The sequence below is a fragment of the Pristiophorus japonicus genome, chromosome 10, assembly GCF_044704955.1.
Source record: "Pristiophorus japonicus isolate sPriJap1 chromosome 10, sPriJap1.hap1, whole genome shotgun sequence".
Classification (NCBI taxonomy): Eukaryota; Metazoa; Chordata; class Chondrichthyes; family Pristiophoridae; genus Pristiophorus; species Pristiophorus japonicus.
Window position 1 is genome coordinate 127,189,203 of NC_091986.1, and position 288,358 is coordinate 127,477,560.

The following is a 288,358-nucleotide window of genomic DNA, read 5'->3' on the forward strand; positions in this document are numbered from 1 at the left end:
ACCCAACTTAGTGTCATCCTCAAATTTTGAGATACTACATTTAATCCCCTCGTCTAAATCATTAATGTACAGTGTAAACAGCTGAGGCCCCAGCACAGAACCCTGCGGTACCCCACTAGTCACTGCCTGCCATTCTGAAAAGTACTCATTTACTCCTACTCTTTGCTTCCTGTCTGACAACCAGTTCTCAATCCATGTCAGCACACTACCCCCAATCCCATGTGCTTTAACTTTGCACATTAATCTCTTGTGTGGGACCTTGTCGAAAGCCTTCTGAAAGTCCAAATATACCACATCAACTGGTTCTCCCTTGTCCACTCTACTGGAAGCATCCTCAAAAAATTCCAGAAGATTTGTCAAGCATGATTTCCCTTTCACAAATCCATGCTGACTTGGACCTATCATGTCACCTGTTTCCAAATGCACTGCTATGACATCCTTAATAATTGATTCCATCATTTTACCCACTACTGAGGTCAGGCTGACCGGTCTATAATTCCCTGTTTTCTCTCTCCCTCCTTTTTTAAAAAGTGGGGTTACATTGGCTACCCTCCACTCGATAGGAACTGATCCAGAGTCAATGGAATGTTGGAAAATGACTGTCAATGCATCCACTATTTCCAAGGCCACCTCCTTAAGTACTCTGGGATGCAGTCCATCAGGCCCTGGAGATTTATCGGCCTTCAATCCCATCAATCTCCCCAACACAATTTCCCGACTAATAAGGATTTCCCTCAGTTCCTCCTCCTTAGTAGACCCTCTGACCCCTTTTATATCCGGAAGGTTGTTTGTGTCCTCCTTAGTGAATACCGAACCAAAGTACTTGTTCAATTGGTCTGCCATTTCTTTGTTCCCCGTTATGACTTCCCCTGATTCTGACTGCAGGGGACCTACGTTTGTCTTTACTAACCTTTTTCTCTTTACATATCTATGGAAACTTTTTCAATCCGTCTTAATGTTCCCTGCAAGCTTCTTCTTGTACTCCATTTTCCCTGCCCTAATCAAACCCTTTGTCCTCCTCTGCTGAGTTCTAAATTTCTCCCAGTCCCCGTGTTCGCTGCTATTTCTGGCCAATTTGTATGCCACTTCCTTGGCTTTAATACTATCCCTGATTTTCCTTGATAGCCACGGTTGAGCCACCTTCCCTTTTTTATTTTTACGCCAGACAGGAATGTATAATTGTTGTAGTTCATCCATGCGGTCTCTAAATGTCTGCCATTGCCCATCCACAGTCAACCCCTTAAGTATCATTCGCCAATCTATCCTAGCCAATTCACACCTCATACCTTCAAAGTTACCCTTCTTTAAGTTCTGGACCATGGTCTCTGAATTAACTGTTTCATTCTCCATCCTAATACAGAATTCCACCATATTATGGTCACTCTTCCCCAAGGGGCCTCGCACAACAAGATTGCTAATTAATCCTCTCTCATTACACAACACCCAGTCTAAGATGGCCTCCCCCCTTGTTGGTTCCTCGAAATATTGGTCTAGAAAACCATCCCTTATGCACTCCAGGAAATCCTCCTCTACCGCATTGCTTCCAATTTGGCTAGCCCAATCTATGTGCATATTAAAGTCACCCATTAGAACTGCTGCACCTTTATTGTATGCACCCCTAATTTCCTGTCCTGTCCAAGCTAATGTTCTTCCTAACTATTGCATTAATCTCCTCTTTAACCAGCAATGCTACCCCACCTCCTTTTCCTTTTATTCTATCCTTCCTGAATGTTGAATACCCCTGGATGTTGAGTTCCCAGCCCTGATCATCCTGGAGCCACGTCTCCGTAATCCCGATCACATCATATTTGTTAACATCTATTTGCACAGTTAATTCATCCACCTTATTACGGATACTCCTTGCATTAAGACACAAAGCCTACAGGCTTGTTTTTTTTTAACACCCTTCGTCCTTTTAGAATTTTGCTGTACAGTGGCCCTTTTTGTTCTTTGCCTTGGGTTTCTCTGCCCTCCACTTTTCCTCATCTCCTTTCTGTCTTTTGCTTTTGTCTCCTTTTTGTTTCCCTCTGTCTCCCTGCATTGGTTCCCATCCCCCTGCCATATTAGTTTAACTCCTCCCCAACAGCACTAGCAAAGACTCACCCTAGCACATTGGTTCCGGTCCTGCCCAGGTGCAGACCGTCCGGTTTTTTCCCCAGAACCGGTTCCAATGCCCCAGGAATTTGAATCCCTCCCTGCTGCACCACTGCTCAAGCCATGTATTCATCTGCGCTATCCTGCGATTCCTACTCTGACTAGTACGTGGCACTGGTAGCAATCCCGAGATTACTACTTTTGAGGTCCTACTTTTTAATTTAGCTCCTAGCTCCTTAAATTCGTTTTGTAGGACCTCATCCCTTTTTTTATGTCGTTGGTACCTATGTAGTGTATATGGATTTTAGCAAAGCTTTTGATAAGGTCCTACATGGCAGACTGGTCATGAAAGTAAAAGCCCATGGGATCCAAGGCAAAGTGGCAAGTTGGATCCAAAATTAGTTCAGAGGCAGGAAGCAAAGGGTAATGGTCGATGGGTGTTTTTGTGACTGGAAGGCTGTTTCCAGTGGGGTTCTGCAGGCCTCACTACTAGGTCCCTTGCTTTTTGTGGTATGTATCAATGATTTGGGCTTGAATGTAGGGAGAATGATTAAGAAGAGTTGCGGATGATACAAAAATTGGCTGTGTGGTTGCTAATGAAGAAGAAAGCTGTAGACTGCAGGAAGATATCAATGGACTGGTCAGCTGAGCAGAACAGTGGCAAATGGAATTCAATCCGGAGAAGTGTGAGGTAATGCATTTGGGGAGGGCTAACAAGGCAAGGGAATACACATTAAATAGTAGCACACTGAGAAGTGTAGAGGAACAAAGGGACCTTGGAGTGCAGATCCACAGTTTCCTGAAGGTAGCAGGCCAGGTAGATAAGGTAGTTAAGAAGGCATATGAAATATTTGCTTTTATTAGCCGAGGTAAGAGCAGGGAGGTTATGCTTGAACTGTATAAAACACTAGTTAGGCCACAGCTAGAGTACTGCACACAGTTCTAGTCACCACATTACAGGAAAGATGTGATTGCACTAGAGACGGTACAGAGAAGATTTATGAGGATTTTGGCTGGACTGGAGAATTTTAGCTATGAGGAAAGATTGGATAGGCTGGGTTTGTTTTCTTTGGAACAGACGATGCTGAGGAGAGACCTCATTGAGGTGTCCAAAATGATGAGGGAACTAGATAGAGTGGATAGGAAGGACCTATTTCCCTTAGCAGAGGGGTCAGCAACCAGGACGCATAGATTGAAAGTAAAAGGTGGTGGGGGTCTGGACCTCATTGCCTGAAAGGGTGGTAGAGGCAGAAACCCTCACCACATTTAAAAATACTTGGATGTGCACTTGAAATGCCATAGCTACATGGCTACAGACCAAGAGCTGGAAAGTGGGATTAGCTGGATGGCTCTTGGTCGGCCGGCATGGACACGGTGGGCTGAAATGGCCTCCAATTTGAGGGGAAATGCTTTCACCCAGAGGGTCTAGAACTCACTGCCTGAAAGGGTGGTAGAGTCAGAAACCCTCACCACATTTAAAAAATACTTGAATGTGCACTTGAAGTGCCGTAACCGACAAGGCTATGGATCAAGAGCTGGAATATGGGATTAGGCTGGATAGCTCTTTGTCGGTCGGCGTGGACACAGTGGGCTGAAATGGCCTCCTTCAGTGTCGGTCGGCGTGGACACAGTGGGCTGAAATGGCCTCCTTCAGTGCTGTAAATGTCTATAATTCTATGACTGTAATGGCATGTGTTCACCCGGTGGATGCAGTGCATTTGGCGATTGTGATGATCAGGGAGAGGCATGAAATTGCATAAGGATGAGGGTGAATGGTAGTGGTGGATGGATAAATGGAGATGTAAGGAAGTGCATAGAATGAGAAGGATGGGTGCATTTTCCAGGTAAGTGTGTGTGAGGAGCGATGTGATGGAGTAGGCTTGACAAGGCAGAGTGAGGAGGTGGGGTGATGAACACAGCAGGATGTTGGTGAATGTGGGCTCACATTTCCTGGCCTGGTTCAAGCACTTCCTGCACTGAATCCAAGAGTGTGACACAATGTTCTTCCTGCTGACCTCCTGGGCCACCTTTAGCCACACCTTCTTTGTGACAGCAGCTGGGGAAGATTATCTCTCGCCAGATCCTCACAGCTCCCAGCTGTACATCAAGGGAGGCATCATTAAAGTGGGGAGAAGCCTTTGAGTGTTTTGTCTCCATTGTCAAAGTTTTTCCTCTCTTGCTTCCAATTCCAAACTCCTCCAAATTCCATTTTGTATTGGCCCTTTAAATACTGGAGTTGAGATCGTGTCATGTGGCTCTTCACGCCAATCCGGAAGTAAAATGATAATGAGGTGGCTGAGTTAAAATGCCACAGACAAATGCGCTGAAATTCCTTCTGGGTTACCCACGCAATATCTGACCCCCAACCAGCCCCGCTCCCAATGAGCCTCTGAGTTAATATCGGCTATGTGGGATCCATCTATAAAGACCCAGGGGGAAAAATTAAATGGGGTGTTATTTTTTTAAATGTTGAAAAATTAGTGCCAGGCGGTAATGATTCTGAGCTTCCATTAAATTGGCTGTTAGCACTCCAGGGAAGAACTGGAGCACTAAATCAAGTGCTAATAACCTCAGTAGGGCACTACAGGGGCTCTACCAGCCAAGTGATAATGAATTTCAGCTGCAATGCAATCGGGAATGATCCTTCACACTGGCTCCTTCCAGCTGTTAAAGGGGAGGTTGCATCATTGTGCAGATCCTCATTATCATTATTGCTGACTGTGAAGGCGACCTGCAACCAACTGAATCCCCCGATCGTAATGGCTGATCTCAGTCCCAGAGAGAGAGGTTGTCGTTTCACGGATGAGGCATTGGTCACTGGAGTGAAGTGAAGGAGGGCAGTGCTGTTCACAGACACTAGAAGGAGGCTGTAAGGGGGTAAAAAATACAGACAGATGGTCACCAAAGTGGGTACTGAAGGTAGTGAATTGATCTGACATGTAAAATGGTCCAGATTAAAAGGGCTTATCAGTATTAGGAGGTTGTGAGGAGTCAGAAGTTCCACCATCTCAAGGTAGGGATTGTAAGATATCACCTATTGATAGATTGTATGTAAAACTTGCTTATAAATGATAGAAAATGGCCTTACAACATAAAATGAAAACTTTAGATATTTAAGACTTTATCTTATAAAGAATGCAGAACTAACTATGATAAACCAGGGCAAGGTTAACACTGCAGAACAACACATTCCAAAAGGCTGAGATCGGCCCATCTGCAATAGAGAAATAAAGATGTTACAAGACCACTCAGCAGCCAGTCTGATAAGGATTAATGAATCAATGTAAGTCCGTAGATCAGTTGTAAGCCAATCGGTAGTCGGGAACTAGTGTTCACTAGTTCCCGAAAACTGTATAACTGTGCATGTAGAACCCTTGTTCATTTGCAACGCTTCCCCTGCATATGCTTGAATAATGATCGGAATATTGAACCAAGGTTTCGTCTGAGTGATTCTGTGGTCATTATATGGGCTGGTGTCGAATCCTTATTTCAAGGAATCCACCTTGAAGAAAAGTCTTCTTTTCACCCCAACAGAGGCCATTGTCCAGGTCTTCAGGGCAATGTGGAGGAAGTGGCCCAGGAGGTCTTGGCCAGTAGTGTGGTCATCCACAACCTGACACAATACCGGAAGAAATTCAATGACTTCACTTGGGTGGTCAAGGTAAGTACATGCTTCAACAGGTCCTACATACCAGCATCTGAATCTCAGTCTGCACACAATGTATAAACCACCACATCCCCACCAGTCACCCACCAAGCATCTGCACCTACTCAAACTCATAGCCACATTTCATGCCTTGCCTACAATTACAGCTATTCAACAATAGCACACATATCTCCCAAAAACATAGCGGGACTCTGACTCACACACATTCGTTTCTCTTGCAGGTCAAGATGGCCCACAATAGGAGGGAGTAGCTCCAGCAGCTTTCAGACCTTGAGGAGCGAGTCCTGTGACTCATTGAGCAGCAGGTGGTGGGCACTGTAGCCACTGGCGATGTCGACCCTGTTGGAGGCAACAACGATATCTTCATCCCATGACACTATTTTGAAGAAGAGCAGGGGAGTTATCCTTGGTGTCCTGGCCAATATTTATCCCTCCATCAACATAAGTAAAGCAGATTATCTGGTCATTATCACATTGCTGTTTGTGGCAGCTTGCTCTGTGCAAATTGGCTGCCGCGTTTCGTACATTACAACAGTGACTAAACTCCAAAAGTACTCCATTGGCTGTAAAGCACTTTGAGATGTCCGGTGGTCGTGAAAGGCGCGATATAAATCCGTCTTTCTTTCTTCTTTTTTTCTCCTCTCATCCCACTTCCCCCTCACACTATTTTCTTACTTTCCAGCTCCTTACCCTCACCTTAATGCAAGTCTTGTACCTTTATGTTTTCAGATAATAAGTAACCAGATGACTAGTTTGTCCTGGAGCACATCACTGCATCTCTCACCCGCAGGCACCACCTCAGATACTGGCACTACACGATCTTTAGAGGCAAGTTTAGTTGAGGGGTCTGCACTGCGTGATGCACCGGGGACGAGCAGACTGCAGCAAGGCCGGGGAAAAGGGTAGCTTGGGAGCCAGCTCCCCGGAGGGAGAGTACACGTGTGTGTTCTGCTGTACAGGACTCAAATGAGGACCTTGAAGGGGAGGTGTTCACAAGAAGGGTGATAGCCAAGCATTCCGAGATGATAGGTGCAATGGCAAGGGTGCCTGAGAGACTCTCGGCAATGATAAGGAGTGTGGAGGAGTTCGCCTCCAACATTACACATAGATCTGCGCACACCATGGAGCCCAGCACTTCCACTCTGCAGAGGATGGTGGACTCCCAGAGAAACCTTGTGGATCCAGAGGTCTTGACACGTGTCATGGGTGATGTGGCAACTTCCACGGCAATGCAGGCAGAAGGCATGCATCGTCTTAGTGCTATAATGCAGAGAATGGTTGCTGGCATCGAGTCTCAGACCGCTCGCATGCAGTCTCAGCTGGATGCCATGCAACATCTTAGTGCTGTCGTGCAGACAATGGTTTGTGGCATAGAGTCTCAGACTACTCTCATGCATCATCGCTGGGTCCACCACAGTCCACCAGGGATCGCATGGTGTTGCAGCAGGCCACCGGTCTGTGCCCCAGGGGCGTGGCAGTGCGTCAGTGGAGTGGGAACCTGCTGTCCTCTCTCAGGTTGACAGCATTCTTAATCCCACCACTGCCACTCCGCCATTGCACTTGTCGCTGCCTGTCATCCAGCCAGCCCAGACTACTGCCACCCATCCTGAGTTGGTGCAGTATACAGGTGGGCCTTCTAGGCCCAGAGCTGTTTGAGGGCATCCTGCAAGCCCATCTGTAGTCTCTGGCACTGTAACGTATGTACATAATGTCTGCCCACCGCCAGGGGGCACTACTGTCGGAGGTCCTAGATACACTTGTGCTGGGCCCGGTATGTAACCTGAACTTCACTTTTGTATCTTCATTTCTGGAAGCCATTAAAGACTGACCAGGTTACAACTAGTCACTGGCTCATAGTACGGAGTTCATTGTATCATTTTATACACTACAGGCACCAACACTCAGCAGCCTTCCAGCAGCCCTGTTACAACCACTGGGGAGACACTAAATAGGAGCAGTAGATTAGGAAAAGGCACTGTAAAGAGAGGAATTAATAATAGGGGAATTAGTTAATGTTGTTGTTGTGTATATGTAGTTATTGAATTTGGATACATTTATTATTGGAATATTGCAGATTTGGTGCTGTGTCTTATTTCAGCTTTGGGGTGTGGTATGGAATGAGAAATTGATGAAATGATGGGGATGTGCTGAGCAACCCGGAAGTGGCCCCGAATTCATTGGAACCGAAATCTGATGATACGGTCAGGTCCTTCTACAAGGCCGACTGAGTGGCTGCCTCCTCTGTCGCTGCTGTTCATGCTCCTGTTCCTCCTCCTCCTCATCCTCCTCTTCCTCCACCTGAGGTGGTGCGGCTATGCCTAATGGCAATGGCTGCGCCCTCATGATGGCTAAATTGTGCAGCATGCAGCAGACGACCATTAAAAGGGACACACGCTCAGCCGAGTACTGATGGGCTCCTCCCGAGCCGTCGAGGCAATGAAACTGTTGCTTGAGCACTCTGATGCTCTGCTCAATTATATTCCTGGTGGCAGCATGGCTCTCATTACATGAGTGCTGGGTGTGGTGTCCCTGCACCGTACTACAAACTCACATGAGGCATGTACTGTAGACACAGTCACTACGTGACCTTAACCTTTATTCCCAGGACCAAGGAGTCCTGACCCTAGGTGGGACCTCCCCTTTTATACCTGGAAGCCCAGGTGAGGAGTGTTTCCCACAAGTTCACCCCCTGTGGTCAGGTTGTGCATTTCTAGGGTATAAGTACAATGTACAGGAGTTACATGAAGGTTACAGTTACATGAAGATTACCATTGCATGATGGTTACATATATGACATCACCTCCCCCCTTACGTCTTTTTGTGTCAAAGGTTAAGTCTTTCAGGTGGTTGACGCTCTCTCGTGGAGCGCCGCAGTTGTAGCTCTGGTGGCTGAGCCTCGGCACGCGTCTCTGTCACCTGAGGTGATTCCGGCCTGTCCGGGCTGGCCGCAGGGACTGTGCATGATGTTGATTGTCCTCGTTGCTCGTCCACTGGCAGTGGCGTGGGTGACATCTCATGCTCTTCTTCAGATTCCTCCGTGTCTATGCTGAACCTTTTCTTTACTTGGTCCAAGTGTTTGCGGCATATCTGCCCATTGTTTAGTCTGACCACCATGACCCTATTCACTTCTTTTCCAATTACTGTGCCCTCAAGCTACTTGGGTCCCAAAGCATGGTTAAGAACAAATACCGGGTCATCCATTTCTATACACCTCCTCCTTGAGTTTCGATTGTGAAACTCGGTTTGGGACTGGCGCTTGCCCTCAACAATGTTTGCCAGGGCTGGGTGAATGAGGGACAGCCTCGTTTTAAGCGTGCGTTTCATGAGGAGTTCCACTGGCAGGACTCCCGTGAGCGAGTGCGGGCGGGACCTATAGGCTAGCAGGAGGCGTGATAGGCGGCACTGAAGGGAGGGTCCTTGGATGCGTAGCATGCCCTGTTTTATGACTTGGACCGCACGTTCCGCCTGGCCATTGGAAGTCGGCTTGAACGGCGCTGTCCAGACGTGTTTGATACCATTGTCCGACATAAACTCCTGGAATTCATGGCTGGTGAAACACGGGCCATTGTCGCTGACCAGGATGTCCGGCAAGCCGTGGGTCACGAAAATCGTACGCAGACTCTCCACGGTGATGGATGTCGTGCACGAGTTTAATATGATGCACTCGATCCATTTCGAGTATGCATCGACAACGATCAGGAACATTTTTCCCATGAACGGCCCCGCATAGTCTACATGAATGCGTGACCATGGCCTGATGGACCAGGGCCACAGGCTGAGTGGGGCCTCCCTGGGGGCATTGCCCAGCTGGGCACACGTCATGCACCTGCGAACCCAGTGTTCCAGGTCTGAGTCAATCCCCGGCCCCATATATGTGGGCAATGGCCCTCATTATCACGATGCCAAGATGATCGCTGTGCAGTTCCCTGATGAACGCTTCCCTGCCTTTCTGGGGCATGACTACCTGGCTGCCCCATAGCAGGCAGTCGGCTTGGATGGAGAGCTCATCCATCCGTCTCTGAAACGGTCTGACCTCCTTGGGGCATGCCTTGTGTGTGGGCACCCAATCCCCAGTCAGGACACATTTCTTTATCATGGATAGGAGGGGTCTCTGTTGGTCCAGAGTTTGATCTGGCGGGCTGTGATGGGGGAGCTTGTGGTGTCAAAAGCCTCAACGGTCATGACCATCTCAGCGCTTTGCTCCGCTGCCCCTCGGTGGTGGCCAGTGGGAGCCTGCTGAGTGCGTCAATGCAATTTTCGGTGCCTGGCCGGTGCCGTATGGTATAGTCATACGCAGCCAGCATGAGAGCCCATTGCTGTATGCAAGCTGACGCATTGGCATTGACAGCCTTCTGTCAGACAACAGGGATGTTAACGGCTTGTGGTCCGTCTCTAGCTCGAATCATCTACCGAAAAGGTACTGGTGCATCTTTTTCACATCGTAAACACAAGCGAGTGCTTCCTTTTTGACCATGCCGTATCCATGCTCTGCCTGGGAGAGTGACCTGGAGGCATAAGCCACCGGTTGGAGCCGGCCGTCGTCATTACCCTGCTGCAACACACACCCAACCCCGTAAGACGATGCATCGCATGTTAAAACCAGTTTTTTACAGGGGTCATACAAAGTCAACAGCTTGTTGGAACACAGCAGGTTCCTCGCCTTATTAAAAGCCCATTCTTGACAGTCCCCCCAAAGCCATTCACAACCTTTACACAGGAGCATGTGTAACGGCTCCAACAATGTGCTTAAGTTCGGCAGAAAGTTCCCGAAATAGTTCAAAAGTCCCAGGAATGATCGCAACTCCGACGTGTTGCTGGGCCTGGGCACCCGGCGGATCACCTCTATTTTTGATTCAGTGGGCCGGATCCCGTCTGTGGCAACCCTCCTGCCCAAAAACTCGACCTCTGGGGCCAAAAACACACACTTGACCTTTTTCAGCCGCAAGCCTACCTGGTCCAGTTGGCGTAGCACCTCCTCCAGGTTGTGGAGGTGTTCCTCGGTGTATCGACCCGTTATTAGGATGTCGTCTTGGAATACGATTGCTCCAGGAATGGATTTGAGCAAGCTTTCCATATTCCGCTGAAAGATAGCTGCCGCCGAACGAATGCCAAATGGACACCTGTTGTAGATAAATAATCCCTTGTGCGTTGTGATGGTGGTCAGAAGCTTGGATTCTTCAGCCAGTTTCTGAGTCATGTAGGCCGAAGTGAGGTCCAGCTTCGTGAACAGCTTGCCACCTGCCAGTGTGGCAAAAAGGTCCTCCGCTCTCGGGAGCGGGTATTGGTCTTGCAGCGATGGTGGCTTTGTAGTCTCCACAAATCCTGACCAAGCCATCTGCTTTAAGGACAGGAATGATGGGACTTGTCCAGTCGCTGAATTCAACGGGCGAAATTATGCCCTCTCTGAGCAGCCTGTCCAATTCACTTTCAATTTTCTCATGCATCACATAAGGCACCGCTCTGGCTTTGTGGTGTACTGGTCTGGCGTCCGGAGTGATGCGTATCACTACTTTAGTGCCCTTGAACGTTCCGACACCGGTTTGAAATAGTGACCCGAATTTTTGTAGGACCTGTGAGCATGAACTTCGCTCCACAGATGAAGTGACGTGCACATCCCCCCATTTCCAATTCATCTCAGCTAGCCAACTCCTCCCCAAAAGCGCGGGGCCATTCCCCAGGACGATCCAGAGTGGCAGCCGGTTCTGTGATCCATTATGTGTTACCACCAAGTTTGCACTGCCTAGCACTGGGATGATCTCTTTGGTGCACATCCTTAGCTGCGTGTCAATGCGTTCCAGTTTGGGCTTGCTAGCTCTGTGTGGCCATAGTCTCTCAAATTGTTGGGCGCTCATAAGTGACTGGCTAGCTCCCGTATCCAGCTCCATGTGCACCGGGATGCCATTCAATAAAACTTTCATCATCATGGGTGGCGTTTTAGTCTATGAGCTGTGGACGTCAGCCATGTGAACCCGCTGAACTTCAGCATCCATGGCTTTTCCCCAGGCATCATCCTGCATTGCAGACCCCGCGTCTGGTTCCTCTGTCTCGCACATTAGCCTCGCCACAGCCTTTTTGCACATGCTGGTCAAGTGTCCACTGACGTTACAAATCCTTTATTGCTGGAACCTGCAGCTTTTCGCAGTCTACCCCCGCATCTCCAGCATGAGCTGAGATTGCTGTTAACAACGGGACTGTTACTAGACATTCTTCTCTGATTGCCCATTTGCTTGTTTCTAAGCACTCTGATGGTGGGTGTTAATGGTCCCATCGTGGGACGCATTGTTCCTCGTGATGGCGTGAATTGCCGATCCCCTTTCCATTGTCCCTGTTGCGGGCCCACCCTAGTGTCTGTTGCTGCCTGGGCGATTTTGAAATGCCCTTGCCTGCCTGCGGGGTCCCTGGCCGCGTTCACAATGTTAACTCCCTGGTCCATCGCCATGTTGGGACCAGGGCTGCGCGCGTAAATTAGCTTGGTCTCCTCTTCCCCTGCCATGAAGGTCTGAGCTATCAATGCCGCCCTTTCTAAAGTCAAGTCCTTGGCCTCTACGAGCTTCCTGAAAATCCCGGCAGGATTAATGCCCTCAATGAAAAAGTCCCTTAACACCTCCCCCCTGCAGGCGTCTGTGAACTTAGAAAGACTGGCCAAGCGCCGTAGGTCTGCAACGAAGTCTGAGATGCATTGTCCCTCCCGACGCCGGTCTGTGTAGAACTGGTGCCGGGCCATGTATATGCTACTCGCCGGCTTGAGATGCTCACTGATCAGCTGGCTGAGCTCTTCAAAGGACTTGTCCGCTGGCTTTTGGGGTGTGAGCAGGTCTTTCATCAATGCATACGTCTGTGGTCCGCAGCTGGTCAATAGATGCGCCCTCCGCTTGTCAGCCGCTGTCGCTCCCAGCCGGTCCTTCGTGAAAAAGCTCTGCTGGAGTCTTTCCACAAAGTCGTCCCAGTCCTCACCCACACAGTAACGTTCCTCTGTGCTACCGGTGGCCATCTTTGTGGTTCAGTGATTCCCGTTTCTCATCGCCAAATCTGGTGTCCCTGCACTGTACTACAAACTCACACGAGGTATATACTGTAGACACAGTCACTACATGACCTTAACCTTTATTCCCAGGACCAAGGAATCCTGATCCTGGGTGGGACTTCCCCTTTTATACCTGGAAGTCCAGGTGAGGAGTGTTTCCCACAAGTTCACCCCCTGTGGTCAGGGTGTGCATTTCTAGGGTATAAGTACAGTGTACAGGAGTTGCATGAAGGTTACAGTTACATGAAGATTACCATTGCATGATGGTTACATACATGACACTGAGCATGAGTGTTGGGGTTGCGGGGAGGGAGTCATGAGCCTGGCGGAGAGCAGATAGCCCTTGTCTCCCAGCAGCCAGCCGCAAGCTTGATGTGCTGGCTGGAACAAACAAAGCTGGCACAGCTGCCTTGCGCAGGATGAACGTATCGTGGCTGCTGCCAGGATAGCGGGCACTGATGGTAAGGATTTGATATGTGTAGTTGCACACCAACTGCACATTAAGTGAGTGGTAGCCTTTGCGATTACGGAATAACTCAGGATTGTTATGCGGTGCCCGCAAAGCGACGTGGGTGCAGTCAATGGCGCATTGCACCATGGGGAAGGCCGCTATCCTGACAAAAGCACATGCACGCTCATGTCACTTCTCTCTGGTGATGGGGAAGGAAATGTAATCCCTTCTCCTTCTTTGGAGAGCATGTGTGACCTTGCAATGCATGGCGAACGGCAATTTGTTAGATATGTCTCCTGTTGCACACTGGAAGGATCCGCTGGTGTAGAAATTTCGGGCGACGATGACCTTGACTGCCACTGAGAGAGCCGTGCTCACCCTGGTCTGAAGCTGGAGGTCTGGTTGCAGGAGGCGGCAGGGCTCAGTGAAATTGATGTCGGAGAATTGCTGCCGTAATACCCTGGGAAGATAAGGCCTCCTGTTGAGAGCCCTAATGGCCCTCCTCCCGCTGGCCACATTTTGTACTTTTTACTCGCTGCCTCCGCTGACGCTGGAGGGTGAGGTCCAGTGCCAGTACAGCCTTCATTAACGTATAGAAATGTTACACTTTTAAATCTCATCTAAATTAAAGTGAATAACTTTTCCGAGGCAGAAGACTCCTGAAAGTGAAAACGCTGAAATCGGTCAAACTGACAAGGCAGCATTCTTTGCCGACTACAAATAAACTGGATGTTGACGCCTTTAAATACCACTCCTTCAGTGGCCATCCAACTGCATACCACCTCCTCTACCTGCTGTTGTTAACGACAGGTGGTCAGGCAGGCTGCGAGAGGGAATTTCTGATCCAGGGCGGTAACTAGGCACTGCGCACCGGTGATGTCACGATCACTGGGTTGCTAGGGACCGAGGCGCTAGTGCAAAACCAGCAGGGAAAGCTCGTGGGTATTGTTCAACACACCGCGGCCAGTTGCAAACCCATTTGTATTTACTTCATTGTAAAGCACTTTGAGACATCCGGTGGTCATGAAAGGAGCTATATAAATCAAAGTCTTTCTTTCTTGAATTAATTAAATAAATAAAACAAGATTTATATAGGCATGGCAATGCAGGTGATGCGCCGCAACTGCAGCATGTATGAGTTTGTGAAGAGCATCGAAATTCCCGGACACCCATGTTCGCACTAGGTATCTGCATCTCGAGGAACTTCAGCTCAGAGTTGTTGAGCTGGAATCTGAGGTGCAAACATTGCGGGACATCAGGGAGGGGGAGAGTTACCTGGACAGTTTGATCCAGGAGGCAGTCACATCCCTTAGGTTAGCTAATGGTACAGGTCTGGTGAATGGTCCACAGAATTTCGCGGGAGGCGATAACAGCCCTGCGCCCCAGGCGAGAAGTTGTTTGCGGCCCCGGTGCGCTAACAGGAGGTGCAAATGAAGCAAATTTCTCTCCCAGAGAGTTTAATGGTAACAGTGCATCAGCAAATAAGGTGAAAGTAGGGAATAATGGCAAAAAGTTAAAATTAAAGGCTCTTTATCTGAATGCATGAAGCATCCATAACAAGATAGATGAATTAATGGCAAAAATATAAATGGATTTTGTTATATATGTAAACTTGTATTTACTCTGTACTGCCACCAGAGGGCTCATCCCCTGGAGTCCCAAGGGATCGCGGGAGGCACTCTGGAGACCTGCAATAAAAGACCAAAGTCAAACTTTACTTTGAGCTCACAGTGTTCAGTCTGACTCTTTCTCCATACATAACAGATTTGATTTAATAGCCAGTACAGAGACATGGTTGCAAGATGACCAAGGTTGGGAACTAAATATTCCAGGGTACTTGACTTTTCGAAAAGACAGGCAGAATGGAAAAGGAAGGGAGGGGGGCTGATAATAAAGGATGATATAAGGACAATAGTGAGGAAGGATATTAGCTTGGAGGAGCAGGAAGTTGAATCATTAAGGGTGGAGATAAGAAGTAACAAGGGGAAGAAAACATTGGTGGGAGTAGTTTATAGGCTCCTAAATGGGAGCTATACCTTTGGGCAGAGTATTAATCAAGAAATAATAAGAGCTTGTAACAAAGGTAATGCAATAATTGTGGGGGACTTTAATCTTCATATAAACTGGGCAAATCAAATTGCCAAAGGTAGTTTGGAGGACGAGTTCATGGAATGCATTCGAGACAGTTTCTTGGAACAATACATTGTGGAACCAACCAGGGAACAGGCTATGTGTAATGAGACAGGGTAAATTAGTAATCTCATAGTTAAGGAAACTCTGGGGAAGAGTGATTATAATGTAATTGAATTTCATATTGGGATTGAGACTGAAATACTTAAATCCAAAACTAGATTCAAAAGCCTAGCAATTTGTGTCATTTGCACCTCCTATTAACACCCTTGGGGGGTGCTAACTGGGTGCAAATTACTTTATATCCGGGCATGGCACGACTCACAACTCCTGTTAACTTCTGCGGGAGTTTAGCGGTGGCGGTAACCCATAGCACCCCGCTTCGTTGGCGCTGACAACATCATCACCGTGTGCAGTGCGCCGTTAGTGCCCCAGACCCTAAATTGGGTATTGCCCCCTGAAGCTGCGCTGGGTGATGCCAGCGACAGCTTCAGGGGATGTGAACCGGGCTGCCAGCCGCAAGTTAAAGGGGGGTGGGGGGGTGTGGGCCTTTGAAAAAAAAATAATGCAATTTTGTCCTGCGCTTTGAACACTGATCGCAGCGCAGACCCTATCAACCCGGCATTCTGCCTGAGTGCCGGGCTGTTGGCATGCCACTAGTAGTCCACAGAGGCCCCTTTCATTACTGCAGTTTGCAGCTTCGGCCCTTCCCTTTAATTAAGCGAAAAGCCCCTTCCTACGCGGCAACGCTATGCGGCCCAGTGCGTCGTGCTGTGTTCCCCTCCCGACGCACTCACCTCACTACCGCCCCAGAAAGGAAGTGAATTTTGCGTTATTTTGTGCTCCACTTTCTTTCGGGGGCAGTAACCCCAATTTCTTGCAAGAGGCGAGACTGCTGCGCCTGGTGCAATGTCTCGTGCCTCGCGAGCGTTACCACCCCCAAGCGGCGCGCAACGGAATTGTTCCCCTTAAACTTAAAGAAAGGCAATTACATGGGTATGAGGGGCATATAATGGCTTAAATGAAGGGACCAAGTGTAACGTATCGAAGTTTGTTGACAATACAAAGCTAGGTGGGAAAGTAAGCTGTAAGAAGGACACAAAGAGCTGGCGATGTGCCAAAAGTTGGGATGGGCGATGTGTGGGCGATCAGCTCGCCGATCAGTTCGGCGAAGTGAGCCGAAACTTGGGGGCTTATTTTTCCGGCAATCTTTCTGGCCTAGTTTCCACTTTTTGCTCAAAATGGGTGGTAGAGGTTCATTTTGGGCGATATATAAGCCTAACATGGGCGATGTGAAGTGGAAAGTCTAGCCCTGAGAGTTAGCATGCAGGGCATGCAGGTACAGCAAGCAAATAGGAAGGAAAATGGCCTTTATTGCAAGGGGGTTGGAGTAAAAGAGTAAGGAAGTCTTGCTACAATTGTACAGGACTTTGGTGAGATTGCGCCTGGAATCCTGTCCACAGTTTTGTTCTCCTTATCTGAGGAAGGATATACTTCCGTTAGAGGCGACACAATGAAGGCTCACTAGATTGATTCCTGGGACGAGAGGGTGGTCCAATGAGGAGAGATTGAGGAGATTGGGTCAATATTCTCTGGAGTTTAGAAGAATGAGAGGTGACCTCATTGAAACATTAAGATTCTGAAGGGGATTGACAGGGTAGATGCTGAGAGGTTGTATCCCCTGGCTGGAGAGCCTAGAACTAGGGGGCACAGTCTCAGGATATGGAGTCAGCTATTTAAGACAGAGATGAGGATGAATCTCTTCATTCAGAGGCTTGTGAATCTTTGGAATTCTCTACCCCAAAGGGCTGTGGATGCTGAATTGTTGAGTATATTCAAGGCTGAGAGAGAGAGATTTTTGGACTCTAGAGGAATCAAGGGATATGGAGCTCTGGCGGGAAAGTGGAGTTGAGGTCGAAGAAGATATTTACTAGAATAGTACCAGACATGAGGGAGTTATGTGGAGAGACTGGAGAAGCTGGGGTTGTTCTTCTTAGCGCATCCTTCCTAAAGTATGAATGGCAGAGCAGGCTCAAGGGGAAGTATGGCTTACTCCTGCTCCTAATTCTTATGTTCTTAGGTAAGCACAGGTCCTTGTGAGAGTCAACTTACCCTTTGAGATTTTTTTAGAAACTCATGATTTGGCTTTCTTTATTCAATTAATTTAGTACTATAGAAATACTGAAAGGGATTCCCATCCTCCCAATTTGGTTAGCTGTAACTTGGACTGCAGCAGTATCATAGAATCATAGAATGATACAGCATGGAAGGAGACCATTTGGCCATCACGCCTGTGCTGGCTCCTTGAAAGAGCTATCCAATTAGTCCTACTTCCCGGATATGTCCCCATACCCTTTATTTTTTTTCCCTGCAAGTATTTATTAAATTCCCTTTTGCAAGTTATAATTGAATCTGCTTCCAGCATAATTTCAGGCAGTGCATTCCAGATCAAAACAACTCGCTGCATTAAAAAAAATTCTCATGTTACCTCTCGTTCTTTTGCCTATCATTGTAGATTTATATCCCCTTTACTAGCCCTTCTGCCACTGGAAAGAGGTGCTCCTTATTTACTCTATCAAAACTGTTCATGGCTTTGAACACCTCTATCAAATCTCCCCTTAACCTTCTCTGCTCTAAGAAGAACAACCTCAGCTTCTCCAGTCTCTCCACATAACTCCCTCATGTCTGGTACCATTGTAGTAAATATCTTCTGCACCTTCTCTAAGGCCTTTACATCCTTCCTCATGTGTAGTACCCAAAATTGGACACAATACTCTAGCTGAGATCTAACCAGTGTTTTCTAAAGGTTTAGCATAACTTCCTTGTTTTTGTACTTTATGGCTGCGAAATTGCGTAGCGATCCATTTGGGGGCGGTAACATCGGCGAGGCCGGACTTCTGGTGCCAAGCAGAAATTAGGGTTACCGCCCCGAGAGGAAGTGGAGTGCAAAAAATTGTGCTCCATTTCCTCTCTGGGGCGCTAATGGGGTAGGAGTGATGTAAACGGGGCACTGGGCCGCGTAGCACTGAGACATAGGAGGAGCCCACCACTTCATTAAAGGGGTGGGCCAAGCTCTAGATACTGTGGGGCCCTACCGGCACCACCAGGGAGCGGGGTGTCGTGCCATCAGCCCAGCACTCAAGCAGAGTGCTGGGCTGCCAGATTGCGGCACAGACATCACATTCAAGGAGGCAACGGGCCGCGACAAGCTAGTCGGACGATTTTTTATTCATGTGCATGCTACCTCCCCTTTAAATAGCGCCCCACAAGTGTCTGGCTGCCATGTACACGCCCCCGAAGCTGTCGCTGGCATCACCCGACGCAGCTTTTGGGGGGGGGGGGGGGAGGGGGGGAGTAATACCGGATTTTTTCTCCAGGGTGAAAACGGGTTGCTGCTTACGATGATGATGTCATCTTCAACGGTGTAGTGGAGTGGGGCGCTACTGGTTACCGCCGCCGCTAAACCCCCGCGGAACTTAGTGGGCATTGTTAGTGGCACTGTGCCCCATCAGCACTCACCGGGGGCGCTAATACAAGGCGCAAACAACCCTAATTTTTCCCTCTATGCCTCTATTAATAACAGCAAGGATCCCATATGCTTTTTTAACGGCCTAGTCAACTGCTACCTTCAAAGATTTGTGCACCTACACCCCTTTAAAATTTAGTTTATATTGCCTCTCTTCATTCTTCCTACCAAAATGTATCACTTCACACTTTTCTGCATTAAATTTCATCTGCCAAGGGTCAGCTGATTTCACCAGTCTGATCCATGTCCTCATGAAGTCTCCTCATTGTTTACTACATTTTTGAGTTTTGTGTCATCTGAAAACTTTGTAATTATGCTCTTTATACCCAATTCCAGGTAATAGGTTTCAAAAAGAGCAATGGTCTGAATATCAACCCTAGGGAAATACCACTGTATACTTCCCTCCAGTCAGAAAAGCAACAGTTCATCATTACTCTCTGCTTTCTGTTCATTAGCCAATTTTATATCCATGCTGTCACTGTACCTTTAATCCCAATGGGCTTTAATTTTGCTTACAAGGCTATTATATAGTACTTTGTTAAAAGCCTTTTGAAAGTCCATGATCACAACATCAACTAAACTACCTTCATCAACCCTTTCCATTTCTTCATCAAAGAACTCAATCAAGTTAGTCAAACATTTAACAAATCTGTATTGACTGTCATTAATCCAAGTGCCGCTTAATTTTGTCATGGATTATTATCTCTAAAATCTCCCACCATGAACATTAGGCAGACTTGCCTGTATTTGCTGGGTTTACCCTCCCAATTTTTGAAGAGGGGTGTAACATTTGCAAACCTCCAGTCTTCTGGCACAACCCCAATATTTAAGAAGGATTGGAAGTTTGTGGCCAGAGCCTCCGCAATTTTTACCCTTCCTTCCCTCAATAACCTAGGATGCATCCCACCCGGATCGGCTAACTTTTCATACTTTGAATACTGCCAACCTTTTAAGTACCTCCTCTTTATCTATTTTTATCCTATCCAAAATTGCTACAACCTCCTCCTTTACTGCTACATTGGCAGCATCCTCTTCTCTCGTGAAGACAGATGCAAAGTACTCATTTAGTACCTCAGTCATGCCCTCTGCCTTTTTGGTCCCTAATCAGCCCCACCCTTTCACAACCATTTTACTAGTTATATGTTTAGAAAAGACTTTTGGGTTCCCTTTTATGTTAGACGCTAATGTGTTATCAACCTTACCAGTAATTAGCAAACCCCAGGAAAGTATGTCTTAACAAAATTAAGGCTTTAACAAAAAGGCAAAAGTGTAGAGAGAAGAAAGTGCCTGACTTCTAATTTCTCAAACAGATAAATGCTCATTGTCAAAAATCTAGGTGTCAATATTGAAGCCAACAACAGCAAGCTAGCTTTAAGACATGTGCCCATTTTTAATGGGTAAACCCTATGCTGGAGACAGGGCTTCAGTGAAACGGGCTGCATATGCCTGCAACAAGGCCTCTTTATTTCGCTCAAAATTGCCCATTTAAAAATTAGGCACCAAACGAGTTAGGTGATGTGGTGAGGTGCTGAATTTTTCAAACTGTGCCCTGCCACCAGTGATGATGCACTGTGCTGCTGGCAGTACCTCAGAACTGCTGGGGTTTAAAGTTATCAACAAGGGAATAGATTACTATTTAGTACTATAAATACTTACTCAAACTGAAGCATTGAAAGGGAATTAGGTAGATTCCTGACTCAGTAGGGATTAGAGAGATATGAATATGGTGCACAAAATAAAAAATGGGAAATGATTGGATACTGAAACCAGTCCTGGACAATATAGTATGCTGGATGGGCTGAATGGCTTTTTTCATTACTAGAATAAGCTTACATGCAACTGGCAGGATATCAAAACAGTGGAGAAGGTTCTGAGCTGGGCAATATAGATCATTTCAGGTTTTATATCATTGAGCTACAAGGAGAGTCTAAGGAAATTAAATGTATTTGTACTGTACTTGTGGGAAGTAGGGAGGTATTTTGTGTGACATGCACAATGTTAGTCTTTACCCATTCATGCCAATTTTCTCCTCCCTCCTGAAGACATTGAGTCCTCGCTGGAATATAGGTCCAGGTACTGCAGCACCTTCTGGTCATGCTCTTGCTATTGAGGGAGTGCAGCGAAGGTTCACCAGACTGATTCCAGGGATGGCTGGACTGACATATGAGGAGAGACTGGATCAACTGGGCCTTTATACACTGGAGTTTAGAAGGATGAGAGGGGATCTCATAGAAACGTATAAGATTCTGACGGGACGGGACAGGTTAGATGCGGGAAGAATGTTCCCGATGTTGGGGAAGTCCAGAACCAGGGGACATAGTCTTAGAATAAGGGATAGGCCATTTAGGAGTGAGATGAGGAGGAACTTCTTCACTCCGAGAGTTGTTAACCTGTGGAATTCCCTACCGCAGAGAGTTGTTGATGCCAGTTCATTGGATATATTCAAGAGGGAGTTAGATATAGCCCTTACGGCTAAAGGGATCAAGGGGTATGGAGAGAAAGCAGGAAAGGGGTACTGAGGTGAATGATCAGCCGTGGTCATATTGAATGGTGGTGTAGGCTCAAAGGGCCGAATGATCTACTCCTGCACCTATTTTCTATGTTTCTATGTTTCTTGCACCAGCGCCATCCTAGCTGAGATTAGCTAACTCAGCTTGCACTGGGAATGAAACCTGAGAACTCCTAGTTCTTAGGGCTCATGGCATAAATTCCCTGAGGCAAGTTTAGGAAACTCATTTTAGCTGAGAGGTGGATGTTAGCGACAAGTAGCAAGGAGACGTGTTAAACTCACAATTGCTTGAATGGGAAACCAATGCTGTAATTAGCAGGCTGCGAGAATAATCACAATCATTCTTTGGAAGCATATTTTCTGTTAGACTTAAAAATATTGAAAACATTTGTAAAAAGACCATTTTAATTAAAATAGTTTAATTTATAGTTTTAAGATAAAGCACATAAAGGCACTACAAGCCATTTTCAGGGGTATTGTCTGAAGAAATACATGTTAGTTCTAGTACAGTTGTTGAGGTATTTGGCAGAACATTCAACTTGTGGGGACGAGGGAGGGGAGGCGTGGTCGTAAAATGAACAACAGTGGCCTCCCATTATACACCCTGTTCGATTTTTCTTTCCAAATGTGATATACAACAAGAGCCGATCTGATATTACCCGCTTCATGCCACTGCTGAAGTTGAATGTTCAGGCCATTGTTTTAGTTTTACTTTTATGAAGTTTAATTTTAGGTCAAAAGAAAGAAAAACATACTTACATCCCACTGGCACCCCACGTGTTTGAAGTTTGAGCTGTTTCACCAGAGTCCTGTTGTATTAAAATAAATCTATTTCAGACAGAAATTTCCATTTTTTTTGCATATTTGAATAGCCGTTTTTGCATTTTTTTTAAATCAAATTTAATCAGAACAACAATATAGCTTGTCAAAAACAAGAGGAAATTAGGTGTAACTGGGCACTAATGGAGGATCTAGATAGGCTGAACGGCCTTCCTCACAGAATGTTAGGGCACAGAAATAGGCCATTCAGCTCGCCAGATCGGCTCAGATGATTAAACTGCAAGTGAGAAAAATGCAGTAGACAAAAGCTCCAGTGGAAGGGTAGTTGGTGCTTAGTTTCCAATGGAACCTTTGGTCCCAATCACCAACGACAACATGAGCCAGTTAATGTAAACATCATAGCAAAGGCCATGCGGAACAGAGTATACTGCTCCATTGTTGAATTAACTCTAGTTGGCAGATAGGCAAATACCTACTTAGTTGATTTAATTTCTTCCAAGGGAAAACTGCAACATTTTTCTTTGGAAAATTCACGAACAAGGTCTTGCCAGGCTTTCATAACAGCAGATTAAAAATAAAGTTACCAATGTCACTCCCCTTTTTTGGATTGAAATACAGATAATACAGAAAAAGAAAATAAATGGCAGTTTCAGCACATAGCCTGGTTTTCCAATAATTTTAACATTCACTTTTGTGATCATTACTGTTAAAAGCAATAGCAGAGAATAGTTGCCTATATTCCTTCTTATATTTAATTTTATATTCCTTGTATCAGGTATGTGTTGGTTGTTCCTGTTGTATATCTGTAAAGCATGCACTCCCATGTTCCGCCACCAGGGAGCTCATCCCCTGAAGTCCCAAGGGATCCCAGCATCCCTTGGGAGCACTGTATATAAGCCGGCCCCTAAGGCCTGTTCCTCACTCTGGAGTGTCTTATTAAAGACTGAGGTCACTGTTACTTTAACCTCCCTGTGCGCAGCCTCATCTGTGTTAGGAACACAATAACTGGCGACGAGAATACGAATCCAATGCAAAGATGCAGCAAACTGTGGGCATCCTAGAGAAGTTCTCGGAGGGTGAGGACTGGGAAGCCTATGTCGAACGGCTAGACCAGTACTTTGTAGCCAACGAGCTGGACGGAGAAGGAAGCGCTGCAAAAAGGAGAGCGATCCTCCTTACAGTCTGCAGGGCACCAGCCTACAGTCTCATGAAGAATCTTCTGGCTCCTGTGAAACCCACAGATAAATCATATGAGGAGCTGTGTACACTGGTTCGGGAGCATCTTAACCCGAGGGAGAGCGTGCTGATGGCGAGGTATCGGTTCTACATGTGCCAGCGGTCTGAAGGTCAGGAAATGGCGAGCTACGTCGCCGAGCTAAGGCGACTTGCAGGACAATGTGAGTTTGATGGCTACCTGGAGCAAATGCTCAGCGACTTTTTTGAACTGGGCATTGGCCACGAGACCAGCCTACGCAAACGTTTGACTGTAGAGACACCGACCCTCAGTAAAGCCATTGCGATAGCACAGGCGTTTATGTCCACCGGTGATAACACAAGTGCTAGCAATGTTCATAAATTAACTGGAACCGTGTTTGCAAGCAGAAATGTACAGGGCAGAAACCACGAGTCTGCAACTGTCAGCAGGCCTCAGGTGACCTAGATGACTCAGAATCCGCAACAAAGGATGAATGCAAGGCAATTCACACCTTGTTGGTATTGTGGAGGCTTCCATTCAGCCTATTCATGCCGTTTCAAAGGGTATGTTTGCAAAAGCTGTGGAACAATGGAGCACCTCCAACGAGCTTGCAAATGAGCTGCAAGCTCTGCAAAACCTGCTAACCACCACGTGGCAGAGGAAGATCGGTCCATGGTGGATCAAAGCAATTTCGAGCATCAGAGAGAGGAGGCAGATGCTGAAGTACATGGGGTGCACACATTTTCGACGAAATGTCCACCTATAATGCTAAACGTAAAATTGAATAGCTTACCCGTAGCCATGGAACTGGACACTCGCACTAGCCAATCCATCATGAGTAAAAAGATGTTTGAGAGACTGTGGTGCAACAAGGCATTCAGACCAGCCCTGAGCCCCATCCACACGAAACTGAGAATGTATACCAAAGAGCTTATCACTGTCCTGGGCAGCGCCATGGTCAAGGTCACCTATGAGGGCACGGTGCACGAGCTGCCACTCTGGATTATCCTGGGCAATGGCCCCACACTGCTTGGAAGGAGCTGGCTGGGCAAAATCTGCTGGAACTGGGATGACATCCGAGCTCTATCACATGTCGATGAGGCCTCATGTACCCAGGTTCTGAACAAATTTCCTTCCCTTTTTGAGCCAGGCATTGGAAACTTTACCGGGGCGAAGGTGCGGATCCACTTGTTTCCAGAGGCACGACCCATTCACCACAAGGCGCGAGCGGTACCTCACATGATGAGGGAGAGAGTGGAAATCGAGCTGGACAGGCTGCAACGCGAGGGCATTATCTCCCCAGTGGAATTCAGCGAGTGGGCCAGCCCAATTGTTCCAGTACTCAAAAGTGATGGCACGGTCAGGATTTGCGGCGATTATAAAGTATCTATTAATCGTTTCTCGCTACAGGACCAATACCCGCTACCTAAGGCAGACGACCCATTTGCGACGCTAGTAGGAGGCAAGACGTTCACCAAGCTCGACCTGACTTCGGCCTACATGATGCATGAAGCACAAAGGAACATATTCGTCATTGGAATCGGCCACGAAGGCCTCCTGCACAAGTTGCTCTCTGCCGACATCACGGTCACCCTGCAGAAAGCAATTCAAGTGAGCCAGTCCTACATGGTTTCGGCCAGCGACTCCAGGCGAATAGTGACCCAGGACTCTAAACTGGCAAGTGCAATGCACCGCATGGATACTTCGAAAGGCAGGAATGCTGCCCCGAGTCCAGCAACCCTGAGTCCGCCACATGGGGCAAACCGGATTGCCCCGTGCTGGTGCTGTGGAGGAATCCACAGGGCCCACCAGTGCTGCTACAATGACTATGCATGCAAAGGATGCAAAGAGAAAGGGCACCTTCAAAGAATGTGCAGAAAAAGCTGTACTCACCGCGTCTCTTATGAGTTGGCTGATTGCCGGGGCTCCGACACAAATGAAGGTGAAGTTGCTCAAACCCCAGTAGAAGAGTATGGAGTTTATACCTGCTCCACCCAAAGTTCTCCATGGACGATGGAAGTAGACATCGACGGGGTCCCAGTTTCCATGGAGATCGACACAGGAGCGAGCCAGTCTGTGATGAGCCAAACGACCTTTGAGAAACTTTGGATAAATCCCGCCACTCGACCAAAACTGTCTTCGGTCCAAGCGCAGCTGCTCACCTACAACAAAGGTAAAATCCAACTCGTTGACAGCATGGACGTCCAGATCTCCCAGGGCAGCGTGTTGAACAAATTCCCCCTGTGGATCGTTGCCAGCGATGGTCCTATGTTGCTGGGAAGGAATTGGATAAACCCGGTTCAAATCAGTCAAAGTGGCGACGGCCTCTGGGCAATGGCAATCAACATCGAACATGGATCCATCGCTGCATCCAGAGATCCCACCATCCAACTCGACTCCACAGTGATGACTCCACAACACCACGGCAAAATCTCCATGACCGAAAATCCAAATTCCGCTTTCCAGGTCGGGGCAGGACTCCAAGAAGTAAACATCGTCGAAAGAAATAGATTCCCGACGTCCAAGGCCAAACCTGTGGAAGAAAAGACCACCACAGCCTATCTGAAGGAGAACCAGAAGATGGCGGCCACACCACGAGGAGATGAACCTGCAATCAAAATGACCGCGGCCATACCACGAGGGGCAGCGTTGGAGGAGCAACACGTGGCACCGAGTGGCCAATCGGATTGGAAGGCCCCCTTAAAGGAGACCGGTATCCAAATAAAATTAAAGCGACAGTTTCAACTAAATGAGGACAAGGATTTTAAAGCTAAAGGTGCAATAAGAGGGTGAAAGTATGAAAATCTATGCAATGTAACCATAAATTGTGATGTTGGTGTAACTAATGTGACTAATGAGATGAATGCTTGTATGAGTAAGGTTAAGAACAAGCTTGTTATATTTGATAATTATGACAGAGAGTTTGAAATGCCTAATATAACCATGTCTGGCGAGACCATGACATCTAAAAGTGATGCAAGTGCTGTAATGTTTAATGCAGGCTCGACTATGTGCGATCAGAGCCAAGGTGTCATGTATACTGGTAGGTCACTGTTAAAGGACATTGGGTCCCACAGGGACCATGCTGATGCTAGAGGAATCTCCCTGTGGGAGACCCCCCCAGGTCCAGCAGGCTACCTGACCATGTAGCCTGGATCTTTGGAACAAATGTGATGCCCCAGGAAGGACTCACACACACCCAGTGGGAGCAGACCCACTACAGGGATGGTGGTCAATGGGCAGCACAGCCACCACCAATGGCAACCTGCACCAGACCAGCCCTACAACCCCTGGCCACCAGGGCCAACACCAGGAGTGAGAGGCCAATACCCTCCAGCTTCCCTGGGATGACCTGACCCTCATCCCAATTGGTGGACAAGGAGCCCACCCAGTCCTGTGGTCCTGCTCACCACCACACAACTATCCACATCAGAGTATGCACCCTACCTACTGCTGCTGTGGCCACCCCTCTGAGGGATCCACAACAGTGACACCCACATGGTCTGCGTGTGAGGGAGGGGAAGCATATGAGGCCACCCTCAAGCCCAGGGGTCACACCTGGCAACCACACAACCCTCACCACAACCTCCCATAGCCCACCACCTTCCCAGGTCATGACAATAAGGATATTAAAAATGCTTAGGAGGGAGTGTTGTTATATATGCATGATTGCTTGTTCTGTGAAGTCTGTAACACTGTTATGTAACACTGAATGTATCCTTACAATGTACATACCTTACCTGTACACCAGAGGGTGCTGCTGCTGGAGACCTTTGGGTTATCTGCACACTGCAGGTAACCCAGTATAAAAGGGAGCTCACAGCTTGGTGTCCTCACTCAAGGAGCTGCAAGTAAAGGACTACAGTCTACACAGTTTAAGTATCATACCCTGCCTCGTGGAGTCATTGCTAAAGGTGCCCACATACACAACAAATTTATTCGCCCCCTCCTGTCCAAAGCCAAAAAGGTAGCGCGCGCGATGTGTGTGTGTGTGTGTGGGAATGTGTGTGGGAGGCATGAGCAAAGGGGGTAAAGGCTACAATGTTTCTTTGTGCAGAGAAAACAAGCAGCCAAACAGGCAACCCTGAGTGCAACCGGAGGGGGCCCACAAGATGTGGTCGAATTGACCAGTTGGAGGAGCGTGCGTTGGCATTGGTGGGACATCACCGCATTCTAACCACGAATGTTTCTGCAGATCCGGTGCTACTGCAGGGTAAAGCTACACTCATCTCTGGTGTCAGTGAAGGTCATGGCATGAAAGTACTTGCAATGTTAAGGCACTCGCGGTTGAACGCAGACTTTGTCGCCCATTATTGGTGTGGACATGTAGAGATGGGGCTCCTTGCTGGCATAATGTGAGATGGAACAGCTCACATCTCACTTCACCACCACCTGGAGGATCCGGAAGCACCTGACAAGAGCCCCCTGCCTGTTGTGTATGCAATAACTCGATAGACTGAATACTGTAAACTCCGAACAGGTACAAACCTGGCTCTATTTTATTAGGGCCCAAAGTGATTACATTACAAGATGGCTGGCCTTTTATACCTGGGCCGCACACACGTGCGCACAGCCCAATGATCTCCGACAGTGGTGCCACCTGGTGGCTAGTAAAGCCAAGCATACATACATGATAATTTCACCCTTTAAGATATTAGTAATGGTCTTTTTACAAATTGAGATGGTCCGGGGCTTTCCCCTCCCGAGTTGAATGTCTCAGTTCAACTCCAGCTTTGGGTGAGCGTTCTGAGTCTGTTATATCTGGGGGCTGGGTAGCCGATATGATGGGAGTGATAATGACCATGTCAGGGATTGAAAGTCCAGATTCATTGACCATGTCAGTGATTGAAAGTCCAGATTCATTGATGACAGTGGAGTCCTCTGATGACTGAGTGTAAGTTGGTTGGTCATTGATCGTGTCTTCCTCAGACTGTTCCAGTTCATCCGTGTGCCGCAGCTTTATCTGATCAATATGTTTCCTGCATGTCTGCCCATTGAGCTTAATGATAAACACTCTGTTACCCTCCTTGGCCGTAACAGTACTGGCAATTCCATTTGGAACCTTGACCATAATTCAGTACATACACAGGATCAGTGATAGAAATGTCGCGTGACACAGTAGCGCGATCATGATACCCTTGCTGACTTTGACGTCTGTATTCGATACGATTATTCAAGTCAGGGTGGACAAGAGAGAGCCTGGTCTCAAGTCTTCTCCATCAATAGTTCAGCAGGGGAGACCTCGGTAAGCGGACGGGGTCTTGTCCTGTAACTAAGCAATATGCGTGACAAGCAAGTATGCAGTGAACCTCGAGTTACACGTTTCATACTCTGCTTGATGGTTTGGACTGTACGCTCTGCTTGTCCATTGTGTTATGTCTGTAATGCACTTATGAATGACTCCACGAGGCAATGTGTTGTACTCAAACTGCAGTGACCTTGGTCCTTTATTCAGAGTGAGGCACAAGCATGGTGAGCAGCCTTTTATACTGGGCCTTGCACACCTATGCAGGTGACCCTCAGGTCTCCCAGTGCAGTGCTCTCTGGTGGACAGTGGACAGCCTCTGCCACAGGGGCACGAAATCCCGGTCTCCACCAGTTGCACCCTCTAGTGGTGCCAGCATAGTATATACACAGTGTAAACCTTATTGATAGTACATCAGGTAACATGTCTCCATCTTATGCAACTATACAGTGATGACACAGAGAGTATATCTATAGTCTGTATATATAACACATTGGATGCATGTTTGAATGGTGCTGACCCCACATGTTTGATACCATTGAATTTCATGAACTCTTGAAACTCCATACTGGTGAAGCAAAATCCGTTGTCGCTTACAACGATGTCAGGCAGACCATGCTTAGCAAACATGACACGAAGGCTCTCAATGGTAGCTGTGGATGTGCTGGATGACATGATTGTACACTCTATCCACTAGGTATAAGCATCCACCACAACTAAGAACATCTTTCCCAGGAAGGGACCTGCAAAGTCGATGTGGATCCTGAATCATGGTTTAGATGACCACGACCACAGACTCAGCGGCGATTCCGCTGGTGTTTTACTAAGCTGCATGCAAGTGTTGCACTGATGCACACATGATTCCAGATCAGAGTCAATTCCAGGCCATCATACAGGAGACCTGGCAATAGCTTTCATCATGACAATACCGGGATGCGTGCTATGTAGATCATGCACAAATTTCTCTCTACCTTTCTTGGGCATAACAACATGATTACCCCATAGTATACAATCTGATTGAATGGGTAGTTCGTCTTTGCAATGGATGTAAGGTTTGGTCTCCTCACACATTTGCTTGGGTATGGCAGACCAATCACCGCAAAAGGGAGTTAGATTTGGCCCTTACGGCTAAAGGGATCTAGGGATATGGAGAGAAAGCAGGAATGGGGTACTAAAGTTGCAAAAATGATCAGTTATGATCATATTGAATGGTGTTGCAGGCTTGAAGGGCCGAATGGCATATTCCTGCACCTATTTTCTATGTTTCTATGTTTCTATGATACAACGTTTCACAACCGATAATATCGGGTCCTGGCTGATCCAGGGTCTTAACTTGTTGGGCTGTGACAGGGGTTCCTTCACTTTCAAAAGCATTCATGGCTAACAGTAGGACTGCCGGTTGTGGCGTTACCTCCGGTGTGGGCAATGGCAGACGGCTCAATGCATCGGCACAATTCTCAGTGCCAGGTATATGGCGAATGACATAATCATAGGCAGATAATGTCAGCGCCCACCTCTGGATGTGGGATGATGCATTGGTATTGATACCTTTGTTTTCCGAAAACAATGAAATGAGTGGCTTGTGATCTGTTTCCAGTTCAAACCAAAGATCAAACAGGTACTGATGCATCTTTTTAACCCCATACAGAAAGTGCTTCTTTCTCTACCATGCTGTAGGCTCTTTCCGCCTTTGACAAACTTTTTGAAGCACATGCAACAAGTTGTAATTTGTCCGACTCATTAGCTTGTTGGAGTATGCAACCAACTCCATATGATGAAGCATCACAGGCCAATATTAGACGCTTACACGGATCATAATGTACCAGCAGCTTGTTAGAGAAAAACAGGTTAGTAGTTTTCTTAAAAGCTCTATCTTGAGATGCACCCCAAACCCAGTTGTCGCCTTTTCTTAGCAGCATAAGGTGCTCAATCTAGGGAAGAAATTATCGAAGTAGTTGAGTAGACCAAGGAATGAATGCAGCTCCGTCACATTCTGAGGCTTGGGTGCATTTTTGATGGCCTTGGTTTTCGAGTCCATAGGCCTGATACCGTCAGCAGCAATTTTCCTCCCCAGGAATTTGACTTCCGATGCTATGAAGACGGACTTCAAGCGTTTCAGTCTGAGTCCCACTTTGTCCAGACGATGTAGAACCTCTTGCAGGTTGTTCAGATGTTCGGCAGAGTCACGACCTGTGACCAGTATGTCATCTTGGACCATGACGGTTCTGGGGACAGACTTCAGTAGACTCTCCATGTTCCTCTGAAATATGGCTGCAGCCAATGAATTCCAAAAGGGCACCTGTTGTAGATAAACAGTCCTTTATGTGTGTTGATGCACGTAAGTTTCTTCGACGTGTCAACCAGCTCCTGTGTCATGTAGGCCGACGTCAGATCCCCGGCTAACATTGCAAACAGGTCATCAGCCTTCGGTAACGAGTATTGATCCTATTTCAAAACTCAGTGGATTGTAACCTTGTAGTCTCCACAAATCCTGAGAGTGCCATCACTTTTCAACATGGGAACAATGGGGCTGGCCCATGTGTTAAGTTCGACCGGTGATATGATCCCTTCACGCTGGAGTCTGTCCAGTTCGATTTCGACCTTCTCCCTCATCATGTACGGAACTGTCCGAGCTTTATGATAGATGGGTCTTGCATCCGAGTCCACGTGGATCTGTACCTTGGCTCCCATGAAATTGCTAATGCCTGGTTCAAACAGCAAGGGGAACTTGCTCAGCACTTGAGCACATGGAGTATCCTCCTCATCCGACAACGCTTTGATCTCGTTTCAGTTCCATTTTATTTTTTCTAACCAGTTCCTGCTGAACAGCGTTGGTCCATTGCCTGGAACAATCTATAATGGTAAATCGTGAATCGCACCATCATACGGCACCTTGATTACTGCACTGCCAATCACTGTTATGAGGTCTTTAGTGTACATATGCAACTTGGCATTGAGTGGACTCAGCTTAGACCTCATAGCCTTAGTATCCCACAGCCTGTCAAATGTCCTCTGGCTCATTATTGATTGACTCGCACCCGTGTCCAATTCCGTCGATACCGACACACCATTAAGTTTTACATTAATCATTATTGGTTGGCTCTTTGTTAGGAACGAATACAGTCCATACACTTCCTCCTCTGGTATCTCGGATTGCATATCCGGATCCGCGCTATACTGGTCATCATCCTCCACGTGGTATGTCGCAGCATGCTTGCTCAGTTGCGGATACATGCGCTAGAGATGCCCCACTCTCGAACAGCCTTTACAAATATACTGTTTAAACCGACACTGATGATGCCGATGATTTCCCCCACAATGGCAACATGGTGATATCAGACTCATTCCCGTTGGCGGACTTTGAGCAGCCACAGGTTTCGCGTACGCAGTTTGGTAGGCCCTGCCATATGCAGCTCTGCCAAACGATGATACTATCTTGTTTACAGTACTTGCCGAGTTCCGATTTTTCAATGATATCTGCTTTAAGCTTTTGTCTGTCGCAATGCATGATTGGGCAATCGTGATGGCCTTGCTCAAATCCAGCATCTTTGCCGCCAAGTAGCTTACGCAGGATCACCTCGTGGTTGATGCCGATTACAAAGAAGTCCCGCAGCATGTCTGCCAATGCAGTTTCGAACTTACACGGTCAAGTAGACATCTTAGGTAGGCAACGAATTCCGATACACCCTGGCCCTCAGAACGAACGTGCGTATAGAATCGATATCTTGAGATGATGATGCCTTTGTTTGGTTTGAGATGGTCACATACCAGAACACACAATGTTTCATAGTCCTTGTCCGTTGGACTTAAGGGCGAGAGGAGATTCTTTATGAGTCCATAGATTTTCGGACCACAAACCGTGAGGAGGACCGCCCGGTACCGAACTGCGTCTGTCTCTTTCTCCATTTTGTTGGCCACAAAGTACTGGTTCAAACGGGCTACAAAGTCTACCCAATCTTCTCCCTCCACGAATCGCTCCAGAATTCCAATTGTGCTCATCTTTGCATGCGAAGGTTCTTGTTACCGCATCGCCAAATGTTGTGTACGCAATAACTCAATAGACTGAATACTGTAAACTCCGAACAGGTACAAACCTGGTTCTACTTTATTAGGGCCCAAAGTGATTACATTACAAAATGGCTGGCCTTTTACACCTGGGCCGCACACACGTGCGCACAGCCCAATGACCTCCGACAGTGGCGCCACCTGGTGGCTAGTAAACCCAAGCATACATACATGACACTGCCAAGTCAGCCAAGTGCCCTCAGAACCTCAGCGTCGGGTTCAGATTTCCTGGGGTTTCCAACAGACTCCACTCAAGCAAACTCAAGCAAGTGCAGAGTCCGTGGCGGAAAGGGAAGCAAGGCCCCAGCACCCAGCAGCATCGAGCAACCACCTGCGGATACAGGACGGCTCGCTCTATTAAGCCAGATGGTCCAACTTTCAACCACCGGCATGGAGGTAGGTCACGAAATGCAACAGACCATGGCTGGTGTTGCAGGAATTAGGCACCTGCTGAATATATATATATATATATATATATATATAAAACACTAGGCATTAGGCACCTCTTGAATATATCTAAACTCATGTAAGTTTAAAGTGGCCACACATAAAATGGCTGCTCAGGCATGATGGGAAATCAGGTAGTCAAGCTGTGAAATATTGAACTTCTGTGAACTTCTGAGAAAACAATGACCGAGCAATGACCCTGTGAGGCCCACTACCAGGAATGCCTTGGATACAAGATAAGGATAATGAACCAATTATTTCCCCAGGAAGAAAGAGATAAGGAGAGAACCTATCTCCTATAACAAGGTCATTAATCAGCCCGAGCTGACAAAACCTGAACATGCAGTTCCTGAGGCATCAGGGGAATTCTATTGGGTTAAAAGAACCTATATGTAATCTATAATCGTTATGATTGGATTGTGTCCAGCCGTAATGGGCTGTGTAACTGTAGTAAACTGTTGTGAAACATATCAAAATCCATGTAACCCTTTGTTCTGTGGAGAGAAGCCTGGATACAGTCCTGAGACTTCCTCCCCGCTGAGCGTTAATAAAGGCCGCATTGGCGTTGGCACCGACTCTGAGTGTTGAGTGATTCTTCTGAGAAAACATTCACGCTAACAGTGGGATAGCTGCCAGCATCGCCATATTCATCCAGCAGCATGATCAAAGGATGGAGCGACTCCTCACAATGTTGGAGCGCACATCAGAAAGCGTCGAGGCTATGAGGCAGGAGATGGCTTCTGTACGCTGCTGCAAGCCGCTGACCACACACCCTCAAGGCACACAGATGCAGAGGGGCAGGAGATCCTGGCGCCTTCGGTCACGTGCCCTACGTTCTCACCAGGACGCACACGTCTACACATTGCGCTGCCCTCCTTTACAACCTCCTGAACTAGAGGCAGTGAGGGGCAGGGGAGGGCCACTCCGTCATGTAGGCGTGGGGAGGGAGAGGAAAGCAGGCATGGAGGTGGAGGAGAGGTGGTGGTGCCGGGTAGAGGGGTGTGCGTGTTGCTTCCTCATTTAAATGTAAGTAAATGTGATAATATTATGTAACGTTTGCCACTGTGCACTTGTAAATACACTCACATTGTTTACCCTCTGTTTGTGCGTGTGTCATTTTAACGTCATATTTGTGGTTCGTTGCGCCAACCACACATCTATCCCTCAGGTCATCTGCTTCATCAGGAATATCTTTCCATCCACATCTGACTGCAGTGTATAATGGGGCCTGTCATCAGGCCATCGCAAGATGACAATGAATGCAGGAAGGCTGCCATTCAATTACTCTAATTTACCAAGTTTTAGGCCAGATCTAAAGGCTTGCACTTCAACCCTCTTTTTGTGAAGACAAGCATGAAGGACTGCCATCCCTGAGATGACATGGTCATCAATTACATTGCAGTACATTGTGCGAGACAATTAATGAATCAGCTTGGATGTACAAAATGTGAGATGCTGAACACTTTTCAGTCACTCATAATAATTTTTCCTTCGCCATTGTCTTTCTCAATGAAGGACTTTCAAAAAGGTGCAACAAAAAAGCCTCCATTAGCTTACACACATTTCAGTTGGTTTTATCACATCCAATTTAAACATCACCATCAGCAAAAAAGTAATGCAACATTGACCTAACTTCTTTCCAGCAGTCCCACTGATATTGTGCAGAATCCGACTGGCTGCCTTGATGTGATGGCAACCAGCACTCCCTCCCAGCCGATGTGCGAGTGCTGCCCCATTGCACTCCATCTCTCTCTCTCTCTCTCTCCTTCCCACCCACCCGATGTGCGATTGCTGCATGATTGCACTGTTGCCTGCCTCCCTCCCTCCCACCCACCCGATGTGCCCGAGCTGCCCGATTCCATTGCTGCCTGCCTCCCTCCCTCCCGATGTGCCCGAGCTGCCCGATTCCATTGCTGCCTGCCTCCCTCCCTCCCGCCTGATGTGCGATTACTGGCTGACTGCCGCCCAGCTCAGACCTGCTTTTCCAGAGCTGTCCTTCTGGTGGGTGGCAGGTCGGCGAGGGTCCACGAAAAATGATCAAAATGGCGATTAACAGACATCCAGCATGGGCGGCCGGGACACTGCGACATGGGCGGAACCCTTCCCCACCAATCTTCCGCTGGGCGGAACCTCGATGGGAGATGGGCGGTTCCAGAGGAATCGACCAAAAAAACGACCATTTCCGGCAGAACCTCGGCGGCAGCGGGCGGGACATCGATGAAAATCGGCCCCATAGTTAATTTGGTCACCGAGTCTTCTGCTAATGACTAAAAATATGTCCCTCTGTTACAGATGGTCCGCAATTTTCTAGTGGCCGTGGCTGGGGGCAAGGCTCCTGAGCAAACCTGCATTTGTGAAAAGTGGCTCAACTGCATATGAGAAGAAAATCAGTATTACTGAATGCTTCAAATAGCATTTGCAGTTTAAATGTCATTTTAAGAAAATTGCTTTGAAATGGTGCAGCTCTTAATCTTCTTCTATCAAATATTAGAAATATTTTACCAGAGGATTCCATTTCCTTCGATATAAAATTCCAGAGCCATCATTTATATTGGACACAGTAATAGCCTCTCAAGTAATGCATTACAGCTATCTCTATTAAGTCTTTTGATGGTTTTGGACTTGTATGTACATACTTACCCTAGACCAACTCAGGATAACAACAACAACTTGTATTTATATAGCACCTTTAATGTACTGAAATGCCCCAAGGCGCTTCACAGGAGTATTATGCGATAAAAATTTGACACCGGGCTGCATAAGTAGAAATTAGCACAGGTGACGAAAAGTTTGGTCAAAATGGTATGATTAAGGAGCATCTTGAAGGAGGAAAGAGAGGTGGAGAGGTTTAGGCAGGGAGTTCCAGAGCTTGGGGCCGAGGCAACAGAAGGCATGGACACCAATAGTTAAACGATTACGATCAAGGATGCTCAGGAGGGCAGAATTAGAGGAGCGCAGACATCTCGGGAGGTTGTGGGGATGGAGGAGATTACAGAGATAGGGAGGGGTGAGGCCATGGATGATTTGAAAATAAGGATGAGAATTTTGAAATCGAGGCGTTGCTTAACCGGAAGCCAATGTAGGTCAGCTAGCACAGGGGTGATGGGTGAGCGGGACTTGGTGCGAGTTAGAAACATAGAAACATAGAAAATAGGTGCAGGAGCAGGCCATTCAGCCCTTCTAGCCTGCACCGCCATTCAATGAGTTCATGGCTGAACATGAAACTTCAGTACCCCCTTCCTGCTTTCTCGCCATAACCCTTGATCCCCCGAGTAGTAAGGACTTCATCTAACTCCCTTTTGAATATATTTAGTGAATTGGCCTCAACTACTTTCTGTGGTAGAGAATTCCACAGGTTCACCACTCTCTGGGTGAAGAAGTTTCTCCTCATCTCGGTCCTAAATGGCTTACCCCTTATGCTCAGACTGTGACCCCTGGTTCTGGACTTCCCCAACATTGGGAACATTCTTCCTGCATAACCTGTCTAAACCCGTCAGAATTTTAAACGTTTCTATGAGGTCCCCTCTCATTCTTCTGAACTCCAGTGAATACAAGCCCAGTTGATCCAGTCTTTCTTGATAGGTCAGTCCCGCCATCACGGGAATCAGTCTGGTGAATCTTCGCTGCATTCCCTCAATAGCAAGAATGTCCTTCCTCAAGTTAGGAGACCAAAACTGTACACAATACTCCAGGTGTGGCCTCACCAAGGCCCTGTACAACTGTAGCAACACCTCCCTGCCCCTGTATTCAAATCCCCTCGCTATGAAGGCCAACATGCCATTTGCTTTCTTAACCGCCTGCTGTACCTGCATGCTAACCTTCAATGACTGATGTACCATGACACCCAGGTCTCGTTGCACCTTCCCTTTTCCTAATCTGTCACCATTCAGATAATAGTCTGTCTCTCTGTTTTTACCACCAAAGTGGATAACCTCACATTTATCCACATTATACTTCATCTGCCATGCATTTGCCCACTCACCTAACCTATCCAAGTCACTCTGCAACCTAATAGCATCCTCCTCGCAGCTCACACTGCCACCCAACTTAGTGTCATCCGCAAATTTGGAGATACTGCATTTAATCCCCTCGTCTAAATCATTAATGTACAATGTAAACAGCTGGGGCCCCAGCACAGAACCTTGCGGCACCCCACTAGTCACTGCCTGCCATTCTGAAAAGTACCCGTTTACTCCTACTCTTTGCTTCCTGTCTGACAACCAGTTCTCAATCCACACCAGCACACTACCCCCAATCCCATGTGCTTTAACTTTGCACATTAATCTCTTGTGTGGGACCTTGTCGAAAGCCTTCTGAAAGTCCAAATATACCACATCAACTGGTTCTCCTTTGTCCACTTTACTGGAAACATCCTCAAAAAATTCCAGAAGATTTGTCAAGCATGATTTCCCTTTCACAAATCCATGCTGACTTGGACCTATCATGTCACCATTTTCCAGATGCACTGCTATGACATCCTTAATAATTGATTCCATCATTTTACCCACTACTGAGGTCAGACTGACCGGTCTATAATTCCCTGTTTTCTCTCTCCCTCCTTTTTTAAAAAGTGGGGTTACATTGGCTACCCTCCACTCCATAGGAACTGATCCAGAGTCAATGGAATGTTGGAAAATGACTGTCAATGCATCCGCTATTTCCAAGGCCACCTCCTTAAGTACTCTGGGATGCAGTCCATCAGGCCCTGGGGATTTATCGGCCTTCAATCCCATCAATTTCCCCAACACAATTTCCCGACTAATAAAGATTTCCCTCAGTTCCCCCTCCTTACTAGACCCTCTGACCCCTTTTATATCCGGAAGGTTGTTTGTATCCTCCTTAGTGAATACCGAACCAAAGTACTTGTTCAATTGGTCTGCCATTTCTTTGTTCCCCGTTATGACTTCCCCTGATTCTGACTGCAGGGGACCTACGTTTGTCTTTACTAACCTTTTTCTCTTTACATACCTATAGAAACTTTTGCAATCCACCTTAATGTTCCCTGCAAGCTTCTTCTCATACTCCATTTTCCCTGCCCTAATCAAACCCTTTGTCCTCCTCTGCTGAGTTCTAAATTTCTCCCAGTCCCCAGGTTCGCTGCTATTTCTGGCCAATTTGTATGCCACTTCCTTGGCTTTAATACTATCCCTGATTTCCCTAGATAGCCACGGTTGAGCCAGACAGGAATGTACAATTGTTGTAATTCATCCATGCGGTCTCTAAATGTCTGCCATTGCCCATCCACAGTCAACCCCCTAAGTATCATTCGCCAATCTATCCTAGCCAATTCACACCTCATACCTTCAAAGTTACCCTTCTTTAAGTTCTGGACCATGGTCTCTGAATTTACTGTTTCATTCTCCATCCTAATGCAGAAATCCACCATATTATGGTCACTCTTCCCCAAGGGGCCTCGCACAATGAGATTGCTAATTAATCCTCTCTCATTACACAACACCCAGTCTAAGATGGCCTCCCCCCTAGTTGGTTCCTCAACATATTGGTCTAGAAAACCATCCCTTATGCACTCCAGGAAATCCTCCTCCACCGTATTGCTTCCAGTTTGGATAGCCCAATCTATGTGCATATTAAAGTCACCCATTATAACTGCTACACCTTTATTGCATGCACCCCTAATTTCCTGTTTGATGCCCTCCCCAACATCCCTATTACTGTTTGGAGGTCTGTACACAACTCCTAGTAACGTTTTTTGCCCTTTGGTGTTCTGCAGCTCTACCCATATAGATTCCACATCATCCAAGCTAATGTCTTTCCTAACTATTGCATTAATCTCCTCTTTAACCAACAATGCTACCCCACCTCCTTTTCCTTTTATTCTATCCTTCCTGAATGTTGAATACCCCTGAATGTTGAGTTCCCAGCCCTGATCATCCTGGAGCCACGTCTCCGTAATCCCAATCACATCATATTTATTAACATCTATTTGCACAATTAATTCATCCACCTTATTGCGGATACTCCTTGCATTAAGACACAAAGCCTTCAGGCTTGTTTTTTTAACACCCTTTGTCCTTTTAGAATTTTGCTGTACAGTGGCCCTTTTTGTTCTTTGCCTTGGGTTTCTCCGCCCTCCACTTTTCCTCATCTCCTTTCTGTCTTTTGCTTTTGCCTCCTTTTTGTTTCCCTCTGTCTCCCTGCATTGGTTCCCATCCCCCTGCCATATTAGTTTAACTCCTCCCCAACAGCACTAGCAAACACTCCCCCTAGGACATTGGTTCCGGTCCTGCCCAGGTGCAGACCGTCCGGTTTGTACTGGTCCCACCTCCCCCAGAACCGGTCCCAATGCCCCAGGAATTTGAGTCCCTCCCTGCTGCACCACTGCTCAAGCCACGTATTCATCTGCGCTATCCTGCGATTCCTACTCTGACTATCTCGTGGCACTGGTAGCAATCCCGAGATTACTACTTTTGAGGTCCTACTTTTTAATTTAGCTCCTAGCTCCTTAAATTCGTTTCGTAGGACCTCATCCCTTTTTTTACCTATGTCGTTGGTACCAATGTGCACCACAACAACTGGCTGTTCTCCCTCCCATTTCAGAATTTCCTGCACCCGCTCAGAGACATCCTTGACCCTTGCACCAGGGAGGCAACATACCATCCTGGAGTCTCGGTCGCGGCCGCAGAAACGCCTATCTATTCCCCTCACCATTGAATCCCCTATTACTATTGCTGTCCCACTCTTTTTCTTGCCCTCCTGTGCAGCAGAGCCAGCCACGGTGCCATGAACTTGGCTGCTGCTGCCCTCCCCTGATGAGTCATCCCCCTCAACAGTACTCAAAACAATGTATCTGTTTTGCAGGGGGATGACCACAGGGGACCCCTGCACTACCTTCCTTGCACTACTCTTCCTGCTGGTCTTCCATTCCCTAGCTGGCTGTGGACCCTTTCCCTGCGGTAAGACCAACTCACTACACGTGATACTCACGTCATTTTCAGCATCGTGGATGCTCCAGAGCGAATCCACCCTCAGCTCCAACTCCGCAACGCGGACAGTCAGGAGCTTGAGGTGGACACACTTCCTGCACACGTAGTCGTCAGGGACACCGGAAGTGTCCCTGAGTTCCCACATGGTACAGGAGGAGCATAACACCCGACCGAGCTCTCCTGCCATGACTTAACCCTTAGATACACTTAAATTGGCAACAACAATGTTAAAAGTTACTGACTAATATAAGAAGAAAAAGAAAAACTACTCACCAATCACCAGCCAATCACTTACCCCCTAGGCTGTGACGTCACCTTTGTTTCTTTCTTTGCCTTCTCCCTGTAGCTGCACCGGTACGCCTCTCGCCGACCCCGGACTCGCGCTGCTCCGAGCTCCCGCCTCCTCGACTGACTGCTCGAACTGCCTGACTCCCGCTGGCCTTTATAGGCCTCTCGCCGACCCCGGACTCGCGCTGCTCCGAGCTCCCGCCTCCTCGACTGACTGCTCGAACTGCCTGACTCCCGCTGGCCTTTATAGGCCTCTCGCCGACCCCGGACTCGTGCTGCTCCGAGCTCCCGCCTCCTCGACTGACTGCTCGAACTGCCTGACTCCCGCTGGCCTTTATAGGCCTCTCGCCGACCCCGGACTCGCGCTGCTCCGAGCTCCCGCCTCCTCGACTGACTGCTCGAACTGCCTGACTCCCGCTGGCCTTTATAGGCCTCTCGCCGACCCCGGACTCGCGCTGCTCCGAGCTCCCGCCTCCTCGACTGACTGCTCGAACTGCTCGACTCCCGCTGGCCTTTATAGGCCTCTCGCCGACCCCGGACTCGCGCTGCTCCGAGCTCCCGCCTCCTCGACTGACTGAGTTAGGTCAAGGCAGTGAATTTTGGATCACCTCTAGTTTACATCTGGTAGAATGTGGGAGACCAGCCAGGAGTGCGTTGCAATAGTCAAGACTAGAGGTAACAAAGGCATGGATGAGGGCTTCAGCAGTAGATGAGCTGAGGCAAGAGTGAAGATGGGCGGTGTTACGGAGGTGGAAATAGGCAGTCTTAGTTATGCTGTGGATATGTGCTCGAAAACTCATTTCAGGGTCAAATATGACAGCAGTGTTGTGAACAGTGTGGTTCAGCCTCAGACAGGAGTTGGAGAGAGGGATTGAGTCAGTGTCTAGGGAATGGAGTTTGTGGTGGGGACCGAAAACAATGGCTTCAGTCTTCCCAATATTCAATTGGAGAAAATTTTTGCTCCTCCAGAACTGGATGTTGGACAAGCAGTCTGACAATTTAGAGACTGGAGGGGTCGAGAGAAGTGGTGGTGAGGTAGAGCTGGGTGTCATCAGTGTACATGTGGAAACTGATGCTGTGTTTGCAGATGATATCGCCAAGAGACAACATGTAGATGAGAAATAGGAGGGGGCCAAGGATAAATCCTTGGGGTACACCAGAGGCAATGATGCAGGGGCAGGAAGAGAAGCCATTGCAGGTGATTCTCTGGCTACGATTAGATAGATAAGAATAGAACCAGGCAAGTGCAGTCCCATCCAGCTGGATAATAGTGGAGAAGCATTGGAGAAGGATAGAGTAGTCAACCGTGCCAAAGTCTGCAGACAAGTCAAGAAGGTTAAGGAGGGATAGTTTTCCGTTGTCACTGTCATCAAGGATGTCATTTGTGACTTTGATGAGAGCCGTTTTGGTACTGTGGCAGGCCCGGAAACCGGATTGCAGGGATTCAAACATGGAATTGTGGGAAATATGGGCACGGATTTGGGAGACAAATATATCTGTGATTCACCTCTCACTGTCCCCTTGTTAAAAAAACAACACAGAATCACTAGCAGCACTAGACTCCCCTGGAAATTACCTGAATCTTTTATTTGGAGAAATGCCAAGTCTGAACAGAAGCCATAAATAAATAAACAAATACATTGAAAAACTAACATTCAAGCTAGTATTCAATAACTCCAATTATATTCTCACAATGGAGTCTCAGCTAGTGTTTGTGAAGTAATAGAAGATTCAGAAAATGTATCCAATATTTACCTTGAAATAGTTGATCAGGGCTCTAGAATACTTAACAGCATTGTCCCTCTTAAGTCTGAACATCCTCCAATAAAGGAGAGCCAAACAACGGTAACTGTAGAGATGAAAAGTAAAGATGTCAAAAACTGTGCTCAGATTTACAATGAGACAGATCAGTGGTGCATGCTCATAATCTTTGGTTAGTCTACATTTAAAAAAGGAAACAGTTCTTTGAATTCAAGAATCTTTGGGTGGAATTTTCACATTGCAGAGTATATGGGTTTGGGAAGTGGGTCGGCGGTTAAAAGCGCTGAAATTGACAGCGCGTCGGGAACCAACCGCCATCCCGTCGACTTCCGCCTTTCACTGGGACACATTTCAAAGCACGCCACGGACCTGCTCAGGAGAGGCGGGCAACCGCAATGAGGTTTCGAGACTTTTAACAGCCTTTGTAATGTGAGGTTTCAACTTTACCTGGTTGCACACGGGATTCACAGAGCTCGGGAAGCTTGGTTGTGAAGGGGAGGCGGGAGCTCAGTGGCCATTGTAATATTTCATTAAATGACAGCTGGAAAAACCGCGTAAATACAGACAGCTTACACCTGCTTCCTTGCCTAAGGGAGAGGCTCTTGCTGATACCATTTTGTGCAGAGATTTTGCTTTCAGGAGTTTGCAGGTGATTTCTGCAAACCTCGGAAGCCACTCTCACCAGACTGGAGGATTGTGCCTCTGATCTCCACTTTACTTGACATCTATCAGATCAGCATGGGTGCCACTTATGCTGTCTCTTCTTGGACCTCAGATTCAGACCAAGATGAGCCCTTGCACCAATAATATCAGTCACACCAGCAGCAGCAGCAGCAATAACACCAGCAGCCTTCTCTTCATTGACCTGATTCTGCACAGGAGAGGGGAGATCAGCACAGGGGTGCACAGACCAGAGGGGATACCCTAACACAGGGTATACAAGCAGAGGATGAGATTCTTGGACATAACTGAGTACCAGTCTTTCAGGATACTCAGACTATTGCAGACATTTGTAACTTGCTGGAGCAAAACCTATTGCCCAGAGGATCTGGTGGACATGCCTTACCAGTAGCTGTCAAAATCACCACTGTCCTCAGCTTTTTCGCCTCAGGCTCCATCCAGGGATCTGCAGCAGCTATTTGCAGGATCTCGCAGTTGGTCGCCTACAAATGCAGCACCCAGGTGACCGATGCTATTTTTCACAAGTCAGCCACTTATGTAAACTTTGCCACTGATGAATCCAGTTACTGAGCAGGCGGTCGGCTATGCGGTTCTGGCTGGCTTCCCACAGGTGCAGGGCATCATCAGCTACACACATGTGGCCATCAAAGTTCCCCCAGATCACCCAGAAGTGTTTGTGAACCAGAAGGGCTTCCACTCCCTCAATGTGCAGCTCGTTTCGAACCATAAAAAGATTATCATGCATGTGTGTGCCGGATTCCCAGGAAGCTGTCATGACTCTTTTGTCCTGAGGCAGTCCACCCTCCCTCAGCTGTTTGCATCTCTGAACAGACTTACTGGCTGGCTGCTTGGAGACAAGTGCTATCCACAGAAGACATGGCTGATGACACCCTTGAGGAGGCCAAACAATGAGCCCGAGGAGCGCTATAATGAAAGCTACATGATGACCAGATGTGTCATAGAGCAAGCAATCGACATGCTAAAGATGCGCTGCAGATGCCTTGACAGATCTGGAGGAGCCCTTCAGTAGGTACCAGCCAGGGTCTCTAGAATCATCCAAACACAAAAGCAAAATACTGCGGATGCTGGAATCTGGAATAAAAACAGAAAATGTTGGAAATCTCAGCGGGTCAGGCAGCATCTGTGGAGAGAAATACAGAGTTAACGTTTCGGGTCGATGACCCTTCGTCAGAACTGGAGAATGTTCGGAAAGAACAGATTCTTAAGAAGCACTGAAAGGGGGAGGGGAAGAAAGAACAAAAAGGAAAGTCAGTGATAGGGTGGAAGACAGGAGAGATTCGAGAGACAAAAGGGTGATGGACAAAATTGAAATGGTAATGCCAGGAGTTAGAAAAACATTAGTCAAGATAGGGTGTGAATGGCAGGATAATGACCAGCTGCCATTAGAGACATGGAGAAAAAAAGAAAGGCTCGGTGGTGGCGGTGGCAGAGGGGAAAGGGAGCCAAAGATTGGCATGGAACAGTGCAGGGGACCGAGGACGGAAAGATCAGAGTGGGAATGGAGTGGAAAATTAAAGTGACAGGCGACCGGAATCATCGTAGCATGCTGCGAACTGCACAAGATAACTCAACAGTGAGGATTGGGGCTGCAGGAGGAGCAAGGCGCAGAGCGGATTGCCTCTTCGGAGGAGGAGGAACTGGTGGAACAATGAGGAGTAGGAGGAGGAACCTGAAATGGAGATGGCACCAGCAGCAGTGCACATTGCAGCCTGAGAGGCCCAGGATGGCCTCACATTGGCCCGATTTATTTAAGTTGCACCAGTGCACCCATATGGCTCCCAGATGCTGTACCAACTTCTCCCACTCTGCCACCAACACCACAAAGCAGCCCTGAAATGACCAAACCATTTCCGTCGACCAAACACACATTGCTTGAGGTTAAGTCATGTCTCATCATTCAGTCCAAATGACAAAGCCACTTCCTAGGTAGCAGGCAAAAATTAACAAAATGGGAAAGTAGTGCAAAGAAATAAATTTATGTGCATCTTAAATAGAACTGAAACCTAACATTAACATTTAGACAAACACCCATGTGCATACCCTTGTGCATCTACGCTTGTGTTGTTTTTCTTTTCTGAGTGCTTCTACGGGTTGCAACCCCTGTGGCTTCAGTAGAGGTAGAGGCAGACTGTTCACTTCCCTGCTCTGACTGCTTCGATACTTTTGGCGGACGTCCTCTGGTTTTAGGGCCCATGAGGGTCCCGCCAAAGACTGCTCCTCCTGCAACTGTCTATGGGCAGACTTGGCCATCGGGATCTGAGTCAGCATATGAGGCTCTGACTGAGGGGAGGCAACGGGGGAGGCAAAGTGGCAATGCTTTGAGCAGAGCCCTCACTTCCATGCCCTCTCTCACCATCATCCCTCCCATGGGCCACTCGCACTTCCCTGCTAGCAAGGAGCTGGACAGCACCTTGCTGCACATCAGTGAGGCGATAAATGCCCAAGCCTACGTTGATATCCCTCCTTGAGATTAGGTCACTGAGAGACTGTAATCCGTTGTTCACAGCAAGCACATTCTCTTTTGACTAGCACATTAGCTACTTCATGCAGATGGTCATCCTTCCCATGGAAGAGCCCATCATCACCATTGCCTGCGATATGGTGCTGCTCATGTTGGAGATGGACTCCTCCATTCTCTGGACAATCGTGCACATCACGGCTGGAAAAGCTGCCAGAGTCTCGCACATTTGTTGCTGCTCCTCCAAGAGCAACCTTTTTGTCGACGGCCCCCGAAGTTCAGCATCTGCATCCAGCTGAGCAGAGTTTGGAACGTCCTGCACTCTCTGGTGAGGACTCTCCACCGCTGTTCCTATCCCCACCACCTGCTCTCACTCACTTGTGATCTGTGAGACACCACATGACAACACTACTCTATGTCTCGCAGGGCCCACCGAGGTGCACATATCTGTACTGGTGCTGGGTGGAGATGGGTCTGGTGATGGTGCACCCTCAGAGAGTGGAGCTCCCTCTGAGGAATCATCTTCCTCTTCCGGCTAAACGGTGGAGGGGGTGCAACTGATTGACCTGTGGGATGGTAAAGAGATGAATTAGAATGATAAGAATGTGTAACATTACCATGACGTAGATGACGATCTTTTACTGGCTGCTGACATCAAGTCACCATGACTGTTATATGCCATGTGGCTGTATGAGATGTAATTCTGTCACCAGGTTGCTGGGAGGTCCCCCTCTCTACATTTTCTACCACCAGCAGCTCTGCAACTCGACTTATTTGTAGTGCCTCCTCCTTTTCTAGAGTCAATGTGCTATAAATTGGAGGGCCACTTCCAGTTCTTTGCCTCTCCCGGATGTTCTGTGCTCTCCTGCAAGGAGGGAAAGAAGAGAACTTTGATTGAGAGTGATGGAATGAGTGTAAGGGATGTATGGGCTATATCTGTAGAGGATGACTATGAGGGAGTGGTGTGACATTGCCAAATGGCCTCCTTCTGTGGCGTTACTTCCTATGATTGCATTAGGATGAAGGAGAGTTTCAGTGGTGGTTAGTCAGATGGGAATGTGAGTAGGTGCATAGAGAGTGAGGATTGGGTGCACTTTGCAAGGTAGGTTTATGCGAGGATTGACGTGCAAAAGTAGGCTTGGGAATGCAGAATGATGGGGTTGGGGAGACACGCATATCAGGATGCAGGTGGATGTGGTATTGCACTCACCTTTCCTGACCTAATAAGCTCATTGAATATTTTGCGGCATTGTATCCAGGAGTGGCTGACTACACCCCTGCTGCTGACCTCCTTGGCGATCTCCAACCATGCCCTCTTGGGTCTCAGTGGGTGGTCTCATGCCCATTATCAGGGAATAGGATGTCCCTGCGTGGTTGAAGTCTCAGAGCAGGACTTCCAGGGAGGAATCGAAGAATCTGGGCACTGCCTTCTGCCATTGGAACTCCATGCTTCCCTCAAGCCTCAGAGCGAAAATCATCAATGTCTCACCAGATGCACCTCTCTCAATGACCTGTGATCCTTCTCCAACAAACTTCAAGTGTGATGTGTGGCAGGCCCCTTTAAATATCTGAGCTCAAGGCGAGTCATCGATTATATCATCAGACCCGCTCGATTTAATTGGCTGGGGAACCCACATGCCTAACTCAGTTGATCTAATGCAGTTAAAAATAAAGTGGACAACGCATTGCCAAGAGGTTCGTGAGGCTGACCTGCTGCGCCCCACCTCGCCTCAGGTAAAAATTCTGGCTGCTGTCTCCATTCCAAAGCATTTTTAAATTACTACTTTAACTTCTTAGAAACAGCCTCTTTCACACCCATGAATGAAAAAAAGAAAAACACAATGCCTGGATTTTGTTGCAATAATAATAAAGCGCTCACCATTATTATAGGGTAAGTATGACAGGAACTTCTGGCGTCCACACATGTGCAGTTAAACGTGGAAATCCAGAAATTGCTGTCAGAGATACCATGCTCGTCCACGGGGTGTGCTGTTGCAGTGCTCGCTGATAGACCCGGCATTGAAATTACTGTTATGGTGTGAACCCATGCTATTTACCCTTTAGTTCTGCATTAAAGATTGATGAAAAAGTTGGGGCTAGTGCATTCAGGAATAAGTGAGTTTTTAAACAGGAATAAGTATGCTGAACAACCTCCTTGGCCCTGAAAATATTATGTTACAATTGTGTAGACTCATTCTCTCAACAGAAATTTAATGTTGTAGATTTAAAACATTTATTTTTATTTTTTCTGTTTTTCTGTTTAATCTCTCTCTCAATGCTATCTGTAAGTCCCAATCTTTATTTTGCTTCCTGTACAATGATTTAAATGTATTTTACTTCCTGTCCACATGTCACAGTGAGGATACTTCAATCTGCTTGATTGAAGAGCCTCGCTGTTTCTTGCTTGCACTATGCTGGATCAGACGCCAGATTAGTGGAAATCCCCGCTGACAAGCAAACAAAAAGTCTCTGGGCAACTAACTGTACGCAAGGTGAACAGCGAAAGCCGTTCCTTCACCGCTGTGAGCAAAATCCAGGCCGATGATATCTGAGATATCACAAAGGCTATTAAGATAAAATGCAATATGAAACAAAATAGAATATTCATAATTTAGTAAGATATATTGCTAAATTTGGGGATTTCTTTGGACCATTTTTCCAGAGAGAGGATTTGAGCTTGCAGCAATATGCTGCAGCTGCTGAGACAAAGGGCTGAATTTTTACCTGTGAGTGGGTTCGGATGTAGGGGGTGGGGAGCTAAACGGTAGCCATCATGAACTTTCCATCAGTGCGCTCTCCATTGTGTTTAACTTAACTAGACCAATTGATTGAGTCATGTGGATTTCCCGGCCAATTAAATGGAGCAGGTCTAATGACATCATGGGCGACTCGCCTTCAGCTCACCTATTTAAAGGAGCCTTGTACACATCAGAGATGAAGGTTGTTGTAGGAGGGTCTGAGGTGCCTGTCGCTGTTACATCTAATACTTTTACTGTGAGGGTGCAATCATTTATAGCCAATGATGGAGACTCAGCGCCAGAAGGCTGCACCCAGGTTTTCTGATTCCTCCCTGTACATCCTGCTCCAAGGAATCAGAGCAAGGAAGGCGGTCCTCTTCCCTGGTGATAGCAGGAATAGCCAGCCTGTGAAACAAAAAGGACATGGTTGGAGATCGCACAGGAAGTGAGCAGCAGGGGTGTTGTTAGCTGCTCCTGGATGCAATGTAGAAAGAGATTTAATGATCTCGTGAGGTCAGGAAAGGTGAGTGCAATGTCACATTCAACTACATCCTAATATGCGTGTCACTCCAACCCCTTCACTCTGCCTTCCCAAGTCTACTGCTGCACGTCACTCCTCACACCAACCTACCTTGCAGGTGCACCCATCCCTCACTCTCTATGAACCTACTCACATCCCCATCTGACTATCCACCACTGACACTCACCCTCAGCCTAATCATAGAAAGTAACAGCACAGAAGGAGACCATTTGGCAATGTCGTGCCACTCCCTCATAGTCACCCTCTACATGTAGCTCATCCATCCCCTACACTCATTCCATCACTTTCGCGCAAAGTTCTCTTTTTTCCCTCCTTGCAGGAGGAGAGAGCCCACAGCAACAGGGAAAGAACTGGAGGTGGCCCTCTAATTTACAGTACACTGAGGCCAGCAGCGGAGGTGGTGCTGATATTAAGCAGAGCTGCCGATGGTGGGAGGAGAGAGGGGGACCTTCCAGTACCTGGTGACAGAATTAAATATGGCATTCAACAGTCAGTCATGGTGACTGATGTCATCAACAGCCAGTGAAATATCATGATGTGCATAATGGTAATGTTAAACATTCTTATCGTAAGAGTTCTAATTCATGTCTACTCTCCCACAGGTCCATCAAGTCCCCCTCCCCCTCACACTGTCCAACCAGAGGAGGAAGATAACTCTCTGAGGATGCACCATCACCAGACACATGTGCACCCAGCACCAGTGCAGACTTGCGCACTCAGTGGGCCCTGCGAGACATAGAGTAGTGTTGTCACCTGGGGTTTCACAGATCACAAGTGAGCGAGATCAGATGATGGGGGGAGGAACAGCGATGGAGAGTCCTTGCCAGAGGGCGCAGGATGTTCCAAACTCTACTCAGCTGGACGCAGATGTTGAACCTCGGGGGCCATTGACAAAAAGGTTGATCTTGGAGGAACAGCAACAAATACGCGAGGCTCTGGCAGCATTTCCAGCCATGATGTGCATGACTGCAGAGAGAATGGAGGAGTCCATCTCCAACATGAGCAGCACCATGTTGCTGGCGATGGCGACGATGTGCTCATCCATGGAAAGGATAGCCATCTGCAGGGAGCAGTTAATGCGTTTGTCAAATGAGAACACGCTTCCTGTGAATGACAGCTTGCAGACTCTTATTGGACTCATCTCTAGGGGGGTTACCAATGTAAACTTGGGCCTTCATCGCCCCACTGATGTGCAGCAAAGTGCTCTCCAGCTCCTTGCTAGCAGGGAAGTGCGGGTTGTCCATGGGAGGAATGATGGTGAGAGGGGACATGGATGTGGGGGCTTTGCTGAAAGTGCTCACACTTTTCCCCCAGTGCATCCCTCTCAGTCAGAGCCCCACATGCTGCCTCGGATCCTGATGGCCGAGTCTCCCCAGCACAGTTGCAGGAGGAGCAGTCTTTGGCGGGACCCTCACAGGCTCCAAAACCCAGAGGACGTCTATGAAAAGTGTCTAAGCAGTCAGAGCAGGAAAGTGAGTAGCCTGCTTCTACGTCTGCTGTAACCACAGGGGGCGTACCTCGTAGAAGGACTCCGAAAAGAAAAATGACACAATTGTAGATGTACAAGGATATGTACATAGGTGTTTGCCAAAATGTTAGTGTTAAGTTTCAGTTCTATTTATGATGCATGGAAATTTACTTCTTTGCACCACTTTCCCACCTGGTCCATTTTTGTCTGCTACTTGGAAGTGGCATTGTCAGTTGGAGTGAATGGTGAGACACTACTTAACCTCAAGCAATGGATGTGTGTATGATAGGAATAGTTTGGTCATTTTAGGACTGCTTTGTGTATTGTGGGGGGCGGCGGGGGAAGGGGTTTGTAAAGCATCTGGGAGCCAGATTGGTGCAACTTATGTAAATTGGGCCATTAGGAGGCCATCCTGGGTCTCCCAGGCAGCAATGTGCACCGCTGCTGGTGCCATGTCCATCTTGGGTTCCTCCTCCTCCTCCTCCTCCTCCTCCTCGTCCTAATGTTCCATCTGTTCCTCCTTGTCTGAAGAAGCTGGGCACTCTGTGGATTGCTCTGCCTACAGCTCCAATCCTCGCTGCTGCACTGTGTTGTGCAGCGTGCAGCATACAACGATCATTCTGGAGACCCTGACTGGTGCATACTGAAGGGCTCCTCCAGATCTATCAAGGTATCTGAAGCGCGTCTTCAGCATGTTGATTGCTTGCTCTATGACACATCTGGTGGGCATGTGACTTTCATTATAGCACTCATTGGCCTCATTGCTTGGCCTCCTCAAGGGTGTCATCAGCCATGTCTTCAGTAGCCCTTGTCTCCAAGCAGCCAGCTGGTAAGTCTATTCAGGGGTGCGAAGAGCTGAAGGAGGGTGGTTTGGCACAGAACAAAAGAGTCATAACAGCTCCATGGGAATCAGGCACACACATGCCTGATGATAGAAACATAGAAACATAGAAAATAGGTGCAGGAGTAGGCCATTCGGCCCTTCTAGCCTGCACAGCCATTCAATGAGTTCATGGCTGAACATTCAACTTCAGTACCCCATTCCTGCTTTCTCGCCATACCCCTTGATCCCCCTAGCAGTAAGGACCTCATCTAACTCCTTTTTGAATATATTTAGTGAATTGGCCTCAACAACTTTCTGTGGTAGAGAATTCCACAGGTTCATCACTCTCTGGGTGAAGAAGTTCCTCCGCATCTCGGTCCTAAATGGCTTACCCCTTATCCTTAGACTGTGACCCCTGGTTCTGGACTTCCCCAACATTGGGAACATTCTTCCTGCATCTAACCTGTCTAACCCCGTCAGAATTTTATATGTTTCTATGAGGTCCCCTCTCATTCTTCTGAACTCCAATGTATACAAGCCCAGTTGATCCAGTCTTTCTTGATAGGTCAGTCCCGCCATCCCGGGAATCAGTCTGGTGAACCTTCGCTGCACTCCCTCAATAGCAAGAATGTCCTTCCTCAGGTTAGGAGACCAAAACTGTACACAATACTCCAGGTGTGGCCTCACCAATGCCCTGTACAACTGTAGCAACACCTCCCTGCCCCTGTACTCAAATCCCCTTGCTATGAAGGCCAACATGCCATTTGCTTTCTTAACCGCCTGCTGCACCTGCATGCCAACCTTCAATGACTGATGTACCATGACACCCAGGTCTCTTTGCACCTCCCCTTTTCCTAATCTGTCACCATTCAGATAATAGTCTGTCTCTCTGTTTTTACCACCAAAGTGGATAACCTCACATTTATCCACATTATACTTCATCTGCCATGCATTTGCCCACTCACCTAACCTATCCAAGTCGCTCTGCAGCCTCACAGCATCCTCCTCGCAGCTCACACTGCCACCCAACTTAGTGTCATCCGCAAATTTGGAGATACTACATTTAATCCCCTCGTCTAAATCATTAATGTACAGTGTAAACAGCTGGGGCCCCAGCACAGAACCTTGCGGTACCCCACTAGTCACTGCCTGCCATTCTGAAAAGTACCCATTTACTCCTACTCTTTGTTTCCTGTCTGACAACCAGTTCTCAATCCATGTCAGTACACTACCCCTAATCCCATGTGCTCTAACTTTGCACATTAATCTCTTGTGTGGGACCTTGTCGAACGCCTTCTGAAAGTCCAAATATACCACATCAACTGGTTCTCCCTTATCCACTCTACTGGAAACATCCTCAAAAAATTCCAGAAGATTTGTCAAGCATGATTTCCCTTTCACAAATCCATGCTGACTTGGACCTATCATGTCACCTCTTTCCAAATGCACTGCTATGACATCCTTAATAATTGATTCCATCATTTTACCCACTACCGATGTCAGGCTGACCGGTCTATAATTCCCTGTTTTCTCTCTCCCTCCTTTTTTAAAAAGTGGGGTTACATTGGCTACCCTCCACTCCATAGGAACTGATCCAGAGTCAATGGAATGTTGGAAAATGACTGTCAACGCATCCACTATTTCCAAGGCCACCTCCTTAAGTACTCTGGGATGCAGTCCATCAGGCCCTGGGGATTTATCGGCCTTCAATCCCATCAATTTCCCCAACACAATTTCCCGGCTAATAAGGATTTCCCTCAGTTCCTCCTCCTTACTAGACCCCCCGACCCCTTTTATAACCGGAAGGTTGTTCGTGTCCTCCTTCGTGAATACCGAACCAAAGTACTTGTTCAATTGGTCCGCCATTTCTTTGTTCCCCGTTATGACTTCCCCTGATTCTGACTGCAGGGGACCTACGTTTGTCTTTACTAACCTTTTTCTCTTTACATATCTATAGAAACTTTTGCAATCCGTCTTAATGTTCCCTGCAAGCTTCTTCTCATACTCCATTTTCCCTGCCCTAATCAAACCCTTTGTCCTCCTCTGCTGAGTTCTAAATTTCTCCCAGTCCCCAGGTTCGCTGCTATTTCTGGCCAATTTGTATGCCACTTCCTTGGCTTTAATACTATCCCTGATTTCCCTTGATAGCCACGGTTGAGCCACCTTCCCTTTTTTATTTCTATGCCAGACAGGAATGTACAATTGTTGTAGTTCATCCATGCGGTCTCTAAATGTCTGCCATTGCCCATCCACAGTCAACCCCTTAAGTATCATTCGCCAATCCATCTCAGCCAATTCACGCCTCATACCTTCAAAGTTAGCCTTCTTTAAGTTCTGGACCATGGTCTCTGAATTAACTGTTTCATTCTCCATCCTAATGCAGAATTCCACCATATTATGGTCACTCTTCCCCAAGGGGCCTCGCACAACGAGATTGCTAATTAATCCTTTCTCATTACATAACACCCAGTCTAAGATGGCCTCCCCCCTAGTTGGTTCCTCGACATATTGGTCTAAAAAACCATCCCTTATGCACTCCAGAAAATCCTCCTCCACCGTATTGCTTCCAGTTTGGTTAGCCCAATCTATGTGCATATTAAAGTCACCCATTATAACTGCTGCACCTTTATTGCACGCATCCCTAATTTCCTGTTTGATGCCCTCCCCAACATCACTACTACTGTTTGGAGGTCTGTACACAACTCCCACTAACGTTTTTTGCCCTTTGGTGTTCTGCAGCTCTACCCATATAGATTCCACATCATCCAAGCTAATGTTCTTCCTAACTATTGCCTTAATCTCCTCCTTAACCAGCAATGCTACCCCACCTCCTTTTCCTTTTATTCTATCCTTCCTTTTTATCCTTTTTATGATTGCAGACGAGCTGCACATTGAGGGAGTGGAAGCCCTCTGGTTCACGAACACCCCTGGGTGATGTGGAGTTGCCTTAATGGCCACATCTGTGCAGGTGATGATGCCCTGCCAGCCAGAGCCACATAGCCGAGCACCACCTCTGTCGCTGGCTTCATCAGTGGCAAAGTGAACATAAGTGCTGACTTGTGAAACATGGCATCTATCACCTAGGAAGAGGTTGAGGGCAGTGGTGACATTGACAGCCATTGGTAAAGCGTGTTCATCAGGCTCTCTGAGCAACAGGTCTTCTTCCAGAAAGCTACAAATTTCTGCGATGACCTGCCGTGATAGCCTGAGCCTCCTGAAGCCCTGCGATTCAGTCATGTGCAGGAAGTTCATTCCCTGCCTGTATACGCTGTATTGGGGGTATCGCATTCGACGAGGTGCACCCCTAAGCTGATCCCCTCTCTCCTGTCGAGCATTAGGCCGGTGAGGAGAAGGCAGCTAGTGCTGTTGCAGCTGTTGCTGGTGTTTCTGGTGCTGGGGCTCATCTTGGTCTGACTCTGAGGTGTAAGGTGAAACAGCATAAGCGGCACCAATGCTGATCTGATAGATGCCAGGCGAAATGGAAATCAGAGGCACAATCCTCCAATGTAGAGTGAGTGGCTTCTGAGGTTGCAGAAATCATCTACAAACTCCTGAAAGCAAAATCCCTACACAAAATGGTGTCATGCAAGAGTCTTTCCCTGAGGCAAGAAAGCAAGTGTAAGGTGTGTTCTTTATGTGCTTTTTCCAGCTGTTGCTTAATGAACTTGCACAAAGGCCACTGAGTTTCTGCCTCCCCTTCACAGGCGAGCTTTGTGAATCTCGTGTACAAGCAATAAATCTAAAACTTCAGGTTAAAAAATCTCTTATAGGTCTCTCGTTGAGCTGTTAACTACTTCAATGAGGTTGATGTCTCTCTCAAGTCCGTAGTGTGCTGAGAAACATGCCTGAGTTAAATGCGGAAGTCGGCAGGATGAAGGTGGTTTCCCGACCGCTGTCAATTTCAACGATTTTAACTGCTGACATGCTCGCAAACCCGTACTCTGCAATGTAAAAATTTTGGCCAAAGAGTCATTTATGTGTTAATGAACAGAGCATTGAAGATGTGTTTTCACAATGTCCTGAGACAATGGCTTCCTTTTAAAATCCACACCTATTATCATTGTTATGATCTATTAATTTTAGCCTTGTATGCCAAAAATCCATCCTTTGTGTGTGTGTTGTGGGGATGGGGAGAAGATAGCTGCTTTTATTGACAGACTTACTGGAGAATAATGGAACGGGGAAGAAATTGGATTGATAGCCCACCCACTTCCATTGATTCATAGTAACAAAAATTAGAGAAAAATCAATGTTCAAGGCCAGTTAGATCTGTTAAGGGAGTGGTGTTTAGCTAGGAAAAACTCACTGATCTTAAGCTTTGACCAGGTCAGGATTAGAAAGCTGACCAGGAAAAGTAAAATTAGTCCACTAATATGGAATAATGTGGTTTAGTATTTCTCTATTCATGGCAGGGATGGGGTTGGGGTGGGGGGGTTCAAGTGAAGTGTGAGTGTGTTTTCATTATAACTGTCACTCCGAACTTTCACTTGCTATGTGGTTTTGTCTCAATCAGCCTGCTGAAGAATTGGAGAAGTGCATACAAAGGCACAGGTGAAAGGCATGATTTCCAGTTCAGATCACAAGAAGGTACTGCTGTTATAGAACTGGATTACACTATTATATAATTAGATATTGGGCAGTACAGGCTCACTCTGGAACATAAGATGTGGCGACTGCTTACAGGTGCAACCAGCACCTCTGAACTGGAGAGACATTTGTAACACACATTAATCATCACAAAAGTTGCAAAATATGCAAAATGTGTAAATAAATATAAAACGGATGCTTTCAAGTTTTATCCCTGTTGTAAATATTTTCCTCATATTTTTGCTAGTCACCACTTTGATGTGCTGGGAGGTTCTTAAGATCTAGCTGAGGTCCCAGATTTTTTTATTCCCATCTCTTTTACTGAATGTTTATCTGGTTTCAACCAATGTTTTCTACTAGCATGCTGTGTTTACAAATAAATCCCTGCACAGCCTCATGTGCCAATAACCCAGTATCTGGATTCCGAGTTGTACCTGGTAAAATAAGATGAATTGGAACAGAAAATGGATTTACAATCGTACATACTCCAGGAGAAAATATTAATGAGTTGTTAATGAGTAGGATTTCAAAATATATTTATTTACATTTTGAGGAATAAACTCTTGAAAATATTTATATTTAATCTTCTTTCTCCTCTCTATTGATTGTCCCCCCAACATTGTAGTTGAGGAGGCCAGATGGTGAACTGTTCCCAGATCACTCCTGAGTCATTGTTAAACCTGTTCCTGAAAGTTAAGAGAGAATGACTTGTTCCCCAGTTTTCCCTCCTTCTAGGGAAGTTTCTGCTCCTGGCTTCGACCCAATGCATCGCTAAGGTGGCATGGGTGAGAATGAAAACTCAACGTATGGGGGTGGGGGAGTATTGCGGCCTTAATAAGAACATAAGAACATAAGAATTAGGAACAGGAGTAGGCCATCTAGCTCCTCGAGCCTGCTCTGCCATTCAACAAGATCATGGCTGATCTGGCCGTGGACTCAGCTCCACTTACCCGCCTGCTCCCCATAACCCTTAATTCCCTTATTGGATAAAAATCTATCTATCTGTGATTTGAATACATTCAATGAGCTAGCCTCAACTGCTTCCTTGGGCAGAGAATTCCACAGATTCACAACCCTCTTGGAGAAGAAATTCCTTCTCAGCTCGATTTTAAATTGGCTCCCCCGTATTTTGAGGCTGTGCCCTCTAGTTCTAGTCTCCCCGACCAATGGAAACAACCTCTCTGCCTCTATCTTGTCTATCCCTTTCATTATTTTAAATGTTTCTATAAGATCACCCCTCATCCTTCTGAACTCCAACGAGTAAAGACCCAGTCTACTTAATCTATCATCATAAGGTAACCCCCTCATTTCCAGAATCAGCCTAGTGAATCGTCTCTGTAACCCCTCCAAAACTAGTATATCCTTCCTTAAGTAAGATGACCAAAACTGCATGCAGTACTCCAGGTGCGGCCTCACCAATACCCTGTACAGTTGCAGCAGGACCTCCCTGCTTTTGTACTCCATCCCTCTCGCAATGAAGGCCAACATTCCATTCGCCTTCCTGATTACCTGCTGCACCTGCAAACTAACTTTTTGGGATTCATGCACAAGGACCCCCAGGTCCCTCTGCACCGCAGCATGTTGTAATTTCTCCCCATTCAAATAATATTCCCTTTTACTGTTTTTTTTTCCAAGGTGGATGACCTCACATTTTCCGACATTGTATTCCATCTGCCAAACCTTAGCCCATTCGCTTAACCTATCTAAATCTCTTTGCAGCCTCTCTGTGTCCTCTACACAACCCGCTTTCCCACTAATCTTTGTGTCATCGGCAAATTTTGTTACATTACACTCTGTCCCCTCTTCCAGGTCATCCATGTATATTGTAAACAGTTGTGGTCCCAGCACTGATCCCTGTGACACACCACTAACCACCGATTTCCAACCCGAAAAGGACCCATTTACCCCGATTCTGCTTTCTGTTCGCCAGCCAATTCTCTATCCATGCTAATAGATTTCCTCTAACTCCGCGTACCTTTATCTTCTGCAGTAACCTTTTGTGTGGCACCTTATCGAATGCCTTTTGGAAATCTAAATACACCACATCCATCGGTACACCTCTATCCACCATGCTCGTTATATCCTCAAAGAATTCCAGTAAATTAGTTAAACATGATGTCCCCTTCATGAATCCATGTTGCGTCTGCTTGATTGCACTATTCCTATCTCGATGTCCCGCTATTTCTTCCTTAATGATAGCTTCAAGCATTTTCTCCACTGCAGATGTTAAACTAACTGGCCTATAGTTACCTGCTTTTTGTCTGCCCCCTTTTTAAACAGAGGCGTTACATTAGCTGCTCTCCAATCCGATGGTACCTCCCCAAAGTCCAGAGAATTTTAACGAATGCATCTGCTATAACTTCCGCCGTCTCTTTTAATACCCTGGGATGCATTTCATCAGGACCAGGAGACTTGTCTACCTTGAGTCCCATTAGCCTATCCAGCACTACCCCCCCTAGTGATAGTGATTGTCTCAAGGTCCTCCCTTCCCACATTCCCGTGACCAGCAATTTTTGGCATGGTTTTTGTGTCTTCCACTGTAAAGACCGAAGCAAAATAATTGTTTAAGATCTCAGCCATTTCCACATTTCCCATTATTAAATCCCCCGTCTCATCTTCTAAGGGACCAACATTTACTTTAGTCACTCTTTTCCGTTTTATATATCGGTAAAAGCTTTTACTATCTGTTTTTATGTTTTGCGCAAGTTTACTTTTGTAATCTATCTTTCCTTTCTTTATTGCTTTCTTAGTCATTCTTTGCTGTCGTTTAAAATTTTCCCAATCTTCTAGTTTTCAACTAACCGTGGCCACCTTATACGCATTGGTTTTTAATTTGACACTCTCCTTTATTTCCTTGGTTATCCACGGCTGGTTATCCCTTCTCTTACCGCCCTTCTTTTTCACTGGAATATATTTTTGTTGAGCACTATGAAAGCACCACTTATGAAAAACAATGACAGACACAATTAGAAACAATTGGATTTGATGTTTAAACAAAATATTTCTGTGTGTACAGTGAAGATGCAAAATGCAAATAAAAACAGGATATGCTGACGAAAGGTCATTGATCTGAAACATTCATTATTTTTCTCTCTACAGATGCTGCCTGACTTGCTGAGTATTTCGAGCATTTTCTGTTTTTATTTCTGAATCCCAGCATCCGCAGTATTTTGCTTTTGTAAAATGCAATTTTTTTATTCAGTTTTTATGTTAGAGAAATGTTTCACAGACTAATAGAAAGAAAAGTTAATGACTGATATTGCCATTTCATAGCAGAAAAATAAGAAAATGTTTATGTAAAGGGAATTAATCTGTATTCTTGTAATTTAGAAACTTACCACAGAGTAGCTAGTTGCTTATCTACTTGAGTGGCTGTTGCACCTGAATGAGTCTTCAGTCTCATAACATACCTTAAACAAAATCCAAATTAAAGCAGTGATATAAATAAAACAGCAAAGCAAAATTATTTACATTTCACCAGGTTCAGTGCCAAAGTGAGACATTCAACATAAATGAATTATAAGTTAACGTGTTTTAATTTGATATTAAATTAGGCAACGTCTGGATAAAAGTGCAAAAACATTAACTTGTTTTAGTCCAATTAACCTGCAGCATTTCAAATATGCTAAACAAATCTGTGCTACTAATAAACTTGTGTTATACATGTAAAGGGACTTTGCTCGGTTTTATGTATGACCTCTGTGTTGATTTATCCTGATTTTTTTCTGTTTAGTTTCATTTATCAGCATCCCTCCACTGTATGACTTCCAAGTGAGCAAACCTCTCATTTAAATCAGGAATCAAAGTAAACTTGAATTCAGCCAAATCAGTTCAGGCATATCTGAGTTTCCCTGATTTAGTCCCTAACTCCAGATTTACAGTGTAATGTCAGTGCAAATCAAAAATTGCTAAATTTGCAATGTAAATGCATCTTAAAACAGCTCAGGGAACAGATAGAATAAGACATAAAATACATCTGAGTGGTGTGGAATGGGGGAAAGGAAATTGCAAAGGGATCTAATAGATCTTGCTTAGCAGATAATATTTTAATGGCAGATGATCTCTGGTAACTTTTAGTCAGCATAAAACAATTTTATTAGACACATATCCTGAGTAGAATTTGAACTGGAGGTTAGTCTCATTTAGCACAATTCCAAGCTTTGCTGACTGATGAGGTGAGACAGTCGTTCTGCTTTCTAGAGGAAATGGGTATCATTCAAGTAATAACTGTAAAACTTTGAACTGTAAAATGTGTTTAACAACAACAACTCTCAGGAGACTGTCTGGAGTATGACTTACATTTTATTCAAAATATCTGCTTTCCTCCCATGGGCTGAGATTTTCCACTTTGGAGTCCTAAGCATTCACCAAGGGTGCATATCAGAAAATTGCACACCCCAGGCTGTGATTTTCCATCCTTTGAAATTAACAGTCAGAAAATTGTGGGCTAAAGGTGTGCAATTACCTGATGTGCTCTTGTTGTTTTCACCAGGAGCACTTAAGTGGAAAATCCTGATAATAGTGTTTGCACAGCAATCTTATCTCTAGCCACTAGATGGCGCTATATAGCTTGACATACATCATTACATTGCCCCTTTTTCAAAATTCAGATACATTTGAAACTGTAGCAATTATTATTATATGTTTATATTATCATACAGGTACAAAAGTCTAACCTATCAAATGACTTTCAGATTTTGCATGGGTTGCACTGCTTTAATTATTTTATTGGCTCACACCACCCCAGCTTTTCAAATATTTTTATTGCGATCTCTTATGTTTCTTCTCAACTGTGTAAGAGAAATGCATTAATAGTTGCCTTAAATGTGCCCTCAAAATGTAGTCAATATGACTGAATGGTAGGAAAGGGTTAATACTAATTTATTCATGGAGGCTTATACAACAAAACATTCCTTACAGAGGACAAACTTTCAAGACCACAGGCTAGTAGATGGCTCATGAAATATGTGCTGCCTTGTCTGGACATGTGTGAGGCCCTTTGTTAGAAAAGACCTGAAGCTATGGAGTAAATGAATGATCTGGCATGTCTAGGTATAGGTGCTTCATTGATTTGGAGGTCATCAAGGGTACCTACAGGGCTGTGTGAGATGATTGGCTGAACTCTTCTAACACGTCATTCAGATTGATCAATAAAATTGGGGAACATTTTTTGGAAATTAAGAATATATAATATAGTATTTTAGACAAAAGTTCAGTTTCAGTTCTCAATCTTCAGTTTTCAGTCTTTGGTTCTTATTTTAGTTATCGTTCTTTTTGAAATACTTTGTCTAGTATTTGTAGAAGGGTGCCTAAGATTGAAAAGTGTATTTCTGGCAGAGAGAACAGTTACAGAAGTTAAGATTGTATTGCTATACTAGCCAGATATAAGTATGTCACTTAGATGTACCAGGTTTGCTGAGATCAAGGTAGATGAAATTCAAGCCAGATAGTTCAGATACAACTACCAGTGTGAATGGTGAATTTGCCAAGGAGCAGAGGATCCAGGAGCACTTTTACAGATGGAGATTCACCTCTCTGATGTTTCAGAAGGCGAACACCATCCTCCCAGAGGAAGGTGAGGCAATCAGTTTAACTACACCTGATTATAAAATGAAGTTGTATAAGACCTGGGGCCCAAAATTCAGTACTGCTGGAAAGCTGGTGCTCCCCCCAACTTTTTGTGGCCATTAGCGGCAAAAGATTTTCGCAGCTGGGTCACCCCATATTCAGCTCCAAAAGTGAACAAATGGGTTCCAGCGCTAATGAACCCTTCCAAAGTGGATTTTTCAGCAGAGTGGCTGTCTTAATTTGAGCGTTATCACCACTGAGAAATTCAGCATGCAGGTAAGGATTTCTAATGGGCCAGCTGCTCCCTGGCCTTTTCAAAGGCAAGGGTTTGCAGCAAGACCCTGAGGGGGCGGGGGAGGGGGAGGAGTTTTGGAAGGATGACTGGTGTAAGAGGTGCAAGGAGAGCCAACAGGTTCACTGATATGGAGCTGGAGGCACTGATGGACGGTGTGGATGACAGAAGAAGAATACTGTTTCCTGACATGGGGAGACCTGGCAGACAGGCAGTTCATAATGAATGGAGGGAGATTGCAGGGGAGGTGTCAGGCACCTCCATATATGTGAGGGCACACACTCCCAGGAGGGTGCTGGCCAGTCTGCACCTGGCCCTTCCAGGGTGGCGACGGGTCAACGCCTCCTAGCTCTGGGGTGACAGGGATTCTCCTCCTCCTCCTGCGCCACCGCCTCCTCCTCCTGTGCCTCCTCTTCCTCCTGTGCCTCCTCCTCAACCTCCTCCTCCTCCTCTGGTGGTACTGCTGGCTCAACCTCCAGCGGCTGTCCCTTCATGACGCCAGATTGTGCAGCATGCAGCAGACCACAACGATGATGGAGACCCGTTGAGGAGAGTACTGCAAGGTGCCACCAGAGTGGTCCAGGCACCGGAACCTCTGCTTAAGGATGCCTATGCACTGCTCGATAATGCACCTGGTGGCACAATAAGCGTCATTGTATGCATGCTCTGGCGCTGTCCTGGGGTTCCGCAGTGGAGTGAGCAGCCAAGTGCACAGGGGATATCGGTGAAGTTGGCGAGCACACTGGTCTGGTGCAGAATGAACGAATCATGGTTGCTGCCTCCCTTGCCCGCTGCCTGTCTGCGCGGTGCTGATGGCAACGCCTTCTCCTGCGTGCCGCCCTGCTTCTGAGCAGGTGTACCAGGTGTCGCCCTCCCAACACTCCTCGCATCCTCAGGGTGAACCCTACCAAGCAGGTCTCTGCAGCCCACAGGACTCAACTAAAGAGTCAGACCTGAAAGTTGTACAAAAGTATGTGCAAACTTCTGAGCAGCACTCAGCAGGTTGAATGGAGCCAAATCAATTAATACAACTATTAAAAGATAAATACAGTGGATGCTGTAATCTTAAATAAAAATACTAAAATTAATAATACGATTTCCCTACTAAAAGGCCCTGATTGTGGCAACACTTCAGCGGTATTCCTGTTCGAGTACTGACTCGAATACCTCGCGAGGGCACTGCTGGGAAAAGTCTTACCTTTTTGCAGCTGAAAATCCCGGTCCTTGCCGTGTTTCTGCGGCCTGCACACTGCAGAGCTCTCCGCTGGAATGTCTCCTTTACAGTGGCTTCACCGCACCGTTTCCGGCGGAAGTGCACACCACTCAAATTCCCCCCTGAGCTGAATATGGCTCGGGGAGGGAAAATCATCCAACTGCAGCAGCCGACCGATTTTTTTGGTCGACCGCCCAAACTCCGCGATAGCCGTCCCTTCGGTGAATTTCGGCCCCGCAATGTTTAAGTTTAAGTGTTGTTAACTATGATTCTAAGGTTAATAATTACTTCATGACTTTGTTGTCTAACTTCCTTGATAATTGGCAAGAAAGGATCAGTAGCTTTTGTGTATCCTAATTGGAGATTGGGAACACAATCCAAACTGGTTGATGTAAGACAAATTTGGCTACTATTCAATCTTTGCATAAACTGCATGGCAAACCCCAGACAGTTCCTTGATGAGAAGTTCAGGTGAAGGATCAAGGATTTGTTTGGTGACGTTGATCTATATTCTTTGTGATATATATATCGCAGTGTTGTTACAGCTATTTATCACTTGCTCTTATATAATATATGATCTCTGCTCATCACTTTATGTAGAACAGTTATAGGTTTCCATTTATTTTGCTCAGGTACATGCACGCTCATTGCATTTCCTGGTGTTAGTAGTAGTAGTTTTAAACACAACATCCTCAGTCATGGTAAGTCACTTCCTTACTTTTGTTGTACTTGAACTGTTATGAAAGTCCTTTGATGAGTTTTGTTTTGAGGTAGGAAGTGATCTACGGTTCATCAACATTGACAATGGCCCTGATTTTCCTATTACCAATCCAGGAAGTATAAAACTGGAAATATAAATTAGATTTAAGTGATGTAGAGAAAACAAAATAAAATTTGGGAAATACAGATGGAATTAAGGGAGAGAGATAAAAAAGATATAGGTCCAGAAATCCCGGTTTCTCCTTCAGCGGGAGTTCAACTGGATTCGAGAAAAAAGAAGCGCACCTACCTGAAGCTGCTGCGCCCATGAGAGATCCCGGTCCGGAGGCCTCTCCTGACTGCGCGTCGCAGCGCGCGCACATCGGGACGTGCGCAGGCCTGGAGCTGGAGTCACATGGCTCTGGGCAGCCAATCAGGTATAGTATATTCTCATTCATAATAATGGGAACTCCGTAAGTTGGAGTTCCCATTATTATGAGTGAGAATCAGCTCCCAAAACACATATAACCAATAATAAAAGATAGAATAATGCACAACATATTTTTAATAATTTAAATTAAAGTTATTTATATATTTAAAAAATATGTATTTTTCCAATTTTTTAAATAAACTTATTGTAGTGGGGAGGGATTTTAACAATAACATGGTATTTTTAAAATTGAATTTTACAATGTTTTTGTGTGTTTTAAAACTCTTACGCCTGTATAAGTAGTCTTTTATCAGGCACAAGAATTTTTAGGACATTTGCTGGGCAAGATATGGGTAAATTTCCTTGCTCCTGAGATGCAGAGGATCTATCAAGCTCCAGCTTGACAGATTGGAAAAGCCGGTTTTCAGCGCATGAGCATTGTGCGCTGAAAACTGGCTTTTCCATTGCCTTCCCGGGTCCATAGAAACTCCGTACGGACCCGTGGAGGCCAGGATTTCTGGGCCATATATATTTTTGTTTTAAAGAATCTGCAACATTAATTTTCTTCTGAGGGAATGAGACTCCACACTTATTAAATTATTTTTTCAGGGCCAGGATCAGCAGTAATTATTACTTATTACACCATTTAAAAACTCACTTACTCCTAAATGTACTAGACCTAACTTTTTCAGCTGTCTTTCATACGGAACTAATGGGTAAGTAGCCCAAGTTCATGCCATTACAGTGATTTCAGTCCTGAGTCAATTGACGATGACTGCAACAGTGCACACTGTGGAGGAGCAGGGTATATCTGACAGTAACTTGTGGATTAACTGTAAAAGGGTTGTGAGAAGTACGGTCAAAGAGGCCAATTAAGTACCAAATTGGAGATCTATTATTGGAGCCAGAGGCATAGCTGAGGTACTAATGAGTACTTTGCATCAGTGTTTACCAAGGAAGAGGAATTGCCAACACTATGATAAACAAGGAGGTTGCTGGGATACCGGATGAGATAAAAATAAATAAAGAGGAGGTACTAGGAAGGCTGGCAGTACTTAAAGTAGATATGTTGCCCGGTTCGGATGGGCTGCATCCCAGGTGGCTGAGGGAATTGCGGATGTGCAAGCCACAATTTTCCAATCCTCCTTAGATACAGGGATGGTGCCAAAAGACTGGATGATTGTAAATGTTACACCCTTGTTCATAAAGGGGAGAAGGACAAACCTCGCAATTACAGGCCAGTCAGTTTAACATCAGTGGTGGGGAAGCTTTTAGATACAATAATCCGGGAGAAAATTAGCAGCTACTTGAACAAGCATGGGCTAATAAAGGAGAGCCAGCACAGATTTGTTAAGGGCTAATTGTGTTTGACTAATTTGCTTGAGTTTTTTGATGAGGTAACAGAGAGGGTGAATGAGGGCAGTGCAGTTGATGTTGTGCATATGGGGCTAGATTTTCCACTTATTTTGCATGTATAATGCCCACTTAACATCCATTTTACCACTGAAATGATGTATAACACCCAGATATTGCTCATTTAGCCACAAAATGGAAACTGACGCCCATTTTTCAGACACTTATCGGCGAGCGTTACTTTCCTCTTGTGCGTAACGCCAGGAAAAAATAATACCGCCCGCCCACATTTTTGTCATCAGAATAGGCAAAATCAATGCCCATAATATCGTCCAGCGTTAGTTTCCGTGCATAATTAATGCTGAGATTCAATAATACCAACCACCCACTTTTTTTTGTCGTAAAGATCACATTTGCTGAAACTAACGCCCAGGAGATCGCCCAGCGTCACTTTCACCACCTCGCACACATCTCGCCCACAATATCGCGCGCTCAAAACACCATTCAGAAAAAGTGGAACTGTTCTGAACGAATCACAGCAGTGTGGGCGCCATTTTTAAAATCGCAGGTCACTTTATTCAAAAGGCTGCTTCAACTTCGGGGGAGTTTGGATTGACTCTGGAGTTCTTCTCAGGTGAAGTGTCTAAGGACTGGAAGCATTGACAAACCGGGACACGGGAAAGAATTAAAGGGATAAATTCCCCACCTGGTGGGACCTTGGTATAAGTGTGGAGGTTCATCCATGGATTCGGATATGCTCACATGCTCTCGTCATTGTACAGCTTTTGATTGTGATATACCTGTTGTGTATTTCTTGTAAAAAGAGAAGTCAGGCGCTCCGGAGTCAATGGGAAGCCGTAGTTAATGAACCTTGAATGTAACTTTCTGTATGTGTATGGTAACAGTGCGATACACGGGTGTATTTCGGAGACGTATATTCGGGGTGTTTTAAAAGTAAAAGGGGATAGGATTGGTTGGGAACCACGATGCTTGCTCACTAGCAGACGTTGATATGTTCGAGAAGACTCTTGAAATATCATCAGGGGAACTGTAAGGACTGGAAGCATCGAACCCCCAAGGACATTTTCTCACCACAGAAAGAAAGCTGGAAGCTGTTTGTGGGAGGGGCCCAGGTGCGGCTCCATGGAGTCTGGAATGACAATGGCCAACATAAGGCAGGAGGTGGGCTAATGGAGTCCATTGTTAGGCAAGGTGACCTCGTCAATCAGTGATTACCTGGATGAGCTCCAGAACAATAGAGAGCCATTAAGCCCAGACTGCTTGGAAGCGAAAACCTATCACTGGACTCAAACACAGGAAGCCTCGAAAACAAGGAACTTTAATGGGTAAAAGCAGAAGACACACCCACAGGAAGTCTCAAAACAAACTTTATTCAGCCTGAAAAGGCAAATGAACTTGGGATATAAAAGCATGCCATGTGGACACAGCTCTCTTGCCTCGCTGCTTCGCCCCTACAAGAATCCAACCCTCCGTATTGTGATGGAGAGAAGAAACCAGAAACGACACCTTTTCATCAGAAGAAGCAGCGAGTAAGCCAGTGAAATCGGTGAGCATTTCTGCACAAACATCTTTTAAGATCACAGCCACGGTGTGAGGGGGTATCGTGCGTTCTCCCAACCAAATTCTTAGGGCTTTACAGGGGAGGTGTTTTAGACATTGGGGTACTTCGCATTAGGGGCCTATTAGACAGGCGACACTGTGTATTGTACAGCATTTGTTTGTTTTACACACCAGGGTGTGTGTGGTTTTACTGGGTGCAAGTGTGTGTTAAGTTTTAATAAAGCATTGCCGGTTGAGACTGAGGTATTTGTCCGTGACTCATTCATCTGTTCAGTACAGTAATCACTCCCAGATCTAGAACTAGTGTAACGTGGGGCTGCGTCGAAAACACCTAAGGGAGACCACTTACAAGTGACCATCTCAACAGACATATTTTCAGACTCTGGACTATTGGGGGTTTATTGTAGGTGTATTTTAGTGAGGAAATTATTGCTTCTGATCAATCGTAATTATACTTTCATTGCAATGGGGCCAGCCATTTCTCAGCCTGCATCGATTAATACGCAGATGCTGCAGTGTGCAAATGGCTCAATGTCCGATGCACATCATTATATGCCCAATTATGTGACAGAATGAGGAGGAGGTCCAGACCATACACACCCCGCACTTACAGGGAAAAGAGGTCTTACCTCGACGTGTCCGAGCACACCTGCCTTCGGAGACTGCGCTTCCACAAGGTGAATCCATCAATGAAATATGTGAGCTCATCAGGCCACATATGCAGCCTGCCATCAGGACATCAGTGTTGGTCGCGGTCAAGGTCACCGCGGCATTGTCTTTCTATGAGTCTGGTTCCTTTCGGGCCTCTGCGGTTGAAATTTCCCCTCTGTCTCACCATGCCACCCATCGCTGCATTAGACAGGTCACAGAGGCCCTGTACGCGCGAAGGATGGACTTTATCAGCTTCCCCATGACCACGGAGGCTCAGACTGACAGGGCTGGAGCATTCTACCACATTGCTAAGTTCCCCAGGGTGCAGGGAACTATACAGTGCACTCACATCGCCATGCGGGCACCTTCTCAGACCCAGAGCTTTTTCGTAACAGAAAAGGATTTCACTCCCTGAAGGTCCAACTAGTTGTCGATCACAACCAGATCCTAATGGCAGTGAATGCCAAATGTCCGAGCAACTTCGTTGAGGCTCACATCCTGCGTGAGAGTGCTGTCTCTGACATGTTTAAGAGTCAGCCACAAGGACAATGCTGGATGCTTGGTGACAACCGATATGGCCATGCCATCTGGCTGATGACCCACCCGCGTGACACCCACACCAAGGCCGAGAAGCGATAAAACCAGAGCCACAGAGATACACGCAATGTGGTCCAGTAAACAATAACTGTGCTTAAGCAGCGCTTCAGATGCCTGGACCACTCAGGAGGGGAAATACAATACAACCCTGAGCAAGTAACTAAATTCGTGGTCGTGTGCTCCATGCTGCTGGCTATCAGGAGGGCCCAAGAATTGCCAGAAGGGACTGATGCTCCACCTCAGGAGAGAAAGGAAGAGGAGGACGAGGGGCTGGACACTGACCTCGGGCAAGACAATCAGGCTGGCTATGCAACCATGCCTCCAGACCGCAGGAAAGGGCCCGTGGTGGCTATATAGCTGCAATACTCTTACATGAGAAGCTGATATCTGAACGAGTTGCCTGAAAGAATGTTGCTGTGAGTGACAATGTTGACACACTGCTGTGTGTGTGCAGCTCAGACATCAATGGTGCCCATCACCTTGGTGCCAGTTAAAGTTTACGTTGATTGAAGTTAAGTTTTATTTAACCCTTTCATGTTAAGGAATCACCAGTGTGTAACGGTCCAGCTATCTGAGACAATACGCAACAAGGTTATGTTCAATAAAAAAAATGTTATACCAACATTGGTCTGAAATCATAAGTAGCATGGGCAAAACCACCCCACCCCCGTCTACACCCCACTTTTTCCACCATTGACATCAATCAAATGTTCAACATGTCCAGCAACACAGAATACAAAGGCAAAGCAGGAGGCTGGTCCCCTCCCCCCACACATTACAACAAATTGCATACAGCCAGATGGAGATATAACACAGCCATCAGCTGCGGACATGCACCTCACTTTCCTTTCCCACTTCCCTTCTTCTCCCCACCTCTACCCCTTCCCCTCCTCGCTCCAAGCCGTCTGCTCCTCAGGCGGTGCCTCATTGGGGGTGATGAAGGCAGAGGCGGTGGTTGGACGGATACGGGAGTGGAGGGTGCCGAGGTGGGAACATTCTCTGATCTAGAAGCAGGATCTTGTTCCTGCCTCTCATCTGTTGTTCGCAGTGGTGGTGCGGAACCTAGGGGTGGAGTGCCGTGCTCTGGGTCCGCTGGGAGGCCTGAGCCAGCAGTGTTCCTGGCTATCGCCTCCAGGGCCTCTGCCATCCGCGGAACGTACTCAGTCATGGTGGCCAGTTGTCGGGATATGCCCCCCAATGCATCGAGGAGTTGATCACCAATGTCTACAGTCCTCCTGGACAACTGTACCATCTCTCTGTTCTCATGTCGCACTCGTGGACCAGACCTGCCGCGTCCACGAACATCCGCGGGGCCTACGTCGTCCTGAGGACAAATGGGGTGCCTTGAGGCGAGGTGCTTGGGGCTGGTACCTCCAGAGTGGAGGCGGGAATGACTGGAGGAGCACTAGATGGCCTTGGGTGGAATGGCTTCTGGAGCGTGACGATGCAGGGTCCTCAAAGTCCGCGCTCTCATCCGTGGAGAACAGACTCAGTGGATTGACGGGCGAGAATCGGAGCTCCTCAGCACCAGATGTAGGATCGTCCGGTGAGTCCGGCCCGGTGCCTCCACCTTCTGGCCTCTGTGGTCTTGCTTGGGGCCGCGCTGCTGGATGTGCTGCAAAACACAAATGAGGTTATTCGAGGAGAAGGGGGTGCTAGGGTCACAAGGTGATTCCAGCGCGACACACAACATATGCACGACAAAGGCACCACCATTATCAAAATCATCACAGACATCACATTCAATGACCATCAACACATTGTGCATTGCAATGATTTTCATTAGGCCAGCATTATTTCTAGGACAATTTTAGAAATCATCTATCATATATGATTGTTTGGATATGAGTGGGTGTGGCATCTCTTGACTTTACATCACACAATGATGTAAACTTTACTCACGTCGCTTCACTTCAGGATCTGCAGTTGCTTGCGTAACTGTCTGGGTGTGCTTCCCCACAAGTGCGAGCACCCGCTCCTCCATCTCAGTGATATTGCTGGGGACTGGTGCCCCCCCCCATCCGTTCACCTCTGCATGGACCTCATCGTCGATAGCTTCTTCTGCAAAAGGTGACAGGACGACATGGCATGAGATCATTGCGTGATATCATTGCTAGGTACTGTCACAGAGACTGGTACAACACATAACCGACAGATGCAATCATGATTATTATGATAATTATCATTCTTTACCTAAAGACGTGCACCATGTGACTACAACATTCCCGGTAAAAGTGAAAGATCTCACATCTGATTATAGTCACTCATGACTGTTACAAATCAAATTATATAAATACATAAGTACATGTAAATAAATGTAACACTTACTCTTGCGGATCCCACAAGGTCGTTCCATCATTTGCGGCATTGGTTGTGCTCATGCACCTCGTTGGTCGCTGACGAGACCACCTCTGCTATCTTGGCCCATATCCTCTGGTAGGCCTTTGGGGTGGGCTTCCCATGTCATCCCTGGGTCAAATCATCCCAGTGTGACTCGATCTCCTGCAGGAAAGAGGCATTTGCCTTGTCCGAGAACCTCCTCGCTCTTTTGCGCCCTCCAATGTGCTCCTCTCCCACCTCACTGCTCTCACCAGCGTCAGTCTCCACAGCGTACTGTGATGCCTCCTCCTCTCCCTCCATTATAGGCCAAATTCGGGCAGATATCTGGCTGGTAACAGCTAATTTTTGTTTCCCTATTTGCTCTAAAGCTCTAACCTCTCCCTCCTTCCTCCCAAAGCAGCCACACCACACCCACACATGCCTTCAGTCCCTCTCAGCTCCCTCTCTCTCTGTCTCTTCTTCTGCACATGTCATGATGACCCTTGACCTGCTGAATGGCGGGAATCGAGCATTGCCTTGCCATTGGTAAGGATGGCGACACATTACGGCTGAAGGTCAGAGAGATTTAACGCTACCGCCCATTTCATATCACTCGCGGTAACGGCCAATTTCAAAAATGGAGACTAGGAGCTTTGAGAATGGGCGACAAGCTGGTGATCTGAAAACCCATTTTTACCGCCCATGCCGGAAATACCGTCCATTTTTGGGCGATCTGCACAAAAGTGTAACATCTAGCCCATGGACTTTTAAAAGGCGTTTGATAAAGTAGCACATACTAAGCTTGTTCACAAAATTGAAGCCCATGGGATAAACGGGGCAGTAGCAGCATGGATATAAAAGTGGCGAAGCGATAGAAAACAGAGAATGGCGATGAATGACTGATTTTCGAACTGGAGGGAGGCAATGTTCCCTCAAATTCTTTTTGTACTGAGTGGCCACAAACTCCTTTGAAGGTGACCTTTTTGACCATGGGCAAATTTTACAACAACAACTTTTACAACAACGATAACAACAGCAAACACTTGAAAGCATATACACAGTAATGTCATATGGCCACCAACAACTCAAATCATGAGACATTCTGACAAGTTTCTATACAAGTTTAACATAATTTCTCTGTTTTTGAATTCTATTCCTCTAGAAATGAACCCATGCTTTATTTGTACTTTATGGCTTTTTTAACCTGCGTTGCTACTTTTAATGATTTGTGAATCTATAAACCTAGATCCCTTTGCACCTCTACCCTATTTAGACTCTTATTTTCCAAGGAGTAGGTAGCCTCCTTATTCCTCCTACCAAAATGCACCATATCACACTTATCTATATTGAAATTCATTTACATGCCCATTCTGCAAGTTTATTTATGGTAGAATTAATTAAAAGATTTTAGTTTGTCATGTACAAACTTTATTTAAAAAAACATCACTTGTCAGAAATGACTATGATGTAGAAGAACTGCATAATAATGCATTAACACTTCAGGAACACCACTCAGTTACGCAGTTATGCATCGACAAACAATCCAAAAACCCAAGGGGAACTGAAAGAGGCATATCTATTCATGCAATTAATATTAATTATAAAGTTTTCAATGTATTAGCCCATCCCTCATGTCACTATCCCAATTGGCTGCACAAACAGCAGGGGTAGCAGCTTTCCTATGGCGCTGACGTGCTGTATGTCCACATCAGTAATTAGAATATTAAACACAATGCGACCAGAAAACCAACAAATATAAAGTGCTATAATTCTTTAGTTCAAAAAGAATTAAAAATAATTGAATAAAAACGGATATCTGTATTTCCATCTTCAATTACTTCCATTAATAAACGTTGTCTTCTTGAACCAGCCCACCCCCCATGTAACATGTCAAATATGCAGCATTTATTCACAAGTGCAGAAAAATAGATACACAATTTGCGTCACTGAGTTAAAAACAAAAAACAGGAAAGGCTATGATTTAACAGAAATAAACATTCATCTTTCTTCCTGGACAGGAGAACCAATTAGACTGACTTGGAAATGTTTACTAATATGTTGATATAAAGATGTTAATTTACAAATTTTGTTTCTAATAGCCCTGAATTCGCGGCCCCTATGGGTGCATACGAAGTGTGCACTTGTCCGTAGAGGCCCCACAAGTTCCGGGTTTAGGCATGCAAAGCGCATACACCTAAACCCAGAACTTGCGATCTATCAAGAATTCTTTTGATTGATCGCATGCATCCGAAGGTAAAGGGCCTCTGCGGGCGGCTACTTGCCCAACTTCTGCCCAGCGAATGCCCTTGAAATTCTTATGACTGATAAAATCAGCATGTCTTTTAAAGGACAGAAAAATACGCTTTTTTCAATAATTTAAACATTTAAAATCCTATTAAATAAGGTAAGTTTATTTTTAGACCCTTTAAAATGTGTACATTTATTTTTCAGGAAATTAAATTTTTGTTTTAAATAATTAATTAAATAGCATTTTGATTAATTTTAAAAATGTGATGGTTTTTTAAAATGTATTTTAAGTTCTTGTGTTTTTTTTGGGTATTCCCATTCTTATTTATGGTGAGTTCCGACCGCAATTTCTGGGGCAATGTTTTTCGCTCAAACCAACATTCAACACAATATTAATCACTGCTCTTATCACGCAAAATGTTGAATTATTTTAGGTACTTTGCAATTAAATAGCGGGAAACAAACATAATTTTGTACTCTCAATTTTTAATCTCCTATTTCAAACATATATACCAAATCGAAATTGTACATTATCAGTTTAATCAAATTATTTTCTGTCTTTCTCAATAAACAAATGCAGGTTGAACCTCCCGTATCGGGTACCCTCGGGACCTGGCCTGTGCCGGATGAGGGATTTTGCCGGATGATGAACCCCTCCCCCCCCCCCCCCCGACTTACCGGGTACTGCTGACCTGGGGCACCAACAACACCCATGCTGTGTCCTCGGGCCGACCTCCTCCCCTCTCACTGCTCTCCGACCTCCTCACCTCCCACTGCTCTCCGACCTCCTCACCTCCCACTGCTCTCCGACCTCCTCCCCTCCCGCTGCTCTCCGACCTCCTCACCTCCCACTGCTCTCCGACCTCCTCACCTCCCACTACTCGCTGACCTCCTCACCTCTCACTGTACATTGACCTCCTCACCTCTCACTGCTCGCTGACCTCCTCACCTCTCACTGTACATTGACCTCCTCACCTCTCACTGCTCGCTGACCTCCTCACCTCTCACTGTACATTGACCTCCTCACCTCTCACTGTACATTGACCTCCTCACCTCTCACTGCCCTCCGGCCTCCTCACCTCTCACTGCTCACCGACCTCCTCACCTCTCACTGCTCTCCGACCTCCTCACCTCCCGCTGCTCTCCGACCTCCTCATCTCCCACTGCTCTCCGACCTCCTCACCTCCCGCTGCTCTCCGACCTCCTCATCTCCCGCTGCTCTCCGACCTCCTCACCTCCCGCTGCTCTCCGACCTCCTCACCTCCCACTACTCGCTGACCTCCTCACCTCTCACTGTACATTGACCTCCTCACTTCCCACTGCACATTGACCTCCTCACCTCTCACTGCTCGCTGACCTCCTCACCTCTCACTGTACATTGACCTCCTCACCTCTCACTGCCCTCCGACCTCCTCATCTCTCACTGCTCACCGACCTCCTCACCTCTCACTGCCCTCCGACCTCCTCACCTCTCACTGCCCGCCGACCTCCTCACCTCTCACTGCTCACCGACCTCCTCACCTCCCGCTGCTCGCCGAGCTCCTCACCTCTCACTGCCCTCCGACCTCCTCACCTCTCACTGCCCTCCGACCTCCTCACCTCTCACTGCTCACCGACCTCACCTCTCACTGCCTTCCGACCTCCTCACCGCTCACTGCTCACCGACCTCCTCACCGCTCACTGCTCATTGACCTCCTCACCTCCCGCTGCACATTGACCTCCTCACCTCTCACTGCACATTGACCTCCTCACCTCCCGCTGCACATTGACCTCCTCACCTCTCACTGCCCGCCGACCTCCTCACCTCTCACTGCTCACCGACCTCCTCACCTCCCGCTGCTCGCCGAGCTCCTCACCTCTCACTGCCCTCCGACCTCCTCACCTCTCACTGCCCTCCGACCTCCTCACCTCTCACTGCCCTCCGACCTCCTCACCTCTCACTGCTCACCGACCTCACCTCTCACTGCCTTCCGACCTCCTCACTGCTCACTGCTCACCGACCTCCTCACCGCTCACTGCTCATTGACCTCCTCACCTCCCGCTGCACATTGACCTCCTCACCTCCCGCTGCACATTGACCTCCTCACCTCTCACTGCACATTGACCTCCTCACCTCCCGCTGCACATTGACCTCCTCACCTCTCACTGCACATTGACCTCCTCACCTCCCGCTGCACATTGACCTCCTCACCTCCCGCTGCACATTGACCTCCTCACCTCCCACTGCACATTGACCTCCTCACCTCTCACTGCACATTGACCTCCTCACCTCTCACTACTCGCCGACCTCCTCACCTCCCACTGCACATTGACCTCCTCACCTCCCGCTGCACATTGACCTCCTCACCTCCCGCTGCACATTGACCTCCTCACCTCTCACTGCACATTGACCTCCTCACCTCCCGCTGCACATTGACCTCCTCACCTCTCACTGCACATTGACCTCCTCACCTCCCGCTGCACATTGACCTCCTCACCTCCCGCTGCACATTGACCTCCTCACCTCCCGCTGCACATTGACCTCCTCACCTCCCACTGCACATTGACCTCCTCACCTCTCACTGCACATTGACCTCCTCACCTCTCACTACTCGCCGACCTCCTCACCTCCCACTGCACATTGACCTCCTCACCTCCCGCTGCACATTGACCTCCTCACCTCCCGCTGCACATTGACCTCCTCACCTCCCGCTGCACATTGACCTCCTCACCTCTCACTGCACATTGACCTCCTCACCTCTCACTACTCGCCGACCTCCTCACCTCCCACTGCACATTGACCTCCTCACCTCCCGCTGCACATTGACCTCCTCACCTCCCGCTGCACATTGACCTCCTCACCTCCCGCTGCACATTGACCTCCTCACCTCTCACTGCACATTGACCTCCTCACCTCTCACTACTCGCCGACCTCCTCACCTCTCACTGCACATTGACCTCCTCACCTCTCAGTGCTCGCCCACCTCACCTCCCGCTGCTCGCCGACCTCATCTGGGCCCCAACACTGCCACTGGGCTCGACCTCGCACCAAGGGACCTGGCTACTTCAACCCAGGTCGGGTCTGCCGACGCTGGAATGCTGTAAAATGGCAGGCGCTGTGCAGCTCGATGGCTGCAATTGTCGGTGTGAGTGCTGGGCTGTCTCTCTGTCTCTTTCGGGGGCTGTGGATGTGGGAGTGGGGGTGGTGGCTGGCACGGATTCTCCGAATCACCCTGCCATCCCACATTCGACGCTGCAGTAGCTCCCGCCGCTTTCACACATCAGACCTGACCCCCTGCCAGGAATGGTGCCGGATAAGGGAATCCCGGATAAGAAAAGTTCAACCTGTAGTAATTTCTTCTAAAGTAGCTTCCTGCAATTTTTATACATCATTACATAACTCTTGTTTCTATTAACACTTCACTAAACGTTTAAGAGGAAATCTATATTTACATTATTCCTGGGACTTCTTAGGACTACAAAGACAGACAAAATAAAATAGCTTGTGTTTTTCCCCTCTTTTAGTTCTCTTCATAAACGTCTCAATGATTTTTTAAAAACAGTCAATAAAAAGTAATTTATAACTCCTACAAATCCTCCCCTGTCCTCCCAAATGCTCAGCAGCATAGTTGGATGTTTGTGTAAAAGCTACTCACTTCAGACAATCATTCAAAATCAAATATTGAGAATTCCAATGTTAAAATGCTTTAGGAAATTCAGACCCTTTTTAAAAGCATTTGGACTTCAAGACCTGGTTGAAACTTGTTTAGAGGGGAAAATTGATTTTTGCTTGTTTCTTCCAAGATCATATTAGAAACTTTGGGGTAAAAAAAGTGTTTTTAACACATTTTTGTGAAAAGTTCATTACAAATCTTTACATTTTTTCCAAGTCTTATTGCGGCTTTGACAGAAGAAGTTGCTCCAAGTTATTATTCCCTCTTCAACGCTGTTGTTAAACATACAACAAAAAAAAAAACCTTTAATTCCAAACGGAGCTCAAATATGAAAATGAATAAAGTGGTTAAACTCCCTAATCCTAAGCAGGCAGTGAGGTCATCTATCCCCAGCCTTGGCAATGAGTTGGGATCAGTTTTGGAGTTGTTTCCTCTTTTTCTGCTGCCGTTCCCTCTGTCTCTCACAGACTCTGAGGTACAAACGGGGGCACAAACATTTCCCCCTCTCTCTAACATGATTTAAATAACCCTCATAAATTCTTTCAAAAAGGGGACAATCTTTTAACAATAACATTTTACTGGAATTTACCGTAGGACATGCAATATCACTTTCCCATATTTTTTTTCCGGCTTTAAACAATTCACTGAATTCAAAAAAAAAATGTTTTTTTTGCGTCAGCCACCTTCCAGCGGCCATCTAAATGTGCTGCGCCTCCACCTGTGTTGTTCCAAAATGCGGCTCCAGGAATGGACTACCTGCACCTGGACCATCACCCCTCCCATCCCTCTCTCTCTCTCTCTCTCTTTCTTTCGCTGTCAGTCTCTCTATCCCTATCTCCCTCTGTTTCTCTCTCTGTCCCTGATTCTCTCTCTGTCCATGTCTCTCTTTCCATCTATCCCCGTCTCCCTGTCTCTATCTCCCTCTGTCCCTGTCTCTCCCTCTATCTCTCCCTGTCCCTCTGTCTCTCTCCCTTTTCCCTCTCTCTCTTCCTCTCCCTCCTTTTCTCCCTGTCCCCCCTCCCTCTCCCTGTCTCCTTCCAGGCGTAAGGCATTCCAGCGGAAGAGTTTAAATGAATATAAATATATATTTTTCAATTATTTAAACATTAAAACACATGTAAAATAAGTTATGGTTATTTTTAGCTCCTTTAAAACATATAAATTTATTTTTCAAAAAATAAAATTTTTGTTTTAAATGTTTAATTAAATTGTATTTTAATTAATTTTAAATATGTAATTTGTTTTATTTATTTGTAATGTTAATGTGTTTTTCATGTGATCCCCATTCTTTCATTGATTGGGCCGGCCCACGTGATCCCTCCTGCACCCCTGGAATACATGGGCCTCTACGCATGTTTTTGCATAGAGGCCCAGCAGCACAAGTCTCCGTGGATCCAAGACCATCAGATAGGCTCATAGATTTTTTGCCGTTCTGAGGCACCCGCCCGCGGGAAGTCTCCAACCGTAAATTCAGGCCCATTGTGTTCCATTACTTGTTATCGGACTTTAGCCAGCCTTTGGCCATGTTTTTATTTGTTCTTTCACTAAATGAGAATATCATGTAGAATAACTGCCACTCCTTCAAGTTCATCTAGGATTTGTGACATTTAAGTTGGAACAACTGTAGAGATGAGGTGCTCCTAAAAGGCATTTAAGTAGCTAAAAGGACTATTAAATGTCCACAACTTTAATGAATCTCCACATAAGTGTACTTGCCAATAGCTATAATTTGCTCCAATTTAAAGGGCTCAATTTTCCCCAAAGCCGTTTTTTAGTGCACTTGAAGAGTTACACCCATTTTGTTTGGGCCCAACTACGCCAAAAATAAAATCATCCAACTTTCCCCGTTTGAATTGTTGATTTTGGCGCCGAGTAGCCTGTCCTTTAGCTTTGAGGGTGGAGCTTAAGATCCGCGCCAAAAAGATTGGGTTGCCAGGGTAATGAGGGACACACTGCGGGCTGAGGTTGGGAAGTGAAACATACAACACATTCTGGCCAGCTCACAGCAACCTGCACACTGCAGCAGCTTACCAGCATTAAATTATTAAAGAGTTTATGCCAAAAGTCTATCCCTCCCCGCCCCCTCCCGGTGCCCAGTGCCGCTGCTAGCCCTGGTCGAAAGGCCTCCCTCCTCTCCTGGTGCCAGGTGCCGCTCCTAACCCTGGCCGAAAGGCCTCTCCCCTCTCCCCTCTTCCCCCCCCCACTTTCTCCTCTCCCCGCCTTTCTCCTCTCCCCCTCTCTCCCTCTCTGCTGCCGTGGAACTGCATCTGCTACATTAATTCTCTTACCTGCGTCGATTTTGTTAACTGCCCAGAAGGTTTTTCCAAAGTGGTCACACACTCCATCCTAAGAAAAATTGGAGTAAATCGGAGCTGGTCAAACTTGCTTAAATGGCCAGAATTGACGCGGGTGGCAGGTTACGCCCCCAATGAGGTAAATAAATCGTAGCCTAAAAAAATCTTACCTAAGTGAATTACGTGAGTGCAGAAACTTTAGGGAAACTTGGAGATTTGAATTCACTCCCAAATAAACAGTGCACGCCAAAAAAACGGTGCAGATAATTGGGGAAAATTGAGCCCAAAGATTTGAGCATTTGATACCCATGACAGTATTACCTGACGAAAGGTCATCGACCTGAAATGTTAACTCTGTTTCTTTCTCCACAGATGCTGAGTATTTCTAGCATTTTCTGTTTTATTACACTATTTCCTCTGTTGGCCTGCATTGGATAATGTTCTCTTTATTTCATTATATTGGCCCAGAAATTGCAGTCGGAGGATTACTTCCAGAGTACACCTCCGACTTGGGAAAGAATTACAAACCTACCTGCCAGCGGCAAGGCTGGGAAAACTTGGAGTCCATTATTAAAAATGATTTTTTGGAAAAGCAAAATTCGGTCAGGCAGAGTAGCATGGATTTATAAAAGGGAAGTCATGTTTGACAAATTTGCTAGAGTTCTTTGAGGATGTAACGAACAGGGTGGATAAAGGGGAACCAGTGGATGTAGTGTATTTGGACTTCCAGAATGCATTTGACAAGGTGCCATACAAAAGGTTATTGCACAAGGTAAAAGTTCACGGGGTTGGGGGTAATATATTAGCATGGATAGAGGATTGGCTAATGAACAGAAAACAGAGAGTAGGGATAAATGGTTCATTCTCGGGTTGGCAATCAATAACCAGTGGGGTCCTGCAGGGATCAGTGCTGGGACCCCCAACTATTTACAGTCTATATTAACGACTTGGAGGAAGGGACTGAGTGTAACATAGCCAAGTTTGCCGACGATACAAAGATGGGAGGAAAAGCAATGTGTGAGGAGGACACAAAAAATCTGCAAAAGGACATAGACAGGCGAAGTGAGTGGGCAAAAATTTGGCAGATGGATTATAATGTTGGAAAGTGTGAGGTCATGCACTTTGGCAGAAAAAATCAAAGAGCAAGTTATTATTTAAATGGAGAAAGATTGCAAAGTGCTGCGGGACCTGGGGGTACTTGTGCATGAAATCGAATGGTTAATATGCAGGTTCAGCAAGTGATCACGAAGGCCAATGGAATCTTGGCCTTTATTGCAAAGGGGTTGGAGTATAAAAGCAGGGAAGTCTTGTACAGGTGATCTTATCGCAACGCATAAGATTATGAGGGGGCTTGACAAGGTGCATGCAGAGAGGATGTTTCCACTGATAGGGGAGACTAGAACGAGAAGGCATAATCTTAGAATAAGGGGCCGCCCATTTAAAACTGAGATGAGGAGAAATTTCTTCTCTCGGAGAACATACATAAGAACATAAGAACATAAGAATTAGGAACAGGAGTAGGCCATCTAGCCCCTCGAGCCTGCTCCGCCACTCAACAAGATCATGGCTGATCTGGCCGTGGACTCAGCTCCACTTACCTGCCCACTCCCCATAACCCTTATTGGTTAAAAATCTATCTATCTGTGATTTGAATACATTCAATGAGCTAACCTCAACTGCTTCCCTGGGCAGAGAATTCCACAGATTCACAGCCCTCTGGGAAAAGAAATTCCTTCTCAACTCGGTTTTAAATTGGCTCCCCCTGTATTTTGAGGGTTGTGGATCTGTGGAATTTGCTGCCTCAGAGAGCTGTGGAAGCTGGGACATTGAATAAATTTTAGACAGAAATAGACAGTTTCTTGAACGATAAGGGAATAAGAGGTTATGGAGAGCGGGCAGGGAAGTGGACCTGAGTCCATGATCAGATCAGCCATGATCGTATTAAATGGCGGAGCAGGCTCGAGGGGCCATATGGCCTTCTGTTCCTATTTCTTATGTTCTTATACAGTGTAGGTGTATAATTTACGATTTGAAAATGTTCCCTTGCGTTGATCCAGAGAGGGAGCCGAAGAAATGGCTACCACATCCAAGGAAAGCAGCAGACGCGCAAATTACCCACTCCCGACTCGGGGAGGTAGTGACGAATAATAAATAAGTACACTATATAAATACAAGTTGTTGTTGTTGATGCCAACAGGCCTTGTACCGTAACACTTACGTGCACAATTGCTGGCTAGTTCAACTCTGCGCCAGCGATTGCTTTTTTGTGGCCCGCGCGAATGGCCTGTCAATGTATATGTTGACGGGCCGCATGTTCTGGATTTCACGCATACGCAAGAGCATGCTTAAATCCCAAAATTGTGGATTTCTAAGATGGTATGGCGGCGTACTCTCAGAGTATGCTGGCATACCGATCACAAAATCCGGGCCGAATTGGAGAAGTCTTGCGATGGCGGTTTTTAAGTACTGCTGAGGAGCGGACCGCCAACGTGCAAGACTCGAAATATCGCTTTCACCAAAAATTTGGCTCACAGCGCACCCGTATTTAGGACGAAAAACAACGCTAGGGAAAAACCTGCGTTGCAGCCCTTGGAACAGCAGTAGGTATGAAGACCTGCAAAAAAGGTGAGCTAAAGTTTTTGTTTTTAAATTCTTTTGCAGCGATTTGGTAGTTAAGTGTCTTGTGAATGTTTTATGATTTGTTATTTTTTGTTTTTTGCAATTTTTTTTGTGTTTTCCCCCCTCCCAAGGCCTTTCTCGCAGCGGTATCAGCCTCAGAGTAAAGTTGCAGAAAATTTGCGGTTTGCGCCACGAATCCTTGTACAATGCTGATTTTTACCGCTGCGGGAATTGAAGCTCGAATTTTAGGCTTCGTAGTGATAGCGGAGTGAAAGCGATATTTTTGGGGAACAAATACCGCTTTCACCAAGAAACGGATTTCTAGCTAGTTTACTTGCTGTTCCAGGATTTGGAATTTTAGTCTTTGGTATTTGTTTTAATATTCATGCACCACATCATATTTTCCTAGCGACTTGATGTTGTGGCCAGAGTACATCACCATCTTTGGTTAGACTTGCTCAATTTTATCCTTAAACTCTGTAAGCTGACTGTGACATGATGTTAAATTGAGCTTATTTAAAATTAATAATTCATGGTCTGTCATTTAGCTTGAAGTTGACCTGCATATACAACATAATCTCCTGTCTGATTGTTATCCATAAAATATATCATTCTTACTCTATCTCACATTACTCTTCCATTCTCTTAAAGTTTTTTTTTGTTTATCTGATGAGGATGCTTTGCTTTGCACACTTTGGCAAAATGATTTTGTTTTTTGTACCACGTAGACATTTGGCCATACTCTGGATATTTTTTCCTTTTATGCAATTTACCACAGTAACTACTATGCTCTGTTGATCAGCTACATATGATGCTTTTTTCCCCTACAGTACAAAGTGACATTTCTGCTCTACTCACATTATTTATAGAACTGACCATATTACATAGGTGCTTTAACTATGTTTTGCTGACTTCTGCTGCTATACAAATATCAACCGTTCTCTATAAATCTAAACTCTTGCTTTGCATATCTGACTCTTATTTGATCATCTTTTATTTAATGACTACAAATCTATATTCAATGAGGGATTCATGCCGACAAAATTTGTGCCAGTAATTTCTGTTGGACTCTCCGATCTCCCGCCAATATCTTCAGCAGAAGGTCAGCGGAAACCCTAGAAAATTGTGTAAACACTGTATATGCCATTTCTCTGGGGTTTCCACTGACCTTCTCCCTAAGTTATGGCGGGAAATCGGGAACCTCTGCAGAAATTTTACTCCTTGGTCTTTGTTCACAAACCTATGAGATACTGATCAATGCTTTCTCCTTGAGCTTGAACCCAGTATTAAAGACATATCTTTTGGATATAAGAGTCTTCTGAGGTGAGAAATATTCCTCAAGCTTGGCCATGAATAGCTTCATGTTCCATTTACCCTCTTCATCTCCATAGGTAAATGCAATGTACATTTCTGTTGCTTTCTCAGTTGTTGCACACATTAAAGCTCTGGCCTGCAGAGTGTCTATTTTGACTTGTACTCCAGTTACTGTTGCAATACTTTAAGCACTGTTTCAAATTTCTCCAAGAAATGTTGTTCTAGTGTGATATGATACAGGAGCTTTAAACCTTCCATTTCTATCCTAGTTCTAACATCGTGTATGTTACCTATTTGAACTACAGCTCTTAGGATACTGTCTACAATATCTCAAGCTTTATTCAAGATACCTTCTTCCTTCTCTGAGCACAAAGGTAGAATTTCCAGGTCCTTGTATACAAGCTTGCATTAGAAAATTGTGAGCCCATCTCCTGCAATTTTCTCATGGCATTCTAATGTGTGCTTGCAGCATGGGGACACTTGGAAAATCACTTCTATGAACACTAGATGGTTCTAAACAGTTTTACACATATGAAGGCAGAATCCATGTTCTCGCACTTCCAGCAGGAAGTAGAGCTGACAAGAAGTGCACCATGGGAATTCAAACCCTGCAATTTTCTGCACACTGAAATTAATGGATGGAAAATTATCAGCTGCATGTTTGTGATTTCTTGCAATCCAGTCCCTGTGAGTGCCACGCCTTGCTGGGTAGGTTAAATGGCTTTTTCTAATTCTTACATTGTAATATACCTAATATTGAAATAGCATTAAGAAGTGTTGAATGAGTTTATCAAGATAAAAGATGTTAGCATTGAGGAGTGAAACTGTTTCCTATTTCAAGGACCCAGTGTCTGTATCAAGTAGATCAGGAATTGCATAGCAACTGCAGAGTAAAACTCACTTAAATCTGCCCGACAACATGCTTTAGCCCAATCTAACAATTGTATTCTCTACAGCATGAGTGTGTTATTTTCATTTACCAAGACCAGCCATACTTTCAGTCTTTTTGAAAGTCTTTCACATAGAACACACAACGGGAAATCGAAGCCCAGGTAAAAGGGCGCGGAGTTTGGGAGGAACCAGCTGGTGCAGGGTCAAAAGTAAAAAAAAATGGAAATTGAATTGTGACGTCATAGCCAAGCGGGTAAGTGATTGGCTGGTGGATTGGTGATTATTTTTCTTTTTCTTTTCTGTACGAAACCTTTGGCATTGTTGTAAGTAGAATCTGCAAGTAAATATATCTGATCTTTATTATCTAAGTAGAGCCAGTTAATTAAATCGGCTGTTTGCTGAGTAGCGGCTGGGTGTGTTGTGCGAAGGTTTAGAGTTTATTTTTGTTGATAGTTCCGAGTGTAACTAGAGGGATGGCAGGGCAGCTCAGTCCCATGGATTGCGCATCCTGTGGCATGTGGGAAGTTCTGGACGCTTCGCGCAGCCAGGGCGACCCTGTGTGCAGGAGGTGTCTCCAGCTGCACCAACTCAAGCTCCGTGTTTTAGAGCTTGAGCGGCAGCTGGAGTCACTGCAGTGAATCCATGAGACTGAGAGCAACATGGATAGCACGTCCCTAGAGGCAGTCACCCCACAACTTAAGAATGTGCAGGCAGAGAGGGAGTGGGTGACCGCCATACAGAAGAGGAGGACTAGGCAGGTAGTGCAAGAGTCCCCTGAGTCCACCTCGTTCTCCAACCGGTATGCTCTTCTGAGTACCGGTGGGGGCGATGGTGGCTCTGGGGAGTGCAGCCAGAGCCAAGTCCATGGCACCACGAGTGGCTCAGCTGCACAGAGGGGGAGGAAGAAGAATGGAAGAGCTATAGTGGTAGGGGATTCAATAGTTAGGGGAGCAGACAGGCGTTTCTGCGGCCGCAGACATGACTCCAGGATCGTATGTTGCCTCCCTGGTGCCAGGGTCAAGGATGTCACCAAGTGGCTGCAGGGCATTCTGGGGGGAGAGGATGAACAGTCAGAGGTCATGGTCCACATCGGTACCAATGACATAGGTAGGAAGAGGGATGAGATCCTGCAGTCAGAGTTTAGGGAGCTAGGAGAAAGATTAAAAAGCAGGACCTCAAAGGTAGTAATCTCTGGATTACTCCCAATGCCACGAGCTAGTGAGTTTAGAAATAGGAGGATAGAGCAGATCAATACGTGGCTGGAGAGATGGTGCAGGCGGGAGGGCTTTCGTTTCCTGAGCCATTGGGACCGCTTCTGGGGGATATGGGACCTGTACTGAAGCTGGACGGGTTGCACCTCAACAGAACCGGGACAATATCCTCGCAGAGGGGTTGGGGAGGGTTTAAACTAGCTTGGCAGGGGGATGGGAACCTGAAAATAGGTTCAGTAGGAAGGGGAGTAAAGCTGGAATGAGAAAGCAAAAATAAAGAAAGTGAGTTTGAAGGAGAGAGGAAACAAGCAGGAAAAAAGGGTAAAAAAACAAACTTAAAGGCACTTTGTCTAAATGCACGTAGCATTTGCAACAAAATATATGAGTTGACGACACAAATTGAGACAAATGGGTATGATCTGATAGCCATTACAGAGACGTGGTTGCAAGATGACCAGAACTGGGAATTAAATATTCTGGGGTACTTGACAATCCTGAAGAACAGACAGAAAGGAAAAGGAGGTGGGGTAGCTCTATTGATAAAGGATGGAATCACTACAATAGTAAGAAACGATATTGGCTCAAATGATAATGGTGTTGAAACAGTTTGGGTGGAGATAAGGAACAATAAGGGGAAAAAGTCACTGGTGGGCATAGTCTATAGTCCCCCTAACAGTAGCAACTTTGTTGGTCGGAGCATAAACCAGGAAATAGTAGGGGCTTATAAAAAGGGAACAGCAATAATCATGGGTGATTTTAACCTCCATATTGATTGAACAAATCAAATTGGTCAGGGTAGCCTTGAGGAAGAGTTCATAGTGCATAAGGGACGGGTTCCTTGAGCAGTATGTAACGGAATCAACTGGGGGCAGGCTATCTTAGATCTGGTCCAGTGTAATGAGACAGGATTAATAAACAATCTCCTAATAAAGAAACCCCTCTGAATGAGTGATCATAGCATGATTGCATTTCAAATTCAGATGGAGGATGAGAAAATTGGATCTTTAACCAGCATACTAAGCTTAAATAAAGGAGACTATGAAGGTATGAGGGCAGAGTTGGGTAAAGTGGACTGGGAAAATAGATTAAAGTGTAGGACAGTTGATGAACAGTGGTGTACATTTAAAGGAGATATTTCACAACTCTCAAGAAAAATATATTCCAGTGAGGAGGAAAAGGTGTAAGAGAAAAGATAGCCATCCGTGGCTAACTAAAGAAATAAAGGATGGTATCCAATTTAAAAACAAGGGCATACAAAGTGTCCAAAACTAGTGGGAGGACAGAAGACTGGGAAGCTTTTAAAAGCCAGCAAAGAATGACTAAAAAAATGATTAAGAAAGAGAAGATAGACTATGAAAGAAAACCATCACAAAATATAAAAACAAATAGCAAGAGTTTCTATAGGTATATAAAAAGGAAAAGAGTGGCTAAAGTAAATGTTGGTCCCTTAGAGGACGAGACCGGGGAACTAGTAATGGGGAACATGGAGTTGGCAGAAATTCTAAACAAATATTTTGTATCAGTCTTTATGGTAGAGGACACTACCAATATCCCAACAGTGGATAGTCAAGGGGCTATAGGGGGGGAGGAACTTAACACAATCACAATCACTAAGGAGGTGGTACTCAGTAAGATAATGGGACTAAAGGCAGATAAATCCCCTGGACCTGATGGCTTGCATCTTAGGGTCTGAAGAGAAGTAGTGGCAGGGATTGTGGATGCATTGGTTGTAATTTACCAAAATTCCCTGGATTCTGGGGAGGTCCCAGCAGATTGGAAAACTGCAAATGTAACACCCCAATTTAAAAAAGGAGGCAGACAAAAAGAAGAAAACTATAGACCAGTTAGCCTAACATTTGTGGTTGGGAAAATGTTGGAGTCTATTATTAAAGAAGCAGTAGCAGGACATTTGGATAAGCAATATTCAGTCAGGCAGAGTCAGCATGGATTTATAAAGGGGAAGTCATGTTTGACAAATTTGCTGGAGTTCTTTGAGGATATAACAAACAGGGTGGATAAAGGGGAACCAGTGGATGTGGTGTATTTGGACTTCCAGAAGGCATTTGACAAGATGCCACATAAAAGGTTACTGCACAAAATAAAAGTTCACGGGGTTGGGGGTAATATATTAGTATGGATGGAGGATTGGCTAACTAACAGAGAACAGAGAGTCGGGATAAATGGTTCATTCTCTGGTTGGCAACCAGTAACAAGTGGAGTTCCGCAGGGATCAGTGCTGGGAGCCCAACTATTTACAATCTATATTAACGACTTGAAAGAAGGGACTGAGTGTAACGTAGCCAAGTTTGCTGATGATACAAAGCTGGGAGGAAAAGCAATATGTGAGGAGGACACAAAAAATCTGCAAAAGGACATAGACAGGCTAAGTGAGTGGGCAAAAATTTGGCAGATGGAGTATAATGTTGGAAAGTGTGAGGTCATGCACTTTGGCAGAAAAAAAAATCAAAGAGCAAGTTATTATTTAAATGGAGAAAGGTTGCAAAGTGCCGCAGTACAGCGGGACCTGGGGGTACTTGTGCATGAAACACAAAAGGATAGTATGCAGGTACAGTAAGTGATCAGGAAGGCCAACGGAATCTTGGCCTTTATTGCAAAGGGGATGGAGTATAAAAGCAGGGAAGTCTTGCCACAGCTATATAGGGTATTGGTGAGGCCACAGCTGGAATACTGCATGCAGTTTTGGTTTCCATATTTATGAAAGGATATACTTGCTTTGGAGGCAGTCCAGAGAAGGTTCACTAGGTTGATTCCGGGGATGAGGGGGTTGACTTACGAGGAAAGGTTGAGTAGGTTGGGCCTCTACTCAATGGCATTCAGAAGACTAAGAGGTGATCTTATCGAAACGTATAAGATTATGAGGGGGGTTGACAAGGTGGATGCAGAGAGGATGTTTCCACTGATGGGGGAAACTAGAACTAGAGGGCATGGTCTTAGAATAAGGGGCTGCCCATTTAAAACAGAGATGAAGAGGAATTTCTTCTCTCAGAGGGTTGTAAATCTGTGAAATTTGCTGCCTCAGAGTGCTGTGGAAGCTGGGACATTGAATACATTTAGGACAGAAATAGACAGTTTCTTGAAAGATAAGGGGTTATGGGGAGCAAGCAGGGAAGTAGAGCTGAGTCCATGATTGGATCAGCCATGATCTTATTGAATGGCGAAGCAGGCTAAAGGGGCCGTAGGGTCTACTCCTGTTCCTATTTCTTATGTTCTTATGTTCTAAAACCCTCAAATTCCAAGAACCTGGAGGTAGAAAAATGCCTGGCAGGCAGGGACAGAATTTGCTCATCAGAAATTCTCTTTGAAGCAGGGATGGATACATAAAATCCTTGTCCACATATGGGTGGGCATGTTGTGATGTTATGCAAATGAGGAAAATAAGTCATATGACATATTTCCCATCATTTATATAGCACTGCTTGGCTCCTGAAAGCCAGTGTTGCTAAGTGCCTCTGGGAGAACTTAAAGACTAGTTTCCTGAAAGCAATCAATCGCAGAAATTGGCCTAATTGGAAAATGGCAGAACTTAAATCTTTTTAAACATGTTGGACCAGGACTGCTGGTCCATTTAGCTACGGCAACAAAATTATTTCCCCTATCTGAGGCAGGTGCCCCATTATTGTCGTAAATGACATGGACATCTGCCTGTAAAATGTAAATGACCCTTGTCCCAGTAAATGAGTCAAGGTCAGGGGTGCAGCCATACCAGACAGGCTTTCCCAGGAATTTCTAGGCCAAAGTCCCTGCTCACTGTTGCTCTGTTTTATTGCACTTAATTGCTTTAGCTAAATCTTTGCATTAACTATATACTGCCATTCATTTTCTGCAATCAATGATCTTATGATTTCTAACATACCTGATAAGTTCCACTGTTTCAGAATACATTGTATATGGAGATTTGGCTTCAAGTGGTCCATGCTCCATTGCATTGCCACACTCGATAAAAGACAATGCTGCATCTATATAATTGACTGCCTTTCCAAACTTTTCCACCTAAACCAAACAAAAATAGCCTCAACATTGAAATGTTCTCACGAGGACATATTAAAATGTACAGCAACGTTAACAGATTTCCCAAGGTTAATATATTCAAATCATAATACAAAACTACACATACCACAGCATCAGCTTTGTGCTTCATTCTCTTTGCCTCCTGCATGTAATAGTTTGCATTGTGTTGCCTACACAGATATATATCAAAAAGTTCCAAATTAGTTGAATATTTTCAAGGTAGATTATTTACAAAAATTGTATGAATCAAAGGAAAATTGCTCGAGGTTACATAATGGGTACAGTGTTGATTATCCTTTTAAGTATTTAACTTAACACTAAACATAATTGTAATGTAACTTTTTCAAAGTGCCTTACTCACTTGTCATCAAATACAATCCTAGGTCTCCTGAAATCTTTTTGTCCCTTTGATGCTGATGACCATGAACTTGCTTGAGGTGGCTGAGATGATTGATTATTAAAAAGGTGATTGCTTTTTGAGTTAATGTGGAGCCCTTTCTGCATCATAATTACAGCAAAATAATTTTAGTACAGTCTATTACAAAGGAGAGGGGAATAATAAACATGTTAATAATGTTCTATACAAAACCTGTAAATAATGGTTTGGACAGTATGACAGACCTTAGCCACAATGTACTAATTAACAACTAATCAATCACTGCATTACAGTAGCTTCACTGAACAGTGACAGTCCAGATGATTCATTGGCAAACTGTTTTGTAGACCAATGAGGCTGCTGATAAGAATATTAGTGATTTCTGTAAAGTTGATTCCATGGGCAGGAATTTTCTGTACCTGGGTGGGTACGGGCGGTCGCCGCGGCGGGTCACGACCCCGTTCTTCATTTCATCCTGCTCCTGAGATTGACTTTCCGTTAATGGTGCCTCTTAAGGCCACCATGTGCATTACCTGGCCCAAATAAATGGTGTGGGTCCTATTGACGTAATCGATGACGCATTTTCAGCTGGGATATTTAAAGCAGCCATAGCCACATTGCATTTGAAGGTTAATCTAGGACTGTGCAGGCACTGCACTGGAATATTGAAGTGTTGGACAGACTAACAAACATGACTCCACAGAGACAGTGGACTGCACCCAGGTTCTCAGATGACTCCCTCCATCTGCTTGTGGAGAGAGTGAGAGTACACAGAGACGTCCGCTTCCCTTCTGATGGGCGGAAGAGACCTCCCCAGCAGACCAAAAGAGCCTGGCTCCAAATAGCAGAGGAGTTCAATAGCAGGGATGTTGTCAGGAAGACCTGGGTGCAGTGCCTGAAACGTTTAAATTATCTCATTATATCAGGAAAGATGAGTGCAAAGCCACACTCAACTTCATCCTGCTGTGCCACTCATCGCATTCCCATTACTTTGCCTTCCCAACCCTACTCATGCACATCCTTACTCACACCAAAATACCTTGCACGTTGTAATGTTGTAGCTCCACACTGTGGATGTGGACGTATTGTGTTATTGCAACTAAAGGTGAATAAATGAGTCAGCTGACCAGGAGATTCTGGAACATCTGAGATGCTGTCTGCCATTATAGAAAGCTGTGTGTGCTGTGCTCTGTGAATATATCACATTTGGTGACGATATGGGACTTTTTGGATGATATAAAGCTGAAATTTTGTTGGTGAAGGATTCAGCCAGCCGAAAGAGAGACTTTGGAAGCTTCTCTGTCTTTGGAAAAAGCTACAAAATCCGAGGTAAAAAAACGAGCACACTGTCTGTACTGCAGAGACAAAATGGCGGCACCCATAGCAGTAATGGGACACTTAGGTGAATATAAATGCAACCAGGAAAGGTTTAAGGCATATGTGGACTGGCTAGAAAAGTATTTCACTGCAAATAATATAATCGAAGTTCCAGAGAATGCTGATCAGAACCGGGCTTGTTGGAACGGAAGCGAGCTATCTTCTTATCGGCAGCGGGTCCTGAATTGTATGAAACCCTGGTAAATTTGTTTATGCCTGACGAGCAAAAGAACTCAATGCTTAAAGAGATTTTAACAAAGCTGGAGCAGCACTACAACCCGGTACCGTTAGAAATTGCTGAAAACTATCATTTCGGTATATGAAATCAAAAGACTGATTAAAATATCAGTGAGTACATTGTAGCATTAAAAAAGCTAATTCACTGTAATTTCGGAAACTTTCAAAACCGAGCATTGCGGGAACATTTTGTTTGTGGGATGAAAAATGATGCGATCAGAAGAAAGTTATTGACAACGCCTGACGTGACTTTTGATATCGCTTGTCAGACGGCGAGGTTGATGGGCACGACCGACCAATATTCCTGAGAATTTCATAATAATTACAGTCGTCAGACAACCAAGGTGAATCGCCTGCAGGTTCAAAGTAAATGGCGGTGAGGGCCTAAAGTCTCAGAAACTGGAAATTGTAACAAAACATTGAAGTCATGCTATCGGTGCCTGGGACAACACATTGCTCAAAGTTGTCCATATGTGAAGGCAGAGTGTTTCTTCTGCAGAAAGACTGGGCATCTTGCGAAGGCATGCTGACTGAAGGGTAAACCAGCTTTCAAAGCTATGAGTCCAGCTTTCAAAGCTATGAGTAGAAATCCCCGGAGACTACATAGCATGGAATAACAACAACAAGATGTAGAGATGTTAGAGTTACATGTCATCAGGAGCAGGAGGTTAAAGGACAGCGATTCGAAAAGTATCAAAATCCACATAGAGGTTGCGGGATTCAAGATACCAATGGAATTCGACACTGGTGCATCTGTGAGTGTAGTACCGGAGTCACTATACCTCGACAAATTGCATGATTTCCCATTGGAGAAACCCAAGATGGAGCTGCGAGGCTACTCGGGAGAGAAAATTCCTGTGGTAGGTCGTATCACTGTACCGGTGAAATACAAGGATCAATTTCTGAACTTGCCTCGAATAGTAATGAAAGGAGACAAGCCTGCCCTACTAGGAAGAAATTGGTTGAGATCACTGAAGCTGGATTGGAATGAGATTTTTCGTGTTGAAACGAGATTTGCATCAACGGATGATGTTATCAAGAGTTATCCGAAGGTATTCTGCGAAACGGGCAATCCGATCCAAGGCTTCAAGGCGAGTGCTAGGGTACGGAAGGACGCTAGATCGGTTTACTGCAAGCCACGTTCCGTACCATATGCACTCAAGGAGAAAGTTGAGCAAGAACTCAAAAGACTAGAGACTGAGAACATTATTTCTAAGATAGATCAATGTAATTGGGCTACACCCATTGTTGTTGTACCTAAGTCCAATGGTAAGGTAAGATTGTGTGGTGATTATAAAGTAACTGTAAACCAGGTTCTAGAGGGTAATGTCCCCAATACATTGCCGAATATAGAAGATTTGTTCACAACACTGACAGGTGGTCAGACTTTCTCAAAACTGGATCTTACAAATGCCTACTTACAGCTTGAACTAGATGAGGAGTCCAAGTCATGCTTGACTATAAATACTCATCTAGGCCTGTATCAATTTAATAGGCTACCGTTTGGAGTGTCTTCCGCCCCTGCCATGTTCCAAGGGGTGATGAACCAGATTTTGCAAGGTATTGAAGAGGTAGTATGTTATTTGGATGACATACTAATTTCACTACCAAATAGGCAAAATAAGTCTACATCCTTTGTTATGTATAAACATGCAAGTTATGTATGATGTTTGTTATAATAACGTCTTCATTCAGGAGGGAGAAGTGTAATGTTGTAGCTCCACTGTGGATGGGGACATATTGTGTGAATAAAGGTGAATAAATGAGTCAGCTGACCAGAAGCTTCTGGAACTTCTGAGATGCTGTCTGCCATTTTAGAAAGCTGCGTGTGCTGTGCTCTGTAAAAATATCACACATGTCCATCTATCCCTTTTTCTATCTACATTATCGCTTCCCATCTGACTAGCCACTCCTCACACTCCCCCTCATCCTAATGCAATCATACCAACTACAGCACACAACATAGAAAAATATTGTGCAGGAGCAAGCTACTCGGCCCTTCGAGCCTGCACCGCCATTCAATATGATCATGGCTGATCATGCAACTTCAGTACCCCACACCCGCCTTCTTTCCATACCCCCTGATCCCCTTAGCCATAAGGGCCACATCTAACTCCCTCTTGAATATATCTAACGGACTGGACGCAACAACTTTCTGTGGTAGAGAATTCCACAGGTTCACCACTCTCTGGATGAAAAAGTTTCTCCTCATCTCGGTCCTATATGGCTTTCCCCTTATCCTTAGACTGTGACCCCTAGTTCTGGACTTCCCCAACATCGGGAACATTCTTCCTGTATCTAACCTGTCCAATTCCGTCAGAACTTTATATGTTTCTATGAGATCCCCTCTCATTCTTCTAAATTCCAGTGAGTATAAGCCTAGTCGATCCAGTCTTTCTTCATATCAGTCCTGCCATCCCGGGAATTAGTCTGGTGAACCTTCGCTGCACTCCCTCAATAGCAAGAATGTGCTTCCTCAGATTAGGAGACCAAAACTGCACACAATACTCAAGGTGTGGTCTCACCAAGGTCCTGTACAACTGCAGTAAGACCTCCCTGTTCCTATGCTCAAATCCTCTTGCCATGAAGGCCAGCATGCCATTTGCTTTCTTTACTGCCTGCTGTACCTGCATGCCTACCTTCAGTGACTGATGTATCATGACACCCAGGTCTCGTTGCACCTCCCCTTTTACTAATCTGTCACCATTCAGATAATAATCTGCCTTCCTGTTTTTGCTACCAAAGTGGATAACCTCACACTTATCCACATTATACTGCATCTGCCATGCATTTGCCCATTCACCTAACCTGTCCAAGTCACCCTGCAGTCTCTTAGCTTCCTCCTCACAGCTCACACTGCCACCCAGCTTAGTGTCATCTGTAAACCTGGAGATATTACGTTCAATTCCTTTGTCTAAATCATTAATGTATCTTGTAAATAGCTGGTGTCCCAGCACTGAACCTTGCGGCACCCTACTAGTCACTGCCTGCCATTCTGAAAAGGACCCGTTTATTCCCACTCTTTGCTTCCTGTCTGTCAACCAGTTTTCTATCCACGTCAATACAGTACCCCCAATACCATGTGACTTAATTTTGCACACTAATCTCTTGTGAGGGACCTTGTCAAAAGCCTCTTGAAAGTGCAAATACACCACATCCACTGGTTCTCCCTTATCCACTCTACTAGTTACATCCTCAAAAAATTCAAAGATTTGTCAAGCATGATTTCCCTTTCATACATCCATGCTGACTTGGACTGATCCTGTCACTGCTTTCCAAATGCGCTGCTATTGCATCTTTAATAATTGATTCCAGCATTTTCCCCACCACCGATATCAGGCTGACCGGTCTATAATTCCCTGATTTCTCTCTCCCTCCTTTTTTAAAAAGTGTGGTTACATTAGCTACCCTCCAATCCATAGGTACTAATCCAGAGTCCATGGAATTTTGAAAAATGACCACCAATGCATCTACTATTTCTAGGGCCACTTCCTCACGTACTCTGGGATGCAGACGATCAGGCCCTGGGGATTTATCGGCCTTCAGTTTCCTTAACACCATTTCCTGACTTATAAGGATTTCCCTCAGTTCCTCATGCTCGCTAGACTCTCGGTCTCCTCATATTTTTAGGAGGTTATTTGTGTCTTCCTTAATGAAGACAGAACCAAAGTATTTGTTCAATTGGTTTGCCATTTCCTTGTTCCCCATTATGAATTCACCTGATTCTGACTGCAAGGGACCTACATTAGTCTTCATTAATCTTTTTCTCTTCACATATCTATAGGAGGAGGCCTTGCCACCCCACTCCATCATAGTCACCCTCTAAAGATGTAATCCATCATTCCTTACACTCATTCCATCACTCTCACTCAACCGTATATTCTTTTTCTCTTTTCAAGAGAGGAGAGTCCACAATAGGAGGAAGAGGGAGAGAACCAGAGGTTCTCATAGGAGGTCGCCCTGGAAGTGCCAGGAGTCACAGAGCAGTTGGAGGTGGGAGACAGAGAGGGGGACACCTCAGCAACCTGGTGACAGAATTACAGCCACATGGCATACAGCAGTCACTCATATGGGGACAGATGTCAGTAGCCAGTGAATGTTTATCATGTGCATTAGGTATCTGTACCCATTCTTGATATGATATATCTAACTCATCTCTTTATTGTCCCACAGGTCCATCAAGACCCTACCCTACCCACTGTCTAGGAGGAAGAAGAAGACAACTTCTTAGAGGAGCCTCCAGCCTCTGAGGATGTACCGTCAACAAACATAAGCGCATCCAGCACTAGCGCAGATACACACAGCTTGGTGGATCCCACTTGAGATCGAGTAGTATTGTCACCTGGTGTCTCACGAGTCACAAGTGAGCAAGAACAGATGGTAGAGACAGGGACAGCAGTGGAAACTCCTCGCCAGAGGGTGTAGGATGCATGCAGACACTGAGACTCGGGGGCCATCCAGAAAGAGGGTGATCCTGGAGTTGCATCAAGAAGTGCAGGAGGCTTTGACAGGTTTTGCGCCTGCGATGTCTGCAAATGTGCAGAGAATGGAGGAGTCCATCTCCAACATGAGCACCACCGTGTCACAGGCGATGGCGACTGTAGGCTCTCTATGGATAGGATGGCCACCTGCATGGAACAGCTAATGCGTCACTCACAGGAGCACATGGTCTGTATGGAAAATAGATGGCTATCTATGGAGAATAGATGACAGGAGCTCATAGACCTCCTGTCTAGGAGGAATGTCAACGTAGACATGGGATCCTGATAGCCCCACTGTTGTGCAGCAAGATGCTCTCCAGCTCCTTACTAGCAGGGAAGTGTGGGTGGGCCATGAGAGGGATGATGATGAGAGACAGTCATGGAAGTGGTACTCCTCTCAAAGCGCTCCCATTTCTCCTCTGTTACTCCTCCCACCCCCCCTCCCCCCCAGCTTCAGTCAGAACCCCAGATAGCTCTTCGGATCACAATGACCGAGTCTGCCCCTGCACAATCACAGGAGGAGCAGGCTCTAGCACAGCATGTAGCAACCATATGGGTATAAAGCCTGATGTTAAGGCATCCCTGGCCTCCTGGGCAGCAATATGCACGGTTACTGGTGGGATGTGGACCGCAGGTTCCTCCTGCACCTCCGCCTTCTCATCTTCCAGCTGTTGCTCCTCCTGCTCCTCATCCTCCTCTTCTGAAGAGGCTGTGCGCTCAGAGCTTTGCTCTTCATGCAGCGCTAATCCTCACTGCCTCGTCCAGGCCAACATCCCCAGCATTGAAGCACTGACCACACTTGATCAGCTCCGCTGGGCAGGCCACATGGTTCGCATGCCAGACACGAGACTCCCAAAGCAAGCGCTCTACTCGGAACTCGTCCACGGCAAATGAGCCAAAGGCAGGCAGAGGAAACGTTACAAGGACACCCTCAAAACCTCCCTGATAACGTGCGACATCCCCACTGACACCTGGGAGTCCCTGGCCAAAGACCGCCCTAAGTGGAGGAAGTGCATTCGGGAGGGTGCTGAGCTCCTTGAGTATCGTCGCCGAGAGCATGCAGAAATCAAGCGCAGGCAGCAGAAGGAGCATGCGGCAAACCCTTTCACCCTTTCCCTCAACGACTATGTGTCCCACCTAACTGTGGTTCTCGTATTGGACTGTACAGCCACCTAAGAACTCATGCTAAGAGCGGAAGCAAGTCTTCCTCGATCCCGAGGGACTGCCTATGATGATGATGATGACTACGTTATGCTGGGCTGAGCAAACCATGACGATTCTAGAGACCCTGGCTGGTGCATACTGAAGGGCTCCTCCAAATCTGTCAATCATCTGTAGCGCATTTTCAGCATGCCTACTGTCTGCTCTATGACACATCTGGTGGAAATCTGGCTTTCATTATATCTCTCCTCGGCCTCAGTACTTGGCCTCCTCAAGGGTGTCATGAAACATAGAAACATAGAAATTTACAGCGCAGAAGGAGGCCATTCCGGCCCACCGTGTCTGCGCCGGCCGACAAAGAGCCACACTGCCCTTGGTCAGTAGCCCTAAAGGTTACATATAAACCTATGAACAATGACAGAAAGGCAAGGAGCACCCTGCCCAAACAATCCGCCTCACCACAACTGCGACACCCCTTATACTAAAACATTCCACCCCAACCGGAGCCATGTGATCTCCTGGGAGAGGCAAAAGCCAGATAAAAACCCAGGCCAATTTAGGGAGAAAAAATCTGGGAAAATTCCTCTCTGACCCATCCAGGCGACCCAAACTAGTCCAGGAGATCACCCTGGCCGTATTCTATTCCCTGCAGTACTTACCATTACATCTGCGCCGTCCAACAAAAAGTCATCCAGTCTAATTCCAATTACCAGCTCAAAGTCCGTAACCCTGCAGGTTACTACACTTTAAGTACCCATCCAACCATCTTTTAAAAGTGGTGAGGGTTTCTGCATCCACCACTCTTCCAGACAGCGAGTTCCAGATCCCCACAACCCTCTGCATAAAGAAGCCCCCCCACCCAAATGCCCTTTAAACCTTCCACCAACCACCTTAAAATTATGCCACCTCATAATAGACCCCTCCACCAATGGAAATAGACCCTTACTATCCACTATGTCCAGGCCCCTCAATATTTTGTACACCTCAATGAGGTCTCCTCTCAACTTCCTCAGTTCCAATGACAACAAACCCAGCTAATCCAATCTGTCCTTATAACTAAGATTCTCCATTCCAGGCAGCATCCTAGTAAATCTCCTCTGCAGCCTCTCTAATGCAATCACATCCTTCCTATAATACAGCAACCAGAACTGCATGTAGTGCTCCAGCTGTGGCCTAACCAAAGTATTATACAATTTAAGCATAACCTCCCTGTTCTTATATTCTATGCCTCGGCCAATAAAGGCAAGCATTCTGTATGCCTTCTTAACCACCTTATCCACTTGGCCTGCTATTTTCAGGGATCTGTGGACAAGCACTCCAAGGTCCCTTTGTTCATCTACACTATTAAGTGGCCTACCGCTTAATGTGTATAACCTTTCCGTATTAGCCCTCCCAAAATGCCTCACCTCAAACTTCACTGAATTAATTTCCATTTGCCATTGCTCTGCCCACCTGACCAGTAGATTGATAACCTCCTGCAGCCCATGACTTTCCTCTTCATTATCAATCACACAGCCAATTTTAGTGCCATCTGCAAACTTCTTAATCATACTCCCTATCTTCAAATCTAAATCGTTGATATATACCACAAAAAGCAAGGGTCCCAGTACTGAGCCCTGTGGATCCCCACTGGAAACATCCTTCCAGTCACGAAAACATCCATCAATCATTACCCTTTGCTTCCTTCCTCCAAGCCAATTTTGGATCCAACTTGACACTTTACCCTGTATCCCATGGGTTTTAACCTTCATGACAGTCTACCATGTGGGACCTTATCAAAAGCTTTCCTAAAGTCCATATATACTACATCGTACGCACTACCCTCATCGACCCTCTTGGTTACCTCCTCAAAAAATTCAATCAGGTTAGTCAGACATGATCTTCCCTTAACAAATCCGTGCTGACTGTCCCTAATTAATCCTTGCCTTTCCAAATGCAGATTTATCCTGTCTTTCAGGATTTTTTCCAATAATTTTCCCACCACTGAGGTTAAGCTGACAGGCCTGTAATTACTCGGCCTGTCCCTTTCTCCCTTCTTAAACAAGGGTACGTCTTCATTGGATAGCTCTTGTCCCCAAGCAGACAGCCTGTCAGATTGTTTGGATGAGTGAAGAGCTGAGGGAGGGTGGACTGACGCAGTATGAAAGAATCATGGCAGCTGCAAGGGAATTTGGCACACATATGCATGATGGATCTTCCTATGGTTGCAGACGAGCTGTACATTGAGGGAGTGGAAGCCCTTGCAGTTTGCAAAGAATCCGAGATAATGATGGGGTACCCTGATGGTCACATGTGTGCAGTCGATGATGCCCTGGATCCGTGGGAAGCCAGGCAGATTGGCAAAGACCAGCGCCAGCTCAGTAATAGTGGCTTCAACAGTGGCAAAGTTGATATAATTGGCTGACTTGTCAAAGAGGGCATCGATGACCTGTGTGATGCATCTGTGAGATGCCGCAATTATCTGGTGCAGATCACTGGAAGGAGCCTGAAGCGAAGAAGTTGAAAGGCACGTAGGGTCAGGCTCCCGACCTGTTCCAATGTATTTCAAATTTCCCTCCCGACCCGCCTCCAATCACGCCCACACAGATGGCAAAACATTCCAGCCCATGTGTTTTCAACTATTGGGCATGATCCGCAAAACATAATTGTTAATGACACTGCACAAGAGATGAAACAGAGAACAACTTTCAGTACTGGCAGGATCTCTACTAGCTGTGCGTCAGAACCAGCAAGAGTCTCGAGAAGGAATGAATCACAGAATTAGTGGCATCAGCCTTGAAAGCGAATGAAAAGTTTAATTCAGAGGCTAAAGCTGCCATCCAACTCTTGGATTGCATTTGTGGATTAGCATTTGCAGATATTAAGGAAGAAACCAAACAGTCCCACCCTTCCAGCCGGTGGAGAATGGTTGCTGCAGAGTAGCCTGAAAAATGAGAAAATGTGTTGGAACTAGAAAGGAACAAATATATTAAAAAAAATTCCATAATATTATATTTGCTTCCTCCGGACAGCACAAACTGTCCTTTACAAAATTCTCAATCCACAGATCATTTCATAATTGATTACACAGCAGTTTTAACTCTAGATATCTATAAAACGTAAAGGCTTGTTAATAGCCTTTAGAAACATAGGGCGAGAAATTCATATACTTACCGCCACCTGTTTGCGCCAGCTATGCTTAGAAAAATGGCGGCTGCCGCTCTTGCGCTGGTCCCTGTGGCGGTCACGAGACTTGAAGGCCCCTTTGCGGTGCTGGACACCGGCAGCGCCCTATAAAAGTAAATGGCAGCATGCTGACATCTAGTCGGCGTACAACGCCGACTAAACGTCACCAATGCGAAATTCGACCTTTGCACTCAATTCAGTTTAACCTGTACATGAGGAGGCCTCACAGGCTGGAGAGGCACTCTGGAGACCTGAATAAAGGACTACGGTCACACGTTACTTTGAGCTCACAGTATCTGGTAAGATTCTTTATGCAAGACATAACAACTGGCGAGGAGATACATATAACAATGCAGAGAACCGTGGGCATCCTGGAGAAATTTTCAGAGGGAGCTGGTTGGGAAACCTTTGTGCAGCAACTCGACCAATACTTCGTGGCCAACGAGCTGGAAGGAGAAGCGAACGCTGCCAAACGAAGGGCGATCCTCCTCACCGTTTGCGGTGGCCTCATGAAAAATCTGCTTGCTCCAGCGAAACCCACAGAGAAGTCATACGATAATTTGTACACACTGGTCTGGGAGCATCTAAATCTGAAGGAAAGCGTTCTGATGGTGAGGTACCGGTTCTACACGTGAAGGCCAGGAAGTGGCGAGCTACGTTGCTGAGCTAAGACGCCTTGCAGGACATTGCGAATTTGAAAGACACTTGGAGCACATGCTCAGGGACTTCTTTGTACTTGGCATTGGCCATGAAATAATACTTCGCAAACTTTTGACTGTAGAGACCCCAACCTTGAGTAAAGCCATAGTATAGCCCAAGCATTCATCACCGCTAGTGATAATACCAAACAAATCTCTCAGCACACGAGTGCTGTTGCAAGTACTGTGAACAAAGTAATGTTGTTTTCGAATCGTAACATACAGGGCAGGACGCACATGCCTGCAGCTGCACGTCCATAGATGTCTCAGAGTTCACCATCAAGGGTGATGAATGCAAGGCCATTAACACCTTGTTGGCGCTACGGAGGTGATCATCGATTCCATTCATGACGGTTCAAAGGATACATTTGCAAGGGCTGTGGAACAATGGGACACCTCCAACATATGTGCAGGCAAGCTGCAAACCCTGCTAATCCTGCAAACCACCATGTTGCAGAGGAGGACAGATTCACGGGGGATCACGATGAACCAGAGCCTCAGACTGAGGAGGCAGAGGTATATGGGTGCACACATTTACCACAAAGTATCCCCCGATAATGCTGAAGGTTGAATTAAATGGACTCCTGGTGTCAATGGAGCTGGACATGGGCGCGAGCCATTCCATAATGAGCAAAAAAACTTTCGATAAATTGTGGTGCAGCAAGGCCTCAAGGCCAGTCTTGACTCCCATGCATACTAAACTGAGAACGTACACAAAGGAACTGATTCCCGCAATCAGCAATGCTACCGTAAAGGTCTCCTACGATGGAGCGGTGCACAAATTACCACTCTGGGTGGTACCGGGCGATGGCCCCACACTGTTCGGCAGGAGCTGGCTGGGAAAGATACGCTGGAACTGGGGCGACGTCCGAGCGCTTTCGTCCATCGACGACACTTCATGTGCCCAGGTCTTAAACATGTTCCCCTTGCTGTTCGAACCGGGTATTGGAAGTTCCAAGGAGCAAAAATGCAGATCCATTTGATTCTGGGGCGCGACCCATCCATCACAAGGCGAGAGTGGTACCGTACATGATGATAGAGAGGGTGGAGATCGAGTTGGACCGGCTGCAAAGAGAGGGCATCATTTCGCCGATCGAATTCAACAAATAGGCCAGTCCAATTGTTCCAGTCCTCAAGGAAGATGGCACCATCAGAAACTGTGATGATTACAAAGTAACTATCAATCGTTTCTCCCTGCAGGATTCATTTGGGAACGCTTACTAATGGAGGACGCCAAATTGACATTGGACAAAGCGAATCAGTGCTTTCCGATTCATAAGAACATAAGAACATAAGAATTAGGAACAGGAGTAGGCCATCTAGCCCCTCGAGTCTGCTCCGCCATTCAACAAGATCATGGCTGATCTGGCCGTGGACTCAGCTCCACTTATCCGCCCGCTCCCCGTAACCCTTAATTCCCTTATTGGTTAAAAATCTATCTATCTGTGACTTGAATACATTCAATGAGCTAGCCTCAACTGCTTCCTTGGGCAGAGAATTCCACAGATTCATAACCCTCTGGGAGAAGAAATTCCTTCTCAACTCGGTTTTAAATTGGCTCCCCCGTATTTTGAGGCTGTGCCCCCTAGTTCTAGTCTCCCCTACCAGTGGAAACAACCTCTCTGCCTCTATCTTGTCTATCCTTTTCATTATTTTAAATGTTTCTATAAGATCACCCCTCATCCTTCTGAACTCGAACAAGTAAAGACCCAGTCTACTCAATCTATCATCATAAGGTAACCCCCTCATCTCCGGAATCAGCCTAGTGAATCGTCTCTGTAGCCCCTTCAAAGCCAGTATATCCTTCCTTAAGTAAGGTGACCAAAATTGCATGCAGTACTCCAGGTGTGGCCTCACCAATACCCTATACAGTTGCAGCAGGACCTCCCTGCTTTTGTACTCCGTCCCTCTCGCAATGAAGGCCAACATTCCATTCGCCTTCCTGATTAACTGCAGCACCTGCAAACTAACTTTTTGGGATTCATGCACAAGGACCCCCAGGTCCCTCTGCACCTCAGCATGTTGTAATTTCTCCCCATTCAAATAATATTCCCTTTTACTGTTTTTTTCCCCAAGGTGGATGACCTCACACTTTCCGACATTGTATTCCATCTGCCAAACCTTAGCCCATTCGCTTAACCTATCCAAATCTCTTTGCAGCCTCTCTGTGTCCTCTGCGCAACCCGCTTTCCCACTAATCTTTGTGTCAAAAGTGATCAGATCCCCTGCTCCCACTGTGCAGCAAACTTCAGCTACAGCCCATATACAAGGCGTTCGTCCAAAGCGGAAATCACAGCAGAGACCCAGGGTTAGTAATAAGCCACCCACTATGGATCGCGGGCCTAACTTCCACTGCTTTAACTGTGGGGACAACTCACATTCAACAAAGAGTCCTAACTGCCCTGCATGTGGGAAGAAATGCTCTGGCCTGTGGTAAAATGAACCATTTTGCTAGTTTCTGTCGCTTATCGCAGCATATTCGACATGTGGACAACCCCGATAGTGATGAACCCAGTATGGTTTACACCGTTGGTGACATTTCGCACATTGGTTTGGATAAATTCAAGGACTGTGATGTAAACATTGATGGGATGCCCATCTGCCTCCTCATTGACCTTGAAGCCAAAGTCTCCATATTGAGCGAGGCTGTGTACAAAACCCACTTCATGCAAAGTTGCAGCCTGCAACTTTCACTCTACATGCGTACTCCGACTCCAAAATTGAGGTACTTGGGGTCATATCTGTCTCAATATATTATAAGGACATAACATTGGAGAACTTTTCTTTTCATGTTGCGAAGAGATGCAGCCTCATGGGTGTTCATCTTTTTGACAAGCTTGGGTTCAAAGTTGACGACCTAACTGGCACACCTGTGTACATGGTGAACTTTGACGAGCAGTATCCCTCAATTTTCACAGGGTTTGGAGTGACAACAAAATTCTGCCATTGTCCTTGTGTTGACCCTTCCGTCAAACCGGTTACGCAGTGACTTCGCCGTCTCTCATTCGCGGTTCATGACCAAGTATCCGCAGAATTAACGCGACTCGAATCTCAGGGAATCATTGAGAGCATCGACTCCTCACCCTGGATCTCAAACTCAGTCATTGCTTGGCGTAAAAATGGGGAAATCCGCTTATGCATCGACCTGAAAAAAGTCAACAAGACCATCATCCCTGGCAAGTACCCTCTTCCTGTTATCAACGAACTGTCTTTAGAATTCCACGGCTCAATAGTTTTTACGAAACTCGACATGCGCCGCAGGTGAGGAAGCCCAGGTGAGGAGCTCACTCCCTGTGGTCAGGGTGTGCATTACAAGGGTACAGGTACAGTATGCATGAGTTACAGTTACATACTTATAGTCATTGCAAGATGGTGAAATACATGACATCACCTCCCACCTTTGGTCTTTTAGTTTCAATGGTTAAGTCTATCGGGTGGTCGGCGCTCTCTCGTGGAGCGCCGCAGTTGTGGCTCTGGTGGCTGAGCCTCAGCACGCGTCTCTGTCACTTGAGGTGATTCCGGCCTGTCCGGGCTGGCCGCAGGGACTGTGCATGCTGAGGGCTGTCTTTGTTGCTCGTGTGCTGGCAGTGGTGTGGGTGCTATCTCATCATGCTCTTCTTCCGGTTCCTCCGTGTCTGCACTGAACCTTGTCTTTACTTGGTCCAAGTGTTTGCGGCATATCTGCCCATTGTTTAGTCTGACCACCATGATCCTGTTTTCTTCTTTGCCAATTACGGTGCCCTCAAGTCATTTGGATGTCAAAGCATGGTTAAGAACAAATACCGGGTCATCTATTTCTATACACCTCCCCCTTGAGCCTCGATCATGGAGCTCGGTTTGGAACTGGCGCTTGCCCTCAACAATGTCTGCCAGGGCTGGGTGAATGAGGGACAGCCGCGTCTTGAGCGTGCGTTTCATGAGGAGTTCCGCTGGCGGGACTCCCGTGAGCGAATGCGGCCGGGATCTGTAGGCCAGCAGGAGGCGCGATAGGCAGTACTGAAGGGAGGTTCCTTGGATGCGTAGCATGCCCTGCTGTATGACTTGGAGCTCCCCCGTTCCGCCTGGCCATTGGAGGCTGGCTTGAATGGCGCTGTCCGGACATGTTTGATACCATTGCCCGACATAAACTCCTGGAATTCATGGCTGGTGAAACATGGGCCATTATCGCTGACTAGGATGTCCGGCAAGCCGTGGGTCGCGAAAACCGTACGCAGACTCTCCACAGTGATGGATGTCGTGCACGAGTTCAATATGATGAACTCGATCCACTTCGAGTATGCATCGACAACGATCAGGAACATTTTTCCCATGAACGGGCCCGCAAAGTCTACGTGAATATGTGACCATGGCCAGGGCCAGGGCCACGGGCTGAGTGGGACCTCCCTGGGGGCATTGCCCAGCTGGGCACACGTCATAAGAACATAAGAATTAGGAACAGGAGTAGGCCATCTAGCCCCTCGAGCCTGCTCCGCCATTCAATAAGATCATGGCTGATCTGGCCGTGGACTCAGCTCCACTTACCCGCCCGCTCCCCGTAACCCTTAATTCCCTTATTGCACCTGCGAACCCAGTGTTCCAGGTCTGAGTCAATCCCCGGCCACCATACATGTGACCGGGCAATGGCCTTCATTAACACGATGCCAGGGTCTCGCTGTGGAGTTCCCTGATGAACGTTTCCCTTCCTTTCTGGGGCATGACTACCCGGCTGCCCCATAACAGGCAGTCGGCTTGGATGGAGAGTTCATCCATCCGTCTCTGAAACGGCCTGACTTCCTCGGGGCACGCCCTGTGTGCGGGCGCCCAGTCCCCAGTCAGGACACATTTCTTTATCATGGATAGGAGGGGGTCCCTGTTGGTCCAGTGTTTGATCTGATGGCCTTTGATGGGGGAGCCCGCAGTGTCAAAAGCCTCAACGGCCATGACCATCTCGGCGCTCTGCTCCGATGCCCCCTCGGTGGTGGCCAGTGGGAGCCTGCTGAGTGTGTCCGCGCAATTTTCGGTGCCTGGCCGGTGCCGTATGGTGTAGTCATACGCAGCCAGCGTGAGGGCCCATCGCTGTATGCGAGCTGATGCATTAGCGTTGACAGCCTTGCTGTCGGACAACAGGGATGTTAACGGCTTGTGGTCCGTCTCTAGCTCGAACCTTCTACCGAAAAGGTACTGGTGCATCTTTTTCACACCGTACACACACGCGAGTGCCTCCTTCTCAACCATGCCGTATCCACGTTCTGCCTGGGAGAGCGACTTGGAGGCGTAAGCCACGGGTTGGAGTCGGCCGTCATCGTTACCCTGCTGCAAAACACACCCAACCCCCTAGGATTACGCATCGCATGTTAAAACTAGTTTTTTTACAGGGGTCATACAAAGTCAACAGTTTGTTGGAACATAGCAGGTTCCTCGCCTTATTGAAAGCCCGTTCTTGACAATCCCCCCAAGACCATTCACAACCTTTATGGAGGAGCATGTGTAACGGCTCCAACAATGTGCTTAAGTTCGGCAGGAAGTTCCCAAAATAGTTCAAAAGTCCCAGGAATGATCGCAACTCCGACGTGTTGCCGGGCCTGGGCACCCGGCGAATCGCCTCAGTTTTTGATTCAGTGGGCCGGATCCCGTCTGCGGCAACCCTCCTGCTCAGGAACTCGACCTCTGGAGCCAAAAACACGCACTTGGCCTTTTTCAGCCGCAAGCCTACCCGTTCCAATCGGCGTGGCACCTCCTCCAGGTTGCGGAGGTGTTCCTCAGTGTCTCAACCCGTTATAAGGATGTCGTCTTGGAACACGATTGTTCCAGGGATGGACTTGAGCAAGCTTTCCATGTTTCGCTGAAAGATAGCCACTGCCGAACGAATGCCAAACGGGCACCTGTTGTAGGCAAATAATCCTTCGTGCATCGTGATGGTGGTCAGAAGCTTGGAATCTTTCGCCAGTTCCTGAGTCATGTAGGCCGAAGTGAGGTCCAACTTCGTGAACAGCTTTCCACCTGCCAGCGTGGCAAAGAGGTCCTCCGCTCTCGGAAGCGGGTATTGGTCTTGCAGCGACACTCGGTTGATGGTGGCTTTCTCGTCGTCACAAATCCTGATTGAGCCATCTGCTTTGAGGACGGGAACAATGGGACTTGCCCAGTCGCTGAATTCAATGGCCGAAATTATGCCCTCTTTGAGCAGCCTGTCCAGTTCACTTTCAATTTTTTCACGCATCACGTACGACATCGCTCTGGCTTTGTGGTGCACTGGTCTGGCGTCCGGAGTGATGTGTATCACCACTTTGGTGCCCTTGAACATTCGGACACCGGGTTGAAAGAGTGACTTGAATTTTTGCAATACCTGCGAGCATGAACTTCGCTCCACGGATGAAATGGCGTGTACATCCCCCCATTTCCAATTCATTTCAGCTAGCCAACTCCTCCCCAAGAGCGCGGGGCCATTTCCCACAACAATCCAGAGCGGCAGCCGGTTCTGTGATCCATTATGCATTACCACCAAGTTTGCACTGCCCAGCACTGGGATGATCTCTTTGATGTACGTACGTAGCTGCATCTCAATGCGTTCCAATTTGGGCCTGCTAGCTCTGTGTGGCCATAGTCTCTCAAATTGTTGGGCGCTCATGAGGGACTGGTTAGCTCCAGTATCCAGCTCCATGTGCACCGGGATACCATTCAGTAAGACTTTCATCATCATGGGTGGCGTTTTGATGTATGAGCTGTGGACGTCGGCCACATGAACTCTCTGAACTTCAACATCCATGGTTGTTCCCCAGGCCTCATCCCGCATTTCAGACTCCTCGTCTGGTTCGTCTGTCTCACAGACTAGCCTCGCTACTGCCTTTTTACACAACCCGGCCAGGTGTCCCTTGACATTACAAATCCTACAGGTTTAAAGTTGGAACCTACAGATTTTTGCAGTATGTCTGCTCCCACATCTCTAACATGAGCTGAGATTGCTGTTAACAAAATGACTATTCCCAGGCATTCCTCTCTGATGGCCCTTTTGGCTGTTTCTAAGCCTTCTGATGGAGGGTATTAATGGTCCCATCACGGGATGTATTGTTCCTCATGATGGCGTGAATTGACGATCCCCTTTCCATTGTTGCTGTTGCCAGGAGCTTGTTGCTTCCTGGCTGGTGTCGAATTGCCCTGTCCTGTCTGCCTGGACGGTGTCAAATTGCCCTTGCCTGCCTGTGGAGTTCTGTGTCATTTTTATAACATTGATTCCCTGGTTCAACGCAACTTTAAAACCAGGGCTGTGTGTGTAGATTAGCTTGGTCTCCTCTTCCCCTTCCATAAAGGTCTGAGCTATCAACGCCGCCCCTTCTAAAGTCAAATCCTTAGTCTTTATGAGCTTCCTGAAAATGCCGGCATGATTAATGCCCTCGATGAAAAAGTCCCTTAGCATCTCCCCCTTGCAGGCATCGGAGAACTTACAGAGACTGCCCAAATGCCGCAGTTCCGCCACGAAGTCCGAGATGTTTTGACCCTCCCAACACCGGTGAGAGTAGAACCGGTGCCGGGCCATGTGTATGCTACTTGCCGGCTTGAGGTTGCTCACTGATCAGCTGGCTGAGCTCTTCGAAGGACTTGTCCGTTGACTTTTGGGGTGCGAGCAGGTCTTTCATCAGCGCATACATCTGTGGACCACAGCTGGTCAGTAGATGCGCCCTCCACTTGTCAGCCGCTGCCTCTTCCAGCCAGTCCTTTGTGACGAAACTCTGCTGGAGTCTTTCCACAAAGTCGTCCCAGTCCTCACCCACAAAGTAGCGTTCCTCTGTGCCACTGGTGGCCATCCTTGTGGTTCGGTGATTCCCGATTCTCGTCGCCAGATGTAATGTCTCTGCACCTAGTTACAAATTCACACGAGGCATGGATATATCAGACACGGTCACTCTGTGACCTTCACTTTATTTCCAGGACTGAAGAGTGTTGATCCTGGGTGGGACCTCCCCTTTTATACTTGGAAGCCCAGGTGAGGAGTTCCCTCCCTGTGGTCAGGGTGTGCATTACAAGGGTACAGGTACGGTATGCATGAGTTACAGTTACATACTTATAGTAATTGCAAGATGGTGAAATACATGACACATAACATTACACTTAATGTCGATAAGTGTACATTCGCTGCTGGAGAAATAAACTTTCTGGGCTACAGAGTTACAGCACAAGGTGTCAAGCCGACACTTGACAACATTGACGCGATCCAGCGAATGCAAGAAGCTATGAACGTCAAAGAACTTTCATCATTCCTCGGCACTTGCAACGTCTATCTGAAATTCGTCCCGTACTACACGCACATTGCCGAACCACTTCGCAAATTGCTGCGCAAGGACGTCCCTTGGGAATGGACAGATTCCCAGGCTCAGGCATTCATCACGCTTAAGGAGAAAGTCACATCCCCTCCTATCCTCGCACATTTTGATCCGAATGCCAGTACGTACGTCACCAAGGTTATTTTAGGCACCGCCATGGGTGCTGTGCTCTCGCAATGGATTGATGGCCTGGAATGCCCAGTAGCCTTCGCCTCTCGCAAGCTCTCATCTGCAGAAAGTAAATAATCTACAGGGGAACGTGAAGCACTCGCTTGCATCTACACATGTGAACGCTGGCACATCTACCTCTATGGCAGGAAATTTACCCTCCGTACGGATCACCAAGCATTAACTACGCTCCTCGCTCCAACTGGATCTGGGCACAGACTACTACGAATCAGCCATTGGTCAGATCGCCTTCATCAGTATGACTTTGATGTACAGTACATCGCTGGCAATCACAACCATGTAGCTGACATGCTCAGCCACTCGACATCTGCTTCGGACTCTGGTGTTGACTTGTTCACAGATGATCGACACATATGTTATGTTGATCATCACTCAGTCTGTTATGTATGTAAATATTACCAATGTGTAAGACTTGCCACCAGGGGGCGCACCTGTGGGAGACTCAAGGGTCATTTGCACACCTGGGCAACCAGCTATAAAAGGCAGTCTACCATGCTGCCTCCTCACTCTGGAGTTACAATAAAGAGACCAAGGTCACAACAGTTTGAGCTTAAGATATACAATCTTGTGGAGTTATTCTAAACATAACAATTGGCAACGAGTAACAGATCACGAACTTTCACGCAGTTATGGCTGTCATTGGTATTCTTGAGAGATTTGTTGAGGGTGATAGAAACATAGAAACATAGAAAATAGGTGCAGGAGTAGGCCATTCGGCCCTTCTAGCCTGCACCGCCATTCAATGAGTTCATGGCTGAACATGCAACTTCAGTACCCCATTCCTGCTTTCTCACCATACCCCTTGATTCCCCTAGTAGTAAGGACTTCATCTAACTCCTTTTTGAATATATTTAGTGAATTGGCCTCAACAACTTTCTGTGGTAGAGAATTCCACAGGTTCACCACTCTCTGGGTGAAGAAATTCCTCCTCATCTCGGTCCTAAATGGCTTCCCCCTTATCCTTAGAGTGTGTCCCCTGGTTCTGGACTTCCCCAACATTGGGAACATTCTTCCTGCATCTAACCTGTCTAACCCCGTCAGAATTTTAAACGTTTCTATGAGGTCCCCTCTCATTCTTCTGAACTCCAGTGAATACAAGCCCAGTTGATCCAATCTTTCTTGATAGGTCAGTCCCGCCATCCCGGGAATCAGTCTGGTGAAACTTCGCTGCACTCCCTCAATAGCAAGAATGTCCTTCCTCAGGTTAGGAGACCAAAACTGTACACAATACTCCAGGTGTGGCCTCACCAAGGCCCTGTACAATTGTAGCAACACCTCCCTGCCCCTGTACTCAAATCCCCTCGCTATGAAGGCCAACATGCCATTTGCTTTCTTAACCGCCTGCTGTACCTGCATGCCAACCTTCAATGACTGATGTACCATGACACCCAGGTCTCGCTGCACCTCCCCTTTTCCTAATCTGTCACCATTCAGATAATAGTCTATCTCTCTGTTTTTACCACCAAAGTGGATAACCTCACATTTATCCACATTATACTTCATCTGCCATGCATTTGCCCACTCACCTAACCTATCCAAGTCGCTCTGCAGCCTCATAGCATCCTCCTCGCAGCTCACACTGCCACCCAACTTAGTGTCATCCGCAAATTTGGAGATACTACATTTAATCCCCTCGTCTAAATCATTAATGTACAGTGTAAACAGCTGGGGCCCCAGCACAGAACCTTGCGGTACCCCACTAGTCACTGCCTGCCATTCTGAAAAGTCCCCATTTACTCCTACTCTTTGCTTCCTGTCTGACAACCAGTTCTCAATCCATGTCAGCACATTACCCCCAATCCCATGTGCTTTAACTTTGCACATTAATCTCTTGTGTGGGACCTTGTCGAAAGCCTTCTGAAAGTCCAAATATACCACATCAACTGGTTCTCCCTTGTCCACTCTACTGGAAACATCCTCAAAAAATTCCAGAAGATTTGTCAAGCATGATTTCCCTTTCACAAATCCATGCTGACTTGGACCTATCATATTACCTCTTTCCAAATGCACTGCTATGACATCCTTAATAGTTGATTCCATCATTTTACCCACGACCGATGTCAGGCTGACCGGTCTATAATTCCCTGTTTTCTCTCTCCCTTCTTTTTTAAAAAGTGGGGTTACATTGGCTACCCTCCACTCCATAGGAACTGATCCAGAGTCAATGGAATGTTGGAAAATGACTGTCAATGCATCCACTATTTTCAAGGCCACCTCCTTAAGTACTCTGGGATGCAGTCCATCAGGCCCTGGGGATTTATCGGCCTTCAATCCCATCAATTTCCCCAACACAATTTCCCGACTAATAAGGATTTCCCTCAGTTCCTCCTCCTTACTAGACCCTCCGAACCCTTTTATATCCGGAAGGTTGTTTGTGTCCTCCTCAGTGAATACCGAACCAAAGTACTTGTTCAATTGGTCTGCCATTTCTTTGTTCCCTGTTATGACTTCCCCTGATTCTGACTGCAGGGGACCTACGTTTATCTTTCCTAACCTTTTTCTCTTTACATATCTATAGAAACCTTTGCAATCCTTCTTAATGTTCCCTGCAAGCTTCTTCTCGTACTCCATTTTCCCTGCCCTAATCAAACCCTTTGTCCTCCTCTGCTGAGTTCTAAATTTCTCCCAGTCCCCGGGTTCGCTGCTATTTCTGGCCAATTTGTATGCCACTTCCTTGGCTTTAATGCTATCCCTGATTTTCCTTGATAGCCACGGTTGAGCCACCTTCCCTTTTTTATTTTTATGCCAGACAGGAATGTACAATTGTTGTAGTTCATTCATGCGGTCTCTAAATATTTGCCATTGCCCATCCACAGTCAACCCCTTTAGTATCATTCACCAATCTATCCTAGCCAATTCACTCCTCATACCTTCAAAGTTAGCCTTCTTTAAGTTCTGGACCATGGTCTCTGAATTAACTGTTTCATTCTCCATCCTAATGCAGAATTCCACCATATTATGGTCACTCTTCCCCAAGGGGCCTCGCACAACGAGATTGCTAATTAATCCTCTCTCATTACACAACACCCAGTCTAATATGGCCTCCCCCCTAGTTGGTTCCTCGACATATTGGTCTAAAAAACCATCCCTTATGCACTCCAGGAAATCCTCCTCCACCGTATTGCTTCCAGTTTGGTTAACCCAATCTATGTGCATATTAAAGTCACCCATTATAACTGCTGCACCTTTATTGCACGCACCCCTAATTTCATGTTTGATGCCCTCCCCAACATCACTACCACTGTTTGGAGGTCTGTACACAACTCCCACTAACGCTTTCTGCCCTTTGGTATTCCGCAGCTCCACCCAGACAGATTCCACATCATCCAAGCTAATGTCCTTCCGAGCTATTACCTTAATTTGCTCCTTAACCAGCAATGCTACCCCACCTCCTTTTCCTTTTATTCTATCTTTCCTGAATGTTGAATACCCCTGGATGTTGAGTTCCTAGCCCTGATCATCCTGGAGCCATGTCTCCGTAATCCCAATCACATCATATTTGTTAACATCTACTGGGATGATTGGGAAGCCTTCGTCGAGCGTCTTGACCAGTACTTCGTGGCCAATGAGCTGGAAAAGGCAGAAACCGCGATCAAGTGCAGGGCGATTCTCCTCACCGTTTGCGAGTCCACATATATGGCCTCATCAAAAATCTGCTAGCACTGACGAAACCAATGGACAAGACATATGAAGAGCTGTGCACGCTGGTTTGGGAACACCTCAAGCCGAAGGAGAGCATCTTGATGGCCACGTATCGCTTTTATACGCACCACCGCTCCAAGGGTCAGGACGTGGCGAGCTATGTCGCCGACTTAAGACGCTGCAGGAACGTGCGTATTTGCTGGATTTTTGGGGGAAGTGTTGCGGGACATTTTCGTGCTTGGAATCGGCCACGATGTCATTCTTCGCAAACAGCTGTCTGCCGAATCCCTAGATCTGAGCAAGGTCATCACGATAGTCCAGGCTTTTATGTCCACAAATAATAACACTAAATAGATATCATTGCAGCATCAGAACTCACTGGCAAGTACTGTGCAGAAAATAACACCTTCAGCAGGCAGAACTGTGCATGGCAGGGCCTGCAGAGGCCAGACCGAGGATGACTCAGAGTCTGCCTTGGGGCGTGAATGCAAATCCATTAGCACCGTGTTGGCGCTGCTGGGGAAATCATCAAGCCCATCAATGTCGATTCAAGTACTACATGTACAAGGGCTGTGGAACAATAAGAACATAAGAACATAAGAATTAGGAACAGGAGTAGGCCATCTAGCCCCTCGAGCCTGCTCCGCCATTCAATAAGATCATGGCTGATCTGGCCGTGGACTCAGCTCCACTTACCTGCTCTCTCCCCGTAACCCTTAATTCCTTTATTGGTTAAAAATCTATCTATCTGTGACTTGAACACATTCAATGAGCTAGCCTCAACTGCTTCCTTGGGCAGAGAATTCCACAGATTCACAACCCTCTGGGAGAAGAAATTCCTTCTCAACTCGGTTTTAAATTGGCTCCTCTGTATTTTGAGGCTGTGCCCCCTAGTTCTAGTCTCCCCTACCAGTGGAAACAACCTCTCTGCCTCTATCTTGTCTATCCCTTTCATGATTTTAAATGTTTCTATAAGATCACCCCTCATCCTTCTGAACTCCAAGGATTAAAGACCCAGTCTACTCAATCTATCATCATAAGGTAACCCCCTCATTTCCGGAATCAGCCTAGTGAATCGTCTCTGTACCCCTTCCAAAGCTAGTATATCCTTCCTTAAGTAAGGTGACCAAAACTGCACGCAGTACTCCAGTGCGGCCTTACCAATACCCTATACAGTTGCAGCAGGACCTCCCTGCTTTTGTACTCCATCCCTCTCGCAATGAAGGCCAACATTCCATTCGCCTTCCTGATTACCTGCTGCACCTGCAAACTAACTTTTTGGGATTCATGCACAAGGACCCCCAGGTCCCTCTGCACCTCAGCATGTTGTAATTTCTCCCCATTCAAATAATATTCCCTTTTACTGTTTTTTTCCCCCAAGGTGGATGACCTCACACTTTCCGACATTGTATTCCATCTGCCAAACCTTAGCCCATTCGCTTAACCTATCCAAATCTCCTTGCAGCCTCTCTGAGTCCTCTGCACAACCCGCTTTCCCACTAATCTTTGTGTCATCTGCACATTTTGTTGCACTACACTCTGTCCCCTCTTCCAGGTCATCTATGTATATTGTAAACAGTTGTGGTCCCAGCACCGATCCCTGTGGCACACCACTAACCACCGATTTCCAACCCGAAAAGGACCCATTTATCCCGACTCTCTGCTTTCTGTTCGCCAGCCAATTCTCTATCCATGCTAATACATTTCCTCTGATGCCGCGTACCTCTATCTTCTGCAGTAACATTTTGTGTGGCACCTTATCGAATGCCTTTTGGAAATCTAAATACACCACATCCATCGGTACACCTCTATCCACCATGCTCGTTATATCCTCAAAGAATTCCAGTAAATTAGTTAAACCTGATTTCCCCTTCATGAATCCATGTCGCGTCTGCTTGCTTGCACTATTCCTATCTCGATGTCCCGCTATTTCTTCCTTAATGATAGCTTCAAGCATTTTCCCCACTCCAGATATTAAACTAACCGGCCTATAGTTACCTGCCTTTTGTCTGCCCCCTTTTTTAAACAGAGGCGTTACATTAGCTGCTTTCCAATCCGCTGGTACCTCCCCAGAGTCCAGAGAATTTTGGTAGATTATAACGAATGCATCTGCAATAACTTCCGCCATCTCTTTTAATACCCTGGGATGCATTTCATCAGGACCAGGGGACTTGTCTACCTTGAGTCCCATTAGCCTGTCCAGCACTACCCCCCTAGTGATAGTGATTGTCTCAAGGTCCTCCCTTCCCACATTCCTGTGGCCTGCAATTTTTGGCATGGTTTTTGTGTCTTCCACTGTGAAGACCGAAGCAAAATAATTGTTTAAGGTCTCAGTCTCAATGGGGCACCTCCAGCGAATATGCAGATGTGCTGTGACTCACCACGTGGCAGAGTTGGCAGAAGATGACCGATCCGACGCGGATCACGCTGAACGAGTAACAGAGGCAACTCAACCCGAGGCTGAAGAGGAAGTGTATGGGGTACACACCTTCACCACCAAAAGCCCTCCGATAAAAGTCAAATTAAATGGTATTCCAATTTCCATGGAATTGGAACGGGGGCGAGTCAGTCAATTATGAGCCAGAAGGCTTTTGAGAAACTGGGGCAACAAGGCACAAAGGCCAAAACTAAGTCCGATCTACACCAAGCTGCGCACTTACACCAAAGAGCCCATACCAGTCATTGACAGTACGGCAGTGAAGGTATCGTACAATGGAGCTGTGCATGATTTACCACTATGAATTGTACCAGGCAATGGCCCAATGCTGTTCGGCAGAAGCTGGCTAGGAAAGATCCGATGGAACTGAGACGACATCAAAGCACTGTCTTCGGAGGATGACACCTCGTGCGCCCAAGTGTGAAACAAATTCCCGTCATTATTCGAGCCAGGCATCGGCAACTTCACAGGCGTCAAAGTGCAGATCAATCTAGTCCCTGATGCACGACCCGTTCATCACAAAGCCCGAGCGATTCCATACATGATGCGAGAGAAAGTCGAGATCGAGCTGGACAGACTTCAACGATAGGGATTATATCGCCAGTCAAGTTCAACGAGTCGTTCAGTCTAATTGTTCTGGTGTTGAAGAGCGATGGGACGGTCAGAATCTGCAGGGACTACAAGGTTACCTTGTAGCGATCAACCGAGTCTCGTTACAGGACCAGTACACACTACCCAAAGCGGATGACCTGTTTGCAACGCTAGCAGGGGGAAGTCGTTCACCAAACTGGATCTAACCTCTGCTTACATGACACAGGAGTTGGCTGAACCTTCGAAAAAATTGACATGCATCAACACGCACAGAGGACTGTTCATATACCACAGATGCCCCTTTGGGATTCGTTTGACGGCGGCCATCTTCCAGAGGAACATGGAGAGTCTGCTGAAATCGGTTCCGCGCACCATGGTGTTCCAAGACGACATCTTGATCACTGGCCACAACACCACCGAACACTTGCACAACCTGGAAGAGGTTCTCAAGCGACTGAACAGAGTGAGACTCAGGTTGAAACGCTCCAAGTGTGTTTTCCTGGTGCCAGAGATCGAATTTATGGGGAGAAAGATTGCGGCGGACGGCATCAGACCCATGGACTCCAAGACGCAGGCCATCAAGAATGCACCCAGACCACAGAATGTGATGGAGCTGCGTTCGTTCCTGGAACTCCTCAACTATTTTGGTAACTTTCTACCGGAGTTGAGCACTTTGCTGGAACCATTGCATTTATTGCTACGCAAGGGTGATGACTGGGTTTGGGGTAAAGCTCAAGAGACAGCCTTTAACAAGGCCAGAAACCTGCTATGTTCCAACAAGTTACTTTTATTGTATGATCCCTGTAAACGTTTAGTACTAGCTTGTAATGCATCTATGTACGGGGTCGGTTGTGTGTTACAGCAAGCCAATGGGTCAGGCAAACTGCAACCGGTTGCATATGCGTCCCGAAGCTTATCTAAGGCTGAAAGAGCCTACAGTATGGTTGAAAAAGTAGCATTAGCATGCGTATACGGGCTTAAGAAAATGCACCAATACCTATTTGGGCTCTGGTTCGAGCTCGAAACCGACCACAAGCCGCTCATTTCGTTGTTCTCAGAAAACAAAGGTATTAACACCAATGCTTCATCCCGCATCCAAAGATGGGCACTAACGTTATCTGTGTATGATTATGTAATCCACCACAGACTAGGCACTGAGAACTGTGCGGATGCCCTCAGTCAGCCACCATTGCCCACCACCGGGGTGGAAATGGCGTAACCTGCAGACTTGCTCCTTGTAATGGATGCTTCTGAGAGCGAGGGGTCACCCATCACAGCTCGCCAGATCAGAATTTGGACTAGCCAGGACCCGGTGCTTTCACTAGTAAAAAGCTCCGTCCTCAATGGGAGCTGGTCAGCGGTCCCAGGGGAAATGCACGACGAAATTAAGCCAATCCACCTATGCAAGGACGAAATATCCATCCATTCGGACTGCCTCCTATGGGGGAATCGTGTAATTTTGCCAAAAAAAGACAGGGAAACGTTTATATGCGATCTTCACAGTACCCACCCAGGCATAGTCATGATGAAGGCTATCGCCAGGTCGTACGTTTGGTGGTCCGGCATTGACTCAGAATTGGAGTCATGCGTACACCAATGTAACACTTGCTCACAGTTGAGCAATGTACCAAGGGAGGCCCCCCTGAGTCTATGGTCATGGCCCTCCAAACCGTGGTCAAGGGTCCACGTAGATTTCGCTGGCCCCTTTCTAGGAAAGATGTTCCTAGTAGCTGTGGACGCTTACTCTAAATGGATTGAATGTACAATAATATTGTCATGTATGTCCACTGCCACCATTGAAAGCCTCCGGACCATGTTTGTCACCCACGGTTTGCCCGACTTCCTTGTTAGTGACAATGGACCATGCTTCATCAGCTCGGATTTCAACGAGTTCATGACCTGCAATGGCATCAAGCATGTCAGGTCTGCAGCGTTTAAGTCCGCATCTAATGGTCAAGCGGAACGGGCAGTCCAAACCATCAAGCTGGGTTTGAAACGCTTGACAGACGGTTCCCTGCAGACCTGGCTATCTCGGATTCTGCTCAGCTACCACACATGGCCCCACTCGCTTACCGGGGTTCCCCCTGCAGAATTGCTAATGATGAGAGCACTCAAAACCAGGCTCTCATTAGTCCACCCGGATCTCAATGATCATGTAGAAATGCGGCGTCACTGGCATAATATGTACCATGATCGCGCAGTTGTATCACGCGACATTGATGTTAATTACCCTGTGTTTGTTCTTAATTATGGCCATGGTCCCAAATGGGTTGCTGGCACTGTGTTAGCCAAGGAGCGGAATAGAGTGTTTGTTGTCTAACTTTTGAACGGACAAACATGCAGAAAGCACTTAGATCAGACCAAACTGCAGTTCACTGACAACTAAGAACAGTTTGAAGAGGACATTATCATCATTGATCCACCCACATACACCCAACCAGCAATCGACCTCGCGGTCAACCGACAGTCTGATCAGACCAGCCACACCGCAGTGCAGCAATGATCCGACCGACTCACCCATGCCAGGACTTCAACTCAGGCGATCAACCCGGGAACACAGAGCCCAGGATCGCCTCAACTTGTAAATAACTTGTACATAAGACTTTGGGGGGGGGAATGATGTTATGTATGTAAACATTACCAATGTGTAAGACTTGCCACCAAGGGGCACACCTGTGGGAGACCCAAGGGTCACCTGCACACCCTGGGCAAGCAGGTATAAAAGGCAGTCTACTATGCTGCCTCCTCACTCTGGAGTTACAATAAAGAGATCAAGGTCACAACAGTTTGAGCTTAAGATATACAGTCTTGTGGAGTTATTCTAAACATAACACAGTCCATCAGAAATCTTGTCTCCTGCGAGTGATGCTACACTTCAGTACGTGTGCCACTTCCTCCAGACTGAGTGGCCGAATCAAATTCCAGAAGAGCTGAAAACCTTCCACAGACTTTGCGATAAATTTTCCATTTGGAACGAAGACTGCTTAGCTCATTGTGATAGAGCAGTAATTCCCAAGTCGCTTCAACAGCGTGTTCTCTCATTGGCCCACGATGGACACCCTGGCATTGTCCGCATGAAGCAGAGATGTTGCAATTCAGTATGGTGGCCTGGGATTGACACTCACATTGAGGAATTTGTCTCACACTGCGAAGCATGCAGTCTGAGCAAAAAGGCCACAAACATCTGACCAGCACCATTAAAGCCCATTCCATGGCCACAAAGACCATGGCAACAACTTCAGTTGGATATCTTCGGTCTAGTTGAAGCAGCTCCACAGCACCAGTGTTTCCTTGTTGTAGTACATGACCTGCATTCCAAATGGCCGGAGACCTCATCAACGTTCAGTAACCTCATCAACGATCGTCATTATTCTGCAGTGTATGTTCACGAGGTGGGGACTCCCAGAGGTCATAATCACTGACAATGGACCATAGTTTGTGTCTGATCAGTTCGCGGATTTCCTCATTCGTCACGCTGTCGAACATCGCCTTACTGCTCGGTACAATCCTCAAAGCAACAGAGATGTTGAGCGATTTAACCGCGTCATCAAAGAGGGTTTAAAAGCCAACCTAGCAGCAGGCCAAACATTTGATGAAGCAGTTCAAACCACTCACCGCACATACCGTTCGACAAAGCACTCGCTAACGGGGAAGACACCCGCTAAGCTCATGATTGGGCGGAATCTTCGCTGGCGACTGGACATTCTCAAACCCCCAGCCAAACCTAGTGCGAAGATAACCACACTCGCATCCCAGATTTCGTAACGCTAACGAAAAGCGAAGTCGTACACTGATAGAAAACGACGCGTTCAAAAGCCCCAACTGAAGAACGGAGATTGGGTCAGAGTTAAGCACCCAAACCGGAGTCATAAGCTCGCATCTTCACTTTCGCCTCCAAAACAGATCGGGCGAAAGTTCAGCCCTCACACCTACGAGCTCAATGATGGAACTTGATGGAATGCTCATAGACTGATCCCAACTCACAGGCCAACAGATGAGCAGGATGGAACAGAGGCACTGTTCAGTTTCCCAACCGAAAACCTCGATCAAACACCTGTTTCAGCGTATCAGAACACGGTCTGGCTATCTCAAGGACTTTGTCTGTTCATAGACTGTGTTTTCAGAAGGGGGGAAATATTTTGTGTTCATATTGTTTGTTTGTTACAGGACACTAGACAGGCATTAGGATCCTGTGGGAGCTATTCAAACACTGTTGTAAACAAGCTGGTTCATGCTGGTTTTGGGACACCATTTTGGGAGTTGCTATAAAGGACACAGTTATGTTAAATTTCTCCTGACTCAGTTAGTCTGTTTATTTACATACACTAATTTAGTTTGGTTAGCGCTGCGGCTATTTCATACGGTAGTTGGCGGTGATTATGATTTGATTGGGATTACGGAGACGTGGCTCCAGGATGATCAGGGCTGGGAACTCAACATTCAGGGGTATTCAACATTCAGGAAGGATAGAATAAAAGGAAAAGGAGGTGGGGTAGCATTGTTGGTTAAAGAGGAGATTAATGCAATAGTTAGGAAAGACATTAGCTTGGATGATGTGGAATCTATATGGGTAGAGCTGCAGAACACCAAAGGGCAAAAAACGTTAGTGGGAGTTGTGTACAGACCTCCAAACAGTAGTAGTGATGTTGGGGAGGGCATCAAACAGGAAATTAGGGGTGCATGCAATAAAGGTGCAGCAGTTATAATGGATGACTTTAATATGCACATAGATTGGGCTAGCCAAACTGAAAGCAATACGGTGGAGGAGGATTTCCTAGAGTGCATAAGGGATGGTTTTCTAGACCAATATGTTGAGGAAATAACTAGGGGGGAGGCCATCTTAGACTGGGTGTTGTGTAATGAGAGAGGATTAATTAGCAATCTCGTTGTGCGAGGGTCCTTGGGGAAGAGTGACCATAATATGGTGGAATTCTGCATTAGGATGGAGAATGAAACAGTTAATTCAGAGACCATGGTCCAGAACTTAAAGAAGGGTAACTTTGAAGGTATGAGGCGTGAATTGGCTAGGATAGATTGGCGAATGATACTTAAGGGGTTGACTGTGGATGGGCAATGGCAGACATTTAGAGACCGCATGGATGAACTACAACAATTGTACATCCCTGTCTGGCGTAAAAATAAAAAAGGGAAGGTGGCTCAACCGTGGATATCAAGGGAAATCAGGGATAGCATTAAAGCCAAGGAAGTGGCATACAAATTGGCCAGAAATAGCAGCGAACCTGGGGACTGGGAGAAATTTAGAACTCAGCAGAGGAAGACAAAGGGTTTGATTAGGGCAGGGAAAATGGAGTACGAGAAGAAGCTTGCAGGGAACATTAAGACGGATTGCAAAAGTTTCTATAGATATGTAAAGAGAAAAAGGTTAGTAAAGACAAACGTAGGTCCCCTGCAGTCAGAATCAGGGGAAGTCATAACAGGGAACAAAGAAATGGCAGACCAATTGAACAAGTACTTTGGTTCGGTATTCACTAAGGAGGACACAAACAACCTTCCGGATATAAAAGGGGTCAGAGGGTCTAGTAAGGAGGAGGAGCTGAGGGAAATCTTTATTAGTCGGGAAATTGTGTTGGGGAAATTGATGGGATTGAAGGCCGATAAATCCCCAGGGCCTGATGGACTGCATCCCAGAGTACTTAAGGAGGTGGCCTTGGAAATAGCGGATGCATTGACAGTCATTTTCCAACATTCCATTGACTCTGGATCAGTTCCTATCGAGTGGAGGGTAGCCAATGTAACCCCACTTTTTAAAAAAGGAGGGAGAGAGAAAACAGGGAATTATAGACCGGTCAGCCTGACCTCAGTAGTGGGTAAAATGATGGAATCAATTATTAAGGATGTCATAGCAGCGCATTTGGAAAGAGGTGACTTGATAGGTCCAAGTCAGCATGGATTTGTGAAAGGGAAATCATGCTTGACAAATCTTCTGGAATTTTTTGAGGATGTTTCCAGTAGAGTGGACAAGGGAGAACCAGTTGATGTGGTATATTTGGACTTTCAGAAGGCTTTCGACAAGGTCCCACACAAGAGATTAATGTGCAAAGTTAAAGCACATGGGATTGGGGGTAGTGTGCTGAAGTGGATTGAGAACTGGTTGTCAGACAGGAAGCAAAGAGTAGGAGTAAATGGGGACTTTTCAGAATGGCAGGCAGTGACTAGTGGGGTACCGCAAGGTTCTGTGCTGGGGCCCCAGCTGTTTACACTGTACATTAATGATTTAGACGAGGGGATTAAATGTAGTATCTCCAAATTTGCGGATGACACTAAGTTGGGTGGCAGTGTGAGCTGCGAGGAGGATGTTATGAGGCTGCAGAGTGATTTGGATAGGTCAGGTGAGTGGGCAAATGCATGGCAGATGAAGTATAATGTGGATAAATGTGAGGTTATCCACTTTGGTGGTAAAAACAGAGAGACAGACTATTATCTGAATGGTGACAGATTAGGAAAAGGGGAGGTGCAACGAGACCTGAATGTCATGGTACATCAGTCATTGAAGGTTGGCATGCAGGTACAGCAGGCGGTTAAGAAAGCAAATGGCATGTTGGCTTTCATAGCAGTGCATCTGGAAAATGGTGACATGATAGGTCCAAGTCAGCATGGATTTGTGAAAGGGAAATCATGCTTGACAAATCTTCTGGAATTTTTTGAGGATGTTTCCAGTTAAGTGAACAAAGGAGAACCAGTTGATGTGGTATATTTGGACCTTCCCTTTTCCTAATCTGTCACCATTCAGATAATAGTCTGTCTCTCTGTTTTTACCACCAAAGTGGATAACCTCACATTTATCCACATTATACTTCATCTGACATGCATTTGCCCACTCACCTAACCTATCCAAGTCACTCTGCAGCCTAATAGCATCCTCCTCGCAGCTCACACTGCCACCCAACTTAGTGTCATCCGGAAATTTGGAGATACTGCATTTAATCCCCTCGTCTAAATCATTAATGTACAATGTAAACAGCTGGGGCCCCAGCACAGAACCTTGCGGCACCCCACTAGTCACTGCCTGCCATTCTGAAAAGTACCCGTTTACTCCTACTCTTTGCTTCCTGTCTGACAACCAGTTCTCAATCCACGTCAGCACACTACCCCCAATCCCATGTGCTTTAACTTTGCACATTAATCTCTTGTGTGGGACCTTGTCGAAAGCCTTCTGAAAGTCCAAATATACCACATCAACTGGTTATCCTTTGTCCACTTTACTGGAAACATCCTCAAAAAATTCCAGAAGATTTGTCAAGCATGATTTCCCTTTCACAAATCCATGCTGACTTGGACCTATCATGTCACCATTTTCCAGATGCACTGCTATGACATCCTTAATAATTGATTCCATCATTTTACCCACTACTGAGGTCAGGCTGACCGGTCTATAATTCCCTGTTTTCTCTCTCCCTCCTTTTTTAAAAAGTGGGGTTACATTGGCTACCCTCCACTCCATAGGAACTGATCCAGAGTCAATGGAATGTTGGAAAATGACTGTCAATGCATCCGCTATTTCCAAGGCCACCTCCTTAAGTACTCTGGGATGCAGTCCATCAGGCCCTGGGGATTTATCGGCCTTCAATCCCATCAATTTCCCCAACACAATTTCCCGACTAATAAAGATTTCCCTCAGTTCCCCCTCCTTACTAGACCCTCTGACCCCTTTTATATCCGGAAGGTTGTTTGTATCCTCCTTAGTGAATACCGAACCAAAGTACTTGTTCAATTGGTCTGCCATTTCTTTGTTCCCAGTTATGACTTCCCCTGATTCTGACTGCAGGGGACCTACGTTTGTCTTTACTAACCTTTTTCTCTTTACATACCGAGAGAAACTTTTGCAATCCACCTTAATGTTCCCTGCAAGCTTCTTCTCGTACTCCATTTTCCCTGCCCTAATCAAACCCTTTGTCCTCCTCTGCTGAGTTCTAAATTTCTCCCAGTCCCCAGGTTCGCTGCTATTTCTGGCCAATTTGTATGCCACTTCCTTGGCTTTAATACTATCCCTGATTTCCCTAGATAGCCACGGTTGAGCCACCTTCCCTTTTTTATTTTTACGCCAGACAGGAATGTACAATTGTTGTAATTCATCCATGCGGTCTCTAAATGTCTGCCATTGCCCATCCACAGTCAACCCCCTAAGTATCATTCGCCAATCTATCCTAGCCAATTCACGCCTCATACCTTCAAAGTTACCCTTCTTTAAGTTCTGGACCATGGTCTCTGAATTTACTGTTTCATTCTCCATCCTAATGCAGAATTCCACCATATTATGGTCACTCTTCCCCAAGGGGCCTCGCACAATGAGATTGCTAATTAATCCTCTCTCATTACACAACACCCAGTCTAAGATGGCCTCCCCCCTAGTTGGTTCCTCAACATATTGGTCTAGAAAACCATCCCTTATGCACTCCAGGAAATCCTCCTCCACCGTATTGCTTCCAGTTTGGCTAGCCCAATCTATGTGCATATTAAAGTCACCCATTATAACTGCTACACCTTTATTGCATGCACCCCTAATTTCCTGTTTGATGCCCTCCCCAACATCCCTATTACTGTTTGGAGGTCTGTACACAACTCCTACTAACGTTTTTTGCCCTTTGGTGTTCTGCAGCTCTACCCATATAGATTCCACATCATCCAAGCTAATGTCTTTCCTAACTATTGCATTAATCTCCTCTTTAACCAACAATGCTACCCCACCTCCTTTTCCTTTTATTCTATCCTTTCTGAATGTTGAATACCCCTGAATGTTGAATTCCCAGCCCTGATCATCCTGGAGCCACGTCTCCGTAATCCCAATCACATCATATTTATTAACATCTATTTGCACAATTAATTCATCCACCTTATTGCGGATACTCCTTGCATTAAGACACAAAGCCTTCAGGCTTGTTTTTTTAACACCCTTTGTCCTTTTAGAATTTTGCTGTACAGTGGCCCTTTTTGTTCTTTGCCTTGGGTTTCTCTGCCCTCCACTTTTCCTCATCTCCTTTCTGTCTTTTGCTTTTGCCTCCTTTTTGTTTCCCTCTGTCTCCCTGCATTGGTTCCCATCCCCCTGCCATATTAGTTTAAATCCTCCCCAACAGCACGAGCAAACACTCCCCCTAGGACATTGGTTCCGGTCCTGCCCAGGTGCAGACCGTCCGGTTTGTACTGGTCCCACCTCCCCCAGAACCGGTCCCAATGCCCCAGGAATTTGAATCCCTCCCTGCTGCACCACTGCTCAAGCCACGTATTCATCTGCGCTATCCTGCGATTCCTACTCTGACTATCACGTGGCACTGGTAGTAATCCCGAGATTACTACTTTTGAGGTCCTACTTTTTAATTTAGCTCCTAGCTCCTTAAATTCATTTCGTAGGACCTCATCCCTTTTTTTACCTATGTTGTTGGTACCAATGTGCACCACGACAACTGGCTGTTCTCCCTCCCATTTCAGAATGTCCTGCACCCGCTTCGAGACATCCTTGACCCTTGCACCAGGGAGGCAACATACCATCCTGGAGTCTCGGTCGCGGCCGCAGAAACGTCTATCTATTCCCCTCACCATTGAATCCCCTATCACTATTGCTGTCCCACTCTTTTTCTTGCCCTCCTGTGCAACAGAGCCACCCACGGTGCCATGAACTTGGCTGCTGCTGCCCTCCCCTGATGAGTCATCCCCCTCAACAGTACTCAAAACAGTGTATCTGTTTTGCAGGGGGATGACCACAGGGGACCCCTGCACTACCTTCCTTGCACTACTCTTCCTGCTGGTCTTCCATTCCCTAGCTGGCTGTGGACCCTTTCCCTGCGGTAAGACCAACTCACTACACGTGATACTCACGTCATTCTCAGCATCGTGGATGCTCCAGAGTGAATCCACCCTCAGCTCCAATTCCGTAACGCGGACCGTCAGGAGCTGGAGGCAGATACACTTCCCACACACGTAGTCGTCAGGGACACCGGAAGTGTCCCTGAGTTCCCACATGGTACAGGAGGAGCATAACACCCGACCGAGCTCTCCTGCCATGACTTAACCCTTAGATACACTTAAATTGGCAACAACAATGTTAAAAGTTACTGACTGATATAAGAAGAAAAAGAAAAACTACTCACCAATCACTTACTCCCTAGGCTGTGACGTCACCTTTGTTTCTTTCTTTGCCTTCTCCCTGTAGCTGCACCGGCACGCCTCTCGCCGACCCCGGACTCGTGCTGCTCCGAGCTCCCGCCTCCTCGACCTGCTCGACTCCCGCTGGCCTTTATAGGCCTCTCGCCGACCCCGGACTCGCGCTGCTCCGAGCTCCCGCCTCCTCGACTGACTGCTCGAACTGCTCGACTCCCGCTGGCCTTTATAGGCCTCTCGCCGACCCCGGACTCGCGCTGCTCCGAGCTCCCGCCTCCTCGACTGACTGCCACACCTGGAGTATTGTGTACAGTTTTGGTCTCCTAACTTGAGGAAGGACATTCTTGCTATTGAGGGAGTGCAGCGAAGGTTCACCAGACTGATTCCCGGGATGTTGGGACTGACCTATCAAGAAAGACTGGATCAACTGGGCTTGTATTCACTGGAGTTCAGAAGAATGAGAGGGGACCTCATAGAAACGTTTAAAATTCTGACGGGTTTAGACAGGTTAGATGCAGGAAGAATGTTCCCAATGTTGGGGAAGTCCAGAACCAGGGGTCACAGTCTGAGGATAAGGGGTAAGCCATTTAGAACCGAGATGAGGAGAAACTTCTTCACCCAGAGAGTGGTGAACCTGTGGAATTCTCTACAACAGAAAGTTGTTGAGGCCAATTCACTAAGTATATTCAAAAGTGAGTTCGATGAAGTCCTTACTACTAGGGGGATGAAGGGGTATTGCGAGAAAGCAGGAATGGGGTACTGAAGTTGCATGTTCAGCCATGAACTCATTGAATGGCGGTGCAGGCTAGAAGGGCCGAATGGCCTACTCCTGCACCTATTTTCTATGTTTCTATGTTTCTATGACACCGACTGCTTTGCTGCTGATCACCAATTTTCCCCCCTTAGGAATATAGGAACAGGAGTAGGCCATTTAGCCCCACGAGCCCGTTCCGCCATTAATGAATCATGGCTGATCTGTGACCTAACTCCATATACCCACCTTTGCCTCATATACCTTAATACCTTTGGTTAACAGAAATATATCAATTTAAAATTAACAATTGACCTAGTATCAACTGCCGTTTGTGGAAGAGAGTTCTGAACTTCCACAACCCTTTGCGTGTAGAAGTGCTTCCTAACTTCACTCCTGAAAGACCTGGCTTTACTTTTTACTTTTTACTTTTTACTATGTCCCCTGGTCCGAGATTCCACAACCTGTGGAAATAGTTTCCCTTTATCTACCCTATCAGTTCCCCTTAATATCTTGAAAGCTTCAATGAAATCATCCTTTAATAATCTAAATTCCAGGGAATACAACCGCAGTTTGTGTAATCTCTCCTTGTAATTTAACTCTTGGTGTTCAGGTATCAGTCCAGTAAATCTACAGTGCACTCTCTCCAATGCCAATATATCCTTCCTAAGGTGTAGTGCCCAGAACTGGACACACTACTCCAGGTGTGGTCTAATCAAGGCTTTGTATAGCTATAGCACGAATTGTATTCTAATCCTCTAGATATAAAGGCCAGCATTCTATTAGGCTTTTAAATAATTTTTTGTACCAGTCCATGGCATTTTAATGATTTATGTACATGGACCCCCGAGTCACGGAAATTGCCAGCGTGTTGGGAACCCGTTGTCATCCCACCGACTTCCGCACTTAACTTGGGCGCATTTCCCAGTGCACCATGGATCCGCTCGGGAGAGGCGGGAGACCTCATTGAAGTACTTAAATGCTTGTTGAGAGACCCTTGAGGCTTTTTAACATCAGGTTTTGGCTTTAAGTTTTTGAGCACAGGATTCATGCACCCGAGGAACTTTGACTTTGAAGGGGAGGCAGAAGCTCAGTGGCCATTGTGCGAGCCATTAATTAAGAGCTGGAAAAAACATATTAATGCTCCCACATTGCAGCTGCTTCCTTGCTTAATGGAAAGGCTCTTGCTTGACACCATTTTATCATAGAATTATAGAATCATAGAATGGTTACAGCATGGAAGGCCATTTGGCCTGTCGAGCTCATGCCGGCTCTCAGCCAGTCCCACTCCCCCGCCCTTTCCCCATAGCCCAGCAAATTGTTTCCCTTCGGATACATATCCAACTCCCTTTTGAAAAATAAGATTGAATCTGCTTCCACCATCCTTTCAGGCAGTGCATGCCAGATCCTAACCACTCGGTGCATAAAAAAAGTTTTTTCTTACCTCGCCTTTGGTTCTTTTGCCAATCACCTTAAATCTGTGTCCTCTGGTTCTTGACCCTTCTGTGAATGGGAACAGTTTCCCTCGATCTACTCTGTCCAGACCCCTCATGGTTTTAAATACCTCTATCAAAACTCCTCTTAAACTTCTCTGCTCCAAGAAGACTTCTCCAGTCTATCAATGTAACTGAAGTTCCTCATTTCTGGAATCATTCTTGTAAATCTTTTCTGCACCCTCTCTAAAGCCTTCACATCCTTCTTAAAGTGTGATGTCCAGAATTGGACACAATACGCCAGTTGGGACCAAACCAGTGTTTTATACAGGATGATAATTTCCACACTTTTGTACTCTGTATCTCTATTTATGAAGCCCAGCATCCCATAAGCCTTTTTAACTGCTTTCTCAACGTGTCCTGCCACCTTCAACGATTTGTGCACATATATCCCCAGGTTTCTCTGTTCGTGCACCCTCTTCAGGATTATACAATTTAGTTTATATGTCCTCTCCTCATTCTTTCTACCAAAATGTATCACTTCACATTTTTCTGCATTCAATTTAATTTTCCATGTGTCTGCACATTTCACCAGCCTGTCTATGTTTTCCTGAAGTCTATCACTCTCCTCCTCACTGTTCACTATACTTTCAAGTTTGGTGTCATCTGAAAATTTTAAAATTGTGCCCTGTACACCCATGTCCAAGTCATTCATTTACATCCTAGAACTGACCTCTTGGGGAACACCAATGTATACCGTCCTCCTGACCAAAAAACCACTACTCTCTGTTTAATATCATTTAGCCAATTCTATATCCATGCTGCCAATGTCCCCTTTATTCCATGGGTTTCAATTTTGCTGGCAAGCCTATTATGTGGCACTTTGTCGACTGCCTTTTGGAAATCCATGTACACCACGTCAACCGTATTACCCTCATCAACTGTCTCTGTTACCTCATCAAATAACTCAATTAAGTTGGTTAAACACGATTTTCCTTTAACAAATCCATGCTGGCTTTCCTTAATTAATTCACCACTATCCAAGTGATTGTTAATTTTGTCCCTGGTTACTGTTTCTAAAAGCTTCCCCACTACTGCGGTTAAATGGTCTGTAGTTGCTGGGGTTACCTTTATACCCTTTTTTGAACAATGGTATAACATTTGCAATTCTCCAGTCCTCTGGCACCGCCCTCCACACCCCCACCCATATCTAAGGAGGATTGGAATATTATGTCCAGTATCTCTACAATTTCCTCCCACAATTCCCTCAGCATCCTTGGATGCAACCCATCCGCTCCTGGTGATTTATCTACTTTAAGTACAGCCAGCCTTTCTAATACCTCCTCTTTATCAATTTTTTATCCTATCAAGTATCTCCACTATCTCCTCCTTTACTATGTCTATGGCAGCATCTTCTTCCTTGGTGAAGACAGATGCAAAGTACTCATTTAGTACCTCAGCCATACTCTCTGCCTCCATGCATTTGTTTCTTATTGGCCCCACCTTCCTCTTACTACCCATTTACTATTTATATGCCTATAAAAGATTTTGGGATTACCTTTTAAGTTAGTTGCCATTCTAGTCTCATATCCTCTCTTTTCCCCTCTTATTTTCTTTTTCACTTCTCCTCTGAACTTTCTATATTTAGCCTGATTCTTGGATGTATCCTCTGCCTCCATGCATAGGTCTCTTTTCTGGTCGCTAATCGGCCCCACCCCTCCTCTTACTACCCTTTTACTATTTGTATGCCTGTAGAAGACTTTTGGATTACCTTTTATGTTGTCTACCATTCTATTCCCATACCCTCTTTTTGTCCCTCTTTTCTTTTTCACTTCTCCTTTGACCTTTCTAAATATAGCCTGATTCTCATGTACTTGCAACCTGACATCTGTCATACATGCTCTTTTTCTGCTTCATCATTATCTCTTTCGTCATCCAGGGAGCCCTGACTTTTGTTGTCCTGACTTTCCCCCTAGTAGGAATGTACCTCAACTGTATCTCAACTATTTCCTCTTTAAAGGCAGCCTATTGTTCCATTACAGTTTTGCCTGCCAATCTTTGATTCTAATTTACCCGGGTGAGATCTGTCCTCATCCCACTGAAATTGGCCTTCACCGAATTTTACTCTAGATTGCTCCCTGCCCTTTTCCATAGCTAAGCTAAACCTTATGATACTATGATCACTGTTCCCTAAATGTTCACCTACTGATACTTGCTCCACTTGACCTACCTCATTCCCCAGAACCAGATACTCCCCCTCCCTTATCGGGCCAGAAACATACCGATCAAGAAAGTTCTCCTGAACATACTTCAGAAATTCTTCAATACAGGAAGAATGTTCCCTATGTTGGAGAAGTCCAGAACCAGGGGTCACAGTCTAAGGATAAGGGGTAAGCCATTTAGGACCGAGATGAGGAGAAACTTCTTCACTCAGAGAGTTGTTAACCTGTGGAATTCTCTACCGCAGAGAGTTGTTGATGCCAGTTCGTTAGATATATTCAAGAGGGAGTTAGATATGGCCCTTATGGCTAAAGGGATCAAGGGGTATGGAGAGAAAGCAGGAAAGAGGTACTGAGGTAAATGATCAGCCATGATCTTATTGAATGGTGGTGCAGGCTCAAAGGGCCGAATAGCCTACTCCTGCACCTATTTTCTATGTTTCTATGTTCCCCGTTCTCTGCCCTTTGCACCATTATGATCCCAGTCTATATTAGGATAGTTGAAGTCCCCCATTATTACTGCTCTATAATTCTTGCACCTCTCTGTAATTCCCCTGCAATTTTGCTCCTCCATATCTTTTCCACTATTTGGTGGTCTATAGATACATAGAACATAGAAAATAGGTGCAGGAGTAGGCCATTCGGCCCTTCGAGCCTGTACCACCATTCAATAAGATCATGGCTGATCATACACCTCAGTACCCCTCTCCTGCTTTCTCTCTATACCCCTTGATCCCTTTAGCCGTAAGCGCCATATCCAACTCCTTCTTGAATATATCTAACGAACTGGCATCAACAACTCTCTGCGGAAGAGAATTCCACAGGTTAACAACTCTCTGAGTGAAGAAGTTTCTCCTCATCTCGGTCCTAAATGGCTTACCCCTTATCCTTAGACTGTGACCTCTGGTTCTGGACTCCCCCAACATCGGGAACATTTTTCCTGCATCTAACCTGTCCAGTCCCATCAAAATTTTATGTTTCTGTGAGATCCCCTCTCATTCTTCTCAACTCCAGTGAATACAGGCCCAGTCAATCCAGTCTCTCCTCATATGTCAGTCCTGCCATCCCAGGCATCAATCTGGTGAACCTTCGCTGCACTCCTCAATAGCAAGAACGTCCTTCCTCAGATTAGGAGACCAAAACTGAACACAATATTCCAGGTGAGGCCTCACCAAGGCCCTGTACAGCTGCAGCAAGACCTCCCTGCTCCTATACTCAAATCCCTTAGCTATGAAGGCCAACATGCCATTTGGCTTCTTCACTGCCTGCTGCACCTGCATGCCAACCTTCAATGGCTGATGTACCATGACACCCAGGTCTTGTTGCACCTCCTCTTTTCCTAGCCTGCCACCATTCAGATAATATTCTGCCTTCATGTTTTTGCCCCCATTGCAGACATTTGTAGCTGGTTGAAAGAGGATCTGCTGCTCAGAGGACCTGGAGGATATATCTTACCAGTGGCTGTCAAAGTCACCACCACCCTCAACTTCTTCGCCTCAGGCTCCTTCCAGGGATCTGCAGCAGACATTTGCAGGATCTCGCAGTTGGATGTCCACAGATGCATCAAACAGATGACCGATGCCATGTTTGACAAGTCAGTCAATTATGTAAACTTTGCCACTGATGAAGCTAATGTTACTGAGCGGGAGTTCAGCTATGCAGCTCTGGCTGGCTTCCCACAGGTGCAGGGCATCATTGACTGCACATATGTGGCGATCAAGGCACCCCCACATCAATCAGGAGTGTTTGTGAACCGGAAGGGCTCCTACTCCCTCAATGTGCAGCATGTCTGCAACTAAAAATGATCATCGTGCATGTGTGCACCAGATTCCCTGGCAGCTGTCATGACTTTCGTGCTGCGGTAGTCCACCCTCCCTCTGCTCTTCAGTACGCACCACAACCTGGGTCTCCAGAATCATTGTTGTTTGCACAACATAGCGCAACAGTGTGGATTGGAGCTGTAGGAGGAGCAAGGAACAGAGCTCACAGCCTCTTCAGAGAAGGAGGAGGAACAGGTGGAAGATGAGGAGGAGGATGTGGATGAAACTGAGGTCGAGATGGCACCAGCAGTGGCATACATTGCTGCCCGGGAGGCCCGGGATGCCCTCATAATCGCCAAATTTACTTAACTTGCTCAAGTGCACCCATATGGCTGCCACATGATGTGCTAAGTCCCCCCCCGCTAACACCACCATAAAGTAGTCCTGCAATGACAAGCCATTTCTCTCACCCAAACCCCCATGGCCCAAGGTTAAGAAATGTCTCACCATTCACTCCAAGTGACAATGCAAAAATAGACAAGATCAGAAAGTAGTGCAAAGAAATAAATTTATGTGCATCATAAATAGAACTGAAACTTAACACTAACATTTTTTCATTCATCCATGTGCATCCACAATTGTGTCTTTTTTTCTTTTCCGAGTGCTTCTATGAGTTGCAATCCCTGTGGCTTCAGCAGAGGAGAGGCAGGTTGCTCACCTTCCTGCTGCGATGATTTGACACTTTTGGCAGACATCCATTGGGTTTTGGAGCCTGTAAGGGCCCCGCCAAAGACAGCTCCTCCCGCAGCTGTGCAGGGGCAGACTTGGCCATCAGGAGCTGAGGAAGCATGTGGGGCTCAGTCTGAGGGGGAGGCAATGGGGGAGAAGTGTGAGCACTTTGAAAAGAGCCCCCATTTCCATGTCCCCTCTCAACATCATTCCTCTCATTGGCCACCCGTACTAGTTTATATTTGTATTCCTTCTCAAGCTGAGGTCAATGAGTGCCTGCCATCTGTTGTCCACAGCAAGCATGTTCTCGCTGAACTGATGCATTTACTGCTCCATGCAGGTGGCCATACGTTCTGTGGAACAGCACATCGTTGCCATTGCCTGCGAGATGGTGGGACACATGTTGGAGATGGGCTTCTCCATTCACTTTACATTTGCATACATTGTGGCTACAAAAGCTGACAGAGCCTCATGCAATTGTTGCTGCCCCTCCAAGATCATCCTCTTTCTTGATGGCCCCCGAGGCTCAGCGTCTGCATGTAATTCAGTAGAGCTGGCAGTGCCCTGTGCCGTCCGGTGAGGACTCTCCACTGCTATCCCTGTCAACACCATCTGCTCTTGCTCACCTGTGATGTGCGAGACACCAGGTGACAATACCACCCTATATCGCACAGGACCCACCATGGTGTGCGTATCTATGCTGGTGCTGGGTGCGCATGGGTCTGCTCAAAAACCCAGAAGGACGGTGCACCCTCAGAGACTGGAGCTTCCTCTGAGGAGTCATCTTCCTCCTCCGGCTGGACAGTGGGGAGCATTTGATGGACCTGTGGGAGTGTAAAGAGATGAATAAGAAGTGTTATGATAAGAATGGGTAACGTTACCATTATGCACATGGTGACATTTCACTGGCTGCTAACATCAGTCACCATATGGGTGACTGTTGTATGCATGTGGCTGTATGAAATTGAATTCTGTCACCAGGTAGCTGGGAGGTCCCCTTCTCCATCTCCCACCACCAGCAGCTCTGCAACTCCAGAGATGTCTAGGGCCTTCTTTTCTGCTGGTGTCAAATTTGTGAAGACTGGAGGGCCAACTCTGGTTCTCTACCTTTCCCTGTTGTTGTGGGCTCTCTTCTCCTGCAAGGAAGGAAAAAAGAGAACTTTGAGTGAGAGTGATAAAATGAGTGTAAGGAATGGATGGACCACATGTTGAGAGGATGACTATGAGGGAGTGATGTGACATTGCCAGATGGTCTCCTTCTGTCGATTTACATTAGGATGTCAGTGGTGGTTAGTCAGGTGGGGATGTGAGTAGGTGCATAGACAAAGAGTGATGGGTGCATCTGCAAGGTAGGTTGGCGTGAAGAGTGATATGCAGGAGTAGGCTTTGGAAGACAGAATGATGTGATTGGAGTGACTGGCACATCAGGATGTAGGTGAGTGCAGCACTCACCTTTCCTGACATGAGATCATTGAATCTCTTGCGGCACTGGATCCACGTTCTCCACACTACATCCCTGCTGTTGACCTCCTCTGCGATGTCTAACTATGCCCTCTTTGTGCCTTTTGCTGGTCTTTTTCTGCCATCCGCAGGGAAGCGGACCTCCCTGCTTGCTCTTACTCTCTGGACCAGCACTCCCAAGGAGCCAAATGGGAATCTTGGGGCTTTCCTGTGGCTTTGTGTCTCCATGACCCACAGAATTGTCAATGTTATTCAGGAATTTTGAGCTCTTGAGACCACCTTCAACACTCCTAAAGCAACCTCCAAATGAGATGTGTGCAAGGCTGCTTTAAATATCCGTCTGTCATCAGACCTGCTTTTAATTGGGACAGGAAGTGCGCATGAATCTTTTAATTAGTGCCATTGAATTAAATGCGCAGTGCAGAATGCACCCGACCCGACACCAAGGTAAAGATTCCAGCCACTGACTGTGAGACCACAGTACAGCCTCCCAAGGACCAATATCAATAAAGTCAGCCCCATAAATCAACTGCCAGAGAACCTATAGCAAGAAAAGCAGTTCCAGGCCTTCAGAAAAGCAAGCAGGTCTTAACTACTTGATCACTAAGAAACGAACGGAGAAAAATTCTGTTGCGCTCCATTTGGAGGCGGTAACATCCGGGAGGCGGGACATTTTGCGCCAGGCGCAGAAGTCCCGCTCCGCTCACTAAATTCGGGTTACCGCCCTGAAAGGAAGTGGAAAGCAAAATAATGTGTTCCACTCCCTTTCTGGGGCGGACGCGTCAGGAGCGGGCACAGCGCTATGCACTGAGCCATGTAGCGCTGCCGTGTAGGAGGGGCTCTTCCCTTAATTAAAGGAAAGGGCCCAATCTGCAAACCCTGCAGTAATGAAAGGGGCCTTGCTGGACCACCGGGGAGTGGAGCTATCGTGCCAACAGCACATCACTCAAGCAGCGTGCCGGGCTGACCGATCGCGGCACAGACCCCGTGTTCAAAGTGCCAATGGGGCGCTCGGTAAAATTGGCTGAGATAATTTTTGTAATGGCTGCCCTGTACGCATCCCCTGAAGCTGTCACTGGCACTGCCCTGCGCAGCTTCAGAGGGCAATAACAAATTTTGGGTCCGGAGCGCTAATGGGGCTCAGTGGAGCGGGGCACTATGCGTTACCACTGCTGCTAAACTCCCACGGAATTTAGCGGAAGTCGTTAGCGGTGCCGCATCCAGACGAAAAGTTCTTTGCGCCCCGGGAGGCGCAAACGATCCAAATTTCTATTTTATAACCATTAAAGACAGAATTCCTCACTACCAAGTTGGCCTGGACAATGAAGGTTCAGATTCTGGGGCATTGGAAACAGTTTTGGGACAGGACTGAACTGTACTGATCGAATGATTTACACCTGAACAAAGCTAGGATGCTTTTGAACAAACTTATGCTGCATTATTTATTCAGTTAAATGTATGACAGCTAATTAAATGTGTGTCAGTTACAAACATCTAAATAGGCCACAGCAACGGGTGAAAGAGTGTTCAAGTTTAAGCTCTGTTTGTTAAGTGGAGTTATGAGAAGAAAGTCAAACCAAATAGAATCTTCACAGGAAAAGATAAGATTAGTTCCCATAATCAGAAAACATTACAATAAAGAAAAGGACTATCCATATAAAAATTATCAATAAATTAATAGCTTACTTAGCATTAATGTAGATTCTAGGGGTTCTGACAAAAACTCATCGACGTGAAATGTTAACCTTGCTTTTCTCTCTCCCCAGATGCTGCCTGACCTGGTGAGTGTTTCCAGCATTTTCTTTTTTATTTCAGATTTTGAGAATCTACAGTATTTTGCCTTTCGTCATCAGATTTTTATCCCATTGAAATCAATCAGGCAGGCTCCAATTTTAGGTCACCAGTCAGCTTCTGACTGATGGCCAAAGGCAGTCAAAGGCTGGCAGAGACACATAACCAAATGCACCTAGTCACGTATAAAGAATAGTAAAAAATGATTCAACATTGTTGTCAAATATATACTGTAGGATGAATCATGTGGATAAAAAAATTATTGTACTGGTGTTTGGTTGTTTTGCCCTTGCAATTAGATATGCTATTGAAATAAATCAATTGATCTGCTTCTTTGAGCTGCCAGTGGAATTTTGAGGTGTAATTTTTGAAATGCCAATATTTCTCTCCATATCAACTACACCACATCTGAAAATAAACCATTTGACAACAGAGGATGAGTAAATTAGCCATTATGCTGCTTTCTGCCTTTTTTTACTTTAAGTAAATAATAATAATAATTACAATATCATTTTTAAGCAGTGAAGAACTAGTGCAGACTTTGCGATGAGTCACCATGTCCCAAAACAGATACAGTGCAGTTATAGAATGCACTGAATTGGTCAATAAGCCAACCAAAGAAAACTTAATGAATGAAATTTTCTGTTACAGAGTAACTTAATTTGATCCTTCTTTTTTTCCCTTGTGATCTAACAACAGTCATGTCATTGTGGTTCTGGCTTCAACCGCCTGCTTGTAGAAAGCTGCTGATTGCAACAAAACTGAAATGAACCCGTTCTACAAAGAAATGCTTTATTTAGTCAATTGAATATGAACAAAGGTTCATTATGCACATGTGTAAATACTGTCAGACTTCAAATAATACTTTTATCAGGAAATTTCTTGCGAGTTCTTACAAATGGCTACTTGTATCTTTGGTGGAAATTGGTGGAAACCCTGTTTACCTCCTATCTGAGGATTACAGCGAAGTTACAGTGGTCGATTGGGAGAACCCCAAGTAAATTGCTGATGACTGACTGCAGTTTGCAGGAAGTTAATACTTTACAACATGCACTGTATTTAGATTGATAAATGTAAACATAGTAAAGAATAATGGCCCGGGATTTGCGGTCAGCGTAATAGCAAAGGCCTTTGCTGCTGGCCCCAAAGTAAGCTTCGCACAAAGATCGCGCAATCTCTGTGACAAGAATTTTGGCTTAGAATCATAGAAATTTACAGCATGGAAGGAGGCCATTTGACCCATCTTGTACGAGCCGGCCGACAAAGAGCTATCCAGCCTAATCCCACTTTCCAGCTCTTGGTCCGTAGCCCTATAGGTTACGGCACTTCAAATGCAGATCCAAGTACTTTTTAAATGTGATGAGCGTTTCTGCCTCTATCAACCTTTCAGGCAGTGAGTTCCAGGCCCCCAACACCCTCTGGGTGAAGGCACTTCCCCACAAATCCCCTCTAAACCTCCCCACAATTACTTTAAATCTATGCCCCCTGGTTGTTGACCCTTCTGCTAAGGGAAATAGGTCCTTCCTATCCACTCTAGCTAGGCCCCTCATAATTTTATACACTTCAATAAGGTCTCCCCTCAGCCTCATCTGTTCCAAAGAAAACAATCCCAGCATGTCCAATCTTTCCTCATAGCTAAAATTCTTCACTCCAGGCAATATCCTCGTAAATCTCCTCTGTATCTTCTCTAGTGCAATCACGTCCTTCCTGTAATGTGGTGACCAGAACTGCATGCAGTACTCTAGCTGTGGCCCAACTAGTGTTTTATACAGTTCCAGTATAACCTCCCTGCTCTTATATTCTGTGCTTCGGCTAATAAAGGCAAGTATCCCATATGCCTTCTTAACCACCTTATCTACCTGTCCTACTACCTTCAGGGATCTGTGGACCTGCACTCCAAGGTCCCTCTGTTCCTCTACACTTCTCAGTGTCCTACCATTTATTGTATATTCCCTTGCCTTGTTAGCCCTCCCCAAATGCATTACCTCACATTTCTCCAGATTGAATTCAATTTGCCACTGTTCTGCCTACCTGACCAGTTCATTGATATCTTCCTGCAGTCTATAATTTTCTTCTTCATTATCAACCACACGTCAACTTTTGTATCATCTACAAACTTCTTAATCATACACCCTACATTCAAGTCTAAATCATTGATATATACAAAAAAGCAAGGGACCTAGTACTAAGCCCTGACGAACCCCACTGGAAACAGCCTTCCAGTCACACAAACACCCATCAACCATTACCCTTTGCTTCCTGCCTCTGAGCCAATTTTGGATCCAACTTGCCACTTTGCCCTGGATCCCATGAGGTTTTACTTTCGTGACCAGTCTGCCATGTGGGACCTTATCAAAAGCCTAGCTAAAATCCATATACATTACATCAAATGCACTACCCTCATCGACCCTCCTTGTTACTTCCTCAAAAAATTCAATCAAGTTAGTCAGACACGACCTTCCCTTAACAAATCCATGCTGACTGTCCTTGATTAATCCGTATCTTTCTAAATGAAGATTTATCCAGTCCCTCAGAATTTTTTCCAATAATTTTCACACCACTGAGTTTAGGTTGATTGGCCTTTAATTATTCGGTTTATCCCTGTCTCCCTTTTTAAACAATAGTACAATGTTAGCAGTCCTCCAATCCTCCGGCACCACACCTGTAGCTGGAGAGGATTGGAAAATGATGGTCAGAGCCTTTGCTATTTCCTCTCTTGCTTCTCTTAACAGCCTGGGATACATTACATCTGGATCTGGGGATTTATCCACTTTCAAAGATTCTAACCCCCTTAATACATCCTCTTTCACAATGTTTATTTCATCTAATATTTCACACTCCTCCTCCCTCAGCTTAGTAAAATTGGCTTTTCCCCAACTGAACATAAGAACATAAAAAATAAGAGCAGGAGTAGGCCATTTGGGCTCTCGAGTCTGCTCCACCATTTAATATGATCATGGCTGATCTGATCATGGACTCAGCTCCGTTTCCCCACCCGCTCCCCATAAACCTTTATTCCCTTATCGCTCAAAAATCTGTCTATTTCTGCCTTAAATATATTAAATGACGCAGTCTCCACAGTTCTCAGGGGCAGCGAATTCCACAGATTTACAACCCTCTGAGAGAAGAAATTCCTCCTCATCTCAGTTTTAAATGGGCGGCCCCTTATTCTGAGTCTATGCCCCCTAGTTTTAGTTTCCCCTATGAGTGGAAATATCCTCTCTGCATCCACCTTGTCGAGCCCCCTCATTATCTTATATATTTCGATAAGATCACCTCTCACTCTTCTGTACCCCAATGAATATAGGCCTACTCAACCTATCTTCATAAGTCAACCTCTTCATCTCTGGAATCAACCTTGTGAAACTTCTCTGAACAGCCTCCAATGCAAGTATATCCATCCTTAAATACGGAGACCAAAACTGCACGCATTACTCTAGGTGTGGCCTCACCAATACACTATACAGTTGTAGCAGGACTTCTCTGCTTTTATACTATATCCCCCTTGCTATAAAGGCCAACATTCCATTTGCCTTCCTGATTACTTGCTGTACATGCATACTAATATTTTGTGTTTCATGCACAAGGTCACCCAGGTCCCTCTGTACTGAAGCACTTTGCAATTTGTCTCCATTTAAATTATAATTCGCTTTTCTATTTTTTCTGCCAAAGTGGATAACCTTACATTTTCCTACATTATACTCCATCTGCCAAATTTTTGCCTACTCACTTAGCCTGTCTATATCCCTTTGCAGATTTTTTGTGTCCTCCTCACAATTTGCTTTCCCACTCATCTTTGTATCATCAACAAACTTGGCTACATTACACTTGGTGCCATCATCCAAGTCATTAATATAGATTGTAAATAGTTGAGGCTCCAGCACCAATCCCTGTGGCACCAGAAAATGACCCGTTTATCCCGACTCTGTTTTCTGTTGGTTAGCCAATCCTCAATCCATGCTAATATATTACCCCCAACCCAGTAACCTTTTATGTGGCACCTTATCGAATGCCTTCTGGAAATCCAAATACACCACATCCACTGGTTCCCTCTTATCCATCCTGCTTGTTACATCCTCAAAGTACTCCAGCAAATTTGTCCAACATGATTTCCCTTTCATAAAACCATGCTGACTCTGCTTGATTGAATTATGCTTTTTCAAATGTCCTGCTACTGTTTCCTTAATAATGGACTCCACCATTTTCCCAATGACAGATGTTATTCTAACACGCTTTACCCCTTTAGAATTTTGCTGTAATGTGGCCCTTTTTGTTTTTTGTCTTGGGTATCTCTGCCCTCCACTTTTACTATTCTCCTTTCTATATTTTGCTTCTGCCTCCTTTTTATTTCTCTCTGTTTCCCTGCATAGTTTCCCATCCCCCTGCCATATTTCTTTAACTCCTCCCCAACAGCACTAGCAAACACTCCCCCTAGGATATTGGTTCCAGTCCTGCCCAGGTGCAGACCGTCCGGTTTGTACTGGTCCCATCTCCCCCAGAACCGGTTCCAATGTCCCAGGAATTTGAATCGCTCCCTTCTGCCCCACTCCTCAAGCCACGTATTCATCTGAGCTCTCCTGCGATTCCTACTCTGACTAGCACGTGGCACTGGTAGCAATCCTGAGATTACTACTTTTGAGGTCCTACTTTTTAATTTAGCTCCAAGCTCCCTTAATTCGCCTCGTAGGACCTCATCCCATTTTTTACCTATGTCATTGGTACCTATATGCACCACGACAACTGGCTGTTCACCCTCCCTTTTCAGAATGTCCTGCACCCGCTCTGAGACATCCTTGACCCTTACACCAGGGAGGCAACATACCATCCTGGAGTCTCGGTTGCGGCCGCAGAAACGCCTATCTATTCCCCTTACAATCGAATCCCCTATTACTATTGCTCTCCCACTCTTTTTCCTGCCCTCCTGTGCAGCAGAGCCAGCCACGGTGCCATGAACTTGGCTGCTGCTGCTCCCCCATGATGAGTCTTCCCCCTCAACAGTACTCAAAGCGATGTATCTGTTTTGCAGGGGGATGACCGCAGGGGATCCCTGCACTACCTTCCTTGCACTGCTCTTTTTGTTGCGAGTTATGAAATATCTCCTTAAATGTCTGCCACTGCTCATCAACTGTCCCACTCTTTACTCTATTTTCCCAGTCCACTTCAGCCAACTCTGCCTTCATCCCTTTTTGTCTCTTTTATTTAAGCTTAGGACACTGGTTGGAGATTCAACTTTCTCACCCTCAAACTGAATTTGAAATTCAACCATGTTATGGTCACTCATTCCTCGAGGATCCTTTACTCGGAGATCATTTATTAATCCTGTCTCATTACACAGTACCAGATCTAAGATAGCCTGCTCCCTGGTTGGTTCCACACTGTACTGTTCAAGGAAACTATCCTGGATATACTCTATGAACTCTTCCTCAAGGCTACCCTGGCCAATTTGCTTTGTCCAATCAATATGAAGGTTAAAATCGTCCATTATTATTGCCGTTCCTTTTTTACACGCCTCCATTATTTCTTGATTTGTACTCCGTCCAACAGTGTAGCTACTATTAGGGGGCCTATAGACTACGCCCACCAGCAACTTTTCCCTCTTATTATTCCTTACCTCCACCCAAACTGATTCAACATCTTGATTTTCTGAGCCAATATCATTTCTCACTAACGTACTGATCTCATCCTTTATTAACAGTGCTACCCCAGCTCCTTTTCCTTTCTGTCTGTCCTTCCAAATTGTCAAATACCCCTGAATATTTAGTTCCCAGCCTTGGTTGCCTTGCAACCATGTCTCTGTAATGGCTATCAGATCATGCCCATTTGTATCTATTTGTGCCGTCAACTCATCAATTTTGTTACAAATGCTGCGTGCATTCAGATAAAAAGCTTTAAAATTTTTTTTTTTTACCATTTTTTCCAGCTTTGACCCCACTTTCTGATTCATTTTTATGTTTGTATATTCTATCCTTTCCTATCACACTCTGGTTTTCATTTTCCCCAGTGCTACCCTGCTCTATTGCCTTCTCCTTATTCTTTGACTTTTTAAATTTTCACTCACCTGAACTCTCCCCCCCCCACTAATTAGTTTGAAGCCCTCATGTTGAGGAAGGACAGCAACTTCCATTTCCTGGGAACCAATGACACTCACACAGGGCTGGGCTTCATCATCCGGAGCATGAGGTGTCACTACAACTTGGTGGCCTGCTTCGACAATGTCAGAGAGGGTGGCAGCAGCCAGTGACTGCATGACGTCACCAAGCTGGAGTGTAGCTTGTGCCTGCGATGCGATCACTGCTGCAACCTCACCCATGGCATGCACCACACACTCTGGAATGCCACTGTCGCTGCTGGAGCCCATCTGTCTCTGTGAATGGCCAAGGATGGGCTCGCTGGAGTCCTCAGATGCACATGCAAAGTGAACAAGTGCGTCTATTCTCTGGGGGACCCTAGTCAATACACCCATGATCTTGCGGTGCATTTCTGTGTTCTCCCTGGACAGTGCCACCAAGCCCAGGTCCACATCTGCCTGTTTTTGAGCAGGACTACTGTGCCGACTCACCCTCTGGGTAGCTGACCTCCGAGCTTCCCCTCCCTCTCGGCATTGCTGTAGGTCACTGGGGCCAGGAGCCTCAGAGCCCTCAAACTCCTTGAAGTCGCCTTCGTCCCCCGATGTTGTGTCCCCAGATGGTGCGGCTGGTGGGCTCTGACGCTCAGGCAGCAGACTATCCTCCCCTGCCTTATCATCTCCCCCGTGGTCAGATGTCGATGGCTCACGGGAAGACTGGCATGCTTCTGGCTGGTCATCTGTAAGCACAAAACAACAGACGTGTGGTTAGCAGCGGGGGAGGGGGCAGGGTGATAACAGGAAGGTGGCATTGGACATGTATATGTAAAGGGACCTCGCCACTTCATATTAGGGGTCAAGGAAGTCACATCAGTCGTAAGTGTCATTCACATACCGTCACTACCCAAAGCGGGCTCGCCATTGCCCCCGGCCACTGCGCAAACTGGGGTGCCCATGAGGGCTGACATTTGCTGTTCGACTTGTGTGAGCTCCAGCTGTTCCGGTTGTCTGCCTCCGGTACGATGTTGCTCCTTTCTATTATGGGAAAGCTTGGCCTGCAATAAGAGCAAGAAGAAGGGTTCAGTAAGGGTCCACCTCCTCTTGTACCACATGTGCCTGCCATAGTTCAATAGCTGCCACTGTGTGGATGTGTTCAGTTCAATCTATGTAGCTGTTGACTGAGGTTTTTCAAAGACTGAGAGGAGGTGAGAGCCAGATAGCATAGTGGCTCAGGGTGATGTTTGGACAACGCATATCAACAGAAAGAGTGGAGTTTGAGAAGACTTGACAATGATTGGGGGACAAGAAGGTACGTGCATCCTGAATGCAGAGGGAATGGCTGGAGAAGTGAGCCTCCAGGTTTCTGCTGGATTCAACAACCCACACCATGCCCTGTAACACACTGAGAAGGGCCAGCTGAATCAAAGACATTATGTGAGACAGTGATCTTGCAAGCATGGCAGGCCGACATAAATGTGAGGGGTACTCACCCTGACGACTCTCGTGAGGCCATTGAACTTCTTGCGGCATTGTGTGCCAGTTCTGGTCACCTTGTCTGCCACTGAGACCTCCCGGGCAATCTCCCTCCAAATTTTCCTAAAGATGCTGGTCACGGGCCTCCTTCCACCAACCAGATGGAGTGCAGACAACCTCCTCTCAATGGCCTGCACTAACGCCTCAGCAGCCACTAGAGAGAATCGCCGAGCACGCTGCCTGCCCTCTTGCTGCGCCATCTCTCCCATTGTGTAGGAAGTGTCCAGGTCATCTGTGTATGTGCGAAGGAAACCGCTGTGCCTGAAATACCGCCTGCGCCCGGGAAAATTTAAACAGGTCTGCGCATGCGCACAATTTGAAACTTTTTTAGCATCGTGATTTTTGGCTGGGCGCCCCCCCATCATCAAACCTCTTTTTGTGCAGAATTTTTCAGACGAGAGCGCAAACTTTTCCCAGGCGGTACCAGAACTGCCCCGCCGCCATTAACGCCCCGAAATCATGAAAGCCGAAAATCCAGCCTTTTAGCTTCATCACAACCATTCTATCCTGCTATCACTATATGGATGCTTGGTGTATCACAAAACCGATCAACAGTTTTTGAAATGAATTAAAGGCTCCCAGAAATTCTTTAAAATGATAAAGCAAAATTTATAACTCCCAGCAAGCTATACTGCAGCATGTCATAAAGAGTTTGAATGCTGGATTTACTTACACTCGAGTCTTTAGTGCAAGACTGTGATTTACTCTCAGATTTCCAATGTTTTAAGGAAGAGAAGGATGATGAGATGCTGTTTGGTAAAACAGTATCATTGTTTCCTCCAATGGTAGTGTTGTTTTCAATGGGGTACTTCTGATCTGTGATGTAGGATAATGGTGAAACTGGAGGCTGAAGTATTTTCTCTCTCTCATTTGCTTGCTTGGATAACCTACATTAAGGTAATGACAATAGGGAAAAAGGAAATTCAAAATATTGGAGTTTAAGGTCACAACAACATTAAAGAACTATTTGGCATTTTTCATATATGTTTAGTTTCTGATTATTGTAACCTAGATGTTAAGAGTAAGAATTCCGCAGGGGTGCATGGGTGCCCTCATTTACACTCGCAGCATGGTTTGGGACATGCTCTGATAGTGTTAAGGCCAGGGAGGGAAGGGTGGAAATCTACAGCAGGAACTCCTTGCACTTCCTATTGTAAAGAATTTGTTGCTACTTCCTTTTGTTGCTGTATATTTCATATGATGAGCTAAGAAGCTGCAAGTGCTTGGGGAAGAGAGAAGACCGCTTCTTTTCAGAAGCAACACTAGAAGTAATGCTCAGAGAGGTGATGCAAGGGAGTTATCATTTTTGGTTGGGAGGAGCACCCTCTTAAGAAATCATCAGATAGGGTTGCATAGGGGGAGGTGGTGGAGCAGGTAAATGTAGTTTCTGTTGCTTGAGGTATTCCTCCCAGATGCTGATTTTTTTTTGAATGAACAGTGAGAATATAGACTGGCATACAATAATGCATTGCATCAGTTTCCAAGGTACCTAAGGGGAGAAATTGCATAGCACCTCATTTGGGACAATAACTTTTGCGGGAGTGCAAAAGTATCGCCGGGCACTATGCTAGTGAAGCTGACGTGAACTTCCGGTTTAGCGCTCCAGGAAGAAATTGGAGTGCTAAATCAAGCGCTACCACTTCCCTTGGAGCGTTAAAGCCGGCAAGAGAGGCGGTAGCGGTGCAGCGCTGCTCAATGTGGAGTGCAACACTCCTGGGATCGGAGGTTCCTTCCCTCCCTTAAAGGGAAGATCCATTGCTGCAGGCTCGGCATGAAATCGATGTCCCTCTGCAAAGCGAGTAAACAAAAATGGTCAAAAATGCCACTCAAACCAGCGTTAAGAAGGACAGGAATGCCTTCTGCTGGCTGTGAATCTACATTGATTTATTTGAATTTCATCTATCACTGTTCCACCTATTTTCATAATTTATTTAGTTTCTTTTGTCCTTCTTTGGCTGCATCATTGGACTCAAATACCTTCGTTCAAGTTTAGTGTTGTCTGTAAATGTGACCAATTTGCTTTAAGTTTCTGAATCCAAATTGCTGATAGAGATTAGAAACAGCAGGCACCCCACCATCAATCCCTGGGCACTACATACAGTACCAACCTCACACCTGATTCACTTCCCTAACAAATACCCACTACTTCTTTCCCTTCTGCCACTAACTTGTCAGGTTTTACTTTGCATTATCAAAGCTAATGTAACAGCCTCTTGTGATGACGTGATCAGCCATGATCTTATTGAATGGTGGTGCAGGCTCGAAGGACCGAATGGCCTGCTTCTGCACCTATTTTCTATGTTTCTATGTTTCTATGTTGATTGGCTTTCTGGAAGCATAGGTACATCATATTATAAGGTTTTCCACAAATTACTTACAATGCTATTTCCTCAGAAAAGTCAAGGAGGTTTATCTGGCAGAATCTTCCCCATCTGAAAGTGTGATGGTTGCTATTTTCTATTTGATTGAATGCTTAAAATTCCCACTGTTTAGAATGAGAAATAGTTGGCTCCTGTTTACCAAAAGAAACAATGGTAAGGACAAATAACAACACCTACTCATTGATGGTCATGGCTTTTTGACATGGCACAGAAGAGCTGTCAGTGGAGGGCAGTAGTGCAATGAGAGGCTCTTTGTCTAAATGGTTCTTCTTATTTTCGCTGTAAGTATCGTTGTTTTCAGACTGCAAATATATATAATGATAAAAGTTATTACAGAAGCTTGTAAATATGTAGCAAACCTTTCAAAGAATCATAGACCATTACAGCATAGAAATAGGACTTAGCCCATCAAGTCTGTGAAGGTGTTTTTTTCCATTTGGGCGACGTAGTCTAACCCATTCTCCTGCTTATTTCATACACTTTAATATTCCATGTTGACTTATTAAAATAATTTATAGATTCTACTTCAACAAGTAAACAAGGCTGTGGTGGAAATAAACAATCTTGGTAATGTGTAGGATATGTGCGTTTTGAAGTTCAGCAGTAGGTCAAACAGAACTTTGGGGTTGTGTGCAGTCGAGTTCAGCATGAACAAGCAGCCACGGAGGGGGATGGAGTTGATGAATGCATGCAGAATTTTGCATGTGTCTGTAAACAATGGCTTTGGTTTTCCTGATATTCAAGTGGAGGAAATGTTGACTTTTCCATAACAATCAGCCAGTCCAATAGCACGGATACCTAATGTAAATCTACCTCCCCCTCCACCACCTCACTCAACCTTGGCCCTCTGCCCTCTGCTAGTTTCCATCGTCGCAGTTGTTCCTTATCCCTGGTCCCATATTACAATCAGTGACTACACTCCAAAAGTACTTCATTGGCTGTAAAGCGCTTTGAGACGTCCGGTGGATGTGAAAGGCGCTATATAAATGTAATTCTTTATTTTTCTTTCCAATTATCTCCTCCCTCTAATCCCATTTGACCTGATGACTAACTTAGTGTTGACTTCCTGTGTGCAAAACCATGGGAAATTAACTAGTAATATAAATAGACACTAGAAACAGGCACTCTTTAAGCATGCTGCTTCAGTCAAAAACAAATGCATGGCATCTGTTATGTCTTGCATAAAGAATCTGACCAGATACTGTGAGCTCAAAGTAACGTGTGACCGTAGTCCTTTAGTCAGGTCTCTAGAGTCTCTCTCCAGCCTGTGAGTACTAGTGCTCCCCAGGGATTGTGGGATATCTTGGGACTCCATGGGATGAGCCCTCTGGTGGTTAAACAAGGTATTTACAAGTTTACATATAACAACGCTCCCCACCAAAGTCAATAGTGTAACTATTTACAATGTGAGTCGATCTGGGGCCTTCCTTTCTCTGGTTGATCGTCTCGGTGCAAATGCTGGTTTTGGTGAGTCGTTTGTTGAGCCCTTGCCGGGCTGCTGGGTGTGGTGAGTCTTGCTGGGCTGTTGCAGGTGATGGGTTCTGCTTCGTGGTCAACCGCTAGGTCAGTTGCCACTTGTGTTTGTGTTGGAGGGTCGAAAAAGGTAGAGTCTATTGTGGGTTGTTCTGGATAGTCCATGAATCTGAGTTTGGTTTGGTCCAAGTGCTTCCTGCAGGTGAGTCCATTTGAAAGTTTGACGTGAAACACCCTACTCCCCTCTTTGGCCACGACAGTGCCAGGAAGTCACTTGGGACCTTGTCCATAGTTTAACACAAATACAGGATCATTAATCTCAATTTCGCGTGACACATTTGCGCGATCATGATATGTATTCTGTTGAAGCCGCCTGCTCTCTACCTGTTCGTGTAGATCAGGATGGACTAACGAGAGCCTTATCTTAAGTGCCCTTTTCATGAGCAGTTCAGCGAGGGGAACCCCAGTGAGCGAGTGGGGTCTTGTGCGGTAACTAAGCAGGACTCGGGATAGGCGAGTCTGCAGTGAGCCTTCAGTTACCCCCTTCAAGCTCTGCTTGATTGTTTGCACTGCTCGCTCTGCCTGACCATTGGACGCTGGTTTGAACGGGGCAGAAGTGATATGTTTGATCCCATTGCGGGTCATGAACTCTTTGAACTCGGCACTGGTGAAGCACGGCCCACTGTCACTCACAAGGACATCAGGCAGGCCGTGCGTAGCAAACATGGCCCGCAGGCTTTCAATGGTGGCAGCGGATGTGCTTGCTGACATTATCTCACATTCAATCCATTTGGAGTACGCATCTACAATCACAAGGAACATTTTTCCCAAGATTGGGCATGCGGAGGCGACATGGACCCTGGACCACGGTTTGGAGGGCCAGGACCATAAACTTAGTGGCGCCTCCCTAGGTGCATTGCTTAACTGAGAACATGTGTTACATTTGTGCATGCAGGACTCTAAGTCTGCATCGATGCCGCGCCACCAAACGTGGGATCTGGCTATCGCTTTCATCAGTCCACGGCCAGATCAGCCATGATCTTGTTGAGTGGCGGAGCAGGCTCGAGGGGCTAGATGGCCTACTCCTGTTTCTAATCCTTATGATCTTATGTTCTTATGTTCTTATTACAATGCTTGGGTGGGTGCTGTGGAGGTCACTAATGAAAGTGTCCCTGCCCTTTTTTGGCATCACTACCCGATTACCCCATAGGAGGCAGTCTGCCTGTATGGACATTTCATCTCTGCGCCGCTGGTACGGCTTTATTTCTTCCTGCATCTCTAACGGGACACGAGACCAACTCCTGTGGAGCACACAGTTTTTTTTACTAAGGACAGTAAGGGGTCCTGGCTCGTCCAGGTTCTAATCTGTCAGGTGGTAACAGGTGATTATTTACTCTTGACTACTTCCATTACCCTAACTAAATCTGCGGGCTGTGCCATCTCAACCCCTATGGTGGGCAATGGCAGCCTACTGAGAGCATCGGCATAGTTTTCTGTGCCTGGCCTGTGGCGGATGGCATAGTTGTATGCGGACAATGTGAGTGCCCATCTCTGGATGTGGGCCAATACATTCGTATTTATTCCCTTACTTTCAGAAAAGAGGGATATAAGTGGCTTATGGTCGGTTTCCAATTCGAATTTGATCTCAAACAGATATTGATGCATTTTCTTTGCCCCATAAACACATGCTAATGCTTCTTTTTCGATCATGCTGTAGGCCCTCTCAGCCTTAGACAGATTTCTGGATGCATAAGCAACCGTTGCAATTTCCCAGATTCATTAGCTTGTTACAATACACACCCGACACCGTACGACGACGCATCACATGCTAGTACTAAACGCTTACATGGATCATACAACACAAGCAATTTGTTTGAGCATAACAATTTTCTAGCTTTCGCAAAGACATTTTCTTGGCTTTTACCCCATATCCATTCATCTCCTTTACGCAGTAAAGAATGCAGTGGTTCTAACAGTGTGCTAAGACCCGGTAAGAAGTTACCAAAGTAGTTCAGAGGTCCTAGAAATGACCGTAGTTCCGTCACGTTCTGTGGTCTCGGTGTGTTCTTGATTGCCTCTGTCTTTGAATCGGTGGGCCTGATGCCGTCGGCCGCAATTCTTCTCCCCAGGAACTCCACTTCAGGCGCCAGGAAAACGCACTTCGAGCGTTTTAACCTGAGCCCCACACGATTAAGTCGACAAAGAACCTCCTCCAGCAGGTGCTCGACGGTGTCCCGACCTGCAACTAAGATGTCGTCCTGGAAGACCACGGTGCGCGGGACCAACTTCTGCAAGCTTTTCATGTTCCTCTGGAATATCGCCGCGGCTGATCGAATCCCAAATGGGCATCTGTTGTAAATGAAGAGACCTTTGTGCATGTTGATGCAGGTGAGGCCCTTCGATGATTCCTCCAGCTCCTGCGTCATGTAAGCCAAGGTCAAGTCCAGCTTCATGAACATTTTTCCTCCCGCCAGCGTCACAAATAGGTTGTCTGCCTTTGGTAGTGGGTATTGATCCTGCAGGGAGAAACGATTGATAGTTACTTTGTAATCACCACAGATTCTGAAGGTGCCATCTTCCTTGAGGACTGGAACAATCGGACTGGCCCACTTGTTGAATTCAATCGGCGAAACGATGCCCTCTCGTTGCAGCCGGTCCAGCTCGATCTCCACCCTCTCTCTCATCATGTACGGTAACGCTCTTGCCTTGTGATGGATGGGTCGCGCCCCCGGAATCAAATGGATCTGCACTTTTCCTCCTTGGAACTTCCCGATACCCGTTTCGAACAGCGAGGGGAACTTGTTTAAGACCTGGGCACATGAAGAGTCGTTGATGGACGAGAGCATTCGGACATCGTCCCAGTTCCAGCGTATCTTTCCCAGCCAGCTCCTGCGAACAGCATGGGACCATCGCCCAGTATCACCCAGAGTGGTAATTTGTGCACCGCTCCATCGTAGGAGACCTTTACTGTTGCACTGCCAATTGCGGGAATCAGTTCCTTTGTGTAGATTCTCAGTTTAGTATGAATGGGAGTCAGTGACTGGCCTTGAGACCTTGCTGCACCACAATTTATCAAAAGTCTTTTTGCTCATTACGGACTGGCTCAAGCCCATGTCCAGCTCCATTGACACCGGGAGTCCATTTAATTCAACCTTCAGCATTATCGGGGGATACTTTGTGGTAATTGTGTGCACCCCATATACCTCTGCCTCCTCGGTCTGAGGCTCTGGTTCGTCGTAATCCCCCATGGATCTGTCCTCCTCTGCAACATGGTGGTTTTCAGGATTAGCAGGGTTTGCAGCTTGCCTGCACATACGTTGGAGGTGTTCCATTGTTCCACAGCCCTTGCAAACGTATCCTTTGAAGCAGTGTGAATGGAAGCGATGATCACCTCCGCAGCGCCAACAAGGTGTTAATAGCCTTGCATTTACCACCCTTGATGGTGAACTCTGAGACATCTGTGGACGTGCAGCTGCAGGCATGTGCGTCCTGCCCTATACGTTATGATTCAAAAATAACATTACTTTGTTCACAGTACTTGCAACAGCACTTGTGTGCTGAGAGATTTGTTTGGTATTATCACTGATGGCGATGAACACCTGGGCTATCGGTATGGCTTTACACAAGGTTGGGGTCTTTACAGTCAAAAGTTTGCGAAGTATTACTTCATGGCCAATGCCAAGTACAAAGAAGTCCCTGAGCATGTGCTCCAAGTGTCCTTCAAATTCGCAATGTCCTGCAAGGTGTCTTAGCTTGATGACATAACTCACCACTTTCTGGTCTTCAGACCACTTGTACGTGTAGAACCGGTCCCTCGCCATCAGAACGCTTTCCTTCAGGTTTAGATGCTCCCGGACCAGTGTGCACAAATCATCGTATGACTTCTCTGTGGGTTTCGCTGGAGCAAGCAGATTTTTCATGAGGCCATACGTTGGTGCCCCGCAAACGGTGAGGAGGATCGCCCTTCGTTTGGCAGCATTCGCTTCTCCTTCCAGCTCGTTGGCCACGAAGTATTGGTCGAGTCGTTCCACGAAGGTTTCCCAATCATCTCCCTCCGAGAATTTCTCCAGGATGCCAACGGTTCTCTGCATTGTTGCGGTGGGGTTCATTATCTGTATCTCATTGCCAGTTGTTATGTCTTGCATAAAGAATCTGACCAGATATTGTTAGCTCAAAGTAACGTGTGACCGTAGTCCTTTATTCACGTCTCCAGAATCTCTTTCCAGCTTGTGAGGCCTCCTTATGTACAGGTGCTCCCCAGGGATTGTGGGATCCCTCGGGACTCCAGGGGATGAGCCCTCTGGTGGTTAAACAAGGTATTTACAGGTTCACATATATAACAGCACCCTGCCACTACAATGGTAGAAACACTTAAGTACAAAGGCTACAATTTGTCTGCTATCCTTTTATTGGAGATAAGGGACAGGATGTTTTGTTCTCGACATCTCAATATTCTGATGATGATCTAGCTGGCAAATTTCCAATCATTTCAATAGTTCCAGACCAGATTTTTTTCCAAATTACTGAAGTGCCCAACAAATTATTACAATATTTCAATACCTATCTACTAAAACTCCACAACTTTGTGATAACCTGTTTGTCAATACTTTGCCAACAGTTAAATAAGATTAATTCTCTTTTGTGGCCTCAGATTATCTACATAAGAGTCATAATGTTACTATGCATGCATAAATCTTGACTAAACCAAGATCCTTAAAGAATCTGCACACACAAACCTTGCATATGGCCAAAAAGTGTGAAGTTACAATTGCAAATTGATGCATTTGGCTCTGGGACATTGTCTCGACAGGCGAGCACTGCTAAAGGTTTATTACTAGCCTGCACACAGGCAGTTCCCAAAATGGTAACGCATTGGCCGAGAAATTGCAGTCACCGACCCGCAAAACACTTATAAATTTACCTCCAGGCGTACAGGCTAAGAAGAGTTGCGGTCTCAGGCCTCCAGGTGTATGCCAGCGTAAATGCCCACGGATCCCAGCGACACAGGCACGGAAGCATCCCTGGGGTCATGTGGGCCCAGTCCACCAATGAGAAGAAGGATTCCATTGCAATCATTTATGAAGGGAATCCCCGAATGATATGCAATGGAATCCCCAAATAATTATACAATTTACAGAATTCTAATGATTATAAATATACTGAATTGCAATTTTATTTATAAGTCCCTTCATTGCAACAAGCTCAAAATGTTTTACATTTTTAATTAATAATTTTAAACATCTTAATCCGGACCAATACTTGCATAAACTCATTTAAAGTGTATGTGCATAATTTTGGATTTTTAAATGTTTTATTTAAGCCTTATATATACCCTTAGGCTGATAAAAGAAGGCCCTACACCTGCTTTTACCAGCTGTAAGAGTTACGTGGGAAATTGCTGGGCAGTTGTTGGGCAAATAGCCCAACTCTGTTCCAGCAATACTCATTTTTCAGTCAGTTTGGATGATGTGTCAAGGCTTGATAGATCCCAAGTTCTGGATTTCGCGCATGTGCAAGTGCATGCGGAAATCCTTAACTTGCGGGGCTTTGAAATGGATTACAACGGCATACTCTGAGAGCACGCCGTCACGGAGACCGCAGTTTCTGCCCCATTGTCAATCACCTTCACACAAACAGTTTATTTTTGCTACTATCAGCATTTTGATTTGGAGACAGGAGTATTAACTGTTACAGGAAGTTTGCATTGCCTCCGCTAACAGATTTCTTGAGGCATTTATACTGCATGGTTGTAGCACAAAACTGGAATTAGATTGTAAATGTTAAGAGGAAAAGCCATTGTGATATAGGCAAATGCTATGGTTTACAAAAATTAAAAAAATTAAGAATAGGAGGACGATTCTTGGAGAATTAGGCATTAATTAGACCATTTAGCAACAAAGGTGTTATGGGCCCAAGTTTCGGGCCGCGCCTAGAACGGCACAGCCCCGACCTGGACGCCCGTTTTTCGCGCCACAAGTGCGCCTAAAAAAAACTTCCAGATTCTCCGGCTCCCTGCAGGTCGTTTGCAGCTCGGCGCGGCGCAGCACGAGCTGTAGGGGGCGGAGCCAGGTCCCTGCGCTGAAAACAGTGCCGGGACCTCTGCACATGCGCGCTACAGTGGGCGCGCATGTGCAGTAGCTCCAGGCGTCCAAAACTGTGTGGGAGGGGCCCGAAGCACGCAGTCCCTAGCCCTGGCCGAATGGCCTCACTGGGGCTGCGTGAATAAGGCTGCCTCCCACGCCCAGCTCCTGCTTCCTCCGGACCGGACCCGACCCGACTTGACTCCCGCTCCCGACCTCCCCCCCCATCCGTTCCCGACCGCCCCCCCCCCTCCCCAACCGACTTCCGCTCCCAACCGATCTCCGCTCCCCCCCGACCGATCTCCGCCCCGCCCCCCCCACCGATCTTCAACCGACCGACTTCCCTCCCCTCCGCCCCGACCCGCGCTCCCGACTCCCCCGGACCCCGGACCCGACGCCACCTACCTGTCAATCCGGTAAGTCTAAGCTCGAAGTCTTGGGCCCGGCCGGGCCCGGCCTGTTCAGGCTCCCTCTCCTTTCTTTCTCCCTCTCTCTCTCTCCCTTCTCTCTCTCTCTCTCTCTCTTCGCCCCTTCTCTCCCCCCTTCCCCTCTCTCCCTTCTCTTCCCCCCTCCCCTCCCTCCCTCCCTTCTCTCCCCCCCTCCCTCCTCCTACCTCTCCTCCCCCCCTCCTTTCTCACCCTGCCTCCCCTCCCTCCCTTCTCACCCCTCCCCTCCCTTCTCAATCCCCCCTCCCCTCCCTCCCTTCTCTCCCCCACTCCTCCTCCCCCACCCCCCTCCCCATCCTCCTCCTCCCCTCCACCCCTCGCTGTCAGAAACACAGACACTGACAGACAGAGAGTGAGAGACACACACAGACAGACAGACAGAGAGATAGAGACACTGACAGAGACACACTGGTGGGGGGGGGGGGCATCCCAGCACGCTGTTGGAGGGCTCCCGGTGCTGCAGTCGGTAAGTAGAAAATGTTTTATTTATTGATTTAAAAAAAAAATTATTTCTTATGAATTTTTTTTGATTGATTTATTGGTTGATTTATTGATGTATTTATCATTTATTATTGATGTATTTATCATTTATTATTGATGATGGCTCTTTATTTGTAAAACTGAAGTGTCTAATGTTTGTAAACTTCCATTTAAACCCCCTCCCCCCATTCCCTACGCCTGATTTGTAACCTACGCCTGATTTTCTAAAGTGTAGACAAGGTTTTTTCGAGCGTACAAAAATCTTCATTTACTCCATTCTAAGTTAGTTTGGAGTAAGTTTTCACTGCCGAAACTTTGAAAACAGGCGTAAGTGGCCGGACATGCCCCCTTTTGAAAAAAAAATTCTGTTCCAAAGTGAAACTGTTCTAACTGACTAGAACTGGAGCAAACTAAATGCTGAGAATTTGAATTTCTAAGATACTCCGTTCTACACCAGTTGCTCCAACTGAGGCCGAAACTTGGGCCCATAATGTCATATTTTATACAATGGTCACCTCACTTGCAGCTTTACAATGCAGGCAACTGAATGGCCAAAGGGTGAATCAGGATAGCCTGAAATATCTGAGATTGCAGGTTACTTTAGAGGAGGAAATCATTTAAGGGGCTTTAATACTTTAAATACTTTAATAATAACTGCGATCTCTTCTTTTACTTATGACTCAGCTTCTCTTTGTCTCTCTATTCTTTGCTCCCTCTTTCTGATTATTTAGCTGTACCAAGTATTGTTAGCAAGTTAAATGTCATGTTATTCAGTAAGTATGCTCGTAACTACTGTGTACAAAACAAGCATTTGTTTGATTTGTTACCTTGCGCAACTGTATCGACTTCTTCATTTCTGCTGCTTCCTCAATTTCCTTCTTCCCTGTCCTAAACTGAGTCTCCTACTCATTCTAACCTTTAGCACTTGCCATTTTCCAGTTTCTTCCCCATCTCGCGCCCTACCCTTTTCAAAGTAATCTCTTCCGTGAGACCAATTCCCTGCTTCCATGATACCCTCCCCAATTCTGACCATTGAACTTCCCTCCTTCCTATCTCAATGGAGCCAGTGCATTTCTATCATTGCTGTTTCTTCCATCCATACACTTCTGGAATCCTCCAAGAATCTATCCTTGGCCCCATCGTCTTGCTCATCTATATGATGCTTTTCGCTGATATCATCCGCAAATGTGAAGTCAGCTTCCATATACCTGGTGATGACACCCAACTCTCAGCCCCACAACCACCCCATTGCTGTCAGACTGATTTTCTGATATCAAGTCATGAATAAGTCATAACTTCCTCCAACTGTACATGAGGAAGACTGAAGCTACTGGTGACAAAAATGAAGCCATTTGGCCTTGTTTGAGCTTTGGTTACCTTCCTTTGAATTAGTCGTCATGTAGTTTAAAAAAACTAACTACATTCAGACTCTTATTCCAAGATTAACTCAGTACAAATTTTCCAAGTTTCGTCAGTTGTCTGCAAAAAAGAAGGAACGACCTTTTGCACAGACAGACTATATGTGATTTGTTTAGTTATTTGTACACAACAATAAGCTATTTTCAAACATGCCCAACAGTTATTTAAATTCATGAACTCCGATAACTGTCTTGGGATATTTAAGAAGTTGTAACTGTTTGAATCTAAGGCCACAATATTTTTCGGGAACATGGAAGTCCTGACGAATTTAACGGCAGGACCTCATTATCATTTTTAATTCCGTTTCCCACCCAGCAGCCAGTGAGATTTGCAGGAGCACAGCAATCGGGAGGAAGCGAATGAGGCAAAGATCAGGGGTTGGAGAGGGGGTTGGCTGATTGAGGCAGCGAGGAGAGGCCGTGATCGGCAGATGATTTGCTTGAGGGGCTGGGGGGAGCACTCCGGCTCCTCCTGGCTCACACCTGTACTATAAAAATGATCCAGCTGCTCCCATCTCCAGTTAGCTGCCAGGTTCCTGAGCTCTGGGAAAGACGGGCCGGTGTTAAATTTAAATCAGGCTCTAATTCCATGGTGTGAGCATGATTCAAATATTATAATAATGTGTCCTATCTCTTGAAAGCAGGACACAGACACACCATGCAGCCCACCGCCGTAAAGTGACGGCAGGGGCGTACACGACAGGTTGTGCTCACGTTTTGTGATTTGTACTTTGTAATCCCCCACCCACTCTCGCCGTTGTGGAGGGGTTAATATCGGCCCTCAAGAGTAAGATTTAAACTTCCAAGAGATATAATTCAGACTAAGACTCAGTGGTAAGAAATGCAAGAAGAAAGGAAGCACTGTTTATATGAGTTATTTATAAAAGAATAGCTTAACATTTAAATAAAAACAGAAAATGCTGGAAATCTCAGTCTTCTGGACTCAACATCAAGTTCAACAATTTCAGACCATAACCTCTGCCCATATTTGGTTCCCTTCTCCCCCACCGCCCCCCTCACCGATCTTATGTAATTTTTCTCTCTCTGTCCCGAATGGCAGCTGGTAATTATTCTGCCATTCACACCCTTTCTAGACTAACCTTTTTCTAACATCCGCAGCATCCGTAGTATTTTGCTTTTGTAACCTTTTTCTAATTGTGCCATTACCATTTCAAGTCGGCCCATCATCCCTTTTGTTTCTCTAATCTCTCCTGTATTCCACCCTATCACAGACCTCCCCTTTTGTTCTTTCTTCCCCTCCCCCTTTCAGTGCTCCTTAACAATCTGTTCTTTTCGAACATTCGTCAGTTCTGAAACGTTAACTCTGTTTTTCTCTCCACAGAAGCTGCCTGACCCGCTGAGATATCCAGCATTCTCTGTTTTAATTTCAGATTCCAGCATCCGCAGTATTTTGCTTTTGTATTAGCATTTAGATTGTTGTTTTCACTTGTTCATCTTTATAGTTTGCCTTTCGAGGAGCTAGGTATAAGCATTTCTAATGTAAAAGTACTGATGTATTCAAATATTGTTACTTTCACTTGTTCATTTTCTGTCTCACAATTGTTGGCAGAGCCTTCAGCTGATTTTATCCTGTTTTTTGAACGCTCTCCCTATAACCCTCTGCCTCTCCATCCACCTTTAAAAATCTTCCCAAAACCCATCTTTTTGACCAAGAATTCAGTTGCCGCTCCTAAGCCCTCTCCTTATATCTTTATTTCCTTATTCATCTCTATTTGTGAAACACCGTAGGATATTTTTTATGTTAAAAGTGCTATGTAAATCCAATTTGCTGTTGTTATACATAGAGGAAGCCAATTAAAGAAGGGCTATACTAACAGTCCAGTAGATTGTGAGACCAAATCCCACTACAGCAGTTTATTAAAAAAATCTGTAAATAAAAACCTGGGGGGTGAAATTCGGGTACTTTGCGCTTCCCGTTAGCACCTATGGGGGAAAACAGCGCCTCTCCCCATAATGGGGCGAGGGCTTTGCGGGGGCGCTAATAAGTAATGCCCCGCTCAGCTGCGCCCCGTTACCACCTGGCGCTGACGACGGTCGGCTGTAGGAGTGCTATTTAAAGGCGCCATCTTTGGAAAAGATTTTAGTCAGCTGTTACTGTTTGCAGCTTATTACCACATAGGCAAACAGGCTGTTTGACAGATTTCAGCGATTTTCAGTTGAAAGAGTGTTAAATGTTCTTGGCTTTCATTGACGGCAGATTTGAAACGACAACATTTATATTGTTTCATGGGGGCTATGTTGGCACTAGACCTCCTGCTCCGACATCACTGTTGGAGGAAACTTAAGCAGAGGGAAAGGCAGGGAGAAAGGCAGGGGGAACGACAGCAAAATGTGGCTAGAAGGTGGAGGCCCAATAGGGCTGTCAACAGGAGAACTTACCCTCTCAGGGTATTCCGGCAGCTGTTCTCCGACATCAATTTCACTGAGGAACAGTGTTTTCAAAGGCTGCACTTCAGCAAGGACATAGTCACAGAGCTCTGCCATCTCCTGCAACCAGACGTCAAGCATGACCAGGGTGAGGACGGCTCTCTCAGTGACAGTCAAGATCGTCATCGCGCTCAATTTCAACACCAGGCGATCCTTCCAGTGTGCAACAGGAGATATCTCCAACACCTCCCAGTTTGCCATCCATTGCTCTATCCACGAGATGACAGATGCTCTGTACAGAAGATGAAGGGACTACATTTCCTTCCTCATGAGCAGAGAGAAGCAGCTGGAGCGTGCATGCAGCTTTGCCAGGATACGGGCTTCCCCATGGTGCAGGGCTCCATTGACTGTACCCACGTCGCTTTGCGGGCACTGCATCACAATCCTGAGGTATTCCCTAACCACAAAGGCTACCACTCACTGAATGTGTAGTATGTGTGCGACCACACACGCAGAATCCTCACCGTCAATGCCCGCTATCCTGGCAGCAGCAATGATGCATTCATCCTGCGCCAGATCGGTGTGCCAGCTCTCTTCCAGCCACCACACCAAGCTGCTCGGAGACAAGGGCTATCCCCTCTCCACCTCACTCATGACTCCCCTCCGCAACCCCAACACTTCTGCCCAGCACTTGTACAATGAGAGCTATGCCACCACCAAGAATATAACATCATTGAGCAACGGTTTGGCTGCCTTCACTGCTCGGGAGCAGTCCTTTGGTATGTGGCTGAGCTGGTGTCTCTTTTTGTCGTCATCTGCTGCATGCTGCACAACTTGGCCATCATGAGGGCGCAGCCATTGCCACCAGGCACATCTCCACCACCTCAGGAGGAGGAGGAGGATGAGGAAGATGAGGATGAGGAGCAAGAGGAGGAGGAGGAGGACAAGGAGGGGCAGGAGCAGGAACACCAGCGACGGCGGAGGCAGCCATTCAATCAAGACTCTGCAACGGCGGTCCGCGACCATCTCATCAGACTTCGGTTCCAGTGAATTCCATCCCACCTCCTGATTCCTCTGCACATCCCCATCAGCACATCTATTTCCCCTTCCATAACACAGCCCCAAAACTGAAATGAAAGACACCATCAAAGATGCAACATTCCAATTAAAATTTATCCCATAACATTTAACTGTATCATAAAAAAACAAATATATTTAACAATCACCCTTGAGCAGTTCCTTATATCCCCTCTTAACACTCGGTTTAACTATTCTACAGCACCTCCACAGTGTGTCCCCTGTGGTTGCAGCACGGCTAGTGGAAGCCCGCAGTGTGGCAGGGTCAGAAACTACAGATGGTCTTGTAGGACGCCCTCAACCAGCTCTGGGCCTGGAAGGCCCACCGGTACACTGCAACACCTCAGGCTGGGTGGCTGCAGTCTGGGCTGGCTGTGTGAGAGGCAGCGACACGTGCAATGGTGGTGTGACAGTGGTGGAATCAGGAATGCTATCATCCTGAGAGAGGACAGCAGGTTCCTGCTCCACTGACCCACTGCCACTCCCGTGGGACAGAACCGCAGCATCTCCAGCAATCTGCTGGAGCACAAATTGGTGGCCTGCTGTGACACCGTGAGATCCCCGGTCGACTGTGGTGGACCCAGCGGCGATGGCAGCAGTCAAAGCATCCAGCTGAGACTGCATGAGAGCAGACTGAGTCTCGATGCCAGCAGTCATTGACTGCATGACAGCACTAAGTCTAATAATGTTAAAAAGACAAATTTAAAAGCATCGTATCTGAATGCACGAAGCATCTGTAATAAGGTAGACGAATTAACAGCGCAAATAGATGTAAACGGAAACGATATAGTTGCAATTACGGAGACATGGTTGCAGGGTGACCAGGGTTGGGAACTGAATATCCAAGGATATTCGATATTTAGGAAGGACAGGCAAAAAGGAAGAGGGGGTGGTGTGGCGTTGTTAGTAAAGGATGAAATCAGAGCAACAGTGAGAAAGGATATTGGCTCAGAAAATCAAGATGTAGAATCAGTCTGGGGGGAGCTAAGGAGCACCAAAGGCAGAAAACATTGGTGGGAGTTGTCTGTAGGGCAAAAATCAAAAAGGGCCACATTACAACATAATTCTAAAAGGACAAAGAGTGCTAAAAAAACAAGCCTGAAGGCTCCGAGTCTCAATGTGAGGAGCATTCGTAATAAGGTGGATGAATTAACTGCGCAGATAGCTGTTAACGGATATGATGTAATTAGGATTACGGAGACATGGCTCCAGGATGACCAAGGCTGGGAACTCAACATCCAGGGGTATTCAATATTCAGGAAGGAAAAGGAGGTGGGGTAGCATTACTGGTTAAAGGGGAGATTAACGCAATAGTAAGGAAGGACATTAGCTTGGATGATGTGGAATCTATATGGGTAGAGCTGCGAAATACCAAAGGGCAGAAAACGTGAGTGGGAGGTGTGTACAGACTACCAAACAGTAGTAGTGAGGTTGGGGATGGCATCAAACGGGAAATTAGAGATGCGTGCAATAAAGGTACAGCAGTTATCATGGGTGACTTTAATCTTCATATAGATTGGGCTAACCAAACTGGTAGCAATACTGTGGAGGAGGATTTCCTGGAGTGTATAAGGGATGGTTTTCTAGATCAATATATCGAGGAGCCAACTAGAGAGCAGGCTATCCTAGACTGGGTATTGTGTAATGAGAGAGGATTAATTAGCAATCTTGTTGTGCGAGGCCCCTTGGGGAAGAAAGACCATAAAATGGTAGAATTCTTCATTAAGATGGAGAGTGACACAGTTAATTCAGAGACTAGGGTCCTGAACTTAAAGAAAGGTAACTTCGATGGTATGAGACGTGAATTGGCTAGGATAGACTGGCGAATGATACTTAAAGGGTTGACGGTAGATCGGCAATAGCAGACATTTAAAGATCACATGGATGAACTACAGCAATTGTACATCCCTGTCTGGCGTAAAAATAAAACGGGGAAGGTGGCTCAACCATGGCTAACAAGGGAAATTAGGGATAGTGTTAAATCCAAGGAAGAGGCCAGAAAAAGCAGCAAACCTGAGGACTGGGAAAAATTTAGAATTCAGCAGAGGAGGACTAAGGATTTAATCAGGAGGGGAAAATAGAGTATGAGAGTAAGCTTGCAGAGAATATAAAACCTGACTGCAAAAGCTTCTATAGATATGTGAAGAGAAAAAGATTAGTGAAGACTAATGTAGATCACTTGCAGTCAGAATCAGGTGAATTCATAAAGGGGAACAAAGAAATGGCAGACCAATTGAACAAATACTTTGGTTCTGTCTTCACTAAGGAAGACACAGATAACCTCCCGAAAATACTAGGGGACCGAGGGTCCAGCAAGAAGGAGGAACTGAGGGAATTGAGGGAAATTCTTATTGGACAGGAAATGGTTATAGGGAAATTGAAGGTCGATAAATCCCCAGGGCCTGATAGTCTGCATCCCAGAGTACTTAAGGAAGTGGCCCTAGAAATAGTAGATGCATTGGTGGTCATTTTCCAACGTTCCATGGACTCTGGATCAGTTTCTATGGATTGGAGGGTAGCTAATGTAACCCCACTTTTTAAAAAAGGGAGAAAGAAAACAGGGAATTATAGACTGGTTAGCCTGACATCTGTAGTGGGGAAAATGTTGGAATCAATTATTAAAGATGAAATAGCAGCGCATTTGGAAAGCAGTGACAGGATCGGTCCAAGTCAGCATGGATTTATGAAAGGGAAATCATGCTTGACAAATCTTCTAGAATTTTTTGAGGATGTAACTAGTAGAGGGGACAAGGGAGAACCAGTGGATGTGGTGTATTTGGACTTTCAAAAGGCCTTTGACAAGGTCCCACACAAGAGATTGGTGTGCAAAATCACAGCACATGGTATTGGGGGTAATGTACTGATGTGGATAGAGAACTGGTTGGCAGACAGGAAGCAGAGAGTCGGGATAAACGTTCCTTTTTAGAATGGCAGGCAGTGACTAGTGGGGTGCCGCAGGGCTCAGTGGTGGGACCCCAGCTCTTTACAATATACATAAATGATTTGGATGAAGGAATTGAGTGTAATATCTCCAAGTTTGCAGATGACACTAAACTGGGTGGCGGTGTGAGCTGTGAGGAGGACGCTAAGAGGCCTAAACTCCTATTATTATGATTGTGATAGAGCCCGAATCACCCAAAACAGCCCCAAACACCCAAAACACTAATAAAAAATAGAAAATAATAACACTATATTCATTTAAATTAAGGTTATTAATGTCTTAAAAAAATAATTTCCCGATTTTTAAAAAACGTTTTTTAAAATAAACTTACCATTGGGAAGGTTTTTAATGATAATATACATTTTAATAACTTTATTTTTAGATATTTTTGTGTTTTTTAAAACACTTGCGCCTGTAAAAGTAGGCAAGATTTTTGAGGACATTTGTAAGCGTAAATATCGGAAATTTACACTTACAAGTGTCGTCGCTCGCGATCTGGCTATGATCTGTCAAGCCAGAAACTTGACATATCGAAAATGCCAGATTGCAACGCATGCACATTGCGTGCTGGAAACCGGCATTTCCGATGCCTTCATGGGTCCGTAGGAACTCCGTACAGACCCGGGGAGGCCGGAATTTCAGGGCTATTATTTACATGATGATGGCTAGGGAAGTGTCGATGTACAGAGAGACCTGCGTGTCCTTGTACACCAGTCATTGAAAACAAACATGCAGGTGCAGCAAGCAGTTAGGAAGGCAAATGGTATGTTGGCCTTCATTGCAAGAGGATTTGAGTACAGGAGGAAGGATGTCTTACTACCATTATACAGGGCCTTGGTGAGACCGCACCTGGAGTATTGTGTGCAGTTTTCTTCTCCTTACCTAAGAAAGGATATATTTGCCATCGAGGGAGTGCAGCGAAGGTTCACCAGACTGATTCCTGGGATGGCAGGAGAGATTAGGTCGACTAGACCTGTGTTCACTAGAGTTTAGAAGAATGAGAGAGGATCTCATTGAAACGTATAAAATTCGGACTGGGTTGGATAGACTGGATGCGGGGAGGATGTTTCCCCTGGCTGGGAAGTCTGGGACAAGGGGTCACAGTCTCAGGATACGAGGTAGGAAATTTAGGACCGAGATGAGGAGAAATGTTTTCACTCAGAGGGTGGTGAACCTGTGGAATTCTCTACCACAGAAGGCTGTGGAGGCCAAGTCTATTTAAGAGGGAGATATAACAAAAAACATCAAAGGGTATAGGGAAAAAGAAGGAATATGGTGTTGAGATAGAGGATCAGCCATGATCCTATTGAATGGCGGTGCAGGCTCGAAGGGCTGAAAGGCTTACTACTGCTCCTATTTTCTATGTTTCTAAGTTGTGGAGTTGTTTCCGCCAGTTCTGCAATGGAAGCTACCACATCGCCCATGACATGTGGTCTGGATCCACACGGTCTCTCTTGGAGTCCACCATCGTCTGCAGACCAGAATTAATGTGCTCCATGATGTGCGCAGAGCTCTGTGCAATGCTGGATGCTGACTCCTCCATGCTCCTTACCACAGCGAAGAGGCTCTCTAATACCCTTGCCATTGCCTCTACCATGTTGGAGTGCATGGCCATCATGATTCTTGTGAATGCCTCCCCATCGAGGACTTAATCTGAATCCGGTGTCGCAGAACTCGCACGCGAACTCGCCCTCAAGGGAGATAGCTCCCGAGGTACCCTTTCTCTTTGACCATGCTGCAGTCCACTAGGCCCCAGTGCATCACCCAGTGCAGACCCCTCTGCTAAGCTAACCTCTCAGTCTCTGAGCTGGTGCCTGCAGTTGAGAGATGCAATGACACGGTGCTTGGGTCCTCCCCCTTCTTCATTGTCATGCGGGGGGGTGGGGGGGGAGTGGGGCGGGAGGCTCAGGTACAGGCTGCACATCTGCTTGCTGATTATCTGAAAGCATAAATGGCACAAGATTTGCGTTAAGGTGAGGCCACAGGGGCAGGAATAGAGCAAGGAAGGCAGAAAGCATCAGGGGCTGGAAAGTGATGAAGCCTTCTGGTGGGATGAGAAAAGGGGATAAAAATACTGTTGTTGCCCCCAGCAGGGTCGACGTCTCCACTGGCCATGGTGTCTACCACCTGCAGGCCAATGAGTCACAGCACTCGCTCCTCCAGGTCAGACAGCTCCTGCAGTTGAGGTTCAACCCTGCCAGTCATCTGTTGCTCCCTCCTATTATGTGCTATCTTGGCTTGCAAAAGAAAGGAACTTGTGTGAGTAAGAGTCCAGCTATGTATGTGGGAGATATGCCTGCCGTAGTTAAGTAGTTGTGAATGTAGGCAAGGCAAGGCGTTTTGGTCTTCTTATTTAAGGAGGGATATATTTGAATTGGAGACAGTTCAAAGAAGGTTCACTAAGTTGATTCCTGAGATGAAGGGGTTGACTTATAAAGAAAGGTTGAGCAGGTTGGGCCTATACTCATTGGAGTTTAGAAGAATGAAACGTGATCTTATTGAAACATATAAGATACCAAGGTGGCTCGACAAGGTAGATACAGAGAGGATGTTTCCACTTATGGGGGAATCTAGAACTAGGGGGCATAGTTTAAAAATATGGGGTCGTCCATTTAGAACAGAAATGAGGAGGAATTTCTTCTCTGAGAGGGTCATAAATCTGTGGAATTCTCTGTCCAGAGAATTGTGGCGGTTGGGTCAGTAAATATATTTAAGGTAGGGATAGACAGATTTTTGAAAGATAAGTGAGTGAAGGGTTTTGTGGGGAGCGGGCAGGGAAGTGGAGCTGAGCCCAAGATCAGATCAGCCATGATCTTATTAAGTGGATTCAGGGGACAAATGGCCTACTCCTGCTCCTATTTCTTATGTTCTTATGTAAATGAGGATATGAGTTTGAGAAACTGTACATGTTTGGTGGGTGAGTGGTGGGGGAGTGATGGTGTGCTCAGTGTGCACAGACAGAGGTTCAGAGGCTGGTATGTAGGAGGTATGGAAGCACGTACTCACCTCGACTACCCGACTGAGGTCATTGAATTTCTTCCGGCACTGTGTCAGGGCTCGATCGACTACAGTGCTCGCTGACACCTCCTCGGCCATTTCTCTCCCTGAAAACCTGTGGCAATGGCCTCCTTCCAGATGTAAGAACAGTGCATCCCTCCTTCTCTCCACTGGCCTCACCAATACCTCTAATGCCACATCATTGAATCGCCTGGCCCTGTCCTTTGCAGCAGGATTTCCAGCAGCCATCCCAGAAATTTGACTCAGTAGCTCACAGCTCTCCCTCAAATGCAAGACTGCTGAAAAGAAGCAGGTGCAGCTTGATCTAACCTCCCCATTAAGAGTTGGAAGCAGCCAGTATAAAGGATTGAAGGATGATTGCTGAATACAAGTCACCTGAAATTGGGTAGCGCTCTGCCATTAGCGCTCCTGCAGTGCCCCACTGAGGTCAAAGCGCCTCATTTACCACCACCCCCCTTCCTTCCTGGGGCGCTAAAGCCCAATTTAGCAGAAGTTAGCAATCATTTGCGCCCGGTGCTAACTTTTCAAAATTTTAAAAGTTAGCGCCCCGTATCGGGACGCTACCGAATTTCGCCCCTTGGTATTAGTAAAAGTGACCATGAAGTTGTCAAATTGTCATAAAAACCTGATTGGTTCAGTTATGTCTTTTTGGGAAAGAAACTTGCCATCCTTACTTGATCTAGCCTTTATATGACTCCAGTCCCACAACAATGTGGTTCACTCTTACCTGTCCTCCGAAGTGGCCGAGAAAGCTACTCAATGGTATCAAACCGCTACAAAGAATAAATAGGCAGCCCAGCATCATCGTTTAAGGACAACTAAGGATCATCATCATCATAGGCAGTCCCTTGAAACGAGGATGACTTGCTTCCATGCCAAAAAAGGATAAGTTCACAGGTGTTCCAATGAAGGACTTAAAATTCCAGGTCCTGAACTACATCCTGAAGGGTGGAAGATGCCTGTGCATGGATTTTTTTAACATGTGCTGGCCGTTGCACACCAGCCACCACGTGGACTTGACAGAGCTAGGTCTTGGCCAGTGGCCCAAGACGACTGGAGACCAGCTCTGCTGCATGGACCTAGTGCGCACACATATCGCAGTGTGAGCTGGCCTGTGCTGCCCCTGGCCCCGAACTCACACCTCCCCTGGGCCCCCATCACATCCCTCCAGTCTCTCGACGCTCCTTCGCCCCCATCTTGCTGCTCCTGCTATATCTGCCCACGCTCCAATCACCGACCTGGATCTTGATGACGTCACACTTCGCTGCCGTCGCAGCTCATTCTGTTCCCTGGAGTAGTATGCCTCCACGCTGCTCCCAGGCGCCGCACCTCTGCTCCTTTTATGGCCCTGACCTGCCGCTGGTGTTCTCACGGCAGGTCTGGGCCATAAAAGGAGCGGTGAGCGGCGGCCATGGGCAGTGAGGAGACCCCGACCTGCAAGGGAACATCAGCGGCAGGTCGGGGCCATAAAGGAGCGGCGAGTGGCGGCCATGGGCAGTGTGGGGGCATGCCATTACAAGGTACAGCACGAGCTGCTGCAGGAGGGCGACGGCTGTGAAGAGTGACGTCATCAAGATCCAGGCCGGTGATTGGAGTGTGGGCAGATACAGCAGGAGCAGCGAGGTCGGGGCGTGAGAACAATTAGGGATAGGCAATAAATGATGGCCTTGCCATCAATACCCGAGAATAATTCTTTTAAAAGCTACTTGTTGTGGAACAGGCATATGTCTGCTAGCCTGTCTCAAGAACTTGCTTTTATTTTATTCAGCTGCATCTGTCTTATTTAGGCAAATAATGTGGCGTCAGAGCATATCCAGAGTGCCTTCCTGACAGGCGGAGATAAGGCAAGAAAACAATCGACAGTGATTTTTTGTACTAATTAAGAAACAAATCGAATATATTATACACTTAAAATAAAAGTGTCCTGAAGGTTTCTGGGCTTTCTGGTGCACTCCCATCCTAAATATACCCCCATGCATCAGGGGGGAGAGGAATCAGAGGCTGGCCTAGGATCAGCTGGGTGACCAGTATGTTGAATGAAATGAGACTCCTGGCCAGTGTAAGTGGATCCCACCTGGGATGGAGGTCCAGGCTTGGGTCTTAGCTTGCAACCCGTAAAAACTGTTGACAGGCTTCTTGCCTGACTAACAAGGTGGCTGTTAGGCATTTTTGAAATTTTCCATTTTGGCTGCATTGCATTAGGGTGGGTAGCCTTCACTGCATCTCTTGTCTCCTCCTCCTACTGGCAGATCACAAACTACACATCAAATAATGATAATGATTTCCATTTATAAATAATTATATATTGACATACCTTGCGTTTTCTTCTTGCTTTTGTTGATGTTTTCTCCCGTGATGGACTAGAATCTTCATTAACATTGCTATTGCAAATCCACTCAGCAGTATTTTTTTGAGTTAGAGATTCTTTGGGTAACTGTCCAGGAATTCTGGATAAAAGTGTCAAATCTATTTTTACCCAGAGAGACCTGAGTTCAACGTTGTCCTTTAAAGATGAAATAAGTTCATTTCGACCAAAAGGAACTAAAGCAAACAGCTGTCCCTCTGAGTCATTGGTTGATTCATTGGTGGTCCTATTGACAGAGCTGACTGCACTGCAGCTCTTGACTCTGCTGAGACTGTTGCTCCAGTCATGTAATTTGTGGTTGTCTGGCGAAGTAGAACTTGATGGAAATTTGGCTGGAATAAATTCTTCATTATCTGAGTCTCGTCCTGAGCCTGATGAGGTTGAAGATGATGGAGATTCAGTGTCAATAAATTCTCTGGATTTAGGTATATTTTTACCAGATCCTTTGTGCTTCCTTTTTTCACAAAGAAAACCTGTCTGCAGTTCTTTTCTAGGCCCTACTTTGTTGGCATTAGGTTTGGTTTTGTGCTGATCTGATGTACTGGAGTCCTGGCTTCCTTTTCCCTTAGAAATTATGCATTGATTCTCTGAGTTCAGGAAGCTGAGGTCATCTCCAATAGACATTTTTCCTGTATTCTTGGGCTGCTTTTTGTCCAATGTCCTTCTCTGGGAGGCAGATTCATTATGAGTAGGTAACTTTTGTTTACCACTTTTAGTTTCATGATCAGTTCTAGGCCTTTGCTTTTCTCTATTAGGACTTTGATTTTCTCGCTCTTTTAAGTCTGTTTGGCTGAGTACAAGACCCTTTGCCCTTTCCTGGTTCTCATACTGCTGTAGACTATGGAACTGATTGTTGCTGAGTCCATAATTGCCATTCTCGCTCACGGTGGTGTTATTGTTATGTGAGTTCACTTTGTTTAACCATTTGTCAAGTTGCCACTTGTTAGTTGAGGTCTGCTCTGGCTGGAAACAGATGCAAATTTAATATAATCTTTCAACACAATAAACTATATTTTAAAAAATGCACCGTTAAATCAGTTATAATTGCAGAACTGAGGCTAATTAACTGACAGTGATTACAAAACAGTATTTTTTTTAGGAAGACTTGTATTAATTCTTCTTTCAGATGAGACATTACACCGAGGCCCCGTCTGCTCTCTCAGATCCCATGGCACTATTTCGAAGAAGAGCATGGGAGTTATTCCCGGTGTCCTGGCCAATATTTGTCCCTCAATCAACATAACAAAAACAGATTATCTGGTCATTATTACGTTGCTGTTTGTGGGAGTTTGCTGCCACGTTTCCTACATTACAACAGTGATTACACTTCAAAAGCACTTTATTGGCTGTAAAGTGCTTTGAGTCGTCCGGTGGTCATGAAGGGCGCTATATAAATGCAAGACTTTCTTTCTTAATTAGTTGCTTTTGGTCTTAACACGGTTTTGGAATACAGCCCAGCACTATAATAACTTGATTTGCTAAAGTCCGAGGGTGAAAGATAATATCTAACATTAGCTTGTAGCAGTTTATTGCTTATATCTTACATTCAACTATAAATGGCAATAGCATTAATTAAGGGTAATAAAAACAAATTATTTAATGCATTTCAGACATTAATTAAAGTTAGATCAACTGCCTGCTGATGATATGCCACAGCCCAATGTCATTTTCTTGCAGAAAAATATATGAAAAAAATACTGTAATAATTAAGTGAATTAAAAAAATTATTGCACTGATAGTAACACTTTGCTTTAAAGATCTTTGCTTTAAAGAAAACAACCCTCTGGCATGTAATGATGCTCCCTTTTTGGCACCTGCCACCCTTTTTATGGTATTATTATCCTTATGCTTACCTTTAATACCAATTGTTATTTAGAAATGTGTTCCTACCTCAGGAGTATTGATGTGTGAAGGTTTGCTGCTATTGGTGTCACTGGAGCAACTTTCAGCCTGAGAGTCAGACTCTGAACTGCTTTCTGATTCACTGGAGCTGCTTGGCTCATCGCTGTAATTACCTGAAGCTGTGCCTTGAGTCTGTTGCATTGGACCACTGTAAGAAAGTATAATGCATAAACAACTGCTGCTGGTTGTGAATGATACTTTAATTGAGATTGGTAGCTGTGACTGCATTCTCAGTTTGCATGCACAGATATCTGATATTTTTTACAACTTAGTTTTTAAGTCATAAAAATGGGTAGCGGATTGGCCACTCATTTTGCACTCTGCTCAATTTTCCTTTCCTTGGGCAGCTGAACTACAACTGCCCACTTTATGCCCCCAACCTCAAAGTTTGTCCATAGCGGCTGTTTCTTTTGCTGCATAGTAATTTAGCTTCTTAAGTTATCCTCAAAGCACTGTGATCTTTAAACAGAAATAATCCCTTTTAATGAATCAGTTTCTTTGGCAGTATTGTGATCCAAACTTTTTACAAAATTATATGGCCAATTTGAACCATCCATGGTCGATGATAATGGAGTGTGCATAGTGGTTAATATAGAGGTAGCGACCAACTTTCCATCCTAGTGCCACACTCACGTCAGCCTCTATGTTAACTCCTGGGTTTTGGGAGTTGTGTAAGGCCCTCGCCGGGAACACTGGGTGTCAAGGTGCAGCAGACCCAGAAGAGGGCTGAGGAGGTTTATGAACTTAATTTTGTAAAGGTTTCCTTGTGGGTCCAGAGGAGCTCTCCTGTTCCCCATGGCCCCAATGTTCCTTTTCTCCCTCTGATCTGAGGGACAGCTAGGCACAGGACCTAATTTCAGTTTATTTTGGGTGCGGGATCTCTCCTGTGTCTGGGTGGCCCCTGACAATCTTGGAGGAAAAAGGGTGGAGGGCCTCTTTTCCAGACCTCCCACTTCATTTGCATGGCTGCCCTACATTTGCGAAAACACTTCACTCCCCCTTGGGAGAATCCCCAAGAAATTTCCTGGGTAGCATAAAGAGTGCCATGAATCTCCTCCCCTTTTTCCTCTCATTTGTGCCTAGAAGCTGATCATTACCCAATTGCAAAGGAAATTAAAATCTGGCCCTATGTTCTTCATGTATATTAATGATTTTTAATAAAAATACTGGACATAACAGAAAATATTTTTGGTCATCTAGCATCAAATAATTAACCTTCTGAACACCGACTTAAATGAGACAGTTTCAAAAAAGGTCGATGGGACAAATTTTGATGTGATTCCTTTCATCTGGTGGGAGTGGGTAGAGTGAGTCCATTGCCTTCCCGACAAAAATGGTTATAGGTTTAAACCATTTTAACCTTCGGGCCTCATTACCATGTGTACAGGAAGCTTCCTCCTCATTCAGCATAGCAAGCCAATTGGGGTGGGGCAGAGGGGGAGATGACAGTGGTGCCAGTTGATTAAGATAAAGTAGGAGAGCCACGTAGGGTCAGCCATTGAACTGAACATTTTTTGTGGGGGCAGGAGGAGCAGTAACATCCTGCTGGCCTCACAAAAATCACTAGAAATACTACGTACTCTGATTTTAGAGGGGTCTGCAACAGTCCCATTAAGGACTCCTGGTTAGGCAACTCTACGTCCAGTACTGCTGGATAGAGCACACACCATGCACAGGCTGCGACTTCGCCAACCAACCCCACCTCTGACTCCAGTCCACATTGTGAAAAGAATCTTCCCTAGATTTGGCTTGTTAAGTCCACCCTGTGAGGTTCCCAGCCAATTAAAAGGTAACGGGTCTGATGACGTCATTTAATCTTGTGACATCAGCCGGTTTCCTTAAAGGGACCATGGCCACATTGATTTTGACATTTCTGCTGTCAGTGTTCTACAGCATTGAAGTGTTGTAAACACTGACAAGCACTGCGCAAGCATGCACGGCTGCACCCAGGCTCTCCCAAGACTCGCCTCCAGATGCTCATAGAGGGAGTCACAGCATGCAGGGAGGTTCTCTTCCCTTCTAATGGGCGGAAGAGACCACCCACGGACACCAACGCAGCCTGGTTGCATATTGCACAGGAGGGTACAAGCAGGGTTGTCGTCAGAAGGACCTGGCTGCAGTGGTACAAACTTTTCAATGATCTCAGTAGATCACGAAACATTACTGCAAAGCCAAACTCAACCTCATCCTGCTGTGCCACTCATCACATCCCAGCACTCTGCCTTCCCTACTCTACTGCTGCACACCCTTACTCCCACCAACTTACCTTGCAGCTCCACCCATCCCTCTCTCTCTATCTACATTATCACATCCCCATCTCACGAGCCACACCTCACCCTCACCCTCATCGTTGTCCAATCAAACCAACTAACAACACGCAAGGTAGGCACTTGGTCTTTTAGCCAATGTTCATTTAGAGTTTTTGCTAATGTGTTGTCAAACATTGAAATCTTTATTTTGAACACTTTGCGTTCTTGGACAGATTTGTGTGCACCTTTGGAAGTGGCTGAGTGAATTGTAGTGAAAGGGGAGACATAAGGGTACCCTCACAATGGTGGTGAGTATGAAAGGGATGACTTGGGCATTGCAGGGATGCTTTATGGTGTTGGTGTGGGTTGATGCCAACCTGGCACATCATGTGCAGCATCAAGTGAAGTAAATCTGGCCATCCCTGGCATCTCAGGCAGCAATGTGGTCGGGTGCTGGTGTCCTGTGCAGCATCAGGTGATTATGGAAAAGGTTGGTGTTGTGAGGTTGTGAAGCTCACATTGCGTACAATGAATTCCAGGTAGAGAGAGGTCCTGTGGGAAGAAGGAAGGAAGGAGGACAGTAGGAGTATGTTTGAGTTTGTGTATATTTATTGGCACATGCGGCGGAGTCTAGTCTCCAGTCGCCTTGGATTCCCTTGCCACTAGATCAAGACCTTGCTCCGTCAAGCCCATTTGTGTGCAACGGCCACCCACATTAAAATAATTCACACACAGGCATCTTCCACCATTTAAAATGAGTTCATCAGTCACCTGAGTACTCATTTTTAGTGTGGAAGCAAGTCATCCTCGACCTGCGGGACTGCCTATGATGATGATGATGATGGTGTTGTTGGTGATGCCGGTATAACATAAGAACATAAGAACATAAGAAATAGGAGCAGGAGTAGGTCATTTGGACCCTTGAGCCTGCTCCGCCATTTAATAAGATCATGGCTGATCTGATCATGGACTCAGCTCCACTTCCCTGCCCGCTCCCCATAACCCTTTATTCCCTTATCGCTCAAAAATCTGTCTATCTCCGCCTTAAATATATTCAATAGCACAGCCTCTACAGCTCTCTGGGGCAGAGAATTCTAAAGATTTACAACCAATTGAGAGGAGAAATTCTTCCTATCTCAGTTTTAAATGAGCAGCCACTTATTTTGAGATTATGGGCTAGATTTTAAACTTTTGTGCAAAATGGGCAGTATTTCTGGCATGGGCAGTAAAATGAGTTTTAAGATTGCCGGCTTGTCACCCATTCTCAAAGCCCCTAGTCTCCATTTTTGAAATTGGGCGTTACCGCGAACGATATGAAATTGGCGGTGGTGTTAAAACTCTCTGACCTTCTGCCATAAAGTGTCACCGTCCTTAGCAATGACATGGCAAAGCTCGATTCCCGCGATTCAGGAGATCAAGGGTCATCATGACATGCACAGAGAGGAGACAGAGAGAGAGGGAGCTGAGGGAGTGAAGGCGTGTGTGGGTGTGGTGTGGCTGCTTTGGGAGGAAGGAGGGATAGTTTAGAGCTTTAGAGCAAACAGGGAAACAAAAATTAGCTGTTACCAACCAGATATTTGCTCGAATTTGGAGGGAGAGGAGGAGGTGACACAATACGCTGTGGAGACTGACGCTGGCGAGAGCAGTGAGCTGGGAGAAGAGCACATTGGAGGGCGCAAAAGAGCGAGGAGGGTCTCGGACGAAGCAAATGCCTCCCTCCTGCAGCAGGTTGAGTCATGCTGGGGCGATTTGACACAGGGAGGGCATGGGAGGCCCACTCCAAAGGCCTACCAGAAGATATGGGCCGAGAAAGCAGAGGTGGTCTCGTCGGCGACCAACGAGGTGCGTGAGGGAAACTAATGCCGCAAACAATGGAATGATCTTGTTGGATCTGCAAGAGTAAGTATTACATTTATTTACATGTACTTATGTATTTATATAATTTGTTTTGTAACAGTCATGAGTGACTATCAGCAGATGTGAGGTCTTGCATTTTTACCGGAAATGTTGTACTTAAAGTCTGCAGTCACGGTGCACGTCCTTAGGTAAAGAATGATAATAATCATAATAATCATGATTACATCTGTCGGTTATGTGTTGTATCAGTTTCTGTGCAATGATATCACGCAATGATCCCATGCCATGTCGTCCTGTCACCTTTTAGAGAAGAAGCTATTGACGATGAAGTCCGTGCAGAGGTGAACGGGTGGGGGGCAACCAGTCATCAGCGACATCACTGAGATGGAGGAGCGGGTGCTCGCACTCGTGGGGAAACACCCCCGGATGGCCATGCAAGCATCTGCAAACCCTGAAGTGATGCGACGTGAGTAAAGTTTACATCATTGCGTAATGTAAAGTGAATAAATGCCACACCCACTCATATCTGAACAATCATATATGATAGATGATTTATAAAATTGTCCTATAAATAATGCTGGCCTAATGAAAATCATTGCAATGCAGAATGTGTTGATGGTCATGAAATATGATGTCTGTGATGATTTTGATAGCGGTGGTGCTTTTGTCGTGCATATGCTGTGTGTAGCGCTGGAAACCTTGTGACCCTAGCACCCCCTTCTCCTCGAATAACCTCATTTGTGTTTTGCAGCTCAGCCAGCAGCGCGGCCCCAGGCAAGACCACGGAGGATAGAAGGTGGGGGTGCAGGGCCGGACTCACCGGACGATCCTACATCTGGTGCTGAGGAGCTCCGATTCTCACCCGTCAATCCACTGGGCCTGTTCTCTACGGATGAGAGCACGGACTTCGAGGAACCTGTATCACCATGCCCCAGAAGCCATTCCATCCCAAGGCCATCTAGTGCTCCTCCGGCCATTCCCGCCTCCACTCTGGAGGTACTGGCCCCAAGCACCTCGCCACAGGGCAACCCATTTATCCCCAGGATGGTGCCGACCCTGCGGAGGTTTCGTGGATGCGGCAGGTCTGGTCCACGAGCACCACATGAGAGAAGAGAAATGGAACAGTTGTCCAGGAGGACTGTAGACATTAGTGACTAGATCCTCGATGCATTGGGGGGCATATCCCGACAACTGGCCACCATGACTGAGTACGTTCCTCGGATAGCTGGAGGCGATAGCCAGGAACACTGCTGGCTCAGGCCTCCCAGCGGTCCCGGAGCGCGGCACTCCACCCCTAGGTTCCGCACCATCACTGCGAATGACAGATGAGAGGCAGCACCAAGATCCTGCTTCTGGATCAGAGAATGTTCCCACCTCGGCACCCTCCACTCCCGTACCCGTCCAACCACTGCCTCTGCCTTCATCACCCCCAATGAGGCACCGCCTGAGGAGCTCTTCGGTCAGGCAGCGTGGAGTGAGGAGGGGAAGGGATAGTGATGGGGAGAAGAAGGGGAGGGGAGAAGGAAAGTGAGGTGCATGTCTGCAGGTGATGGCTGTGTTATATCTCCATCTGGGTGTATGCAATTTGTTGAAATGTATGGGGGGAGGGGGCCACCCTCCTGTTTTGCATTTGTATTCTGTGTTGCTGGACATGTTGACCATTTGATTGATGTCAATGGTCGAAAAAGTAGAATGTGGGCGGGGATTTTTTGGCCATGATACTTATGATTTCAAACTAATGTTGGAATAAAATTTTTTTTATTGAACATAACTTTGTTGCGCATTGTCTCAGATAGCTGGACCGTTACACACTGGTGATTCCTTAACATGAAAATGTTAAATAAAACTTAACTTCAAACAACATAAACTTTAACTGGCACCAAGGTGATGGGCACCATTGATGTCCGAGCTGCACACACACAGCAGTGTGTCAACATTGTCACTCACAGCAATGTTCTTTCAGGCAAATCGTTCAGATATCAACTCCTCACGTAAGAGTCTTGCATATGTAGCCACCACGGGCCCTTTCCTGTGGTCTGGAGGGAGGAGTGGGCATGGTTGCATAGCCAGCCTGATTGTCAGGCCCTAGCTCAGCGTCCAGCCCCTCGTCCACCTCTTCCTCTCCCTCCTGAGGTGCAGCATCAGTCCCTTCTGGCAATTCTTGGCTCCTCCTGATAGCCAGCTTGTGCAGTATGGAGCACACGACCACGAATTTAGCTAATTGCTCAGGGTTGTATTGTAGCTCCCCTCCTGAGTGGTCCAGGCATCTGAAGCGCTGCTTAAGCACAGTTATTGTTTTTTGGACCACATTGCGTGTGTCTCTGTGGCTCTGGTTGTATCGCTTCTCGACCTCGGTGTGGGTGTCACGCAGGGGGGTCATCAGCCAGGTGGCTAGGCCATATCGGTTGTCACCAAGCATCCAGCATTATCCTTGTGGCTGACTCTTAAAGATGTCAGAGACAGCGCTCTCACGCAGGATGTGAGCCTCATCGAAGCTGCCCGGATATTTGGCATTTACTGCCATTATGATCTGGTTGTGATCGACAACTAGTTGGACCTTCAGGGAGTGAAATCCTTTTTTTTTTATAAAAAAGCTCTGGGTCCTGAGAAGGTGCCCGTATGGCGATGTGAGTGCACTATATTGTTCCCTGCACCCTGGGGAACTTAGCAATGCGGTAGAATGTTCCAGCTCTGTCAGTCTGAGCGTCCGTGGTCATGGGGAAGTTGATTGTTAAGTTCAGACTAACTCCACGAGACTGTGTTGTAAGCTCAAACCATTGTGACCTTGGTCTCTTTAATATAACTCCAAAATGAGGCAGCAGCATGGTGGACTGCCTTTTATACCTGCTTGCTCCAGGGTTCACAGGTGACCCATAGGTCTCCCACAGGTGTGCCCCCTAGTGGCAAGTCTTACACATAGGTTAGGTTCACATAAATAACATCAGCTCCCCCCAAAGTCTTAAGTACAAATTATTTACAGGTTGAGGCGATCTGGCGCTCTGCGTTCCCAGGTCGATCGCCTGAGTTGAAGTCCTGATGGGTTAATTGGTCAGATCATTGCTGCACGGCAGAACGGCTGGTCTGATCGGACTATTGGGCATGGTGGGTTCATCCTCGTGGTTGACAGCGAGGTCAATTACTGGTTGGGTGTGTGTTGGTGGATCATAGATGGTAGGGTCTTCTTCAAACTGATCTTGGTTGTCTGTGAAGCGCAATTTGGTCTGATCCAGGTGCTTTCTGCACGTTTGCCCATTCAACAATTCCCCTCCTTGGCTAAGACAGTGCCAGCAATCCACTTGGGACCATGACCGTAATTGAGAACAAACACAGGATCATCAATGTCACGCGATACAGCCGCGCGATCGTGGTACACGTTATGCCTGTGCCGCTGTAGGGGAGGACGAAAACCCCTCATTTTACCCAGAAGGAAAAGTGCTGTGGGATCTGTCTGTGCTGCAATACTACAGCAGGCCAGTGTCCTGGAAGGAACAGGAAACCCAGAACCAGATGTGGATTGAAACCGAGACGGTGTGGCCTTGGCAGGGCACTGATTGGACGGGGAGGACACCGGAGGGCCAATCTTGGGACAGAGTCAGCTCGAAGCAAGGGACTCCAAGCCAATAGGAGTGCACTTGCTCAAAAACTCAGGACTGACTCATCACCGATACCGGGTTATTGTCTCCCCCACGTTTACATTATGGAGGGATATTATGCAAGCCTTAAGAAAATTAGGGAACCCAAAACAAACCAAGGGCTTACACAATGGCTACAGGAGGCCCACACCCTGCCAACCGATTAACACCTATTCAAGCCTTGATTAGGTTAACATCAGGGATGGCCAGTGGAAAACCCCGCAAAATCCAACACTGCTACATATTTCAAGAATCACAAGCCCACCAATGGGAAGGATTTATTTCAGCATGAAAGTCTGGCTGGATAACTGGATATAAGAAGGGGTTTCTGCCCCGACAAGTTGTTCCGTTCTCGTGTCCCAGCAAGCAGTCAGCCTTTCGACACAGAAGGAAGACCAGTGTCCGAAGACACCGAAGACAGAAGAAGCAAACTACCATCCCGAGACGGATTCAGTTCAGCCTCCTTTCGCTACTGGAGACTGAATCTTTTCTTTTTCCACAAGGATCTTCCCCTGAGAGCTGGACTCAGGTAGATCTACAGCAACAACAAGACGCAACAACAACCAAATTTCCAAGAAAATCACAACTGAAAAAGTAACTTCAAGATCCTGAAGATAGCAAAAAGAGAACCTCGAAACCACATTTTGACCTGGAAAGACTGTAAAGGCTGTGGTGAGTATAATCTCTGGTCCCCAGAACTCCCAACTCAGTTAGGTCAGGAAGGTGGGAGGTTGGGCATTGCACTGCTGTTAAACTTGTGTAAAAATTTTCGTTGTGTCGTTTAGTGGGATTTAGGGGGATTGTTTTGTTGGTGTATTGCTGTTTGTTGAAATACACCTTGTCAAATAAATTGGAAGCTTAAAGTTCCTCTTGGAATCGCCTCGTCTCAGTTCTGTTGTATTACATCTCCTGATCGTGAGTCTTGTGTCAGAACAGTGTAAGGGTAGCCAGGAGTGCCTCGAAAGGGAAGAAAGGAGTTAGGAGTGTTTGACACTCACATGTGCCTCACAGGATAGTCATAAGCTATGGGGACGCACGAGTCTCAAAACCCCCTTCATAAGCTGTGGACACAGTCTCTCCAGGAGTGCTCTTGCAGCACTTAGGATACCTCACAGGCCATGCATAAGCTGTGAGGGGAGAAGCCCAGAGAGAGACACCCAAGGCACAACACTCCCCAGAACCCCTTACAGCTGCTGGGTTTCTACATGATGATTGAGATCCGGTTGGACTAGGGAGAGCCTGGTTTTGAGTGCTCTCTTCATTAACAATTCTGCAGGGGGAACCCCGGTGAGCGAGTGGGGGCGCGTCTGGTAGCTGAGCAGGACCCTCGATAACAGGGTCTGCAAGGAGCCGTCCGTTACGCATTTCAAACTTTGCTTGATGGTTTGGACTGCCTGTTCCGCTTGGCCGTTGGATGCGGGCTTAAATGGGCACATCTGACATGCTTAATGCCATTGCAGGTCATGAACTCGTTGAATTCTGAGCTGGTGAAGCATGGTCCATTGTCACTGACAAGGACGTCAGGCAAATCATGAGTGGCGACCATAGCGCTAAGGCTTTCAATGGTGGCAGTGGACGTACATGAGACATTATTATGCATTCAATCCATTTTGAGTAAGCGTCCACTGCTATTAGAAACATCTTCCCTAGAAAGGGACCAGCGAAATCTACGTGGAGCTGGACCACGGCTTGGAGGGCCATGACTGTAAAGTCCTTACTCTACAGCATGAAACCACACGAGGCACATTCCAGGGACAAGGCCACTTTGTGACCTTAACTCTTTATTTCAGAACTCCAGAAATGATGACCCAGCGTGGGACCTCCCTTTATATACCTGTGTGATCAGGTAAGGAGTGTCTCCCACAAGTTCACCCCCTGTGGTCAAGGTGTGCATCTCAGTTGAGTGTATACAGTAATACAGTGGTGTTACATTGTAGTTACAAACATGCCATCACCTTCCCCCCCCCAAAGTCTTATTGGAATCATAGGTTTAGTCTTTCAGGTGGTCTATGCTCCCTCGTGGAGCGCCGCAGTTGGGGCTCTGGTTGTTGGACACTGACGTGAGTGTCTGTCACCTGTGGTGATTCCGGCCTGTCCAGGCTGACCTCAGGGACTGTGCATTCTTCTAATTGGTCTTGTTGCACATTCGCTGGCGGTAGTGTGAGCTCCATCTCATGGTCTTCTTCAGGTTCCTCCGTGTCCATGCTGATCCTTTTTTTACTTGGTCCAGATGCTTACGGCATATCTGGCCATTGTTGAGTTTTACCACGATGACCCTATTCCCCTTTGTCAATTACAGTACCCTCAAGCCATTTGGGCCCCATGGCGTTAATTGAGGACGAATAGAGGATAATTTATTTCTATACATCTCCCCCTTGAATTACGGTCATGGTGCTCGTTTTGTGACTTGCGCTTACCCTCAACTATGTCGGTCAGGACTGGGTGGATGAGGGACAACCAAGTTTTGAGTGTCCGTTTCATGAGTAGCTCTGCGGGTGGGTCCCCCATGAGTGAGTGCTGGCGGGCTCTATAGGCCAGCAGGAGGCGCGATAGGCGGCATTGTAGGTAGGGTCCTTGAATCCTGAGCATACCTTGCTTAATGATTTGGACTGCCTGTTCCGCCTGGCCATTGGAGGCCGGCTTGAACGGCGCAGTCCTGACATGGTTGATGCCATTGTCCGACATAAACTCCCGGAATTCATAGCTCGTGAAACACGGGCTATTATCACTAACCAGGATGTCCGGCAAGCCATGGGTTGCAAAGATCGCACGTAGGCTTTCCACGGTGGTGGATGACGTGCATGAATTCAGGATGATGCACTCGATCCATTTCGAATACGCATCTACTACAATGAGGAACATCTTCCCCATGAACGGGCCCTCGTAGTCAACATGAATGCGTGACCATGGCTTGGTGGGCCAGGGCCACGGCTGAGCGGGGCCTCCCTGGGGGCATTACCCAGCTGGGCACAGGTCGTGCACCTGCGAACACAGTGTTCCAGGTCTAATCAATTCCAGGCCACCAAACGTGTGACCGGGCAATGGCCTTCATCATCACAATGCCTGGGTGCTCGCTGTGGAGTTCCCTGATGAATGCCACCCTGCCCTTCTGGGGCATGACTACCCGGCTGCCCCATAGTAGGCAGTCGGCTTGGATGAAGAGCTGATCCATCCACCTGTGGAACGGTCTGACCTCCTCAGGGCATGCTCCATGTGCGGGCACCCAATTCCCAGTCAGGACACATTTCTTAATCAAGGATAGGAGGGGATCTCTGTTTGTCCAGATTTTGATCTGGTGTGCAGTGATGGGGGAGCTTGCATTGTCAAAGACATCGACAGCCATGACCATCTCAGCACTTTGCTCAGCTGCCCCCTCGGTGGAGGCCAGTGGGAGCCTGCTGAGCCCGTCAGCGCAGTTTTCAGTGCCGGATGGAGTAAGCAGCTGGCGTGAGAGCCCACCGTTGTATGCGAGCTGATGTGTTGGCATTGACAGTCTTGCTGTCTGACAACAGGGATGTGAGTGGCTTGTGGTCTGTCTCTAATTCAAACTTCCTACCAAAGAGGTACTGATGCATTTTTTTTACACCATAGACACATGCAAGCGCTTCCTTCTCGACCATCCCATAGCCCCGTTCTGCTTGAGAGAGCGACCTGGAGGCATAAGCCACAGGTTGTAGCTGACCCTCAGCATTACCCTGCTGCAACATGCACCCAATCCCATAGGACGATGCATCACATGTCAGAACTAAACGTTTACCGGGGTCACACAGGGTCAACAACTTGTTTGAACAAAGTAGGTTTCGCGCCCGATCAAAAGCCCGTTCCTGACAGTCCCCCCAAAACCAATCGCAACCCTTATGCAGGAGCATGTGTAGCGGCTCCAACAACGTGCTCAAGTTCAGCAGAAAGTTCCCGAAATAGTTCAACAGTCCCAGGAATGAACGCAACTCCGATATGTTGCAGGGCCTGGGTGCTCGTCGAATCGCCTCTGTTTTGGATTCGGTGGGCCGAATCCCAACTGCAGCAACCTTCCTGCCCAGAAACTCAACCTCAGGAGCTAAGAACATACATTTAGACTTCTTGAGTCGCAGGCCTACCCGGTCCAGTCGGCGTAGCACGTCCTCCAGGTTGTGGAGGTGTTCCTCAGTGTCTCGACCCATGATGAGAATGTCGTCCTGGAATACGATCATTCCCGGAATGGATTTAAGCCGGCTTTCCATGTTACGTTGAAAAATCGCGGCCGCTGATCGAATGCCAAACGGGCACCTGTTATATGTAAACAGTCCCTTGTGCGTGGTGATGGTGGTCAGTAGTTTGGATTCGTCGGCCAGTTCCTGGGTCATATAGGCTGAAGTGAGGTCCAACTTGGTGATCAGCTTTCCGCCTGCCAGTGTGGCATAGAGGTCCTCTGCTCTTTGGAGCGGGTATTGGTCTTGTAGGGACACCCGATTGATGGTGGCCTTGTAGTCGCCACAGATCCTGACAGAGCCATCCGCTTTTAGAACGGGAACGATGAGGCTCGTTCAGTCACTGAATTCAACAGGCGAGATGATGCCCTCTCGCAACAGTCGGTCCAATTCGCTCTCGATTTTTCCCGCAATCACATACGGCACCACTCTGGCTTTGTGGTGCACTGGCCTGGCGTCCGGGGTGATGTGTATCACCTTGGACGCCAGGTGCCTTTAGTGCCTTTGAAAGTACCTACGCCCGGTTGGAATAGTGACTCGAATTGTTGTAGGACTTGTGAGCACGAACTTCGTTCCACCGAGGACATTGCGTGAACATCCCCCCCATTTCCAGTTCATCTTGGCTAACCAGCTCCTCCCCAACAGTGTGGGACCATTGCCTGGGACAATCCAGAGCAGCAGCCGGTTCACTAACCCATTATATGTGACAGCCATCTTTGCAGTGCTGGGTGTAGAATCTGTGTCGAGCCATGTGTATGCTGCTCGCCGGTTTGAGGTGACCCCCGATTAATTTGCTAAGCTCTTCAAAGGTTTTGTCTGACAGCTTTTCAGGTGCCAGTAGGTCCTTCATGAGCGCATAAGTCTTTGGCCCGCAGCTGGTCAGGAGATGAGGCTGTCGCTTGTCGGCCGCTGCATCCCCCAGCCAGTCTTTAGTAACGAAGCTTTGCTGAAGCCTCTCGACAAAATTGTCCCAGTCTTCCCCAACACAGTACCGTTCCTCTGTGCTACCGGTGGCCATTCTCGTGGGTCGTGAATTCCCGTTTCTCGTTGCCAATGTAAAGTCCTTACTCTACAGCATGAAACCACACGAGGCACATTCCAGGGACAAGGCCACTCTGTGACCTTAACTCTTTATTTCAGGACTCCAGAAGTGATGACCCTGCATGGGACCTCCCTTTATATACCTGTGTGATCAGGTAAGGAGTGTCTCCCACAAGTTCACCCCCTGTGGTCAAGGTGTGCATCTCAGTTGAGTGTATACAGTAATACAGTGGTGTTACATTGTAGTTACAAACATGACAATGACCACAGGCTCGGGGAGCCTCCCTGGGTGCGTTGCTCAATTGTGAGCAAGTGTTGCATTGGTGTATGCATGACTCCAATTCGGAATCAATGCCGGGCCACCAGACATGCAACCTGGCGATAGCCTTCATCATGACTATGCCTGGGTGGGTACTGTGTAGGTCGCGTATGAACGTTTCCCTGCCTTTTTTGGGCAAGATCACACGATTCCCTCATAGGAGACAATCCAATTGGATGGACAATACATCCTTGCGTCGATGAAATGGCTTGATTTCATCTTGCATTTCCCCGGGAACAGCCGACCAGCTCCCATTGAGGATGTAGCTTTTTACTAGTGATAGCACGGGTCTTGGTTAGTCCAGGTCCTGATCTGGCGAGCCGTGACGGGTGACCCCTCACTCTCAAAAGCAACCATTACCAGAAGCAAGTCTACGGGTTGCACCATTTCCACCCAATGGAAATGGGCAATGGCAGCCGACTGAGGGCATCAGCGCAGTTCTCAGTGCCTGGATTGTGGCAGATTACATAGTCATAAGCAGACAATGTTAGTGCCCATCTCTGGATGCAGGATGAAGCATTGGTGTTGATACCTTTGCTTTCTGAGAGCAGTGAGGTAAGCAGTTTGTGGTCGGTTTTGAGCTCGAACCGGAGGCCAAATAGATATTGGTGCATTTTGTTAACCCCGTATACACATGCCAACGCTTCTTTCTCAACCATACTGTAGGCTCTTTCAGCCTTGGATAAACTCCTGGACACATATGCAACCGGTTGCAGTTTGCCTGACACATTTGCTTGCTGTAACACACAACCGACCCCGTACGACGATGCATCACATGTTAGTACTAAACGTTTACATGGGTCATACATTACAAGTAACTTGTTAGAGCATAGCAGATTTCTAGCCTTATTTAAAGACTGTCTCTTGAGATTTACCCCAAACCCAGTCGTCATCCTTGCGTAGCAAAAAATGCAAGGGTTCCAGCAGTGTGCTCAAGGTTACCAAAATAGTTGAGGAGTCCCAGGAACGAACGCAGCTCCATCACATTCTGTGGTCTGGGTGCATTCTTGATGGCCTCCGTCTTGGAGTCCGTGGGTCTGATGCTGTCTGCTGCAATCTTCCTCCCCAGAAATTCGACCTCTGGTGCCAGGAAAACATACTTGGAGCGTTTCAGCCTGAGTCCCATTCTGTCCAGTCGCTTTAGAACCTCTTTCAGGTTGTGCAAGTGTTCGGTGGTGTTGCGACCAGTGATCAAGATGTCGTCTTGGAACAGCACAGTGCATGGAACCAATTTCAGCAGATTCTCCATGTTCCTCTGGAAGATGGCCGCAGGCGAGTGAATCCTAAAGGGGCATCTGTGGTACACGAACAGTCCTTTGTGCGTGTTGATGCACGTCAACCTCTTTGACGGTTCGGCCAGCTCCTGTGTCATGTAAGCAGAGGTTAGGTCTAGCTTGGTTGCTAGCGTTGTGACTAAGTCCTCCGCTTTGAGTAGGTGGGTACTGATCCTGTAATGAGACTCGGTTGATCGTCACCTTGTAGTCCCCGCAGATTCTGACCGTCCCATCGCTCTTTAGTACCGGCACGATTGGACTGGTTCACTCGTTGAACTCGACTGGCGATATGGTTTCCTCTCGTTAAAGTCTGTCCAGCTTGATTTCGACTTTCTCTCGCATCATATATGGGACTGCTTGGGCCTTGTGATGTACGGGCCATGCCCCAGGAACAAGATGGGTCTGCACTTTGGTGTCTGTGAAATTGCCGATGCTTGGCTCAAATAATGCTGAGAATTTGTTTAGCACCTGGGCGCTCGGGGCGTCATCCACCGAAGACAGTGCTTTGATGTCGTCCCAGTTCCATTGGATCTTGCCTAGCCAGCTCCTGCCGAACAGTATTGGGCCATCGTCTGGTACAATCTATAGTGGTAAATCATGCATCATTCCGTCTTTCACTGCCGCACTGCCGATAACAGGTATGAGTTCTTTGGTGTAAGTGCGCAGCATTGTGTGAATCAGGCTCAGTTTTGGCCTCTGTGCCTTGTTACTCCACAGTTTCTCGAAAGCCTTCTGGCTCATAATCGATTGACTCGCCCCCGTGTCCAATTCCATGGAGACTGGAATGCTGTTGAGTTTAACTTTTAACATTATTGGAGGGCTTTTGGTGGTGAAGGTGTGTACCCCATACACTTCCTCCTCATCATCCGGTTGAGTTGCCTCTCATGCTCGCTCAATGTGATCCGCACTGGATCGGTCGTCCTCTGCTGAGTCTGCCACGTGGTGAGTCTGAGGTCACTTGCACATTCGCTGGAGGTGCCCCATTGTTCCACAGCCCTTGCACACATAGTGCTTGAATCGACATTGATGGGCTCTGTGACTGCCCCCGCAGTGCCAGCATGGTGTTAATGGATTCGCATTCACACCCCACAGCAGCCTCTGAGTCCCCCTAGGCCTGGCCTCTGCAGTTGTGTGGGCCCTACCATGTACAGTTCTGCCTGCTGAAGGCATTATTTTATGCACAGTACTTGCCGGTGAGCTTCGATTCTGTGAAGATATCTGTTTCGTGTTGTCGCTCGTGGATATTGTGATGGACTTGCTCAGATCTAAGGATTCGGCAGACAGTAGTTTGCAGAGGATGGCCTCGTGGCCAATTCTGAGCGTGAAAAAGTCCCGCAACATTTCCCCCAAAGATCCTGCAAATTCGCACTGTTCTGCAAGGTGTCTTAAGTCGGCAACAAAACTCGCCACGTTTTGGCCCTCGGAGCGCTGGTGCGTGTAAAAGCGATACCTGGTCATTAAGATGTTCTCCTTTGGCTGGAGGTGTTCCCGAGCCAGTGCACACAGCTATTGCACGTCTTGTCCTTTGGTTTGTCTGGGACCAATAGATCTTTGAGGAGGCCATATACCGACGACCCACATGCGGTGAGGAGAATCGCCCTGCGCTTGGTCTCTGTCTCAGCCGTGTCCAGCTCGTTTGCCACAAAGTACTGATCAAGACGCTCAACCAATTATCACCCTCAACAAATCTCTGAAGAATACCAATGGCATCCATTTCCGTGTGAAAGTTCGTGATCTGTAACTTGTCGCCAGTTGTTAAGTTCAGAATAACACCACGAGACTGTGTTGTAAGCTCAAACCATTGTGACCTTGGTCTCTTTAATATAACTCCAAATTGAGGCAGCAGCTTGGTGGACTGCCTTTTATACCTACTTGCTCCAGGGTACACAGGTGACCCGTAGGTCTCCCACAGGTGTGCCCGCTAGTGGCAAGTCTTACACATAGGTGAGGGTCACATACATAACACTGATAAAGTCCATCCTTTGCGCGTACAGGGCCTCCGTGACCTGTCTAATGCAGCAATGGGTGGCATGGTGAGACAGAAGGGAAATCTCGACCGCGGAGGCCCAAAAGGAACCGGACATGTAGAAAGACAGTGCCGCGGTGACCTTGACCCTGACTGACACTGATATCCTGATGGCAGGCTGCATATGTGGTCTGATGAGCTCACATATTTCATTGATCACCACCTCATGGAAGCGCAGTCTCCGAAGGCAGGTGTGCTCGGACACGTCGAGGTAAGACCTCTTTTCCCTGTAAGTGCGGGTTGTGAATGGTCTGGACCTCCTCCTCATTCTAGCACGCCTTAAATTGGGCACATTGAGCCATTTGCACTCTGCAGCATCTGCATATTAATCAATGCAGGCTGAGAAATGGCTGGCCCCATTGCAATGAAATTATAATAGCGATTGATCAGAAGCAATCATTTCCTCATTAAAATACAACTAGAGTAAACCCCCAATAGTCCAGAGTCTGAAAATATGTCTGTTGAGATGGTCACTTCACCTGAGAAGAACTCCAGGGTCAATCCAAACTCCCTCGAAGTTGAAGCAACCTTTTGAAAGAAGCGATCTGCGATTTGAAAAATGGCACCCACACCACTGTGATTCATTCAGAACAGTTCCATTTTTTCCAAGCGAGTTCCATCTGTTTTGGGTGAGCGATATTGTGGACGAGATGTGTGTGAGGTGGTGAAAGTGACGCTGAGCGATCTCCTGGGCGTTAGTGGCAGCAAATGTGATCTTTACGACAAAAAAAAAGTGGGCAGGCGGTATTATTGAATCTCGGCGTTAATTACGCGTGGAAACTAACGCTGGGCGATATTATGGGCGTTGATTTCACCCATTTTGATGATTCCACCCAAAAAAAGTGGGCGGGTGGTATTATTTTTTCCCAGCATTATGCACATGGGGAAAGTAGCGCTCAGCAATAAGTGTCTGAAAAATGGGCGTCAGTTTCCATTTTGTGGTTAAGTGGGCGATATATGGGCGTTATACGTCATTTCAGCGGTAAAATGGGCGATAAGTGGGTGTTATGCATGCAAAAATAGTGGAAAATCTAGCCCCATGGAACTTAAAGATGTATGTAGGGCATAGTATAAATCAGGAAATTAGAGGTGCAGGTAACAAGTGTAATACAGTAATCATGTGGGACTTTAATCTACATATAGACTGGGCAAACCAAATATGCAGTAATAATGTCGTGGACGAATTCATGGAATGTATACAAGATGGTTTTCTAGATCAGTATGTTGAGGAACCAATTAGGGAGGAGGCTATTTTAGATCCAGTATTGTGCAATGAGAAAGGATTAATTAATAACTTTATAGTAAAGAGTCCTTTAGGGAAGAGTGACCATAATATGATAGAATTTTATATTGAGATTGAAAGTGATTTAGTTAAATCCGAAACTAGGGTTTTAAATGTAAACAAAGGAAACTACAGAGGTATGAGGGGTGAGTTGGCTAAGGTAGATTGGGAAACTACATTAAAAGGTACGATGGTAGACAAGCAATGGCTCACATTTAAAGAATGAATACATAATTTACAACAAACATACATTCCTTTAAGGTACAAAACCCCACAGGAAAAGTGGTCTAACTGTGGCTAACAAGAAAAGTTAAAGATAGTATTAGATCGAAGGAAGAGACTAATAATGTTGCCAAAAAGAGCAGTAAACCTGAGGATTGGGATTTCAGCAAAGGAGAACCAAGACATTGATAAAGAAAGGGAAAATAGAATGAGATAAACTAGCGAGTGACATAAAAACAGACGGTAAAAGCTTCTACAGGTATGTAAAAAGGAAAAGATAAAGCAGAAGTAAATTCGGGTCCCTTACAGGCTGAGACAGGAGAAATTATAACGGGGAATAAGGAAATGGCAGCGAAATTAAACAAATACTTTGTGTCTGTCTTCACGGAAGAAGACACAGAAAATCTCCTGGAAATAGTGCAGTACCAAGGATCTAATGAGAATGAGGAACTGAAAGAAATTAGTATTAGTAAAAAAATAGTACTGGAGAAATTAATGGGACTGAAAGCCGATAAATCCCCTGGATCTGATTGTCTACATCCTAGGATTTTGAAAGAGGTGGCAATAGAGAAAGCGGATACATTGGTTGTCATCTTCCAAAATTCCATAGATTCTAGAACAGTTCGTGCAGTTTGGAAGGTAGCTAATGTAACCCCTCCATTTAAGAAGGGAGGGAGAGAGAAAATGGGGAACTACAGACCAGTTATCCTGATATCAATTATAGGGAAAATGCTAGAATCTATTATTAAGGATGTGCTAACAGGGCACTTAGAAAATAATAATAGGATTGGGCAGAGTCAACACGGATTTATGAAAGGGAAATCATGTTTGACAGATCTATTAGAGTTTTTTGAGGTTGTAACTAATAGAATAGGTAAGGGGGAGCCAGTGGATGTGATGTATTTGGATTTTCAGAAGGCATTCGATAAGGTGCCACCCAAGAGGTTATTAAAAAAAAAATTAGGGCTCATGGGATTGGAGATAATATACTAGCATGGATTGAGGATTGGTTAAAGGACAGAAAACAGAGATTAGGAATAAATGGGTAATTTTCGGGTTGACAGGCTGAAACCAGTGGGGTGCTGCAAGGATCAGTGTTTGGGCCCCAGCTATTCACAATCTATATCAATAATTTGGATGAGAGGACCAAATGTAATATATCCAAGTTCGCTGATGATACAAAGCTTGGTGGGAATGTAAGTTGTGAGGAGGATGCAAAGAGGCTTAAAGGGGATATAGACAGTCTAAGTGAATGGGCAAGAACATGGCAAATGGAATATAATGTGAAGAAATGTGAAGTTATCCACTTTGGTAGGAAAAATAGAAAAGCAGAGTATTTTTTAAATGGTGAGAGATTGGGAAATGTTGGTGTTCAGAGGGACCTATGTGTCCTTGTACACAAATCATTGAAAGCAGGTACAGCAAATAATTAAGGAAGCAAATGGTATGTTGGCCTTGATTTGAGTATAAGAGTAAAGACAGCTTATTGCAATTTTTGGGGCCCTGGTGAGGCAGCACCTGGAGTATTGTGTACAGTTTTGGTCTTCTTATTTAAGGAAGGATATACTTGCCATAGAGGGAGTGCAACAAAGGTTCACCAGACTGATTCCTGGGATGTGGGGAATTGTCCAATGAGGAGAGATTGAGTAGACTAGGCCTATATTCTCTAGAATTTTGAAGAATGAGCGGTGATCTCATTGAAACATACAACATTCTTACAGGTCTTGACAGGGTAGATGCAGAGAGGCTGTTTCCTCTGGCTGGGGAGTCTAGAACCAAGGGTCACAGTCTCAGAATAAGGGGTTAATCATTTAGGACTGAGATGATGCATTGGTCATGCATTGGCCTCCTCAGTCACCTGAGAACCTACTTTAAGAGCGGAAGCAAGTCATCCTCAACTCCGAAGGACTGCCTATGATGATGAGTCTCACTACCTTTACAACACTGCTGGAACTTAGCACTTACATAAAATGTGTACTGGATGGTTGGCCTGTTCAGACATGTTAGCTCGTATTCCTGAAAGAATAGTTGCATTCATTTAACTGTTTATTTTGTGTTATCCTTGTAGTGATTCACACCAGATTGTTTCTAGGAATGTGTTACAGACATCCAAACCATCCAGCTGATATCTGAACGATTTGCCTGAAAGAACGTTGCTGTGAGTCTCAATGCTGACACACTGCTGTGTATATGCAGTTCAGACATTAATGGTGCCCATCACCTTGGTGCCAGTTAAAGTTTACGTTGATTGAAGTTAAGTTTTATTTAATCCTTTCATGTTAAGGAATCACCAGTATGTGACGGTCCAGCTATCTGAGACAATGCGCAATAAGGTTATGTTCAATAGAAATTTTTTTATACGAACATTGGTCTGAAATCATAAGTATCACAGGCAAAAATACCCCACCCCACCCACTCCCCACTTTTTCAAACATTGACATCAATCAAATGGTCAACATGTCCAGCAACACAGAATACAAATGCAAAGCAGGAGGCTGGTCCCCTTCCCCCATACATTACAACAAATTGCATACACCCAGATGGAGATATAGCACAGCCATCACCTGCGGACATGCACCTCACTTTCCTTCCCCCCCTCCCCTTCTCCCCACCTCTACCCCTTCCCCTCCTCGCTCCACGCTGCCTGGCCGAAGAGCTCCACAGGCAGTGCCTCATTGAGGGGGTTGAAGGCAAAGGCGGTGGTTGCAGGTGTATGGGAGTACGGGGTGCCGAGAGGGGAACATTCTCTGATTCAGAAGCAGGATCTTGGTCCTGCCTCCCATCTGTCATTCGCAGTGGTGGTGCGGAACATAGGGGTGGAGTGCCGCGTTCCGGGACCGCTGGGAGGCCTGTGCCAGCAGCGTTCCTGGCTATTGCCTCCAGGGCCTCCACCATCCGCAGAACGTACTCAGTCATGGTGGCCAGCTGTCGGGATATGCCCTCCAATGCATCGAGGAGCTGGTCACCAATGTCTTCAGTCCTCCTGGACAACTGTACCATCTCTGCGCTCTCATGTCGCGCTCGTGGACCAGACCTGCCACGTCCACGAAACCTCCGCGGGGTCGGCGCCATCCTGGGGACAAATGTGGTGCCCTGTGGCGAGGTGCTTGGGGCCAGTTCCTCCAGAGTGCAGGTGGAAATGACCAGAGAAGCACTAGATGGCCTTGGGGTGGAATGGCTTCTCGAGCGTGGCGATGCAGGTTCCTCGAAGTTCACACTCTCATCCGTAGAGAACAGACCCAGCATATTGATGGGCTAGAATCGGAGCTCCTCAGCAGATGTCGGATTGTTCGGCGAGTCTGGCCCCGCGCCGCCACGTTCTGACCTCTGTAGTCTTGCATTGGGACGCGCTGCTGGCTGAGCAAAACACAAATTAGGTTATTTGAGGAGAAGGGGTGCTAGGGTCACACGGTGATTCCAGCGCTACACACAGCATATGCATGACAAAAGCACCACTGTTATCAAGATCATCATAGACATCACATTCATGAGCATCAACACATTCTGCATTGCAATGATTTTCATTACGCCAGCATTATTTCCAGCGCAATTTTAGAAATCATCTATCATATATGATTGTTCGGATATGAGTGGGTGTGGCATTTATTGACTTTACATCACACAATGGTGTAACCTTTACTCACGTCGCTTAACTTCAGGGTCTGCAGATGCTTGCATGGCTGTCCGGGTATGCTTCCCCACGAGTGTGAGCACCCACTCCTCCATCTCAGTGATGTCGCTTGGGACTGGTGGCCCCCCACCCATTCGCCTCTACACAGACCTCATCATCGATAGCTTCTTCTGTAAAAGGTGACAGGACGACATGGCATGAGATCATTGCATGATATCATTGCTAGGTATTGTCACAGAGACTGATACAACACATAACCGATGGAAGTAATCATGATTATTATGATAATTATCATTCTTTACCTAAAGACGTGCACCGTGACCGCAGGCTTTGAGTACAACATTCTCGGTAAAAGTGAAAGACGTCACATCTGCTGATAGTCACTCATGACTGCTACAAATCAAATTATATAAATTCATAAGTACATGTAAATAAATGTAATACTTACTCTTGCAGATCCCACAAGGTTGCATCATTTGCGGCATTGGTTGCTGACGAGACCACCTCTGCTATCTCGGCCCATATCTTCTGGTAGACCTTTGAGGTGGGCTTCCCATTCCCTCCCTGGGTCAAATCACCCCAGCATATCTCGACTTCCTGCAGGAGGGAGTGTAAGATTCCAAAATTCGTGGAAACCCCCCAGTGTTTGGACTCATTGAAAAGGAAATTCGATTTGGGACTATTAAACAGAAAGTTTGGGATCCTAAAATGCACATGGAAGAAATCTACGAGTTTTAACCAAGTTTGGGATTTTAAAAGGTGTTATATACGTAGACTTGTATTTACTCTGTACAGCCACCAGAGGGCTCATCCGCTGGAGTCTCAAGGGATCCCATAATCCCTTGGGAGCACAGGTATTTAAGGAGTCTTCACAGGTTGTAGAGGCATTCTGGAGACCTGCAATAAAAGACTAAAGTCACACTTTACTTTGAGCTCACAACTGGCGATGAGATACAGATAGAAAACCCAAAGATGCAGTGAACAGTGGGCATCCTGGAGAAATTTTCAGAGCGAGATGATTGGGGAACTTTTGTGGAGCGACTCGACCAATAATTCGTGGCCAACGAGCTAGATGGGAAAGAGAATGCTGCCAAACGAAGGGCGATCTTCCTCACCGTCTGTGGGGCACCAACGTATGGCCTCATGAAGAATCTGCTCACTCCAGCGAAACCCACGGAGAAATCGTACGACGATTTGTGCACACTGGTCCGAGAGCATTTGAACCCGAAGGAAAGCGTTCTGATGGCGAGGAACCGGTTCTATACCTACAAAAGGTTTGAAGGCCAGAAAATGGCGAGTTATGTCGCTGAGCTAAGTTGCCTTGCAGCACATTGCGAATTTGAAGGACATTTGAAGCACATGCTCAGAGACTTTTTCGTACTTGGCATTGGCCATGAAACCATACTTCTCAAACTTTTGACTGTAGAGACCCCAACCTTGAGTAAGGCCATAGCGATAGCCCAGGCATTGATTGCTACCAGTGACAATACGAAACAAATCTCTCAGCACATAAGTGCTGCTACAAGTACTGTGAACAAAGTGATGTTGTTTTCAAATCAAAACATACAGAGCAGGTCACACATACCTGCAGCTGCACGTCCGCAGATGACTCCGAGTCCACTGTTAAGGGTGATGAATGCAAGGCCATTAACACCTTGTTGGTTCTGCGGGGGTGATCATCGTTTCCATTCATGCCGATTCAAAGGGTACATTTGCAAGGGCCGTGGAACAATGGAACACCTCCAAAGAATGTGCAGGTGAGCTTCAAAGCCTGTTAAACCTGCACACCACCATGTTGCAGAGGAGGACAGATCCACGGAGGAACATGACGAACCAGAGCCTCAGATAGAGGAGGCAAAGGTACATGGGGTGCACACATTCACCATGAATTGTCCCCCAATAATGCTGAATGTTAAACTAAATGGACTCCCGGTGTCAATGGAGCTGGACATGGGTGCGAGCCAGTCCATCATGGGCAAAAATACTTTCGAAAGTTTGGGTGCAACCAGGCCTCAAGGCCAGTCTTAACTCCAGTTTGCACGAAACTAAGAACTTACACAAAAGAACTGATTCCTGTAATCGGCAGTGCTACTGCAAAGGTCTCCTACGATGCAGCGGTGCACAAGCTACCACTCTGAGTGGTACCGGGCAATGGTCCCATTCTTCTTGGCAGGAGCTGGCTGGGAAAGATATGCTGGAACTAGGACGACGTCCGAGCACTATCGCCTACTGACGACACTTTGTGTGCCCAGGTCTTAAACAAATTTCCTTCGCTATTCGAACCAGGCATCGGGAATTTCCAAGGAGCAAATATGCAGATCCACCTAATTCCGAGGGCGCGACCCATCCATCACAAGGCGAGAAAAGTACCATACATGATGAGAGAAAGGGTAGAGATCGAGCTAGACCGGCTGCAAAGAGAGGGCATCATTTCACCGATCGAGTTCAGCGAGTGGGCCAGTCCTATTGTCCCAGTCCTCAAGGGAGACGGCACCGTCAGAATCTGTGGCGATTACAAAGTAATTATCAATCGTTACTCCCTGCAGGACCAATACCCACTAGCAAAGGTCGACACCCTCTTTGCAACGCTGGCGGGAGGAAAGACGTTCATGAAACTGGATCTGACTTCAGCCTACATGACGCAGGAACTGGAGGAATCATCGACCGTCCTCACCTGCATCAACATGCACAAAGGTCTTTTTGTTTATAATAGATGCCCGTTTGGAATCCGATCAGTGGCGACGATATTCCAGAGAAACATGGAAAGTTTACTGAAGTCAGTCCCGCACATCGTGGTCTTCCAGGACAACATCTTGGTCACAGGTCGGAACACAGTCGAGTACCTGCAGAACCTGGAGGAGGTTCTTAGTTGACTCAACCGCGTGGGGCTCAGGTTAAAACGCTCAAAGTGCATTTTCCTGGCGCCTGAAGTGCAGTTCTTGGGAAGGAAGATTGCGGCGGATGGCATCAGGCCCACCAACACGAAAACGGAGGCAATTGAGAACGCACCGAAGCCACAGAACGTGGCAGAGCTGCGGTCGTTTCTCGGACTCTTGAACTACTTTGGTAACTTCTTACCGGGTCTCAGCACTCTGCTAGACCACTACATGTCTTACTATGAAAAGGGGGCGAATGGGTTTGGGCCAAAAGCCAAGAAAATGCCTCTGTAAAAGCGAGAAAATTGTTATGCTCAAAAAAATTGCTTGTGTTGTATGATCCATGTAAGCGTTTGGTACTAGCATGTGATGCGTCGTCATATGGTGTCGGGTGTGTATTGCCACAAGCTAATGATTTCGGGAAACTGCAATCGGTTGCTTATGCATCCAGGAGTTTGTCTAAGGCTGAGAGAGCCTACAGCATGATTGAAAAAGAAGCATTAGCGTGTGTCTATGGGGTAAAAAAAACACATCAATACCTGTTTGGGGTAATATTCGAATTGGAAACTGACCACAAGCCACTTATATCCATGTTTTCCGAGAGTAAAGGGATAAATACCAACGCATCGGCCCGCATCCGGAGATGGGAGCTCACGTTGTCCGCATACAACTATGCCATCCACCACAGGTGAGGCACAGAAAACTGCACCGATGCTCTCAGTAGGCTGCCATTGCCCACCACGGGGGTGGAAATGGCGCAGCCCGCAGATCTAGCCATGGTTATGGAAGCATTTGAGAGTGAGCAATCACCCGTCACTGCCTGGCAGATCAAAACCTGGACAAGCCAGGACCCCTTATTATCTCTAGTCAAAAGCTGAGTGCTTCACGGGAGCTGGTCCAGTGTCCCAATGGAAATGCAGGAAGAGATTAAGCTATTCCAGCGGCGCAAAGATGAAATGTCTATACAGGCAGACTGCCTTCTGTGGGGCAATCGAGCAGTGGTCCCCAAGAAGGGCAGAGACACCTTCATCAATGACCTCGACAGTACCCACCCAGGCATCATAAGGATGAAAGCGATAGCCAGATCCCACGTGTGGTGCCTGGTATCGATGCGGACTTAGAGTCCTGTGTTCACAGATGTAATACATGCTCGCAGTTAAGCAATGTACCCAGGTACCCAGGGAGGCGCCGCTAAGTTTATGGTCTTGGCCCTTCAAACCGTGGTCTAGGGTACACGTCGACTATGCAGGCCCGTTCTTGGGTAAAATGTTCCTTGTGGTTGTAGACGCGTACTGCAAGTGGATTGAATGTGAGATAATGTCGGCTAGCATGTCCGCTGCCACTACTGAAAGCCTGCAGGCCATGTTTGCCACTCATGGCTTACCCGATGTCCTGGTGAGCGACAACGGGCCATGTTTTACCATGCTGAGTTCAAAGAATTCATGACCTGTAACGGGATCAAACATGTCACATTGGCCCTGTTTAAACCAGAGTCCAATGGTCAGGCAGAGAGAGCAGTGCAAACCATCAAGCAATGCTTGAAGAGGGTAACTGAAGGCTCACTGCAAACTCACCTATCCCGAGTCCTGCTTAGCTACCGCACAAGACCCCACTCACTCACTGGGATCCCACCTGCTGAACTGCTCATGAAAAGAGCACTTCAGACAAGGCTCTCGTTAGTTCACCCTGATCTACATGAACAGGTAGAGAGCAGGCGGCTTCAACAAAGTGCATACCATGACAGGAAGCAAAGAGTAGGAGTAAATGGGTACTTTTCAGAATGGCAGGTGGTGACTAGTGGGGTACCGCAAGGTTCTGTGCTGGGGCCCCAGCTGTTTACACTGTACATTAATGATTTAGACGAGGGGATTAAATGTAGTATCTCCAAATTTGCGGATGACACTAAGTTAGGTGGCAGTGTGAGCTGCGAGGAGGATGCTATGAGGCTGCAGAGCGACTTGGATAGGTTAGGTGAGTGGGCAAATGCATGGCAGATGAATTATAATGTGGATAAATGTGAGGTTATCTACTTTGGTGGTAAAAACAGAGAGACAGACTATTATCTGAATGGTGACAGATTAGGAAAAGGGGAGGTGCAACGAGACCTGGGTGTCATGGTACATCAGTCATTGAAGGTTTAGCGAGGGGATTTGAGTACAGGGGCAGGGAGGTGTTGCTACAGTTGTACAGGGCCTTGGTGAGGCCACACCTGGAGTATTGTGTACAGTTTTGGTCTCCTAACCTGAGGAAGGACATTCTTGCTATTGAGGGAGTGCAGCGAAGGTTCACCAGACTGATTCCCGGCATGGCGGGACTGACCTATCAAGAAAGACTGGATCAACTGGGCTTGTATTCACTGGAGTTCAGAAGAATGAGAGGGGACTTCATAGAAACGTTTAAAATTATGATGGGTTTAGACAGGTTAGATGCAGGAAGAATGTTCCCAATGTTGGGGAAGTCCAGAACCAGGGGTCACAGTCTAAGGATAAGGGGTAAGCCATTTAGGACCGAGATGAGGAGAAACTTCTTCACCCAGAGAGTGGTGAACCTGTGGAATTCTCTACCACAGAAAGTTGTTGAGGCCAATTCACTAAATATATTCAAAAAGGAGCTAGATGTAGTCCTTACTACTAGTGGGATCAAGGGGTATGGCGAGAAAGCAGGAATGGGGTACTGAAGTTGCATGTTCAGCCATGAACTCATTGAATGGCGGTGCAGGCTAGAAGGGCCGAATGGCCTACTCCTGCACCTATTTTCTATTTTCTATGTATATGTTTCTTTGATAGTGCAAATGTGTCACGCGAGATTGAAATCAATGATCCTGTATTTGTATTGAATTATGGACAAGGTCCCAAGTGGCTTTCTGGCACTGTCGTGGCCAAAGAGGGGAGCAGGGTGTTTTGGGTCAAACTTTCAAATGGACTCACTCACCGGAAACACTTGGGCCAAATCAAACTCAGATGCACGGACTATCCTGAGCAACCCACCTTGGACCCTACCTTTTTTGATCTCCCAACATTTACACCAGTGGCAACCGGCACCATGGTTGACCACAAAGCAAAACCCATCATCCACAGCAACCCAGCAGGTCCCAACAGACCAGGCAGCCCAGCAAGGCCAGCTGCACAGCAGCCCAGCGATGGCCCAACAAATGATTCAACAACACCATCTTTCACACTGAGACGATCAACCAGGGCAAGAAGGGCCCCAGATTGACTCACATTGTACATAGTTACATTATTGACTTTGGGGGGGAGTGTTGTTATATATGTGAACTTGTATTTACTCTGTACAGCTAATAGAGGGATCATCCCCTGGAGTCCCAAGGGATCCCATAATCCCTTGGGAGTACAGGTATTTAAGGAGGCTTCACAGGTTGGAGAGGCACTCTGGAGACCTGCAATAAAAGACTAAGGTCACACTTTACTTTGTGCTCACAGTGCTCAATCTGACTCTTTCTGCATACACAACAAAAGGCATGTTGGGTCTGTGAGGAAAAAGGCTGCAAGACCAGGGGTGGCATCAACATCTCTAAAACCAGTTTGGGTATTGGAGCTAATCAAATTGTCTGGGGAACTGTTTACCCTCAGACCTACCCCCTAGAAGACATTAACATTTCAACAATTGAAGAGCAGTCCCCACCCTAATCACAGGACCCATTCAACACATGCATAATTCTAATCACCTTTCCAACCTGCATAGAAATCTCGGACCCAGACAGGCAACTCAAAACCAGAAACGAACTTTAACAATTGCGACTCGAAACCAATGGATAATTTAGCAGTTGACACATATTAATTGAGTTACCATTAACGAGCCCGCCAAAATTAAACAAAGAACCGGTCTTGATTTGGCTTATAGATTAGGAGGCCTCTCAAAGTATAATTGAGGCCCTGTTTTACAATCAGTAGAACATCACAGGTTATCACAGATCAACACAGCCAAGGCAGAAAGGTCAGTCTTCAGTGACCCCGGACATCATCAGACACATTGCGACAACAAGAGCCTTACAAAACTATCAACGAACCATTACCAACAACCAACTTGGTAATGTTGAGCCACCGCGACCGACAGGTTTCAACAAGATCCAACTCGGGGAAAAAAACAGAGATTCGAAAGTTTTCCACTCTACAATCTGTTCCTGACCTGCAAACGGGTAAAACTTTATTTAAAGTAACCCAAAACCCTACCTCTGTAAGAGAAAAGTGGGTACTTATCCTATACATCCAAAACGCGCCCTAACGCATCAGTGGACACACCCCAACTGAAGGAAACGCAGCAAGAAGTCCTCTACCACTTTCGGGCTATGGCAAGCAGAACCTACAAAACCCAACAAACCCCGAAATCGCGAACCACCGTCAAAGGAAGGATTGGTGAGCATTATCCCTGCTGCCCTCGAGTCTAATTTAGCTAGCGATAGGGATTAGGAGGTGGGAAGTGTTCTTCTGCTGTATTTCTTCTTGTGTGTGTATTAAAGTGTTCCCTATTTTAGAGATTGTAAGATTTGACAATACATTAATATTGTAACTCTCTTTCTTGAATAAAATCAAAGTTTCTTGCACCAAAACCAGTTGTCTGCTGCACTTTGTCACATCCCTAAATAAATCCAAAGTCTAGAATCGAGGGAGTGGGAGAGATTCGAACCGCTCAGGTCAGAAGTGAACCTGACCCCCACACCATCCCCTACAGGAGGCATTTGCCTCGTCCGAGAACCTCCTCGCTCTTTTGCGCCCTCCAATGTGCTCCTCTCCCAGCTCACTGCTCTCGCCAGCATCAGTCTCCACAGCGTGCTGTGATGCCTCCTCCTCTCCCTCCATTATAGGACAAATTTGGGCAAATGTGTGGCTGGTAAGAGCTAATTTTTGTTTCACTATTTGCTCTAAAGCTAAACTCTCCCTCCTTCCTCCCAAAGCAGCCACACCACACCCACACACGCCTTCAGTCCCTCTCAGCTCCCTCTCTCTCTGTCTCCTCTTCTGCGCATTTCATGATGACCCTGGACCTCCTGAATTGCGGGAATTGAGCGTTGCCATGCCGTTGCTAAGGATGGCGATGCTTTATGGCAGAAAGTCAGAGAGATGTAACGCTACCCCCCATTTCATATCGCTCGTGGTAACGCCCAATTTCAAAAATGGAGACTAGGGGCTTTGAGAATGGGTGATAAGTCGGCGATCTGAAAACCCATTTTTACCGCCCATGCCGGAAATGCCACCCATTTTTGGGTGATCTGCACAAAAGTGTAAAATCTAGCCCTGTGAGTTTAATCTCTGTAGTGGAGAACTGAATCAAAAGCATCATCAAATATTCATGAGCATCTGGAATGCTCAGGTTTGCTAAGGGATAACCAACATAGCCCTGATTGACAGACCTGAGGCAGTTTTGTGAAGAATTCACTAGAATGGTGAATCAGGGAGCTCTGGTAGATGTCATCTATTTGGATTTCTATTTTTTTTAATGAAGTACCCTGTATGCTAAGATTAAGTGCCATGGTATGAAAGGTAATATGTCAAGATGAATTGCAAATTTGTGAAGGATTGATATCAAAGGTTTTGAATGGGGTTGTTTCATGAGTCATCATCATCATAAGCAGTCCCTTGAAATCGAGGAAGACTTGTTCCACTCTTAAAATGAGTCTTTAGTTGGCTGAACAAACCAATACGAGAACCACAGTCCCTGTCACAGGTAGGACAGGTAGTCGTTGAGGGAAAGGGTGGGTGGGACAGGTTTGCCGCATGCTCTTTCTGCTGCCTGCGCTTGATTTCTGCATGCTCTCGGCGATGAGACTCGAGGTGCTCAGCGCCCTCCTGGATGCACTTCCTCCACTTAGGGCGGTCTTTGGCCAGGGACTCACAGGTGTCAGTGGGAATGTTGCACTTTTTCAGGGAGGCTTAGAGGGTGTCACTGTAACATTTCCTCTGCCCACCTTTGGCTTTTTTGCCATGAAGGAGTTCGGCGTAGAGTGCTTGCTTTGGGAGTCTTGTGTCTGGCATGCGAACAACGTGGCCTGCCTAGCGGAGCTAGTCAAGTGTGGTCAGTGCTTCAATGCTGGGGATGTTGGCCTGGTCGAGGATGCTAATGTTGGTGCGTCTGTCCTCCCAGGGGATTTGTAGGATCTTGCGGAGGCATCGTTGGTGGTATTTCTCCAGCGAGTTGAGGTGTCTCCTGTACATGGTCCATATATCTGAGCCATACAGGAGGGCGGGTATTACTACAGCCCTGTGGACCATGAGCTTGGTGGCAGTTTTGAGGGCCTGGTCTTCAAACACTCTTTTCCTCAGGCGACCGAAGACTGCACTGGCGCACTGGAGGCGGTGTTGAATCTCGTCGTCAATGTCTGCTCTTGTTGATAAGAGGCTCCCGAGGTATGGGAAATGGTCCACGTCGTCCAGTGGTACAATGCTAGGTCCCCTCTTGTTTATTATATGTTTATAATATGTTTATTATATGTTTATTAATGATCTAGAGCAGGGCAAAAATAATGGTTATTATATTTGCGGTAAATACTAAATACTCTTCACTTATACATTCAGGTGTGCAGATTTAAGCCCCAAACATCTGCAGGTCCATTTATATAGGAATCATGCTGGTGAAGCAGGATCAGCTCTCTATTATAATGAGTGGCATGAGAGAGTGCAGCTCCCATGTAAAACAGGAGGAATTTACTGATGAGGAACGAAATCTGTTGCTTCAGGATTTTAAAGCAAGCAGCAAATGAGAAATGCAGCAGCAAAGTGGATGATCTGGTGAGGGAGGTGGAGAGAGACTGAAAGAAAAATCACACTTTCATATTCTAATTGAGGAAAAACATTTAAGCAGAGAATGCCAGGAAGCCTCCCATGGTAGAAAGTTCCTGAAATGTTTATCACAAGTTATAGAGAGGGAGACTGATTTGGCACTGAGTGCCTCCTCACTCATCTCCAGGACAGCAGACCAGCACCAAAAAAAGTTAATAACCTGACAGGGTAAGCAAGGTAAAAGAACTGCCATTGTCCTTTCTTGAGTACCATGGGAACCATCAGATTGATTATCTACACTTCATCAATTGTGTACAAGTCCTCCTTTACACTGTACCCTGGTTCAAAGGCTCTGTAACTCCTCAAAATTCCAACTTCTCCTGCGACAGGGTTCTTCCGCATTCTCCCATAAATCAGTTGTCAGCTGCCACAGGGGAGACGCTCTCCACATGCTAGCTTTCACCAATTTGTTTCAGGAAAAATGGCTTCATAATGCCCATGAACGGCAGATGGCCGGACACAGCATTCCTGAAATCAGAGAGCTCATCCCTTACAAGGAACAGGTCATGAAAGTATTCGAGAGATACTCTGCTCTACCCAGGAGATCTGGCGAGGTTTGCAGGCCAGTATGAGCTGTGGGCAAGTGAGCTACATGGAAAAGCTGAAGCAAATAGTTCTCTTGAACTGTGAAGATTGAGAGGGTTTCATGAGAGGCATTAAAAATGATAAAAGGAATAGATAAGGTAAAGATTCATAATTTCCATAGGTACCTAAATCTGAGAAAAGAGGCCGTGACCTCAAGATCTCTCTATGTTCTTCCACTTTGACCGGGATGATGTTGCCCTGCATCACTTTGCTGAGTTCTACAAGGAGCAGTCACATGAGGAACGTGAGCACGCTGAGAAACTGATGAAATACATAAAGGGGTATATCAGAACTTCTTTTTCCAAGCAAAGAGTTATCATAATTGCTACAGGAGGTGATTGATGTTAAATCAGCCATAACATTCAAAAAGTTCCTGGATAATTAATTAAAGAAGAAATAAAGACTATAAAAGGATAAGCAAATAAAGGAGGAAAATACGATTAACAATAGTTCTTTGGCCGACTCCATCAGTGCAGGGGAGTGAAGAGAAGCCAGTTCTGGAGATCACTGGCTTCATTTAGATCAATGGTGTCAATGTCAATTTACATGGTGGGCCTGAACCGACATCCTTGCACTTGGCGTGGGCCACGTTCAGCAAAAGTTTTATAGGCACTGCAATAGAAACTGGTATGAGATTTGCCCGTTATTTGGGTGTAAAAGGGTTCAATGTATACCGATTTCTGAGCACAAGGTTCTTCACCTAATCTGCGCTGGCGGTATGGCTGTTACCATAGTAGTCCACGTGATTTTAGACATCTGCCTGAAATCAATGCTGTATCAATTTAAATATGCAAAGATGTATCTGGCACCTGTTTTAGGACCTTTCTGCAAAATAGTAAATAAACAGGTGGAACATGCACCGACTAGCTTTTCCAGTTGTACAGCAGCCTAAACAGTGATCCTTAAAGAGACTGCTGGAGTCCGCTAAACAAATGGTAGGAAAAGTTTTTTTAACTTCTATGGGCCACTGCCAGCCCTACTTGGCCCTCCTGCATCTCCTCCACATATTGGAGCTTGTTGCATGTATTGTTCCCCATTTGCCTATCAACGGAAGCAATCGTTCACTGTTTACCCACAGTAATGTCCCCAGGTTTCACTCACCCCTTACTAGCTGCTCCTCTCTCGGCGCTGCTTCCACTCACCATGTTGCTGCTGCTGCTGCTCCCGGCACTGCAGGAGAAGCTGGGATCCACGCCCACCCCATCCCATTCCTCTCCCATCCCACCCCATTCTTCTCCCACCCTGCCCAAGCCTCAATCCCCGCAATCCCCAGTCCCTAGTCACTCTCTATTCTCCCAACCCGAGCCCAATCTCACAACCGCCATTTCATAGTCTACCTCTCTCGCCCAAACCCACATCTCTGACCCATCTTTCCATAGACTCTCTATCTCCCCCATTTTCCAGTCTCTGACCCCTCCAAACTTTGTCCCGACTTCCATACGCTAGTCTCCCCATCTCTCCTGAGCCCCCATCCCCCAACACCAGTCCCCAGTTACTCTCTCACCAACTGCCAGTGCTGTCACCCCCAACCCCTGAATCCCAATCTAAGGGGGAGGAATTTTCTGGGGGGGGGGTCAATGTGTGTGATCGGTGGCGGGTTGGGTGGGAAAGTGCTTTTTTTTGACAGAGGGTTGGGACCCCGCTGTCAATCCACCGCCACGCGCTTTTGCCAAATGTTGGGTCTGCCAGCGCTGAATAGACCTGACACGCAGTGGCGGGGGAGGCAATTGAATTCATTAGTGGCTTGTCTACAGCCACTTAACAATGCTTTTTTCTCAGTTTTCTGAATTTGACAGGTTGTCCACTGGTTTCCTGCTGTGTCTAGACCTCGTCAGTGAAGCTGAGGCACGAGGTCACTTGCCATTGTTTCAGCTGATGAGTTGACAGCTTCAAATATCGTCAAAGCTCCCAGCTGATTCAGATATCATCCCTTAGCCACTAACTTCTCTAAACTGCATTTCCACTTCAGATTCAGAATGCTGCAAGACTTTACACAAGTCTCCATCCAGTCTGACCTCATTACCTCTCCCACGATTAACAGATCGCTTCTGTCATCTCAACTTCACCTGCCATCTATTCCAGCAGCATCGGTGCACTTTATACTGTCCCACCTTGGGTCCTCAGAATCCCACCACAAAAAAGCCCAATACCAGCATTACCAGGCACACCCGCAACACTAACAACCACTCCAATCTTCTCTGCAATCAACTGATGCTGCACAGCACAGAGGGCATCAGCACCCGACCACATTGCTGCCCGGGAGGCCCCATAGCCAGATTTATTTCACTGTACACCCTGGCTGCCACATGATGCACCAGGTTGGCACCACCTCACACCAACACCATAAAGCAACCCCACAATGCCCAAGCCATTCCTTTCACACTCATCAGAATTGCGGGGGGTACCGTTATGTCTCCCCATTCACAGCAACTCACTAAGCCACTTCTAAAGGTGCACAGAAATCTGTCCAAGAACGCAAAGTGTTGAAAATAAAGATTTCAATGTTTGACACCACATTAACAGAAACTTTACATGAACATTAGCTAAAACACACAAGTGCCTACCCTTGTGTGTTGTTAGTTGGTATGATTGCACTAGGATGAGGGTGAGTGTGAGGGGTGGCTAGTGAGATGGGGAAGTGATAATGTAGATAGAGAGGGATGGGTGGATGTTTAAGGTAAGTTGGTGTGAGTAAGCATGTGCAGGAATAGGGTAGGGAAAGTAGAGTGATGGAGATGTGATGAGTGGCACAGCAGGCTGAAGTTGAGTGTGGCTTTGCAGTAACTTTTTGTGAACTACTGAGATGATTAAAAGGTTTGCGTCGTTGCAGCCTGGTCCTGATGACATCCCTGTTTAGTACTTCCGTCATTGACAGCACTCACTGATGTAAATTACCTGATCTTCAATATTCTGACAGCAGCACAGACTCAGATTTTTAAGGGGTCTACCAATCTGCTATCTGTTACCTCTTTTCCATTATTTTGGCATGCATAACGCCCACTTAACGTCCATTTTAACGCTGAAATGAGATGTAACGCCCAGATATTTCCCATTTAGCCACAAAATGGAAACTGATGCCCATTTTTCAGACACTTATCACCGAGCGTTACTTTCCCCATGTACGTAACGCCGGGAAAAAATAATAATGCCCGCCCATTTCTTTAGGGCGGAATCATCAGAATGGGTGAATCCAATGCCCATAACATCGCCCAGCATGTAATTAACGCCGATATTCAATAATACCGACCCCCGACTTTTTTTTGTCGTAAAGATCACATTTGCCTAAACTAACGCCCAGTATATCGTCCAGCGTCACTTTCACCACCTCGCACTCATCTCGCCCACAATGTCGCTTGCCCAAAACACCGCTCTGAAAAAGTTGAACTGTTCTGAACTAATCACAGCGGTGTGGATGCCATTTTTCAAATCGCTGGTCGCTTCATTGAAAAGGCTGCTTCAACTTCGGGAGAGTTTGGATTGACTCTGGAGTTCTTCTCAGGTGAAGTGACCATCTGCGGACGATTGGATTTTACTGTAGGTATCTTTTAGTGTTGAAATTTATAACTTGTGAACAATCGGCATTATACTTTTATTGGAATGGGGCCAGCCATTTCGCTGCCTGCATCGATTACTGCGCAGATGCTGCAGAGTGCAAATGGTACAACGTCTAATCCACAGCATTATGTGCCCAATCTAAGATGTGCCAGACTGAGGAGGAGCTCCAAACCATACACACCCCGCACTTACAGGAAGAAGCGTTCTTATCTTGACGTATTCGAGAACATCTGCCTTCAGAGACTGCGCTTCCACAAAGTGGTGATCAGTGAAATATGCCAGCTCAGCAGGACAGATCTGCAGCCTGCCAGCACCTTCAGGACATCACTGTCCGTCGAGGTCAAGGCCACCGCGCCACTGTCGCTCTACGCGTCCGATTCCTTTCGGGCCTCCGCAGTCGACATTTCTTCACTGTCTCACACATTGCTGCATTAGACAGGTCACGAAGGCTCTGTACGCGCTTAGGATGGACTTTTATCAGCTTCCCCATGACCACGGAGGCTCAGACTGACAGGGCTGGAGCATTCTACCACATTGCTAAGTTCCCCAAGGTGCAGGGAGCAATACAGTGTACTCACATTGCCATGCAGGCACCTTCTCAGGACCCAGAGCTTTTTCGCAACAGAAAAGGATTTCACTCCCTGAAGGTCCAACTAGTTGTTGACCACAACCAGATAATTATGGCAGTGAATCCCAAATGTCTGGGCAGCTTCGATGAGGCACACATCCTGCGTGAGAGCGCTGTCTCTGACATATTTACCAGTCAGCCACAAGGACAATGCTGGATGCTTGGTGAAAAAATATATGGCCTAGCCACCTGGCTGATGACCCCACTGCGTGACACCCACACCGAGGCCGAGAAGCGATGCAACCAGAACCACAGAGCCACACGCAATGTGGTCCAGAAAACAATTAGTGCGCTTAAGCAGCACTTTAGATGCCCCTTAGGAGGGGAGCTACAATACGACCCTGAGCAAATAGCTCAATTTGTGGTCGTGTGCTCCATGCTGAACAACCTGGCTATTAGGAGGGGACAAGAATTGCCAAAAGGGACTGATGGTCCACCTCAGGAGAGAGAGGAAGAGGAGGATGAGGGGCTGGACGCTGAGCTAGGGCCAGATAATCAGGCTGACGATGCAACCATGCCCACGCCCCCCTCCAGACCGCAGGAAAGGGCCCGTGGTGGCTACATAGCTGCAAGACTCTTACGTCAGCAGCTCATAAATGAGCGATTTGCCTGTGAGTGACAAAGCTGACACACTGCTGTGTGTGCAGCTCAGACATCAATGGTGGGCATCACCTTGGTGCCAGTTAAAGTTTAAGTTGATTCAATTTAAGTGTAATTATACTCTTTCATGTTAAGGAATCACCAGTGTGTAACGGTCCAGCCCCACCCCACTTTTTCGACCATTGACATCAATCAAATGGTCAACATGTCCAGCAACACAGAATACAAATGCAAACCAGGAGGGTGGCCCCCTACCCCCCATACATTACAACAAATTGCATGCACCGAGATGGAGATATAACAAAGCCATTACCTGTTGACATGCACTTCATTTTCCTTCCTCCCTCCCCTTCTTCTCCCCACCTCTACCCCTTCCCCTTCCCTCCTCGCTCCATGCCGCCTAGCTGAGGAGCTCCTTAGGCGGTGCCTCATTGGGGGGGATGAAGGCAAAGCCAGTGGTTGAAAGGGTACAGAAGCAGGGGGTACCGAGGTGGGAACATTCTTGGATCCAGAAGCAGGATCTTGCTCCTGCCTCTCATCTGTCGTTGGCATTGGGGGTGCGGAACCTAGGGGTGGAATGCCGTGCTCCAGGACCACTGGGAGGCCTGTGCCAGCAGTGTTCCTGGCTATCGCCTCTAGGGCCTCTGCCATCCGCGGAACATACTCAGTCATGGTGCCGGAGATGCTGGCCAGCTTTCGGGATATGCCCCCAATGCATTTAGGATCTGGTCACATAGAAACATAGAAACATAGAACATAGGTGCAGGAGTAGGCCATTGGGCCCTTCGAGCCTGCACCACCATTCAATAAGATCATGGCTGATTATTCACTTCAGTACACCTTTCCTGCTTTCTCTCCATACCCCTTGATCCCTTTAGCCGTAAGGGCCACATCTAACTCCCTTTTGAATATATCTAATGAACTGGCCTCAACAACTTTCTGTGGTAGAGAATTCCACAGGTTCACAATTCTGAGTGAAGAAGTTTCTCCTCATCTCGGTCCTAAATGGCTTACCCCTTATCCATTGACTGTGACCACTAGTTCTGGACTTCCCCAACATCGGGAACATTCTTCCTGCATCTAACCTGTCCAATCCCGTCAGAATGTTATATGTTTCTATGAGATCCCCTCTCATTCTTCTAAATTCCAGTGAATATAAGCCGAGTCGATCCAGTCTTTCCTCATATGTCAATCCTGCCATCCCAGGAATCAGTCTGGTGAACCTTCGCTGCACTCCCTCAATAGCAAGAACGTCCTTCCTTAGATTAGGATACCAAAACTGAACACATTATTCCAGGTGAGGCTTCACCAAGGCCCTGTTCAACTGCATTAAGACTTCCCTGCTCCTATATTCAAATCCCCTAGCTATGAAGGCCAACATGCCATTTGCCTTTTTCACCGCCTGCTGTACCTGCATGCCAACCTTCAATGACTGATGTACTATGACACCCAAGTCTCGTTGCACCTCCCCTTTTCCTAATCTGCCGCCATTCAGATAATATTCTGCTTTCATGTTTTTGCCACCAAAGTGGATAACCTCACATTTATCTACATTGTACTGCATCTGCCATGCATTTGCCCACTCACCTAACCTGTCCAAGTCACCCTGCAGCCTCTTAGCATCCTCCTCACAGCTCACACCACCACCCAGCTTAGTGTCATCTTCAAACGGAGATATTACATTCAATTCCTTCGTCTAAATCATTAATGTATATTGTAAATAGCTGGGGTACCAGCACTGAACCTTGCGGTACCCCACTAGACTCTGCCTGTCATTCTGAAAAGGACCTATTTATTCCCACTCTTTGTTTCCTGTCTGCCAACCAGTTCTCTATCCACCTCAATACATTACCCCCAATACCATGTGCTTTAATTTTGCACACCAATCTCTTGTGTGGGACCTTGTCAAAAGCCTTTTGAAAGTCCAAATACACCACATCCACTGGTTCTCCCTTGTCGACTCTACTTGTTACATTCTCAAAAAATTGTAGAAGATTTGTCAAGCATGATTTCCCTTTCATAAATCAATGCTGACTTGGACTGATCCTGTCACTGCTATCCAAATGCGCTGCTATTACATCTTTCATAATTGATTCCAACATTTTCCCCATACCGATGTCAGGCTAACCAGTCTATAATTCCCTGTTTTCTCTCTCCCTCCTTTCTTAAAAAGTGGTGTTACATTAGCTACCCTCCAGTCCATTGGAACTGATCCAGAGTCTATAGAATGTTGGAAAATGACCACCAATGCATCCACTATTTCTAGGGCCACTTCCTTAAGTACTCTGGGATGCAGACTATCAGGCCTTCGGGATTTATCGGCCTTCAATCCCATCAATTTCCCTAACATAATTTCCTGACTAATAAGGATTTCCTTAATTTCCTCCTTCTCGCTAGACCCTCGGTCACCTATGTCTACAGTTCTCCTGGACAACTTTACCATCTCTCCGCTCTCATCTGGCACTTGTGGACCAGACCTGCCGTGTACACGACACCTCCGTGGGGTTGGTACTGTCCTGGAGACAAATGGGGTGCCCTGTGGTGAGGTGCTTGGGCTCGGTACCTCCAGAGTGGAGGCGGGAATGGCCGGAGGAACACTAGATGGCCTTGGAGTGGAATGCCTTCTGGAGCCTGGTGATGCAGACTCCTCAAAGTCCACGCGCTCATCCGTAGATAACAGACCCAGCGATTGACGGGCGAGAATCAGACCTCCTCAGCAGCAGATGTAGGACCGTCCGCCGAGTCTGGCCACGCGTCCCCACCTTCTGGGCTCGGTGGTCTTGCCTTGGGACGTATTGTTGGCTGAGCTGAAAAACACAAATGAGGTCATTAGAGGAGAAGGAAGTGCTAGGGTCACAAGGTGAGCCCAGCATTACACACAGCATATGCACGACAAAAGCACTACCGCTATCAAAATCATCACAGACATCACATTTCATGACCATCAACACATTGTGCATTGCAATGATTCTCATGAACAATTTTAGAAACCATCTATCATATATTATTGTTCAGATATGAGTGAGTGTGGCATCAATTGACTTTAGATCACGCAATAGTGTATACTTTACTCACGTGGCATCACTTTGGGGTCTGCAGTTGCCTGCGTGGCCGTCCGGGGATGCCTTCCCACTAGTGTGAGCATCCGCTTCTCCATGTCAGTGATGTCACTGGTGACTGGTGGCCCCCCACCTGTTCGCCTCTGCTCGGACCTATTCGTCGGGAGCTTCTTCTGGAAAAGGTAACAACAGGACGACATGGCATGAGATCATTGCGTGATAGGTACTGTCACAGAGACTGATACAACACATAACTGACAGATGTAATCATGATTATTATAATTATCATTCTTTACCAAAAGACATGCACTGTGACCGCAGGCTTTGAGTACAACATTCCCAATAAAAGTGAAAGACCTCATATCTGCTGATAGTCACTCATGACTGTTACAAATCAAGTTATATAAATACATAAGTACATGTAAATAAATGCAATACTTACTCTCGCGGATCCGACAAGGTCGTTGCATCGCTTGCGGCATTGGTTGCCCTCACGCACCTCATTGGTCGCTGACGAGACCACCTCTGCTATCTTGGCCCTATCTGCCATATCTTCTGGTAGGCCTTTGGGGTGGGCTTCCCACACCCTCCCTGTGTCAAATCACTCCATCGTGACTCGACCTCCTGCAGGAGGGAGGCATTTGCCTCGTCCAAGAACCTTCTCGCTCTTTTGCATCCTCCAATGTGTTCCTCTCCCAGCTCACTGCTCTTGCCAGCCTCAGTCTCCACAGTGTGCTGTGATGCCTCCTCCTCTCTCTCCATTATAGGCACCAAATGTCGGGAAAATATCAGACTAGTAACAGCTAATTTTTTTTGCACAATTTGCTCTAAAGCTCTAAATTCTCCCTCCTTCCTCCCAAAGCAGCCACACCACACCCACACATGCCTTCACTCCCTCTCAGCTCCCTCTCTCTCTGTCTCCTCTTATGCGCATGCAATGATGACCCTTGATCTCCTGAACTGCGGGAATCGAGCATTGCCATACCGTTGCTAAGGACGGTGACACTTTACGGCAGAAGGTCAGAGAGATTTAATGCTAACGCCCATTTCATATCACTCGCGGTAATGCCCAATTTTTAAAATGGAGACTAGGGGCTTTGAAAATTTGCAACAAGCTGGCGATCTGAAAACCCATTTTTACCGCCCACAGCGTAAATAATGCCCATTTTTGGCTGATCTGCACAAAAGTGTAAAATCTCGCCCCAAGACTTTAATGCGATGCTGTGTTCTCATTGTAACCTATGGATATGTCACTCAATGGAGCACATTGGAAGTGGTCTTCATATTACACTTCAACCTAACACTGGGTAAGTAATATATATGGGCAAAAGATATGCAGGGAGGACATTCAAGTGTTATTCTGCCAAAACTGGATAAAAACTCAGCAGTAAGGCAAAAATGTCTACAAATATCACGCTGGATAGGCATCATTGTGTATGCTTCTTGGTGACTCTTTTGTTCTGATGTTAATCTGATTCCTATTGCTGCGTACTCTGATGTTGCATTCCTCAGAGATCTATAGATGTTTTTGCTGGATAGTCCATATTTCACTTGTAGGTATACAACATAAGGGAGCTTCCTTGCAGACTGCATGATTTTAAAAGTTTTAAAATGTACCCGACCTCATTACTATGTTTTGAAAAAAATATTTTATTGATGTTTCCAGGATTGTGACTATTAATATATTTCATCTTTTGTAATTTCCATACGCAATGTCTTCTATAGATATGTGAAGAGAAAAAAATTAGTGAAGACAAACGTCGGTTCCTTGCAGTCAGAATCAGGTGAATTTATAATGGGGAACAAAGAAATGGCAGACCAATTGAACAAATACTTTGGTTCTGTCTTCACGAAGGAAGACACATATAACCTTCTGGAAATACTAGAGGACCGAGGGTCTAGCGAGAAGGAGGAATGAAAGGAAATTCTTATTAGCCAGGAAATTGTTAGGGAAATTGATGGGATGAAGGCCGATAAATCCCCAGGGCCTGATAGTCTGCACCCAGAGTACTTAAGGAAGTGACCCAAGAAATAGTGGATGCATTGGTGATCATTTTCCAACAGTCTATCAACTCTGGATCAGTTCCTATGGACTGGAGGGTAGCTAATGTAACCCCACTTTTAAAAAAGGAGGGAGCGAGAAAATGGGGAACTATAGACCGGTTAGCCTGACATCAGTAGTGGGGTAAATATTGGAATTAATTATTAAAGATGAAATAGCACGCATTTGGAAAGCAGTGACAGGATCGGTCCAAGTCAGCATGGATTTATGAAAGGGAAATCATGCTTGACAAATCTAGAATTTTTTGAGGATGTAACTAGTAGAGTGGACAAAGGAGTTCCAGTGGATGTGGTGTATTTGGACTTTCAAAAAGCTTTTGATAAGGTCCCATACAAGAGATTGGTCTGCAAAATTAAAGCACATGGTATTGGGGATAATGTATTGATGTGGATAGAGAACTGGTTGGCAGCCAGGAAGCAAAGAGTAGGGATAAATGGGTCCTTCTCAGAATGGCAGGCAGCGACTAGTGGGGTGCCGCAGGGCTCAGTGCTGGGACACCAGCTATTTACAATTTATATCAATGATTTAGATGAAGGAATTGAGTGTAATATCTCCGTTTGAAGATGACACTAAGCTGGGTGGCGGTGTGAGCTGTGAGGATGATGCAGGGTGACTTAGACAGGTTAGGTGATTGGGAAAATGCATGACAGATGCAGTATAATGTGGATAAATGTGAGGTTATCCACTTTGGTGGCAAAAACATGAAAGCAGAATATTATCTGAATGGCGGCAGATTAGGAAAAGGGGAGGTGCAACGAGACTTGGGTGTCATAGTACATCAGTCATTGAAGGTTGGCATGCAGGTACAGCAGGCGGTGAAAAAGGCAAATGGCATGTTGGCCTTCATAGCTAGGGGATTTGAATATAGGAGCAGGGAAGTCTTAATGCAGTTGAACAGGGCCTTGGTGAAGCCTCACCTGGAATAATGTGTTCAGTTTTGGTATCCTAATCTGAGGAAGGACGTTCTTGCTATTGAGGGAGTGCAGCGAAGGTTCACCAGACTGATTCCTGGGATGACAGGACTGACATATGAGGATAGATTGGATCGACTGGGCCTATATTCACTGGAGTTTAGAAGAATGAAGGGATCTCATAGGAACATATAAAATTCTGACGGGACTAGACAGGTTAGATGCAGGAAGAATGTTCCTGATGTTGGGGAAGTCCAGAACCAGCGGTCACAGTGTAAGGATAAGGGGTAAGCCATTTAGGACCGAGATGAGGAGAAACTTCTTCACTCAGAGAGTTGTTAACCTGTGGAATTCTCTACCGCAGAGAGTTGTTGATGCCAGTTTGTTAGATATATCCAAGAGGGAGTTAGATATGGCCCTGACTGCTAAAGGGATCAAGGGCCATATCATAGAGAAAGCAGGAATGGGGTACTGAGGTGAATGATCAGCCATGATCTTATTGAATGGTGGTGCAGGCTCGAAGGGCTGAATGGCCTACTGCTGCACCTATTTTCTATGTTTCTATATCATACATTCATTCTTTTTACTTTTAAATCATTATCTTACGTGTGTAGCCGATTGTAACTCAACAACTGCCACCTTTAGGAGAATGATATTATTAATGTCTCATTAATGTATTTACTGAGCCAAACCAATATCTTTGTAAATTATACATTTTCTGTTCATTTCTCTTATCTTTGAATGCAGGTTACTTAAATCATGTAAAACGAAATTCAGAATGTGTTGGTTCAGAAATCATGTTGTGTAATATCAAGATGATAGATATGTTAGCAGACTGGAAGCAGATTAGAGTGTGTGTTTCCCTCTGTTGCCAAATGCTTGTTTTTCGAGCTAGATAAATGAGGCTTCAACAGTGTTTTATTTGACCTCTTGAGAAATGTAAAGCATTTATGGCTTTGTCTGTATGTTTGTCATGGATCCTACTTCAGCTTCATATGAATGAATGAAGCCAAGGAAAACTCACTAATTACTTTACTATGGCTTTATAATATGCAAGGTATATTTAACTGACATAAACATTTAATATTTTGGTCTATAGAGGCCGCCAGTATAATAGCTTTTCAAGATACTCATAGAAAAATAGGTGCAGGAGTAGGCCATTCGGCCCTTCGAGCCTGCACCGCCATTCAATGAGTTCATGGCTGAACATGCAACTTCATTACACCATTCCTGCTTTCTCGCCATACCCCTTGATCCCCCTAGTAGTAAGGATTACATCTAACTCCTTTTTGAATATATTTAGTGAATTGGCCTCAACAACTTTCTGTGGTAGAGAATTCCACAGGTTCATCACTCTCTGGGTGAAGAAGTTTCTCCTCATCTCGGTCCAAAATGGCTTACCCCTTATCCTTAGACTGTAACCCCTGGTTCTGGATTCCCCAACATTGGGAGCATTCTTCCTGCATCTAACCTGTCTAAACCCATCAGAATTTTAAACGTTTCTATGAGATCCCCTCTCATTCTTCTGAACTCCAGTGAATACAAGCCCAGTTGATCCAGTCTTTCTTGATATGTCAGTCCCACCATCCTGGGAATCAGTCTGGTGAACCTTCGCTGCACTCCCTCAATAGCAAGAATGTCCTTCCTCAAGTTAGGAGATCAAAACTGTACACAATACTCCAGGTGTGGCCTCACCAAGGCCCTGTACAACTGTAACAACACCTCCCTGCCCCTGTACTCAAATCCCCTCGCTATGAAGGCCAACATGCCATTTGCTTTCTTAACCGCCTGCTGTACCTGCATGCCAACCTTCAATGACTGATGTACCATGACACCCAGGTCTCGTTGCACCTCCCCTTTTCCTAATCTGTCACCATTCAGATAATAGTCTGTCTCTCTGTTTTTACCATCAAAGTGGATAATCTCACATTTATCCACATTATACTTTATCTGCCATGCATTTGCCCACTCACCTAACCTATCCAAGTCATTCTGCAGCCTCATAGCATCCTCCTCGCAGCTCACACTGCCACCCAAAGTTCATTTGTGTAGTGTAATATTGGATCATACAATTATAGAATAGTTAAGGTATTACATGGTTTTTTTGCATTTCACAGCAAGTTGATCGAAGAACTTTCAGGCCATTTTTCAAATATCACAAATAGATTTATGGAGGAGGGTGGGGGTTATTGTTAATAATGGAGTAGATTGAGTAGGCGAGGCATCCACTCTACCTGCTCAATGCAGTTGGTAGGAGGCCCAACCAATATTTATGGTCAAGCTTCCTTTGCATGCAAGAGGTGAGCTGCCAGGACTAAACATACTGCCTATAGGAGTGATAGCGAGACGAAAATCAGCCCCATGCTTTCTATTTGTGTCTCAAGTGGTATAGAAACATAGAAACATAGAAACATAGAAAATAGGTGCAGGAGTAGGCCATTCGGCCCTTCTAGCCTGCACCGCCATTCAATGAGTTCATGGCTGAACATTCAACTTCAGTACCCCATTCCTGCTTTCTCGCCATACCCCTTGATCCCCCTAGCAGTAAGGACCTCATCTAACTCCTTTTTGAATATATTTAGTGAATTGGCCTCAACAACTTTCTGTGGTAGAGAATTCCACAGGTTCACCACTCTCTGGGTGAAGAAGTTCCTCCGCATCTCGGTCCTAAATGGCTTACCCCTTATCCTTAGACTGTGACCCCTGGTTCTGGACTTCCCCAACATTGGGAACATTCTTCCTGCATCTAACCTGTCTAACCCCGTCAGAATTTTATATGTTTCTATGAGGTCCCCTCTCATTCTTCTGAACTCCAGTGAATACAAGCCCAGTTGATCCAGTCTTGATGCAGTGTGCTTTGCGTTCTTAATATGTTTTTTATTTGTTCTCATGATGTGGCAACTTTGGCATGGTCACATTTAAAGGTGTGCTTTGTCCTTGAACTAAATGTGACAGAATTTATGGCAAGATTTTTTGTTAGCGCTCCAAAGGAATTTGCTCAACATACTAGTGCTGCTAATGCCTTATTTACTACTTTCAAAATGCAACTTGCTGTAACTCAGATCGGGAGAACCCTCACAATTATTCCACTCCCTTATGTCTGAACCTACTTCCTGTCAATGTTTTCCTTTATCAATTCTGATGACTGCAACTATAATTACACCCTCTTGCTAGAGCCTCACTTTTACATCCCCCAGTTAATCAGTCTACTGCAGACAAAGTCCAAGAGGGCGAAATTGCCCTGCGCCCCGTTTGGGGCGTACAATTTGAATTAAATGAATATTTATTTAGCGCCCAGCGAGACGGGCAGCTAAATGTCGCTGAATTGGGGTCTTTGTCTGTGTGGGGCGGATTCGGAGGCCTGATTCGCCTCCTTGGGGCAGTAGCGTGGCGTTAGCGGGGCACGAGGCTCAGCGGCGGCGCTGATGACATCAGCGCGACACAGACGTGCCACGTCGCGCTGACGCATCACAACGTGCCTCCCCTTCTTATAAAGGGGAAGGCCGTTGCGAACTCTGCAGCTGCTTTCCTGGCGCTTACTGGGCCACCAGTGAGGATTCCGGCCGGACCAGTGGCCCGGCACCCAAGAGCGGGTACCAGGCCGCATGTTGGCAGCATGTTGGCAGCCTGGCCGAACTAGCAGATGTCATTGTCGGACTGACTGCAAAATGCCGGGCGCCCCAGCCATGACAGCTTCACGACCTGCGAAGTTGTTGTTGGCATTGCTCCATTCTAAGCTTGTGTCCCGCAGGGCGCAAAGGGGTCGGCACGCATGATGATGACATCATTGCCGTGTGCAACCCCGCCTGGGGCAAAAAGTAAGGGGCACAGCGCAAATCCATTTTCGCCTGCGCTATCCTGGAGGCAATTCCAGGTGGGTCGCTTCCTCTGTCTGACCTCGGGCAATAACTTATTAGCTATAAAAAGGGACAATTTCGGCCCCTTAAACTGCAACCAACTTTACTTCTCTGTTTCCAAAGTTGCTGTATATTTTGCAACTTATACAGCGAGAACTCTCCTGCTCTTTTTCAAACAGTGCCATGGGATCCTTTACGTCCACCAGATATGATCTTGGTGTAACTTTTCATCAGAAAGATAGCACCTCCAATAATGCAGTACTTCCTCAATACTGCATTGCAGTGTCAGCCTAGATTATGTCATCAAGCCCTGGAGTTACCCATATTTTTTAACAAATATGTACAACTTTATGGGGTTAAATTGGTACCTCCTGAAAGCGGGTATGCGGATCGCAGTACACGATTAACCCATGCCCGTTCACTGAGTTACAGGCCGCATGTTAAATTCATGCTGCCTGCTGTTTTAAATAATTGCTGCATGCAGCCAGCGCTACTGTTCATTGGCTGCACGCAACAGCAAGGGTCTTGATACTGCTATTTAAGAATAATGAGAGAGGGAAACCAGGGAATTATTGACCAGTTAGCCTAAAGTCTGTTGTTGGGAAATTACTACAGTCTATAATTAATGATAGAGTGACTGAACACCTTAAAAATTTGCAGCTGATCAGAGGGAACCAGCATGTTTTTTTAACTGGTGTGTCATGCCCGATGAACCTGATTGAATTTTTTGAAGAGGTGACTAAGTAGTGGACAGGAGAACGTCTATGGATGTAATTTATATGGATTTCCAGAAGGCATTTGATAACATCCCTCATAAGAGACTGTTATCTAAAATTGATGCACATGGAATTGAAGCCAAATTATTGATCTGATTAGGAGATTGGCTGAGCAGGCAGGAGACAGAGAGTAGGGAAATTGGGCAGGTACTCTAATTGGCAGGCTGTGACTAGTGGTGTCCCATAGATCTATGTTGGGGCTTCAATTATTCACAATATTTATTTACGACTTAGATGATGGGATAGAAAGCCACATATCCAAATTTGCTGCGACACAAAGATAGGCAGCATTGTAGGCAGTGTAGATGGAAGCATAAAATTACAAAGGGATATTGATAGATTAAGTGAATGGGCAAAACTGTGGCACAAATGGATTTCAATGTAGGCAAATCTGAGGTCATCCACTTTGGACCTAAAACGGATAGAACAGAGTACTTTCTAAATGGTGAAAAGCTAAAAACAGTGGAGGTTCAAAGAGACTTGGGAGGTCCAGGTACATAGATCATTAAAATGTCATGAACAGGTACAGAAAATAATCAAAAAGTCTAATAGAATGCTGGCCTTTATATCCAGTGGACTAGGCTGATGTTATGCTACAGCTAAAGTGCAGGTTAGTCAACATCTGGAATTCTGTGAACAGTTCTGGGCACCATACCTTAAGAAGGATATATTGGCCTTTAGAGGGAGTACAGCATAGGTTTACCAGAATGATACCCGGACTCCAGGGGTTAAATTACGAGGAGAGATCACACAAGCTAGGGTTGTATTCCCTGGAATTTAGAAGTTTGAGGAGTTATTTGATTGAAGTTTTCAAGATATTAAGGGGAACAGTTGGGTAGCTAGAGAGAAACTATTTCTGCTGGTTGGGGAGTCTAGGACTAGGGAGCATAGTATAAAATTAGAACTAGACCTTTCAAGAGTGAAATTAGGAAACACTTCTACAAACAAAGGGTGGTAGAAGTTTGCAACTCTAGTCCACAAACCACAACTGATGCTAGATCAATTGTTAATTTTAAATTGGACAGTGATAGTTTTTTGTTAACCATAGGTATTAAGGGATCTGGGGCAAAGGCGAGTATATGGAGTTAGGTAGCAGATCAGCCATGATCTCACTGAATGGCAGAACAGACTCAAGGGATTAAATGGCCTACTCCTATGTTCCTATGTTCCAGTGCTGGCCATCATGGGAAAGGGCATTGCTGAGGCTGTGGCCACTGGCGGGGGCTGAGGGAATTGATGATGAGGGTATCTGCATACCTAATTCTCCTTCTCTCATCCCACTTTTCTTTTTAAAAAAGGTTTAAACTAAGAGCTTCAATATGGTGTTCAGAGTCAACAAAAACACATTCCATAAAACTTTCATCATTGTGCCTGTTTTTTTGGGCAAAAACTCAACATCTCCACTATGGTTATGTTTACCTCCTCTACTGATACCAGAATTAATCCTCAATAAAAAAAGCTGCCATCTGATGGCACTATCCTAAGAATATGTTAAAACTTTGGAACCATTATGTAATTTTTGCTTCTAGTTTTGTCAGCAGGGCTGATCAGATGCCGTGCTTTCGTCATGAAGATTTGAAAGCTCTTAAGACAACTGTGCCCTTTCTTCTTTTTATCGTTTTGGTAACAGTTTCAATAATATTCTACATGTAAACAAGCACCATATTTAGCTTTGATTTATTTCTGATGTGCTTAAAGGTCACTGGTCTTTTCTTTATCAGAATTTTTGGCCTACAGAAGCACCGGGGGGCAGTGGGTTATGATAAATGTAATTTTGGGGGGAATTATGGATTTATATACATTGTAATTTGCTACAGTACCACAAGCTGAAAGTGGGTATGAAAAAATAATACAAGCAACATGCTGCATTTGTAACAGTCTGAGAGAACAGGGACAAGACAGGGAAAGTTGGATTCAGAGGCCAGGAGACACAGCTAGGGCTGCCATTTTTATTCACGTTTAACATTGGACAAAGGGTGGTACTTGGAGAAATTTGTGTTATGCAAGTTATTTTAATTATTGTGGTGTTTTCCATTTTTGCATACATTTCTTGTGGGGCCTATTGAGCATGGCACTAAGCACACACTGTTGCATTGTGCCAAAGATTAAAGGTGAAGTTGGTGGTGGTCCAATTTCCTGTTCAAGGCACTGCCAGGTCCCAGTGTTTCCAAGACATATATTTCACATCTAAAGTGTGCCACCAGTAGACCCTTGTTAACTTGGGCCATGGGGTATTTTTTTTTTTATAGATTATGGAATAGATGTTGACTTTCAACACCAGGCAGAAAATTGAAGTCAACATAAAGTAAAATCAGGTGGCGTGTATAACAAACAGCTGATCTGCTACTACCAGTTTTCTGCCTGATGGAGAAAGTTAACAGCTACCCCTTAGTGTCTTAACTTGTTTATTTAAGCCATTGAGAGAAGTGCTTTTCTACAAACAGATTTAACATGCCATCCTACATGTTTAATGGGATAGAAATCCTACCACATCCAGAAGTGAATGGTGGTGGACAATCAAACAATTAAAGGGAGGAGGAGGCTCCATGAACATCCCCAGCCTTAATGATGGTACAATCATCTTCAGCCAGATGTGCCTAGTGGATGATCCATCTCAGCTTCCTCCTGAGGTCCCCACCTTCACAAAAGTCAGTCTTTAGACAATTCAATTCATTCCACCCGATATCAAGAAATGGCTGAGCACACTGAATATAGCAAAGGCTATGGGCCCTGACAACATTCTGGCTGTAGTGCTGAAGACTTGTGCCCCAGAACTAGCCACACCTCTAGCCAAGCTGTTCCAGTATAGCTACAACGTTAGAATTTTCCTGACAAAGTGGAAATTTGCACAGGTATGTCCTGTCCACAAAAAGCAGGACAAATCCAATGTGGCCAATTACTGCTCGATCAGTCTACCCTCAATCATCAGCAAAGTGATGGAAGGTATTGTCGACAGTGCTATTTAGCGGCACATACTCACCAATATCCTGCTATTATACATAGCAGACTGACAGGCAAGGCCTGTTGGGTGTTAGTGGGGAACCGGATGCTGAGAAAGGGGAGCTAGAACGGGACATCAGTAGGCTGGACAATCTTTGTGGGCTCAAAGAGGTAATCCTCTCTTCCTGGCCCCACAAAAATCTTTTTTTTTAAATGTACCTTTTTTGGGAGAGGCCTTTAAGAACCACCAGTTTGGCCTCTTAATTGCCTGCAGAATGTCCAGCATGAGCCGTGCATGCTATTTCTCCATGAAAGTTGCAATCTGAATCCAACAACAAGCATAGGACCCCGATTTGAATATTTAAACAATCTCCCACCTATTTTGCGTGAGAGTGCTAGGCATCCATTGAAAGTTGATTCTGGTGGGCAAATGGTGCACAAGGACCCTACCAGTTTTTCAACTGCTGGTTGCCCATTATCCAGGTGAGGAATAAGCTTCTAGCAGATGAAAGTCAAAGTAGAATTAGAGAAAAAATATACTGACAGAATCTTTTTACAATTTACTTCCGACCCATCTGAGAATCCAGCTGCACTATTTCCAACTATGAAGGCAAGCACCAATCTGTTCCCACACTCTACTAATGCCCTGTGACAGGTCAGTAAGATGTATGGAAAAACTGACGAAAGCTCCTTTTATACCATTCAGCTTTTAATTTAGATTCTGTAAACAGGCATCTGTGAGCTGGCTCCAGTCATGTATGTCATTAAATCCATTTTCCTTAGCTTGGCATCAGATGTGTAGACACAGTTAAGTTTTAATGGATGGGAAATTGTAGTGGCCGTCCCTGATTTTCTGCTAAGCGCTACTGGTATGCGAGGCTCCTCACCAGGATCATGATTTTATAAAATTGGCCCTGTTGTCTCTGATTTTCTTTTTTCAGTACCTTTGTGCATATCCTCAGGGCACTGTTTTCAGATGATGGAGCATAATTGTTACAGCATATGTTCTTCTGTTCCGTGTTGCAGTAGTTTTGCAACACAAGGGCCATATTGAATATTTATTAAAAAATAACTCAAGATGCAAGTAGATTTCTTTATGAATTAGCACTTCTGCAATCCTCAAAGGTTAACATATTAGTGCTATCAGTATTAGGTGAAGAAATCCAAAAAAATTACCTCTCAGAAATAGTCCTAAGAACGGATTTCTTTGATATCTGCTGAAAGAAAAAAAAGTTATTTTTGTAGCAGGAATGTATTGCACAACATATTATGTGAACAGTAATCTGAATTTAATACGATGCATGTGGTTAGTTAAAAATACCAAAAATCATTAGCCAGAAGACTGACAGTAAGTCTTCCTCTGGCATTACAGTACAGGCCAAGAGTACTAGTGTATCATTTTCGATCTATTTATAGTCTTGTATCGTGCAACTTCAAAATAAACAATGTAAGAACTTAATTTGAAAATAAACATACTGCGATAAAAGGTAAGTAATACTTATGAGCTTCCACAATTTCTGAAGTCATAAGCCCAGACCATCTATTGAAAATCTTTACTGGTTTAAAGTTTCTTAATTTAATGTCATCTCTGTGGATTATGCTTTAAAGACAAGAGTTCAATATGTACGCATCTTATTGATTCCTTAAACAGCAGTCCAGATACATTAAAATAATAATGAAGCTGTTAAACTAAGATTTGCACCCCTGGACTCCCTCCTCTTCTGATAAACAGTGATAAATCACGAAGGCGAAGCTTTTTCATTGCCTCATACATTGAGAAACTACACACAGTAAATCATTTAAATTGTTCAATTTCACTACCTCCTGAGTCACACAACAAAAGCGACCCGGCTTGTCTCTGCTGAAATAGGTTATGGATACATTTACTGCCAAGTTCATTGATCTGCGTACAGTTCATTTATCATTCATGAAAGATTCCAGCTCTACCCCAGTCTATTAGATGAAACAAGTTCTATTGTCTGCCAACTGCAATCATTTGTCAACTTCCCATTCCCAGGAGATTGCATCTACTGTGCTGTCCCTATTTCAGCAAAATTACTTAGCAACACAATCAGCAGGCTTTCAGATTTCAATGTGCTAAATGAAAGGTCCAAATTAATCTATGCCATATATCTTTCAGTGCTTTATGACCATACCATGTGTTTTTTGAGGCAAAAGCAGATAAAGAGCCCAATTTTTTAAGAATGCAATTTCACAAGTGCCACAGTGCTTACTCTGAGCCTTCCTTTCATGTTTAAAAAATGCATGTTTTTGAAGGTGTGCATGTGTGCGGCTGATTAATTTATGTCATTTCTATTGCACCAGTGAACCTTGTGTAATGCTTCCTAGTCATAGAAAAATAAAAATAAAATCTGCAATTAGCCACGACAGAACTGCAGTTCCTTTCCAGAACAATGCAGTTTATTTTACCCTTTCTCTTGCTAACTTACTTTCTTTAATTTTAGTATTGTGCTACATTTATTATAAATAGATAATACATGGGGCTTAGCTGCAGATACAGAGCATATTTAATAATATTAAAGGATTAGGATCTTAAGCCCACCCAGTAGGACCCTTGGCAACAATATGCTCACAGGGCAATGCTCAGAGACCAGAATGCAGGCGAATGGAATATTCTGCAGGTGAATCCTCATACCTCTTGGTTCCAGTAAATTGAGCCACAGAACAATTTAGGACAATAGGCGCATCATATTTCACAATTCTGTGAATAACTGTTACATTCTCAGCCAAATATGTGAGACAAAGGTAATTTAACGCATCTGGTTGCAAATCTGTGCTATTTTCAAAGATTTTAATGATGCTTAGATTTTTTGTCACAAATGTTTCTTCACCTGAAGTTGATGCCTCATGCTGGAGTACAGTTCTTTGAGCACCAACAGTGTCTCGGCTAATAAAGGCAAGTATTCCGTATGCCTTTTTAACCACCTTATCTACCAGCCTGTTACCTTCAGGGATCTGTGGACATGCACGCCAAGAACATAAGAACATAAGAAATAGGAGCAGGAGTAGGCCATTTGGAGCCTCGAGCCCTCTCCACCATTCAATAAGATCATGGCTGATCTGATCCTGGCCTCAACTCCACTTCCCTGCCTGCTCCCCATAACCCTTGGCTCCCTTATCCTTCAAAGATCTGTCTATCTCCACCTTAAATATAATCAATGACCCAGCCTCCACAGTTCTCTGGGGTAGAGAATTCCAAACATTCAAGACCCTCTGAGAGAAGAAATTCCTTCTCATTTCTGTTTTAAATGGGTGACCCATTATTCTGAAACTATGCCCACTAGTTCTAGATTCCCCCACGAGGGGAAACATCCTCTCTGCATCCACCCTGTCAAGCCCCCTCAGAATACTATATGTTTCAATAAGATTGCCTCTCATTTTTCTAAACTCCAATGAGTATAGGCCCAACCTGCTCAACCTTTCTTCATAAGACAACCCCTTCATCTCAGGAAACAATCTCATGAACCTTCTCTGAACTGCTTCCAATGCAAGTATATCCCTCCTTAAATAAGGAGAGCAAAACTGTACGCATTACTCCAGGTGTGGTCTCACCAACAGTTGTCGCAGGACTTCGCTACTTTTATACTCCATCCCCCTTGCAATAAAGGCCAACATTTCATTTGTCTTCCTAATTACTTGCTGCACCTGCATACTAATTCTTTGTGTTTCATGTACGAAGAGGCACTCTACGCAGGGGTCCTCCCACTATTCATCGGGGACTTGGCCTGGAGGGTGGTGTACGGAGCAGTGCCGTGCAATAAATTTTTAAGCCGGTTCACGGACTCCCAGGCCGCCTGCAATTTCTGCGGTCTGGAGGAGTCCGTGTTCCATGTTTTTATCGAGTGCACGAGGTTGCAGCCCCTGTTCCATTATTTGAAGGGGCTGCTCCTGAAATTCTGGCTGCACTTCAGTCCCACTCTCCTGATCTTTGGGCACCCTGTGCGGAGGGGAGCGGGTAGGTCCGAAGGCCTCCTCGTAGGACTGCTCCTGGGCACGGCCAAGGGTGCCATCAGCCAGTCCAGGCAGCGGGCGGTCGAGGGGGTCGTTCAACCTGACTGCCTGCCTCTCTTCCGCTCTTACATCCAGTCCAGGGTGTCCTTGGAGATGGAGCATGCGGTGTCCACCGGTACGCTCGCGGCCTTCCGCGAGAGGTGGGCACCGGAGGGACTGGAGTGCATCATCACGCCCGGCAACCAAATTTTAATTTGATTTTACGTTTTGAAGTTTAATTTGTTTTAATTGCCGGTGCTTTTAGTGTCCCCCTCCCCTTTTGTAGGGGGCACTGGAAAAAATTTGATTTTAGCGCCCCAAAAAAAAAACCAAAAAAAAAAGGAAAAAAAAGGGGGCCTTGAAAATGTCTGGTGTGTCACCCAGGTCGGGTGGCACGGTTTAATGTTTTATGTTTTTCCAGATAAACTCAAAAGAGTTTCATGTACGAGGACCCCCAGATCCCTCTGTAATGCAGTATTTTGTAGTCTCTCTCCATTTAAGTAATATTTTGCTTTTCTATTCTTCCTACCAAGTGGATAACCTCACATTTTCCCACATTATACTCCATCTGCCAAATTTTTGTCCACTCACTTAGTCTGTCTATATCGCTTTGCAGATTCTTTGTGACCTCTTAACAACCTGCTTTCCCTCCTATCTTTGTATCATCAGCAAATTTGGCTACATTACACTCGGTCCCTTCATCCAAGTCATTAATATAGATTGTAAATAGTTGAGACCCCAGCTCTGATTCCTATGGCACCGCACTAGTTACAGTTTGCCAATCTGAAAATGACCCATTTATCCCGACTCTCTGTTTTCTGTTAGCCAATCCTCTATCCATGCTAATATGTTACCCCCAACCCCGTGAGCTCTTATCTTGTGGCACGTTATCGAATGCCTTCTGGAAATCCAAATACACAACATCCACTGGTTCCTCTTTATCCACTCTGCTCATTACATCCTCAAAGAACTCCAGCAAATTTGTCAAACATGATTTTCCTTTCATAAATCCATGCTGACTCTGCTTGACTGTATTATGATTTTCTAAATATCATGCTACTACTTCCTTAATAATGGACTCCAGCATTTTCCCAATGACAGATTTTAGGCTAACTGGTCTATAATTTCCTGCTTTCTGTCTCCCTTCTTCCTTAAATAGGGCCGTTACATTTGTGTTTTCTAATCTGCTGGGACCTCTACAGAACCAGGGAATATTGGTAGATTACAACCAATCCATCCACTATTTCTGCAGCCACTTCTTTTCAGACCTTAGGATGCAGGCCGTCAGGTCCAGGAGACTTGTCCACTTTAGTCCCATCAGTTTGCCTAGTACTTTTTCTCCAGCGATAGTGATTGTTTAAGTTCCCCTCTCCCAATAGCCCCTTGATTATCAATTATTGGGATGCTTTGAGTGTCTTCTACCGTGAAGACCGAAACAAAATATTTATTCAAAGTCTCTGCCATTTCCCTGTTTCCCATTATTAATTCTCCGGTCTCATCCTCTAAGGGACCAACGTTTACTTTAGCTACTCTCTTCTTTTTATATACCTATAGAAGCTCTTACTATCTGTTTTTATATTTCTTGCTAACTTATTCTCAGAAACTATCTTCTCTCTCTTTATTATTTTTGCTGGTTTCTAAAAGTTCCCGGGTCCTCTGGCCTTCCACTAATCTTCGCAACATTGTATGCCTTCGTTTTCAATTTGATACCATCCTTTACTTCCTTAGTTAGCCATAGATGGTTCATCCTTCTCTTAGAATCTTTCTTTCTCACTGGAATATATTTTTGTTGGGAGTTATGAACTATCTCCTTTAATGTTTGCTGCTGCTTATTTACCGTCTTACCTTTAATCTATTTTCCCAGTCCACTTTAGCCAAATCTACCTTCATACCTTTATAATTGCCCTTATTTAAGTTCAGGACACTAGTTTGAGACCTAGCTTTCTTACCCTCAAACTGAATTTGAAATTCTACCATGCTATGATATCTCTTCCCAAGAGGATCCTTTACTATGAGATCATTAATTAATCCAGTCTCATTACACATTACCAGATCTAAAATAGTCTGCTCCCTGGTTGGTTCCACGATGTATTGTTCTAAGAAACCATCCTGAATATGCTCCCACCAGTGACTTCTTTCTTATCTCCACCCAAACTGATACTCCATCTTGATCTTCTGAGCCAAGATCATTTCTCACTACTGCACTGATCTCATCCTTTATTAGCAGAACTACCCCACCTCCTTTTCCTTTCTGCCTATCCTTCCAAATTATCAGATACCCCTGAATATTCAGTTCTCAGCCCTGGTCACCTTGCAACCACGTCTCTGTAATGGCTATCAGATCATAACCATTTATCTCTATTTGTGCCGTCTATTTCTATATGTTGTTATGAATGCTGCATGCATTCAGATAAAGAGCTTTTACTTTTGTCTTTTTACCATTTTTCCCTACTCTGACACCACTTTCTGCTGCACTCTTATGTTTAAACGCTCTGTCCCTTGCTGTCACACTCTGGTTATCATTACCCCTATCGCTACCCTGCACTAATGTCTTCTACTTTCTCTTCGTTCACCTAATCCCTCCCCCCCCACTATTTAGTTTAAAGCCCTCTCTACAGTCATTCGTTTCACCAGGACACTGGTCCTAGCCTGGTTCAAGTGAAGCCTGTCCCGACGGAACAGCTCCCTCTTATCTCAGTACTGGTGCCAATGCCCCATGAATCGAAGACCATTTCTCCCACACCAATCTTTGAGGCATGCGTTCATCTCTCTGATCTTATTTACCCTATGCAAATTTGCTGGTGGCTCAGGTAATCCAGAGATTATTACTTTTGTGGTCCTGCTTTTTAATTTAGTCCCGAGCTGCTCATACTCCCTCAGCAGAACCCCTTTCTTTGTCCTACCTATCTCGTTGGTGTTATATAAGTGAACTTGTATTTACTCTGTACAGCCACCTCTGGAGTTCCAAGGGATCCCACAATACCTTGGAGCACAGGTATTTAAGGAGCCCTCACAGGTTGGAGAGGCACTCTGGAGACCTGCAATAAAAGATTAAGGTCACACTTTACTTTGAGCTCACAGTGTTCAGTCTGACTCTTTCTCCATACATAACAACTGGCGATAAGATACAGATAGCGAACCCAAAGATGCAGAGAACAGTGGGCATCCTGGAGAAATTCTCGGAGGGAGATGATTGGGAAACTTTTGTGGAGCGACTCGACCAATACTTTGTAGCCAACGAGCTAGATGGGGAAGAGGATGCTGCCAAACGAAGGGCAATCCTCCTCACCGTCTGTGGAGCACCAACGTATGGCCGCATGAAGAATCTGCTCACTCCAGCGAAACCCACGGAGAAATCGTACGACGATTTGTGCACACTGGTCCGAGAGCATTTGAACCCGAAGGAAAGTGTTCTGATGGCGAGGTACCGGTTCTACACCTACAAAAGGTCTGAAGGTCAGGAAGTGGCGAGTTATGTCGCCGAGTTAAGACGCCTTGCAGGACATTGCAAATTTGAAGGACATTTGGAGCACATGCTCAGAGACTTTTTCGTACTTGGCATTGGCCACAAAACCATACTTCTCAAACTTTTGATTATAGAGACCCCAACCTTGAGTAAGGCCAGAGTGATAGCCCAGGCGTTCATTGCCACTAGTGACAATATGAAGCAAATCTCTCAGCACACAAGTGCTGCTACAAGCACTGTGAACAAAGTGATATTGTTTTCAAATCGTAACGTACAGGGCAGGCCACACAAACCTGCAGCTGCACGTCCGCAGATGTCTCAGAGTCCACCATCAAGGGTGATGAAAGCAAGGCCATTAACATCTTGTTGGCGCTGCGGGGATTATCATCGTTTCCATTCATGCCGATTCAAAGGGTACGTTTGCAAGGGCTGTGGAATAATGGGACACCTCCACGAGTGTGCAGGCGAGCTGCAAATCCTGCTAAACCTGCAAACCACCATGTTGCAGAGGAGGACAGATCCACAGAGGATCATGACGAACCAGAGCCTCAGACCATGGAGTGCACACATTCACCATGAATTGTCCTCCGATAATGCTGAATGTTGAACTAAATGGACTCCCAGTGTCAATGGAGCTGGACACGGATGCAAGCCAGTCCATCATGGGCAAAATGACTTTCGAAAGATTGTGGTGCAACAAGGCCTCAAGGCTAGTCTTAACTCCAGTTCGCATGAAACTAAGAACTTACACTAAAGAACTGCTTCATGTAATTGGCAATGCTACCATAAAGGCTCCCTACAATGGAGTGATGCCCAGCTACCACTCTGGGTGGTATTGGATGACGGTCCCACACTGCTCGGCAGGAGCTGGCTGGGAAAGATACGCTGGAACTGGGACGACGTCCGAGCGCTATTGCCCGCTGACGACACTTCGTGTGCCCAGGTCTTAAACAAATTTCCTTCGCTGTTCGAACCAGGCATCGGGAAATTCCAAGGAGCAAAAGTGCAGATCCACCAAATTCCGGGGGCGCGACCCATCCATCACAAGGCGAGAGCAGTACCGTACATGATGAGAGAAAGGGAAGAGATCGAGCTAGACCAACTGCAAAGAGAGGGCATCATTTCACCGATCGAGTTCAATGAGTGGGCCAGTCCGATCATTCCTGTCCTCCAGGATGACGGCACCATCAGAATCTGTGGCAATTACAAAGTAACTATCAATTGTTACTCCCTGCAGGGCCAATACCCACTACCAAAGGCCGACGACCTCTTTGCAACACTGGCGGGAGGAAGGTAATTCACGAAGCTGGATCTGACTTCAGCCTACATGACACAGGAACTGGAGGAATCATCGAAGGCCCTCACCTGCATCAACACGCACAAAGGTCTTTTTGTTTATAACAGATGCCCATTTGGAATCCAATCAGCGGTGGCGATATTCCAGAGAAATAAGGAAAGCTTACTGAAGTCAGTCCCGCACACTGTGGTCTTCCAGGACGACATCTTGGTCACAGGTTGGAACATAGTCGAGCATCTGCAGCACCTGGAGGGGGTTCTTAGTTGACGCAACCGTGTGGGGCTCAGGTTAAACCGCTTGAAGCACGTTTTCCTGGTGCTTGAAGTGGAGTTCTTGGGAAGAAGGATTGCGGCGGACAGCACCAGGCCCACCAACGCAAAGATCGAGAACGCACCGAGGCCACAGAATGTGACGGAGCTGCGGTCGTTTCTGGGACTCCTGAACTACTTTGGTAACTTCTTAACGGGTCTGAGCACACTGATAGCACCACTGCATGTTTTACTATGAAAAGGGGATGAATGGGTTTGGGGCAAAAGCCAAGAAAATGCCTTTGTAAAAGCGAGAAAATTATTATGCTCAAACAATTGCTTGTGTTGTATGATCCATGTAAGCATTTGGTACTAGCGTGTGATTCTGTGAAACTGCAACCGGTTGCTTATGCATCCAGGAGTCTGTCTAAGGCTGAAGAGAGCCTACAGCATGATTGAGAAAGAAGCGTTAGCGTGTGTCTATGGGATAAAGAAAATGCATTAATACCTGTTCGTGCTAAAATTCGAATTGGAAACTGACCATAAGCCACTTATATCCCTGTTTTCCGAGCGTAAAGGGATAAATACATCGGCCCGCACCCAGAGATGGGCGCTCACGTTATCCGCATCCAACTATATCATCCACCACAGGCCAGGCACAGAAAACTGCACCAATGCTCTCAGTAGGCTGCCATTGCCCACCACATGGGTGGAAATGGTGCAGCCCACAGAACTAGCCATGGTTATGGCAGTATTTGAGAGTGAGCAATCACCTGTCACTGTCCGGTAGAGCAAAACCTGGACAAGCCAAGCCCCTTTATTAGCTCTAGTCAAATCTCTGTGTTTCACGGGAGCTGGTCCAGTGTCACAGTGGAAATGCAGGAAGAGATTAAGCCGTTCCAGTGGTGCAAAGATGAAAAGTCTATATATTGCCTTCTGTGGGGCAATTGAGTAGTGGTCCCCAAGAAGGGCAGAGACACCTTCATCAATGACCTCCACAGTACCCACCCAGGCATCGTAATGATGAAAGCAATAGCCAGATTCCACGTGTGGTGGCCCGGTATCGATGCGGATTTAGAGTCCTGCGTTCATAGATGTAATACATGCTCGCAGTTAAGCAATGTACCCAGGGAGGTGCCGCTAAGTTTATCATCTTGGCCCTCCAAACCGTGGTCTAGGGTACACGTTGACTATGCAGGCCCATTCTTGGGTAAAATGTTCCTTGTGGTTGTAGACGCGTATTCCAAGTGAATTGAATGTGAGATAATGTCGGCAAGCACGTCGGCTGCCACTACTGAAAGCCTGTGGACCATGTTTGCCACTCACGGCTTACCTGATGTCCTGGTGAGCGACAACGGGCCGTCTTTCACCAGTGCCGAGTTCAAAGAATTCATGACCCGTAACGGGATCAAACATGTCACATCTGCCCCGTTTAAACCAGCGTCCAATGGTCAGGCAGAGAGAGCAGTGCTAACCATCAAGCAAGGCTTGAAGAGGGTAAATGAAGGCTCGCTGCAGATTCGCCTATGCCGAGTCCTGCTTAGCTACCGCATGGGACCCCACTTAGCTACCGCATGAGACCCCACTTGCTCACTGGGATCCCACCTGCTGAACTGCTCATGAAAAGAGCACTTAAGACAAGGCTCTCGTTAGTTCACGCTGATCTACATGAACAGGTAGAGAGCAGGCGGCTTCAACAAAGTACATACCATGATAGCGCAAATGTGTCACACGAAATTGAAATCAATGATCCTGTATTTGTATTGAATTATGGACAAGGTCCCAAGTGGCTTCCCGGCACTGTTGTGGCCAAAGAGGGGAGCAGGGTGTTTCGGGTCAAACTTTCAAATGGACTCATTCACCGGAAACACTTGGACCAAATCAAACTCAGATTTACGGACTACCCTGAGCAACCCACCTTGGACCCTACCTTCTTTGATCCCCCAACATACACACCCGTGGCAACCGGCACCACGGTTGACCACAAAGCAGAACCCATCATCCACAGCAGCCCAGCAGGACCCAACACACCAGGCTGCCCAGCAAGGCCAGCTGCACAGCAGCCCAGCGAGGGCCCAAAAAATGATTCAACAATACTAACTTTCACACCGAGACGATCAACCAGGGCATGAAGGGCCCCAGATCGACTCACATTGTAAATAGTTATACTATTGACTTTGCGGGGGAAGAATGTTGTTATATATGTGAACTTGTATTTACTCTGCACAGCCACCAGAAGGCTCATCCCCTGGAGTTCCAAGGGATCCCATAATCCCTTGGGAGCACAGGTATTTAAGGAGGCCTCACAGGTTGGAGAGGCACTCTGGAGACCTGTTTGTCCTCATCAGTTGCTCTACGCTTCTCAGTGTCCTACCATGTATTGTGTATCCCCTTGCCTTGTTAACCCTCCCCAAATGCATTACCTCACACTTCTCTGGATTGAATTCCATTTGCCACAGTTCTGCCCACCTGACCAATTCATTGATATCTTTCTTCAGTCTGCAGCTTTCTTCTTCATTATCAACCGCATGGCCAATTTTTGTATCATCTGCAAATTCTTAATCTTACCCCCTACATTCAAGTCTAAATCATTGATATATACCACAAAAAGCAAGGGACCTAATACTGAGCCTTGTGAACACCTTGGAAACAGCCTTCCAGTCACAAAACACCCATCAACCATTACCCTTTGCTTCCTGCCTCTGAGCCAATTTTGGATCCAACTTGCCACTTTGCCTTGGATTCTATGGGCTTTTACTTTCATGACCAGTCAGCCATGTGGGACCTAATCAAAAGCCTTGTTAAAATCCATATACATTACATCAAATGCACTACCCTCATCGACCCTCCTTGTTACCTCCTCAAAAAATTCAATCAGGTTAGTCAGACACGACCTTCCCTTAACAAATCGATGCTGACTGTCCTTGATTAATCTGTGTCTTTCTAAATGAAGATTTGTCCTGTCTCTCAGAATTTTTCCCAAAAACTTTCCCATCAGTGAGGTTAGGTTGACTGGCCTGTAATTACTCGGTCTATCCTTTTCTTCCTTTTTAAACAATGGTATAACGTTAGCAGTCCTCCAGTCCTCCGGAACCAGACCTGTAGTCAGAGTGGATTGGATTCCTCTCTTGCATCTCTTAACAGCCTGGGATACATTTCTTCCGGGCCTGGGAATGCATCCACTTTCGAAGCTGCTAAACCACTTAATACTTCCTCTCTCACTATGTTTATGTTATGTATACAGGAAAGGTTCAAACTGAGTACTGTTTAACTAAGCAAGGTACAACCTTGGCTCTGCTTTATTTAGGCCCAAAATGCCTGACTCTCAAAATGGCTGGCCTTTTATGCCTGAGCAGCACATGTGCGTGTGGCTCAGTGGCCTCTAACAATGACACCATCTGGTGACTACAATCAGAATGTATATACATGACAATACCTCCCTCTGAGATGTTATCACAGTCTTTCACAGGTTGAGATGGTCCGGTGCTTTGCTCTCCCGGGTTGACTGTCTCAGTTCGATTCCAGCCTTGGGTGAGTGTGCGGGGTCTGTTGTGGCTGATGGCTGGATGACTGACTTGTTGGGGGTGGCAGTGGCCATTTCAGGAATTGCAAGTCCATTTTTATTGAACGGGTCCGTGATGGAAATTCCGAGTTCACTGATGACCCTTGAGTCCTCTGAAGACTGTTGGTAGGTTGGTTTGTCGTCGAAGGTTTCTTCGTCCAACTGTTCTGGCTCGTCTGTGTGCCTCAGCTTTGTCTGATCCATGTGTTTCCTGCAAGTTTTCCCATTCTTAATAATGAATACTCTGTTGCCCTCCTTGGCCATGACCATACCAGCGATGCATTTGGAACCCTGACTATAGTTCAACACATATACAGGATCATTATCAGAAATCCCGCGTGACACAGTTGCGTGATCATGGTACCCTTGTTGACTTTGTCTTCTGTCTTGATCCAGTGGCAAGGGGGTCCAAGACGACTGGAGACCAGGCACTGCTATGTGGGCCTAGTTGCCTGCGGCGAGATGTTGGCCGCAGGCTCGGCGCCGGGTAGCACCTTTGGTGGTAGGTGATCTGAGGCCTGGTTGGGGACAGGCATTGTGAGGGTCAGTGGTCCACCAGGGTTCAGGGTGGGGCTCAGCTAAGCTAAGCCCAAGTGATAGCCGGTGTGCAATGACCACCCCATCTTGAAAGAACTCATGCACAGGCATCCTCCACTCCGTTAACATGAAGTTCTGGACCTGGAACGTCAGGACCCTCATGGACAACCCCAACAGCGACAGGCCGGAATGCCGCACCGCCATAGTTGCCCGGGAACTTAGACACTTTGATATCGACATCGCCGCCCTAAGCGAGACCTGGCGAGCAGGGGAAGGCCAGCTCAAGGAACAAGGTGGAGGTTACACCTTCTTCTGGAAAGGGAAACCAAAAAAAGAACGCCGCCTCCATGAAGTCAGCTTTGCCATCAAAAATGAGTTGGTTGACCGTTTCAAAGACTCGCCCTGCGGAGCTAACGAATGTCTCATGACTATCCGACTCACCCTATCCCGGAGCCAGTGCACCACAGTCATCAGTGCATACGCCCCGACACTTGATGCAACTGATGAGGCCAAAGAGGGTTTTTACACCAACCTCGAAAAATCCCTGTCCTGCGTCCCCGCGGATGACAAACTGATCCTCCTTGGTGACTTCAACGCCAGGGTTGGCAAGGACACAGACCTCTGGGGGGACGTGATTGGCAGAGTGGGTACGGAAAGCCAACTCCAGCGGTACCCTACTCCTGACAAAATGTCTAGAGCACGAATTTGTCATCACCAACACCTTGTTCCGCCAACCCAACACGGGAGCAGCAAAGCAGCATTACAGATGGCTCAAGGCTGAGGTCCAACAAAAAACCCAGGACCTAAAGAACAGGTAGTGGATGGAGAAAGCACAGGAGGTACAGCAGCTGGCCAACAACCATGATGTGCGAGGTTTCTTCATCGCAGTCAAGGCCACCTATGGGCCAAACACCCAAGGCCCCACCCCACTGCTGGCCAAAAACGGGGAAACACTCATCAAGGACACCGAGGCAGTCAGGGCCCGCTGGAAGGAGCACTTCGAAGATCTCCTCAATCAAGACTCTGCCTTTGACTCGATTGTTCTCTACTCCATCCCGCAGCATGCTACCCGCCACCACCTCAGTGAGACCTCAACACTGCACGAGATAGAAAAAGCCATAAGACAGCTTAAAAACCACAAGGCTACAGGTGTGGACGGAATCCCTGCTGAGGCATTGAAGTATGGTGGAGAGGCACTGCTGGCATGAATACACAACCTCATCTCTCTCATCTGGAGGGAGGAGAGCATGTTGGGGGATCTCAGAGGTGCAGTAATCGTGACCATCTTTTAAAAAGGGGACAAATCTGACTGTGGCAACTACAGAGGAATCTCCCTGCTATCAGCCACTGGGAAGGTCGTTGCTAGAGTCCTCCTCAACCATCTTCTCCCCGTGGCCGAGGAGCCCCTCCTGGAGTCACAGTGCGGATTTCGTTCCCTACGGGGCACAATGGACATGATTTTTGCAGCACGACAGCCACAGGAAAAATGCAGGGAACAGCGCCAGCCCTTAAACATGGCCTTCTCCGACCTTACAAAGGCCTTTGACACTGTCAACCGCGAGGGTCTATGGAGCATCCTCCTCCGTCTCAGATGCCCCCAAAAGTTTGTCAACATCCTCCGCCTGCTCCACGACGACATGCAGGCCGTGATCCTTACCAACAGATCCATCACAGACCCAATTCACATCCGGACTGGGGTCGAACAGGGATGCATCATTGCCCCAACCCTCTTCTCAATCTTTCGCACCGCCATGCTCCACCTCACAGTCAGCAAGCTCCCAGCTGGAGTGGAACTAAACTACAGAACCAGTGGGAACCTGTTCAACCTGCGCCGTCTCCAGGCCAGATCCAAGACCACCCCAACCTCTGCCGTCGAGCTACAGTACACGGACGATGCCTGCGCACATACAAAGGCTGTACTCCAGGACATAGTCGACGTATTTACTGAGGTGTACGAAAGCATGGGCCTTACGCTAAACATCCATAAGACAAAGGTCCTCCACCAGTCTGCCCTCACTGCAGAGCACTGCCCCCCAGTCATCAAGATCCATGGCGCGGCCCTGGACAACGTGGACCACTTCCCATATCTTGGGAGCCTCCTTTCAACAAGAGCAGGCATCGACGATGAGATCCAATACCGTCACCAGTGCGCCAGTGCAGCCTTCGGCCGCCTGAGGAAAAGAGTGTTTGAAAATCAGGACCTCAAAACTGCCACCAAGCTCATGGTCTACAGGGCTGTAGTAAAACCTGCCCTCTTGTATGGCTCAGAGACATGGACCATGTACAGTAGACACCTCAAGTTACTGGAGAAATATCACCAGCGATGTCTCCACAAGATCCTACAAATCCCCTGGGAGGACAGGCGCACCAACATCAGCATCCTCATTCAGGCTAACATCCCCAGCATTGAAGCACTGACCACACTCGATTAGCTCCGCTGGGCAGGCCACATAGTCCGCATGCCAGACACGAGACTCCCAAAGCAAGTGCTCTACTCAGAGCTCCTTCACCGCAAACGAGCCAAAGATGGGCAACGGAAACGCTACAAGGACACCCTCAAAGCCTCCCTGATAAAGTGCAACATCCCCACTGACACCTGGGAGTCCCTGGCCCAAGATCGCCCTAAGTGGAGGAAGTGCATCCGAGAGGGCGCTGAGCACCTCGAGTCTCAACGCCGAGAGCATGCAGAGATCAAGCGCAGGCAGCGGAAAGAGCGTGTTGCAAACCAGTCCCACCTACCCCTTCCCTCAACGACTATCTGTCCCACCTGTGACAGAGTCTGTGGCTCTTGTATTGGACTGTTCAGCCACCAAAGAACTCACTTCAGGAATGGAAGCAAGTCTTCCTCGATTCTGAGGGAGTGCCTATGGGTTACAGGTCGGGACACCATTGAGCATTTGAAGAATCTGGAAGAGGTTCTTAGTTGGTTGGATTGCGTGGGGCTCAGGTTGAAATGCTCGAAGTGTGTTTTCCTGGCGCAGGAGGTTGAGTTCTTGGGAAGAAGAATCGTGGCAGACAGCATCAGACCTACCGACGCCAAGACGGAGGCTATCAAGAACGCGCCGAGACCATAGAATGTGACGGAGCTGCTGTCGTTCCTGAGACTCCTTAACTACTTCGGTCATTTCCTACCTGGGTTAAGCACCCTGATAGAACCCCTATATGTGCTACTGCGCAAGGGAGATGACTGGGTATGGGGGAATTCACAAGAGGCTGCCTTTAAGAAAGCCAGAAATCTGTTGTGTTCAAACAAACTGCTTATCCTTGTAAACGATTAGTGCTCGCTTGTGATGTGTCATCATATGGGGTTGGGTGTGTGTTACAACAGGCTAACAAATCGGGGATCTTGCAACCGGTCGCTTATGCATCTAGGAATTTGTCCAAGGCCGAAAGGGCCTACAGCATGATTGAAAAAGAGGCTCCGGCGTGCGTTTACGGGGTAAAAAAAATGCACCAGTACTTATTTGGCCTCAAGTTTGAGCTTGAAACTGACCACAAGCCGCTCATATCGCTGTTCTCTGAGAGCAAAGGGATTAACACCAATACCTCTGCCCGCATCCAAAGATGGGCACTCACGCTGTTGGCATACAAATATGCAATCCGCCACAGACTGGACACAGAGCACTGCGCAGATGCTTTCAGTTGGCTGCCATAGCCCACCACCGGGGTGGAAATGGCACAGCCAGCGGACTTGCTCATGGTCATGGAGGCATTTGAGAACGAAAAGTCCCCCGTTACGGCCTGCCAGATCAGGACCTGGACCAGCCAGGATCCTTTACTGTCCTTGGTAAAAAACTGTGTCCCCCATGGGAGCAGGTCCAGTGTCCCAGCGGAGATGCAGGAGGCGATAAAGCCGTTGCACAGGCGCAAAGACGAAATGTCCCTGCAGGCGGACTGCCTGCTGTGGGGCAATCGCGTGGTCTTGCCCAAGAAAGGCAGAGATACGTTTATTTGTGAACTGCACAACACCCACCCAGGCATTGTAATGATGAAAGCCAGATCCCATGTGTGGTAGCCTGGCACGACTCAGATTTAGAGCCATGTGTGCGCCAGTGCAACACTTGCTCTCAGCTGAGCAATGCACCCAGAGAGGCACCGCTAAGTTTGTGGTCGTGGCCCTCCAAACCGTGGTCGAAGATCCATGTGGACTATGCGGGCCCATTTCTAGGCAAAATGTTTCTGGTTGTCGTGGACGCTTACTCAAAATGGATTGAATGTACAATAATGTCTGTAGGCACGTCCATGACCACTAGTGAAAGCCTACGAGCCATGTTTGCCACGCACGACTTGCCTGATATCCTAGTCAGTGACAATGGGTCGTGCTTCACCAGTGCTGAATTCAAGGAATTCATGACCCGCAATGGGATCAAACATGTCACATCTGCCCCGTTCAAGCCCACATCCAACGGCCAGGCAGAACGGGCAGTTCAGACCATCAAGCAAAGCTTGAAACATGTGTCGGAAGGCTCCCTGCAGACCTGGCTGTCCCGAGTGCTGCTCAGCTACCACACCAGACCGCACTCACTCGCCAGGGCTCCCCCAGCCAAGCTGCTCATGAAAAGGGCGCTTAAAACAAGGCTCTCTCTTGTCCACCCTGATCTCCATGATCACTTGGAGGGCAAGCGGCATCAACAAAGTGTGTACCATGACCACGCAAATTTGTCACGCAATATTGAGATCAATGATCCGGTGTTTGTGCTCAATTATGGACATGGTCCCAAATGGCTCGCTGGCACGGTCACAGTCAAAGAGGGGAGTAGGGTGTTTCAGGTCAAATTGGCCAATGGACAAACGCACAGAAAACACTTGGACTAAATCAAATTGCGGTTCACCAACAGCTACGAACAACCCGAAGAAGACACCATCAACTTTGACCCTCCGACACACACACAAGTGGCAACTGACATTATTGCTGATCACGAAACCGAACTCATCATCCCTAGCAGCCCGGCAAGGCCGGCTGCCCAACAGCCCAGTGAAGAACAAACTAACTCACCCACACCCGCACTTGTACCGAGACAATCGACAAGGGAGCGAAAAGCCCCAGATCGTCTCACATTGTAAATAAGTGTACTGTTGACTTCAGGGAGAGTGATGTTATGTATTTAACCCCTTGTAACCTGTATTACATTACCACCTGAGGGCCTACCTGTTGGAGTCCCAAGGGATCCCAGCATCCCTTGGGAGCATGGTATATAAGCAGGCCACCCACGAGGTACTTGCACTCTGGAGTCTTATTAAAGGAGCTAAGGTCACACTTGCTCATTGTACACAGTGCTCAGTTTCATCTTTTATTATGAGTGTACCAGTTTCTGCAGTATTGAGCCCTCGGTATCTGAATTAAGCCTCCCTTTTTTTCTTTATCCTACCCTGTATGCCCCATGACATCCACAGGACTCTAGATTTGTTGGTCCCACTTTTTTTCTTTAAGGGAACATCATCATCATAGGCAGTCCCTCGGAATCGAAGAAGACTTGCTTCCACTCGAAAAATGTGTCCTTAGGTGGCTGAACAGTCCAATATGAAAACCACAGTCCCAGTCACAGGTGGGACTGATACTCGTTGAGGGAAAGGGTGGGTGGGAGTGGTTTGCCGCACACTCTTTCCGCTGCCTGTGCTTGATTTCTGCATGCTCTCGGGGATCAGACTCGAGGTGCTCAGCGCCCTCCCGATGCACTTCCTCCACTTAGGGCGGTCCTTGGCCAGGGACTCCCAGGTGTCAGTGGGGATGTTGCACTTTACCAGGGAGGCTTTGAGGGTGTCCTTGTAATGTTTCCTCTGCCCACCTTTGGCTCACTTGCCGTGAAGGAGTTCCGAGTAGAGCACTTGCTTTGAGAGCCTCGTGTCTGGCATGCGAACGATGTGGCCTGCCCAGCGGAGCTGATCGAGTGTGGTCAGTGCTTCAATGCTGGGGATGTTGACCTGGTTGACGACGCTAACATTGGTGCATCTATAGTCCCAGAGGATTTGTAGGATCTTGCGGAGACATCGTTGGTGGTATTTCTCCAGTGACTTGAGATGTCGACTGTACATGGTCCATATCTCTGAGCCATACAGAAGGGACTGAACCCTCAAGATCTCCACCTTGAATGCCTTCCACTCTGACACTGATTTACCATTAAGTAGCTGTTTCCAGTCCACTTTGGCTAAATCACATCTCAGCTTAGTAAAATTGGCTATTCCCCAATTGAAAACTTTTATTCCTGGTCTATCTTTGTCCTTTTCCATAACTATCTTAAATCTAACTGAATTATGATCACTACCACCAAAATGTTCTCCCACTGATACCCCTTCCACCTGTCCAGCTTCATTTCCGAAATCTAAGTCCAGAAATACCCCCTCCCTTGTTCGGCTTGCTACATACTGGCTAAGAAAGTTCTCCGGAATGCATTTTAGAAATTCTGCACCCTCTATACCTTTCACACTAATTCTATCCCAGTTAATATTAGGATAGTTGAAACCCCCTACTATTACTGCCCTATAGGCTTTGCACTTCTCAGAAATTTGCCTTCACATTTGCTCTTCTATCTCCCTATTATGTTTGGGGGTCTATAGCAGTGTGATCACCCCTTTTTTGTTCTTCAGTTCAACCCACATGGCCTCATTTGAGGATCCTTCTAACATATCATCCCTCCTCGCCGCTGTAATTGTTTCTTTAATCAATACTGCGACCCCCCCGACTTTTTATCCCCCACTCTATCCCATCTGAAAATCCTGTAACTAGGAATGTTGAGCTGCCATTCTTACCCTTCTTTCAGCCATGTCTGAGTAATAGCTATGATATCATTCTCCTACCTGTCCCCTTAGCTCATCTGTCGTATTCCCTAGACTCCTCACACTGAAGTATATACTATTTAGCACTGCCAAACACCCTTGTTGTTTATTTTCTAACCTTTGTTTCCTCTGTCTTCCAAACTCACTAACTAATTATCTGCCTTCCATTTCCAGCTTTGCTTCTCTCCCTTCTGAAAATACTCTCAGGTTCCCATTCCCCTGCAAGGCAAAATAGGTTGGCAATAGATAAGTAAAAAAACAAAAAAATGGTCTAGAAGAGGTGTAAGTGAAAATAGCAGAATTAACATCTGCTGTCCAAAAAAATGGGGGCAGAGGTTCTGATTTGAAATTGTTGAACTCAATGTTGAGTCTAGAAGGGTGTAAAATGTTTAACCCATCTTTTGTTTCTTTACCTGTAAATACAGTGGGGGCGAAATTGTCCTTTTTTATAGCCCCGTAAGCGCCTCTGGGGGGCTCTAACAGGGCGCAAGACACTTTTTGCCCAGGGGGGGGGGGGGCATTACCGTTTCCCGGGAAATTTCCTGGGCGTTGCAGAGGCGCTGCCATGGTAGTGCCCCAGGCCGCCGCGCAACTGCCGATGACATCATCGCCGTGTGCGGTGACCCCTCACTGCCCCGTGCTGACACCTTAACGTCCCGTGGGGGAAATTGACCTAGTGGAGGCCATCAGAGGCCTTGCAGGGTGCATTGTGGCCCTCCCCTTTAATCAAAGGGGAGGGACGTTGAAATGCGTTAGCACTACACGGAGCATCCTTTATTGTCCCTGTAGCACCCCTTTGAGGGTCGGTAAGGGCAATACTGCGGCTAGGAAAGAACTTCTGCGCTGGGCGTAGAATGTCCTGGCCCCAGAAGGTTACCATCCCCAATCGAGATGCAGGGCAATTTACCCCCCAATTACTTTTAATGCTCGAGCCTAGAAATTGGATACGGCTAGAAAATGGGCGCGGGGATCACAATGCACGATCAACTGCGTCTTTTTGGAGGACTGCAGGCAGCACATGAACATGCCTGCTAATTAGCATGATGGTAGCATTCAGCCCAGTGCTGAATGCACTGCTGAATGACTAACACTCAGCAGGGGGCCCAAGCTCATGAGAGGCTAGTTCCAATTAAAGCTAGGCTGCATGAGTTAAAGACATTCTGCACCTCCTAAAGGCAAGATGCCTGATGCCTGCAACAGGTGATTGAAATGGCTGGGAAGAGAGTGGACAACAAAGTTATAATGATGATATAGGTGAGAGAGCATGCACCTATGTTCTCCGATGCTGCACTGGAGGCCTTGGTCCAGGAGGTGAACTCCAAAAGAGAGGTCTTCTTTCCACAGGGGCCCAGGAGACCCTCCAGGGAACAGACTAGAGTGTAAGGGGAGCAGATAGCCACTGTGGTAAATGCCAGTAGTGTAGCCCCGAGGGCCTGGACTTGGTGCAGGAAGAAGCTTAATGACCTCACACGAGAGGTCAAGGTCAGTGAATTCATCTTGAAATGCCATATCCCACTATCTGCACTACTAGCCTCACACAATACTCAATGCACCACTCCCCCATCACTCACCTATTAACAATTTCTGCCAAGCATGACGTTTCCTCACATTCATAGCTTCACCTCACCCGCACACACTTGCCACTTCTGAGAGTGACACACACACATCTCACAGCTTGAACGCACTGTGAGCTATTCAATCATGCCAGCCACATCACCCAAATACATTACACCATACTCACCGACACACTTCGCTTATCTTGCAGGAAAAGGTGGCGCATAACCATGCCAGTAGAACTTAACTGGCGAGCGACAGGCTTGCCTGCACAACTTCACCACAATGGAGGAGACGGTGCTGGCCATTCTTGGCAGGGGCATGGCTGTACCTGTGGCCAGAAGGGAGGCTGAAAGAATACAAAATACCAGTATCCTCATGCATTATTCTCCTTCTCACATCCCACTTCCCCCACAATCTCTTCTGATTTACAAGCTGCACATGGTGTAAACATGCACCTCTTGCTTTCCCCCCTCCCCTCACCACAACCCTACCCTGATGCTTTTCTCATTTCAGACACTTAAGAAATCCAGCCTGCCAAGCCAGTGCTTCGACAGAAGTGTTCCAGAACTAACTGCTTCTCTAGCCAAACTGTTCCAGTACAGATACAACACTAGCATATCAGCAAACATCCCCACTTCTGGCCTTATGATGGAGGGAAGGTCATTGATGAAACAGCTGAAGATGATTGGGCCTAGGACACTGCCCTGAGGAACTCCTACAGCGATGTCCTGGGGATGTGATGATTCAGCTCCAACCACCACAACCATCTTCCCTTGTGCTAGGTATGACTCCAGCCAGTGGCGATTTGCCCCTGATTCCCATTGACTTCAGTTTTACTAGGGCCCCTTGATGCCGCACTCGGTCAAATGCTGCCTTGATGTCAATGGCAGTCACTCTCACCTCACCTCTGGAATTCAGCACTTTTGTCCATGTTTGGTGGAACCCAAACTGGGTATCGGTGAGCAGGTCATTGGTGAGCAAGTGCCACTTGATAGCACATCAATTTTCGGATGATTGAGAGTAAACTGATGGGGCGGTAATTGGCTGGATTAGATTTTTCCTGCTTTTTGTGGACAGGGACATACCTAGACAGTTTTCCACATTGTCGGATGATGACTGCACAGTGTTCAGTACCATTCGCAACTCCTCAGATAATGAAGGAGTCCATGCCCGAATGCAGCAAGACCTGGACGACATTTAGTCTTGGGCTGATAAGTGGCAAGTAACATTCACGCCACCCAAATGCCAGGCAATGACTCTCTCCAACAAGCGAGCGTCTAACCACTGCCTCTTAACATTCAACAGCATTACCATCGCTGAATCCCCCACCATCAACATCCTGGGGATCACTATTGACCAGAAACTTAACTGGACCAACCGCATAAATACTGTGTCTACAGGAGCAGGTCAGAGGCTGGGTATTCTGTGGCGAGTGTCTCACCTCTTGACTCCCCAAAGCCTTTCCACCATCTACAAGGCATAAGTGAGGAATACTCTCCACTTGTCTGGATGAGTTCAGCTACAACAACACTCAAGAAGCTCGAAACCATCCAGGACAAGCAGCCCGCTTGATTGGGACACCATCCACCACCTTAAACATTCACTCCCTCCACCACCGGTGCACCGTGGCTGCAGTGTGTACCATCTACTAGATGCACTGCAGCAACTCGCCACGGCTTCTTCGGCAGCACCTCCCAAACCCATGACCTCTACCACCTAGAAGGACAAGGGCAGCAGGTGCATGGGCACACCACCTCCAAGTTCCCTTTCAAGTCACACACCATCCTGACTTGGATGTAGATCGCGTTCCTTTATCATTGCTGGGTCAAAATCCTGGAACACACTCCCTAACAGCACTGTGGGAGTACCTTCACTGCATGGACTGCAGCGGTTCAAGAAGACCGCTCACCACCACCTTCTCAAGGACAATTAGGGATGGGCAATAAATGCTGGCCTTGCCAGTGATGCCCATATCCTGTGAACGAATAAAAAAAAAGCGGCAGCCATATCTCCCAGATACATAGCTGGATTCTGACTCACACACATTTGTTTCTTTTGCAGACCAAGATGGCACACAATAGGAGGAAACAGCAGAGGGCAGGCGGGATGAATCTCAGCTCCAGCAGCTCTCAGACCTAGAGGAGTGAGTGCTGTGACTCATCGGGCAGCAGGTGGTGGTGCTGTGGCCGTTGGCGACGTCGACCCCGTTGGGGACAACAAAGGTATCTTCATCCCCTCTCCTTTACTCATCCCACTTCCCCCTCACATCAGAAAGCTTTATCACTTTCCAGATCTTGATACTGTCTACATTCCTTGCTCCATTCCTGTCCCTCTGCCTTCACCTTAACGCAAGTCTTGTGCCTTTATGCTTTCAGATAATCAGCAACCAGATGACCAACCTGTCCCTTAGCCCCGCAATGAGAGTGATGAAGGAGAAGAGGAGGAGGACCCAAGCACCACGTCACTGCATCTCTCACCCGCAGGCATCACCTCAGAGATTGGCACTACATGATTGTTAGAGGTTAGCTTAGTAGAGGGGTCTGCACTGGGTGATGCACTGGGGACGAGCGGGCTACAGCAAGATCAAGGGAAAAGGGTAGCTTGGGAGCCAGCTCCCTGGAGTGAGAGTTCATCTACGAATTCTGTTGCACAGGACTCTGATGAGGACCTCAATGGGGAGGCATTCACAACAGGGGTGATGGCCATGCACTGGTAAAAATGCTCGAGAGCATCTCGGCAATGGTAAGGAGCGTGGAGGAGTCCACCTCCAACATTGCACAGAGCTCTGCACATACCATGGAGCCCAACATTTCTAGTCTGCAAATGATGGTGGACTCCCAGAGAGACTGTGGGGAACCCAGACCTTGTGATGTATGTCAGCTTCCATTGCAGCACAGGCGGAAGCAACGCAATGTCATAGTGCTGCAATGCAGACAATGATTGTTGACATCGGAGCTTAAACTGCGCTCATGCAGTCTCAGCTGGATGCCACGCAAGCTCTGACTGCTGCCATAGTAGTTGGGTCCAGCACATTCGACCGGGGATTTCACGGTGTCACCCAGCCAGCCCAGACTGCTGCCGCTCAGCCTGAGGTGGTGCGGTCTATAGCCAGACCTTCCAGGCCCAGAACTGGTCGAGGGCATCCTGCAAGGCCATCTGTAGTCTCTGGCCCTGACACTCAGCAGCCTTCCACCAGCCCTGCTGTAGCCACTGGGGAGACACTACATAGGAGCAGTAGAATAGATAAATGCTGTGTTAAGAGGAGATATAAGGTTTTGCACAAGGGTGAACAGTAAATTTAATTGTTGTTTATATATGTGGTTAATGTTTTCAGCTAACATTTTGATTGGAATGTTGCGTATGTGGTGCTGTCTCTCATTTCAGATTTGCTTTCGTGGTATGTGATATGTCCTTACTATACAGTATAGGATAGTACACGAGGCCCATATTTGAGAAAAGATCACTCTGTGACCAGTTACCTTTATTACCAAGACCTCAAGTGATGAAGGTGGTTGGAGCTTTTATACCTGACAGTCCAGGTTAGGAGTGTCTCCCACAAGTTCACCCCTTGTGGTCAATGTTCTCAAGGTGTACAACTTAGGTCAGTTTATACATGGGTTACAATGATAGTTGAATACATGACATCGCCTCCCCCCCAAAGTCTTATTGGGATCACAGGTTAAGTCTCTCTGGTGGTTTACGCTCCCTTGTAGAGTGCCTGAGTTGGGGCTCCGGTTGTTGGGCGCTGGCCTGAGTGTCTGCTGTTTGCGGTGCCTCAGGCCTGTCCGGACAGCCCACAGTGACTGGGCTCTCCTCCACTTGGTTCCGGTGTTCGGTCACCTCTGGTGGAGTAAACTCTACGTCGTGTTCTTCCTCTGCTTCTTCTATGGGGTTGCTGAACCTCTTTTTAGTTTGATCCACGTGCTTGCGGCAGATTTGTCCATTGGTAAGTTTAACTACCAAAACCCTATTCCCCTCTTTGGCAATCACAGTGTCTGCAAGCCATTTGGGCCCTGCAGCGTAATTAAGGACAAAAACAGGGTCATTGACATCAATACATCACGCCCTCGCATTCCTGTCATGGTAGTCACATTGTGACTGATGCCTGCTCTCAACGATTTCTTTCATAGTAGGGTATATAAGGGATAACCTGGTTTTGAGCTTTTCATTAGCAGCTCTGCGGATGGAACCCCTGTGAGCGAGTGTGGTCGGAATCTATTGGCCAACAGGAGGCATGATAAGCGGCTTTTGTAGGGAACCCCCTTGGATTCTGAGTATCCCCTGTTTGATTATCTGCACTGCTCATTCCGCCTGGCCGTTTGAGGCCGGCTTGTTCTGACATGGTTGATTCCATTGCCTGCCATGAAGTCCTGGAATTAAGTGCTTGTGAAGCACGGGCCAATGTCACTGACCAAGACATCCGGTAGACCATGAGCGGCGAACATTGCCCGTAGACTTTCTACCGTGGCAGAGGATGAGCTTGAATTTAAAATGGCACACTCAATCCATTTGGAGTAGGCGTCTACTACAACCAAAAACATTTTTCCCATGAAAGGACCTGCGTAGTCCACATGGATGCGTGACCATGGCTTGGCGGGCCAGGACCAGGGGCTAAGGGGGAATTCCCTGGGTGCGTTGCACAGCTGAGCACACGTGTTGCACCTGCGAACACAAAGTTCCAGGTCTGCATCTATCCCTGGCCACCAAACGTGTGACCTGGCAATTGCCTTCATCATGACAATGCCCGGGTGCTCATTGTGAAGTTCTCTGATAAACACCTCTCTGCCCATCTGGGGCATGACTATTCGGTTTCCCCTCAGTAGGCAATCGGCCTGAATCGAGAGTTCATCCTTGCGCCTATGGAACGGTTTAAATTCTACAGGGCATGCCCCATACGTGGCTGCCCAGTCCCCATTCAGGACATATTCCTTAACTAAAGACAGTAGCGGGTCTTTATTTGTCCAGACTTTAATCTGACGGGCTGTCACAGGTGAGCCTTCATTTTCAAAAGCTTCAACAGCCATGACCATCTCAGCATCATGCTCAGTTGCCCCCCTCAGTGGTGGCTAGTGGGAGCCTGCTGAGTGCATCGGCGCAGTTTTCACAGCCCGGTCTGTGCTGAATTGTGTAATCATAGGCGGCTAACGTAAGTACCACCTCTGTATGCGGGCCGATGCATTACATTTATGGCCTTGTTGTCGGCTAAAAGGGACGTTAGGGGTTTGTGATCTGTCTCCAGCTCAAATTTCCTGCCAAACAGGTACTGCTGCATTTTTTTTTACTGCATATACACATGCTAGCGCTTCCTTTTCTACCATCCCGTAGCCCCTTTCTGCCTGGGACAGACTTCTGGAGGCATTAGCTACCGGCTGTAACTGACCATTGACATTCACATGCTGCAACACACACCCGGCCCCATAGGACGACGCATCGCATGTTAACACAAGTTTCTTACACGGGATATATAACATTAACAGTTTGTTGGAGCATAACAAATTGCGTGCTTTATCAAAAGCACTTTCCTGGCTGTCCCCCCAGACCCAATCGCGACCTTTGCGTAGGAGCACGTGTAGCGGCTCTAACAGCGTGCTCAATTTGGGAAGAAAGTTACCAAAATAGTTCAGGAGCCCCAGCAACGAATGCAGCTCCGTCGTGTTGTGCGGTCTGGGTGCTCTATGGATCGCTTCCGTTTTGGACACAGTAGGTCTGATCCCGTCTGCTGCTACCCTCCTCCCCAGGAATTCTACCTCTGGAGCTAAGAAGATGCATTTCGCCTTTTTCAGTCGCAGACCTACCCGGTCCAGTCTGCGTAGCACCTCCTCCAGGTTGTGGAGGTTTTCTTCAGTATCGCGACCCGTGATGGGGATGTCGTCTTGAAAAACCACCATCTTTGGAATCGACTTGAGGATGCTTTCCATATTTCTCTGAAAGATCGCGGCGGCCAAACAAATCCCGAACGGACATCTGTTATACTCAAACAACCCCTTGTGTGTCATATTGGTGGTCAGCTTCTTCGACTCACTCGCCAGCTCCTGGGTCATGTAAGCTGAGGTCAGGTCCAATCTTGAAAAAAGTTTGCCACCGGACAGCATCGTAAAGAGGTCCTCCGCTCTCCGTAGCGGGTCTTGGTCTTGGGGTGACACCCGTTGATGGTGACCTTGTAATCGCCACATATCCTGACCGACCCATCCGCCTTGATCAGGCTCGCCCAGTCATTGAATTCGACTGGCGAGATGATGCCTTCCCTCAGCAGGCGGTCCAATTCGCATTCTATTTTTTCCCGTATCACGTACGGCACCGCTCTGGCCTTGTGGTGCACTGGCCTGGCGTCCGGGTTTATGTGGATCACTACTTTGGCCCCCATGAAAGTGCCGATGCCAGGTTGAAATAATGAGTCAAATTTGTCCAGGACCTGTGAGCATGATACTCGCTCCACAGAAGAAATTGCATTGACATCGCCCCATTTCCAGTTCATGACAGCAAGTCAACTCCTCCCCAGTAGTGCGGGACCGTCCCCCGGGACAATCCAGAGTGGCAACCTGTTCTCCGAATCTTTGTGGGTCACGAATACCGTGGTGCTGCCTAGCACCGGAATGATCTCCTTTGTATATGTCCGTAACTGTGCGTCAATCGGCAATAATTTTGGCCTCCTAGCCTTGGACACCCACAAACTTTCGAACTGTTTGATACTCATCAGGGACTGGCTGGCCCCCGTGTCTAGCTCCATTAATACTGGGATGCCATTGAGGAGCACTTTCATCATTATCGGTGGCGTCCTGGTATATGAACTGTATATGTGCTCCACTTGAACTCGCTGAACTTCAGCTTCCAGCGATTTCCCTCAGTATTCATTTGACCTCGTAGGGCTTACATCGGGCCCGTCCTCCTCATACATCAACCAGGCTGCAGGCTTCCTGCACATACACGCCAAGTGACCGCTGACTTTGCAGTTTCTGCAGGTATATTGCTGATACCTGCAAGCTCTGGCTGGGTGTTTGCCTCCACACCTCCAGCATGAGCTGGAGGCCCCATTGTTGGAAACAAAAGGTCCATTACCAGTCGATCGTCTCTGACTGTCTCTGTGACTGTCCTTAAGCTCACCATTAACAGGTGTTGATGGCTCCATTACTGGCCGCATTGTCCATTGCGATGGCATGAATTGCCGTTCAGCTCGCCATTGTCTCTGTTGAATTCCCCCTTTGGGTTCGACTGCATGCTCGGGCATGTCCGATTGCCCTTGTCTGCCTAGAGAACTGTGTGCCACATTAACAACATTGACTCCCTGGTCGTTTGCCGCATTTGAGCCAAGATTTTTGTCATACATCATTCTGGTCTCTTCCTCCCCTGAGATAAATGTCTGGGCTATCAGAGCTGCCGCTTCCAAGGTCAAGTCTTTGTTCTCAATCAGTTTCCTGAAAACCCCAGCGTGTCCGATGCCCTGAATAAAAAAGTTTTGCAGCATCTCCGCTCTGCATGCATCTAGGAACTTACATAGACTTGCCAGTCGGCGGAGATCTGCCACAAAATCTGAACGCTTTGCCCTTCTTGCCGCCGGCGCGTGTAAAGCCGCTGTCTCGCCATGTGCATGCTGCTCGCCGGTTTAAGGTGTTCCCCGATCAACTTACTGAGCTTTTCGTACATCTTGTCTGCCGGCTTCTCTGGCGCTAGAAGGTCCTTCATCAGGGAGTACGTTCTGGATCCACAAACCGTCAGGAGATGAGCCCTGCGTTTGTGGCCGAATCCTGTCCCAACCATTCCTTAGTGACAAAACTTTACTGTAGTCTCTCAATAAAGTCGTCCCAATCATCACCAACACATTACCTCTCTTCTGTGCTGCTAGTGGCCATGCTCGCGTGGTTTAAATCCCAGTTTCTCGTCGCCAATGATATGACCTTCCTGTACAGTATAAATGCACACGAGGCCCATACTTGAGAGAAGGTCACTCTGTGACCAGTTACATTTATTACCGAGACCTCAAGTGATGAAGGTGGTTGGAGCTTCCCCTTTTATACCTGACAGTCCAGGTTAGGAGTGTCTCCCACAAGTTCGCCCCTTGTGGTCAATGTGCTCAAGGTATACAACTTAAGTCAGCTTATACATGGGTTACAATGATAGTTGAATACATGACAATATGGATTGGAAATTGAGGCAATGATGGGGACATGCAGAGCAACCGGGAAGTAGCCTGGAATTCACTGGAACCGAAGTCTGATGAGGCGGTTGTGGACCGCACTTGCAGAATGCGGATTGAATGCCTGCCTCCTCTGTCGCTACTGTTCCTGCTCCTGTTCCTCCTCCTCCTCATCCTCCTCCTCCTGCTCCTCCTCGTCCTCCTCCTCCTTCTCCTACTCCTAAGGTGGTGGAGCTATGTGGATGGCAATGGCTGCGCCTCATGATGGCCAAGTTGTGTAGCATGCAGCAGGCGATGATGAAAAGGGACACCCGCTCAGCTTAGTACTGGAGGATTCCTCCCGAGTGGTTAAGGCAGCAGAATCATTGCTTGAGCACTCCGATGGTCTGCTCAATGATGTTCCTGGTGGCAGCATAGCTCTCATTATATGGGTGCTGGGCAGGAGTGTTGAGGTTGCGGAGGGTAGTCATGAGTCAGGTGGAGAGCAGATAGCCCTAGTCTCCAACCAGCCAGCCACGAGCTTAATGCGGTGGCTGGAACAGAGCTGACACACTGGTTTGGTGCAGGATGAATGCATCGTGGCTGGTGAGGATGTATTGACGGTGAGGATTTAGCGTATGTGGTCACACACCAACTGCACATTAAGTGAGTGGTAGTCTTTGCGGTTACGGAATAATTCAGGATTGTGATGCAGTGCCCGCAAAGTGACGTGGGTGCAGTCAATGGTGCCCTGCACCATGGGGAAGCCCGCTATCCTGACAAAGCCACATGCATGCTCGTGTTGCTTCTGTCTGGTGATGGGGAAGGAAATGTAGTCCCTCCTCCTGATGTAGAGAAAATCTGTGACCTCGCGGATGCAGTAATGGACTGCAAACTGGGAGATGTTGGAGATGTCTCCTGTTGCACACTGTAAGGATCCACTGGCATAGAAATTGAGCATGATGGTGACCTTGACTGCCACTGAGAGAGCCATTCTCACCCTGGACTGAGGCTTGAGGTCTGGTTGCAGCAGATGGCAGAGCTCTGTGACCATGTCCTTGCTGAAGCACAGTCTTCAAACACACTGTTCCTCAGTGAAATTGATATAGGAGAACTGCTGTCGGAATACCCTGGGAAGGTAAGGCCTCCTGTTGAGAGCCATGTGGTGTCTCCTACCTCTGGCCACATTCTGCAGTCTTTCTCTGTACCTCAGTTGCCTCCAACGGTGATGCTGGAGTGTGAGGTCCAGTACCAGCACAGCCCAATGAAACAATATAAATGTTGGACTTTCAAATTTGCCCTCAATGAAAGTCACAAATCTTTGTGAGGCAGAACACTCCTTTAACTGCAAATTGCTCAAGTCAGTCAAAATGCCTGCCTACCTATGTGAAATAAAGAAGGTACCATTATTGGCTGACTAATAGTAAACCGGATGCTGGTGCCTTTAAATAATGCTCCTCCAGCCAATATCCGACTGGAACCCAACTGCTGAAGCTGTTGTTGTTAGCGCCAGGCGCACAAATAAGGGAAGACAGCCAATTTTTCTTCCGGAGCACTACCGGGGCACTGCACACTGACATCAGCATCGCCGGGTGCAGCAGAGCGGGGCGCAACACCTTACCTCCACTGCAAAGCTCCCGCCGAATTTAGTGGGAGGCGCTGTTCTTGCCGTGTCCAGTCGCAAATTCATTTGCGCTGCATTGGGTGGTAATGGGAGGCGCAAAATAACCCCATTTCTCCCCATTTGAAGGGCCTTAATGCTGAATGTCAGCAGGTCATTTGATTGTTGATGGTATCAAAGCTGAGCCTGATCCAGTCCTTGTTTAAATTCTACACACAACACATACACAGTCATTACCTTGTTGAATTTCCAACAGAGGTCAATGCATCGTAATCTAAAGCAGGAACTTTGTCTGATTTTATTCCTTGCTAGTCCAAGGAGGGTTAACTGTAGTGTCTCAATTCTGAGACCAGCTAACTCTGTGCTAAAGAGGGTTGTAACCTAAGATTTTCCTGACCTGTATGACTCAGTACCACACTAGGCTGTACAATGGTCCATTAACCTATTAAAGGAGCTTAAGTAATCTTTTAATGTAGAATATATGTCATTCCAAGGAGAAAACTCTTTAGCATTTAACACATTAATGTAATGAGACAGTAACCATCAAATGGGCTGAGTAACAGTTTTTGCTCCAATTTTTCCCTCTCCCTTCTTATTGGGATATCGTTTTAAGGGCAACGGACACTCACTCTCAGGCACCTTGATCAAGTAACCAGTATTAATGTGTTAGCTTCGATAGTGAGTGCTAATAACTTTCTGACTGTGGAAGACATCGCATTGGAGCCTTATCCTCTGCTCACCCAACATCCATATACACATTCCCAGCAGAGGTTTCTGAATAGCTCGCAGGAGGGTAATCTTGGCTGATTTTCCCTTCACTAATCTAGGGGTGCTGTGGCTATTTGTAGCACCTCAACTGAGATCAGCTAAATCAGCACAGATCAGCGATTGAATCTCGGACCTTACTGGTCTGTATAGCTCAGAAATCGTGCCATCTAAGTGGCTATTTCAAGTAATGAAAAAAAAACAACGTATATGTATACAGGTAATATGAGAAAGTGTGCAATAACATCAAGCAGGCAGCTGGCAGTGCAAGTCCTCGACTAAAATAAATCCATCATCTAGGGAAATGTATAACGACACACGGTAAACTGTTAACAGTGGAATCTTTGCAGTATATGTATCACATGCGCTTTGAAAAACCCCATGAAAAAACACATTGTTAATACAAACAGCTTCAGTCCTGCAAAATTACAGAATGTATAGCCTTTAAGATATCATAAATGGCATTTAAATTCTGAGCTAAGGAAAAACTTGGAATCATTCCATCCTCTCATCTTTTATAACCTATCATCAAGAAGTATACTACTCATTTATTTCACAAGCACTGCTTATTATAATCTACAACAAAGTAAATGGAAATAACTCAAAACTCTGCTTATAACCACACAATTAACTTAGACTATCTATTGCTTTTCTTAATAAACCCTTTATCTTCATTTTGTACAAGAATGCTGCTTAAATTTGCCCTTTTGAAACATTACAAAGTATCAGAGGAATGCAGCCACACATACTAAGGAGCCAACGATTATAAATCCCATAGGACGTGGAAGTGCAGTGAGCTGCTAAACTAAAGGAACAAATTACAGATGAACACAATGGATCCATTTAGTCAAGAGTTGGCAGTCTGGATGTAGACTTACTCTGTAGGTAATAAATTTTCACATCCACCAAACATCAACAGCCAACGGTTCAAGAGTCACAAAAATAACTTTGCAGTAAAATAGGTCTGTGTTGTATAAATAGTTTAACTTTCAATTCAATTTGTTACAATAAATTATTTATTTAGCTATTTTAAATGACCCTATTTATGTATTCTTAAATCAGACTGATTACAACCTGATTCATCTGTAAGTACATGACTCATGGAATGGTGAATATTACCAGCTAAAGATCAAAAGCTGAATCCAATCTTTTCTCTAGTTTTTTTCTTTAACACTTATGAAGAAAGTGTATACAAAGTTACAGAAATATTAACTTTGAAATCAGGCAGTTATAGAAAGTTTCATAGTTCAATTTTATGGTGTAACAATAGACCTATTCTACTAGAATCTACCAAACACCAAATTACTTCTTTTATAAGTGTAATATTAATTTTTCATGGTTAATATACAGCTGTTTATATGACAGATGTTGTGCTCGCAGTATTTGTTTATAGGTCTCAGAAGCCACTACCGAAATGATTTTGCAGGGTTGCTGTGTGTGCCCCAGATACCTTTTGCTTTCTGGCTGCCCAACAGTCGTGCTCTCATTCTCACCAGTTTGTTTATATTGCGTAACTCTCCTTCCTCTTCAATATCAGTTCTAGTTGTTTTTTCACAGAGCTTCCTGATTTTCAGTGCAACCTGCTATTCCAGGCTAAACTTCCAATAACAAAACCTTCCAACAAACCTTAACACTAATGGCATCATACTGTAAACCATCCCCTCTCCTCTGCATTACACAAGACATCAAAAAGTAAAAAATAGGGCAACAAAAAAGCAGCTTGTTAAAGTAAAATGCAGGCATCATCTTGTATACTATCAACAAAACCATATTCGAGGGCGGGTAGATTATGAGAAATAAACTATTCAGATAAACGATAATGTGGTTAATATAATGCCTACATCATACAGGGTTTAAGTGGTCAATTCACATTAATAATTTGTTTACGTATATTAATTGCAACCAATATGATTTTCGATATAATTATAGATTTGATAAGCTTATTTTGTTTAGAATGATTATTTTATCATGGATAATTATTAAATTACTTGCATCAAAACAATTTAGTTGTTGAATGACCTTTGCAGCTCATAAATTGTGTTTCTTTGCACAACTTTCAAATTACGATGGTTAATTGAAAATAGTCCATACTCTGCAGTACAAGAGTACAATAAATAACTGTGTAAGGAGACACCTTGCCACTTACTGAAACTTTCCTACCTGACTATACTTTCCATCACCTGTTCCACCCAATCCATCAGAGTGGCCCTTATCCCCAAGTCACACCTTGGTCTCCCTCCACTCCTCTGGTACCTTCAACTCCTTCGATCACCTCATTTTATTCCACCCTTCTTGCCCCTTCTTTGAAATCTTTGTTGTCAAGCCATACCCTGAGTTTCTCTCTGAGATATCTTACTTCCCCTTCTCCCTCTGTATCTGCACTGAACAACTCTCCATCCTTGGTGTTTTTAATCTGCATCTCAGTTCCCCTTGGTCTTTCCCTTGTGAAATCACTGCCCTCCTCTCCTTTCTATAACTCTCCCTCCATATAAGCTCTCTTACCCATATACAGGGCCGTCTTTGGCCTTGCTATCATTTGTGGCCTCTCAATTAAAATGGCCTCAATCACTGACATGGTCATCTCTGACCACTTCCTTGTATCCCTCTCCTTCACAATGACCGCTTACTTCTGCCTCCGTAACACTGTCCACCTCTGCCCTTACCTCAACTCAACTGTTGCTAAACCTCACACCCATGCCTCTGTCGCCTCCAGACTCAACTATTCCAATGCTATCCAGTCTGGCCTCCCATTCTCCATTCTGAATAAACTTCAGCTCATCCCAACTCTGCTGCCTATATCCTATCCCATGCCAAATCACGCGCACCCATCACCCCTGTTCTTGTTCAACAATATTGACTCCTGGTATCCCAATGGCTCCAATTTAAAGTTCTCATCCTTTTGGTTAAATTTATTCGTGGCCTTGCCCCTCCCTATCTCTGTAACCTCCTCCAGCCCTACAAACTTGCCCACCAATCTATCCATTGCTCTCACTTATGCAACCCCCACCATCAGCAGCTGTGCTTTCAGCTGCCTAGGGCCCAAAAATTCCCTCCCTGAACTCATCTGCCTTTTTACCTCCCTCTCCTCCTTTAAAACATTCCTTGAAACCCACCTTTTTCACCCCTTCTAATATCTCCTTCTTTGGCTCAGCATCCCTTTTTTAATTTCACCTCTGTGGTGAAGTTCCCTGGGTCGTTTTTCTACATTAAAGGCACTATATAAAATCAAGCTTCTGTAATTTAGAACTGCAAACCTCTTCTCCATTTGCAATATCCTGTGAAAAATTTAAAAGTCAGCCTTGTAATCTTTTTTAAAATTTTAGTTCATATTTTTAAAAGTGACATTGTAACTTAAAACTTTTGAAACCACTAGCTCAGTCGAGGAAGAGGGCTTTAAGTCATGAAGGTGAATGGAAATACTTTGGTCTCTTTCTTTGGGTATTTTAATTGTTCTAATACTCGGAAAATATTATTTGAAGTTTGGCAATTATATTCTGGACTATACTCCACTCATGACCTCAAAGTCAGGCCGTCTTTCCCTGCCTCCTACAAGTTATGTGAATTCATTTGGAAAAATAAGGATTAAAGCCAGAGCATTTGTAGATTTGGAAAAGCTTGGCACCTATATTGTAATTCGACGACAGAGGATGGGATGGTCTTGGATTTAGCCTGGAGGCAACGAAGATTGATCAGATTCCCACTGGTTCTATAGTTTAGTTCCATTCCAGCGGAGAGCTTGTTGAGCATGAGATGGAGTATTGCAGCGAGGAAGATCGAGAAGAGGGTTTGTACAATGACGCAGCCCTGCTTGACCCCGGTCCGGACGTGGATTGGGTCCGTGGTGGATCCCTTGGTCAGGATCACTGCTTGCATGTCATCATGGAGCAGGTGGAGGATGGTGACAAATTTTGGGGGGCAGCCAAAATGGAGGAGGACGCTCCATAGTTCCTCGCAGTTAACAGTGTCAATGGCCTTTGTGAGGTCAAAGAAGGCCATGTACAAGGGTTGGTGCTGTTTCCTGCATCTCTCTTGCAGTTGTCGCGTCGTGAAGATCATGTCCATTGTACCCCGTAGCAAACAGAATCGCACCGTTACGCTGCGCACATTCAGAGGCTGAACTCCAAGCCATCGTCAACATCTTCACCGAGGCGTACGGAAGCATGGACCTTACATTAAACATCCGTCAGAACAAGGTCCTCCACCAACCTGACCCCGCCACACAGCACTGCCCGCAGTCATCAAGATCCATGGCGCGGCCTTGGACAATGTGGACCACATTCCATATCTCGGGAGCCTACTATCAGCAAGGGTAGACATTGATGACAAGGTCCAACACTGCTTCCAGTGTGCCAGCGCAGCCTTCGGTCGCCTGAGGAAGAGAGTGTTTGAAGATCAGGCCATCAAATCTGGCACCAAGCTTATGGTCTACAGGGCTATAGTGATACCCGCCCTCCTGTATGGCTCAGAGACCTGGACCATATACAGCAGACACCTCAAATTGCTGAAGAAATACCACCAACGATATCTCTGCAAAATTCTGCAAATCCCCTGGGGGAATAGATGCACCAACGTCAGTGTTCTCGATCAGGCCAACATCTCGAGCATCCAAGCACTGGCCACGCTTGATCAGCTCCGTTGGGTGGGTAACATTGTCCACATGCTCGACACAAGACTCCCAAAGCAAGCGCTCTACTCGGAACTCCTACACGGCAAGCAAGCCCTAGGTAGGCAGAGGAAACGTTTCAAGGACACCCTCAAAGCCTCCTTGATAAAGATCAACATCCCCACCGACACCTGGGAATTCCTGGCAAAAGACTGCCCTAAGTGCAGGAAGAGCATCCGGGAGGGCACTGAGCACCTCGAGTCTCGTCGCCGAGAGCATAAAGAAAATAAGCACAGGCAGCGGAAGGAGCGTGCGGAAAAACAGACTCCCCACCCACCCTTTCCTTCAACCACAGTCTGTCCCACCCGTGACAGAGACTGTAATTCCTGTATTTGACTGTACAGTCACCTGAGAACTCACTTTTAGAGTAGAAGCAAGTCTTCCTCGATTTCGAGGGACTGCCGATGATATTGTAATGATCTATGGGACTCTAACACATGCAAAAGGATAGGAATTACATCCAGCTTACACATAAATGAATACCAGACTTAAACAGAGTTCACACATGAAAATCAGATATCCTTTCTCCCAGATGAAGATGGTTAGGAGGTTAATTCTTAACTGTCCATTGAAGTGGTGTAACAAGCAACTCAGTTAGCCCACCACCACCTTCCCTGGGCAATTAGGGATGGGCAATAAATGCTGGTCTTGCAAGCAACATGCATATCCCAAGACTGAATAATTTTAAAAATAATACCAGACCAACCTACATTCATGAGTAAATCTGTGGTTCCTGCATGGGCTCATCTGTCACCAGTGGACTAACCAAAGAACCCGAAAAACTTCTTGTTATATCTGTATACTTGTATTTACTCTGTACAGCCATCAGGGGGCTCATCCCCCGGAGTCCCAAGGGATCCCATAAGCCCTTGGGAGCACAGGTATTTAAGGAGGTTTCACAGGTTGGAGAGGCACTCTGGAAATCTGCAAATAAAAGACTAAGGTCACACTTTACTTTGAGCTCACAGTGTTCAGTCTGACTCTTTCTCCATACACAACATCTGGCGATGACATACAGATAGCGAACCCAAAGATGCAGAGAACAGTGGGCATCCTGGAGAAATTTTTGGCGGGAGATGATTGGGAAACTTTTGTGGAGCGACTCGACCAATACTTCGTGGCCAACAAGCTAGATGGGGAAGAGAGTGCTGGCAAATGAAGGGCGATCCTCCTCACTGTCTGTGGGGCACCAACGTATGGCTCATGAAGAATCTGCTCACTCCAGCGAAACCCACGGAGAAATCGTACGACGATTTGTGCACAGTGGTCCGAGAGCATTTGAACTGGAAGGAAAGCGTTCTGATGGTGAGGTACTGGCTCTACACCTACAAAAGGTCTGAAGGTCAGGAAATGGTGAGTTATGGCGCCGAGCTAAGACGCCTTGCAGGACATTGTGAATTTGAAGGACATTTGGAGCACATGCTCAGAGACTTTTTCGTACTTGGCATTGGCCACGAAACCATACTTTGCAAACTTTTGACTGTCGAGACCCCAACCTTGAGTAAGGCCATAGCGATAGCTCAGGTGTTCATTGTCACCCAGTGACAATACAAAGCAAATCTCTCAGCACATAAGTGCTGCTACAAGTACTGTGAACAAAGTGATGTTGTTTTCGAATTGTAACATACAGGGCAGGTCACACATGCTTGCAACTACACGTCCGCAGATGTCTCCGAGTCCACCATCAAGGGTGATGAATACAAGGCCATTAACACCTTGTTTCCATTCATGCCAATTCAAAAAGTACATTTGCTAGGGCTGTGGAACAATGGGACACCTCCAACGAGTGTGCAGGCAAGCTGCAAAGCCTGTTAAACCTGCAAACCACCATGTTGCAGAGGAGGACAGATCCACGGAGAATCATGATGAACCAGAGCCTCAGATCGAGGAGGCAGAGGTACATGTGGTGCACACATTCACCATGAATTGTCCCCTGATAATGCTGAATGTTGAATTAAATGGACTCCCGGTGTCAATGGAGCTGGACACAGGCATGAGCCAGTCCATCGTGGGCAAAAAGACTTTCAAAAGGTTGTGGTGCAACAAGGCCTCAAGGCCAGTCTTAACTCCAGTTTGCACGGAAGAACTGATTCCTGTAATCGGCAGTGCTACCATAAAGGTCTCCTATGATAGAGCGGTGCACAAGCTACCACTCTGGATGGTACCGGGCGATGGTCCCATGCTGCTCGGCAGGAGCTGGCTGGGAAAAATACGCTGGAACTGGGATGACGTCCGAGCACTATCGCCCGCTGATGACATTTCGTGTGCCCAGATCTTAAACAAATTTCCTTCGCTGTTTGAACCAGGCATCGCGAAATTCCAAGGGGCAAAAGTGCAGATCCACCTAATTCTGGGTGCGCGACCCATCCATCACAAGGTGAGAGCAGTACCGTACATGATGAGAGAAAGGGTAGAGATCGAGCTAGACCGGCTGCAAAGAGAGGGCATCATTTCCCCAAGTTCAATGAGTGGGCCAGCCCGATCGTCCCAGTCCTCAAGGGAGACGGCACCGTCAGAATCTGTGGCGATTACAAAGTAACTATCAATCATTTCTCCCTGCAGGACCAATACCCACTACCAAAGGCCGATGACCTCTTTGCAATGCTGGCGGGAGGAAAGACATTCACGAAGTTGGATCTGACTTCAACCAACATGACGCAGGAACTGGAGGAATCATCAAAGGCCCTCACCTGCATCAACACGCACAAAGGTCTTTTTGTTTCTAACAGATGCCCATTTTGAATCCAATCGGTGGCGGCGATATTCCAGAGAAACATGGAAAGCTTACTGAAGTCGGTCACGCACACCGTGGTCTTCCAGGACGATATCTTGGTCACAGGTCAGAACACAGTCGAGCATCTGCAGCACCTGGAGGAGGTTCTTAGTCAACTCAACCGCGTGGGGCTCAGGTTAAAATGCTCGAAGTGCGTTTTCCTGGTGCCTGAAATGGATTTCCTGGGAAGGAGGATTGTGGCAGACGGCAACAGGCCCACCAATGCGAAGACGGAGGCAATCGAGAATGCACCGAAGCTACAGAACGTGACAGAGCTGCGGTCATTTCTGGGACTCCTGAACTACTTTGGTAACTTCTTAACGGGTCTCAGCACACTGTTAGAACCACTGCATGTTTTACTATGAAAAGGGGATGAATGGGTTTGGGGCAAAAGCCAAGAAAATGCCTTTGTAAAAGCGAGAAAATTGTTATGCTCAAACAATTGTTATGCTTGTGTTGTATGATCCATGTAACCGTTTGGTACTAGCATGTGATGCGTCGTCATATGGCGTCGGGTGTGTATTGCAACAAGCTAATAATTTCGGGAACCTGCAACTGGTTGCTTATGCATCCAGGAGTCTGTCTAAGGCTGAGAGAGCCTACAGCATTATTGAGAAAGAAGCGTTAGTGTGTGTCTATGGGGTAAGGAAAATGCATCAATACCTGTTTGGGCTAAAATTCGAATTGGAAACGGACTATAAGCCACTTATATCCCTGTTCTCCGAGAGTAAAGGGATAAACACCAATGCATTGGCCCGCATCCAGAGAGGGGCGCTCACGTTATCCGCATCCAACTATATCATCCGCCACAGGCCAGGCACAGAAAACTGCATCGATGCACTCAGCAGGCTGCCATTGCCCACCACAGGGGTGGAAATGGTGCAGCCCACAGATCTAGCCATGGTTATGGAAGCATTTGAGAGTGAGCAATCACCTGTCACTGCCTGGCAGATCAAAACCTGGACAAGCCAGGACCCCTTATTATCTCTAGTCAAAAGCTGTGTGCTTCACGGGAGCTGGTCCAGTGTTCCAGTGGAAATACAGGAAGAAATAAAGTCGTTCCAGCAGCGCAAAGATGAAATGTCTATACAGGGAGACTGCCTTCTGTGGGGCAATCGAGTAGTGGTCCCCAAGAAGGGAGAGACACCTGCATCAATGCCCTCCACAGTACCCACCCACACATCGTAATGATGAAAGCGATAGCCAGATCCCACGTGTGGTGGCCTGGTATCGATGCGGACTTAGAGTCCTGCTTTCACAGATGTAATACATGTTCGCAGTTAAGCAATGTACCCAGGTAGGCGCCGCTAAGTTTATGGTCTTGGCCCTCCAAACTGTGGTCTAGGGTACATGTCGACTATGCAGGCCCATTCTTGGGTAAAATGTTCCTTGTGGTTGTAGACGCGTACTCCAAGTGGATTGAGTGTGAGATAATGTCAGCTAGCACGTCCGTTGCCACTACTGAAAGCCTGCGGGCCATGTTTTCCACACACAGCCTACCGGATGTCCTGGTGAGCGACAACAGGCCGTGTTTTACCCTTGCTGAGTTCAAAGAATTCATGACCCGTAACGGGATCAAACATGTCACATCTGCCCCGTTTAAACCAGCGTCCAATGGTCAGGCAGAGAGAGCAGTGCAAACCATCAAGCAAGGCTTGAAGAGGGTAACTGAAGGCTCGCTGCAGACTCGTCTATCCCGAGTCCTGCTTAGCTACCGCACGAGACCCCACTAACTCACTGGGATCCCACCTGCTGAACTGCTCATGAAAAGAGCACTTAAGACATAGCTCTCGTTAGTTCACCCTGATCTACATGAACAGGTAGAGAGCAGGTGGCTTCAACAAAGTACATACCATGATAGCGCAAATGTGTCACGCGAGATTGAAATCAATGATCCTGTATTTGTGTAATTATGGACAAGGTCTGAAGTGGCTTCCCGGCACTGTCGTGGCCAAAGAGGGGAGCAAGGTGTTTTGGGTCAAACTTTCAAATGGACTCATTCACCGGAAACGCTTGGACCAAATCAAACTCAGATTCACGGACTATCCTGAGCAATCCATCTTGGATCCTACCTTTTTTGATCCCCCAACATACACACCCGTGGCAACCGGCACCATGGTTGACCACAAAGCAGAACCCATCATCCACAGCAGCCCAGCAGGACCCAACACACCAGGCAGCCCAGCAAGGCCAGCTGCACAGCAGCCCAGCGAGGGCCCAACAAATGATTCAACAACACCAGCAACAACACACTGAGATGATGAACCAGAGCAAGAAGGGCCCCAGATTGACTCACATTGTACATAGTTACACTATTGACTTTGCGGGGAGTGTTGTTATATATATATATATACTTGTATTTCCACTGTACAGCCACCAGAGGGCTCATCCCCTGAAGTCCCAAGGGATCCCATAATCCCTTGGGGGCACAAGTATTTAAGGAGGTTTCACAGGCTGGAGAGGCACTCTGGAGATCTGCAAATAAAAGTCTAAGGTCACAGTGTTCAGTCTGACTCTTTCTCCACACACAACAATTCTGATCAAGAGCACTGGGAACTATCTGATTATCAGCTGCACAGAGTCCAAGTCACAACAATGATAACTACACTGATGTCTAGGTGAGGCAGTGCCTCACTTGCCTTAACTGACAAGCTGCCTCTGCATAGTGCACTAATAGTGTAGTGACCTGACCTCACATGTATTTACAAGATCAAGTCATTTAAATAATTAGAGTATACTCTGTGAAACCATTGCCACAGGTGCAGCAAGTGTGATGTTGGCGGGAGTGGGATATCTTATGTGCCATTTAAAAGTAAAAGGTTACATGACAGAAAAGATTCTTCCAGTTTCAAAACCTATAAGTATTTATCAATCTTTCCAAAGGCTGAATTGGAAGAATGAAGCTTCAGTCCAAAAACAAGGAAAAGCAAAACTAATGTATTTGCAAGGTACCCAACTATTGTTTGATGGCTGGCAAGATAATGTGCTGCTGCATGATTTCGATGTGAAGCAGTTTTTCCTATTTCGCACTCCAGAACATCATCACATGAGACTACTTGTATTTATATTGCGCCTTTAACATAGTAAAATGTCCCTAGGTGCTTTACAGGAGTATTATAGGACAACAAAATTTGACACTGAGCCACATAAGGCAAAATTATGGCAGTTGATCAAAAGCTAGGTCAAAGAGGGGATGTTTTAATGAGCATCTTAAAGGAGGAAAGAGAGGTATAGAGGCGGAGAGCTTTAGGCAGGGAATTCCAGAGCTTATTGCCTAGATAACAGAAAGCATGGCCACCAATGGTTGAGCAATTATAATCAGGGATGTTCAAAAGGGAAGAATTAGAGAAGCGCAGATATCTCGGGGGTTTGTGGTGCTGGAGGAGATTACAGAGATAGGGAGGAGCGAGGTCATGGAGGGATTTCAAAACAAGGATGAGAATTTTGAAATTCAAGTGTTGCTTAACTGGGAGTCAATGTAGGTCAGCGAGCACAGGGGTTATGTGTGAATGGGACTTGGTGCGAGTTAGGACACGGGCAGCCGAGTTTTGGGTGATCTCAAGTTTACGAAGGGTAGAATGTGGAAAGCCAGCCAAGAGTGTGTTGGAATAGTCAAATCTAGAAGTAACAAAGGCATGGATGAGGATTTCAGCAGTGGATGAGCTGAGGTAAGGGCAGAGATGGACAATGTTATAGAGGTGGAAAAGGTGGTCTTAGTTATGTTGTGGATATGTGGTTGGAAACTGATTTCAGAGTCAAATATGTCACTAAGTTTGCGAACAGTGTGGTTCAGCCTCAGACAGATATTAGGAAGAGGGATGGAGTCAGTGGCCAGGGAATGGAGTTTGTGGCAGGGACCGAAAACAATGGCTTCGGTCTTTCTAATTGGAGAAAATTTCTGCTCATTCAGAACTGGATGTTGGACTGAAAATTTAGAGACTGGAGGGGTCAAGAGAAGTGGTGGTGAGGTAGAGCTGGGTGTTGTCAGCGTACATGTGGACAGACAGCAACAAAAAATGCCTGGCAAGTGGTATTGACCAGGCTCAATGCTGTGTACAGTATCAGTAAGACACACGAACAGATGGAAAAGATGGCAAACTTTAAGGAACCTGGCAAAATAAAACTATCCAACTGTGCCTTGAAGATGGCCCAAGGTTATATGCCGCAAAATATTGCATCGCAACCTGTTACATCTTTATTGTTCACCTATGCAAGGGCTCACATGATTTTACAGCTCTATCATTGCATCTCATTCATACCCATATTTCAGTACAGCTCATATTCAAGGTGCAACTTACAAATGAAAGCCTTGCCACACTCAAACCTTCCAAGGGTTTCAAATGACAAACCATTGTAACACACTTATTGACAATCAGGATAAGTTACAGATTGGGCATTTGCCACCTGCTTGACACATGTGTAAGCAGCATATTAGCTAATATTGCCATGCTGGCTGGGAATTAATCCCCGGCATAACATTTTATGACATTGGTGACCTTGCCAACCACTGGCAATGTGTTCACTATGTTATAAGTTGGTTACAGATGCTTTATTGCAGATGGCAAAACTCTGTAACTGGCTTCCTACTGACCCTGAGCTAGATGAGCCAGATTGACATGCCAAGTCTGCAAAGAAAGTCTGGTGTTTATGATCTCCTTGGCATGTCTTAGTTTGTTGTGTAACATCTCAATGCTGTATCCGAGGCACTTAATAAAAAAATATTGGCCCCTAAAAATATTCTCAAAAAAATTAATAAAAATGTCAAAAATAAAGAAAAATGTCAAATAAAACAATACAGTGCCAGAAAGGTATTGTAAACGTTGCAAAAAGAAACATACAAAGTTGGCACCACTATAAGGAGCAGGCTCGAGGGGCCGTATGGCCTACTCCTGCTCCTATTTCTTATGTTGAGTTCCTTCACCCATGGAGCTTCCTTTGTTCACATTCCAAATGGATACACAAGGAAAAAAGAACAAACCTACCACAGATCCTGCAGAATTGTGCTAAGTATATTCATATAAATATTTTTGCACAAATCCAGGGTCTTAATGAAGATAGCAAACCATATGGGTGCAGCATTCTACCACATAAAAGCTGGGATGATCTACAGCTCAATTGTGGCATGAATGTGGCTAGTGCAAAACTCTGCTGTGTTATTTAAATATTTCATTGCATAATGCTTCTCCAAGCAATGTTGAACGCTCATTGTGTATAGGTATAAGCAGTGTGCAGTGTTACCAAACAGGTATGATGGAAAATGCTACGTATAATGTTGTACCATCATTATAGTGTCATTTAAATATGCTCACTCATATAGGTTGGAAAATCTGGCATTTGTAGAAGTGATGCCAGGAGGTCAGTATTGCCATACAAATTAGCAGCAATCTGACAGTATGGCTCCAGTATTGCCAGAACACCAGTGGTTAAATAGAGTTAAATCTTGCCCAAAATATAACAGAATGCTAAATTACAGCCCATTAGAAAATGGTTTTAGGGCCAACTCTCCCAATTCTGTGACTCCCCTGTGCCCATATTATGCCAGCTCTTCTGTTGCACAGCACTGCAGACTTATAGAAACAAAGATATGCCAGTCATCTGTGATATAACAAACAAGGTGAAGGGATTCAGTTAACACATTGAATGCGATCTGCAGAATGTTGATGTGGGATGACAAGATTAACACTTAATTAATTAATTTCAAGATAGTGTACAGAGTTCATGTGAATAATCCTGAATGGAGCAGAAATCAGGTAAATGCTGCAGGAGGTATCTGTCAGGAGAGTAAACCCTATGCATCATGTTGTAGGATGCAATAATATTGGCTACTGTAGGTCAAGCTACTTCTACTGCTTAGTCTCAGATTACTGCTGCACTCTCAAGAACTGTTTTTATTTGGAAGTTACTTCCATGCTAGTGATATATATGGGCTTGCACCATTAACAGCTGGTAATATCCAGGAAGGCTACCACAAAAAGATTCATGTATGTTATTTCCAAAACATAAGTGAAAACAATTCATCAATATTATGAATGTTATCAGTTATGTTCGAGAAATAATGCATTAAAAAGGAAATATAGTGCAATAAGTATTATAAATTGCAAGTACTTATTTATGGATAAAGTTTAATAATTTTTTCTTGCAGCAATTAGTTATTTCAACAATCCTTGTTTACAGGGCCACTTCACAGAACTCTGTGATTGGGAATGATGAATGTCAATGGGAGCACCTTTCAGTACGTTCACTGTTATGGTCGATGTCAAAGAAAGAAGTCTGATTACAACTGGTCCTGAATGTTTTGTTTCCATTTCACTTTCTGTGCACATAATTAAAAATGCCTGCAGTCAGTCTACAAACAAACCAATCCCACTGACATGAATGCAAATGATGCAGAGCAAATAGATTGAAAAATTATCCCTATATTTCTCTACATTTCTCTACTTCATACACCCTATTTAAATGATTGAGCACAGAGCTCCTGTTATGAATCCCAAGCATATCCAGTGAGGAACTAAGCCTTAGTGACCAGGAAGATCCTCAGTTAAATATTCGGTTGCGTAGTGCTCATTGTTTGGGTGCTACGGGTGCTGTTTTAGTTCAAAAATGGCTTATGAGCTGCGCACTTACACTTCTGATGCGGATCGTACCAGACACCATTTGGTGAAAGCATTAGCATCGGCACTGGGAGCGTGCACCAGAGTACGCAGATCTTGATGTCTATCAGCGTGTAACACTGATTGGACGCCACGCTGCCATTTTCGACCTCAAGGCTAGAGCTAATATCCTCTCTTAACCTTGCACAGCTGAACATGCGATCAGCAGCAAGAAGAAACACCCATCAGTGCTATTTAAAGGGATTATCACCTACTTACAAGTTAGTTACTGACTGATTTCTACAAGCTGCTGTTGAGTTTGTCGAAAGGTTTGGTGCTTTCTAGACTTTTTAATAAGTTGGCTGAAGCCTACAAGGAGTGCTGTGGCATTTGCTCAAGAACTTGATCTTCAGGGAGCAATTCTCCTCGCTCAACCTCAGCAACGAACAGTGTGTGCAACATCTCCATTTTACTAAGGAGAAAATCACAGAAATGTGCCACCTGCTGCAGGCAGACCTGCAGACACAGTCCAGAGTGAGGATGCTGTTGAAAGTGGCTGTAAAGGTGACCATGGCCTTGAACTTCTTCGCACCCGGCTCCTTCCAGGCTGGAGTAGGCGACATCTGCAACATCTCCGAGTTCGTTGTCTACTCCTGTATAAGGGAGGTGAGTGAGGCTCTGTATGCAAAAAAACTGAATGCATTTAATTCTCTCTTACCAGAGAGAAGCAGGTGGAGCGAGCACGCAGCTTCCCCATGATACAGGGTGCCATTGACTGCACATACGTCAATTTGTGGGCGCCGCATCGCAATTCGGAGATGTACTGCAATGGAAAGGATTCCACTCCCTCAATGCCCAGCTGGTGTGCGACAATACTCAGTGCATCATGCAGGTCAATTGTTACTATCCTGGCTGCAGCCATAATGCCTTCAATCTGTGGCAGTCCACTGTACCATCAGCATTTGACCCATCATGACAAACTAGAGGATGACAACTGGATGATAAGGGCTATTCACTGACCACCTGGCTCATGACTTCGCTGCGTAACCCACGTTAGGGGAATAGATTTTGTTTTCTGCAGCCGAGAGTGTGAGTCCTGAAGGCTGTGTTGCCTGCCCGGTGCCAGGGGTAAGGACATCCCCTCTGGGATGGAGAGGAATTTGGAATGGGAGGGGAAGGATCCAGTTGTCATGTTGCACATAGGTACCAATGACATAGGTAGGACTAAGAAAGATGTTCTGCTAAGGGAGTATGAGAAGCTAGGGTCTAAATTAAAAAGCAGAACCATAAAGGTAATAATCTCAGGATTACTACCTGAGCTATGAGCTGGCATATAGATCATAGATATTTGCTTAAAGATCAGAGAGTTGAATGCTTGGCTCAAAGATTGGTGCGGGAGAAATGGGTTTTGATTCACGGGGCACTGGTACCAGTATTGGGGGAACAGGGAGCTGTTCCACTTGAACCATGCGGGGCCCAGTGTCCTGGCGAATCGAATAACTCGGGCTGTAGATGGGGCTTTAAATGAAATAGTGAGGGGGAAGGTTCAGGTGAAGGGAAATTTAGAAAGTTAAAGAGAAAGGACAAGGCAATAATGCAGGGTAGTGATAGAGGTAATGATAACCAGAGTGTGATAGGAAGGGACAGAGCGTACAAACATAAGAGTGCACCAGCAAAGAGAGTCAGAGTAGGGAAAAATGCTGAAAAGACAAAATCAAAGGCAATTTATCTGAATGCATGCAGCATTTGGAACAAGATAGATGATTGACGGCACAAATAGAAATAAATGGTTATGATCTGATAGCTATTACAGAAACGTGGTTGCAAGGTAACCAAGGCTGAGAACTGAATATTCAGCGGTATTTGACACTTCGGAAGGATAGGCAGAAAGGAAAAGGAGATGGGGTAGCTCTGTTCATAAAGGATGAGATCAGTGCAGTAGTGAGAAATGATCTTGGCTCAGAAGATCAAGATGTAGTATCAGTTTGGGTGGAGAAGTCTATAGGCCCCCTAACAGTAGCGATACTGTAGGATAGAGTAAAAAAAATCAAGAAATAATGGAGGCTTGTAAGAAAGGTATGGCAATAATCATGGGCAATTTTAATCTTCATATTGTTTGGACAAATTAAATTGGCAAAGGTAGCCTTGAGGAAGAGTATATTCGGGATGGTTTCTTAGAACAATACGCTGTGGAATCAACCAGAGAGCAGACTATTTTAGATCTGGTAATGTGTAATGAACTGGATTCAATAAGGATCTCATAGTAAAGGATCCTCTAGGGAAGAGTGACCATAACATGATAGAATTTCACATTCAGGTTGAGGGTGAGAAACTTGGGTCTGAAACTGGTATCTTAAACTTAAATAAAGGCAATTATAAAGGTATGAAGACAGAGTTGGCTAACGTGGACTGGGAAAATAGATTAAAAGGTAAGATGGTAGATAAGCAGTGGCAGATATTTAAGGAGATATTTCATAACTCTTAACAAAGATATATTCCAGTGAGAAAAAAAGACTTTATGAGAAGGATGAATCCTCCACGGCTAACTAAGGAAGTTAAGGATGGTATCAAATTGAAAGAAAAGGCATACACCGTTGAGAAGATTAGTAGTAGGCCAGAAGACTGGGAAATTTTTAGAAACCAGCAAAGGCTGACGAAAAAAATAATAACATGGGAGAAAATAGATTATGAGAGTAAACTAGCAAGAAATAAAAAAACTAACAGTAAATGCTTCTAAAAGTGTATAAAAAGGAAGAGAGTAGCTAAAGTAAACATTGGTCAATTAGAGGATGAGACTAGGGAATTAATAATGGGAAACAAGGAAATAGCAGAGACTTTTAACAAATATTTTGTATCTGTCTTCATGGTAGAAGATATTAAAAGCACCCCAATAATAGTAGATAATCAAGGAGCAAAAGGGAGGGAGGAATTTGAAACAATCACTATTACTAGAGAAAATGTTCCAGCCAAACTAATGGAACTAAAGAATGACAAGTCTCCTGGACCTGATGGTCTGCATCCTAGGGTCTTAAAATAAGTGGCTGCAGAGATAATGATTGCATTGGTTGCAATCTTCCAAAATTCCCTAGATTCTAGAAATGTCCCAATGGATTGGAAAACCACAAATGTAATGCCCCTATTCAGGAAATGAGGGAGATAGAAAGCAGGAAATTATAGGTCAGTTAGCCCAATATCTGTCATTGGGAAAATGCTGGAATGCATTATTAAGCAAGTAATAGCAGGACATTTAGAAAATCATAATACAATCAAGCAGAGTCAACATGATTTTATGAAAGGGAAATTGTGTTTGAAAAATTTATTAGAGTTCTTTGAGGATGTCACGAACAGGGTGGATAAAGGGGAATCAGTCGATGTAGTGTATTTGGATTTCCAGAAGGCATTTGATAAGGTGTCACATAAAAGCTTCCTGAACAATATAAAAGCTCAAGGTGTTGGGGATAATATATTAGCATGGATAGAGGATTGGTTAACTAAACAGTCTGCAAAGGGATAGCGATAGGGCAATAATTTGGCAGATGGAGTATAATGTGGGAAAATGTGAGGTTATTGACTTTGGTAGGAAGAATGGAAAAGTAAAATATTATTTAAATGGAGAGAAACTACAGAATGCTGCGGTACAGTGGGATCTGGGTGTCCTTGTACATGAAACACAAAAAGTTAGTATGCAGGTACAGCAAGTGATCAGGAAGGCAAATGGAATGTTGGCCTTTATTGCAAGGGGGAAGGAGTATAAAAGTAGGGAAGTCTTGCTACAACTGTACAGGGTGTTGGTGAGACCACACCTAGAGTACTGCGAACAGTTTTGGTCTCCTTATTTAAGGAGTGATATACTTGCATTGGAGGCAGTTCAGAGAAGGCTCACGAGGTTTCATCAATTACAACAGTGACTACACTCCAAAAGTACTTCATTGGCTGTGAAGCGCTTTGAGACATACCGCAGTGTGAAAAGCCCTATATAGATCCAAATCTTTCATTCTTTCTTTAGGTTGATGCCTGAGATGAAGAGGTTATCTTATGAGGAAAAGTTGAGCAGGTTGGGCCTATACTCATTGGATTTTAGAAGAATGAGAGGTGATTTTATTGAAACATATATTGGGCTTAATTTTTGGCCCGTTAGCACCCTGGAGGGACGGCAGTAAGCATTTCTGGGCGAGCGGCAAGCTTCCAGCGCTCTGCCGGGAGTTTCTGTGCCAGTTTCGAAATGGTGCGGAGCATTACCACCTGGAAGAGGCATGCCAGTGTGCAATGCCCCTGGTTGCGACACCAGCTTGATTTTTGGCTGCCACCCGATCCGTAACGCTCCGTTGTGAAAGCGGGCGGTCTGAGTTGTAGTGGCCGCAGTGAGATAAGTAATGTCAACCTCAGGTAAGTGTGATTGTTTTTTTTTGCGATTTATGTTGTGGTGGCTTGAGTTATTTATTGGGAATATTTTTGGTTTTTTGTTTTCGGATTTTTTTCTCCCCCAGAGCGCTCCAAGGCCGGCTGTTTAGCTCGGGATTTTCAGTTGCTCAGTCGCCTAGCGTCCTAAGAGGGGTGTGTAATGTCTCCCTTAGTGCTCCGCCCCACACTCCGGGCCTAGCTGCTGACTTTTGCTGACTGAGGCGCAAACTGTTCCTGGACGCAAACTTTACCGCTCTGCCACCATTACTGCCCTGAAATGAGCAAAATCGAAAATCCAGCCCAATAGATTCTGAGGGGGCTTGACAGCATAGCTACTAAGAGGATGTTTCCCCTCGTGGGGGAATCTAGAACTAGGGGGTATAGTTTCAGAACAATGGATCACCTATTTAAGACGGAGATGAGGAGGAATTTCTTCTCTCCGATGAGTTATGAATCTTGGGAATCCCTCTACCCAAGAGAGCTGTGGTGGCTGAGTCATTGAATATATTCAAGACGGAGATAGATAGATTTTTGAACTGCAGAGGAGTGAAGGGTTATGGGGAGCGGGCGGGAAAATGGAGTTTAGGTCAAGATCAGATCGATCTTATTGAATGACAGAGCAGGCTCAAGGGGCCAAATGGCCTACTCTTTCTCCAATTTCTCATGTTATTATGTTCTGAGAGAGCAGACCATTGGCATCCTTCAACAACGCTTTTGCTGCTTGGACTGCTCTGGAGGAGACCTACAGTACTTGCCAGAGCATGTCTCAAGACTTGTCATGGTCTACTGTATGCTCCATAACCTCGCCTTCATGAGGGCAGAGCCCTTACCACCAAGCATACAGCGACCAGCTGAGGAGGAGGAGAAAGCGGAAGAGGACGAGGAGGAAGGGAGGAGGCAAGCCAGACAGGTCCTTTCTGCCCAGGCTGTCCGTGATCGACTCATGTAATTCAGGTACCAGTGAATGCATTCACCAATAGACCCACATCTTAACTTCCCTTTATTACTGACCATCACAGCGTCCTCTTGGCCACAATGTTACAATAAAAGCCATAAACCATAAAAGCAATTTTTGTGTTACCTGCATTACTTTGAATGGGCATGAGTTAATCACACATTGCAATCCTTCGCCCGTTTTCAGGCGCTATCAAATTTTTAGTCCCCTATGTTTCATCCATGTGCTGAGATCATTAATCACAGTCATGGAAGTGTTAGGAACACAATAATTGTCGTTAGTGTCTCTGATTAAAGGAGGGAAAAATATTTCATCTTGCAAATGCATCCTACTGTGTGTGTCGCTCGGGTGAGGGTAGAACCAAGTCCGGCTGATACTCACATGAGCGAAGTATCAGAGGATGACAAGCGCCCATGGAACTGTATCTCAGCCAGGAATCAACATCTTCAAAAGGGAAGGAAGGGGAGAAAATTCTCGAAAAAAAGTGTTCATTTTATCAAAAATAAAATGGCTGATTATTGCAATAATGAGGTCGATTGAAAAAATAAGAATGCAGCAGAAACCTCTGCCAACTTTAACTGCTGCGCTTATTTCCAATACTTATCAGTAGTATTTCCCACATTTTGGAGGTATATTTCCAAGTATGTGCAGGCATTGAGGGATCTTGCCGACTGCATTGGTGGCAGGCAAAGCTTATAGTTTCTAGTTTCCTTTTAAATCTTTAGAAAGGACATGAATTAGGGTACAATATCATGCAACCTTTTGGATATTATGATCTATTTCTAATAATTGAAAGCTAGGTTAGATGCAAACAGTTTGCAGACATTGTCATCTTTGCCGTGAGCAGTCTAAAACTTCCTGTGTTATTATTAAGAATGACTATGCTGACTCAGCACTCTGCTGTACATTATTTAAGGGTAGATCTTCCTCTTCCTTACCCATGGGGATTTGGCATTCCCTATGCATATGAAAGAGGAAAAGGGGGCATTGACCCATTACACAGGTCATTACTCCCCTGTGCTGATGTGGGCATGGCCCTAGTGTTTCTATTGCAATGAGGGTGGGAGGGGGGGATGTTTCTGGCCTTTTGCCTAATTTTCCAGGGATAACATCTGAAGAAAGCTGGTGCAATGCCTGCCTACAGATCAGGAGGTCAGTCAGGGTACCATGGTGGGCCAAAGACTTTAAAGACTCCATCTCTAGGACAATTGGAAGCACTGCTGGTCTTCTGACTACTATTTTCCAGCAGCAGCCAGAAGGCCCTGATCTCGGTGGCCAGGACTCTGATTTCCTCCTGGATCTACTGGTATTAGGGTCCAGCCAGGGTGTGTGTCTGGGCCTAGAGTGCACCCAGGCCAAGCAAATGGCCCATGGAAGGAAAAATGCAGGCAGCTGTCTCCTTTCACACATAATGCACTACATGGGGGAAAATCAGCACTTTTATTAATTTTTCTTTTTTATTCATTCCCAGGATGTGGGTGTCACTGGCAAGGCCAGCATTTCTTGCCCATCCCTAGTAGTCCTTGAGAAGGTGGTGGTGAGCAGTCTTCTTGATCTGCTGCAGTGAAGGTACTCCCACAATACTGTTAGGTAGAGAGTTCCAGGATTTTGATCCAGTGGCGATGAAGGAAAGGTGGTATATGTCCAAGTTTGGATGATGTGTGACTGGGAGGTGAACAAGGAGTTGAAGGTTTTCACATCCACCTGCTGCACTCATCCTTCCAGGTGGTGGAGGTCGCAGGTTTCGGAAGTGCGATTGAAGAAGCCTTGGTGAGTTGCTGTAGTGCATCCTAAGGTAGTACACACTGCAGCCACAGTGCGCTGATGGTGGATGTTGGGTGTGGCCGCCAAAGAAGCGGGCTGCTTTGTCCTGGCTGGTTTCTTGAGTGCTATTGCAACTGCATACATCCAGGCAAGTGGAGAGCATTCAATCATACTCCTGAATTGGGCCTTATAGATGTGGAGAGGCTTTGGGGAGCCATGAGGGGAGTTACTCATCACAGAATAACCAATCTCTGATCTGTCTAGTAGCCAAGTCATTTGTGTGGCTGGTCCAGTTGAGTTTCTGGTCAATGGCAACCCCAAGGATGTTGATGGTGAAGTATTTGGCAATGGTGATGCCATTGAATGTCAAGGGAAGGTGGTTCGATTCTCACTTGTTGGAGATAGTCATTGTTTGGTACTTGTGTGGCGCGAATGTTATTTACATTACTATTCTGAGTTTAATACAATGTTTGAAATTGTATTTCATAGAATCATAGAAATTTACGGCATAGAAGGAGACCATTTGACCTATTGAGTCTGTAGCGGCAGAAAAAGAGCTATCCAGCCTAATCCCACTTTCCAGCTCTTGGTCTGTAGCCCTGTAGGTTACGGCACTTCAAGGGCATATCCAAGTACTTTTTAAATGAGATGAGGGTTTCTGCCTCTACCACCCTTTCAGGCAGTGAGTTCCAGACCCCCACTACCCTCTCAATGAAAAAAGTTCTTCTCAACTCCCCTCTAATCCTTCTACCAATTACTTTAAATCTATGCCCCCTGGTTATTTACCTCTCTGCTAAGGAAAATAGGTTCTTCTTATCTACACAAATTATAGGGTTCAATTTTGCCCAAGCCCATTTTCTGGCATATTGCCAGAGTTACGCCCATTTTTCTAGCCCAGAAATGCGGCGGAAATAATTTGCCAAAGTTTCCCCGATCTATATTTTGAATTTGGCACCACGCATCGACGCATCGTGTCCAGTCGCCTCGGGGGGGGGGGGGGCGGGGTGGTGGAGCCTGCTGTCTGCGCCGAAAAACGATGCCACACCTTCTGCGCATGCGCGGAAAAAAAAGTTACGTTTCTGACGTCGTTGCAATGGACGCGCATGCGCAGTACAGCTCCGAGTTGGCAATCGGCCATTTTTAAAGAGCCAGTTGTGTGTGTGAGAAAGGGAGCTGTGTGAGAGCATTGCAATAATCGCAGCTGTAGCAGTACAAGATGCAACGCAGTGCAAGGTCCAAGAATCTCTTACAGAAAGAAGTGGAGGAACTAGTTACTGTGATTGAGAACAGATGGCAGGAGCTGGACACAAGCAGAGGTCACATTGCAGTGACAGCCCCTTCCGTGACTAGTGGTTTGAGTGCTGGTGGGACATTCCGTGGGTTCCCATCTTCTGAGGTTGCGGGTCCCAGTGGTGGGGTTCAGCGAGGCACATCAGGGCCCCACCTTCCCAGGCTGCGGGCCCCAGTGGTGATGTGCAGCGAGGCACACCCGTGGGGAGGAGAAGGAGAGCTTGGCCGCGCTCTCCTGAGGTGCAGGATCTAACAGATGTGGTTCAGATGATGTAATTGTGTGCAGAGAGCATTGACCTTACCCAATCACTCCTGAACGCCATCAGTGGGGCGAGTGATGAGGTTGCGGGACTGTCGGGAGAAGTAACAGCAATGACACGAGAAATGAGAACGATGTCCGGGACCATCAGTGAGGGAATAGTGGCCATGAGGGAGGGAATGTCAGAGGTCGCTAATGCGCTGTCAGTGACCATCATGGAGGGAATGTCAGAGATAGTGCAAACATTGTCACTGACCATGAGAGAGGGAATGTTGTAGGATGTTGAGACACTATCAGGGTGCATGAGGGACGGCATGTTGGAGTTTGCTGCTGCAATAAGGGAACATGCCTAGACCCCGCGCCCATTGACAGAATCAACTGCCACTCCCACTCCAATCCACAGACCAGCCTCTGAAGAGCCCAAAGCTGGGCCCTCCAATTTGCCGCCTGCCACCAACGCCGCCAAACCCTCCCCCCCCCTGCCCCCACCTCCCCCAAACAGTACCTGAGATCTTAGAAAGAATAAGCTTGGCACCAAGCCCAGAAACACTGCGCCACTGCCTGCAGTCAGGGGTGGTGGAGAGTCCAAGACTAAGCGCAGCGGGCGGTTTTCGAATAAGGTGCAGGAGCGATGAGTGGGTGCAGGCTTTCTTTGACGTTGATGCTGTTGTTGTGGTTGTGGTTGTTGTTATTATTTTGTTGTTACTGTTGTAACTGTTCTCAAATTAAAAGTTTTTTGTAAGTTATGTAAATTTATAAGTTTAAAAGTTTCTACGTGATTTTAAAGCGTGATCTTAAAGTAAAGTTTGATACAAGAATAATTTTATTAAAGTTAAGTTAAATACAAAAGAACTGTTTGTTAAACTTTTGAATAAAATATATTTTACATTAAAACTGAATCATTTCCATCATTTGTTCCATTAACACAGTGCAACATTACGGAACAGCTCCAAGCAGTAAACATGATCCATATGGAATAGTTGTCGCTGAGCCCTCATGGATGAGCTGCTGGCGCAAGGCTCGAGCAATCATTAAAGGGGCACGATGGCCCGTCTTCCTCCGCTGTCATGCTCTGGCCTCAAGCACTGGCATGGCTTCCTCATCCTCATCGTCCTCCTCCTGCTCGTCATCTGCATCTTCCACATCATTATCATCAGCCACTCTCACCGCAGGTGCATCTTCCACTACCAAGTGCTGCTGCCACATGATGGCTAAGTTATGCAGCATGCATCACGCAACAGTGAACTGACCGACAATCTCAGGGGAGTACAGCAAGGAGCCTCCAGAATGATCCTCTCCATGGTGCTGCGCGTCGCCATGTTGTATTGATGGTCAGCTTCCGTCCAGGCTACGTGTAGGGGCATCATGAGCCAGGTGGCAAGGCCGTACCCTTTGTCTCCCAGTAGCCAGCTCTGCCCTTCTGGCTGCTGCTGAAACATGGCAGATATAATGCTGTCATGTAGAATGAACGCATCATGGGTGCTTCCAGGGTATCTTGCATTGACTGACATGATATGATGCATGTTGTCACACACGAGCTTAACATTATTGGAGTGGAAGCCTTTTCTGTTCCTGTACATCTCAGAATCTGCCAAAGGTGCTCGCAAAGCGATATGGGTATAATCAATGCAGCCCTGAATCTTTGGGAAGCCAGCAATCCTGGAGAAGCCCACAGCACTGTCATGGATTGCTTGGGCAGTCATGGGGAACTTTATGAAGTCATTCCTACGTGCATACAGTGCAGCCGTCACCTGGCGAATGCAGACATGTGTTGCATGTTGAAAGAATGCGCACACATCCCCAGTTGTAGCTTGAAACGAGCCGGAGGCATAGAATAAAAGTGCAGCTGTAACCTTCACTTCAACTGACAAAGCAGTCCTCCTGATGCCTTATAGGTTGCAGGTCTGCTTTGACCAACTCACAGATCTCAGTTCTAACTTCTTTGCGGAAACGCAGCCTTCTGACAGAATCTTCATCACGCAGGTGGAGGTACTAAAGCCTGTCTCGATATACCCGAGGTGGGCAAGGCCTCCTGCCCAGCACCCTACGAGCTCTGATATTCCTAATGCAATGACATCGAAGCAATTGTCTCCTATGTAGCACCATGATGCAGAAGGCTCGCACAAGGTATGGCATTGTCAGTATTGCCCTCGTACTTAAATTTAACCTTTGAAAGAAGCTTAAAATGGCAGGAAAACAGGCAGGACAGGTTCGCAGTTCTCTCTCTCCCGAAGGTCTGTATGGATGGACCACACCCAAGGTCTTGTGACTTCTCCTCTCCCCCCACTTAACTAATTGAAGTCTTGTGACTTCTTCCCTTCTCCCCCCCGCCCCCCACCACAGTCATTGCAGTCTTCAGAAGCCTTCCGATCGGCCCCTCGCTCCCCAGGCTCAGTCTGCATAAGCCTTACGATCGGCACCTTGCTCCCCGGGCTCGAATTCTTCCAATCGGCACATCGCTCTCTCTCTCTCCTCCCCCCTCACCCTCACAGCTTGTTTTCTAGCCGAGCCCCGAGACCCTGTGTTCGGGTGTGGGGCCGATTCTGCCAGCCAAAGCTACGGCCCTCCAGCCCTGCTTCAAGACATTCGGTGGTGGCGGTGAGTGAGTAAAAAAAAATGAGAAAACTTCTGAAATCCAACAAATTTACATTTACTACGTTGACAGGTAAAAAAAGTTGAACTTTATTATTGATTTTGACAGTGTTCTTGACTCCCTCCAAAATCTTCGATTTAAAAACAATGGCGTCATTCAGTGCCGATTTGTGAATGTGCGCTGGTTTTCTTAAGTGCCCAGAAGCTTTTTCAGTATTGGCCAGATTCGCTGACCTCGGAGGAAAAAATGTTGGCCAAGCTGGAAAAATGTTTTTAAAACGGCGCAGACATGAGGGAATGTGATGAACATGATGTCAAAAAAAAACTGACCTAGAAAAATCGTAACTATGTCAGCTACATCGGCGCAGATCGCAGGGGGAAACTTGGAAAAAAATAAATACGCCAAACCAAACGGCACGCTCCAAAAAAATGGTGCAAATTGAGCCCTTTATTATCTGTCAGTATTCTCACAGGTTTTTAGAGCTGTTGCAATGGAATTCCTCATCGGCCCCAAGCCCCAGAACCTCGGGCAGGAGCTGGCACCTCACAACTTGAGCCGCCTCTGGGGAATCCCTTCCGTGCCTTTCAGTTCTGCGCGGAGAGGATTCCTGTACAGGCTGCTCTTGCACACCCTCCATTTTGCCATCCTCGTCTGCCATCTGGACACACCATGGCGCACCATTTTGCTGTCCGAATGGAGTGCTCTCTATGCAGGAATCCTCTCTTTATCTATTGGGGACTTGGCCTGGAGGGTGTTGCATGGGGTAGTCCCGTGCAATAAGTTTTTAAGTCGGTTTACGGACTCCCAGGCCGCCTACATTTTCTGCGGTCTGGAGGAGTCCTTGTTCCATGTTTTTATAGAATGTGTGAGGCTGCAGCCCCCTTCCATTATTTGAAGGGGCTGTTCCTTGATTTCTGGCTGCACTTCAATCCCACGCTTCTGATCTTTGGCGATCTGATGTAGCGGGGAGCAGGCAGGTCGGAGTGCCTCCTCGTAGGATTGCTCCTGGGCCTGGCCAACGTGGCCATTAATAGGTCCAGGCAACAGGTGGTCGGGGATGTTCATTCAGCCTGACTGCCTGCCTCTCTTCCGCAGCTACGTTTGCGCCAGCGTGTCTCTGGAGATGGAGCACGCGGTGTCTCCAAGTACACTCGAGGCCTTTTGTGACAGGTGGGCACCGGAGGGACTGGAGTGCATCATCACCGCGGCAACCAAATTTGAATTTGATTTATTCAGTTTTCTCGTTCTTGTGCCCCTTTAACAAGGGGGACGACGACACTTGGTTAATTGTATGATTGTTGTAGAGCTGTCGCATTGTGAGTGGCTTAGCTAATCATGTGAAGTCCACAAGACTCAGTTGGGTCTAGGTCATCCACGATGAGGTATGCAGTTGTGAATCTAGTGAATGAACTGGTAATGTGTAGTTTGATTGTCAAAGCTTTGTTAATAAACCAACTAGTTTTCAATAGCAATGTGTTGCTATGAATTCTTAACAAAGAACCCATGAAGCAAATACATTACAAACTGGTGACAAGAATGGGAGTTTCTTCATGAAGACATTTTGTGAGAAGGCAAATGCAAGTGGAGCACAGCAAGAAGATATACCGGCAGTGTGGCTCCCGAATTAGAGTCTGGCAGTATCATTTTTTTTGTGACTAGTGAACAGTGTTGAACTGACAGAAAGAGCTTGTGGAAAGCCATTTAGAGTCATTGAAAAGCAATGCAAGATTATTGAGAGTGATTAACGGCTATTAAGCTAACAAGGCAACATGGATGTGACAACGAGTTATGTCAGTAATTTGGGAGCTTTTGACAAGAATAAGGAATCGTTTTAGATTCTACAGGGAAAGATTGCTAATATTTTTTTTAGAACTAATGATAATGAAGTCCCAGCCAGGGTGGCAAATTTACAATTAAGGAATCAAACAGTTCAGGAGAAGATGAAAGCAATTTTTTCAGTCATGATTGCAGCAGAAAATTATAATAGATTATTCGTTAACCCCGAGGAAGGTTAAAAATGCTTCATTCTCAGTCATACTACAGATATTGGAGAATCATTTTGATCCACAGTCTATAGAAATAGAGGAGTAAGTTTGCAATGAGAAAATAAAGGCCTGATGAAACCGCCAGTGAATACATTGTTTCCATAAGAAAATTGTCTCTACACTGCAATTTTGGAGGATTCCTAAATGGATCTCTTCAAGATAAATTTGTGTGTGGACTAATTTATGGTGGATCTCTCCTTTGAGAGAGCTTGCAAGATAGCCACCTCCATGGAGATGACAGAAAAAAATATTAAGGAATTTCACCCACAGCCACAGGGCTGTAGAAGTGCAGAAGATTGAGAGCCCTAGACAGAGGGAGAGTTATGAAACCAAGAAGAATAAATGTTATAGGTGTAATGTCAACTATACTGCACAACAGTGTTGGTTCAAGTGGGGAAGATGCTACTGGTGCCAAGAAAGGGGACACATTGCAGCTGCATGTAAATCCAAGGACAGGCCTAATGATAATCAAAGACTTCACTGGGTGGAAACCGATCAGAACAGTGTAGGTTTTGGTGTATATGCAGTGAAGGGCAAAACAATACATTCCTTATGTCAGGATTTCAGAACGTTAGTACTGATTAATAATCAATGGATTAATATGGCAATAGATACAGCGGCTGATTGCTCAATAATGAGTCAGGATGTGTATTACAAGAATTTCTGGAGAATACCACTCAAGGCGAGCTCAGCAAAGCTGAAATCATATTCAGGAGAAAAACTACAGACGCTTGGACAAATGGAGTGGATAGTACAATACCAGGGGCAACAAGCAAGATTATTATAGCGAAATATGTTAAACGGCCAACAATTATGGGCAAAGATTGGCTAAGAGTGCTTTGTTTGGATTGGTGCAGCATCTGTAGTACAGAAATGGTTAAGTCTCGGCCAGATACTCAGCTGAAGAAATATGCTAATATGTTTGAAGATTCATACGAGGGCATCAAGGGATACAATGTACATATTCAGATTAAGTTGGATATCAAACCTATTTTTTGTAGACCAAGGCAGGTACCATATGCATTAAAATCGCAGGTTGAACAAGTGCTTGATAAGTTGGAGAAAAACAGAGTTTTAGTAAAGACTGATAGGAGTGACTGGGCCACCCCGTTAGTTTTAGTTCTGAAGGCAGATAAAACGGTATGGCTCTGTTGGGATTATAAAATTACCCTGAACCGACATCACAGAACCTGTATGCAGAACATGTATACAAAACTGGATCTGCTCAACTCCCCGTTGACAAGGATAGTCAGCAGTATCTGACAGTCAACACACACAAAAGTTTATATTCATATACTAAGTTGCCCTGTGGTATCAAGTCCTCACCAAAGATATTTCGGGCTACCATGGATCAGATCTTAGAGGGAATAAATCACTTTTTGTGCAATCAAGATGATGTGTTGATAGCTACCGGCACAGAGAAGGAAAACCTGGAAATTTTAGAAGAAATATTCAGACAGTTCAATGACCATAATCTGAAGCTGCAGAGGAGTAAATGTGCATTTATACAGTGTGAGGTGGTTTATCTAGGATTGTGGGTAGATGTAAATGGTCTCCAACCAGTTAAGGAGAAAGTGCAAGCCATCATAATGGCTCTGGAACTGAAAAACATTACCGAATTATGATCATTTTTAGCCATGGTCCAATATTATGCTCTTTTCCTTCCTGGACCAGCAACGGTGCTCACACCACTCCATTATTTATTAAAAAAAGGTTTGCGTTAGATATAGAACAAAGAGCAACAGAATACATACGACACACGCAAGCGGCGCATCAGCAATAGTGCTCTTCTGGCCCATTATAGTCTGACTCGTGAACTAAGGCTAGCATGTGATGCCTTTGGGTATGGTGTGGGAGCAGTGATCAACCATGTTATGAATGATGGGCAGGAAAAACCAGTTGCCTTTGCATCGCATATTCGCAACAAAAGTGAACAAAATTATGCCCAAATTGAGAAAGAGACTTTGGCAATTATATTTGGTATTAAAACATTTCCTCAATTTCTTTTGGGACACCAATTCACGCTAGTAACCGATCACAAGCTGTTACTAGCTATCTTAGGCCCAAAGGCAGCAATTCCATCTTTGGCACCTTCCAGGATGCAAAGATGGGCTATTTTATTGTCTCAGTATGATTACAGAATCGAGTATCGTACGTCAAAGCGGAATGCAGTGGCGGATGCTCTTTCAAGGTTGCCTCAAGAAGTTTCTGAAATTGGCCGCTGACCTAGGACTGTGTGGCTCTTTGTCAGCCGGCGCGGACACGATCGGCCGAAATGGCCTCCTTCTGTGCTGTAAATTTCTATGTTTCTATATGGTTAATGGGGACTTTCTAGTTATCACCTCTGTTGTTGCAGAGCACACAACAGGCTGGATTTGTGGCTTTTTGCGTTTTCGACCGTTTCCGGGTGCAATTCGCAGCGGAGCCAAAAGTTTAGTGTCGGTTAACGTTAGCGCCAGAACGAGGAACTTTCGCCAAATGAAAGTTCACGAGGAATGTTAGCATTAACGCCGGTGTTGCACCACACACTTTGTGCACAGAGTGAAAAGTTCCAGCGCTAAAAATATCGTCCGTTCAGCGCATGCGCAAATGTTCTTTTTTTTTCTTCCCGCGCTTCTGGCCTGGTCTCCTGTCACAAACGCTAATGCAGGGCATGGCCATGCACATGCACGGTACAACCAGGGCTGAATTAGCCATTTTACATTTGGATTTTGATCATGGAGGATGACGATTCCAGATAACGTGCCAGGCAATTCAGCCACGAGACTAATGAAGCTCTAGTGGGGGCTGTGGATAGAAGATGGCAGGAGTTGCATCTTCAGGGTGGTTCTAGACCACTGCCTTCCATATTTAAAAGGATTTGGAGGGAAATCGCTGAGGAGGTCTCTGCCTCAGACACTGTGGTCAGGACTGGCACACAGTACCGAAAGAAGGTTAATGATCTGACAAGGTTCGTCAGAGTGAGTACAATTTTAATTCATGCACTCCTTCATTACTTCAGTTATACATCTGACACTCTATTTGTTCTCATGCTGTTGGTGTCTCTCAACACTTAATGGGTTGCCTCCTAAAATGCATGACACATAGGTAGGCTTAGTTTGGCACCCTGTTTGACATGAATGATCTTCACACATTATTAAGATTGCTTTCTGATATCTCATAAGATTGCTCCCCACTTCGATGTCCTCTTGATGAACCATGTGCAACTTTCAAGGCCATTAAATGGAGGACTGTATTACATTCAGACAGTATGGTATAAGTGCTTTGGTGGCTATCTGTGCCCCAAGAGCAGATGGACCCTCTTGTCACCATTCCCATTTTCATCTTTGCAGGCAAAGAAGTCACACAATCAGCATGAGCAGGTGCGGACAGGTGACAGTCCACCTCAGACCCTGCCAGTCACTGACATTGAGGACAGAGTGGCAGGCATCATCGGCGTTACTGGTTGTGCAGCTGCCACTGGAGACGCTGACCCCCGTTCGGATACTGAGGGTAAGTCCTGCACACTCCCTGAGATAGGAAGAGGTAATGTCCTGCAATGTCTCTGGACTAGGGTCGGGGCAATGCCCTGCAGTGTCTCTTGACTAGGGTTGGGGCAATGTCCTGCAGTGTCTCTGGACTAACATAGAAACATAGAAACATAGAAAATAGGTGCAGGAGCAGGCCATTCAGCCCTTCTAGCCTGCACCGCCATTCAATGAGTTCATGGCTGAACATGAAATTTCAGTACCCACTTCCTGCTTTCTCGCCATACCCCTTGATCCCCCTAGCAGTAAGGACTTCATCTAACTCCCTTTTGAATATATTTAGTGAATTGGCCTCAACTACTTTCTGTGGTAGAGAAATCCACAGGTTCACCACTCTCTGGGTGAAGAGGTTTCTCCTCATCTCGGTCCTAAATGGCTTACCCCTTATGCTCAGACTGTGACCCCTGGTTCTGGACTTCCCCAACATTGGGAACATTCTTCCTGCATCTAACCTGTCTAAACCTGTCATAATTTTAAACGTTTCTAGGAGGTCCCCTCTCATTCTTCTGAACTCCAGTGAATACAAGCCCAGTTGATCCAGTCTTTCTTGATAGGTCAGTCCCACCATCCCGGGAATCAGTCTGGTGAATCTTCGCTGCACTCCCTCAATAGCAAGAATGTCCTTCCTCAAGTTAGGAGACCAAAACTGTACACAATACTCCAGGTGTGGCCTCACCAAAGCCCTGTACAACTGTAGCAACACCTCCCTGCCCCTGTACTCAAATCCTCTTGCTATGAAGGCCAACCTGCCATTTGCTTTCTTAACCGCCTGCTGTACCTGCATGCCAACCTTCAATGACTGATGTACCATGACACCCAGGTCTCGTTGCACCTTCCCTTTTCCTAATCTGTCACCATTCAGATAATAGTCTGTCTATCTGTTTTTACCACCAAAGTGGATAACCTCACATTTATCCACATTATACTTCATCTGCCATTCATTTGCCCACTCACCTAACCTATCCAAGTCACTCTGCAGCCTCATAGCATCCTCCTCGCAGCTCACACTGCCACCCAACTTAGTGTCATCCGCAAATTTGGAGATACTACATTTAATCCCCTCGTCTAAATCATTAATATACAATGTAAACAGCTGGGGCCCCAGCACAGAATCTTGCGGTACCCCACTAGTCACCACCTGCCATTCTGAAAAGTACCCATTTACTCCTACTCTTTGCTTCCTGTCTGACAACCAGTTCTCAATCCATGTCAGCACACTACCCCCAATCCCATGTGCTTTAACTTTGCACATTAATCTCTTGTGTGGGACCTTGTCGAAAGCCTTCTGAAAGTCCAAATATACCACATCAACTGGTTCTCCTTTGTCCACTTTACTGGAAACATCCTCAAAAAATTCCAGAAGATTTGTCAAGCATGATTTCCCTTTCACAAATCCATGCTGACTTGGACCTATCATGTCACCATTTTCCAAATGCGCTGCTATGGCATCCTTAATAATTGATTCCATCATTTTACCCACTACTGAGGTCAGGCTGACCGGTCTATAATTCCCTGTTTTCTCTCTCCCTCCTTTTTTAAAAAGTGGGGTTACATTGGCTACCCTCCACTCGATAGGAACTGATCCAGAGTCAATGGAATGTTGGAAAATGACTGTCAATGCATCCGCTATTTCCAAGGCCACCTCCTTAAGTACTCTGGGATGCAGTCCATCAGGCCCTGGGGATTTATCGGCCTTCAATCCCATCAATTTCCCCAACACAATTTCCCGACTAATAAAGATTTCCCTCAGTTCCTCCTTCTTACTAGACCCTCTGACCCCTTTTATATCTGGAAGGTTGTTTGTGTCCTCCTTAGTGAATACCGAACCAAAGTACTTGTTCAATTGGTCTGCCATTTCTTTGTTCCCCGTTATGACTTCCCCTGATTCTGACTGCAGGGGACCTACATTTGTCTTTACTAACCTTTTTCTCTTTACATATCTATAGAAACTTTTGCAATCCATCTTAATGTTCCCTGCAAGCTTCTTCTCGTACTCCATTTTCCCTGCCCTAATCAAACCCTTTGTCCTCCTCTGCTGAGTTCTAAATTTCTCCCAGTCCCCGGGTTCGCTGCTATTTCTGGCCAATTTGTATGCCACTTCCTTGGCTTTAATACTATCCCTGATTTCCCTTGATAGCCATGGTTGAGCCACCTTCCCTTTTTTATTTTTACGCCAGACAGGAATGTACAATTGTTGTAGTTCATCCATGCGGCCTCTAAATGTCTGCCATTGCCCATCCACAGTCAACGCCTTCAGTATCATTCGCCAATCTATCCTAGCCAATTCACGCCTCATACCTTCAAAGTTACCCTTCTTTAAGTTCTGGACCATGGTCTCTGAATTAACTGTTTCATTCTCCATCCTAATGCAGAATTCCACCATATTATGTAGAGTGATCCTCCTCACTGTCTGTGGGGCACCAACGTATGGCCTCATGAAGAATCTGCTCACTTCAGCAAAACCCATGGTGAAATCATACGATGATTTGTGCACACTGGTCTGAGAGCATTTGAACCCGAAGGAAAGAGTTCTGATGGCGAGGTACCGGTTCTACACCTACAAAAGGTCTGAAGGCCAGGAAGTGGCGAGTTATGTCGCCGAACTGAGACGCCTTGCAGGACATTGCGAATTTGAAGGACATTTGGAGCACATGCTCAGAGACTTTTTCATACTTGGCATTGGCCACGAAACCATACTTCGCAAGCTTTTGACTGTAGAGACCCCAACCTTGAGTAAGGCCACAGCGGTAGCCCAGGCATTCATTGCCACCGGTGACAATACGAAGGAAATCTCTCAGCACACAAGTGCTGCTACAAGTACTGTGAACAAAGTGATGTTGTTTTCGAATCGTAATGTACAGGGCAGGTCACACATATCTGCAGCTACACGTCGCAGATGTCTCAGAGTCCACAATCAAGGGTGATGAATGCAAGGCCATTAACACCTTGTTGGCGCTGCGGGGCCGATCATTGTTTCCATTCATGCCGATTCAAAGGATACGTTTGTAAGGGCTGTGGAACAATGGAACACCTCCAACGAGTGTGCAGGCGAGCTGCTAAGCTTGTTAATCCTGCAAACCACTACGTTGCAGAGGAGGAAAGATCCACGGAAGATCACTACGAACCAGAGCCTCAGAGAGAGGTGCAGAGGTACATGGGGTGCACACATTCATCACGAATTGTCCCCCGATAATGCTGAATGTTGAATTAAATGGACACCCGGTGTCAATGGAGCTGGACACGGGCGCGAGCCAGTCCATCATGGCAAAAAGACATTCGAAAGGTTGTGGTGCAACAAGCCTCAAGGCCAGTCTTAAATCCAGTTCGCACAAGCCTAAGAACTTACTCTAAAGAACTGATTCCTGCAATCGGCAGTGCTACCGTAAAGGTCTCCTACGATAGAGCGGTGCACAAGCTACCACTCTGGGTGGTACCGGACGATGGTCCTACGCTGCTCGGCAGGAGCTGGCTGGGAAAGATACTCTGGAACTGGGACGACGTCCGAGCGCTATCGCCCGCTGACGACACTTCGTGTGCCCAGGTCTTAAACAATTTCCTTCGCTGTTCGAACCAGGAATCAGGAAATTCTAAGGAGCAAAAGTGCAGATCCACCTAATTCCGGGAACGCGACCCATCCATCACAAGGCGAGAGCAGTACAATACATGATGAGAGAAAGGGTAGAGATCAAGCTGGACCGGAGGCCAGTCCTATTGTCCCAGTCCTCAAGGGAGACAGCACCGTCAGAATCTGTGGCGATTACAAAGTAACTATCAATCGTTTCTCCCTGCAGGATCAATACGCACTACCAAAAGCTGATGACCTCTTTGCAACGCTAGCGGGAGGAAAGATGTTCACGAAGCTGGATCTGACTTCAGCCTACATGACGCAGGAACTGGAGGAATCATCGAAGGCCCTCACCTGCATTAACACGCAAAAAGTCTTTTTGTTTACAACAGATGCCCATTTGGAATCTGATTAGCGGCGGCGATATTACAGAGAAACATGGAAAGTTTACTGAAGTCGGTCCCCCACACCGTGGTCTTCCAGGACGACATCTTAGTCACAGGTCAGAACACAGTCGAGCACCTGCAGAACCTGGAGGAGGTTCTTAGTCGACTCAACCACGTGGGGCTCAGGTTAAGACGCTCAAAGTGCGTATTTCTGGCATCTGAAGTGGAGTTCCTGGGAAGGAGGATTGCGGCGGACGGCATGAGGCCCACCAATGCGAAGACGGAGGCAATCGAGTACGCACCGAGGCCACAGAATGTGACGGAGTTGCGGTCGTTTCTGGGACTCCTGAACTACTTTGGTAACTTCTTACTGGGTCTCAGCACCCTGCTAGAACCACTATATGTCTTACCACGAAAAGGGGGCGAATGGATTTGGGGCAAAAGTCAAGAAAATGCCTTTGTAAAAGCGAGAAAATTGTTATGCTCAAACAAATTGCTTGTGTTGTATGATCCATGTCAGCGTTTGGTACTAGCATGTGATGCATCGTCATATGGCGTCGGGTGTGTTTTGCAACAAGCTAATGATTTCGGGAGACTGCAACCGGTTGCTTATGCATCCAGGAGTCTGTCTAAGGCCGAGAGAGCCTACAGCATGATTGAAAAAGAAGCATTAGCATGTGTCTATGGCGTAAAGAAAATGCATCAATACCTGTTTGAGCTAAAATTCGAATTGGAAACTGACTATAAGCCACTTATATCCCTGTTTTCCGAGAGTAAAGGGATAAATACCGACGCATCGGCCCACATCCAGAGATGGGCGCTCATGTTGTCCGCATACATCTACGCCATCCGCCACAGGCCAGGCACAGAAAACTGCGCTGATGCTCTCAGTAGGCTGCCATTGCCGACCACGGGGGTGGAAATGGCACAACCCGCAGATCTAGCCATGTTTATGGAAGCATTTGAGAGTGAGCAATCACCCGTCACTGCCCGGCAGATCAAAACCTGGACAAGCCAGGACTCCTTATTATCTCTAGTCAAAAGCTGTTTGCTCTACGGGAGCTGATCCAGTGTCCCAGTGGAAATGCAGGAAGAGATAAAGCCGTTCCAGCGGCGCAAAGTGAAATGTCTATACAGGCAGACTGCCTTCTGTGGGGCAATCGAGTAGTGGTCCCCAAGACCTCCACAGTACCCACCCACGCATCGTAATGATGAAAGCGATAGCCAGATCCCACATATGGTGGCCCGGTATCGATGCAGACTTAGAGTCCTGCATTCACAGATGTAACACATGCTCGCAGTTAAGCAATGTACCCAGGGAGGCGCCGCTAAGTTTATGGTCTTAGCCCTCCAAACCGTGGTCTAGGGTACACATCGACTATGCAGGCCCGTTCCTGGGTAAAATGTTCCTTGTGGTTGTAGACGCATACTCCAAGTGGATTGAATGTGAGATAATGTTGGCTAGCACGTCCGCTGCCACCACTGAAAGCCTGCGGGCCATGTTTGCCACACTCGGCCTACCCGATCTCCTGGTGAGTGACAACGGGCCATGTTTTACCAGTGCTGAGTTTAAAGAATTCATGACCCATAACAGGATCAAACATGTCACATCTGCCCCGTTTAAATCAGCGTCCAATGGTCAGGCAGAGAGAGCAATGCAAACCATCAAGCAAGGCTTGAAGAGGGTAACTGAAAGCTCACTGCAGACTCGCCTATCCCGAGTCCTGCTTATCTACCGTACGAGACCACACTCACTCACTGGGATCCCACTTGCTGAACTGCTCATGAAAAGAGCACTTAAGACAAGGCTCTCGTTAGTTCACCCTGATCTACATGAACAGGTAGAGAGTAGGCGGCTTCAACAAAGTGCCTACCATGATAGCGCAAATGTGTCATGCGAGATTGAAATCAATGATGCTGTATTTGTGTTAAATTATGGACAAGGTTCTAATGGCTTCCCGGCACTGTTGTGGCCAAAGAGGGGAGCAGGATGTTTCGGGTCAAACTTTCAAATGGACTCATTCACCGGAAACACTTGGACCAAATCAACCTCAGATTCACGGAGTACCCTGAGCAACCCACCTTAGACCCTACCTTTTTTGATTCCCCAACACACACACCAGTGGCAACCAACACCACAGTTGACCATGAAGCATAACCCATCATCCACAGCAACCCAGCAGGGTCCAACACACCAGGCAGCCCAGCAAGGCTAGCTGCACAGCAGCCCAGCACGGGCCCAACAAATGATTCAACAATACTAGCTTTCACACCGAGACGATCAACCAGGGCAAGAAGGGCCCCAGATCGACTCACATTGTAAATAGTTACACTATTGACTTTGCGGGGGAATGTTGTTAT

General features: G+C 46.3%; 1 protein-coding gene across 1 annotated transcript; it reads right to left on the reverse strand.

Moving 5' to 3' along the window:
* Positions 1 to 22,156: 22,156 nt before the first annotated feature.
* LOC139274620 (AF4/FMR2 family member 3-like) lies at positions 22,157 to 208,892 on the reverse strand. The gene is made up of 15 exons (XM_070891298.1): positions 208,709 to 208,892; positions 200,976 to 201,068; positions 200,760 to 200,889; positions 190,204 to 190,321; positions 188,835 to 188,980; positions 168,864 to 169,023; positions 166,923 to 167,936; positions 145,465 to 145,589; positions 143,580 to 143,793; positions 88,766 to 88,902; positions 88,511 to 88,574; positions 88,250 to 88,386; positions 58,782 to 58,853; positions 42,121 to 42,214; positions 22,157 to 22,210 (listed from the first exon to the last, which is right to left on the reverse strand). The coding sequence occupies exons 1-15, from the start codon at positions 208,890 to 208,892 to the stop codon at positions 22,157 to 22,159; spliced, it is 2,742 nt and encodes a 913-aa protein (XP_070747399.1).
* Between the last annotated feature and the right edge of the window lie 79,466 nt (positions 208,893 to 288,358).

What these genes read in the sequence shown, in the direction of transcription:
- LOC139274620 (XM_070891298.1), bottom strand. Translation starts at nt 208,892, where the DNA reads ATGTCGTCCTGTTGTTACCTTTTCCAGAAGAAGCTCCCGACGAATAGG. An exon ending in ACTTTCATGACCTGTTCCTT is followed by an intron (nt 190,322 to 200,759) that starts GTAAGGGATGAG and finishes TGTTTTGCTCAG; the next exon opens with CCAGCAGCGCGTCCCAATGC. An exon ending in CTAGCCCATCAATATGCTGG is followed by an intron (nt 188,981 to 190,203) that starts GTCTGTTCTCTA and finishes CTATTCTTTCAG; the next exon opens with GAATACGAGCTAACATGTCT.